This window comes from Malaclemys terrapin, chromosome 4, assembly GCF_027887155.1.
Source record: "Malaclemys terrapin pileata isolate rMalTer1 chromosome 4, rMalTer1.hap1, whole genome shotgun sequence".
Classification (NCBI taxonomy): Eukaryota; Metazoa; Chordata; order Testudines; family Emydidae; genus Malaclemys; species Malaclemys terrapin.
The window spans coordinates 89,348,119-89,624,128 of NC_071508.1; the positions used below are offsets into that span (position 1 = coordinate 89,348,119).

The following is a 276,010-nucleotide window of genomic DNA, read 5'->3' on the forward strand; positions in this document are numbered from 1 at the left end:
AAAACTCCCACTGACTCCAGTGGGGCCAGGATTTCACCCCTGCATTTTTGTATATTGGGGCTATCTCTCCTGATAAGTATCCTACACAAGAGTCCTGTATACTTTTATGAGCTTTAGCTGTTTATTGTGTATGTGAGTAACTTTGGTATTCATGACTGCAAGAGGCTAATAAAATTCTTTTAAGTCAGATATAGTGTAGGTGGGTGCTGAGCAAGTTTCCCCCACCAATGATCTACTAAATTGCCTAAATCCTGAATTACAGCGACCTCGTGCTATTGGAGTTATGGATCTCCCTGCCACAGAATGTTTCAGCATGCTAAATTGAGTAGGACTTCCAACCTAGTGCACTTTTCCTCTGTCTAATTGAGCTGCTTAAGAAACTGTTCTCATAATAAAAATATGCCAGAGGTGTATTCTCATATTGAAATTTGTTATTGACCAGAAGGGCTTTAATGATTCACCATAGTAACACATTGAAATTTATTAAACTTGTTAGCCTTGTCCATCTGAAGTGAGTCTTGATGGCTGAAATAACAATAGAATTGGAGGGTAGGGAAGGAAAGTTCCCTTAGCATAGAATTAACCTTGTGTAATTGACATTTCAAACAAGCAGTATTCCCTAAACTTGTGTAAGTTTATAGTCATTTATATATCATCATTCTGGGAAGCATGAAGTCCTAGGAGAGAACAGACAAGAATGAGTGGGATGGGGGTACTTTAATACATTTGGCATAAAATGCTATGTAGCCCCACAGTCTTTGGCTCTTGGAATTCCCTAAGAGGATATAGCTTGTCACCTGGTGTCTCCCATCTCTATTATAAGCAGAAGTTTGGGTCTGAATAGAAATATACTGGAACTTGGATCCTACCCAACTCAAATTCCATTCCTGGTGTAATATAACCTTGTAAAGTAAATCTGCCCACATCAGGCTGTTTGGATACAAAATAACTGAGCACAGCCCAAAATAACACCTGATGATACTTTGAAAAACCTTTCATAGAGCTCCTTGTACCATATTAATAGGAAGGTGGTTCCCAGCCAGGAAATATATACTCCCTAAATACCTGAGATTGAATCAAGTTTATGACTCACCTGCCTTAGCCTCTGTCTCTTAAATACCTTTCTCTGTTTTACATTATTGGTGGAGGTTATGGTAAAACATTACTCAAGATCAGACATGAAACCATACAAGGCACTATTAGCATAACAATTTAGAATCTCTGTATGAAGCCCATTTGATTAAAGAGACCCATAAGTAGAAATGCAGTCATTCCAGCTACATGCCAAGATGTTAGTCTTCCTGGAAATCTTGTGTCTGGTGTTATATTAGGCTGCTGAGCCTAATTCCACCTATCCATTTTAATTAGGAGATATGCAGAAAAGGTAGCCCTTTTCATTCTCAAGAAGGGTACTTGGTAGGCAGTAATTCCTTTACCCTGGACCACCATATTTTCAGACGAAAAAGGTTTGAGCAAATCTTTTTAGCTCCAAAGTTTGTGTCTTATATATGTAAAAATCATTTGTTGGTCTGAAAAGAAATATCCCATTGTCTACCATCTCTAATGAGATAAACACTGATAGCAGTAGTAAAAGAAAGTGTGTATATACTTCAGCTACAGAGCAGGGTTATTTTACAGATAATCTAGTCACAGAAAAAAATTCCTGTTACCAAGACAGATTTCATGCTTCCAGCCAAAGGTCATACACAGCTCCCAAAGCCTAACAGGATGTCTTTATGACTTTGGGGACCAGCCAGAATTCCCATACCTTCTTCCCCACAAGGAATATGTGAGGTTAAGCTAAGTAACAATCTGGTCTCTTGTCATGGGACAAAGAGTTCGGATGGATTCTTCTCCCTGCAAAGTGATCCTGATGAGTGCCCCCTTTCCATAGGGTTTGACCATTTATTTATACATGATGACACATCACTGTGGTGAGATCCCAGTGTTGATAAGATGGCTTCTTTTGTCCAGGGCCTTGAAGAGATTTTCACAAATGACTGAAATGAAAGAATTGAAGTAAAATTTGAACTTAAGGCAAAGATGAAACCTTGGATAAGGGACTGAGTGGCTGCTTCTTTACACTATCACTGCAGAAATATTTTGGATCAAATGCCCAGATAGATATTTGGTATGAATTGAAGTCTGAGTTGATCTAATTTGAGTCACTCTTTTTTACTGGAAAGTAATAACAATACAATAATACAAGTAATAATACTTTACCCTTCTGCAGCACTTTTTATCCGAGAATCTCAAAACACTTTCCATACATTAGATGTTAAGGTCAGAAGGGACCATTATGATCATCTACAAGAGCAGTTTGGGATCTCGTATCTTCTTTATGAGCTATACCATATATGTTAGAAAAACATCCAGTCTTAATTTAGAGACTTCAAGAATCCACCATACCCTTAGGTAAGTTGCTGCAATGGTTAGTTGCCCTCACTTTTCAAAATTTATGCCTTATTTCTACTCTGAATTTGTCTAGCTTCAGCTTCCAACCATTGGATCTCATTACACCTTTTTTTACTAGATTAAATCTCTTCCCCAGGGGGTTCTTGTAGACTGTGATCAAGTCACCTCTTAACCTTCTCCTGGATAAACTAAGCAGACTAAGCTTCTTAAGCCTCCCATTATACAGTATGTTTTCCAGACTTCCAGTCATTCTTGTAGCTCTTTTCTGAATGCTTCCAATTTTTTAACATCCTTTTTGAAGTGTGGACACCAAAATTGGACACAGCATTCCAGTATTGGTCCCACTAATTCACACGACAGATTGAACTAAACTCAATGGATTTTCTCGTGTGAGTAAGGCAAGTAGGATTTGACCCAGTCAATAGCAGAACTGGAAATAGAACCCAGAAGTCCTGACTCCCACTCCCCTACCCTACCCATTAGATATTCCTACCTCCATTCATTACAATAACACAGTCTAATTTATTGTTTAGTGTCTTTCATACAAATATATCATCTTATACTTCATAGTCAATTACAGTCTTTACATACTACAGTAAATAAACAATCAGATTTACAACTACACCTTCTTGAATTATTAGTTGAAAACAACTGATTCAGTACATTCCCCACCCCCTTTTATTTTCTTTTTGCAAATTATCCTTGAACAAGGCATGAATTTTACAAATTTGTTCACTACTGCATTTTTTACATAAGAACATAAGAAAGGTCCATCTAGCCCAGTATCCTGTCTACTGACAGTGGCCAATACCAGGTGCCCCAGAGGGAGTGAACCTAACAGGCAATGATCAAGTGATCTCTCTCCTGCCATCCATCTCCACCTTCTGACAGACAGAGGCTAGGGACACCATTCCTTACCCGTCCTGGTTAATAGCCATTAATGGACTTAACCACCATGAATTTATCCAGTTCTCTTTTAAACTCTGTTATAGTCCTAGCCTTCACAACCTCCTCAGGTAAGGAGTTCCACAAGTTGACTGTGCGCTGCGTGAAGAAGAACTTCCTTTTATTTGTTTTAAATCTGCTGCCTATTAATTTCATTTGATGACCCCTAGTTCTTGTATTATGGGAATAAGTAAATAACTTTTCCTTATCCACTTTCTCCACATCACTCATGATTTTATATACCTCTATCATATCCCCCTTTAGTCTCCTCTTTTCCAAGCTGAAGAGTCCTAGCCTCTTTAATCTCTCCTCATATGGGACCCGTTCCAAACCCTTAATCATTTTAACAGGTTTCAGAGTAGCAGCCGTATTAGTCTGTATCCGCAAAAAAAACAGGAGTACTTGTGGCACCTGAGGGTATGTCTACACTACGAAATTAGTTTGAATTTATAGAAGCCGGTTTTATTGAAATCGGTTGTATACAGCCGATTGTGTATGTCCACACAATAAAATGCTCTAGGTGCTCTAGTCGGCAGACCGCGTCCACAGTACGAGGCTAGCGTCGACTTCCGGAGCATTGCACTATGGGTAGCTATCCCACAGCTATCCCACAGTTCCCGCAGTCTCCGCCGCCCCTTGGAATTCTGGGTTGAGATCCCAATGCCCGGATGATGCAAAACAGTGTCGCGGGCGGTTCTGGGTACATGTCGTCAGGCCCCTCCCTCCCCGGTCACAGCAACGGCAGACAATAGATTCGCGCCTTTTTACCTGGGTTACCTGGGTTACCTGTGCAGACAACATGGAGCCCGCTCAGCACAGCTGAGCTCACCGTCACCATATGTCCTCTGGGTGCCGGCAGACGTGGGACTGCATTGCTACACAGCAGCAGCTGCTAACTGCCTTTTGGCGGTAGACGGTGTAGCATGAGTGATAGCCGTGGGGCTGGCAGCCGTAGGGCTGCATTGCACCAGCCCCTTCCAGGCGATGGTATATTATGACTGGTACCCGTCGTCATCGCACTGGAGTGGCTGTCAATCATGGCCACCTGGGCAGACATGCTACTGTCTCGATGATGACGGTTACCAGTCATAATATACTATTTTCTGCCAATTGCCCAATATTGTCTGCTAAGCACCCAGAAGAGGCCGAGGGCGATGCTGGGTGCTGGCGGACGTGGGGCTGGCAGACGTGGGGCTGCATTGCTACACAGCAGCAGCCCCTTGCCTTTTGGCAGATGATGGTATATTATGATTGGTACCCATCATCATCGTACTGGTATGGCTGTCACTCATGCTGCAGCGTCGGCTGCCACCTTAAGATGTAAAAAATAGATTTGTTCTGTGTTCATTTGCTTCCCCTTCCTCCGTGAAATCAACGGCCTGCTAAGCCCAGGGTTTCCAGTTTAATCTTTGGGGGGACCATTCTGTGTGACAGTTGTTTGTGTTTCTCCCTGTTCCTGTACCTGTACGCCATGTCGTCACTCGGCCCTCCCTCCCTCCCTCCCTCCCGCCCTCCTTCTCCTGGTCCATCAGATACTACTTTCGCGCCTTTTTTCTGACCAGGCGCCATAGCTAGCACTGGGATCATGGAGCCCGCTCAGATCACCGCGGCAATTATGAGCACTATGAACACCACGCGCATTGTCCTGGAGTATATGCAGAGCCAGAACATGCCAAGGCGAAACCCGGACCAGGCGAGGAGGCGATTGCAGCACGGCGACGAGAGTGATGAGGAAATTGACATGGCCATAGACCTCTCACAAGGCACAGGCCCCAGCAATGTGGAAATCATGGTGTCACTGGGGCAGGTTGATACCGTGGAATGCCGATTCTGGGCCCGGGAAACAAGCACAGACTGGTGGGATCGCATCGTGCTGCAGGTATGGGACGATTCCCAGTGGCTGCGAAACTTTCGCATGCGTAAGGCCACTTTCATGGAACTTTGTGACTTGCTTTCCCCTGCCCTGAAGCGCCAGAATACCAAGATGAGAGCAGCCCTCACAGTTGAGAAGCGAGTGGCGATAGCCCTGTGGAAGCTTGCAACGCCAGACAGCTACCGGTCAGTCGGGAATCAATTTGGAGTGGGCAAATCTACGGTGGGGGCTGCTGTGATCCAATTTGCCAGGGCAATGAAAGACCTGGTGATAGCAAGGGTAGTGACTCTGGGCAACGTGCAGTCAATAGTGGATGGTTTTGCTGAAATGGGATTCCCAAACTGTGGCGGGGCCATAGACGGAACCCATATCCCTATCTTGTCACCGGAGCACCAAGCCACCGACTACGTAAACCGCAAGGGGTACTTTTCAATGCTGCTGCAAGCCCTGGTGGATCACAAGGGACGTTTCACCAACATCAACGTGGGATGGCCGGGAAAGGTACATGATGCTCGCGTCTTCAGGAACTCTGCTCTGTTTCGAAAGCTGGAGGAAGGGACTTTCTTCCCGGACCAGAAAGTGACCGTTGGGGATGTTGAAATGCCTATCGTGATCCTTGGGGACCCAGCCTACCCCTTAATGCCATGGCTCATGAAGCCGTACACAGGCAGCCTGGACAGGAGTCAGGACCTGTTCAACTACAGGCTGAGCAAGTGCCAAATGGTGGTGGAATGTGCATTTGGACGTTTAAAAGCGCGCTGGCGCAGCTTACTGACTCGCTCAGACCTCAGCGAAAAGAATATCCCTATTGTTATTGCTGCTTGCTGTGCGCTCCACAATATCTGTGAGAGTAAGGGGGAGACCTTTATGGCGGGGTGGGAGGTTGAGGCAACTCGCCTGGCCGCTGATTACGCGCAGCCAGACACCAGGGCGGTTAGAGGAGCACAGCAGGGCGCGGTGCGCATCAGAGAAGCTTTGAAAACGAGTTTTGTGACTGGCCAGGCTACTGTGTGAAACTTCTGTTTGTTTCTCCTTGATGAACCCTGCAAGCCCCCCCCCCCCCCGACCCGGTTCACTCTACTTCCCTGTAAACCAACCACCCCACCCCACCCTCCCCTCCCCCTTGCAGAGGCAATAAAGTCATTGTTTTTTCACATTCATGCATTCTTTATTAGTTCCTTACAGAGGTAGGGGGATAATTGCCAAGGTAGCCTGGGATGGGTGGGGGAGGAGGGATGGAAAAGGACACACTGCATTTTAAAACTTTAACTCTTATTGAAGGCCAGCCTTCTGATGCTTTGGCGATCATCTGGGGTGGAGTGACTGGGTGGACGGAGGCCCCCCCACCGTGTTCTTGGGCGTCTGGGTGAGGAGGCTATGGAACTTGGGGAGGAGGGCTGTTGGTTACACAGGGGCTGTAGCGGCGGTCTCTGCTCCTGCTGCCTTTCCTGCAACTCAACCATACGCTCGAGCATATCACTTTGATGCTCCAGCAGACGGAGCATTGCCTCTTGCCGTCTGTCTGCAAGCTGACGCCACCTATCGTCTTCAGCCCGCCACTTGCTCTGTTCTTCCCGCGATTCAGCCCGCCACCTCTCCTCTCGTTCATATTGGGCTTTTCTCATCTCCGACATTGACTGCCTCCACGCATTCTGCTGTGCTCTATCAGCCTGGGCGGACATCTGCAGCTCCGTGAACATCTCGTCCCTCGTCTTACGTTTTCTCTTTCTAATGTTCACGAGCCTCTGCGAAGGAGAAACATTTGCAGCTGGTGGAGGAGAAGGGAGAGGTGGTTAAAAAAGACACATTTTAGGGAACAATGGGTACACTCTTTCATTACAAGGTCGCATATTTCGGCTTGCAGGCAGCCATCGTAGGCCACAGTGTTTTGGCTTTTTTAACCTTCTTAACATGCGGGAAAGGTTGCAAACAGCAGCGCATTTCCCATATCAAGGATGAATTGGGTTGTCCATTTAAAATGGGGTTTCAATGTAAAAGGAGGGGGCTGCGGTTTCCCGGTTAACATGCGGCACAAACACAAGTAAACCACCCCCCCACACACACACACGATTCTCTGGGATGATCACTTCACCCCTCCCCCCCACCGCGTGGTTAACAGCGGGGAACATTTCTGGTCAGAAGAGCAGGAACGGGCGCCTCTGAATGTCCCCCTTAATAAAATCACCCCATTTCAACCAGGAGAGCTTTCTGGAGATGTCCCTGGAGGATTTCCGCTCCATCCCCATACACGTTAACAGACTTGCTTGCTTTTTTTTTGTAATGTTTACAAATATTTACAAAGTTACACTCACCAGAGGTCTCCTGTGTGCCCTGAGGGTCTTGGGTGAGTTCGGGGGTTACTGGTTCCAGGTCCAGGGTCACAAACATATCCTGGCTGTTGGGGAAACCGGTTTCTCCGCTTCCTTGCTGCTGTGAGCTACCTACAGTACCTCCATCGTCATCTTCCTCGTTCCCCGAACCGTCTTCCCTGTGTGTTTCTCCAGTGAGAGAGTCATAGCACACGGTTGGGGTAGTGGTGGCTGCACCCCCTAGGATCGCATGCAGCTCCGCGTAGTAGCGGCAAGTTTGCGGCTCTGCCCCGGACCTTCCGTTTGCTTCTCTGGCTTTGTGGTAGGCTTGCCTTAGCTCCTTAATTTTCACGCGGCACTGCTGTGTGTCCCTGTTATGGCCTCGGTCCTTCATGGCCTTGGAGATCTTTTCTAATACTTTTCCATTTCTTTTACTGCTACGGAGTTCAGCTATCACTGCTTCATCTCCCCATATGGCGAGCAGATCTCGTACCTCCCGTTCGGTCCATGCTGGAGCTCTTTTGCGATCCTGGGAGGACTCCATGACGGTTACCTGTGCTGATGAGCTCTGCGTGGTCACCTGTGCTCTCCACGCTGGGCAAACAGGAAATGAAATTCAAACCTTCGCGGGTCTTTTCCTGTCTACCTGGTCAGTGCATCTGAGTTGAGAGCGCTGTCCAGAGCGGTCACAATGAAGCACTGTGGGATAGCTCCCGGAGGCCAATAACATCGAATTCCATCCACACTACCCCAATTCCGACCCGCAAAGGCCGGTTTTATCGCTAATCCCCTCGTCGGAGGTGGTGTAAAGAAACCGGTTTAAAGGGCCCTTTAATTCGAAAGAAAGGGCCTCGTTGTGTGGACGTGTCCAGGCTTAATTCGGTTTAACGCTGCTAAAGTCGACCTAAACCCGTAGTGTAGACCAGGCCTTAGAGACTAACAAATTTATTAGAGCATAAGCTTTCGTGGACTACAGCCCACTTCTTCGGATGCATATAGAGTGGAATAAATATTGAGGAGATATATATACACACATACAGAGAGCATAAACAGGTCGGAGTTGTCTTACCAACTCTCAGAGGCCAATTAACTTAATTGGTAAGACAACTCCCACCTGTTTATGCTCTCTGTATGTGTGTATATATATCTCCTCAATATTTATTCCACTCTATATGCATCCGAAGAAGTGGGCTGTAGTCCACGAAAGCTTATGCTCTAATAAATCTGTTAGTCTCTAAAATGCCACAAGTACTCCTGTTCTTTAATCATTTCAGTTGCCCTTTTCTGAACCTTTTCTAGTGCCAGTATATCTTTTTTGAGATGAGGAGACCACATCTGTACGCAGTATTTGAGATGAGGGCGTACCATCGATTTATATAATGGCAATAATATATTCTCAGTCTTATTCTCTATCCCCTTTTTAATGATTCCTAACATCCTGTTTGCTTTTTTGACCGCCTCTGCACACTGCGTGGACATTTTCAGAGAACTATCCACGATGACTCCAAGATCTTTTTCCTGACTTGTTGTAGCTAAATTAGCCCCCATCATATTGTATGTATAGTTGGGATTATTTTTTCCAATGTGCATTACTTTACATTTATCCACATTAAATTTCATTTGCCATTTTGTTACCCAATCACTTAGTTTTGTGAGATCTTTTTGAAGTTCTTCACAGTCTGCTTTGGACTTAACTATCTTTAGCAGTTTAGAATCATCTGCAAACTTTGCCAGATGATACTAAACTTTTTGATGATTAGTTGGTGCAAACAAATTTTAATCTATGGTTTGTTCATGAACTGGTCACTATAAGTATTAATTAATTCACACTACATGTTTGATCACCTAAATCACATGGTGTTGTTTCCATTCCTTGTGCAGTGGTAACTCCAGGCTTGGTGGAAATGCCCTATGTGGTAGCGTGGAAGGTTTCTTGGGTACAGAACAAGGAGGTACAACCAATGGATACATTACTATGCAAATTTACTGGTCACTTCTAGCCCCATATGTAGCACTTGCAGTAGCCATGGATTGGTTCTGCTCACCTTCAGCAGCCCAGGGGAAGGATTCTGTTCCCCTAGCCTATGTGCAGGACCCCTGTTTAAATTAGTTCTGCACAGGAAAAGATTTGGCCCTTAGTGATATTGTTTTGGTCTGTTTCCTCTAATCATAGAAGAATAGTGCCTCAAGTTAAAGGCTGCAAGTTTTCTTCACAGTTAGTACAACTAGAAATTTAATTTTCTTCAATGAAAACTTAGATTTTAGGGAAAGCAGTAAAATTCATGGAAAGACTCTAAACACGGAATTTGTGGATTATTGTCCCAGCCCATAAGTGTAAGTGGGATTAATCATGCCTCATAGGCTGATCATTTTCAACTAATCACTTTCCTCTGCAGCATTAGGCACAGGTCACTTGGTAGGATTATCTCATATATTAATTCCCTGCCATTGCAGGGGCCTCAGGCATTGATGCATCTTGGTCCCTCCTGTTCTCTGCCTGTGGCAGACAATAATTTAGTTTCCTGAGGACTTTAATACTTTGGTCTGGTTCTGGTTACTGGCTTGCTGGCTGGCCTGTGATATACAGGCAAGACTAGATGATCTTGTGACATTGCACCCCATAATGCTTTATAGAAATATGCTTATGAGTCAGAGCCGGCTCCAGGTACCAGATAAGCAAGCTCGTGCTTGGGGCGGCAGATTCTACGGGGCGGCATTCCGCCCAATCTTAGGGCGGCACGGACGCTTTTTTTTTTGTTCGCCGATCTGGCTGCCCTGTAGGGGGCAGTGGCGCGGAGGAGGGGAGCGCCCTGCTGGGAGTGGGCTGCGCACTCCGTCTGCCCCAACTGATGGCAGGTCTGTAGCAAGCCCGGCAGGGCAGCCTGCGTCCTTCCCTCCCCACCGACTGGAGCAGCACGGAGCCCTCCCGGCAGGCAGCGATCGGGGCTGCGTGGCGAGCGCCCCGCTGAAGCCCTGGCCACCCCCCTTCTCTCTCTCCCCCCACTCCCTCCCCCTTCCCCTCACTAGCCGGGGCACGTCTGCAGCGCAGGGAGTCCCCCTGCACCCTGGCTCTGGCCGCGCCGCAGGTTCTTGGTTTTTTTTGCTTTGCCGTTCTGGCCGCCCTGATTTTTTTTTGGCTTGGAGCGGCAAAAAAGCTAGAGCTGGCCCTGTTATGAGTGTAAATATGACATAACTGGAATATGTTTTATGCTAGATATGCTATGTAACATATCTTTGCAAAGGTTATGTTCTTCTGCATGTATTCATCCTATCTGTATGCATGTATCATTTTTATATCTGAAGTTATGAGCATTGGCTCTATGCTTGTATTTAAAGAGTTTGCTGTCGAAAGCACCTAAGGCAGATTTGGTCAACATAGTGTGAAGGGGTTATTCAAGTAATTGGGAGTACTTGGCTAACAATGAACCTTGATAGATGCCAATCCACATCTGAGCTTTCCTGGGAACATCCTGTAGAAAACCGAGTCATGCATGGACATGTGACTTGCCCATGTGACTCCAAAACTCCATTTTGTAGCTGGAGTCTACACAGGGAGAGAGAGGGGTTTCCAATAAGACAAGAGAGAGACTATATATGCCCTGGGAAAACCCCTCTATTTTGTCTGCAGCTGGCTCAAGAAATAGCCTCTTCACCTCAGATGCCTGAAAGAAACTGGAACAAAGGACAGTAACTACAGGGGTGTGAGTGTTTGCTGGACCCAGACTAGAAGGAGGCTAGTTTGTCAAAGAAGCTTATTGGAACATCTCTGAGGGTGAGATTTACCTGCATTTAGCTTCCTGCTGTATTAGGCTTAGACTTGTGTGTTTTTGTTTTATTTTGCTTGGTAATTTACTTTGTTCTGTTATTACTTGGAACCACTTAAATCCTACTTTTTGTATTTAATAAAATCACTTTTTAGTTATTAACCCAGAAGTAAGTATTAATATGGGGGAGGGGGGGAAAAGAGCTGTGCATATCTCTCTATCAGTGTTATAGAGGGTGAACAATTTATGTGTTTACCCTGTATAAGCTTTATACAAGGTAAAATGGATTTATTTGGGGTTTGGACCCCATTGGTAGCTGGGTATCTGAGTGCTGGAGACGGGAGCATTTCTTAAGCTGTTTTCAGTTAAGCCTGCAGCTTGTGGGGGATGTGGTTCAGACTTGGATCTGTGTTTGCAGCAGGCAAGCTTGTCTGGCTCAAACAAGGCAAGGTACTGAAGTTCCAAACTGGCAGGGAAAATGGGCTCAGAGGTAATCCCAGCACATCAACTGGCAGTCCCAAAGGGGTTTCTGTGACCCAACCCGTCACAGAGCTAGTGATCCCTTCTTGCCTTAACCTCCATGGCTCTGCATAAAGACATAATTCCGGCCAGGAATATTACGAAAGGACTCACCAAGTGTTTACAATTCACAAGTAATGTTGTGCAAAAATGACAAATTATATTGCAAAATGTCACAAAATAATATTGGCATACTTCTGCACACTATTTCCCTGCTGCAGCATCACACTATTGGGTGCCAGCCAGGTTCCTCCATCTCCCACTCCCTTACAGGGGTTGGGACTGCACCCCTCAGTGCCTACAGTCACAGGCTGACCAAGGACCAGCCACACCACCTGTTTGTGTGACTGCTTGAAGTTCAGATTTCAGAGCCACACACACAGAATCAGCCGGAGACTGCGGAGCTTTTCATATGCGCCATGCAGGTTCCGGGGCGGCTGAGGAGGCGGGGTGTGCAGCACCGCTGTCCCCTGCAGTCCAGGGGCGATCACTGATGAAGCTGAGTAAACACATCCCGCCGCCTCGGCCGCCCCGGAACCTGCATGGCGCACAACAAGCAAAACTTCCGGGGAAGACCCGCCTCACTTCCAGCCGGGACAAACGGCAAAGCCCCACACAAAGCGAGCTGCGAAAAACGAACTCCCAACGCTGCGCAACTTGAAGCAGCGTTTAAACAAACCCTGGGATTCCGCTTGTCCAGGTGGCCTGGCAATCGGACCCCCGGGGGCGGGGCCAGTCTCGGGGGGCGGGGCCAGAGATCTGGCTCCCGGGCGCGGGCTGGAGAGGGGGAGGTGACGTTTCTGGCACGCGCGCGCGCAGGGCGAAGGGAGCGGCAGCAGCATGGAGTCTGGCGCACGTGTCTCCGCGCTCTGGGTCTATCGCTCCGCGGCGGGTCCCGGGCTCTCGGTCTCCCTGCGAAGCAGGCGCATAAAGAAGCGGCCCAAGCAGAGCAAGAGGGGGGTGTCCGGGGATTGTCCTGCTCCAGCGGGGCCCGGGAAGGGGGAGCAGCCCGGAGCCCCCCACCCCGGCCGGGGCGCAGCAGCAGGGCCCGGGAAAGGGGAGCAGTCCGGAGCCCCCCACCCCGGCCGGGGCGCAGCAGCAGGGCCCGGGAAAGGGGAGCAGTCCGGAGCCCCCCACTCCGGCCGGGGCGCAGCAGGAGGGAAGCTGGGAAGGAGCCGGAAGGGGAAGCAGAGAGACGGGTACTTGGACCCCATGCAAAGCCAAACTTCGGGGCTGCAGGAAATCCCCAGGCCGCAGTTGGCAGGGGTGGGAGCAGGAAGGGGGGCCAACTGCCCAGGGCCCCAGGAGCCCATCACTGGCCCCTCTCTGCATGGCCTTCTCCAGGAGCTGGGTCGGATCCAGCACAGCAGGCAGCGGGCAGCCAAGCTGTTTGAGTGGCTGATTGCGCCCATCTCTCCACAGCAGTTCTTTGAGCAGAGCTGGGAAAATAAACCCCTCCTCATTCGGAGACACAACCTAGCATACTACCAGGGACTCTTCTCCACGGCCACCTTCGATGCAATCCTGCGGGACAATGATGTCCAGTTTGGGGTAAACTTGGATGTAACAAGCTATGTGGATGGGACGAGGGAAACCCACAATCCTGTTGGCAGGGCGCTGCCTGCTGTCGTATGGGATTTCTACAGGAATGGCTGTTCCTTGCGGATGCTGAACCCGCAGGCCTTCTCTGCCACTGTTTGGCACTTCCTCTCCATCCTACAGGAGCAGTTTGGGAGCATGGCTGGAGCAAACACATATCTGACACCCGCGGGCACACAGGGCTTTGCTCCACACTACGATGACATTGAAGCTTTTGTGATCCAGCTTGAAGGGAAAAAGCACTGGCGGGTTTATGGTCCTAGGGATGATGCAGAGGTGTTGCCCCAGTTCTCAAGCTGTAACTTTGCTCAGGAGGAGATTGGAGAGCCCATTCTGGAGACAATACTCGAAGCTGGGGACCTGCTTTATTTCCCCCGTGGATTTATCCATCAGGGGGACTGTCTTCCTGATGCACACTCACTCCATATAACTCTTTCTTCATACCAGAGGAACTCCTGGGGAGATCTGCTGGAGAAACTCCTACCAGCGGCCTTGCAGATGGCCATAGAGGAGGATGTGGAGTACAGGCAAGGGCTCCCTATAGATTACTTAGAATATATGGGGGTCCTGAACTCAGATGTGGTTGATTCTCGCCGAGGTGCCTTTATAGAGAGAGTACAGAATTTGATAAAGAAATTGGTGGACTATGCACCAATTGATGCTGCAGTGGATCAGAAAGCTAAGTTGTTCCTTCACGACTGCCTCCCTCCCATGCTAACTGAACATGAAAGGGCACTGAGTATACATGGTCTTCCAGCCAGGTGGGAAGATGGAGATGTTCGTGATGCTGATATACCGATAAACAAAGGGACTCAGGTACGGCTGCTCCGTCACGGCATCATTAGGTTGTGTAATGAAGGAAATGGTGTATTGCTGTATTACACAACAGAAAACTCAAGAGTGTACCACAAGGAGGAGCCCAAGTACTTGGAGATAGATACTGAGTTTACAGATGGTATTGAATTTCTGCTTTCTTCGTATCCAAAGTATGTCTGTGTGGAGACCCTTCCATGTGATACCTTGGATGATAAGATCTCCTTAGCTACCTTCTTGTTTGAAAAGGGCCTGCTGATTACCAAGAAACCTCTGGTGCCTATGTAATTTGTTAAATTATGATCAAAATAAATATATTGATTAGAAAAAATCTGTTTGCTACCTTACACTTACTGGTAAATTTGAATCGGGGGTCCAGATCTGAGAATCCATCCTGGTGGAACAGCTTTGAGCTGGGTAGACAGATTAAACGCTTTCTAAAGGATATGTACATAAGAAGTAGGTACATAGCCTGTCTACAGTAGCATAGAATTAAACTTTGTTTTCCCAGCCATATTAGTGCATCTGCAATACCCTCTAGAAGTTAGTTTTATATGTTCTTTACTTTTTATGTGATAAAATAAGATGTAGCAGCCTATGATTCCTGGCACTTTATAGCAGGGATGGCCAAACCGTGGCTTGTGAGCCACATGCAGCTCTTTCACAAAATACCACTTGTGGAGCCCCCCATCCTATTCTCCGCCTACCAGACAGGAATAGGGGGATTGAGGAGAGTTCAGGGCTTCTGTAGTGGGGCTAAGGGCTTCTGTCAGAGACAACTGGTGCTTGCTGAGTGGGGGGCATAATTTAAAGGTTCGTTCCCCCTAACAGCTTGAGTCACACCCCTCCGTGCAGCTCCCAGGTGTTAGCTCCGCATGGAGAAGCAGTGGCAAACAGCTGGGAGCTGCAGGGAAGGGACGCTGCTTAAGCTGCATGGGGAGAGGCAGCTGCAGCAAAAGCAGCAGTTCTCCCTGCAGCTCCCAGCTGTTTGCCCCTACCTCTCCATTGGATCCTAGCTTGCCAGTTCCAGCAGCTGCCATGCAGGGAGGGGGTCTGGCAGCAGCATGTGACTGAGTGGGTCCAGCAAACCCTGGTAAAAATCTGGGGTCACATTTCCCCTGACGCATTGCCTCTGGCTTCTGCCCAGTGTGTGTGGGTCTCTTGGAGCTGCAAGAAGGTCAGGGTATTGGATTATATACACATTTTTATACATTAATTGCACTGATTTAGTCTCGTTTACATCTACTGATTGACTTTTGCATTCATTATGACATTACAAAGGACCTCTGAATTTCTCCTATGGTGTGTAGCAGACTATACTAAATGTGCACAAGCTTGTAACCTTAGATGTTAGCCAGTAAGAGGATACTATCAACTTTTTGTTTTAGTCTTACTCTGCGTTATCTGTAAAACCTTAGAAATTTGAAAAGTAACACGCTTGTTCCTGATATCTCTCCTTTTTCTATTTTGTAAAGAAACACTCCCCTTCTCCCCTCACCATTGCTAAGAGTGGAGAATTTGTTCACACGGTAGCATCATCACTGATGTTTGTGTAATACTGGAAATAATATAGTCAATAGCTGCTGCAACACCAGTGGGAGGAGCTCAAACTTTTTGCTGGTGCTAATAGAATGATGGATTTTGGAAATGACAGAAATTAATTGTTTGTGATGATTAAATATTTTGTGCCCTTTTTTTTTTTTTAAATGATTAAACATTGTGAATCCAGATAAACCTCCTCATTAATTCAAATGTGGAGCCCAAAGTACTACATAGTTAACCAATTCATCCAACAATAGGAAATTTATAAAGTAATGTTTGGGTCTATCAAATGTGAGTGCAGTCAAATCTATTTCACATAAGAGGTAGAATTGAGACAGCTTAACATTAGCATTAAAGTAATGTAAACACCTAGAACATGCTGTTGATTATGATAATTTTAGTACTGAAATGACAAAGACCAGGCCAAATTCTTCTCTCAGGTACTGTAATGCTGGTATTGTACCAGTGTAATTCAGAGCACAGGGACACCCCCATTTACCTAAATCTCATCTTTGTTTGCCTTCTAGCGCCCACATAAAGATGTTGTAAATTGGGAGTGATGGGTTTCTCTGACTGATAAGTTTCTGGATTCTGTTGATCTTGTGGTCAACACTCTAATGGCAAGCCTAATACGATCATTGCAGGGAAAAAGGTCATCGGGTTAGGGAAAGGCATCCACGTTTTATTGCCTTGTTAGCACCATGAAAATTGTGGGACCTTGAGTTTGTCTCCTTCATTCTAGGACATCATTTGGGTCTTATCAGATGCCCTGATCCCTCTGACCGTTCCCTGTCCACGCTGTCAACCTTGGCCCAGTCTTCAAACCCACCTACTCAGCAATACTCAGATATGAGCGAGGAAACCCGTGACAGATCTGGGTTCTGTTCCAGCTTCTGTAAAGTGGGGGGGGGGGATAGTGAAGAAGCCTCACTATCAGCAACTTTTTTCTATGAGGAAGAGATTTATATGGATGGCTCTTTGTCTCCCTGCCTAATGACACTGGCAGTTTCCCCTCCAGACACCAGAACCTTTTTACTCAGCACACTCTACTCTCTTGACTAAGAAGTGCTTCTGTATGTGTTCTACCCAACACTGCACTAGCGAGTTGTAGTAAGAAGTCAGTATTCTTGCACCAGTGGGTAGGGAAACAGCTGTGGGTCTCTAGCCCACGTCTAGCTCCAAGTCTCCATATGGAAACTCTGAACACCACTTCTGAATGGCAGCCGTTGCAGATCCTTAATCCTTGGCCACAAGGAAGTTAGACTAGCAGGCAACCTACTCCTACCTGCACTATTGGGACAAGCCCCAGGACAGACTTGATGCCAATGTAGAGTATCATTCCCTGTCCATGGCATCCCCCGTCACAGCATGGGTAGGATTGTGGAGAGCAGCTAGCATCGTGTAGCTAGGAGATGAATAAGAGTTTCCCCTATGCAAGGGGAATTCTCTACTGATTTAGTTCCAGCCATTTTAAAGCCCAGCAAGGTAGCCTTAGCAGCCCAGAGAATTTTTTAATGACTGAAATCAAGTTTTATATCCTTTGCATCTACAACTCTCCTATCCTTTGAATGATATGCAGTATCTGCTGGGAGAGCTATTGAATGATATAACCTCCTCCCACTGAATAAGTAACTCAAAAGACTGGTATGATCTCTTCCGAAAGGAAGTGGTCCATGTAATACATCCCTTCTAATCCTTGACACACGTTACCAGAGAAGGTGGATCCAAGGACAGCTATGAGGTTCTCCAGTATATCCTTGTGGGCAGTGCTATGCTCCTTTGCATGATAGATTCGGTTGGCTTCCTGCCACAGATGGCCTATAATCTCTTCGAGTTTCAGCAGTTTCTGGGTCACCAAGTCCTTTTGGCTTAGCCTGGAAATCTGGATAAAAAGTGTGGAACAGGAGACCAGTTAGTCTGATGATAAATCTTCAAATTCGTAATTGCAAAATTCGCCTTGAGTGGCATGTGCAATTTTTGGGGGCAGGCAAATAGCAATTAGTTTTTTCCATTATTAATAATGGTAAAGGGGTGGACAAGTAAAATTTTTTGGCTGGACTGTTAAATTTACAAGGTTATTTTCATTAAATCCTGGAGTCAGCAACTTGTGAGTAAGCACAGTGGATAGTTCTAGTTATGAGTATCTTTTGTGCAGGGCCGGCTCCAGGCACCAGCCCACCAAGCTTGTGCTTGGGGCGGCACCTGGAGGGTGGTGGCGCGGTGCTCCGGCTCCGGCCGCCGGGGAGAGCTGAGCCCCGGCCGGCACTCCGCCCTCCCCCCGGTGCTCTGGCCGCCGGGGAGAGCGGAGCCGCAGCGGGCTCTCCGCCCTCCACCCGGCGCTCTGGCTGCCACTCCGCCCTCCCTCCGGCGCTCTGGCCGCCGGGGAGAGCGGAGCCGCGGCGGGCTCGCCGCCCTCCCTCCAGTGCTCTGGCCGCCGGGGAGAGCGGAGCCGCGGCGGGCTCGCCGCTGGGGAGAGCGGAGCCCCGGCCGGGCTCTCCGCCCTCCTCCCGGGGCTCCGGCCCCCAGCGGAGCTGCAGCAGGCTTGCCGCCCTCCCCCCGGCACTCTGGCCGGTCGGGGAGAACTCCCCTGCCACGCTGGGGGGGGGGGGGGGGCGGCAGGAGGCTTTTTTGCCTGGGGTGGCAAAAAAGGCCAGAGCCGGCCCTGCTTTTGTGAAAGTGTGAGCGCCACATTTTCTTGCCCATAAGAGACTCAGTTGCTCAATCAGAAAAATAAGTGTATTAAATATGAGGTGGGGGACTGCTATAATTATCATGGCCTGCATGGAAAATCCACAAATGATAGCTTCTCCATTCAAACAAGCAAAAACTAATATATGTAAGGCTTCATATATTGCACAGGAAACTAGATGCAAGTTTTGCTGCAGTGCCCTTGGTTTCTGTGGCATACTGGGCAGCAGACTGGAATTTCTGCAGCAGCTCCAGATTAAATTAACAAAAATGTCCATTTAAAACTTAATATGAAAATGAAAACTAAACCAAACTGCTGTCATCTTTCTATTGTTTAGATACTAATTTCATTTTTTTGCTTGGTCCTTAATTTTTCAATATGCAAAAAGTGTTTGTATTGCCAAAGCATAGCTGCTTTGTAGAAGTTGTCAGGAGGAGCTGCATAGGGGACAACTAGGGGCTTTGACACAGGATATTTTAGGAGGTGGTTGGGGATTATAGAATAAGCACACTAGCACTTCTGCAGTAACATCCTGCTAGACTGTGATACATTAAGGCAGGGGTCCCCAACGCAGTGTCTGTGGGCACCATGGCTCCTGCCCGGGTGTCTAAGTGCGCCCACATACTGGCTGGCAGATGAGCATCCGCTGAAATGCTCCCGACAAGCCACAACGTCGATAGGCGTCGCTGCCGAAATGCCGCCAATTCTTTGGCGGCGACGCCTATTGACGTTGCCGCTTGTTGGTGGCATTTCGGCGGATGCTCGTCTGTAGCCACGGTCCTCTGTGGCACCAGATGAAAAAGGTTGGGGACCACTGCACTAAGGCTATGTCTACACTGGCACTTTTGTCAGTAAAACTTTTGTTGGTCAGGGGTGTGAAAAAAAACCACACTCCTGACCGACAAAAGTTTCACCAATAAAAGCGCTGGTGTGGACAGCACTCTGTCGGCGGGAGACACTCTCCTGCTGACATTGCTACCGCCACTCATTGGGGTGGTTTAATTGTGCCGGGGAGAGAGCTCTCTCCCACTGGCATAGAGTGGCTACACGGGAGACTTTACAGTAGCGCAGCTGCAGCAATACAGCTGTGCCACTGTAAGGTCTGCAATGTAGACATAACCTTAGTGAGAGGGAGAATATGACTCTAGCCTGGTGGTCAAGGCAGCCACTTGGGAGACTCAGAATCTAGTTCCCCTGCTCCTATAATTCTATAATGATTTATACAATGAGGGAAGCCCTGTAACAGAACATCTCAGTGGCTAGTGTACCCTCCTGAGAGATGTGGCAGACCCCTGAACAAATCCTCTCTCCTCTGGCCAAGGCGGGAAATGAACCTGGGTCTTCTACATCCATAAGGAGTGTTCTAACTAGTACTGGGCTGAAAGTTATAAGATGGACACCACCATTGCTGCCTACTGCCCAGAGGAGATAGGCATTCCTCTTCCTATCTGGTTAGCTAGGAGATAGGTGTCTGGATGCCTATAGTGAGGTAGCAGTGTGCATGCCAAAGGCAGCTGGGGAACTTTTACAGTGAGTTTAGATGCTTACAGGGTTAGGCAGCAGCTGAACAGGGGTTTGGTGGATCACAGTAGCACCAAAAACTAAGACTTAGGTGCCTAAGCCTGGGGTTTAGGTGCCAAGTCCCTTTGTGGATCTGGGCATTACTCCCCACTTAGTCTTGTTGACTTCTATAGACTTACTCATGCTGTAAGTGTAAGGTACTGTTTAGCATGGGTAAATTTATGACAATCTGGCCCAAACTGATCGGCAGTAGAACAGCCAACAAAATTGTTGTTTAAATACCCTAATGAGATGAATGGGGCAGCTCAGACTTTTCTTAGAGCTATTTGTGCAGGCTGGCTACAGACTCAGGAAGACAACGCTGCATTGGGTACTTTCAGTAGATGTTTGAAAGATTTTCATTGCAAGTTCTGATTCTGGAACACATCTGCAGAATACAGCAGCGGTATAGCTAGCAGTGGAAATTTGGGTGGGCTCCAACTTTTGTGTGGACAGGCAATGACAGACTTTGCTAGCTCAGCTTCTCACCCAACGCCATGCCCTCTTCGTAGCTGTGGTGCTCCCAGACACAGGGCTTCACCTGCCGAGATGGGCATGCGCATGGGGCGGCTCAGAAAACGGCAAGGCAGAGTTGCCGGAGCGTAGCTTTCTAAAGGGTAGGCGCATAGCTCTGTCCTGGATTTCAGGTGCCCGAGTGACACTCCGGGCCGCTGTGGCAGCACTACACCCCTACCAGATTTGAGTGGGCCTGGATGCTGAGTGGGTGGGCCACAGCCCACCCATGGCTGTGCCCCTGGAATGCAGGGGGAAAAGATGGAATGAGGCAGTACAGCCACATATTACACAGGGCCCTGAATATATGCTGAACTACATATATCTAGGAGAAAGCATTATTTGACAATTTTTTAAAAAATCCCTATTTTTAAGGAGGAAAATGAGAAATATTTTATATTCAGTTCTTTCTGAATGTGGTTGTGCCTAACATTAGATAAAATGCTGCATAGTGCACATAATATGCGTGATCACATGCACCTGGGACAGTGACTTGAAATTCCTCTCTGTGCTGACTTCTCCCTGAAGCAATATTTAATATTCCAATTCTGAGAATCTGTCAGTAAATTAATCCAAGGCTACAGTGTGATATAACAACAAAAAAGGCCAGTGCAGTTTTGAGCTACAGATGCAGGGGCATTATGTCACAGTGAGACTTTATCCACATTGGATCTTATTCCCCCATCTAAGTGATGTCATTTACTATCTCTTGACCAAGCTCTAATGCAGGGGTGGCCAACCTGAGCCTGAGAAGGGAGCCATAATTTACCAATGTACATTGCTAAAGAGCCACCGTAATACATCAGCAGCCCCCCATCAGCTCCTCCACCCTGCTCCCAGCACCTCCCACCCATCGATCAGCACCTCCCCTTCCCTCCCCACACCTCCCGATCAATTGTCTTGTGGCATGCAGGAGGCTCTGGGGGAGAGGGGGAGGAGTGAGGGCACAGCAGGCTCAGGGGAGGGGGCGGGAAGGGGTGGAGTCCAGGCAGGGCCTGTGGCAGAGCCAGGGGTTGAGCAGTGAGCATCCCCCGACACATTGGAAAGTCGGTGCCTATACAAGGAGCCACATATTAACTTCTGAAGGGCCGCATGTGGCTTTGGAGCCATAGGTTGGCCGCCCCTGCTCTAATGGAACATCCATCCTCTAGCTGAGATGGTGACACCTCCTTCCCCTCAAATTTATTAGCTCTGTGTGCGGGGGAGAGAGATCAGTTGCCTTCTAACCACCTCCAAATATGAATTGTATTCCCCTATCTTCCAACCAAAAGCCCTGACCACATTTCCTCTATGAGCTGGGCTCTCAGTGTCTCTTCACCTCATTCTTGATCTTCTGAATCATTTCCTGTTCCTCTGTACGTTGAAAATTTAGAACCTTCACAGCTTTATTCATTTCCCTAAACAGAAGTGATAGAGGACTTGTTACTCATGCATAGCAGAAGCTTGAAGGAAAAGCAAGAGCTACAAAGAGGAATGAAGTTAATGTACTACCTGGGAACCAGCCAAGTCCTCCAATCCGTGCTGCTTTCTCTCATTTACCTCACATACACATGTGAAGCAGCGCAAGCAGCAGCTATCACTATGAACTGCTGAAGGAAGGGATAGTGTTTCCACATTGGCAGGGCCCACCAGTTGGTCTGGGCTTCAGAGGACTGGCAGGGGAGTGAGAACAGAATTGCAGAGGTAGCAGATGAGAGAAGGCAGCAAGGAGGCAAGATAACCAGCTTTAATGATTTGTTAAGTACTGCTGGAAGCAGTGTGAGTAACTCAATACATTGGTATTTAAAAATGTGATTTAACAAACATATTTAAGGATTCCCCCCCCCCCCCTTTGTGTTGGTACTGAAGCAATGCCGTAGCATGTTAGGGGACATGATGCTGGGGCACACTTTCAGAAGAGAAGTAAAACTGATGATCTTGACCACTTGTGACCAGATCTCAGTTACATAGGTATAGCTATGGTGTAACTATTGAAGCCAATAGAGTCACACTAATGTAAAACTGGCATCAATGAGAACAGAATAGGACCCTGGTCTTTAATGATCTGATAGCATCTTTTGTCAGGAGTGAGATGTGATGGTCAAATTCCAGTTAGGGCAAGAATTCTCAAATGTTTTCCATAGCACAAAGCATAACTTAATAGAGAGCTTTTCCTAGGATACTTACCTTCCTGTTTGGGCTCTCAAAACAGACCAGTGACTACTGAGACAATCATTTATACAGGGAAAAATCAATATTGGGAAAATCCTTTTTTGCTTCATTTAATGTTGGACAAAGACAATAGCTGACACCATGTGACTTGCCAACTCTCCCCAAACCACTAGCAAGTGGTCCATGAACCACAGTTCAAGAATCGTGGAATTGGGGTATTTATATTCTGTCTCCCTTGAGAAGTTATGTTCAAATAGAAAAGTCTGCCCAATCCTCCCAACTTTAGTAAGACATCCAACATCAAGTGTGGAATGGACTGGACAAGCTGAGTGACAGGAGGGGTTTAATTATGGTACCCATGGAACTATCTCCAGAAGTCTTGGCAGATACTGATTCTAAGAGCTTCATGAAGTGGGTGCAGGGAGTTGGAATAGTGGTGTGACAGAACACTTGTGCCTCCTTCCATCTTTCCCCAACCCCAGCTGGCAAATGTCAGCTACTTTGAAAGGTAGGTTTTGGAGACAGTAAGAGAGGGGTTAATGTGGGGGATGACCAAATTAGTCTTTAGAAACCCCTTAGCAATTGACTCAAGGAGCATCCTGGGAGGAAATTATATGTTCCACCATCCCTGCTATGTTCTGAGCATGCAGCGTTTATTAGGAAAGAAAGCTGCATCCCTCAGAAGGAAGGAGAGCACACTACATGTGCTCAGAGCCCTGGGGCGTATCCACTGACAAAATCATAATGAGAGAAAGGCTTTATTTTGCCCCGAGCATGTTTTCCTTTTGGAGCCTAGCTACTTACTCTCTGACCATCTCATTTGGCTCCAGAATCAACCTCTCCAATAAGATGGCCTGAACACTTTCATCCTGCAGCTGGAGGGTGACGATGCTACGACAGGCCTCTCTTCGTACTCCAGGTTCCTCCTCATGATGAACAGCCCAAAGAAGATGATGTTTCAGCTGGGGGGTCACATGGCCTATTTGGCCCAGTGCTGTCATAAAAGGGGAAAACAAGCGCTTTTGTTTGTTTGAATTTTTTCATGCCGGGGTTTGGTTGCATTAACGGATATGCTTCTTTCTATTTATTGGAATTGCTAAGGGCTTCCTGCTTGTGGAATTTTAGGAACGCAGCATTTACCAAACAGGACAGAAGAAACCTCCAACAAGTAGCTAATATGTCATGCTACAGACAAAGGTTTAAAAAACAAACAAACAAAAAACCCCAATGTGCTTTGTCAATTGTGCAGTGTTGCTTGGGAAATGGGAAGAGGTGGGGATTCTTTGCTTACCTCTGTAGCAATCAGCTTATATCCTGAAGCATGGAATTTGATTACACCTATTTTAGCCTTACACCCATCTACAAATATCACCATCATAATGTTATCCCATTCTTTTTAGAAATCCAGTCACAGTTTGATTTGTGCACATTCTATGGCATCAAAATCTACAAGACTCTAGGGTGCTGAAAGTAACATTTAAAAACATTTGTTCTAAATGTATTGCTTTCTAATTTTACTGAGTGACAGCGTATTGGGAAGGAAGCTCTAAGAAAGTAATACAGGATGTAAATAATAGGCTGCCAAGATACAGAAAAAGGAGGTGTTCGGGGATATGTAAATACACTATTTTGACATTGAGAATAGTAGTCAAAAGACTCAGCATCCTCCATGTCTAAAAATTGCATCTATTCCAACCATAACATCATAACTGTGTTATGTATTCCCCAGAGAGGAAGGATTTTCCAGTGGTTAGGCCACTAGCTGGGATTCAGGAGATCTGGGTTCAATTGCTTGCTCTGCCACAGACTTTGTGTCTAACTTTGGGCAAGTCACTTAGCCTCTCTATGTCTGTGTTGTGAGGATAAATACATTCAAGATTGTGAGGCTCTCAGACATTATGGTAATGGGGGATCACTACTTAGGAGAGAGAGATGTATGCGCCCCAAATCACTGCCAGCCCATAGAAAAACCCAAAGTTATCCTGGAATTGTCTTCTCAGGTTTGAAGGACTGTACATTTTTGTTCCCTCGCAACTCTATGGATCTATGGGGGCCACATAAGGAAGGGACCCTGCTTCAGTGTGAAAATAGGAATTTGCCTACAGGGACTGATGCTGCTCTTCTGGCTCCCTGGCCCTGACAGCTGTCATTGCCCCAGGGTGATGTGCTTTTGATGGCTGGAGTTAGATAATCTGCTGCATTGAAGCTTTTTTAACAAAAAAAAAAAAAGTTTGTGGGCTCATCTTGTATTTAACTTTAGTGACCTGCAGTAAATCCAACCTGCACTGTACATCACACAAATGTATGGATCATCATGGCCAAAGGATTGGGTGCAATCTTCTAACTAGCCTGAGGTAGAAGAATGCATTTTTTGCAGCTGTAGGTCTTTGAGCCTCCGGTATTAATAAGGAGCCCGAGGCTTCAAACTGATTTGACAATCTGGAGGCAGACAGCCTCAATAGAGGGGGATGGGATACTAACTCTTCAAAATGTTTCCTTCTTCCATGCAATATCACCTCCATCTTGCCTGCGTTCAGCTTCAGCCAGCTGCCTTTTAGCCAGGCACTGGGATAGTTGGAATATGGTCTTATTTGCAACCAGGTGAAGGAGATGTAGAGCAAGGTTCTTTCTTTGTATTGTTGGCATTTGAGACCTGAGACATAGATCCTCAGGCTTCCCCTCTTGGCTTCATGATATGATGAAAAAAGAGAGCAGTGGGAAATAGAACTTTGAGGAACCCAACAGGTGAGCATTCTAGAAGTGGAGGCCCAATCACCCATCACCATTTTCTGGGAGGTGTCTGGAACAAAGGGAAGCCACATAAGTTCTCTTTGTCTGTTTCCCTATCTACAATATGGAGCTAGTACTTGCCGTAGGGTTGCAAGACTTAATGAATGTTTGTTGTGTACATTAAGGATTTGGGCCTTAAAGGTATTTAACTTCCTAACTTCTATTGACTTCGATGGAAGTTAGGAGCCTAAATACCTTTGAGGATCTGGGCCAAAGCTCCTCAGAGGAAAGCTGAGGTAGAATTATGAAGGATATTATCATTCATATGATTTTTTAGACTAATGCTTTATGGCCCTGGCACATGCACAGTTTAGAATTCTCAGTCAGCAATAATATTGTTGCGAGTCAATGTATTTTTAAAAACCAAAATAAATCTATCCAAGTCTTCTCATGATGTTCTAAATCACTTAAAAACTTTCGCAGAAGGGAGAGAGGGAGGATGCAAAGCAGATTGAGTTCATTTACTGCACTGGACCCTAATACTTAAATATTGGTTATTAAGGAATTTGGAGAATTGGAAGGATTGGTTCTCTTAGTGGATTGAGAAGTTTGGGGTTACCACGGTGCCCCATTTGCAAATCCATCAGTGAAGGAGCTTTTTCTCCTGGTATGGGATCCATGGAAGTAGTTACATTTAAAATGTTAAAAACTACTATTTGCTGGTCACGTAGCAGAGGTTCAGAATTTGTGTACTTTGTTAGACTAGTATTCTATTTCAAAGATGCTGCTTTAGTATTTCTATTACCATTAGAATTATCTGTTCACATGTGCCATGTCTGACATTAAACTTGCAGATTTTGAAATCTTAAATATAATTTAAAAAACTAAAATATTAAAATCCTCACAATAAACAAAGTATCAAAGGGGTAGCCGTGTTAGTCTGGATCTGTAAAAAGCAACAGAGAGTCCTGTGGCACTTTATAGACTAACAGACGTATTGGAGCATATTCACCCATGAAAGCTTATGCTCCAATACGTCTGTTAGTCTATAAGGTGCCACAGGACTCTGTCGCTTTTTACAACAAACAAAAAATATCCTATTAAAGCAATAGGTCTTCAGCAACTAACTACAATACCTCTGATTGCAAAAGCCTTGATTTTCCAATGAGGGTCAGTCTGCATCATCTTAAAGAGGCACGTTAGCACCTGAGGTGGAAGGATACAGCTATTAGTAGATATTATCATCATGCTTTATTATTTATATAGCATCATATAAATGTGTGATACTTTACAGGATGTGACCCACACCCAATAATGAACAAATCACTGTCCTAAAGAGCTAACAGCCTAAAGGCACAAGTGAAAACAATACTGGACACAACCCGCACACAGACATACAGGATAGAGATGGTGATTTGGGGAGAAGAGCCAGAAGACCCCTCCAAATGGGTTTTATTGCAGGGGCATACCAGGTTTGTGTTCATGAGCAGTGTGACCTCATGAGTGTTAATTTCTAGAGGAAGTCACTTATTCTAGCAAAAGCCCCCATGGCCCTCCAGATAGGGCACTGTTTCCTGCAGAATCCAGTACCTGCCTGGATAGTGCTAGAATTACCAGTCTGGTTGCTTTTCCCTGTTTTAATTTGCAACTGAAGGCCACCACCTGCATTTGATTTTACAGTGGGACATACACATACTGTACCAAGAGCCTTACTTCCAGGGTTCTGCTCTGGGTTCTAACAAGGGACTGCAGAATTGAATGCAAACCTGAAAAAATTATGATTCTAAAAGTTAATCAAACTTTTCCAAGCCTTATAGAAGTTCCCGTTTGATTAGCGTTCTGGGTGAAGGTTTGTGTAAGTGGGGTGAGAGGAGGCAGTTCTTTTTGGCACAGAGAGGTTTATTCAGGGCCGGCTCCAGGGTTTTTGCCGCCCCAAGCGGCGCAGAAAAAAAAAAAAAAAAAAAGCCGCGATCGCGATCTGCGGCGGCAATTCGGCGGGAGATCCTTCGCTCCGAGCGGGAGTGAGGGACTGTCCGCCGAATTGCCGCCGAATAGCTGGATGTGCCGCCCCTCTCCGGAGTGGGTGCCCCAAGCACCTGCTTGGCAAGCTGGTGCCTGGAGCCGGCCCTGGGTTTATTGTCCACTAGATCCATTTTATGTACCTGTGGGCAGATTCCCAGCATGCATGTTTCTGCCCAACATTTTAGAGATGCATGGTTTTCTTATTGTATATGGGAAGAAATACTCACAACCCACAATAATTTAACTCTTTAGTGCCATCAGTCCCTGTCATTTTGTAAGATAGAAACTATCAAAAGTGAGTGATGCACATAAGCACATCCCATCTTGAACAAGGAACACAAAAATTAGAATTAGCATTAATAAAGGGGAAAAAATCTTGTTTTTCCTTTGTGTTCAGGATCTTTATCGGGCTTTTTTATTTATTTATTTTTTAATTACTACTTACCATTTCATCTTTGATCCTGAGTGCTCCAGCCGTAAGGCAAGCTTCTCTTCGGACTGCAACAAAGTCATTGGAGAAGCACTGAAGGAAGCCTGGGAGCAACTTCGCTGTCATAAGCCGTAGCCAGCCAATCAATGAGAGAGCTTCCACCTTCATCCGGCAATCGCCTCTGTTCAGCTTCACCCTGAGAGGAATTTTGAATAAACAACTGCTGGGCCTGGTCTGCATGGTCCAGACAGATGCACACAAAAATGGGAGAATTATCCTGACTGGGCATTATTATTCATTACATCCCTATTAGAAGGTTCCTCTCCTGTTCACCGCCCATTTAAAAAAAAAAAAAAAGACTCAGCCCTTTAGTCCCACTGTAATGAGTCCCAGCACTCTAGGGGTCACTCCGTGTAACAGACCTATATTTAACACGTCACATAGGATCAGGCCTGTTATAGCACTGGTTATGCCCAATGTGAACATTCAGAGACTCCTTACTGCTGGCAAGCGTTTCCTCGGAGTATAGAAGGGCTGCCTGTGAATACTTACCAATATATTCACATATAAGCTAACCCACATATAAACTGGACAGAGCCCATCATTTTGTAAGACAGAATCTAACAAAAGTGAGTGATTCATGTAAGTGGGCTCCACAAAACTTGCCCCAAACTCCTCTCTCTTTTTAGCTGCTGACCCATGACTTGTCTGGCTTTCAATGTTGCCTTGGGTCCCAGAGTTTTCTTTTCAGCCACTGGATTAGTTATTCCCTAACTCTGCCATCACCTCGCTCTCTCATGTTTACCGATTGGGGTGGTAAGTGGATCAATATAATTGATCTACACTACTGGGCCCTATTATAGGCTGAGCCCATGTTAGTGGGCTGAAATTTTAATGTAAATATCTTATGCACAAATATATACAGTAACTGCTTTCCCATGAGAGTTTCTAGGTCAAGTCAAGAACAGACGTACACATGCAAAGGGATGCGCTTGCAATTATTATGGCTGTAATTGTAAATAAAGAAGCTCCTAAATACAGTATGTATTTGAAAGCCTGGTTACAGTCATAGATTACGATTACAGAATATGCCATAATTCCAAATTATATAGTACTGTAGCAGCCCTGTGGGTAGTCCATTGACAATCTAGTGTCTAACTAGGTTCCACCATTTAGCAAAGGAAATACTAGTGCAATTGTTGCTAGGTAGTGCTACACTGATGGCAAAAGTGACCAAGAAATTTGGGTGATAATAGTTCAGATCTCCACTTCCCCATAGCAAATCTGCCAAGATGGTTAACTCTCACCTGAGCTGGTCGTGGACTTCTTTCCCAAGCTTCATCTGCCCCAGTGCCAGGGCAGCTGCCTGGCGCACCTCCACGTTCCAGTCGTTCCACATCAGCTGTGCAAGCTTGTTCTTCAGGTCCTATACATAAGATCATTACAAGGGCTGAGGTTGACTCACTTCAGCATTAATCAACCATTGGCTTTGATTCCAAAGACACTACTTTAGGATGGGATTTTCAAAAGGGCTTGGCACAGACCTAATTCTGCTGCCATTGAAGTGAATGGCGGAACTCATATTGGGCAAAATTAGGCCAACACTGAGTGCTTTACAAATCCCACCCTTAATGCACTGCCTTCCAACAGTATGTGGCGAAGTCTGAGTCCATCCAGGCTCACTGTAGCCAAGAACCTAAGGGCCACACTTGGAACTCAGTCTTGCAGTGTGGTGAATGTCCAGTTCCTACTGACATCAGTGGGCACTCATCACCTTGCAGGATCAGGTCTCAAGTTTGCATTAAAATGATTGTATCAAAAATAAAACCCCAATATGTTGGGAAACATTAGGAAAGTAATAGATAATAAGATAGAAAATATCATATTGCCTTTATATAAATCCACGTTACACCCACATCTTGAATACTATGTGCAGATCTGGTCGCCCCATCTCAAAAAAGATATTGGAATTGGAAAAGGTACAGAAAAGGGCAACAAAGATGATTTGGGGTATGCACAGCTTCTATATGAGAAGAGATTAATAAGACTGAGACTTTTCAGCTTGGTAAAGAGACGACTACGGAGGGATATGATTGAGGTCTATAAAACCATGACTGGTGTGGAGAAAGTAAATAAGGAAGTGTTATTTACTCCTTCTCATAACACAAGAACTAGGGGGTCATCAAATGAAATGAATAGGCATCAGGTTTAAAACAAACACAAAGGAAATATTTCTTTACACAATGCACAGTCACCCTGTGGAACTCTTTGCCAGAGGATGTTGTGAAGGCCAAGACTAACAGGGTTCAAAAAAGAATAAGATAAGTTTATGGAGGATAGAGTCCATCAATGGCAATTAGCCAGAATGGACAGGGATACAAAACCATGCTCTGAAGAGTCCTTAGCCTCTGTTTTCCAGAAGCTGGGAAGGGTGACAGGAGATGGATTACTTGATAATTATCTGTTCTGTTCATCCCCTCTGAATCAGCTGGCATTGGCCACTGTCGGAAGACAGGATACTGGGATACATGGACCATTGTTCTGATGCAGTATGGCCATTCGTATATTTGCTAGCACTTGATTGATGACTAGAAACTTCTGGTTAAGTTCCACCACCCCGCCCCTCAAAAAAAACCAAACAACCCTCTGCAGTTGATTGCCTTGTTCTCAACTATACAGTTAGAATGGGGCTGTGGTCACATTTTATTTGTTTACCAATTTTGAAACCTGTGCCTATCAGATAAGTCCCTAGGCATTGAGTAAAAGACATAACAGCATGTTAACTAAGCTCCTGAAAACAGACTGTGCACACCTTTAACATTCGCTATAGCTAGTCAGAAATTTTCCAGCAGAACATTGTTTAAATCTATAAGTAAATAGACTATTATTGAAAAAGCCATTATAACTTGCTTTAGCAACACAAGTCACTGTGTACCAAACACTGAAGAATTAATCACCAGTCTTGTTATAATGAACATGCTTTTATAAAGTTAAATCTGAGTTTTTCTAGTCAATGGATTGCATATAAAATAAAAAGGGTTAGATGTACACATAGCTGTACCGGCTCAGAATGGAATAATTATTTATTTGTATTACCCTAGTGCCTAGGAGCCTTAGTCATGGACTAGGACCCCATTGTGCTAGGTGCTGTACAGACACAGATCTCTATTCCTTCGTGCTAATGCAATCATTCAATGCAGAACTCCAAAACCTTTCTTATGCTATTAGTCCCCAAGCTGGAGGAAAAAACATCAACATTTTTTGTGAAGTTGTGTTGAGGAAAGTCATAACAAGAAATGATGCCTATTTCATAACAAACAAGGAAAACAATTGCTGGGTTGTTGTTTTTTTTACTTCAGTGCTTCTGTTGAAGGTTTTTTTGTTTTGGTTTGGTTTTAAAATGCCAACAACAGTTTCTGAGTGGAAAACAGCATCCATATCTTGGCACCAAAGTAGGTGTTTTCCCTCCATATTTGATAACAGTAGCATATTGGGTATTGTTGGTTTGGCATCAGACATGCTGGCTTGTTGCCTGAATACACTAGCGAGGTGATCCTTTAACAAGAGATCACATCACCACCATTTTGCTTAGATTAAAACACAATTAGTTGATATTTTCTACTCTGCTATGTAAAACCTTCCATTTAGAGGAACATAAATAGAGAGCTGCTTCCTTTAGCAGCAGCTGTCACGAAGAGCAGTGTCCTGTCTGAACTGTGTAACCTGCAGCTGAGAAGAAAGTACTAGAAGCATGGGCAGTAAGAAGGCCCAGTCCTGCTCCTACTGAAGTCAGTGAGAGTCTTGCCACTGACTTTAAAAGGGAGCAGGATCAAGGCCATACAAATCTGTGAGTAGTCAGTACAGAAGAGTCACAAATGTGTATCTTTAACTTGCCCAGAAGGTGTCACTACAGGGCAACTCCTCATTTGTGGAAGGTCAAAAAAAGGATCAATTTCTTCTATATCTAAAATACACTCTGGTACAGCAAGCCAGTTCCATTAGGACCCAATCATGCAAGACATTGTGCACCTCTTGAGAGCAGCTGAGCACCCTCCACTTGACTGACTTCAGTAGGAGTGGAGGGTGCTCAGCCCCTTCCAGAATCAGCCCCTTCAAACCACCAGGAATTAAACTTTCCTTTTTCTTCCAAATATCTTTGGACAAAGGAATTATTTTAATCTAATCTTATTTGATGTTCATATTTGTATATCACCTATTCTAAATCGTCTATGGAATCAACTGTACCCAACAATGATGAGTTTTTAGTGAAACACAATGAGGAAGATGGGCCCAGGGAAAATATTGATAAGGAAAAAATATTAAGTTGGTTGGGATCAGCTATTTCCATTAACATGCCTTTCTCGGGCTTTCTAGGACAATATGGAGATCCCGTCTTCCAGGTGAGTGAGGACTAACTGGAGCTTCATAGACACTGTCCTTTGTGTGTGTGGTGTTGGCAGGAGTTGCAAAAGAAGGTATCAATGCGTATTTGGATAATCAGGATAATGCGTATTTGGCTTAATCAGGATAGGTCATCCACTGGACCCTCCTGATTAGAGGCAAATCCAGCCCTTCCTCCATGAGTGTGGAGGGCTCCCAGGCTGCATGAGAGGGTCAGAATCTACTGCACAGAATGTCTTTAGAGTTGTTCTGCAGACTGGGGAAGGGGATCCCTCTCCCCAACCCCACATCTCACAGCAGCCACCTGTGTGTGAGAAGCCCCAGAAACAGGAATGGCCCAAATCTGGAGATAGTCCACATACATGAGGAGGCAGATTTAAGCACTAATGTTAACTCCTAGAGTTTGGAATTTTTTGTCTTGCAAGTCCTTGATTTCTTGACCCTAATACTAGTTTTTGCATATAATTTAAGTTATAGATCCTCAGAGACAGAAGCTGATCTGATTGGTTGAAATACATAACAAGTTAGCTCTCTAGGCTTAGTTCTAAAGGCAGAGCTGAGCCCTTACTTTGCTGCTCTGAGGGTATGTCTACACTATGAAATTAGGTCGCTATTATAGAAGTTGATTTTTAGAAATTGATTTTATATAGTCGATTGCGTATGTCCACACTAAGCGCATTAAGTCGACGGAGTGCATCCTCAGTACCGTGGCTAGCATCGACTTACGGAGCGGTGCACTGTGGGTAGCTATCCCATAGTTTCCGCAGTCTCCGCTGCCCATTGGAATTCTGGGTTAAGCTCCCAATGCCTGATGGGGCAAAAACATTGTTGTGGGTGGTTTTGGGTATATGTCGTCAGTCACCCCTCCCTCTGTGAAAGCAACGACAGACAATCGTTTCGCACCTTTTTTCTGTGCAGACATCATACCACGGCAAGCGTGCAGCCCGCTCAGCTCAGTTCACCGACACCGCTGCTGTTATGTCCTGGGTGCTGCTGGCAGCAGACGGTGCAGTAGAACTGCTAACCGTCGTCATAAATCGCTTCCGCTGCAACTCTGCTCTGCTGCTATTATCTCAATAGCAAATTTCTCCATGTTGTCTGTCATGTGCTCCCAGGTACGTGCAGTAGTGTAGCTAGCGGGGTGTAGGGGAAGCAGCCGCTTCCCCTCAGCACATGTTCCATAAGCGGCGCCTTTCCAAAAGCGGCTGGAGGAGCGAGGGGGGGCGCAGACTGGGGGCCCACAGCGCGGCCGGCAGTCATGGGAGGGCGGCGGGTGCGGCCGGAGGAGTGGGGGGGGGGCACAGCATGGCGGTGGGCAGCCACGGCCGGAGGAGCGAGGGGGGAGGCCACGGGGATGGCACGGCAGGGCCGGAGGAGCCATAGGGGAAGGAGGAGCGGTGCAACCGGAGGAGGAGCCAAGGGGGGCATGGCTAGAGGAGGAGCCGGGGGGGGGCACCTTTTTTATGTTTGCTCCCCCCCTCTTAGACGCTGGCTACGCCACTGGGAACATGTGTTCTTGGGAAATGTGCACAGTGCTAACTGTCATTCTCCTCCGCTTCTGCTGCAACTCTGCTCTCCTGCTCTTGCCTCGATAGCAAATTTCTCCATGTTGTCTGTTATGGGCTCCCGGGTACGTGTGTTCTTCCTCGGGAAATGTGCACGGTGCTAACCATCGTCCTCCACCGCTTCCGCTGAAACTCTGCTCTCCTGCAGACGCCATACCATGGCAAGCATGGAGCCCGCTCAGCTCACCGCTGCTGCTGTGAGCATTGTAAACACCTCGCGCATTATCCTGCAGTATGTGCAGAACCTGCAAAAGCAGGCGAGGAGGCGACGACAGCGCGATCACAATAGTGATGAGAACATGGACACAGACTTCTCTCAAAGCATGGGCCCTGGCAATTTGGACATCATGGTGATAATGGGGCAGGTTCATGCCGTGGAACGCTGATTCTGGGCCTGGGAAACAAGCACAGACTGGTGAGACCACATAGTGTTGCAGGTCTGGGATGATTCCCAGTGGCTGCAAAACTTTCGCATGCGTAAGGGCACTTTCATGGAACTTTGTGACTTGCTTTCCCCTGCCCTAAAGAGCAAGAATACTAAGATAAGAGCAGCCCTCACAGTTGAGAAACGAGTGGCGATACACCTCTGGAAGCTTGCAATGCCAGACAGCTACCAGTCAGTCGGGAATCAATTTGGAGTGGGTAAATCTACTGTGGAGGCTGCTGTGATCCAAGTAGCCAACGCAATCACTGAGCTGCTGCTATCAAGGGTAGTGACTCTGGGAAATGTGCAGGTCATAGTGGATGACTTTGCTACAGTGGGGTTCCCTAACTCTGGTGGGGCGATAGATGGAATGCATATCCCTATCTTGGCACTGGATCACCTTGGCAGCCAGTATGTAAACCGCAAGGGGTACTTTTCAATGGTGCTGCAAGCACTGGTGGATCACAAGGGACGTTTCACTAACATCAACGTGGGATGGCCAGGTGCATGATGCTCGCATCTTCAGGAACTCTGGTCTGTTTGAACAGCTGCAGGAAAGAACTTACTTCCCAGACCAGAAAATTACCATTGGGGATGTTGAAATGCTTATAGTTATCCTTGGGGACCCAGCCTACCCCTTAATGCCATGGCTCATGAAGCCATACACAGGCAACCTGGACAGTAGTAAGGAGCAGTTCAACTATAGGCTGAGCAAGTGCAGAATGGTGGTAGAATGTGCATTTGGACGTTTAAAAGCTCGCTGGCGCAGTTTACTGACTCAGTTTGTCCTTAGCGAAACCAATATTCCCATCGTTATTACTGCTTGCTGTGTGCTCCACAATATCTGAGAGAGCAAGGGGGGAGACGTTTATGGCGGGGTGGGAGGTTGAGGCAAACCATCTGGTGGCCGATTACGCGCAGCCAGACACCAGGGCGATTAGAAGAGCACAGCTGGGCGCCCTGCGCATCAGAGAAGCTTTGAAAACCAGTTTCATGACTGGCCAGGCTACGATGTGACAGTTCTCTTTGTTTCTCCTTGATGAAAACCCGCCCCCTTGGTTGACTCTACTTCCCTGTAAGCCAACTGACCTCCCCCCTTCGATCACCGGTTTCAGAGGCAATAAAGTCATTACTGTTTTCAAATCATGCATTCTTTATTAATTCATCACACAAATAGGGGGAAAACTCACAAGGTAGCCTGGGAGGGGTAGGTGAGGAGGGAAGCACCGGGTGGGGTGGTGGATGAGGGGAGGAGGGAAGGACAAGGCCACACTACAGTTCAAAACTTATTGAATGCCAGCCTTCTGTTGCTTGGGCAATCCTCTGGGGTGGAGTGGCTGGGTGCCCGTAGCCTCCCCACCGCATTCTTGGGCGTCTGGGTGAGGAGGATATGGAACTTGGGGAGGAGGGCAGGCGGTTATACAGGGGCTGCAGCAGTGGTCTGTGCTCCTGCTGCCTTTCCTGCAGCTCCACCAGATGCCTGAGCATGTCAGTTTGCTCCCCCATTAGCCTCAGCATTGCATCCTGCCTCCTCTCAGCATGCTCCTGCCTCCTCTTATCACATTCATTTAACGCTTTCCTGGACTCTGCCATTGTTTGCCTCCACACATTCTGCTGAGCTCTTTCAATGCAGGAGGCCTGCATGAGCTCTGAGAACACGTCGTCGAGAGTGCAGTTTTTTTGCCTTCTAATCTGCACTAGTCTCTGGGACGGAGATGATACGGGGAGCGTAGAAACATTTGCAGCTGCAGGAGGAAAAAAAGGGAGAGTAGTATTCAAAAAGATACATTTTAGAGAACAAAGGGAAGACTATTTCACACTGAATCAAGCGATTCACATTATATAGCACATGTGCTTTTGGTATAAGGTCACATTTTGCCTCTTATATTGAGTGCCTGCCAGTTTGGTGTGAGACATCACATACGCTCGGCTGGGCAACAGAATTCGGCTTGCAGGCAGCCATGGTAAGGCAAAGGCTTTTGGCTTCTTCAACCTTCATAACACGTGGGAACGGTTTCAAACAGCAGCACCCTCCTTTCCCATACCAAGCAAAGCCCGTTGGGTTGGCCATTTAAAAGGAGGGGCTGCGGTTTTAGGGTGAATGTGCAGCACAATCCAAGCCCCTCCCCCCCGACCCAATTCTCTGGGATGATCGCTTCACCCTCCCTGCCCACCGCGTGGTTAGTATCAGGGAAGATCCCTGTCAGCCAAAAATGAACAGCTCAACATGAACGGGCCTCCCTCCACCGCGTGGCTAACAGCGGGGATGTTGTTTGAATGCCACCAAAGCCCGGGCCCATTCGCTGTAATGTTTTGTTCTGCAATGATTCCAGACTATTTGCTACTGGCTTGGCGTGGTAAATTACACCTCTATCCCAATATAACGCTGTCCTTGGGAGCCAAAAAAATCTTACTGCGTTATAGGTGAAACTGCGTTATATTGAACTTGCTTTGATCCGCCGGAGTGCGCAGCCCCGCCCCCCTGGAGCGCTGCTTTACCGCGTTATATCCGAATTCGTGTTATATCGGGGTAGATGTGTAATCATTAAACACGCTTGTTTTTAAACCCTGTATTATATTTACAAAGGTACACTCACCAGAGGTGCCTTCTCCGGCTTCATGGTCCGGGAGCCCGGGTTGGGAGGGTATTAGCTCCAGGGTGATGAACAGTTCCTGGCTGCTGAGGAGAAGGGATTCTCCGCTTGCCTGCTGTGCGCTATCCTCAACCTCATCTTCCTCCTCCTCCTCCTCCTCCTCATCTTCCTCATCCACAAAATCCTCATCCCTATTGCGTGAGACTCCAGTGGTGAGATAGTGGTAGGGGCCACCCCTAGAATTGCATGCAGCTCAACATAGTACTGGCATGTATGGGGCTCTGACCTGGAGCGACCGTTTGCATCCTTTGTTTCTTGGTAGGCTTGCCTCAGCTCCTTAACTTTCACGCAGCACTGCTGTGTGTCCCTGTTGTAGCCTCTGTCCATCATGCTCTTGGAGATTTTGGCAAATATATTGGCATTTCATCTTTTGGAATGGAGTTCTGCCTCCAGAGATTCTTCTCCCCATACAGCGATCAGATCCAGTACCTCCCGTTCGGTCCATGCTGGAGCTCTTTTGCAATTCTGGGACTCCATGGTCACCTGTGCTGATGAGCTCTGCATGGTCACCTGTGTTGATCAGCTCGCCAGGCTGGCCAAACAGGAAATGAAATTCAAAAGTTGCCGGGGCTTTTCCTGTCTACCTGGCCCGTGCATCTGAGTTGAGAGTGCTGTCCAGAGCGATCATAATGGAGCACTCTGGGATAGCTCCTGGAGGCCAATACCATCGAATTGCATCCACACTACCCCAAATTCGACCCAGCGAGGTCGATTTTAGAGCTAAACCCCTCGCTGGGGACGAGTACAGAAATCAATTTTAAGAGCCCTTTAAGTCGACAAAACAGGCTTGGTCGTGTGGACTGTTGCAGGGTTAAATCAACCTAACGCTGCTAAATTTGACCTAAACTCGTAGTGTAGACCAGGGCTGAGTTCTTGATCTCCACAGCACAAGATGTGCAACACCAGTGTCTGGGGCCTCTTTGGAGAAAGGCATTTGCTTTCTCAGAAATTGACAGTGTTACACAGATATAGGAGGCAGCCTCTCCAGCTTTTGAAGGGACAATTTGGTAAAGGCTTAGCCAGGTTGCTAGCAGGAGGCACATTTTGTTGGTGGGGAGGAGAGGAACTACTTTGAACAGCTGTAATATGCTAACAGACTTTGAAAGTCACTTATGTCTAGGAAGCTTGAGGCAAGACTTACCTGGCTTACATACCCACGGATACGAGAGAGCGCTCTGCAAGCCAAAATCCGATCTTTCCACTGACAGCTGTTCAGTTTGGCTGCCAGGAGGGAGTAAACCAAGCTCTGGAAGAGGGGTAAGTTGTTTACAAACAGTGCAGGGTACAACAAGCACAGTATGAACTGGCATAGCATCTAGATCACAAAGTAGGAGCTAGTGGAGAAGGCTCAGGCTCACCCAGAAAGATCAAGGGCTGCCCACAGTATTTTATAGAAATGTTGCCTTATGCTACTTTGCCTAAGACTATTGACTGACTCTTGGTTGGCTAAAGAGGGAAGGGTTTTATGATACACTGTATAGAAAAATCACCTTATAACCTCCCCCCTAATAAACCATCATGACAAATGAGAAGAGGATTTTGGCTTCTTTAGAAAGACCAAAGTGAGGGTGATGAAAGACGGTTAGAACTCTGCTAGAATCTCTCTTATCATAAAGGAAGTATCATGGCCATGGCTCACAGACAGTTGGGGTAAGGAAATGATGAACCTTTGTATCTTTTAGGGCCTGGGAAATTAAAGCAGCAGAAACTCTTGCTGTGGGGAGTGACAGATGGATAAATAGCAAAATTGGTTTTTCAATTTAATTTACTTTTATTTTATTTTTTTACTATATTTTCCAATCCAATAATAAATTACATTAAATGCAGAACCAAGAGACAAGTTGCACCTGCTCTCATATGACTGAGGCTATGTTCTACACTGCATACTTCTTGCAGCGGTGTGTAAGGTATGTGTAACTGCATGGACAGTGAAAAGCAGACTGCATCCAAACTGCAGTATGTAGCTATACGTGTCAGTGAAAGGCTCCAGCAGCAGCCAGGTAGCAAGGAAAGGCTCAGCACTGAGGAACTGCCAGAGCCTCTCCCCACTGCCTCCCCTTGGCCAGAGCCTTTCCCTGCTGCCAAAGTCTTTCACTGTGGCAGGGAAAGGCTCTGACAGCTCCCTGGGTGGAGAAAGACTCCAGAAGTGGGGAGGCAGCAGGACACTGCTAAAAATAGCAATGTAGACAGGGTAGGCACTGCTTGGGCAAGTAGAGAGCCCTGTAGGGTACATACCCGGGAACTTACTTACAGGGTTCACGCATGTCTTTACTTGCCTAAACAGTGTCTCACCATTTACACTGCTATTTATACCCACGCGTGGGGAGGGCATGCAATGTATGTATTCTACACACCGCTGAAAGGAGCATAGACATACCCTGAGAAGACCTGAGATAGAGCTTTGAATAAAGTAAGAAATAAACCATAGCAGAACAGACTCTGCCCAAACATTTCTTGTAGAGTGTGAAAGTCACCCCTGTGTAGAGGTTCAGGCTAAGGAGTTAAGTTGTGCTGGACCTCTGCATGGGGTGAATTTCACCAAGGGAGACAGAGCCAGAAGGCAAGGCTGATCCCAGCCACACAGATCCTTCCTCTCTTTCTGTGGTGATTCTCTCCTCCCCAGCAATGGTACCTACCGAGCGTTCGCTGAGCTGAGTTAATAGAAGACATGCTTGCTCCTCTGTGGTGCCATCGTTCTTATCAAACATCTGGGAAAGGATCTTTTTTACTACAGGGAAAGTGGCAATGCCCTCCAATGCTAGGCACTGTGCTGCTGCCCAGCTGTCTTCAGAATTACCTACCAACAAGGGGAAAGAGAGAGGAAGTTACTGTACAGCAGAATATATGATGTCAATGCTCTTCCCATAGCACTTTCTTTAGTACATCTCAAAGCACTGAGAGTTCAAACCCCCTGCTCCCTCCAGCACTAATGTTCCATGCTGCGTTGTACAATACCCCAAGTTTGGGCAAAGCCCCCAGGCTCTCACCGCCCAGGTCCTGCAGAGTTGGCAAGCAAGTCATGAGGGCAGAAATATCTTATGCCACTCAACAGTGACCCCATGAGGCTGACTAAGCAACTCTGATGTGCTCCCAAGGGAGATATGCCCCATGAGGTACAATAAAAGGAGGCCTCTTATTGGGTGGCAGGAAGTGTTACTGGGGTTACAAGAAGTTGTGGTGTGGGGGAATTGTATGGGATTCTTTGTGACCCTGTTTCTGATGTAAAAACTCACAGTAGGAGGGAGGGAAGAAGGGAATTATGCCACACAGTGTAAGTCTAACCTTCTAGCAGTGATGTCATGATTCCTAAGGTTAACCAGGACCAACCTTGAACAAATCCTTGTTGCTAAATTCTGTTGCAAATGATAAATCCAGTAATAGGTCTACATGTTAGGCCCATACAATAAGTTTTCCATCAATGTCAGGGGATAAGCAGCATTAATGGGAAGATGCCTAACTGCTCTGCTCAGCACCAGGAAGGAGTGTTTAATGACTGCACTAGGGAATTGGTAGCCAGGATTTCCCATTTCTATTGCTGACTCTGCCAGTAACTTGTTCTGGGCCCTTGTACTCGATGATTAAGTTATGTGCCTCTGTTTACTCTTAAATAAAATGGGACTGATACTTACCAACCTCAGAGGAGTATTGTAGACTGTAGTTCATTAATGTTTGTAAAGCATTGGGAGATCTTATGATTAAAGATACTAGGTAAATGCAAAGAGCTGCTATGGATTGGGCTAAACCTTGTTATGGGTCAGGCATTGCTGCCACCTTCCATTCAGAATAAATGTAAAGAAGCCATTGTAACCTGGTAACTGAAACAATAGCAGTAGCATCCAAAACACAGGCACATGGAAACACTAATGAGAAGCTGAATCATGTAACCTAAGGGTCTTAAAATGCCAGGACTAGGCTTTGATTGGTGAAATTGTGTGTGTGCGCATGTGCACATGCACACCAGAGAGAGCCTCAAGATGAACTGAAGCAAGACAGACTGGGAGAGACAGAGACCTCATGGACAAGCACAATGTATGACCCTGGGAGGAGCAGGGACGCGGCACGCTTGGGGGAGGGGGCAGAACTGGGTGGGAAAAGGGGCCTGGGGCAGGGTGGGGCCAGGAAGAGGTGGGATGGGGTGGGGGCAGGGTCTGAGGCAAAGTGGGGGGTTGAGCACCCCTGGGGCCCAGAGGAAGCCGGCGCCTGTGGTTCCTCGTGTGTTTGGAGAAGCAGGACTTTGTACATTACTAGTAAATAACAAGATTAAAAAAAAACACCACCAGAATCCATCATCAATTTCTACTCCCAACTGGAACACCCTCAAGGCTCCAAACTGTGACTCATGCTTGGGTCAACAGAATTATTAATAAAACATTAGTCCAGAAAATGGCACCAAGCGAGTGCCACTGCTTCAACTAAGCCTCTTAGAAATGATAGAGCATTAACCACAATGTCACCTTTGAAATGTGACATGCACCCAGACTCCTGAGATAACTAATTTAAAAGGAGTTTCCTCTTTTCCTAGAGCAAAACTAATAAATACCAGACACCTGTTTCTCTTCATAGGAAAGTCACCCAAAATATCTGCAGTTAGTTGCTGGGGCCACAAACTTCTTTCCAAAGTATCTCTGCAAGGTGTCAGCTGGACACAGTATTCTTCACTTTCTGCCTAAAATGTAATGTAGTATTGCTGTGCACAGTGGAACAGCTACGAAGCCCCAGTCCAGGAGGAACTGAATGTCTTTCAAGGATCAACCAGATCACCTCCCTTCTGTCTTGAATCAGAATGACATGAAATGGGTGCATGGAAGCACTGGTGGTTTAGCACATTACACTATCTTACAGAGGTTATCAATTCCAGTACCAGGCTCCTGGGGGCTGGCAGGACATATAATGTTCAGAGGCAGTGCACTCAAACTGGGACAGTCCCCCTTCCCTCGCTTTCCGGTAACCCACTCTGCTAATAAACTGAATGGCTCTGGCTGGTTCTAGAGGGAGCGGCATCCAGCCTTCTCAGGCTGAAGTGTGTAGCTGCAAAGCAGGGATTTTTCAGTTGATGAAGGTGTAGGAGAAAAGTAAACAACAGAGGGAAGCAGCAGTAAAGCCACTTACCATGTACCAGAGCTTCCTTCATGATCATTTGTGCCTCATCGTTCCACATCCCTATGGTGTAGTGGCACACGGCAGCTGCCATTCTCACGTGGGCATTCTCATCCCTCAGAGTCTCTCTAAGCAAAGGCTGTAGTTCCACAGGCACATCCTGAATAACTGGGGCCTTTCCAATGCCATGTAGCCCTACAACTCAGGAAATAATGAGCTCTGAATAAGACAGCAGCTTCTCTCTCTCTCTCCCTCTATTACCCATACAGAAACAGCAACATGTTTTCTATGCATTTGCCATATGGAACTTTTGACTAAATGTTCGATTTACAAATATACAGCAGTACCAATACTCTGCCTTTCTCAAACACCCCTCCCCCCCGAGGATCTCAAAGCATTTCACACCAAAAATGAATTAAGCTTTACAACCCATGGAACGGTAGCAAAGTATGTTCATCCCCATTTTACAGATAGGGCATGTAACTTGCCCAAGGACACATCCAGAAGTCTATGGCAAACCTGGGGATGCAATCTTATCTCCTCACTCCCACCCATGTGCATTAACCATGAGACCATGCGCCTCTCATAGTTCTATATATACAGGATATCACATCTGGAGCCGAGGGGACGTGTTCAGAATTTGCATATATTTGAAAATAAGATTAATCAAACCCTTTGAATTTAGGGTACTTAAAACATGTCATTTATGAAATGACTTTAAAAGACTAGGCCCAAATGGAGCATTCTTATTGGCTGCCAGTGATGTCATATAACACAGCTTCCAATAATATTCAGTAACTTCAGGGGTCAGGCCATTACCTTGTTTTCATTCATAAACTATATTTCATAACAACAATCTGATACATCACATTAACAGTGTAAGTCAACAATGTCAAATTAGGCTTCTCTCACCTGACTCCTGACTGTCACTGTCTAGTCTGGGTCGCTCCAACACTGCAGTGGCACAGGTTATTAGAGCTGTGACCCGAATGACATCATGTATATCTGTAAGGGCCCTCATTAAGCCTTCAATAGTTGCATTCTGCCACCGGGGAGCTGAGCAATAGAAAGGAAGGAGACAGAAGAAAATGTGTTCCGATAACAAAGAACTGGAATCTTTAACAGATCTACCAACTGTGAAAATGTCTCCCAAGGGAATTGGTGGAAGCTTCACCTCTGGATTCATTTTGAACTGGACAAAGCATTGGAGACTATCCAGGAGAGAACAATCCTACACTGATGGGACTGGATTACATGACCTCTTGGAATTAAAGATATTATTTATTGTTAAAGACCTATGAATAGGAAAGAGTTTAAAAAAGGTGATCAGAGACTGCCAGTTCCTCTTGCATGACCCACCAAGCAGACTAATGGCTACCTTCAGCCACTATAGACTAGAAAGACTGTAATTTCAATAAGCACATCTACTCACTCAGCTTCCAGGCGTTCTTCCACTGCTCCAGCATAGTTCTGAGGATATGTACTTGCTGAGGCAGGACTTCTTTAGGTTCCTTGTGCTCATTTCTCCCTCTCCTGGCCTTTGCAGGAGATGACTCCTGGCCCCTTTGTGCAAAGTCATCAGCAAGGGTAGGCAGAGCAATCCAACGGAAGGCTCCCCTCACAGGCTTCCGAGCTGCTCAGACAACATTATTAGAAACAGATTAGCACCAGCCCACTTTATCCCTTGCCCAAAACAATCAGCTAAGAAAGACCACAAACCTCAGTGCTTTTGAAATAAATTGTACGATCCCCTTCTTGTACCTAGCCTTCTCGCACTAGCCTCACTGACTTTAAATATTAAAAAAAAAAAAAAAATCCTTACAGAATACGGGGGAGGGGGAGAAAGAGAGAGATCTTGTGTTTACTTCAGTAAATCGGTAGGGTCATGAGACAAAAATCTAAGTGGATGGAGAGATATAAAGGCAGGACACTGAATACTTTAACGCAGGGAATTTAAGGGTGGATGAAGATTTGGAAGCTGCCCCCTTTGAGTAGAATTAAGAGTTATATCTCAAACAGTGTGTTTTCCAAAAACGTAGATACGGCATTTTTCTAAAAAAAAAAAAAGGGTGAATTTAGGGTTTGTTCAATAGCTTGGAAGACTGAAGCCTCCATACACTCATAGAACAGGTACAGCACAGGTTGAAGCAGTGCAAGGGATACTCATGTGATTAGAGAGGTGTTTCCTCTGTCCCCATGAAAGCTTGTCCATATTTGGCCAAGTTACAAGCCCCTGAAAATTGCCAGTTGTATATGTTTAGTAGAACTTGTTCAAGACTTGTCCTTCATTTTATGAACATTCCAATTGCACTACATGTGCTTTCAGGCTCCAGTGAGCCTCCTGCATCATTCTGGAGGGGTCTCAAAATACTATCTTCCTCCAAATAAGACAGAAAAAAAAAACCTGACCCTCCTTCTTCTCCTCTTACCACTTGTCCCCCTTGAAATATTCTTTGGCATAGCAGAGGATACACTGAACTGTCCAGAAAACCATAAGTTCTAGATCCACCTCTTCTACTGACTGACGTTAATAATTTTTCAAACTTGAGTTTTTATTGAGTATGGCCTCATACCTCTACTGTAAGAGAGAAGTCTGTATCAGTCCCTTTTCATTTTACAGAGGGAATGTGAAAGATTGCAAAAGGTCACAGAGCAGAGAAGGAACGGAACCCAGGTCGCTAATATACAGATCCAAGTCACATCCACTTAGTCGCACTGCCTCTCTGAAAGAATCTGCCAAATCTATGTACTTGGATATGCTGGCTGTAACAGGGAGCTACTCCTGCATATATAACCCATTCTTTCCTGTGCTTAAATATCTTCCTCAAGTAGCTATTTCATGGAGGATAACAGTCTACTACTGCTTCCAGCTAAGGAGTTATTCCTTTAGCTTCAATTGTAGAGATCTGTGCTGTGAATCTAAAGGTCCTAGGGTCCAAAGTCTGCTGATGACTCTTGTGGGGGGTCTTTACAGTTGCACATAATATAATTTATTGTGGGTTCCTCCTCCATGCTTTTTATTATTACATTAAAAGAACATTATTAAGGTTGCAAACTTAAGCACTCAAAAGTTAGAAAGTGTCTATGTAACCTTAATACTGCCCCTTTGTGGGTATGCATACAATTTTCAATTACACGATAATATATTATTACGGGACTTGATACAGGGACAGGGGTCTTGCTGTAAAAGAGTGGATAAGTAAAAAACTCTTGCTGAAAGGAACCTTCCTCTTCAACAGACTCTGGCTACAGAAAGCCAAATTCTCTGCTCAAAAGACTGTCACCTCAGGAATCTATATTTGATCTGTGGAGGTTCCTCAAAAAATCAAATGGAGTTGAGAAGTCTAACCTACAGCAGGAGTACTCATCCTTTTTCATACCTTGATCCCACATTCAGCTCCTCTCAACTAAAACTGCTCAAATGTACCCTAGAATCCTTGGCACTAGCTCGTCTGGCACTTCAAAGACTATACCACAAAATCACCACATTGCTTTACATGGTACTGCTTAGGAGGACTCAGTTGCAAGTAACCATGCAAGTCTACTTCAATGGAAAGCCAGAGACGAGAAACGGGAGTGATTTCCCCTAAACTATCTCCTTTGAGAGTCATGGTCTACTTGTTAAGAAGCAGTTCTCTATTCAGTGTCCCCCAGGCTGGCACAGGTCTCTTACCTGCCCCTTTCTGTGGCTTGAAACTCCAGTGCTCTGGAGGTCTCGGGAAGTGCTGCTGGAGGTGTTTGTGGTACTCATCGTGATTCTCCAGGATGAAGTGATCCTTTCCCCTCTCAGCTACCTGATGGACAATCTTGACTGTCCCTAAATGTACACAGGTACAAATAACTAAATTGGAGAGCTTCACTGTCTATATACACTGTCAGACTTTGTAGATCAGAAACACATATAAAGAGAGGGATAAATCCATTATTTCTCCCAGTACCTCTGGGAATGCTCTGGAATAGCTATTGTTGGTGCTGGGAGGGCCCTCACAATGTAGCCTAGGGAGAATTGTAGGAATCAGTTACAATGTAGCTGTGGCTTTGGAGCTGTTGGGTCCATTTCAGCAATTAATTTCACAACTATGACCAGCATATCAACTTTGCAACAAAGCCAGCCCAGAGGTCAATTGACCGGGGGTCACTCCTGAAGCTAGATCTCTCTCCAGCAACACACAACTAGTAGACTAGCTACCCACTATTTTGTCTCCTTTAAATATGGATGAAGGTCTTTTCACACTGAATTCTCTCATCCTGTGGATGATGGGGCAGATCACAACTTCACAGGGTCTACACAGATAAGTGCACAGGGCTCATATGTTAGCAATACCAGCATGAACATGGCAAAATTATTTAATGGAAGACTCACCATCAACACCAAAAAACAAGTTAAAAATAGTTTCAGGGACTGCCCCAGTGCCCCGCCCTCGCCAATTTCTTTGGCTTTACAATCACATTTTTCTTGTTTCTTTAAAATGCTTTTCTCCCCACTGTTGCGGTATGAAAGACCCACAGAAGCTGCAGGGGAAACTGACTAAACATCCATAGGAAACAGTGGATTGGACTATTCACAAAATGCTGCCAAATACACATCATGAACAAACTGAAGAGAGAAAACATTTTCTTTAATCTCTTTTTGTTATAGTGATCTTCGATTTTGGACAGAAGTCTGGTTAAATTGATGGTGCCCCTTTAACAACTTCTTATCTCAAGCTCTAGACACTTGTTCGATTATTTAAAATACACACAAGGAACAACAAACATCCAAACAAACAACTTGTCCATTCAAATCTGTCTCAATTGCCAAATGATAGAATATCAAGGAATATAAGATTATCCCGATTCTTAATACTTTCTGTCCTCCACCTTCTCCCATCCCCAAAAGCCCAGGAAAATAGACAAACCTTTCAGTGTATCTAAAAAAGTCATCTGTAGGACCAATGAAGCGAGTGAATTCCAGAGTCAAGGATCCCTCATGGTGCAGAGAGCTCTCTGCGTGCAGCAGCAAACAAGCAGGCAGCCGCATTCTACACTAACAAGTTTTTCAGATGGGCTCAAGCTGTGGCCCACATAGAGTGCACTTCATTATGAGGCACTAGTCCGTTGGGATTAAAAGTGTTAATATAGTTAAATCGAGAAACTCCTACAGCTTTTACAACAGTTGCCCATATTTTTTAGTTCATAACACTTGATTCAAAGTCACTAATCCTGTGGTTCCAGGTTGCTTCCTGTGTACTCGGGCCAGATCATCTATCCACCACATAAAATCATGCATAGGAATTGGTAGGGCTCACATTACCAAAGTAGAGCTCCTGCTCAAAGGCGTTCTTAGTGGAGTAGGAGTATTTCCCAACACGGGAGTTCAGCCGTTCCCGGTTCTTCAAAGATGATGCTGGTCTAAGACACTTCTTTCCTATTATATGAGCTGTACTGTTAGTACCAACTGGGTCATCTGTCCAAAGCACCCTCGGGCAGTAAGCAGGTACCCTGACAGAAAAGAAACATGCTATTAGCCTAGCATTGGCTTATAGCAGGAGCAATTAGGGGGCAAAGGGGACAGTATGGGCTTTTGCTGTATTTATCAAAAATTGCATTTAATATCCATTGTATGCTGTTTTAAAAATATTCAAATAGCTCTGAACTTGGCATTCCAGGAATGCTTACATTACCTTGGTCATTATCTATCTCATTTTGATATGCTGCGTCATTACACAAACACTTTTTTTTTTTTGCTACAGCTCACTTCCCTCTGCTTCATTCAGCACAGTTTGGCTGGTGTGCAACGATCTGATATTTTTTGCTCACTGTTTAATGCGCATTCCACAACCTCATTCCCTGCACTCACTTCCTTGCCCTCTCACAAAGAAAAAAAAGTCCCTGATGTCTTGGGAGGAGAGATGGGGATACATTTATCTTCTGTGTGCACTTCACAATTTTGGGAGATGCTCAGATAGGTGATAAGTATCCTATCAAATACACAAATGTAAGGCCATGCTAGCCACTCTGGGGGGAACGAAGAGGTCTCTTTAAGACGGATTTTAAATTAAATCCTTACTAGGACTATGCATGTCGGGGCGGAAAATGACCACCATAAACTGCTGGTCAGGATGGCTTGTGAGTGTGCACTGTCACTACACCAGATGAAAGGCCATCCTGTCTCAAAGACTAAGAGTATCGCTTTAAACATTTCTGTTCCCTGGAGCAACTTCAAGATCATCTGTATCATTCCATTGGCCATCTGCCATCACAGCACTTTACCATCATCTGGGTGGGTAGAATCAGTGAACCCATTTCCCTCTGCAGAGTACCTCTGCATGGAACTGCCAGCCAGGCTGAAAGCACCTCTTGGAGGAGGCTAGCTCAGCATCTGTAAGAGACCTGGGTCCTCAGTAAGCCACCCAAACCTGCTAGAACTATATGTCTCAGAGCAATAACCAGGTGATATGATTCACCTGGGACCCCATTCCTTGACTGAGGATCTATCCAGTAGTACTTATAATGGCATCAGAAGAAGCCATGTTTTAACCCTCCATCTCCCAACACAAGGAAAAATACTATGCTGGCAGCCACTATTAAATGAGAAGTCTTGCATCTCAGTTATTGCAACATGCTCTTCTCTGGCCTGGACAAATGAAAACTTCCCCTGCTCATATCCATTCAGAATGTTGCTGCAAAGATCATTTTCCTAGCCTGTCACTTTGACCACGTCATCCCTCTCTTTGCATCCCTACACTGGCTCCCCCTTCTCTATTGAATCAAACATAAAAGCTACTTGTCTTCACTTTCAAAGCCCTTCACAGTCAATCCCACCCTTTCTATCATCTCTTATTCGCTATTAAGCTGTTGAGGCTTGCTTCTGATTGGCCTGTGAAGCCAGCCTCCACTGCCCACTGATTAAATTTTCAAACACCTTCATGCTTTTTCCCATGCTGCCCCTCACATCTGGGAGAAGCTCCCATAAACATTTGCAAAACTCTCATTGCCATCTGTCAAGACCCTCCTCAAAACTTTCCTTTGCCACGATACATACAAAAAAAACTTACCCACAGTTAGGCTATTGGTGTGCTGAGACCACTGCCTATCATGCTGGCCAATATTGTCTTATTGTTTCCTCACAGTCTCCCCCCCCAGACACACATACACACCTTTGTCTATATCTGTTGTCTCTTGTCTCATATTTAGATTATAAGCTCTTTGGGATAGGACTCATCTTTATGTTCTGTGTTTGTGCAGTGCCTAACACAACGGGGTCCTGGTGCATGACTGGGGCTCCTAGGAGCTATGGCAATATAAATAATAAGATAAGGAGATGGGAGAAAGGGAAGGGTAATGTTAGCCTGACAATGAAAGATGTGGGTATTGGCTCACCTTGAAAAGACTAAATAGAGCTAGCTGGGAATTTTCCAATGGAACATTTTTCTGTCAAAAAATGCGAATTTATTGAAATCAAAACATTTTGTGGAAATGTGTCAATTTTTATGAAACTTTCACAGAAACCTGTTTGTTTCCTCCCAGGTAGCCTGCCTCCCTGGTTCCTGGGCAGGCTAACTGGATGACAGCGGGGCAGCCTGGGCTTCTAGGGTTCCTGGCTCTGCGGCAGCCTGCCTGGTGGCTGCCAGACAGACAGAAATCCCAGGGCTTTCAGGACTTCCTGGCTCCTGGACAGCCCACCAGGCAGGCAACTGAGGAGCTGGGAAGCCCTGGGAGCCTTGGCTACCAAGCTACCAGGTGCCTCAGCAGCTTACTTGGTAGGTTGCCACAAAGCCACAGCTCCCAGGGAGCCTGGAGAACATATTGTGTTTCAGAAACACGAATACATTCCTGTTTCAGTGTTTCTGAAACAAAACAAAATGCACTCCCAGTTCCTTAAAGAATTTCTTGGTTTGGGATTTTCAAAGCATTTTCCAAAACTTGGACATTTTTCTATAGAACTGGGAATGTGTTTGCCACTCAGTTCTAAGCCAAAAGAGGGAATTGCATGTACTGCACTATTACACCTATTGAATGAGTCCTTCCCACCTGTAATAAACTGGAAGCAGTGTCTCTGGTTTCTTCTCCACATGGCTCTGGGGACTGACTTCCACAGCATCTTCTGCTTGAATTGAATCCAATAATCTCAACTCGCTTTCAGAAGAGAGTTCATCCCTGATTCTGTTCCAGTCAAACTTTTGTTTCTTGAAGCCATGGACATTCTGAATCCAACCACCCCAGGCAGTCTGCTGATTCACAATCCACTGAGCTGTGGACCTATTCAGCTTCTCCAATAGCATTTGCTCCCATCCCCGGGCCTCGCTCTTTGATTCTTGGATGTTATCCATGGGTACTCTCTTTGCCTGTCTTCTGGTCATGGAGGATGATAACATTTCATAGGATTCTGTCAGGAATGTCTGTGAGGCAGGAGATTCACAAGGAAAAGAAGGAGTAATAGGCGGCAAAGATGACTCTCTGAATGAGCTGTCCAGTTTGGCGCTCTGCAGTCTCTTTTCCATGGGGACTTTAATCCTGGTGTCCTTAGGTGGGGAAAAATCCAATTTCATATGGCAAGGTGGTTGCTTCAGAGGGCAAAGCTTGAATGGTTGTTGCCCTACTTTCTTAGCCGTGGGTTCTTTCCTTTTTGGCTTTTGGATGATGTCAGAAGTACTGTAGAGATCCTTGAAATCACACTCTTTATAGGGCAGGCTTTGCAGTCCTCTGCCCTTCACAACTTCCTTGGAGAACCTCAGGTCTGTGGCTATCTTCAAGTAGTACTTTTTCTGGTAGAGCCTATAGTGCTGCTTGGAAAGGCAAAAGCCTTGCAAGGGCGTGGAGGCCTTTGTATTCTGAGAGCTCGCAGCAGAGCTGCTGCGCAACACCAAGCGCCCAGCTGGGTCATCACTGTTCTCAGAGACTGTGACCCTCAGTTCAGCATCAAGAGGGAATGGATTATTGCTCTTGTAAAAGGCTGATATTTTCATCCTGCCAGCACCGGTGAAACGCCTCAGTGCTGCTGCTGACAAAACACTTTAAAACATAAAGATCAGTTTGAGGAACTATGTTAATACATCAGCATCTCATAGTTCTCCAAGACATTGCTGGAGTCCATCAAAATAATGAATGTTACAAAGAAGAAGGCCACCCCAGTTTATCCCATTCCATCATGCAGGAAAGGGGAGCTCCACCGTAGTAACTTCCCCTATTGCCAGTTGAAGCGTCTTTTAACACTGAAGATGCATTCAGTTTGCATTTCTAGAAGACACTTCCCTAGCACCAGCTGGTATGAAGCTGATTTGGCATGGGAATAGGGTAGCAGGTCAGCAACAGCGCTGACAGATCTGGTACAATTAACTCCTTTGCCAGGTTCAGCAAAGCAATTAAATACATGCTTAAACTCCACTGAAAATGGACTTAAGCATGTGCTTACGTGCTTTGTTGAACTGGAGCCTACATTTCTGTGAATGATAAAGGAAGGACAAAGGAGAAAAGGAATGGAGAATGGAACAAAATATGAGAGAGAGAAAAAGAAAATAAGCAAAGATCCACTCTTTCCCATTAACTTGTTCTCTTTACTCATTGATACAGCCATTCCACATCACAGGCAGAGCACAGGCAGATGAAATTCATACTACTCCCACATCATCCTGCCCTGACAGAGAGAAGCGACCATCTAGGAATAAAAAAGACTAGTTCCATTTACATTATTCATTCAGTCCTACCATATTTTATTGCCCTTCCTCCCGCCCCACCCCTCAATCAACACTGCTCTTCCATGCTGTAAGAGTCACACAGACATATCTTTTGTCTTTTTTAGACCTTTTATAGGGAGTTGTTCCTGCTTGCAAAGATGCTGGATTGATAGCATTGGAAAATGAAGGGCTCCCTCTGTCCACAGAACAGGTGGGAGTCATGGAAGCTTTCCCACCCCATCAGGATGCCTCACCCAAACCTGAAGGGACCGCTAAGTATCCCCACTCTGTCAGCCTTTCTGCCTAAGCTTCCATTTAGAAAGGTGGTTTTGTAACAGACAGTTGTCCAATAGGATCTCTGTCCTTCAAATTCATTTCATACAGTCCACTTCATCCACCCAGTGGTAACAACTTTTGTTCACTACTACTCTCAGTGGGATTCGAACCAGAAACATTGAGATGAAACACTCACTGCATAACCAATTCCATGAACCATCATACCCCACTTGATTTATTTTCCCTATCAGTCAGCACTTGCTGTTTGACTCATATGCTGTCCGATTCCACTGATATTATATATGAACTCTACTGAAGCTAGCAAAAAACAAAAATCACCACCTAGAAAGGCAGGAAAGACTTTGTATTTACCTTACAGAATGGCTCCTACAGTCTTGGTCTTGTACAAACAGGCACAATCAGCTATTCCTTGCATGCTAAATCTCAGTTTCTTTGGATCTCAAAGGCCCACCCCCAAGCTGTTTACAGTAGTTGCCTGGCAACTGGTGATGTACTTCAATTCCATCAAGTGCCATTTGTCCCTATAGACAATCAGTTATTCATTTTTAAATAAAGCTCCCTATTTTTAAATAACAGAAACACTTATTATTGAGAGCTACCTCATTTTGTTAGGGATTTTTTTTTTATCTTCAATTTTACATTATCTTTTATTAATTGCTGTTAGAGCCTTTTATGCAACACTATATAAGCTCCAATCAGCATTCCTACATAAATCTGATTTTTTTATGGGACAATTATTTGTGCTTAGCATAAACACAGTGTATAAGTTCTCATTCAGAGAACATTATCTTTGGCTCTCCATTCCCCACAGCATTGTGTTAAATTTTGATCCTACAACAGATTGTAAGTTCTTCAGGGGACAGATTTTTTATATTATGTATCTTGTGTAGTGCCAAACATGTTGTCAGCCCTTAACAAGTGAAAAAATAAGATAGGAATAACTGTTTGAATTTTTTTAGACTAATTTCAAGATGGGCCCACTTTATTTTAAAAGAAAACTTGCCTCACTTTTGTTATTACTTTTTATTTGTGAAGTTTCAACAGTTTACAAACATTTACAAATAGAGAGACAGTCCCTTCCTTAAGTAGGTTACAGTCCAAAAGATGGGCAGAAAGAAGACAAAAGTACATTGGGAAACCCAGGGGACAGCAATAACTTATCTAAGAGAGATAATACTGGAAGAGATTTGTGCAGAATGAATACAACTATATAATCCCCTTTCATTGCAAAGGCGCTGAACTCTCACTTACAAGCTTACTGCAATTGCAATGGCCTGACAGTCTGTGTGTTGTCTGTAAATAGCCTGAGAACAACATGCTCCAGTCACGTCCCCAGCATGCCCCACTCCACACCCCCAACACACACTTGGCTTGTGGAAGTACCAGCACAGAGATATTCTAGCAGGTCTACTCAAGCCAGGCAACCCTCTTATGCCAGTTTCTGCTCCCTTAATGCCACCCGAGAAGTGTAAAGGGGGACAGGGCAGAACAGAGAATCAGGCCTTCAATCTTCAAATCTTTCCTTTAAAAAACACTTTTCTTTCAATTATCTGACCTCCACTTCAGTGCTATCCATTTCTCCTCCTTTGCCTTGCTTTGCCTTGTTCTCCAGTGTAAAAATGTGTTCACTCATTCAAAACATTTCATACCTTGTTTGTTGGTACTTCCCCCCCCCCCCTCCGCCCATTGCTTCATTTGTTCTTCTTTGTCTGTTATCATTTCCTCTGTTCATTGTAAGATCTTTGGGACATGAATAGTGACTTTATTTCTGGAAAGCACCATGCAAGCTTTTGTAGTGCTATATAGATATTTCATCCTCCTCATGCAGGCTCACCAGCTCCATTTCTAATAGAGCAATGAACACATAGCACCATGAAATCTCTTCCCCACCTTAACCTGGGTCTCAGTCTGCAACAGATTGATTTTCAGCCATGATCAAGTTGAAGAAGTTTGCTTGAGCAGAATACAGTAAGGATAGAGTCAGGATTGAAAGGAGAACAAGGCAATTGGTCAGCAGGGCCGGCTCCAGGCACCAGTTTGCCAAGCAGGTGCATGGGGCGGCCACTCTGGAGAGGGGCGGCACGTCCAGCTATTCGGTGGCAATTTGGCGGATGGTCCCTCACTCCCACTTGGAGCGAAGGATCTTCCACCGAATTGCCGCCGCAGATCGCAATCGCGGCTTCTTTTTTTTTTTCTCTTGGGGCGGCAAAACCCCTGGAGCCGGCCCTGATGGTCAGTTACCTCAGTTTGCCATGCACTATAATCTACACTGTGTTGCAGACTAGAGCACTAAGTTGCCATGTGAACCCTGCTACCTCACAGTAAAAGTTTTATAGTGTGCTTTGACCAACTGGTGCTTTACACAGTAGTACATCAAAATGCACTGAGGAACTTTTAGTGCGCACCCTGGCTTGCTGCATACTAAGTTCCTGTGTGGACAAGTCCTGAGTTTTTCTAACTCAGCAATTCTTCCTGTGTGTTTTTCCCAATCTGATGTGGTGAAGGGTTCCTTTCCAGTGTTATACAATCACTAATCTGCCTATCAACAAGAAGATGTTTATTTCCGATTTTAGTTTGTTTATTAAGGCTATTGGCAAGTGCTTTGGAAATACCAGTTTCAAAACCAACAGGACACTGCAGTCTACAATTAACTTAATTGCTTTATAAACTTTGGTCCAATACTTGCCAATACAAAAACCCACCCAGAAATGGGCCAGGCAAGCCATAACCTATCCAGCATATGCAAGAGGGAGCACGGTTTACAGTATCTAAATTTTGATAGTGTTCCACAATTCCAGTCAGCATTTTGTTTTGTTTCTGACCAGGAAAGAAAAACATCAATCTTTTTAGCAGCCGATGCACTTGTCCAAACCCAGTTTGAGAATCAACCCCCTGGTTAACACCACATAAGAGATACAGAGCCTTGAGGTGGGTACTTGGAGACTAGAGCTTCTCCCACTCAGTGAGTACATTGAGGGTATGTCTACACTGCAATTAAAAACCCATGGTTGGCCCATGTCAGCTGACTAAGGCTCACGGGTCTTGGACTAAGGGGCTGTTTAATTACAGTGTAGAGTCACTCGGCTAGGAAACAAAGGTATGAGAGTGACTGGGTGGGTGGAGAATGTGATTTCTATCAGTAGCTTATCAGAAGGCATATTGCTCATAGAACCATTATTAGGTAACATACACTTCTCTTAGCATGCCAGAAGCATATCCACACAGCTCATTGGGTCCCTGTAATAGGTCCTAGCCGGGGCTCGACCCTTCCGGGCAGGAGGGGAGCCACACCGACTCACTACTGTGGGAACAAGCAGTCAGTTAGTCCCGAAACTCCGGCTCTTTGGTGCAGGGCCGGAGCAACCACAGTTAAAGCTCAGGCCCTTGACTGCAGGGGGCTGAGCGAGCGAGCAGTTCAGGAGCCCAGGCCCTGGATCAGGGCGGGACAAACACAGTTAGCTCAGGCCCTTGTTGGCAGGGGCTGAGCGAGCAGACAGTTCAGAGCCCAGGCCCTGGATCAGGGCGGGACAAACACAGTTAGCTCAGGCCCTTGTTTGCAGGGGCTGAGCGAGCAGACAGTTCAGAAGCCCAGGCCCTGGATCAGGGCGGGGCAAACACAGCTAAGCTCAGGCCCTTGTTGGCAGGGGCTGAGCGGATAAACAGTTCAGGTAAGGCACGCCTAGGCTTCTGTAGCCGAGCATTGGGTGAGGGGGAAGCCTGCCACCCGTGCGGAGGGTGGCAGGGGGGAACGCAGGCCCACCCACTCCACTGCGTTCCAGCCCGGGGCCCTAACAGCGGTTGCTGCCGCTGCTGGTCAGTGGGGTATCCAGACCGCAACACACTGACATAGGCTCACATTCGGTTACGGCCGGACCGGGGTCGGCTACCCCCGGGCTGCTTCCATGATCCCCCTCAAAGCCTACCTCGTTCGTCGCGCCGGGATCGGGCCAGTCCATCTGCATGGGCTCCTCTCTGCCCGGGCTCGGCGGCAAGTCCGGTAGCTCTGCCGGGAAGTCCAGCTAACGGTCCTCAGGCGGCTCCTCTGGGTAGCAGCAGGGGCGAAGGGGTTCAGGTCCAGTCTCACCCTCAGGGTTGGTGGGGTTGCGGTTCCCAGGGATTCTCCCAGTAGCGGGCGTGAACGGGCTCCGGCGGCTCCTCCTCGTAGCGGGCCCGGGGTAGCTCAGGCCAGCTAGGGTCCAGGCCTCGGTCTTCGACGGTCTCCTGGCCGGGAGCTCCCGGCCGCACGTCTGCTCCCTGTGGTGGCTGGCCGCCGACTGAGCTCTGGCGGCCGGCCTTTATACTTCCTGTCCCGCCCCTTGACTTCCGGGGGGCGGGGACAGGTGGTGGTGGTCCCACCCACTCTGGGGTCTGCACGTGGGCTCCCTCTTCTGGGCAGGAGGGGAGCCACACCGACTCACTACAGTCCCCCACCCCAAACACGGCCCACCCGCTGCATCTGTGCCATTCCTAGTATACTAACTCACACCATTTGCTCTAGGAGTCTGATTTGTCTTGCGTACCCTAAGTTTCACCTCACCTAAAAACAACTTGCTTACAAAATCAGACATAAAAATACAAGTGTCACAGCACACTATGACTGAAAAATTGCTTACTGTCTCCTTTTTACCATATAATTATAAAATAAATTGATTGGAATACAAATAGTGTGTTTATATTTCAGTGTATAGAGCAGTATAAACAAGTCATTGTCTGTATGCTTTTTATGCAGCCTATTGTAAAACGAGGCAAATATCTAGATGAGTTGATGTACCCCCTGAAAGACCTCTGCGCACCCTCCAGGGTATGTGTACCTGATTAAGAACCACTGCTCTAGTCAGCGGCCAAGATCTGTTTCCTTCTGGACCTTACTGCCTTTTTCCTGAGCCTTTCCTTACCTTCTGGCTCTCCCTGCTTCTCTGGGTTTGTCAACCCCAGAACTCCCTTCTCCCAGGGTGTAACTGTAGGCTACCTGCCTCTATAGCCCCTCTTCTGCTGGGTTGGCAATTTTGGTTGGACATATTCCTTGAGGTTTCATCACAGGACATAATTTTTAATTAAAGATTAATCTCTAATTCCTGGAGACTCCAGGGCAATCCTGGAGGGTTGGCAACCCTATCTGCTGTTCTGCTCCCTGGCTTTATAGAAACCCCGCTGTTCCCATACAGGTAAGCTTCCCCTAATTAGGTCTTTCCTCTCAGCCCTAATTCTCCCATCTTGTAGCCTAATAGTTTTATTAGCCCATCTTGTCTCCATTAACCCATCTGGGGAAAGTGTGGGGTTAACACCTCTTCACATCCTAAGTGCTGGTTCACATCCTAAGTGCTGGTGGGGGAGCACAGAAAAGCCGTTTTTTCTGTGCTCCCCCACCCCTACATGATGGCTGCTTGCTCTGCATGTCCTATGTCCCTCCCACCACACATGACCCCATCACTATACAAATGCACACCACTCCTGGAGTCCACCAAAGGGGTGGCAATTTAAATACAGTTGTTACTAGGAGCACAACTTCCCTGAACAATGGGGACAGTGATGTGTGTTTTGTTTCATTGAGTGTCATGCTAGCTAGTCAAATTGTAATTTGCCTCTCTACCTTCTCTGATAGCTTGAACTATAGTGGGGATTATAACGGTTCCCTCACTTAGGCACCTAGGGTCCATACAATACATGGGGAGAGTTAGGCGCCTAACAATGGGCCCCTCAAAGGTGCCTAAGTCCAGGCTGGAAGGAGGTGCCTATCTCTGGAGGATGGCGTGGACTGCACCCTCAGCAAGTTTGCAGATGACACTAAACTGGGAGGAGTGGTAGATACACTGGAGGGTAGGGATAGGATACAGAGGGACCTAGACAAATTAGAGGATTGGGCCAAAAGAAATCTGATGAGGTCCAACAAGGACGAGTGAAGAGTCCTGCACTTAGGACGGAAGAATCCCATGCACTGTTATAGACTAGGGACTGAATGGCTAGGCAGCAGTTCTACAGAAAAGGACCTAGGGGTTACCGTGGACAAGAAGCTGGATATGAGTCAACAGTGTGCCCTTGTTGCCAAGAAGGCTAATGGCATTTTGGGCTGTATAAGTAGGGGCATTGCCAGCAGATCGAAGGACGTGATCATTCCCATCTATTCGGCATTGGTGAGGTCTCATTTGGAGTACTGTGTCCAGTTTTGGGCCCCACACTACAAGAAGGATGTGGAAAAATTGGAAAGAGTCCAGCGGAGGGCAACAAAAATTATTAGGGGTCTGGAGCACATGACTTATGAGGAGAGGCTGAGGGAACTGGGATTGTTTAGTCTCCAGAAGAGAAGAATGAGGGGGAATTTGATAGCTGCTTTCAACTACCTGAAAGGGGGTTCCAAAGAGGATGGATCTAGACTGTTCTCAGTGGTACCAGATGACAGAACAAGGAGTAATGGTCTCAAGTTGTAGTGGGGGAGGTTTAGGTTGGATATTAAGAAAAACGTTTTCACTAGAAGGGTGGCGAAGCATTGGAATGGGTTACCTAGGGAGGTGGTGGAATCTCCTTCCTTAGAGGTTTTTAAGGTCAGGCTTGACAAAGGCTCGGCTGGGATGATTTAGTTGAGGACTGGTCCTGCTTTGAGCAGGGGGGTGGACTAGATGACTTCCTGAGGTCCCTTCCAACCCTGATATTTTATGATTCTACAAGAGCAACCACATATGGTTCTGGACTAAATGGAGATGTGCCACTAACTTTCTCACCACCACCCCCTCCTGTACCCGGAGTGCTCAAAAGACCCCAGGGAAACAATCTTCTCCCAAAGAGCTGTCTGCTGCAAGCACCGTGAATTCTGCTGGTTCCCCTACTTTGAGTTCCAGCTATTCAGGCTGCAGAGCTTCTCCCCTAAAACCGCTTATGGCAGCTTGTTTTCTTTTTCTCATATTCAAGTGTCCTGTGGAAGAAGGCTGCTATTTTTAACCTGTTATTTGATTCACTCAGGCCAAGCACCCCTGAGAAAGTCAATATTAATAAAGAGACATTTTAATAGGGGAGCTCCTGTGTGGCCAGGTGTGGCTCTACAGCAGCCTGGCTCAATTTCCCTTCTTCCTCAGCTCCTCAATAAACTTTACAAAGGCTTCTCACTGCGCAGACACCCCTCCTTAGGGTCTGGGTTTATCAATGTCAAATTTCCAACACCACTCATAGTTCTAAAATAAAGTCCAACTCAATTCCCTGCTTTTAGCAGGCCACTTTCAATCCTACCTGGCTGGAGTCTCGTTCTGCTAGCAAAAGCCGTCTAGCTCTCTACAGCTGCCTCAAACACAGTTTTCTAGTCCCTCTCTGGCTCTTTATATAGACCAGCTGCCCCTCTCAGGCCCCATCCTGAGGCTGGGCCCAGTCCACCCTGTGACAGACATGCATAGGGTACAAACATTATATTTATTTTATTATTTTGATTTGAATTCCAGTTTTGAAGAGGCTATTCATGGCTACAAACAACAAGGAGGGAGATAAATGATTTTCCCAATGATTAAAAAACTCAGCACTGCATGGGAAAGTTTTATCTCTGATGCCATAATGAAATGAGCTTGGATAATGTTCAGCTACAGGAAAGTTCTCAAATAGTGTCCTTTTGTATGAATTTGGTGGCTGTGACAGGAACAGACAGACTAGAGGCTCCTATGTATGTATTTCTGAGAACTGGCCAAAGCCTGAAATAGCTTTGTAAGGCATAGGTTCATATTCTGAGAATCAATGTCATAGAAAGATATTCCAGGTTTTGGCATGTTCTCAGAATATGTAATCTATTATTAATTATAATTTATTGTTAATTAGTATTATTTATTATTAATTCTTATTATTATTTGTATTGGTAACTTACCCAGTCTTATGGTGGATTTGCCATCACTGGCAATTCTAAAATCAAGATTGAATGTTTTTCTAAATTATGTGCTCTAATTCAAACAGGAATTTATTCAGGCCAGTTCTATGGCCTGTGTTATACAGAAGATCTGACTAGAATAGATGATAACGATGGTCCCTTCTCTGGCTTTATAATCTATGAATCTAAAGTAATAATATTCTGTGGTTACCCATGAAAGACCTGTAACAGTCTCAGCAATTGCATTACATCAGCTTCTTTGTTTGGGGGCGGGATTAGTCCTCTGACATCTCAGAGGCAACATGGCAGAAGTGAGTTTTCAGGAGGGAATTGGATTGAGGGTAGGAGGGGGCCTTGAAGAACAGGTTGAAGGAGAGGGTTCTGTGCATGAGGGCAGCTGGAGAGAAAAAGGCCCAGAACTGGGAGTGAGAGAAGGTGATCAAGGGCCACGGGCCCCTCCCCAGCTGGCTGCTGGCCAAAGGTGTCCACGAGCAGGGCTTCCTGCAGGACAGGGTGAGGAGGATCCCAGTGAGAGAGGGGAGGATCCGGGCCACACTCTTCCTGCCTCCTGGTGAGTAACCAGCTACTGCCGCAGGCAGAAACCCATCCTCTTCCCCCTGTGCTTCCACCTGCAGCCCAGGCAGAACAGGGAAGAGGCCCCATCAGCCTCTCACCAGGACTCCTAGGTTCCAACTGGGGTTCCAGGGTGGTTTCCAACATTGAAGCCATAACTGCGGAGTCCTGAGTTGGGTTCTAGGATCGATCCCATGGTTCCAAACACAACGGCTATGTTCCAGAGGAGAGTCAAGCAATTATGGACCCAGAAGGGGAGGGTGTCCCACAGGTGTTGGACCCTCACATAGAACACCCTGCCAGCAGCCCCATCTCATTTATACCAAGGGGTCTTCAGCTCGTATCCCCTATTGAGACCACCTCTGGCAATATGGCTCAGGAAGAAAGGGAGCCTCTCAGGGAGATAGTGCCAGAAACTGAGAAGAGGATGGTCAGGCCTAGTGGTTGAAGTAGCAGCAGTCAGGCCTAGTTGTTAGGCCAGGGGCTCAGAGGAGGTATCAGGAACCAAGAGCAGGGTTAGAAGAAGGCTGGAGCAGGGGCATCAACAGGAACAGGCTGGGGTTGGAACAGGAGGAGGAATGGGCACACACTGGGGCTGGAACAGAAGAAGGAGCTGTGACAGTGTACCCCATAAGGCTTTATGGGGAGGGGGTGCTTATAAATGTATGTATGACATAACTGGAATATGTTTTGTGCTGCCTGTGCCATGTAATATATCTCCATAAAGGTTATGGTCTACTATATCTGTTCATCCTATTTGTACATATATATCATTTTCTACTTGAGGTTAAGAATATGGGCTGTATGCTTGCTTGGTTTCTAAGTAAGCTTTGGGAGGCATTTGGTCAGCTTCTTTAGGAAGGAATTCGCCAGGTTAAGTACCTGATCAGGAAACACTTGGAGAACAATTCATCTTGGAATGCTCCAATCCACATGAGAAGTCTTCCCGGAGACATGCAAGATGCCATGTGGATGATGGCTTCGGCCTGTAAAGACTGAGTCATGCAGGGACATGTGACTTGCCCAGGTGACTCCAGAACTCCATCTTGGAGCTGGACTTTGCATAGGAGGGGGGTCTCCACCCATAAGAGAGAGTCTATTTAAACCCGTGGGAGACCCCTCCATTTTGTCTTGAGCTGACTAAGGAAGGAGCCTCTCCACCCCCCAGGATACTTGAAGGGAACTGGAACAAAGGACAGTAACTACAGGGGGTGTGAGTGATTGCTGGACCCAGGCTAAAAGGAGATTAGCCTGTAAAAGGGAGCATTCTGGAACTGGTGAGGAACTTATCTGTATTTAGTTTGATTAGACATAGATTTGCGCATTTTATTTTATTTTGCTTGGTGACTTACTTTGTTCTGTCTGTTACTACTTGGAACCACTTAAATCCTACTGTCTGTATTTAATAAAATCACTTTTTATTTAGTAATTTACTCAGAGTATGTATTAATACCTGGGGGAGCAAACAGCTGTGCATATCTCTCTATCAGTGTTATAGAGGGTGAACAATTTATGAGTTTACTCTGTATAAGCTTTATACAGGGTAAAACGGATTTATTTGGGTTTAGACCCCATTGGGAGTTGGGCATCTGAGTGCTAAAGACAAGCACACTTCTGGGAGCAGTTTTCAGGTAAACTTGCAGCTTTGGGGCAAGTTATTCAGACCCTGGGTTTGTGCTGGAGCCAGACGGGAGTGTCTGGCTCAGCAAGACAAGGTGCTGGAGTCCTGAGCTGGCAGGGAAAACAGGAGCAGAGGTAGTCTTTGCACATCAGGTGGCAGCTCCCAAGGGGGTTTCTGTGATCCAACCCGTCACAGGAGCCACCTGTCAGAACCACCAAGGTTGCAATATTGAGCAGACTGCAGGGTCTGCGCTCATTGGGAGCCTATATTCCTGGTCTTGAGGTCACCTCACTTGACTTCACCTGTGGTTTGACTGAGTCGTGGTTGATTGATGTAGAGCCCTCAGGTAACTAGGCTCAGGGATAACTCATCAAGCCCAGCAGCACTTATCAGGTGCATGCTCAGAGAGTACTCATCAGGCTCAGCGCTAACTTATTACATTAACCACCACCACCACCCCTTTCAAAAGATACCTACTGGGAGTCTTTGGACCAGGTTTATCAGGGTGTGATCAATGGAATTCTCTAAGCAGGTCAGGTGCATGTATGTTTTTGGCTCGCTCCCATCAACGATTAGCTGGATCATAACCCTCCCAATCAACAAAATGCATGAGCTTTCCTTGGAGAATTTTGGAGTCCAGGATCTGTTTCACCAGGTATTCCTCAGGCCCCCAGAGATGATGGGCGGAGGTGGTGATCGTACTTGTCCGGGGAAGGAGTTGTAGGTGTGCTCTTTCACCAAGCAGACATGGAATACCGGGTGTATTTTCATCACCTTAGGCAGTTGGAGTTTGAAGGCCACAGGGTTGATCTGCTGGATGACCTGGAATAGGCCAAGATATTGGTACTCCAACTTCCTTGAAGACCAGGTAGAATCAACTGTGATCTCAGAGGTTGCCCACTGAAGAAGATCAGTATAACAAGCATAGTTGGCATAAAAAAGATTCTGGCAGGTTGATCAATGGTCAGAATTATTGTACACAAATTTGACAAAGGGAAGGAGGGAAACCTAGTTATTCTGATTATAATTAATAGAGCAACAAAGGTATACCTCCAGAATTTGGAATGTCTCCATCAGTCTGGGGGTGATAAGCTCAAACAACTCCTACCAGAAGTGCGAAACAAATTGTGATCCTCAGTCAGATGTCATATTAGATGATAGACCATGGAGTTTGAAGACAGAGTTGAAAAACAGTTGGGCTGATACCTCCGTGACAGGAATTTTAGGCATGGTACAAAATGTAAGATTTTCACAAGTAGGTCGACAACAACTATCACTGCCGAGCAGTCCTGAGAATCAGAGAGGTCAACGATAAAGTACATGGAGATGGATGACAAGGGCTGAGACAAAGTTAGTAGTGGAATGAAAGTACCCAGGGGTTTGGTTTGGGGATCTTTATTTGAGCATACACATCATAGGAGTCAATGTAGGACTTCATAGGAGTCAATGTAGGACTCAATAGACAATTTTGGCCACAGAAATATTGAGACCAGTTTCATAATTTTCCTATGGCCGAAATGGATTCCAGGGATGAGTCATGGCATAGCCAGAGTATTTCTAGATGTGGTTCACTGCTGGGGACACAGATCTGGTCCTTAAACATGAGAATCCTATTCTTGACAGAGAATTTTGAGTCAGAAGCTAAGTCTGTACCAATTGACATAAGGTTTACTGCAAATGGACTGTGGGATAGGAGGGACTTCATGAGAGAAAGCAAATAATTTTTCACCATCATATTGATGCAATGCAAAGTTTCAGGACTGTGGCAGGTTCAGGAGCTGTATTTTGCTTGTCCAGGTACTCACCATTGTAGGACAGCCCATCAGGTTTACATTCTGGGTACCTGGGTGATAAGTCAGGGTGAAATCGAACTTGGAGTTAAAAAGGGACCACCAGATCTGACGCTGGTTGAGAGCCCTTGGAATTCGCAGGTACTCAAGGTTCTTGTGGTCCGTAAATACCTGGACAAAGAAATGTGCATCTTCCAGATGGTGATGCCATTCCTCAAAAGTGCTCTTGATGGCTAATAGTTCTTTGTCACGGATTTCATAGTTTTGTTCCAAGGGGATCAGTTTCTGGGAATAAAATGCACAAGGGTGGTGCATATTCTGGGGCTCATGCTGCTGTGACGACACTGCTCTGATCACATAATTGGAGGTGTCTGCTTCAACACTGAAGGGTTTTGCCAGGCCCAGATGTGCCAAGATGGGCGCCAATGTAAATGCTTCCTTTAATAGATCAAAGGCAGATTGGGCTTCCTGGATCCCAGTAAATGTGGCATTCTTCTGGAGAAGCTGGATATTTGAGGTCACCACCTTCAAATAATCCTTGATGAATCTTCTACAAAAACTGGCAAATACCAGAAAACACTGGACATCATAGATGTTTCTTGGGGCTGCCCAATCTACAGTCACAGACACTTTCTGGGGGTCCATACCTATTCTATCAGAGGAAATGATATAGACTAAGAAGTCGACAGAAGGGTGGTCAACTCACACTTCTGGGGTTTTCCACACAGGGCATTCACTCAGAGGCTTGTGAAGGGCTTGACTTTCTGAGAAGATGAGGATGTCATCTAGGTAGATCTCCACAAACTGGTCTAAAACATCCCTGAAAATGTCATTGACAAAGTGCCAGAATGTGGCTGGGGTATTGGCGGGATTGAAAGGCGTAACAAGATATTCCAAATGGCCATAACTGGTGTGAAATGCTGTTTTCCATTTGTCATCTCCCTACCCCCAAATACAGGTTGTGAGCATCATGAAGATCGAGTTTGTTAAATATCTTGGTGGAACCGATACTTTTGAACAGCTCATTGATCAAAGGCAAAGCATATTTGTTCTTGATAGTGATTTTTTTCAAAGCATGATACTCCATGTAAAGGCAAAAGAATTTCTTTTCCATAAGCAAAACTCTGGGGCTCCAACAGGAGATGTGGATGGACAGCTGAAGTTCTTTGCAAGATTCTCATCAAGGTATTCTTGTCAGGTCCTGAGTTCTGGTTCTGATAAGGAGTAACTATCTAAAAAGCATTTCAGCCTCTGTCTGGAGATGGATTGGACAAATGTAGGATCTATGCAGGTGTAAAATATCAGCATGTCAGCAAACTCTTGATGTTTTACAGGGATTAATGAGCACAGAAGGAACTGGGCTTCTCAGCACTGATTCTTGTTTCCTTAGCCCCTGACTTGGCTAGACACAATTGTTGGCAATAGCTCAACTCAAATTGTGCCTCAAGCATCTTCCATGAGATGTGTGGCTCATGCATTGAGGCCAGGGAATACCGAGCATGACTGGAAAATACAGTAGAACCTCAGAGTTATGAACACCAAAGGAATGGAGGTTGTTCATAACTCTGAAATGTTCGTAATTCTGAACAAAATGGTTGTTCTTTCAAAAGTTTACAACTGAACATTGATTTAATACAGCTTTGAAACTTTACTATGCAAAAGAAAAATGCTGTTTTCCCTTAATTTTTTAAGTAGTTTACATTTAACATAGTACTGTACTGTATTTGCTTTTTTTTCTTTGGCTCTGCTGCTGCCTGATTGTGTATTTCTGATTCCCAATGAGGTGTGGGATTGACTAGTCAGTTCATAACTCTAGTGTTCATAACTCTGAGGTTTTACTGTATGGTGACTTGATGAAATTAAAGTGCAGAGTCCCTAGGTGATCTCAGATTACAACTTGGAGGGGCACGTTTTCTTGGGTAACTGGACCAGAGGACAAAACATGCTACTGTCAATTGTTTCCACTAGATGTGGGCTGGGCTTTCTTTGTACCAGCAGTTGATTAGTCTTAGAGGAATCCAGGATACATGAAATTGCTAAAGGCACCAGGATCCACTAGCACAAGCTGGGTGCAATTCACCTTAGTTGTAGCTGGGACCCAGAGATTGAGAAAGAACTGTGGGTGCAGAGGATGACAGTTCATGGCTGCCAAGATGCATATGGGAAGAAGAGCAGACATGGTTGAAGACTCGACTCTGAGGTTACGTCCAGCTATAAACCATCTAATGGGACTGGAAACAACCATATTTGTGTATGCTGGAGGTCTGGATTTAAGGGGGCACTCAGTGGCAAAGTGGCCTTGCCCCCCACAGTACTGGGAAAGACTATTCTGCCACTGATGCTCCTTCTCCTGATCTGTGAGGAGTCTTTGCGTCACATAAATCTGCATAGGGTCTGGCTCTGGGACAGCTTGAGGCAATGGCTGGAATGAAACAGGAGTCATGGGTACGACCTCTTCTTTTCTTGGTGACATTTGAACAAACAACTGTCAGGTCGGATGCACAGTTCTATATACAAGTGCAAACTAGCAGGCGGTTTGAATTCTGCCAGTACATCTTTCACATTGTCATTCAGACCCTAGCAGAAATGGTATATCTGTGCCACCTCTTTCCACTCTGTATTGACAATCAGACACTGAAAATGGGCAGCACAGGCCAAGATGGACCAATAGTCCTAATGGAGAAATGGTAGGGCAGCTTCGGTGGTATAGGAGTGTGTAAGGGTACGGACTCACCCCTGCAGCACCCCCTACTGGTTGCTTCGGGGAATCAGCTCGTCCAGCATCTGGAGCGCCCTCTGCAGGCCAGTGATCCGCCTGTCCTCTTCTGGCCCCCGTGTCCCTCCCAGGACCCGGTGCCCCTATTATTGGGATGCTGCTCCTTGGCAGTACCCCACAGATCTGGGTCTCCCCTCCCAGGGGAACCCCCACCCACTAACCCCACCTCACCTCAGAATAAGGCTACTGCCAGTCACCATCTAGCCCCACTCCCTGGGGCAGACTGCAGTATCAGCCACTCATCACAGGCAAGGAGGGTTTGGACCTGCTACCTTGGCCTAGCCCTGGGCTGCCCTCTGCAACCCCCAGTACCCCTTGGCCTTCTCCTAGGCCGCAGCCTGGGGCTTTCCAGGCTGGAGCTCCCCAGCTCCTCAGCCTTTCCTCAGCCCTGCTTCACCCAGCTACTCTGTGTCTAGCTCCCTGCAGCCAGGCCCTTCTCTCTCTGAAGGCAGAGAGAGACTCTTGAGCTCCTGGCTCCCAGCCTTTATAGGGCCAGCTGAGTCTGTTTGGGGCATGGCCCCAGCTGCAGCCACTTCCCCCAAATCAGCTCAGCCTTCCCTGCCCCAGCCTTCTTCCAGGGCTGTTCCAAACCCCTCAGGGCAGGAGCGGGTAACCACCCCACTACAGAGTGATTCTGATCATCAAATAGTATGGAGAAGGCATGGATAAACTTGTCAAAGTTACTGAGGATTGAGGTGGCCATTCCAGAAGCAGGAAGGCCCAATCCAGTGATTCATTGATCAATAAACTGATAATAAGTCCCACCTTGGCCCAACCATCAAGATACATCACAGGACTCATCAGGAACAAAAGGCAGCAGTGGTTATGAACACAACAGACTTTCTGGTGGTTCCCATCAAATCTTTCTTGCTATGGAACCTTCAGGCCGTGTTTTAAAGTTAGCATGGCTAGCAGGACTGGGGTTACCATGGCTGCTGAGATCTGTGAACAGAGGGAAGCATTCTTCAGATACAACTGGGCAACTTGACCCCAAAAGCTCTGGGACCAACTCTGTCATCTCAGTGATGGACATTCCAGGGGTCTCCATCCCAGCTGCTGGAGCTGGGCAGACTGCTCAAACTATCAGAAACTCAGAAGTGAATGGTCAGGCGGAGTGGTTGAAGCAGTGGCAGTCAGATCTAGTGGTCAAAGCAGTAGTGATCAGGCAGCCAGGGGTGAGAGCACAAGCAAGGCAGGAGCAGGAGTAGGTACAGGCTAGTGGTGGAACAGGAGCAGGAGCAGACACAGGCTGGAACAGGAGCAGGAACAAGAGCAGTCTGTCAGAACCACCAAGTGGTGGGGGATACTCCCAGCAACGTAGCAACATTGACCAGACAGGAGTAGCTGCTCTCATTGGTTGCTTATATTCCCGGTGATGGGGTCATCTGGTTAGACCTTTGGCTGTGGATTGGCTGAGCCCTCGGTGATTGACATGGAACCCTCAGGTAATCAGGATCAGGAACATGTATGAGGCTCCGGCTCATCAGGCTCAGAAATGATTCATTACAAGTAGCTCCTTAAGCCATTTAGTGCTTTCAAGCTCAAAGACATACTTCTACTGTTCGCCACGCTGGCCAAATAGGAAATGAAATTCAAAAGTTCCCGGGGCTTTTCCTGTGTACCTGGCTAGTGCATCTGAGTTCAAAGTGCTGTCCAGAGCGGTCACAATGGAGCACTCTGGGATAGCTCCTGGAGGCCAATAGCGCCTCATTGCGTCCACACTACCCCAAATTCGACCCGGCGATGTCGATTTCAGCGCTAATCCCCTCGTCGGGGAGGAGTACAGAAATCAATTTTAAGAGCCCTTTAAGTTGACAAAAATGGCTTCATCATGCGGACAGGTGCCATGTTAAAACGATCTAACGCAGGGCTTAGAGAACTTAACTGCACTTTGTTGGCAATGATGACACACTTTTCTCATATACTATCTGACAATTTGGATATTGATCTCCCACACTAAATTAGTCTGGAGTCCAGGGTTTAGGATGTTGTAACTGTGAGATGCTAAGTGAAAAGTTGCTAAACTATGTGGTAACACTCTGGGTATCACCAGAGGGAAGTGAATCTACTTCAAAGCTTCCTGATAGCATCCAGTCATTTGCAAAAACTTACAGTTTTGCAACACTGGAAGGACGAATACTAGCTGGAGAGTAGCAGAGTGTTTGTTAATTGCATATTAACATATCTTCCAGGACACTTAAGCCACCAAATGACCACATGGGCCAATAAAAAGGGAAATTTCCAATTCTGTAGTGAAGGTTCAGGTAGAGAGAAACTTGTGAGACTCACCATGGGTCTGACCATGGAACTGTGGTTGTCAAAATAAAGAGAATTTCTAGTTTTAGAATTAGGATCCCTTTTGCTTTTGTTAGTCTCTAAGGTGCCTGTTCTTTTTGCTTTTGGAGAAATCTGAATACTTTTGACCAATGTAGAATCCAAGAACCTTCTGAGACATTGTTTACACCTCAATTATGTTTAGTTGCCAGACAAAGTCGCAGATTGACAGCAATGATAAAGACGTAGCGAAGAAGAATCATACACCCCAAATGAAAAAAGAATTTCAACTTCTTCAATGTCATTCAGCTTCCTTCTTTACACATAGAAAAAACATTCTCAGAATTCCTATCTTCTTAAGAATACATCCAGGGATATTCAGTGTCACTCTATCAAATCAATAATTTATCTTGGCATAATGTTCATTTCTACAGTGCTAACACATCCCCACAGAAAAAGATTTGAAAATGTTTACATATTTTGAAAGAGTCTCACGCTACATCTAACGTCAGTAGAGTTTGTGGGGTAGAAAGAGGTGGTTTAAATTGTTGAGCCAAGTAATTTTATTCCTAAAATAATTATAATCTAAAGAAACAGAAAATGGTTGGCCAAATCTTAATAATTACCTCTCAATGTCCATTTAGGGAGGTGATGTACTCTGTTTTAGTCACATACTATGTCTTAGGAGACACCACAATTATGAACAAGCAAAAGGATCTCAATAATTAACTATTTTCTTGTTAAAGAACAAAAAGAAAATAAAAACAACAAACAATGGTTACAACCACTTTCGTAAATCTCTCTGTGGAGAGCTTTTAACAGAGATTACACCTTTTGACAGTGAGCCCACCTTTGTTAGAGGTGCCCCTCCCTAGACAAATTAAGACCAAAGTATATTATTTCCAAAATGAATAATGAGTCCTGCTTTATCACAAATAACTAAAATAGTTCATAGATGCAGAAAGGCATTTCATTTAATGGTAGGTGAGTCTTGTTTGTTATATCACAGATAACCTAAATAGTTCATTAAGGAGCAAAGGTGAGTGATCTTAACTGAGTCTTTTGAAACAAAGATGATATTTAAATTCAGTTACTTAAAGGAAGCCATTCAAGGATCCATCTTGGGACAGACAAGTTAAAGAATATCAAGAATCTTCATATTACAATTAGATCCACTATTTCTTTGGCTATGTCTACACTAGAGACCTTACAGCTGTACCACTGCAGCTGCACCGCTGTAAGGACTTCCGTATAGCTGCTGTATGCCGATGGGAGAGAGCTCTCCCGTCAGCATAATTAAACCACCCCCAATGAGCAGCGGCAGCATGTCGGTGACAGAGCATCTCCCGCCTACATAGCGCTGTCGGTGAAACTCACTTCACACCCTGACTGACAAAAGTTTTACTGACAAAATGCTAGTGTAGACCTAGCCTTTGTTTACAAAGATTAGCAAATGTCTCTTTTTCAGCAATACAGTAACTCCTCACTTAAAGTCATCCCGGTTAACATTGTTTCGTTGTTACATTGCTGATCAATTAGGGAACATGCTCGTTTAAAGTTGTGCAATGCTCCTTTCTAACGTCATTTGGCAGCCACCTGCTTTGTCCACTGCTTGCAGGAAGAGCAGCCCGTTGCAGCTAGCTGGTGGGTGCTTGGAACCAGGGTGGACCGGCAGCCTCCCTATTAGCTCCCCGCTCCCCTAAGTTCCCTGTGCTGCAGCCGCCCAGCAGGCTATCGATTGGCAGTTCAGCTCTCCCTCCCCCCACTGCCATGTGCTGTTCCTGCCCTCTGCCTTGGAGCTGCTCCCAGAGACTCCTGCTTGCTGTGCAGGAGGGGAAGGAGAGGGGCTGTCAGGGTGTCCCCTTCCCCCTTGCTCCTGCACCCCACTTACCCCTTCTCTATATAGAGCAGGGAGGGGACACTGATGGAGAGAGACAGAGAGAGCTTGGGGCAGCAGCTGCTGTCTCAACTTCCTGATCCACTTAAAAAGACAATGCACTTAAGAGTGGTTCAGCTTACTTAAAGAGGTAGTGTGCATATCTCTCTCTCTCCCACACACAAGGTGTGTGTCTGTCTCTGTCTGCTGTGCTGTCTCCCCTCTCTCCTGTTCGTGCTGCCTTGATGAGAGGCTACATTAACAACAACGTGTTAACCCTTGAGGGCTCAGCCGAGTGCTAGTTCATCATTTAGCAGCAAAGCATTCCCTGGGAAATATCCCTCCCTCTTCCACCCTCTAATTTCACCACCACAACCAAGCTTCACAATCATCATAGCTGTGAACAGTATTCAATTGTTTGTTTAAAACATATACTGTGTATATATCTATATAATATATAGTTTTTTGTCTGGAGAAAAAAAATCCCTGGAACCTAACCCCCCTCTATTTACATTAATTCTTATGGGGAAATTGGATTCGCTTAACATCATTCTGCTTAAAGTTGCATTTTTCAGGAACATAACTACAACGTTAAGCAAGGAATTACTGTATATAGACTAAACCATTCTGGTGTTTTAAATCACAATAGCATTTCAATATCCTACTTAAATCATTACAAGAAAATTTATAAACTGCATTCCAATCTATAATTGAACCTGGAAAAGATGATTTATGGGTAAGGATGAGGTGTTCTCCTGGAAGCTTCTGTACCTGTCACTTATTGGGAGAAAGAGGAAATTTTCTGTTTCTCTAATTAGCCTGAATATTTCATTTAATAAAACAGGTAACTAAGACAAATATGTAAGCTATTATTCTTCAAGCACCATGTATATACAAATACTTAAGTATTTATATTTTAATAAAGGCACAGGCAAGTTTATAAAAACCTAACATAAGAATTCATTACAACAATTTTATTAATAACCATTTTTGCATCAATATTAGGAATCAACCCCTACAAATTAGTACAATTTTCATCAGTATAAATAAGATCAGACTCTAGCCCAATGTTGCAGATTTTCCTCTGAGGCTATATTGACACAGCAATTAAACACCCACAACTGGCCTCGGTCAGCTGACTCAGGCTCACAGTTAGGCTGCAGAGCTGTAAAACTACTGTCCAGACATTCGGGCTCAGGCTGGAGCCCAAGCTGTGGGAGAATCCCAAAGTCCAGGCTCTAGCCTGAGCTCAAAAGTGGGACTGCTTAGCTGAGATAGTTATACGTAGGTATAGATAGTGCTAAAACTGAAGATTTCTGGGTATATGTTTAATAATTTGTTATGTTATGTGAAATCCAATACTCCAGACCGTTTACCTTGACTGCCCCTTACATTTGGTTTATGCTCTATTCCAGCCGTTCTCAAACTGTGGGTCGGGATCCAAAAGTGGGTTGTGACCCCGTTTTAATTGGGTCGCCAGGGCTGGGGCCCAGGACCAAAGCCCAAACCTGAGGGCTTCAGTCCTGGGCAGCAGGGCTCAGGTTACAGGCCACATGATTGGGGCTGAAGCCCTTGGGCTTTGGTTTTGGCCCCCTGGCCTAGGGTGATGGGGCTTTGGCTTTGCCCCCCACCTCCACCCGGGGTGGCAGAGCTTGGGCAGGATCAGGCTTCGGTCCCTACTCCTGGGGTTCTGAAGTAATTTTTGTTGTGAGAAGGGGGTCGTGGTGCAATGAAGTTTGAGAACCCCTGCTATATTCTATTTAGTCCACATGAGAAGGATGTGCTAAGGCTAATGACTCTGTGGTCTTGGCCAATTTCTGGCCAAACCATACTGTAAATCATTTTGATGGAATGGTAGGTTGGTACTTCTTCAATCATAGCCTACCACAATAATGTAATGCCTTATTGCTATTTTTCCATTTGAGCCAAAAAAATAAAATGAAATGAATCTGTGCCCATACTGTGGATCATGGGTTTTAATTATTGTATTTAGATTTGTTGGTAGTGTTTCTGTTAAAAGGTCTCATTTCTCATTGTCTCAGAAATACTGTATTACTCCAACTGCTGTATTACCATGAGCTTCATATAGGCCTTGTTAAACTCAAGAGTTTGCAGATTAGGAGAGATTATCAAAACTGGCCTTGTTGATGCCAAACCTGGCCCCTCTCTCACATGCAACCAGTTCTGACACTTTTTAAAACTCTTTTAGTGACCCTTCTCTTAAGATTGGTTCCTAGACACCCGGGAGCCCCTGATAAAATCCTCATCAGGACTGACTGCTTGCTGGAGAGTATCATCCTGGAATGACATACGTAGGCAGGTGTTAACTCTTGAGATGTATGCTAGAGAGCACACCTGCACACCGGACAATAAAACATCTGAATTTTCAGATACAGACAGAGCAACTACTGGGCAAACTACAGAGATTGTTTCCAATACCGCAAATAACTAAGAAATATGTATATAATTTTAAAAAATTCAAAACAATTTTCAGAACGTCCTGACACTTTTTCAGTATCTCCATAACCACAAATGCAGACGGACTCTCTCAGGAGAAATTACCTCTATTGATCTTTCCCTAGGAAGCGCTCACAATTTGGAATGCCTCAGAGGGGTAAGAAGCAATGAGGTGTAGTTACTTACTATACATTATATAAAGACCTTTTCAAAGGACACATTTAATTCAGTGTTTAAACTACTTATGTTACTTCATTTTTAATAATACAACACACATTAAAGCAAAACTTTTTACACATTTAGTAAAAGGAAAGAAAGAAAATAATGCAATGTAATTCAGAACAGATCAGAATGACATGGTGCCACAGCAACCGGAAGAGAAATAAACAACAGTCCACCAAGGAGCCAAGGGTAGCAGGGGGCCCAGTTGTAAAAGAAAGATCCTGTTGTGACCAACAAAAATCCTCCTTCATAGTGGCTGGTTCGAAGCGGAGAGCGGAAGGAAGCATACAGTAGAGCCAGTCCCCGCCCCCCAGCACTCACCCAAGCGCACCCCTGGGCGGAAGGTGGTCGGTGCATCAGCCCTCCCGCAGTGCGGGCGGGGCGGCCTGAACCCGCACGATGGCATTAGCCGCCCGCGGCGCGCTCCGCGGAGTTGGTACGTTCTGCGCGCAGACGCTGCTGCTCCGATCCTGCCACCGCTTGCTCCGGCGCGGCCAAGCCCGGGCACTGGGAGCCGCCGCCGCCTCCTCCATGGCGCCCAGTGTTCAGTTCTCGCCCGCCCAACGCAGCCTGTTCGATGAGCCGCTGGCCATCGCGGTGCAGGGGCTGTGCCCGCAACAGGAGGTCACTCTCCGGCTGTCTCTGCAGGACGAGGGGGGCGAGCTCTTCCAGTCCTGCGCCCGCTACCAGGCAGGGAGCAGCGGGGAGCTGGACCTCACCCGCTCCCCGGCGCTGCCGGGACTGGGAGGCAGCTTCTCCGGCCTGGAGCCCATGGGGCTGTTCTGGTCCCTTCAGCCCCAGAAACCCTTCAGGCGGCTGGTGAAGCGGGATGTGGAGAGCCCCTTCTGCCTGGAGCTGGAGGTGTTCGAGGGCCACGGGCCCCTCCCCAGCCGGCTGCTGGCCAGGGGTGCCCACGAGCGGGGCTTCCTGCGGGACGGGGTGAGGAGGATCCCGGTGCGAGAGGGGAGGATCCGGGCCACACTTTTCCTGCCTCCTGGTGAGTAACCGGCCACTGCCCCTACGCCTCTCTCCTCGGGGCTTCCACCGGCAGCCGGGCAGGGCGCGGCCCCTCAGCCTGCTGAGTCGCGCGTTCCACAGGGCGTCGGGATTTCCTGCCTCATTTCCAGACGGAGTCCCGGGGAGCCCCTCTCCCTGCTGCTCAGTGTTACACACAACCCTGCCCCGCGCCAAAAGCGAGTGGCCCAGAACCATTCCAAAACGGGCTTCGCATTAAAGTGCAGCCCCCTCCTGCAAAGCCGCACATAATGTCACTCCACTAGACCTCAGTCTTCCATTCGACATCCGTATAAACACCACACACACAGGAGTTTTCAGCTTCCAAAATAAACCTTCGTACACGGGAAGCTCTCAGAAGAGTAGCACAGTAACTGCCCTATGGCCCACGGAGCCCCTAACCTAGGGCACATACCCATCGCTATAGTATCTAAGCACCAATGAGGCTAAGCCAAGGATGCAGTTCTCCAAACACCTTCATAACTTCACTCACTCCGTACTGGGAGCATGGCTAACGCCACACCAAACAACGGGGAAGGGAGGTGGCAGCAGCAGTGGTCACCTTTATCCTGTGGGTTCTCACCTAAGATGTGGGAGACCCTGGTTCAGTTCACCCTTCAGCCTGATAAGGGATTTGAATGGAGATCTATCATCTCTCTGATGAGTGTCCTAACCACTGACTATGGCAAAGGTCCTCAAAGTGTGTGGCATTTACCTTTACTTGTGACTGTAACGTCTGAAGGGCGGGCACCAAGGAGGGCTGCCCCAGCCAGACAGGATGTCCCAGCTGGGGACAGGTGGGTGGAGGTGGTGAGAGAAAGAGGGACCTGCGGGCCCTCACACCCCAAAACCTGCCCGAGGTCCCTAAGGGTGTGTGGAGAACAGTCTGGTGGGGTCTGGGCTAGCCACCAGAGGGGGGGGGAAGGAGCGCTACCCAGCCCTTCCCCTTGACACCCCCAGCTCTGCTCCAGTCCCGCCCCCCAGCTGTGTCCCTGGCTCCCATCCCCAGCTGCAGCCTCAGCCCCCTTAACCCTGTCCGGGTCCATCCTCCCCCATCCGCCACGGCCCCGCTCCTGGCCCCGGCTTCTGCGGGAGTACGGACGGGGGTAAGGTGGGGCATGACCCTCAAAAGTTTGGGGACTGCTGAACTATGGGATATTCTGATGCAGGTTGGTCTTAGTGTCTCTTGTCAAAGCCTTTAAATATTAATTGATCCAGAGAGAGAATCATTCTATAGTCCAATAGTTAGGGCACTCTCCTGAGATGAGAGAAAACCCCTCCAGTCCCTTCACCTCGACAAGCAGAGAGAGGAATTGAACCAGGTTGTCCCATATCCTGAGTGAGTATAATAACCACTGGGCTAACAGTTATGAGGGAGTCCACCTCCTCCTCCTCCCCTCTGCCATTTTGAGCAGAGGTAGGTAAGCATCCAAACTGCTTGCAAGAAACAGGTTAGGCACCAACATGGCCTAACTCCAAGAAAGGGGTTCTTTGGAGGGCTAGTGGACATAGGCACCTAACGCCCTGAGAGGGGTTGTGCTTAGGACACACACCTCTTGTCACATCTCCCATTGGCTAACACGTGGCTCCCCTCCTTGTGTGCTGGCTTTTGAAGATTGCTTTCTAAGGTGCAAAAAGAAGAACAGGAGTACTTGTGGCACCTTAGAGACTAACAAATTTATTAGAGCATAAACTTTCGTGGACTACAGCCCACTTCTTCGGATGCATATAGAATGGAACATATATTGAGGAGATATATATACACACATACAGAGAGCATAAACAGGTGGGAGTTGTCTTACCAACTCTGAGAGGCCAATTAATTAAGAGAAAAAAAACTATTGAAGTGATAATCAAGCTAGCCCAGTACAGACAGTTAAGAAGTGTGAGAATACTTACAAGGGGAGATAGATTCAATGTTTGTAATGGCTCAGCCATTCCCAGTCCTTATTCAAACCGGAGTTGATTGTGTCTAGTTTGCATATCAATTCTAGCTCAGCAGTTTCTCGTTGGAGTCTGTTTTTGAAGTTTTTCTGTTGTAATATAGCCACCCGCAGGTCTGTCAATGAATGACCAGACAGGTTAAAGTGTTCTCCCACTGGTTTTTGAGTATTTTGATTCCTGATGTCAGATTTGTGTCCATTAATTCTTTTGCGTAGAGACTGTCCGGTTTGGCCAATGTACATGGCAGAGGGGCATTGCTGGCACATGATGGCATATATCACATTGGTAGATGTGCAGGTGAACGAGCCCCTGATGGTATGGCTGATGTGATTAGGTCCTATGATGATGTCACTTGAATAGATATGTGGACAGAGTTGGCATCGTGGTTTGTTAAAAGGATAGGTTCCTGGGTTAGTGGTTTTGTTCAGTGATGTGTGGTTGCTGGTGAGTATTTGCTTTAGGTTGGGGGGTTGTCTGTAAGCGAGGACAGGTCTGTCTCCCAAGATCTGTGAGAGTAAAGGATCATCTTTCAGGATAGGTTGTAGATCTCTGATGATGCGCTGGAGAGGTTTTAGTTGGGGGCTGAAGGTGACAGCTAGTGGTGTTCTGTTATTTTCTTTGTTGGGCCTGTCTTGTAGGAGGTGACTTCTGGGTACTCGTCTGGCTCTGTCAATCTGTTTTTTCACTTCAGCAGGTGGGTATTGTAGTTTTAAGAATGCTTGATAGAGATCTTGTAGGTGCTTGTCTCTATCCGAGGGATTGGAGCAAATGCGGTTATATCTTAGAGCTTGGCTGTAGACAATGGATCGTGTGGTGTGTCCTGGATGGAAGCTGGAGGCATGTTAGTCTCTAAGGTGCCACAAGTACTCCTGTTCTTCTTTTTGCGGATACAGACTAACACGGCTGCTACTCTGAAACCTTTCTAAGGTGCCTGTCTCTCCCTTTTCATTGAGACTAGGCACCTAACTCAGGCTTTGTGGATTCCAGTGACTTTTCAAAGTACTAAAAGATAAGGATTGCAACACCTAAGGCCCTCTGTGGATCCAGGCCTAACTGACTTTTCTGACCTGGATATAGTATGAAACAGCCATTGTGGGGTTGGCTGGGCTCCCAAAGGTGTCCATGCTGAATTTCTTAACTCTGTCAATTAACCTGAATGCTATTGATCACAAACTGTCAATACATTTGCAGACTTTTGCAATGATTCCCAGGCTGCATTCCTTACTTTCTGCACGCCAAGTTCCGAAAGGGAGAATTGCTCATATGCCTGAGGGCTATCACATGCAGGGAGGGCGACTCTAGTTCATTAACCTTCTTGCTCAACAATGGAGCTGTTCAGGAGGTTAGTGAGGAAGTATGGGGGATTAAGAGGGTTGAGCTATGTCTTCAATAACTAGTTTTCTATATATTTCCATCTTTTTTGACTTGTTAGTTTGGTGAAGTATCTTAGGCCATGATTAACATAGACTCTGGCAAAGATGAGGGATGGACTGAAACTCAATCAAGCCGAGACAGTGCCAGAAATTATATTAGCAGCCTTGACTGGTGGGGCATGCTCACTCTTTATTTCTCAGATTCTTAACCTTGGAGTCTTTCTGAAGTCTACAGTTGCTCTTCATGTGCCCTGGGATCAATGTTAGTCAAGACCACTTTTTAATCATTTATACTTGACGAGAAGACTGCATCCTTTTCTTTTGCATGCAGACCTCACCAATGATAACCAGAAATGTATCTAACATCAAAATTATCTGAATACAGGTCTTTCTGTGTAGGGCTGACTTAATGGTTTGGATACAGAGTATATAAGACACCAACTCTTCCCATGTTGTACCATGGCCGCTGCAGGAATGTGTTGTGTGTTTGAATTTAATAATTTGAGATTGTCAAATAGGCTCAAATGGAATCATTTAATCAAAGATTAACAATCAGAGATTAGTACAGCACTACACAGAATACAGGAAGACATACTTTACCACCCCAAAGATGATGAAGAGAAGGTAATTTGGTCCCTTCCTGTGTACCCAGTGGAATGCTGACAGTGTTCGTTCCCAATCCAAGTCCGCAAACCTCTGTCCTTTTATAGAGTGTGAGACAAAGAAGCTCCTTTTTGGAGGGAAAATACTTTCCCATAATTAATTGCACTATGTGTTCTGTTTTGAAATTTTCATGGTACCTAATTACTTATGGGATTTCTTTTATGGTATCTTTAGGTTACAGGATTGATAAGCCAAAGGGAATTCTAATTTGGTCATTATTACTGAGACATGGGACAATCAGCAGTTCTTACTGAGTTTATAAATATCTTTCAATGGATCCTTATTTAATCCATTACAGAAAACATGTGCAATAACAAATCCCTTATCAATCATCCAGTTTTGTTTATAACATACTTCTGTAGACACTTTTAGTAGTTTGAGGGCTATTTTCCCTGGACATTCATTCATTCATTGATTGCCCTACATAAATATATGTAGGACAATAAATAGATACACAGAATAAAAATGCATATAATAGAATTAAGAGTGTTTAACATACAAAAATGATAAAAAGTTAATGTTTAATAACACAGGAGGGACTCCAGCTAACACTCACCACCTGATTATAAAAAGGAGGTAACAACGTGATCTCAGTGAAGTCCAAGACTCTGAAACTTGTCTTCTGCCCAGGGCTGGCTCCAGCGTTTTTGCCGCCCCAAGCGGCAAAAAAAAAAAAAAAAAAAAAGAAGCCACGATCGGTGGCAGCTCTACCACCGCTGCTTCGTTCTTGGGTGGCAATTCGGTGGCAGGTCCTTTCCTCCGAGAGGGACTGAGGGACCCGCCTCTGAATTGCCACCGAAAAGCCGGATATGCCGCTCCTTTCCATTGGCCGCCCCAAGCACCTGCTTGCGGTGCTGATGCCTGGAGCCGGCCCTGCTTCTGCCTTGGTGCACTAGATCTTGGATTTGATTACCTGCAGGACCCATTGCAAGAACCACCTGTTTCTGAGGCCTTCTCTAAGTATGGGGCAAGGTGGAGACAAACTGAGAGACTGATGAAGGTTTAAAGGAATTGGAGACTTGTGTCTGCAATGCAGCTGAATTTTTTTTCTTTTTGGTAAATTTTATTGAATAATACAGATTTCTGGCACCTAAATCATAAGATAGACATGTCGATGAAATCACAATCAATAATGGCTTGTCAAATAATCCTTGGTTTCTTCAGTAATTGCAAGAATATGTATTATTATCCAGACCTGCACATGACATAGCAGGTTTTCTATTCTAATCTCCGAAGTATTTAGTAGTTTATGGAGAGCCTAGTGAACCTTCATCTTGTAGCTTTTCTTAAAAAAAAAAAAAAAAAAAAAAAATTTAGAGCAAGGTAAGTCCAAATGGTTTGAAATTTGGAATGTAAAGGAAGAATTTTGAGCTAATTGCATCCCTTTATTTGGTTTCCTACAGAAGATGGCCCCTTTCCTGGAATCATTGACATATATGGTACTGGAGGGGGGCTTCCTGAATATAGGGCAAGCCTGCTGGCCAATCATGGCTTTGCCACACTGGCTCTGGCTTACTATGGCTATGAAGATCTCCCCAAAGATATGAAGGAATTCCATCTAGAGTATTTTGAGGAAGCTGTGAACTATATGTTGCAACACTCACAGGTCAGTTTATTCATGGGTGTTCCCATGATACAGGGAGCTCTCATCATAAGGCTGTTGTAAAGCAATATTTGATACACAGCTGCTGTGCTTAAAATCTCAGCTCTATCAAAGTCCATTGTAAACAACTTGTATTGGTAATCCTCTATGACTGGTCCATTTGAACTTTGCATTTTAGCTGATACCATTTCTTGGGAGGTGTCTTACTGACACCCTCTCTCATCCCCCAACCCACCCACCTACACATCATTATAAAATTCTACTGAAGTTGTGTTTGTCTCTAAGGTGCCACAAGTACTCCGTTTCTTTTGAGGGCTGTTGCCGGAGATTCTCAAGCTTCCAAAAGGGGTTTTGTTTTATTTTTTCTGTAGATTGGCCATGACAGAGTATTTTTATGCATGGCAAGCTTCTGTGATCCACAGTTTAAGGAAGTCCACAAACACTAAGTTATCGCCTTTGAGTTTAAGAAGCTGTTATGGTCACTACTAAATGTTAAAATTTTGTATTCTGGAACTGCATTTGTTTCCAGTACCTGGTGATGGATATTTTGAGGCCTTGTCTTTGTACAATTTATAATAGCCACAACCACTAGAGCCACTCTAATCTACCCAAAAGTCTATTGGTAAAATCCCCTTTCTCTCCCACCATACTAAGTACAGGATGCCCCACCCTCTTTGAATGCTGTCAGTGCCTCCGTCCCCCATTATATTTTCTATCATGTTAAAGTTCCATGCCCTTCATCTTTTGAAGGCCCTGTATAATTTTACCCCTACCTCCGGTTCTTTGAAGCCAGTGGAGTTGCAGCCACTTATGCTAGTGGTGAAACAGGTGGTGAAGGAGAGTAATCTTAGTAAACTATGGCACAGTCTTTAGTTAAGTGTTCATATTTGAGTGTCTTACACTTGATGAGCACTCTGGAATCATTATGGAGTTAGCGAACCTGGTTAGATTAAATCCTTTACAAATATTTTATCTCCAAAATCATGCTGTTTTTTATTGTAATGAATTTGCATTTATAAATGGGAAACTATATAGGAAAGTACTCTGGAAGCACCAGTGACAGTTCCATAATTACGGTTGAGTATTTTGAACTAAAAGCAGGGATTCAATTACTGGTATTTTAAAGAAGATTACAGTGTATCCTTTCCAAAATTACAGCACTTATTCTTTGAGTAAATTCTTATAAATGTCTTTCTTTACAAGTACACTGAGTAGTTTGAGATAAAAAATAATTAAAATGGGCCTTTTTAAGAATTCTTTTTCTATGCCAAATTATCTTAATAATAGAATAATACGGACTCTTCAAACTTCCTGAACAGTTTTCTGCATCAGCTACAGTTGAAGAAACATTCTCGGGATTAATATTCATTTTTAGCATTATTATTAACTGAACATTTCTCCTTCAGCAGCGGTAGAATAATAATGATGTTCTACAGAGAATTCAGTGAAGAACTGGCCCCTTTCAAAATGGCTGCCATCTCTCATTTTCCCAGTGAGAGGGATGCCGAGCTGCCTTCACATTGCTGGCCAGGGCGGAAAACATTTTTGGTGCCTTCTCCCAAGCAGCTGAGAAGGGAGGGCGGTGGGGGAAAGGCCAACCAATTGGAGTGGAGGGAAAAAAAGCCAATCTGTGCCAGCACCTCCTGGAAGAAGGTACCTAGATCAACTACCCCTCTTACCCGCCCCTAGAACCGGTCATGGGTGGCTTCCACTAGTGACCACTATGAGGGAGGACAAATTGAATGTACAGTATCTTTAAAAATTGGTTTTACTCTCATCTGGGGCTGCAAACCCTATTGTGCACTAATTATAATTATATGGTTATTGTATTGCATCAATATAGACTAGAGTTAAAGTTGTTTGGGTGCCTTAACTGTGTTTTACTATATCTTAATATGTTTGGATTTCTTTAAGTAGAACCCTAACTCTGAATTTCCTGGGCTTGTAATACTTGGTGTGAGGATAATTAGTATGACAACTGCCATCTTATTTGACACCAGGATTCAACTGGGGACCTCCAGAGTTCTAAGCACAAATCTATCTACTGATTGAGCAAAAGAGCCAGGTTCCATAGCTGGGAGTTGTAAACAACTTGCATCCTCTTCCCTTAGGCACAGTGGAGGAAGTATAACACACATGTCCAGTGGGTACAACAGCATCTCTGTTATGCCAATACGTACTCAGTCTTAACACCAGTTTATCATAGTTTTTATCTGGGAATTAATATTCAGTATAGATGTCCTCCTCTTTCCCTAACACACTAGATCTGAAAACAACCTAGGATATAGTTGTTTTAAAATGTGTATATCTGTTTGCAAGGTGTTTTTTTGAGAGTAAGCTGAAACCCAGCTAAAATGCAAGGGGACCCCCTCAGTGAGTTATACTTAGAAGTGAGGTTGAAGCCATTCCTCAAGTTGTGATCTCATAAATTATGCAGAATTGGGCTGAGCTAATACATGGATGGAAGAATTATAAGGAAAACCTAGGCTACTACAGGAAAATTTATTGCTGATTCAGTAAGTGGCTTTTCTCCTAGGAGTTAATATTAATTAGTTATCTGTAATACCATCACTTTGCAATGTAAAAACAGTCACTCTACCCCACTCCAGATGTGGCAACATTCACTAGAGGGTGAATAGATTTCTATGAAGTTCATACAGTTATCAGAGTTTGAGCCCTTAGCACCTTTTATCCATTTGAAGCTTTATAGAAATGTAAGATTATTAATTTCCATTCAGTGCTAATGAGTTCTCTTTCTCTCCTACTCAGGTTAAAGGTCCTGGAATTGGGTTACTTGGAATCTCTAAAGGTGGTGACCTATGTATCTCCATGGCTTCCTTCTTAAAAGGCATTACTGCCACTGTCACCATCAATGGCTCTGTGGCCAATGTGGGTGCAGTGCTTCGTTACAAGGATATCACCATTCCACCTCTTGGCATCAATCGGAAGCGCATCAAGATTGATAAGTCTGGGATTGCAGATATTGTGGATGTCTTGAATAACCCACTAGAGGGACCTGACCGTCAAAGCTTTATCCCACTGGAGAAGGCTGAGGGGCACTTCCTGTTCATTGTTGGCAAAGATGATCATAACTGGAAGAGTGAATTATTTGCCACTGCAGCCTCCAATCGTTTGCAGGCTCATGGGAAGGAAAAGCCTGTGATAGTCTGTTACCCTGGAGCAGGGCATTATATTGAACCACCCTTTTCCCCAATGTGCTCAGCCTCAATGCACCTGTTGGTTGGCAACCCTGTGATCTGGGGAGGTGAGCCCAAAGCTCATTCTGTGGCACAAGTGGATGCTTGGCAGAAAATCCAAGCCTTCTTCCACAAACACCTCAGTGGTAAACAATGTGTAACAGGCAAGCTGTGACATACCTGGTTATAAGGTGCATTTTACAGATGAAATTACTAGTTGTTAAAGTTTACTTGGGTAAAAGAATCTTTCAGTGAGTATGAAAGGGAATTTGAGTGAATAAAACTTTAAGCTGAATTTTTTTGTTCCTCCCCTCCACTGCCCAGGTTGCTGCTGGACCTTAGAGGACCAGAGGGTTTTCTGTTTTCTCAGCCCATGGGACATGACCCACTTGCAAGTCACACCCCACAAGTTGAGGATTAGTGCACAGTAGAGTTAACTTTCAGCCTACTGTGTGGGGATTTAGCCTTTACATATGATTCTCATTCTAATCTCATGGCTTGGATTATAAGCAACTGAATTGAAATATTGTCTTGCTTCTGAATTAAATTTACTTAAACTGTTTGTTGGTTTGATAAATTTCAAAATCCAGTGCCTTGCAAATCCAAGCTAAAATTGATTGACTGTAAAACCAACTCAGTGTTTTATGGAGGTTTTTTTTCATTATCATTAAAATTAAATAAATACATATTTGAGGATTTTCGTGCAGTTGTATTATAGAAAGTGCTGGCAGCGACACAGGTTAAGGTTGCCTAACACATTCCATTATAAGGCCGTATATTCAACTGATTGTAACCTTGCCAGACTTAAACTGTTTGGACTGAGATTTTCTGTGCCAGTCATCTGCCTTAGTCTGATTTTGTTTCAGCTAAAATGGGTATGCCATTTCCAAGAAAGAGTAGGGAACTCTTTTGGTTTTCCTGTGTTAAAATGTTACAGCTACTTTATTCAGAAGTTGTAGTGCCTCAATGGTTTGGAGCAGGGACTCAAAATTTGGCAGGTGGATCACCTTAGTATCAGGGATATGCTTCTTGTTGATTTGTAAAAATCTGCCCAATTTAGCTAAATTATAAGCCTCTAGAAATTGAAGTTTGCACATGCTCATTAGAGGTTTGTTAGAGGCTGACAGTATTAATCTTTAAAGATTCTCTCTGCAATGAGCACATCCCTTCCCCATACAGCTCCTTGTGCTGACCAGACTGAGCATGATCCATTCCAAGGTTGCATGGGCTGAGCAGGATTTTTCCTGAAATTGCTCCTCCTGCCTGCTGTAGCACTAAACACAAGTACAGAGAGCAGGGAGTGTCTCTCCTTTGATCTCAGTGACCCCACTGCTGGAGCATTGGCTGTGTAGAGGGAAAGGAAGGTGCAACCTGAGTTGCTCAAATTCAGAGGGATGAGAAGAGAACTCAGTCTGTGGGAGGAGATGGAAGCAGGGGAGATAAAAACAGAAGGGGCCAGGTGGGGGGAGATGGAGCAGAAGGGTCTATAACCACTAGAGAGACACTCATTTCTGAACATGGAATACAGTCCAGATTTCCTGAGTCCCAACAAAACTCTGCTGTCAGCAAATAGCTGTCAAACCCATTAACGAAGAGTGTGTTCCATGCCTCTTTAGTGACTGGTGCACCTACAGGATAATAGCCTACTACTATAACCAATTACTCCATTGGTGCAAGTGATAGAGATCTATGCTGTGGTGGATCTAAAAGTTATAATCCTGTTGATGACCTATGTTGGGGTTAATATGGCTTCACATGATGGAATTTTTGATTTAGTACTTTGCTTTTAAAAAAAAACAACAACCGAGGAAATTATATAGAAAACCACCCCATTTAAAGAACGTTAAGGCTGCAAGATCAAGCACTCGGAAGTTATGAAATGTCAGAAGTAGTGTTGCCCATGCATATATTATGATCATACTATTTTTTCTTCGGGACTTCTGCCTCATTTCCTAACTCCTGAGTGCTTGACTTTGCAGGCTTATTACTGTATTGTCATCTTCTTATATGTAAGTTTGTATTCAGTGTAGTAAGCTGTTACATTAAATGACATGAGGGGCCTATCAGTCCTTTAACAAACAAGCAACACAAGCAAGATCCACTCCCTCAAAAAGCCTGTACATAGAAATAAATAAAAAGAATTTAATAGATTCTAGGACTGGAAGGGACCTCAAGAGGTCATCGAGTCCAGTCCCCTGCCCTCATGGCAGGACCAAATACTGTCTAGACCATCCTGGATAGACATTTATCTAACCTACTCTTAAATATCTCCAGAGATGGAGATTCCACAACATCCCTAGGCAGTTTATCCCAGTGTTTAACCACTCTGACAGTTAAGAACTTTTTCCTAATGTCCAACCTAAACCTCCCTTGCTGCAGTTTAAGCCCATTGCTTCTTGTTCTATCCTTAGAGGCTAAGGTGAACAAGTTTTCTCCCTCCTCCTTATGACACCCTTTTAAATACCTGAAAACTGCTATCATGTCCCCTCTGTCTTCTCTTTTCCAAACTAAACAAACCCAATTCTTTCAGCCTTCCTTCATAGGAATGTTCTCAAGACCTTTAATCATTCTTGTTGCTCTTCTCTGGACCCTCTCCAATTTCTCCACATCTTTCTTGAATTGCGGTGCCCAGAACTGGACACAATACTCCAGTTGAGGCCTAACCAGCGCAGAGTAGAGCGGAAGAATGACTTCTCATGTCTTGCTCACAACACACCTGTTAATGCATCCCAGAATCATGTTTGCTTTTTTTGCAACAGCATCATACTGTTGACTCATATTTAGCTTGTGGTCCACTATAACCCCTAGATCCCTTTCTGCCGTACTCCTTCCTAGACAGTCTCTTCCCATTCTGTATGTGTGAAACTGATTGTTCCTTCCTAAGTGGAGCACTTTGCATTTGTCTTTGTTAAACTTCATCCTGTTTACCTCAGACCATTTCTCCAATTTGTTGAGATCATTTTGAATTATGACCCTATCCTCCAAAGCAGTTGCAATCCCTCCAAGTTTGATATCATCTGTAAACTTAATAAGCTTACTTTCTATGCCAATATCTAGGTCGTTGATGAAGATATTGAACAGAGCTGGTCCCAAAACAGACCCCTGCGGAACCCCACTTGTTATACCTTTCCAGCAGGATTGGGAATCATTAATAACTACTCTCTGAGTACGGTTATCCAGCCAGTTATGCACCCACATTATAGTAGCCCCATCTAAGTTGAACTGGAGAAGAGATTTTCTCACATGTGTCAGTCCAAGTCAGCATGAATCCTGAGCACATTTATTTCTTAGGGTACAGCTACATAGCAAAAAAATCCCCAACAACATGGCAGAGAGTCTCTGAGCTCTGGTCAACTGACTTGGGTTCATGCTATGGGGCTAAAAATAATAGTGTAGGCATTTGGGCTTGGGTTGGAGCCTGGGCTCTGAAACCCGGCATGAGGGGAAGGTCTTAAAGCCTGGGCTCAAACTCAAGCAGGAATGCCTACATTGGTTTTTAGTTCCATAGCGTGAAACCAAGTCAGCTGAGCCAGGATCCAAGCCTCACTGCCACTGGGGTTTTTTGCTGTATGTGCCCCCAGTGTTGCCAATTTAGTGACTGTTTGGAAATTTGAATTGAAATTAAAACATTAATACACACTTTAAGAGCATATAAAGTCTATCATAAAATACGTGTATCTGAAAAAGTATAATAGATTTGAAAAAATATGAACATAGACTAGCTTCCTTATACAGTTATTGTTTTTTATGACCATGTCAATCAATTTCGGTGATGTTGGCCAACCTAATAATTTCAAATTATGATTTATAAGCAAAGTCTAAATGAGCTCTTCCTGACAGCTAGTGATGGGCTGGGGGGGAAGGCTTCAGGACCAGATTGTATTTACATTCACATCTAATCTACCTAGGTATCCAGCAAATAGAGCTGCGTTGCCCAAGTGATAGATTTTGGCTGGGGTTGGGTTACAAATCACTTGAATGCGGGGGATAAAGAAATGTTGTTATTCGTGTATGAGTAAAGGACAGTAGAACTGTACTTAGCCTTTGCTGATTTAGGACATCAAGGGAGAGGGTGGGGACAGGTGTTTTGCTTGATGGTCTGCCTGAATCACAAGTACTATTTGACCTGTCTCTCTCCATTGTTTAAAGACAGAGCTGTTTAGGCTTCATAGATAGTCTTTTGTTTTGTTAAGTGACCACTACAGCTGAAATCACTGATAATCAGGTCTAAGTGCTTAGACCTGCTGTGGGAGAGTGTTTCTGTGGAAGAGAAGTCCCAGTCTGCACTAGCAGCGAGGTTCCCCCAATGAGAGCTCAGCTGAAATCACTGAGAGCTGGTGGAACCTCAAGAGATCAACTCGCAGAGGTCACAGTGGCAGGTGGCAGCAGAAAGTGATGGTGCAGGGCCATTGGCAACAGAGCGATGGAGTGAATGGTGGCACAATGAACAACAGTGGCCAGACCGAACAATGAGCAGATGGAGGAATGAACAAGGTACCTTCTTGCTCCCCATCTGGGAGATGAACTCATGTGAAAGCACCTCTGAACTCTGAGTCTCCACGGACCAAGGACAACACTGGTGAGTGTTAATGAGGCTGTTAAGAATGCTGGAGACACAACACAGTTCATGCGAACAAACGTGGCCATGGCATCATACTTTCTATTTAAGCAAGAGATACCACACACTACAAACTGGAGGTCAATGTTAAGTGCATTGTCACTTGTTCATCCTGAAGTTGAACACTGGTTCCGAACAAGACCAGTAAATGCTCACTATCTTTCTGCAAGAAACTCAACTGACTGGCTAGATGCGTATGGTGCAACAGTGAAAGACTCAACAGTTGAAAAAGTGAAGAACTCTCTCGCCACATTCAAAAAATTTGCATACATGGCTGATGAATGCACCAATGCAAATGGGCATCAAGTATTAAGTCATTGTGTACGTTATCTTGATGGCAGTGGTAGGCCAGTAGATGCATTTCTAGATGTTCAAGTTATAGAAGAAAGATTGGCTGCATCTGTGACAACCCACATCTTAGAAGAGTTAAATGCATGTTAATTGGACCCCAAACTGATGGCTGCTTGTGCATTTGATGGAGCTGCAAACTTCTCTGGAAGACATGGTGGAGCACAAGCTTTGCTCAGAGGAAAGTGTAACCCTAATCTCGCTTATACACACTGCAGAGGTCACGTACTCCAACTAGCGCTGGTACAAGCTGCAGACTCTTCAAAAGACATTAAAAAAGCTATAAATTGAATGTCTTCATTATATTCTTTTTTCAGCAAGAGTCCAAAAAGACTGAATATCTTGGAAAATATAGAAGATACACTGGGACTGAAGTTCAAATAATCTAACCTGGGAAAATCCTCTGGCTTTCTCATGAGCGATCTTTGGCTGTTATCTTAAAATTACTCCAGCCGTTATTACTGGCTTTGGAAAGTATCTACCAAGATGGGATGGATCTAAGTAGTGAGACTGGTGGATTACTTTTGCTACTACTGTGACAATGCGGTTCTGGTGGAACCCAACTGAGAGTGCCAACTCAGGACAAATTGCTCAAACAGGGCAGTTACAGCCCAAGGCTGGGGTTTTTTCCACCTCTAAGGCAAACCAAACCAGCCAGACTAGGAGGACTTCGGTCTCACTCCCTGGCTAACCGCAAGTCTCACAAGCAATCTCCTTAGACACCCCAGTTTCCCAGTATTACCACCAGTGCCACTCGTTATGGGAACAAATGGTTATGAAAACCAATACCCCAGTAAAAGAAAAAGGTTCTCCTGATCCCAAAGGACCAAGCCCCAGACCCAGGTCAATATACAAATCAGATCTTACCCACAAATCACGCTGTTGCCAATCCTTTAGAATCTAAAATCTAAAGGTTTATTCATAAAAGGAAAAAGATAGAGATGAGAGTTAGAATTGGTTAAATGGAATCAATTACATACAGTAATGGCAAAGTTCTTGGTTCAGGCTTGCAGCAGCGATGGAATAAACTGCAGGTTTAAATCAAGTCTCTGGAATACATCCCCCGCTGGGATGGGTCCTCAGTCCTTAGTTCAAAGCTTCAGCTTGTAGCAAAGTTCCTCCAGAGGTATGAAGCAGGATTGAAGACAAGATGGAGATGAGGCATCAGCCTTATATAGTCTTTTCCAGGTGTAAGAACACCTCTTTGTTCTTACTGTGGAAAATTACAGCAAAATGGAGTCTGGAGTCACATGGGCCAGTCCCTGCATACTTTGCTGAGTTACAAGGCGTATCTGCCTTCTCTCAATGGGTCCATTGTATAGCTGATGGTCCTTAATGGGCCATCAAGAAGGCTAGGCAGAGCTAACACCATGTTGTCTGGGATGTCACCCAGCAGCACAGTCTAAGTTTGAAATGCAGATAGTATAGAGCCAATATTCCTAACTTCAACTACAAAATTGATACATACATATAGACAGCATAATTATAACCAGCAAACCATAACCTTGTCTTAGACACCCCATTTGACCCCCTTTACACAAGATCTGGGTGCCACTACAGGACCTTGGTTGCAACAATGATCTATATGGTCCCAGAGTATATCAATAACGTCACAACTACGTTCAGAGAAGACTATTGCCATTCTCTCTCTTGTAAGTCTACCGTTGAAACCACTTGGGTCATTAAACAATGCCATCCAGGCATCTGCTACAACAGTAGTAGATCTTTGTCCAACAATAGAAGCTAAATTTGGATCAATCAGAGAGCTATCAATTGAAAAAGTACTGGAAGAAGCAAAGACTTCAGTCCAGAAGTTGACTAATGAAGGCATTTATATTGAATCCTTAAGTGAAGAGGACAAGAAGCGTTTAAGACAACTGAAGAAGTACACAGACTTGATTCTTAAAAATCTACAACAGCGACGTCTAGATTCTACTCAACCTCTACGTAGCTTTTACAGATCCCTGTCTTATAAAACACCGACGGTTGAGTGGAGTGAGGCACTATCAGCAATGGGGCTGCCATGTGCTCAGGACAGAATAGAGAATTTGAACACAGAGTGGAGTATCATACGACGAATGAATGAAGATTTGACGTCAACTTCTTTTTTATCATCATTAGTGGCTCAACCCGATCTTTATGCTATGTTTCCTGGGCTGAAAGAAGGAGGAATTCATCTCTTGCTACTCCCAGTCCCAACAGCTACAGTTGACCGTTCTTTTTCATCATTGAATAGAATTTTGTGTTTTGAAAGAAGTCGCCTTCTGCCTGATCATGTGAATGAACTAATGAGCATATCAGTTGAAGGAATGGAAGTACCAGACACACGGGAAGCCACCAAAGATGAATGCATTGCATTCAAGAAATTCATTAACAGAGTTGTGCAAAATTATAACAAGAAACCAAGAAGGTAGTGCTTCATAGAAGGCTTGAGTAGCCAACTGTAATTTGTTTGATGATTTTAAAATCTAATAAAATGGTCATGAAACATTTTTCAGTTTTTACTATGGTGCCATACAGCCCACCTTCACCCTCACGGTCTCACCCCTCACCGACCCCGCCCTCCCCGTAAATTTGAACACCCCACCTAATTTCAATTCCTGGGGAAAACACTGCCTGTGAGTGATCTTCCAGTGGTTGCAGAAGTCTTGGAGTGAGCAGCAGAAAACTTGGAGAAGGGCTTAACTTGTAGTGGTGTTTAGAGGGCTGCTCTTCCAAATCTGGCAGGCCCAAGTAAAGGTGCTGGATGAGTATAAGAAGGAAGGGCCAAGCAGCCACCTTACAGAATAAAGAGGAAGGTCTGAATTAAAGCAATCAGTGGCCCTAGCCACACTTCACATGTTGTCCCCGTGCGATGGTCCTGCCCGTGGATTCCATCCTTCCTTGGAGTGGCAGCAAGTTTCAGAGTTAAGATGAACGAGGCATTACATTCACACTCTCTGGAGCTATTGTTTCAGGCTGTCTGCGTGCTCAGAGAGGCCAGTTATACTTTGTTCACATTTTCAAGTTTCTCTTGCACATGTGAAAACTAGAAACAGTTTTTTTTAAATGAGAGCTGAGATTGTGCTCTCATAAGAACTGCCATACTGCATCAGACCGATGGTCCATCTAGCCCAGTATCTTGTCTTCCGACAGTGGCCAATGCCAGGTGCCCCAGAGAGAATGAACAGAACAGGTAATCATCAAGTGATCCATCCCCTGTCGTCCATTCCCAGCTTCCAGCAAGCAGAGGCTAGGGACACCAGAGCATGGTTTTGTATCCCTGCTCAACTTGGCTAATACCTATTGATAGACTTATTCAGTTCTTTTTTGAACCTGGTTATAGTCTTGGCCTTCACACCATTCTCTGGCAGAGTTCCACAGGTTGACTGTGACTCCAGAAGCTGATGTCCTAGGCATGGACTTAGAGTAGCTATGCTTTGATATGACTCTGTGACAAGGCAAATGCCTCAGGCTTCAAATCCCATGTATTGATGTAATACAGGTAGAGAGAGATTAGGTGAAATTTGAATGTGGCCTATCAGCAATGTTCAAAAGCTGGTGAAATGCAGCCTTTTACGCAGCCTGTAATGCTGGCCTGCAGCTTTGCCCATGTTACCACATTCCAGGAAAGTGCATAGCTGCTGAGATTTCCTAAATAGATGTGGGTGGCAGAAGTAAATGACCACTTGTCTAGAATCTAAAGTCTTCTCTCATGTGGGAAAGAGGGTACTAGAGATTTGGTTGGTAAAACAATGGGTTCATAAATAGTTCAATGCTCCAGTGGTGAAAGAATGCATATGTCCAAATGACTCTAGAGTCAAAGTTCATGGAGAAGTTAAACATTTAAAAACAATTACACATTTAAATAAAAGAACCAGCATTTTTTTTCTGTTTTTTCTAAATCTTAGAAATATCAGGACTATTGAGTCTGGGATTCTTCTTAGAGTGCTGTCCCTGGACCCTGCATGTAGGCTCCATCTTTCATAATAGCCTCCAGCTATTTTTAAAAGATCATACACCTGTCTTCCCTCTTAATGAGACACCAGAGCCAAAGGTTATAGGCTGAAAGTGAGAGGAAAGATGGCTCAAGGCCTCTTCCTACACTAGATTTCCTCCTTTTGTCCTATTTCTACTTCCTACAATATGAAAGTTGAATTTTCTTCACATCCTTATATATTTGGTTATTTACAGGTATAAATTGAGTTCTTAAAATATTAGTAAGGTAAGACCTTTCTCCATCCTAAATTGTCTGCTACATTGAACACTGGGTTTTTGGATTTCAGTGCTGGATGTTTCTAGGTGTCAGTTCCTTCTTGGAGGAATATTCTTTTTCTAAGAAACCTAAGCAGCTCAACTTCTTCCCTCTCAACCTCTGGTTTGTGGTTTGAAATGGGAAAAATTTAGTATCACTACTTTTGATTTATTCATGTTGCAATTCTCAAGAGCTCAAAGAGTAGAAGGCAGAACTCTCCCAAACAAACAAAATCTTAAATGGAAGTCTCAGGGCTGGGAGGGATCTATTCTGCTTTTCAAGTTAGGGATAAGCCTGAATCTCACTCCCCATTTGTGCTTTGGCCAGGGCCGGCTCCAGGCACCAGCGAAGGAAGCAGGTGCCTGGGGCAGCCAATAGAAAGGGGCGGCAGTCCATCCGTTGTTGGGGTGGCACGTCCGGGTCTTCGGCAGCAACTTGGCAGCAGGTTCTTCACTCCCTCTCTTTCTCTTCGGCGGCAGCTCAATCGGATTTTTATTTTTCCCTTTGCCGCTTGGGGCGGCAAAAAAACTCGAGCTGGCCCTGGCTTTGACACAGTTATGCCTGATTGAGGCCTGGTCTACACTACACAATTAGGTTGCCTTGTGTCAATCTAGCTATGGAAGTGTCTTCACTTAAATTTCGCTCCTGCTGACGTAAGTGCCCTTCTACACCGACTTAGTAACACCACCTCCGCAGCCGGTGTAGAGTCAGTCGATGTAATTAGCTCAATGCAGTGCCAGTGTAGACACTGTACTGCTGACTTTACTGTTAATGGCTTTCAGGAGCTGTCCCACAGTGCCCCACCCTGACAATACGATCAATTCAAGCGCTCCAGGTGAGGATGGGCATTGCCCAACACAAGGAGCCAATACTGCACACACACAAGCAATGTAATAACTGTGGCAGCTGTATACTGACCTACCTTAGGTCAACATAATCTTGTAGTGTAGCCATGACCTGAGAGGGTTTTGCTTTAGCAGTGCTTAATTTGTAATGAAACGTGTGCTGAGTCTCAAGCAATCTTTTTTTTTTTTTTTTTTTTTTTTACTTTGACGTGGCAAGCCTGGAGGTACCAGGGCTATGAAATGTCAAGCCTAGAGGTGGCTGGGCTTAGCTCGGGCACAAATTAACACTGTTCCTTAAGGCTTAACTCCTAGCAGTTGTGGAGGAGGTTGGCTACTCTGGACGCCTGGCTGGGGGCGTTTTCTCCCCTTCCCTCTTCTTCAAATTCCCCCCCGAAGATCTTCCCCGCCCCGTCCGGCGGGATATCTAGGCTGCGGCTTCCCCCCATCTTCTCCTTTTCACTCCAGGGGCCGGGCGCGGGCGCGCTCCCCCTCCGCCCCCCAGCTGCAGCAAGCGGCTTTCCCGGCCGCCAGAAGGGAGCGGCGTCCCCGGAAGAGCCTCTGCGGCGGGACCGAGGCGGCGCTGTGTCTCTGCGATCGATTGAGGCCGCCTTGGAGGTCTCCCGGCCCGGCCGCCGCGGGCAGAGGCTGGGGTGTAGTGCCCGGCTCCGGGCCGCCCCGTGGCTAGCGGCGCGGAGAGGGGCGGCGAGCGGGGCTGCCCTTACCCGCCATGTGGCGAATGGCCACAGCCAGGGCCTGGGCCGCCTGCTTGCGGCCTCGCGGACAGTGCCGGGCCCCGGGGCCGCGCTCCGGCAGCAGGGGGGCAGCGACCGTGGCCGTGGAGCCCGCGGCGGGGCTGGCGGACGAGCCGGTGGCGACCAAGGTGCTGGGGCTCGCCCCGGGGCAGCGGGTGACGCTGAGGGGACTCGTGGTGAACGAGCAGGGCTGCCTCTTCGACTCCTGCGCCCACTACCTGGCGGACAGCCGCGGGGAGGTGGACCTGTCCAGGGACACCTCCCAGGGAGGGGACTACACTGGGGTGGAGCCCATGGGGCTGTTCTGGAGCCTCTCCCCTGCCGGCATGGAGAGACCCTACCAGAGACTCGTGCCGAAGCAGGTTAAGACCCCCATGAAGGTGGAGGTGTCAGTCCACCAAGGGCACAGTCATCCTGGCACCATCCCGGGGCAGGTCCTAGCCAAGGCCAATGTGGAGAGATGGTTCACTGCTCCCGGTGTGCGAAGGATTAGGCTGAAAGAGGGCAGCGTGAGAGGCAGCCTGTTCCTTCCCTCAGGTGAGTGAGGGAAGCTCTGCCTTTTGTGGGCTGAGGCATTGAATCTCCGGCGGCTTCCCTTTTCTTACGTGTAAAGTGGGATGATAACAATCACTCGCCTCTGTAAAGGGCTTTGACATCCACTGATGGAAGGTGCTTCTAAGTGCAAAGTGTTATGCAAAGTACTATCTCATCTGATTAGTGAGGATGTGGGAGAGTGAAAGCATATTTCTCCTGACTCAAGATTCAATAGAGGTTTATAAGATTGGGCCATTTCATTGTGTAAAAATAGTCTAAAAATTGCTCTGAAGCCTTTTATTCCAAAAAGCTGATTTAAATAAGTGGAAGACATGATATAAATGCAAAATATAATTTATCTGAGGATAATCACACAGGATTTCTATTTGCACAAAACAAGACTGTAAAATAGTCCATGTCCTCACACACATACTGCAGCAGTTTACTTTTTTTTTTTTTTTAAGTTCACAAGAATAAGATGAATGCTGAAAATGAAAAGGACTAACCCGTGGTATATACTACTATAATCCTGCTATGTATCTTAGATGTTTATTATAACAGAGTGGTAAAAGCAAAAGATGACAATTTATTAATGCATAACAGAGCAAAAGAAAGGCGGTTGTTATAGATCAGCTCATCACTCCATCTGCAGCTGGGATTCCCCATAACTCTGAAGTAAGGTAAAGTGTGGTGGAGTTCCCAAAATATGTAGAAGGGTGATTGAATTAGTGAGAAGTCATGTTTTCTTCTTAACTGGAAATAGTTCTGAGCCCAGTTAATCGGGGGCAAATCCCCCATGGATTCCAGCGGGAGTAGGATTGTGCCCTATCCGACACTTCTCTTCATTAAATGCATATAAATATGCAGGCCATCTGAAGAGAGTATAGCAAATACATGCATACCAACTCTCTCTCTTTTATGTCAGAACCAAAACTACTCATGAGTTTTATACTATAAAGGAAGCATTTTGCTAGATTGAGGCCTAGATCATGATCTCTGGTTAATTTAGAGGGTGATCCAAGGTCCATTGAAGTCAGCAGAAAGACTCAGATTGATCTGAATGGACTTTGGAGGCCCTTAGTCAGCACTGTCGATTCACCAATATTGAAACCAGGGTATTTTGCTAAGAACCACATCCACTTTACAGGCATGCACAGGGTTTCCACTGAACTTAGTGATAGCCACAAGTCTGCAACCTAGAACTAAATGTGTCTCTTTAAACATTCCTGTTTTGTGATGCTACCATATGTAGCCTAGTTAGTACCTTTGTTTGAATTATATAGTGCCCTCAGTCACAAGCAGTGGCAGTGGAGTATCTTATTCATATACTCAGACCTTCAAGAGTTTCCAAAATGTATAATACAAAAACTTTTAATGCATCTAAAATGTTTTACTATATCCTTCATCTTCCCTCCCCATGGGAACATTCTGTTATATTTCACAAGACACACTTCATCTTTAACTTCTGTTTTTCTTAAATTTGTCATTAGTACCATTGTGGAATAGGAAAAATCTTGCATTTAACACTTGTTCACAGAAGCAGAGGCAAAATGTTTGCCACCCTCCTGAAAACTACATCCAAATGTACAGGTTTACTATTCTATTTTGATTCCTTATTTTCTGCACCCAGATGGAGCAAGGAAGTCAAATATACATTTTATAAAAAGGTCTGCCTCTCTTGCAATTTGTCCTGCTGTCGTCAATGGTAGGGTGTAATTCATTAAAGCCCCAATTTTGCCCATTGAAATCATTTTTTTTTTTTTTTGCCATTGAATTCAATTTGAGCAAGATCAAGACCTAAGATACTTGTTTTTTTCCCTGTATTTTCTGCAGTCTGTATATGGTAAATTGGCGATTCTTTCTCTAACTGAAGAAGAGCTTTATGTTTCTTTGCTGCTATCAATAAAATTGGAGATAAATATATTTTGTTTTGAGTTGTGTTCCATTCAGTTTGGTACACAACCCAGTCTATTGGCACTTATCAGGGCCAAAGCATATTCCATCTGCAACCTGTGCTTTCTTTAAAGAAATCCATGGCCAAGATTTTCATAAATTGATGCCTGAATTTAGGCTCCTAATTCCATACTTAAATACCTATATAGGGGCTTGTCTACACAGGCAAATTGATTGACAGCTCCATGGGCACCATTATGGAATAATAGTCACTTTAGTCCAGAATAATTAGTGTGTATCCAAATCAGTGTAGTAATTTTGGGATCAAAACACTTTTATTCTGGAATAGAGGGGCCACACATGGAGCTATGCTGGAATAGCTATTCTGGTCAATTTCCCTAAGTGGCCTGACTTTCAAAAGAACTGAGCACTCAGAAGCTCCCATTAAAGTTACAGTAAAATTGATGTTTGAGTCAGAGAGCTGCTTCATGCTCAGCGTTTCAGAAAGTCAGGACTTTTATATAGGCCTCAGGAGCCTCAGTTATGGCTCCCATTTATGAAAATCTTGGCCTGTAATTTTGGGCCAGAAGCTGTGTAAATTTGCCGTTATCCCGCTGCATTCCTCTCATGCAGCCTAAAAAAAAATGTTCCTTTTAGTTAGACAGAAGCCACCTACAACATACCAATTTTTTTTTTTTTTTTTAAGTTTAATTAAGGCTTCTGTGATTACCCATGGCTTGCACTGTGAGAATCCCAGAGGAGTTGGACAGAATACATGACCTTAAAATGAATTAGACTTCTGTTAGAAGGCTAACTTTACTAGCAAGAGACTACTATAAAACATAGGGGGGAGGTTCAGGTGGAAACATCAGTAGAGCTTTAGCTGTTTATGTTTGATTCCTCATTTTTGATTCCTCATTCCTCAAGCAGTATCAGGGTGAAATTGACATACTTGTCTGTTTCACAGCTGCTCAGAGGGCTGATAGTAGCAGCAATGAAACTGCTCAGTGATTTCCATTTCAATCTGCTGCTTTCATGAATAACTTTATTGCTGAGGAAAAGTGAGAACTGTTAGAATGAAACGTTGGAAATGAAAAAGAGAACTAGCTCATCTAGTCCAGCCCTTGCACTGCCTGATTTTTCCTTACAATATATTTTCAGTGCTTTGTCTAATTTTAAATGTTCTAAGCAATGGAGCTTCACTGTTCAATAGTCTAGTGAGTCTTACTCAGAGCTTCCATTTCCAAAATCCCTTAAGAGGCAAGAGGTCTATTCTTCCATCAGTGCATCATGTTAAGGTGCATTCACATGAGAATAGATCTGTACCCTCTCCCAACTGTAGATCATTGCAGCAACCTGGATTTGAATGGATCAACCATGCCATCTGACGGCCAGTCAGAAAAATACCAAGATGGCTTGTGCTTCTCACAGATCCAGTGGACATTATTCTTAAACCCTAGGCCAAAGTCTAGACCAGGGGTCGGCAACCTTTCAGAAGTGGTGTGCTGAGTCTTCATTTATTCACTCTAATTTAAGGTTTAGCGTGCCAGAAATACATTTGAACATTTTTAGGTCTCTATAAGTCTATAATATATAACTAAACTATTGTATGTAAAGTAAATAAGGTTTTTAAAATGTTTAAGAAGCTTCATTTAAAATTAAATTAAAATGCAGAGCTCCCCCGGACCGATGGCCAGGACCCCGGGCACTGTGAGTGCCACTGAAAATCAGCTCATGTGCCTCCTTTGGCACGTGTCATAGGTTGCCTACCCCTGGTCTAAACTCATCAGGTATCCATTCTCTACCATGCTAGCAACATGACTAGAAAATAAATGCATGCTACTGTGCAGTAATTGTGACCCAGATCCACAAAGGCATTCAGGGCTCCTAACTTCCATTGATTGCCTAGTATCAGAGGGGTAGCCGTGTTAGTCTGAATCTGTAAAAAGCAACAGAGGGTCCTGTGAGACCTTTTGTTAGTCTCAAAGGTGCCACAGGACCCTCTGTTGCTTTTTATTGATTGCCTAAATACTTTTGAGGATCTGGGCCAATGAGACTGACTGCAACAACACATTGGTTTAGCATATGAGCTGCTTCTTCAGGATGAGAAGGCAAAGCCTTTGGAAAGCACATTGGGTGCAGTTAAAAAGTACGTTTACTTGTTTGAGCAGGTGTACCATATAGCTGAAATGAGAAGTATCACTAGTACTGATAATATCTTGCCAGTGGAAAGGTAATAAAAAAATTTCTATTAATTGTGCCTACTGTATTTTGCAGTTCATTCTTTAATATATTCCCTCTAATATCTTGGCCTGATAACAATATTGTTGTTCTTTTTCTCATTTTTGTAGGGGACGGCCCCTTTCCAGGAGTGATCGACATGTTTGGTGATGAAGGTGGATTGATTGAGTTCAGATCCAGTCTCCTAGCCACCCGTGGCTTTGCTGCTCTTTCTCTGCCCTATTTTGACTTTGAGGATCTGCCCACTGCCATGAAGGATTTGCACCTCGAATACTTTGAGGAGGCAGCTAGATTTCTACAGCGTCACCCAAAGGTGAGTGTAATGAGATAAATTCCTGTAGACGCATTAGTTTGGATATGGGGATAGGAGAGAAGACTCATCAACAGTTCTGTGTTGGTAGCAATATGTGTGGGCGGGGAAGAACAATAGTACATTAATTTCCGTGGTACTCTAGGAAATAGCAATTTCTGCTGGCCAGGTCTGAATGGTTATACCCTAGAGTGCAAGAGTTCACAATATTTTACCTGAGTTCGCACCTTTTGTGTTCTCTGAAAAATCGGACACAAACGGGGGAAACAGGATTATAATCCTGGTCTGCATTAACAGTTCCCATTTGTAATTTTCCAACAGGAACTTAATTTTGTACAATGTTCCTGGAATAATCCACCACAGTCTCATTAATGCATGTGCTTCTCTTTGCTTCCACTCCCTTTCTCCCTCTCTTTATTTATCTGCAGGTGAAAGGGCCAGGGATTGGAGTAATCGGGACAGGGAAAGGGGCAGAACTGGCATTTTCTATGATTACTTTCCTGCCGCAGGTAGTGGCTGCTGTCTGTATCTCTGGCTGCAGCGCCAATACAGTCGCTGCTCTTCACTATGGTGAGCTGACTCTGCCTGGGTTGCGCTTTGACATGAGCAAGATCAGCATTTCTGAGACTGGTGTGTTTGATATTTTTGACGCTCTGGATGACCCAATGGATCCAGCTAATTCCCACTGCCTCATCCCCATAGAAGAAGCAGAAGGTCATTTTCTCTTGGTGGTAGGAGAAGATGATCGCAATTGGAAGAGCTCTTTATTTGCCAAGATGGCAATTGAGCGCCTGCGCCAACATGGGAAGGACAACTTTAAACTCTTGAGTTATCCAGGAGCAGGCCACCGAATTGATCCCCCCTTTTTGCCATTTTGCTCAGTAGCCCTGGACTGTGTCCTAGGGTTGCCCATTCTGGGTGGTGGGGAGAGAAGAGCACATGCGCATGCACAGGAACACTCCTGGGGGAAGATCCAGGAGTTTTTGCACTTACATTTGGGATGAACATCTCATTACCTGAAAGCTGCCAATAAATTGCAGGGAGCTGAGAGATGAGCCACCCAAGGGAGTAGAGGACTGGGGGAAAAGTTAAATATGCATTTCTTGATCAAATGACATCTCAATGGCAGGTGTAAACATGGAGATGGGTGAGGATTTGTTTAAGGTGGTGGAAGGGGCTATAGCTAGGAGTATTGGGGAGAAATGGAACAATGGAAAACTTCAGGGTTCACGTTAGTAAAAGTTTCCTGATGCCAAGATCACTTTAGACTGGGAAATAATCACCCAAGGAAGGTGGTAGAAGTCCCCTCGCTTACAGCATGTAAAGGAGCCCAGCAATCTTGCCAAGCCTGCAGAGAATGGCAGTCAAGGAGACTGACCTGCACCTAGTGGAATGATGGCAGCCCAAGATAAGATTTTGAAACAGCCATGCCCTGTGAGCTGGACATGTTTGGCTCACCCTTTGGGACTTGAATCCAGCTAGTTCAGCCCAGATGTCTTCCACTAGCATGTGTCCCCACAGAGCACTCTATTTTAAAACTGTAACTGTTTGCTCTGTCTGCTTTGGAAATCTTTTCTATTTGAATTTTATCTGGGGTGCATACCTGGATACATGTGTCTGACATCTTGATGTTGGTTATCAGCTTTCAGCAAGCACAGCCAATGGCTCCTTACATAGCCAATTGGTTGCAAAGAAAGATGAAGTGTTTTCAATGCCTGCTAATGAGAGGGGTAGTGCCAGCAGTGATTTACTAGTTAGGTATTCAAGAGGGACTCATCTTTATCTGTGGTGTCTTAGGCTGGAATCTAATACTTGGCTAGTGGATATTACAGTTCCACTGGATAGCTTGGTTAAATGCAGTTTTGTTATATGCATTGATATATTTCCTTCTTTCTTCCTGCAGTCCGGTCTTCTAACTGCCTGTTTTTAAAGTAGTAATGACTGTTGTTAAATGAGGGATGTGAGGAAGCCAGTTTTTGGAATTGCCTAGTAATGGATAGTGGCCATCAGTAGCCATTGGATATTGAATGGCTGATAACCACTATTAAGGGGAGCAGAGGAGCAGATGGATGATTTGAAAAGATGTAGGGAGCCTGGCCAACAGAAGGCAGTAGAGTCATACATTAAATGGCTGTCGTAAACAGCAACCAGCTTAAGTATCAGACAATCAAAAATGAAAAAATCCTGGGATAATTCTCCTGTAACTGCCCAGGAATGGGGGAGCAATTGTGGCCACAGCTGCCAGGGGAATTGTTTCCATTCTGATTAACTTTAGGCTAATGGCTCCCCTCTTGCCTGCTTAGGAGGCCTGCCCCCTCCCATCATCTTGAGGGAAAGGAATCATTTCTTCTTTAATATTTCAGACCTCAGCTAGTCCTCTGAAATAGTGGTAGTGCTAGAAGCCTGGTTCCCAAGTGCCACTGCCAGCACAATTCCCTTTCCAGCGTCCCTGTTGTCAGAGCAGCTTAAAAGAGCTGCCCAGGAGGAAATGGAGCTTTGGCTTGCGACCTTGACTTTTATTTAGTGTTATGGAAACTTCTTTCCCTTTTCTGGTCTGCTGTCAGCATGCTGGTGCTTGGTTATGGTTGAATGTGTCTTGCATGGGGCTCTGATGCCTAAACCTTCCCTGAAAATAGATAACAGTAGCACAGGCCTGCAGCCAGCTCTAATAAGCACAGTAGTGCTTCCTGCACTTACGTGACTACTTCTTCACCAAATCTACTCCAGGTTGTGACCAGAGAAGGAGAGGTTGTCCATTGGTTTCCCATGTCTGCACTTTCTAACCCTCCTTCTCACATGTACCTCCACCAATTGGAGCCAGATGCCTGATTGCCTTAGGTTGGGCAGTGCTTCCTGCCAGCCTGTTTTGTTGCCCTCTCAGAGTTGCCTACTGAATCTCCATTGTGTCTTCTTACCTATGCAGATCCAGGTTTCTAAAATCCAGTGTAATTCTAGTCAAACTGGGCCAGTTAGAGGTATAAGTCCAATCAAACTTCTGGGTTCATGTATAAATAGATTCTGAATGTAGATATTGTTAGGTTTCTCTGATTTTAAATGAATATCACATTTTTCATTAATTATCAAAAAGCCAATGTTAACAGTTGTCAAAAAACCAAAAAGAGAAAAAAAACAGGTGGCTTAAAATGCTCTCACTTTATTCATAAAGCAAAATCCTTTAAACTTTCATTTTAAATTTGTAAAAGCACAGTAAAGGGGCAGGAAAGCCATTTATTAAAACATTTAATATTGTGTAGAAATTAGGCTGCTTTTTTTTTTTTTAATTGTTCAGATTTTTCAAAGGGGAGAAGGAAAAAACCTAAAAGCACTTAATACTGCAATTTGATTGTGTAAATACATCTCACACTCAGAAGATACTAATGACCAAAGAACACACAGAATGATCTGTAGCAAATTGTTTCTAAAACTCAAATTCTAAAATGCATTTTATTTACACTGCAAATGGAATACCATTATAAACATGCAGTATGCCTTAAAACAGAGTGCCTGGTTATAGCCATATTTAAGACCTTATTTTTAGGCCCTGGGTCTACATTCTTTACTCAGGAAAAACTCCCAAAGAATTTCAGTAGAAGTAGTGTCTGAGTAACAAATGCATGATCAGGGATTTTGGGATCCCTAGATCAAGGTAAAATTAATATTGGAGTTGCAGAATTGTTTCAGAATCTCCTTCTGTGCAAGACTGGCTATGGTTCAACCCTTGCACTAGGTTGATAATGCCATAAGTATCCTGCTTCAGCTCCGCTGAAGTTAGTGGCCAAATTCCTATTGACTTCAGAAGGGAGCAAAATCAATCCCAAGGTGTCATATCAACTCAGCTGATGGTTATGCAGTCTGACAAATAAATTACATTGATCCCAATAAGGAGGTTTGTTCAACAAATTACTAGCGATTTGTTCATTTGCAAGTGGGATGATGGAGCTAGTTTGTGTGAACTGACTTTATTTGCAATATTTTCTTTTTGCCTGTTTTCATGAATAGCTTTCAATAAATTTCTAAAATGTGTTGTTAAAGTTTTTTTTTTTTTTTTTTTTTTTTTAAACAAAGGTTTCTGGGGAGGAGGAAGTGAAGGCACTCTGCCTATGATCCTATACCAAATATGTTTCTGCTAAAATGGTCAGCAGTGAAATAGTTAAATGATATTAGTTTTGTCCCCATGAGGCTTCAGAGATGAATGAGGCAGTTCATACTACTTAGAGCTTCTGCATCTCTCTTGTCAGTCTCCAGCCCAAGATAACACTGCCTCAGTTACAGTTCTGTTCCCTTTCGCAGAGATTTTCTACTTTCCAGATCCTTCCAGACTTACACAAATCCATCTTGCTTTCTGCCTCAGAAGATTCTGGGGGATCCAAGCAAAGGTCCCTAGTTTCTGTACTTCATCTGTGTTACAAATGGTTGATTTTTATGGAGATGAGCTTTACTCTTGTCAGTTTAAGATATCCCTTTACTGTTAGATGTCTCTAACGTGCTTTGAACATGAACTGCACTGAAAGTATTACCATATTAACCACTCCAGAGATGCTGAACTTGCATGACAATAGGGTACTCTAACCTATATACTTTTGAAGTGATGACATGCAGAGGGAATGTCACCAAACCATCAAATTCTGCTACAGCAAAAGAGCTGAAGTAGGAGACTTGCATGTCTCCCCCATAAAGAAACCAAAAGTCATTTTCTGAGGTACCAGCATTGATAAGGATCCCGTGTAGGCATCATTTGTTTAGGGCAAGTGCATGGGGCTGTAATATGCTTTGTGCCTGAATGAGTCAGTCTGTCACAGGCAGCACATGTATTGCCAGACAGAGAGCCCTGTTCTCTCCTTTCCACGCACTTTAAGACGCAGCACCTGAAACCGCTGCCAACCCAACAGCCATACCTGCCAGCATCCCATCTTGACCCCTAGACACGGTAGCGATGTCAGCTAAGTTGGGTGGGGGGATCACTAGCCTGTCCCCCAGAGCAGCCGCAAGTGGCAAAGTGAAGAGGGCCTAGCAAAGCGCATAGGGCCTGTCAGGATGGGCAGACAGGAGCCATCTGACACCCATTGCACACTCACCACAGAGCACAGCGGAGGAGAACTGGAAAGACAATACCTGGTATTCCACAATGCGCTGTGCATGTCCGGTGAGTGTTGCCAAGTCTCACAAGGAGACAAAAAAAGCAGCACTACATTTTAGAGGAGGTGTTTTTATACAAATTCTTTTTTTTTTTTTTTGTAATCATATAAGTCCACACAAGTGTATGTAACACTTCTCCAGGTGGAGTCGGTAGCAACCAGGACCGGCTTCAATATCTAGGGGGTTTTCTTTAACACCACCACAACACAAAACTGGCTCAAGCCCCCACCCAGTACTTGGGACAATTACATGCTGTAGGCTGCTGCTCCTGATGCTGTGTTACCTTGGTCTGGAGACATACAACAGAAATGCAAAAGCTTAAACAAAGTAAACTCACTGGAAAAGTAGCAAAAAGAAAACGCTCTAAACCCTCCCTTACATTAATATGAACTGTAATCAGTTAAAATAGTAGGCAAACAATTTTCAGAAAGAGATTTTTTTAAGTCCCTTTAAATTTGTTTGTTAAAAAATAAAACAAAACTCTTCTCTTTGCAATACTAATAAGTATGAATGTGAATCTTCTGTGTTATCTTAATGAACAGGGAGATTAGTGAAAGGGTGTGTGTGGATGTGTATGACTAAGCAGTTGTCTGTGTTTAACCAGGTATACTATGGCAAGGAAGAGAGTATCTCTAACCTTGAGATTGTGAGAAATAGCTGTTTGTCTGCACAGAAAAGCAGTTTATACGTAGAAGGAATTTCTGAATGTCCATCTAATATCTCAGAAATGAATGTGGAATTAGATGAAGCTCAGGAAGAACTCATTGCTCAGGAAAGTGTTTTAGAGCAGATTAAAGTTAATAGTCACGTTAAAGCCCTAAGTGAGGAAGGGAAGGGCAGATTTTTTTGTGGGTGATGGAATGCTGACAAGTAAAGCTTGTGCAAGCGATCCAGAATAAAATAGAAGTGATTTGCTTAAAGTAGCTCAGTATGATGAACCACTGTTTGTGGTAAACAGCTGTTTATCTGTTGAGGGAGACACTGTCTCCAATTGTTTGTCTGTTGGGAGTGGCAACTTGCCTGTTAAGGAAGCCTTCCCACTCTCCCATGTCTGTAGTCAGCTAGGGATGCTGTGATAAGGGAGAGAAAGGCAAAGAACATTTAGGTGAGTCTAGGCAGCTTTGTGAGCTGATGGCTTTGTCTAATCAGCCGTTTGGGAAGGCAAGGTTAGTGAAACATGAGTATCTCTATGCCTTACCTGTTACCAGTGTGAAGAGTTGTGAGAATGAAGGAAATGTTCCTGTGTCTGTTAGGGGTAATGACTCGCCTATGGAGGGAGCTACCCCAATCTCCAAGCATTTATCTGAACAACCATGTGTGCTGGGACAAGGGAAAGGAAATCCCAAGTTGTTTGTCTGTTGAGACTAGCAGCATGACTGCTGACGGAAAGTTTGTCTCCAGTTTTTTGTCTGTGGAGTAGACAGAAAGTGCCTCTCAGCTTATGCTGGTTGTGGAGTGGTCAGTTGTCCCAGAGTTGGTTATGGACTTAAATGTCTACTTCCCTCCTGGGTTTCAATTGTCTATGGTCCCAGCATAGGCGTGCGCAGCACATTTCATTAGGGTGTGCACCCAGGAATTTTTTTTTTTTTTTTTTTAAAGGCGAACATCTATTGAATATTCAGTCATAAAAGGACATTTTTATTCACCAAGCAAACTAAAGAAACTAAAAAACTAAACTTTTTTTTAAATTAACAACTAAAAACTTTACTTAAAAAATACAAACTTAAAAAATGAGACAAAATACCAAGTTTTTGCTGTCGTGATAATTAGGTGTATACAAAAGATAGTCAATTTTCATGATCTTTATCTTTAACCAGATAATGAGGTAACCCAAATTGTCCAAAACTAAGGTTTCTTCATCTTCCTGTCCTAGAGAATGAGACGTTGCTCACCAGGTGTTATGGACTTAAATTCCTCAATCACATCATTGTAATTAACTGACGAAGCCAATTCTTGTTCAATGTACAAAATCATGAGCGAGTCGAGGTGCTGTTGGGTCATTGTACTACTTAGTTTGTTTTTTACATGTGCTAGTTTCGAAAAGGCTCCTTCACATGAACAGCTTGTAACAGGTAAGATGCAAAGAATTGAATAGATTTGTAAAAGGCCTGGAACATGCAAGACCGATCCGATTCCTTTAGCCAATCAAGCCACTCTCTGGTGGTGGTCGTAGTGCTACCTTTAGGAACAGATCCGTCATAACCCCGAAGCAATCCGACTTCAGCTTCCAACTCATCCAGGGACACTTTAAATTTGTTGGCAATGATTCTCATATCATCCCTGCCAATGTCTAAGCTCAGCCGTTTTCCCATTGCAGTCACAATTTTACAAGTCTCCTGTTCAAATCGCTGGTCAATGCCGGTAATCACTGAATCTAGGAGTGGGTAAAAAGAAGATATTCTCTCCTGCTCCTCTTTTGTATCAAAGTGATGCTGGGACTCAAACGCATCATCAATATGAGTGGACATTTTTCTCTTCTTAACTGGGGGAATCGATATATCATTCTCTACACACATTTTCACACTGTCATTGAAAACATTGAAAATATTCTGGCCACTTCTCATCGCAGCCAAAGAGTTACACAAGCTTTTCACCCGTCATTGCAGTAAGTAAATTGAGATCTGGAGCTTGAAGAGCCTTACTCACTTTTACCACCATCTGGAGAATAGGGTGCATCATGTGAAGGGCAAAGATGAACTTGAATGAATTCAGTTCATGGATAAGGCCCCTGGCTTTTATTTTAGCGTCAGCAAGGCAAGTTGTTTCAATAATCTCTTGTAAAGCTTGTAAAATGATGGAGTAGTTTTGTTTTACAGCAGCCACTGCTTCTGCTCTGCATGCCCATCTTGTGTTTGATAGTGACTTCAAAGTCTTCAACGGGGATCCTACTTCTTGTGAAATCTTCTCCTTTACTGCATGTCGCACAGGACTCCCCTCCACGAAGGCATAAAGAGTCTGAATAACACCCAAAAAAATCAAAAGACAGCTCTGTTTTGTTTACTTGAAGTGCATGCATCTACTAGGCCTAGGTTCAAACAATGCGCATAGCAGTGTACATAGAGTATTTCACTGTTTCTTTACATTTCATTTGAACTCCCGCAGTACATCCAGACATAGTAGATGCGCCATCAAAACAGACAGACATCACTGATGACCAGTCAATTTTAAGAATGACAAGGATGTCATTTAACTGGTCAAAAATAGACTGAGCATCAACTGTTAATAGTCTCTGAACAGACACAAAATGTTCAACTGGACTATGTTTTTCATTGTCAAAAATACCGCATCACAACAGACATCTGTTCATGGTGTCCACAGTCAGTAGTGTCGTTTGCAATTATTGAGACCATTTTTCCATTTAGTGAAGATGCAATCTTTTGTTGCACAACGTTGTGCAAGGCCACAATTAAATCATTTTGGATGCGATTAGTCAGATAGGTAGCGTTTCGAGGAGATTATTGCACATCTTTTGCCATTACAGGATCATATTTTTGGAGCGTATTGACAAGATTTAGAAATAAACCTCTCTCAAAACTGTCAGCTTTTTCATTGTGACCCCTGAATGGTCTCCCATCTTTCACCAAACACAGAACAATGTCAATCAGTTGCTCCATTACACTTCGGTTATGGCACTGTTCTTCTTGTTTAGACAGAGAAGCCTGCTTGCCCTATGGGCAAAACGTATGGAAAGAAGAGGATCAATTTATACAGAGGGCTGAAGAGGGACTCCCAAAGTGCATTAATTAACACTTAATAAATACATCAAAATTAAATACATTACAGAGATAAGAACCTGTAATGACAACTTTACTTCATGAGATGCTCTAGAGAAAGAAGACCCAGAGGGAGTAATGGTAGGGGGAATCCCAGGGAGACCAAAGCGGCTGGTAGAGGGAGCAGACAGAGAACAAGGGTAGAGGCAGAGTGGCTGCAGGGTTGGCCTAGTCTTCTGCTTCTCCCCTGTGGGTGGAGACACTGATCTCTATCACTGTAAGAGGGAATAGAATGGAATGCCCAGAATGAATGACTTGAGGACAATTTCCTGAGGGACCCATACCCTTGCAGAGCTTTTCTAGCTCTGACATTTACATTTCTACATGGTTTGGCCCACAGAAATAAAAATCTGCACATCTTCCATGTGTTTTTGGACCAATGGAAAAAAACAGTTATAATTCAAGTCACTTAAAATTCCCTATGAAACTGAGTTAACAAAATAAATGAGCTTATGAACAACCATAAAATATACTTCTCAAGTGAAAAACTATAACTGGACTTCTTTGCAAAGAAATTGTAAGTTTTCTTACAGGAAAAGCCACAAACTGTCTGAAAAGGAAGAGTAGATTAAATTATATGCCTCAGTGAAATTAAATATCCAGAGAATTGCTGTGCCTGTGATGATGATGACCAGGGTTTGCTCATCTGTGGCTCCCCCTCCCCTTGCTGCTGGAGGCACGGCCAGGCAGGTCTGCATCTGCAAGCAGGCCTCCTAACCTCAAGTGCAGCTCCCATTGGCCTTGGTGGGCAACAGTCTGGAAGCCTCCTGGCCAATGAGCTGGGGGCAGGAGGGGGAGGGCAAAGGGGAAGATTGTAGGGAGCAGGGGAGGTAGGGGGGAGGGGAGCTGTCTCTGGAGGCACAAAGGGGGGCTCTCTGGAGGGGGTGATGGAGGCATAGGGGCTGGAGGGGATCTTCCGGGGGGCAGAGGGTTGTGTGGGTCTCTGTGGGGTGGGGGGGAGTGATGACAGAGCCAGCTGTAGCCCAAGTCTGGTCTGTGAGGGAAGGGAGTGTTGCTATACCTACCCCCCCCCCCCAGGAAGCCCCCTCTGTACTGTGTATTTTATGCCAGCCCCAGGGTGCATCGCTGCTCCTTTCTCCTGCCCCCAGCTCCATCTGTTTGTCTGCCCCCACAATGCCCCCCCCCCAATCTGTGTATGACAGTGACAAGACTCCTGCTGCTCTCTCTGCCTGCAGCTCCCTCCCCCTCCCTGCTGGGGAGGCGCGGTCAGGCAGCTCTGGCAATCCCCGCCCCCCCCCCCCCCCCTCCCAGCTCCCAATGGGCTGGGAACCAGGTCAGCTCTGGGAGAGGGGACGGAGGCAGCGTTCAGAGCTTCCCTGCCTCTGCCGAGACTCTTCGCTGCCTGCAGGGACGCCGGGGATGGGGGAGCTGCCCCCGAGGTGAGAGCGCCCCACCCCACATTGCTGAACTGTGGAGAATGGGCACCACGGCCCATCTCACCGCCTATGTATCCAACCCACCCTGCTCCCTGTCCTCTGACTGCCCCCGCCCCTTATCCAACCCCCTAGCCTCCCTAACCATGAGGCTCCTAGCAGCATTTGGCTCAGCGCGGAGCCAGACACACTGCCCCCCCCCCCCCCCCCGAGCTCTGCCCTGCATTAGGGTGTGCCTGAGCACACCTGGCACACGCCTATGGGTTCCAGAGTTAGTTTGGCTAGTTTTGCAGAGCAGAACAGTCTTATTTTTGAACTCTCAAGGATGCAGGGGGGAGAAGACAGAATCTCATCCCTAGATCCTTTGAATGTGTTCTATGGTACCCTAGTGGGCTCAGGCACATCTGTTCCTCTGTGGAACCAAGAGTTCAAAGTGGGGAATAAGCAGAATTCTGATTCTGACTTGTTGGTAGGAATTGAATTGATTATGTTTCTGTAAAACAGAGTCCAGTCTCTACGCTGGTGGTGGATCCAAAAGCAAGCATGCAGGAGTGGGGAGAAAGGGGGGAAATGACATCTGTCTCGCACCGCACCAGTCCTCTCTGGAAGAAGAAGAAGAAAAAAAAAAAAAAGAGAGAATCACAATCCTGGGGGTGGGAAAGCGACCGGGAGAGGGTGCTACTCAATGTCATCATGGGGGAAGGAGAGATGTAGGCTGCTCCCAATCTGCCCACTCCTTGATGCTATTCTTGTATTAGGCATGGGGCAACTGATACACACACACACACACACACAGTAGGACTATGGTGGAACAGCACTAGGGTAGGCAGAGAACAGCCCCTCCCCAACAGTGCAGCAAGGAGCCGTGTGTGTGTGTGTGTAGACACTCCCTGCCAGAGCTCCAGATGGGGGGAGCAGAAGGGATCCTCCCCACCAGTGCCAGGGGACAGCAGACCCATGGGGGAGAGGCACCAGAGACTTAAGACAAAGGAATTGATGCGAATGATAAACCCCGTGAAAATGTGTAACATACTTGATTTTTGGAAAAAACTTTTGTATATGCTAGGGATGGTGACAAGACAATCCCACAAGCATGTTGCTTTTCAGCTTATACCTGTAAACAGGTTGGAAGCTTGGCACAGCAGCAAAAGCATAACAGGCCTACGCTGCTGTGTGGAAGGGGAAACTGAGGCACACCATCTCATGGCATTTGTGGCTAAATGCCAAGACACCAACACTTTAACAGATATTGCTATCTGCATTCTGTTAGCAATACTACACCCCAACACATTTTCGAGCACCTGGGGACCAGGAACCCAGAACTTTGCAAGAACCCTTATGAATAGCATTATAGTGTTTAGTAACGCTGGATGGGGATATGACCAGAGCTGAACCAGAATTTTAAATGTACAGTACTGCCTCCACCATGGTCAGCGTCCAAGTCTCTGACAGTAAGTTCAGTAGGAGGGTTTGATGTTGCACTCTATATGCTTTATGGAAATATTCTTATGAATAGGACATAACTGGAATATGTTTTACACTAAATACCCCTTGTATGGTGTCATTAGGATGAACACACTTAGTAGATTACAAGCTTTCTATTTGTTTCTATATCTGGAGTTAGGAGAATAAGATATACACCTCTACCTCGATATAACACGAATTTGGATATAACAGGGTAAAGCAGTGCTCGGGGGGCAGGGCTGTGCACTCCGGTGGATCAAAGAAAGTTCAATATAATGCAGTTTCACCTATAACGCGGTAAGATTTTTTGGCTCCAGAGGACAGCGTTATATTGAGGTAGAGGTGTAACTTGTATCACTGATGTAAACAGATTAAGTGGAGGCCATTAAGGGTGCTCCAGAAACAATCAGTTGTAAATGGCCTTAGTTACTTGAAAGCCTTCCTGTGTATGTGTGGGCCAGCCCATGGGGAATGGAGACTAGAGGTCTTACAGTGACATGTGACCATGTCACCTGATAATGAAATCCATCTTAAATCTGGTACTTTTCCACTTAGAAGGAGGGGTGGGGACAAGTACAGACAAAAGATTCCCACCTTATGCCAAAGCTATAAAAGGGGATGGAGCAGGACAAAGGTGGCTGCCAGTCATGAGAAGACCCCTGTTTACCACCTAAGATGTCTGCTGGAACTAACAAGAACGGTACCGGGGAAAGGATTAGGCCCAGACTAGGAAATTGTCTAGTCTGTGAAAGGAGCTTAGTGGAACATCTCTGAGGGTGAGATATTACCTGTAATCAGTTTCTTAACGTATTAGGCTTAGACTTGTGTGTTTTGTTTCATTTTGCTTTGTTCTGTCTATTACTTGAAACCACTTAAATCCTACCTTTTATACTTAATAAAATCACTTTTGTTTATTAATAAACCCAGAGTAAGTGATCAATACCTGGGGGAGCAAACCGCTGTGCATCTCTCCCTCTCTCTCAGTGATACAGAGGGCAAAAAATTTATGAATTTACTCCGTAGAAGCTTTATACAGAGTAAAATGGATTTATTTGGGGTTTGGATCCCATTGGGAACTGGGTGTCTGGGTGCTGGAGGCAAGTAACTTGCTGAGCTGTTTCCAATTAAATCTGCAGCTTTGGGGGGATGGACCAGACCCTGGGTCTGTGTTGCAGCAGGCTAGCGTGTCTGGCTCAACAAGGGAGGGTTCTGGATTCCCAACTTGGCAGGGAAAACGGGCTCAGAGGTAATTTCAGCACATCAGGAGACTGTCCCAAGGGGATCTCTGTGACTGAACCCATCACAGGGATCCCCACCAGTGTCAGGGGACAGCAGACCCATGAGGGAGAGGCACCAGAGACTCGCCGGGGGCCATTGTGGCCCACAATGCCCTCCCTCCCGGAGCAGAGGGTCAGCGTAGCAGGGCGTGATCCACACAAAGCCCCTCCCCCCACACACATACAGCAGTAGCACCAGCAGGCAGCCCCAAACCAGCACGAAGCTGTGCCACCCCCCTCCCTCCTCACAAATCCTAAACCAGGCAGTGATCGACCAACAAACACAACCATGCTGCCCCGCACCCACAAACACCCCCCCCAGCCGTGTCTCTGCTCCCCACACAGCCCCAGGACGGGTGGCACCACTGCCACCCCAGGCTGGGCTGGCTATTATACGGCCCTCCACAACCCCTCCTCACCCCCAGGCTTGCTATGCCACCCCACACAACCCCCCACAGTCCCTCCTGCAGCCCCCACCCAAATGTGCCACCCCACAGCCCCACACAACTCCCCCACAGTCCCTCCTGCAGTCCCCCACCCAGCTGTGCCGCCCCACAGCCCCTCCCCCACAGTCCCTCCTGCAGCCCACCAACCCAGCTGTGCCACCCCACAGCCCCCCACAGTCCCCTCTGCAGCCCGCCACCCAGCTGTACCGCCCCACACACACACCCCAGCCATGCTGTTCCCCCGCGCGGCGCCCAGTCATGCTGCTGCCCCTCATAGCCCCCATCCGTGCCAGCGCCCCCTCCGCCACAGCACACACAGCCCCCTCCACCTCCCAGCTGCGCCACCTCTCCACGCCCCCCAGCCCCGACGGAATAGACCCCCACCTCAGCGTAGCACCACGCACGCAGCCGCGGTTACCTACCGTACCGTGCGTGCTGTGCCCCATTCGCGAGCGACAGAGACCCCGACCAGTGTCCTCCAATGCACCACTGCGCTCAGCGACACAGCGGCGCTCTGCGCAGCAGAAGAGAAGACGAGTGAGCGCAGAGCGGGCGGGAAAGGTCATGTGATTTCCGGGCTAAGGACTATCTAGTTGCCATGGTGTCTCTATGATCCCCGGCTCCTCGCCTTTACTGCAGATGAGCATGCGCAGGAGACTAGCATGCCATAGCAACCGGATCAGCGACAGTAGCAACCGTAATGGTGAGTCTGTTCAAAGGCGAAGCGGGGAGCTGGGGGAGGGGGCGGTGAGGGGCTGGATGGGGCAAGGGGAGAGGCGGGACCTGGCCGGCTGGGGTGGCTGAGGGAGAGAGGAGGTGACTTGGCTGGCGGGGGCAGCGAGGCGGGATTGAGGAGACCTGGTTGGGGTGGGGGGAAAGGAGGAGCTGGGGGACCTAGTGGGCCCCGGCTAGGGAAGGGGAGGGGAAGGGGGTTGGGGAGCCTGGCTTGGCCATTGGAGCATATTTCACTGAACGTGGCAATGATGGGCCTGACTCCCTGTTTCTGGACACAGAGAGGAGGAGCTTTGCCTCGCCTGTGTTCTGGGCCCTGCCAGGGGCCCGTCTGGCCCCCAGCGTAAGTTAGAGCAGTCTCAGCGTTGTTCTAACTTGCTCTCAGCTGCAACAGCATCCTAGAGAGTGTTTTGCAGTCCAGAATAGCCAGAAAGCAACTTGCTGTCGCTGTTCCCCCTTTCTCCTTGACAGACCCCTACAATGGGAGCTGCAAGAGGTGTTGGTGTGGAGTGAACTGCTTGGTAGCAGAGCCAGTCCCTGGAGAGGTATAAATGGGCTATAGGGCAACACATAAACTAGCCCACTGTCTAGGACCTTGAGGTTATTTCCTGCAATTTTGAACGGTTGTTATAACGAAACAAATAAACCAAAAAAAAGGTTGTGTCTTGGAAAGAGTTATTCCAGGGCTAGATTAGAATAGCAGGAGCAGATGATCTCATTCGTCATTCTGGAGCTGCTTGAGTGCCAGGAATCACCATCATTAAAATGCTGAATTAATAGATGGTTTAAAGACTATAGTAAATACACAATCTACTTTGACTAGTCTGATTACAGCTCCCTTTCCTATGAAATTCCATGTGGTTTTATTTGACGGAAATGACCAAGAAGAATTAAATGCATAAAAATGAGGATGAAGCCCAGTTATCTATTTTTCCCCTGGGAATATTGCTGTATGTTTTGAAGTTTTGTAAATGTTCTGTAATGATCCCTTGTAAGAAATGATTCCATTGAGGGGGCAGAGCATGGATTATTTAATGTTTTTCTGTTATATTTTACCAGTCCTCTGTGTGTGTGCAGTTTTTTATTTTTTCCTTAGATTATTTGTTGTTGTTCTTGTTCCTGTAACAACAATGTGAGCTGTCAAGGATGACATTTTCAGCCCTTGATTATTTGGCACAATCAGTGGTACAGCATTTTGATTACTTGTCTTTCCTTTCGGCAATCTAACCTCCTTTAACCTGAGTCATTCTGGGAAAGCAGCCAGTTCCCAGGTGAAGGATGCCTGGTATTGGGCTGGTTCATGTGAGATTTACAGCAAGGCTAGTTGGTGCACCATGCCTGGGATCAGTGAAGCCTTCCAATATAAGAAGGCAGGCTATATTGGTATTCTTGTTGGAGTGAATTTGAACCCACTCCAAGAAACCCTGATCTCTGATCTGTGCTACCCAGATGACCTATTTCCCTGCTTCTGGTTTTCATCCTCACCATCAGCATCAAGCCAGGTGTCAACAGTAGGAGAGGCAGGACAGTTAGGGGTGCAAATCTGAAGAAGTCAGGAAAGAAACTGGTCACTATATTTAAATTATATCACATGGATTATTTAAATTTAAATTCAGTCAGTTTTTAGGCTAGAGTATGGGAAAGAAACTGTACTAGTCATCTTTTTGTTTAATGGTGAGTGATACAGATCAAGCGTTCATGCTGATTTTATTATATCTGTCACCTCCTTTTGAACCAGTTATTTAATATTTATTATTGCCGTAGCATTTGCATGCTGCAATCAAGTTGGGCCCCATGGTGTTAGGACAGATCATGTCCCAAAGAGCTGAAAATCCAAAAGACATGTACTTTTGTTGGCTCATCTGTAGTCCTTCACAGGGATTGATAGAGTTGTGAGATTTAGTGAGGGAAGAAGGGATGCAGTGTTCTTAATTCAAGAATGATTCTCAGCCCTATAATGCTTTTGGTGTTTGATTCAGCTAGTGTGGTGGAACAAATTACCAAATGTCTTTTAGGTGACTGGACATAGATAAAGGCTAGATGGAAGTACCTTAATCTAGATAAGATTGTGTTGATGGTGGAAGGTTGGGGAAGCAACTGGAAGAATTGGTGAGGTTTATATCTACATCCCCAAATGAAGAAACGTGCCTGCCAGTTGAGACACAAGTTCAGAATTTTGTTAGATTCTGGATCACATTGACCACTCAGCCGTTTTAGCCATGTGTATGTTCTGTAGTCTGGCAAAAAGCACATGTACTTTCCTTTTGTATCTAGAGCTGCTGCTGTTGTTATCATTATCATTATTAGTTATTTGTATTACCATAATGCCTAGGAGTCCTAATCATGACCAGGACCCTGTTGTGCTAGGCTCTGTACAAACACAGAACAAAAAGATGGTCCCTGCCCCAAGGGTCTTACAATCTAACCTTTCTACTATTATACATGCTTTGCCACTTTGAGATTGCACTAGCATAATATGCTCTACATGGGGGTTACGTGATGAGACCATTCAGAAACTAAAGTTAGTGAGAATGGGATGACTCTTGCTGAGTGGAGCATTGGACATAAAGTACATAACACTAGTGTTCTCTGATCTGTTCCGCTACCAGGAAATCTCTCCCTGTGCTGTACTGTACAGTTAAGGTCAGCAGAGGTGTTCAAGCTGGAGTCCTCTTGATTTTAAAGTGAAGAAGCAGTTGACAGGTTGTTTTCTCCTCGAGATCCTTGACTCTGAAACATTTCTCACTCCTTTGTCCTTTAGAGCCTTGATTTTTTTTTTTTTTTTTAACTTTTTGGGCATGCTACAAAATTTCTTTCTTCACTGGCATTAGGGTAGAAGTAGGTAGAGGATTTAGTGGGGTTTTGCAATGGGCCTCAATATGGTGGCTGAGGTATTGCAGTAAGGTATACCAAGTTTCTACTGTTATTGTGGATCAGTCCATTAAGTGAATATTGTATGGTAGTTTTCACACTTCTTTTTTGAATTGAACACAGTGTGACTTTCAATGATTTGAGGTGCCTAGAAGCATAGGATAGTTGATGGAGAAATCAAAATAAAATAAGAAAATCCCACAGGCTATACCTGACCTTGTGCAGGAAGGACAAAGTTTTCCTCTGTATGTTTCAAAAAGGCTTAGCAAATTTCCACATGGGGAAATCTCTGTGATAAGCATGATCTGCTAAGGGCATTAAGCCAAATTAATCACTAGTATAACTCCTTTGGCTTCAATAGAGATTCACCAGAGATGCAGAGAACTTGGTCCACTAATCCAAGCCCTGTGCTACCCCTGCCTACAGAGAGCAGGCAATATCAAGAAGATGATGTGCTTAGTCTCCCGGGGAAATTGTGCATGTATGTATGTTCAAACTTACTGCACCACCTCTAAAATTGCTGTTGGACGATTCACTGAATGAAATTAAAAGCAGCTTTTGGAAGGGGGTTCAATTTTTGCTTCTTAGGATCAGTTGTAGGAAGAGAGTCCATGGAACTTAAGGGGAAAAAACTAGCTCTGCAATGAACAATTCAGCCAAAAAAAATTATAATGATTCTTCTTTTGATTTGTGTTTAGGCAAAAGCAACAACTATTAAAGAAGCTCTAGCCAGATGGGTAAGTTCAAGAGAAGTATCTGCAGTTGTCTCAGTGGTACTCTGTGGCCTGGATCTCATTTGTAAATAGGATGGCTTCATCCAGTTTGATGAATTCATTACAGTAATGTAGAAAAAATAATTTCCTTGAAACATCTGCCACTAAAAGAAGCTTCATGAAACAATATTATTTTATTAGTATCTCACTGAAATCAATTTCATTTGAACCCCTGTGTGCTATTCTTATTAAATTGTCCTGACCACGAAAGCTCTATTTTAGTGTCTGGCCTAATGCTGTCAGATTGTACATTGACAGAAGATCTGATACTACAAAGAAGTTTTCTCTGCAGGATGTCTTTTGATTTTCTCTGTCTAATTATACCCTGTTCAGTCTTGATCACCTAATTAGAGTTTATCCCTAGCACAAATAATCAAGGATGAAATCCTGGCCTCATTGAAGTCAATTGGAGTTTTGCCATTGACATAGTTGAGCCAAGATTTTATCTGAACAGTACATGAAGAAAAAACGCCCAGAAGTAACTTTAAAAAAAAGTCTGAATTCAAAACTAAGTCTCTGTTTAAAATGTTTTAACAGTGTAAAGGCTAACGATGACTTACATCAGTATCATCCATAAATTTCCCCCCATGTTTGCAGATCCATTATCCACTCTGCAAAGTTTAAATGATGAACAAGTTTATTATATATTATTCTTTTTCAATTAGACTTAGTATAGATCTCCATTTTTTGGGATGTGCCTATGGACTAAGTGCCTTCACACTAAGCTAAGAACCCTCTAGAAAGCTCTGTTGTTGGAGATCACACAGTAGTGATATCAGACAATGGTATGGAAAATAGTCCAGAGACCTGATCCAAAATCCATGGGAATTTTTCCACTGACCTCAGTGTGCTTTGAATCATGGCATAGGTGTGACACACATGCTCAATTCCTTCCAGATTCTAGAGAAGTTATTTATACTGTTTTACTTTCTAGAACAGTGATTTTCAAACTTTTTTTCTGGCAACCCAGTTGAAGAAAATTGTTGATGCCCACGACCCAACGGAGCTGGGGATGAGGGGTGTGGGAGCAGCTCAGGGCTGGGGCAGAGGGTTGGGGTGCGGGGGTGAGGGCTGCAGGGTGGGGCTGGGAATGAGGGGTTCAGGGTTTGGGTGGGCTCTGGGCTGGGACAGGGGGTTGGGGTACAGGAGGGGGTCAGGGCTCTGCGCTGGGGGTGCAAGCTCTGGGGTGGGGCTGGGGATGAGGGGTTTGGGGTGCAGGAAGGGGCTTTGGGTTTTGGGGGGGGCTCAGGGCTGGGGTAGGGGATTGAGGCCCAGGGTTGGGGCGCAGGCTTACCCAGGAAGCGGCTAGCAGCAGGTCCAGCTCCTAGGCGGAGGCGCGCAAGCAGCTCCACGCGTCTCTCACCTGCAGGCACCGCCCCCTTTAGCAGCCAATGGGAGTGCGGAGCCGGTGCTCGGGGCAGGGACAGCGCACGGAGTCCCGTGCCTCTCTCCCCTACCCCATGCCTAGGAGCCAGTCCTACTGCTGGCCGCTTCCAGGGCGCTGTGTGGTGTCAGAACAGGTAGGAACTAGCCTGCCTTAACTGGGAAGCAGTGCCAACAGGACTTTTAACGGCCTGGTCGGCGGTGCTCACCAGAGCCGCCTTGACCCAGTGCTTTACATTCCGCGACCCAGTACTGGGTCGCAACCCACAGTTTGAAAATCACTGTTCTAGTAGGTTCAGGGCTTGGTATGGAGTGTATAGGCACAACCCAAGAGTAGGATAATAGAGCTTTGTTACCATGTTTGGATTTTCAGTTCAGCATACTCCTTTTTCTTAACTATTCTTCTCTGTACTCTCAACCTGTATCCTTGGGAGATGTGATAGAATCTGACTGAGTCCCTCCTGGTTTCAACCTGTTTCTCCTTTTACATGCAAGTTTATTTTGTTTACAATATAAACTCTTCAGAACAGGGACACTGTCAAAATAGCTATGTACATGAACATTCTGAGACTGGGCTAACATCACCATAGCAGCAACAGCAGAAACCTTTTACAGCAAATACCCAGCTATAGCAGTAGAAGGGGGGAAAGAGAGACAGCCTGTGTTTTCTCACACCCCAGGACCTGGCATGTGGACCAAGTGGCCAATATACCTTTCTGGAGGCACTCACGGGAGAGGAAACATGCCAGGCTCCCCCCTCCATAAATGCCTACCCAATAGCCCTAGCACATGGCCCAGCATCCCTTCCCAACCTCTCAGGGCACTACATGGGCCTGGAGTTCCCCACAACTCCTGGAGGAGAGTGTGGGGAGAGAGCTGGGCTAGCCTATCCTCCATCTGCTCCCCAGAACCTACCCCCAAGACCTAGTACTTGGACCCAATGCTCCTCCTTCCTCGAATAAATGCCTGCTCCTGCTTATAGTATGTAGTTAGTCCAGTAACTCAAGTGGTGAAGGTCTGTGGTTCAAATTGTGGTGCTGATGGCATTTATAACTGCTTGTTGCATGTAATTAAACTTGTTTTTACCTTTTTCCTACCCCCTCCCCACCAAACCCTAGGAAATTACATACCAAAAATTACATTAGAGGGATATTACTTAGGTTGCAAAGTCAAGCACTTGAAAGTTAGGAAATACTAGTTTTTTATGGTTGCCTACACAGCCTAAATCCAGCCCCCTTCTTCATATGCTTTAAGATAGTCTTTATGAAGTGATCACATACTTTTTTCTCATAAGACTCCTGCCTTATTCAGTGCACAGGATCAGACCTCCCAATAGTCTTGGGTTTCATGGGACCTAGGTTCACTCTAAACTGCGCGGCTGCACAGCAGGCTATAAAGGACCGCGCAGGCACGCAGTCACAGGGGTGTGGGGAGAGGAGAGAGGTAGGCGGGGAGGAGAGCAAGTTGGGGCGTGCAGGGCTGCCGCAGGGAGAGGTGCCGCTCCCCTGGCCCCAGAGCTCCTGCTGGTGGGGAGAAGCACCTCTCTCCAAGAGCTGCTGCCAGTGGGGAGAGGGCTGGGGGGAGTCCTCTGGCCCCAGCCCTGGGGCAGCCTGCACCCCAAACTCCTCATCCCCGGCTCCACCCCACAGCAGGCACCCCTAGCTGGAGCCCTCACCCCTGCACCCAAACCCTCTGCCCCAGCCCTGAGCCCCCTCTTGCACCCCAGAGCCCTCACCCCCAGCCAGAGCCCTCACTCACCCCCCCACACTAACCCTCTGCCCTGGTCCTGAGCCCGTCCATGCACACTCTGAACCCACCGGCCCCATCCCCACCACACATCACCTCCATATTGGTGCACATAACAAAATTCATTCCACACATGGATATAAAAAATTAGAGGAAACATTGCATGGGACTGTCTTGCTTTGACCCCCCCAAACTCCCAGTCCTGGTTGAAATCGCTCCTGTCCCATAGGGCTGGCTGGGCTTGGCACCCCTCTCTGGTTTGGGCCATCTGATCCTCCATCTCCGTCTACAGTGGGGCAGACAGGCCAAACCTGAGTGGTGCTGCAACCTCAAGCACCAGGGACCATAGGCACCAACTTCTCCCGGCCCCGCCCTAACTCCACCCCAGCCCCGCCCCCATTCCAACCCCTTCCCCAAAGTTCCTGCCCCAACTCCGCCCCCTCCCTGCCACATTGGACTTCTTCCCCAAATCCCTGCCTCTTCCCCTCCTCCTCCTCTGAGCACGCCACATTCCCGCTCCTCCCTCCTCCCTCCCACAGCTTGTTACGCCGTGAAACAGCTGTTTTGCTGCAGCAAGCGCTATGAGAAGAAGTGGGACGCGGCACACTCAGGGGAGGAGGCGGAGGTGAGGTGAGCTGGGGTGGGGAATTTGGCTGCTGCTGGTGCAGAGCACCCACCAATTTTTCCCTGTGGGTACTCCAGCCCTGGAGCACCCATGGAGTCTGCGCCTATGCCAGGGACCAGGTCACAACACCAAGAGCAGGGAGCCTAGCACAGGCAGCCCCTTGGGGCAGGAACCACTGCTGCAGCATGAATGCAGGTCAGGCTCACTCTGCAACACACACTCCGATCCCTCCTCTCCTTCCCCCCGGGGCAGCACCAGTTCTATGTTCGCCATTTCAACTGTTGGGAGATACGCGAGGTGGAAGCAGAATTAAGTCTACATAAGCATTCATAAATCTGGCATTTCCTAACTTTTGAGTGCTTAACTGCAATGTAAATAATATTCCTTTAATGTTGGGGATCTTTAGTTTAATTCTTTTAGTACCAAAAGTAAATGTTCCTCAGTTTACTGTATTACCAATTTCGTCTATGCTTTGAGACTTACCGATTTCAGATTATGATTTGAGGCTTTTGTGCCTTACACTTAAACCTTTTGGTAGCTGATTTATCAGTGATCTGGAAACATGCATTCAGGGTTGGGATTACGGTGCCAGAACTATGAGGAGCCCAGATCAATACAATTTAAGTCTGTCTTCCCCTGAAACTGACCTTTAGGGATGTAGTGGAAAGTAGTGCTACTTTTAGGTATATACTTTTGCTGTGTCTGGCTCCTAATTCAGACTGAAATGAATAGGTGTAAAGGGCAGAGAGGAAAAAGAGATGCTAAGGGAAACAACTGAGTTTGCTGGAGACTTGAATCCTGAATCTGATCCAGGGCTCCTCCCTGTATTTTTTTTTTTAAATACATGCATTGATAAGCATTTTAATATCCTGGAAATAAGCAAGTCTTCTCTTTCTTCTTTTCCTTTAAATTAAGTGTGTGTGTAATTCAGATGAACAACAACAAACAAGATTTCAAACCCTTTTTCTTCTGTTTTCTTGAAGATTAGGGATAATTTTTATAACAAGTGCAGATTCCAATCAGTGTCTCGTTTTTTTGCCCTTTCTTTTCCTTCTTTGTTTTCCTCAGGAGGAAAAAAATGGCCAGAAGGCATCGGAGGCCAAGGAGGTGAAACTATATGCCCAAGTTCCTCCTGTAGAAAAGATGGATGCATCTCTGTCCACACTTGTTAACTGCGAGTAAGTTCTATTAAACAAACAAACAAACCTGGAAATAGTCCATTTTTAATCATTGCTTCTGGTTTTTTGAAGTCTAGGTTTTCTCTGCCCCTACATCTACCTCTAGATGTGAGCAAAATATCTCTTCAGTCCAACACCACTCCTTTCTCCTAAGCTCTGTTCTTTCTCCCATAGAAACATACAGATGCTCTTCTGCTTAATAATATCATTGCCACTTACTTGAGAAGACAGAACCTAGTCCTCTCAGACATTAATGCAAACTCAGTGTTAATACCAGTCCATTGAATGGCTGGTAGATGGCATTGAAGTGAATAATTTCTGTCCCATGTCTGGAGTCCACCAGGCTGTGGACGAGCATGTGGTCCCTTTAGAGACTCCTGCACTGTTGTGGCTGCGTAACCTCTTTGTGTGAAATTATGAGCCAAAGTCTACACCACCACATCCAGATGCTCAGGCTTTCTCTAGGAACTGCTTTTCAGAAATAAAAGTCTTGAGGTTCAATCTCATATGGTAATAGTACCGAAATTCATTTGCTGCAGTATTACTTTCTTAACAGCATAATGACTGACTGGTCCTGAGGTCCTGGGTCTCCACAGGACTAGAAATCCTAGTATTAGGGCCTAGAGCATCCATGACAGCTCATAGTGCTGCTGTTCCTGGCATTGCTCTTGACCAAAATATCTCCAAGAGAAACACTGTAATGTTATCTCCATCTGAATGAGGAAAGAGGAGGACAAAATAGAGCTAATTGGTAGTGTCAGAAAGAAAAGTTTGGGAAATATTGTAACCTGTCTTTGGTTTGAGCCAGGCACACAAAGGAGGATGCCACACATAAGTTATAAAATTGGTGGTGGAATCCCAAAAAAGTGAAATTTAAATCTTACAGAGATGCGTGATTTGAGGAGAACAGGACTGTGCATCTATCCAGAGGTTTACTACATAATAAGAGAAGAGTAAAATGTGATTTCATTCTAACAAAATGTTATTTGTAAGAGGGCCTTCGTCTGATTCAGTGATTCCTGTTGCGCTGTTAATATAAGCTGTTAATTATTCTTGCTTTTAAAGGAAGTTGTCTCTATCTACAAACTGCATTGAAAAAATCGCCAACCTGAACGGCCTAAGTAAGTGATATGTCAATGACTGATTGTGTTTATATTCCAGCTGCTTGGATTAGATATGTTCCATAGCTTGTGACACATGGCCAACTATTGACATCCTGTTCTGATATCACCTTCCATTCCCCCGCTTCCAAATAAATAAATAAATAAAGGGGACTCACCAGGAAGGTGGAAGACTTTGATTCCAGTCCCCATTTCACAACAAGCAAAATGGGGATTTGAACCTACATCTTCGTTGAGTGCTTTAACCAATGGGCCATTGGCTATTAGGAGGTACTGTTGCCTCTATTTTCCTTAAGAAAGTGCTGACCTGACTGAGGCACCTAACTCTATGAGAGAGTTCAGGACTGTAAATTCTGAGTGGTGGGGAGATGCCTCCCTCCAGCCTGGACTTATGTGCCTAGCTCCCTTTGAGGGATGAGGCTTAGGCCAGGTTGAATCATTTAATTGTGTTTTATTTAATGTCATTGGGGAAAATCTTGCTTCCTGCAAAGTTTGGGATTTCTGAGTACAAGAGTATTTAAGGAGTAATATTTTCCCCAATTGGACATCATTTCAGGTAACATCAGTTCACCAATTTTATATTTTAAAGTTTATAGTAACTGAACAGATACTCAAAAGGCCAATGTTACGTGCTTTTGGAAAAGTATCCATAGTTTCTAATCATGGTTTCAAAGAACATGAGGATAATTTGGCTAGATCAGAGGTAGGCAACCTATGGCACGTGTGCCGAAGGCGGCATGTGAGCTGATTTTCAGTGGCACTCACACTGCCCAGGTCCTGGCCACCGATCTGGGGAGCTCTGCATTTTAATTTAATTTTAAATGAAGCTTCTTAAACATTTTTAAAACCTTATTTACTTTACATACAACAATAGTTATATATTATAGACTTATAGAAAGAGACCTTCTAAAAACGTTAAAATGTATTACTGGCACGCGAAACTTTAAATTAGAGTGAATAAATGAAGACTCGGCACACCACTTCTGAAAGGTTGCCGACCCCTGGGCTAGATCAAGAGTCTTTTTCCAGGGGATGGGGAATTTGGGAAATTCACGGTAACATGGTACCAATAGGCTTCAGGTTTACTGTATTTTGAGTGGCATTTACTTTTTCCCTTCCAAAGACGTCACCTAACTATCTTTTGACATTACACCCTATCGTATTCTTCACACAAGAAAGTAATGTGTCCAGGACTTGCACAGATCCTGGGATTTCATTAAGAATTCCAGTTACACTTTAATTTCTTCATGAAAGTCCATCTATTTCCCCTTCTCTTCCACCTCCTGTATATAGGACTTCTGTGATCACAACCTTCCTTTACTTACAGGTGTGGCTGGCCAGGACAGGTCACTGTTGACCAACCCAAAGCCCATCCCAGCCACTCTAAACAGCTGATGTGCTTTCTCTGCAGCACCCATTGGTTCTTGAATGGAATATTCATTTGCCTCATCATTAAATAGTACATACTGTATTTTTCATCATTGTGCAAACAGGAGAAAAACAAGATCATTAGGTAATTAATGCCTAGTTCAAATGCACACGGTGAGAAAGGGCTTGAAATAGCCATAGAAACTACTGATTAGAGGTTCATCTAACTAGGCATTATAGAATGATTTTGTGCATGCATATATCTGGAAGAACAGCTGGAAATGAAGTTTCACAAAAAAGAGTCTTTGTGATAGCTTCAGATGTTCTGGCACATCACAAGAACAATTTGTGGCTGAACAGGTATAGGCAATTTGAAAATAAATCTCATCAGAGTGTCTGTATTGCTACTAGAATCTCACGGGCCAAAATAGTTGACCTCTTTCTAATCAGACACTGGTTGCTATAAAGTAACAGCAGGTATTGCCTCCTATTCAGGAATTGAGTCTGCCTCTTTAGTAAGATCAGGACCAAAAATTTAATCTTGCTTCACGCACATGAGCACTAGAACGGCAGCCTGTTTTTCCGGTTCACATCCCTACCTGGACTGGATGTGAACAGGCAGCCTACACATGAAAAACTTTCTAATACCCATATTTGAGCCATCAACTCCACCCATTCATTACAATCTATATATAGAACAGTATGTAGTTTGCTTCTGATATGTCATTCTTCCTTAATATAGCCTGTTCAGAATATAAACCTCTCTTGTCTGTGGTATGCAGTATGTTGTCAGATTTCCAACAGCTCTTTACATTTTAAGCACCAGTCATTTGTTAATAAGAAGCTCTTCTCCCTCCATTGCAGAAAACTTGCGGATTCTTTCATTGGGGAGAAACAACATAAAGAACCTGAATGGGCTGGTACGTCCCTTTTTGGAGTTTACATTTATTAAAATTAGCAATGAAGTGCTACATAATTCTTGCATCAAGGCATAGGGGAAGAGTGTTTTACCTACCCTTGCATCTCTAGTCACATAATTCAACCTTAGTGCCTAACAATTTATTTTGTTTTCTTCTGCTGCCATCTTTGCACCTTCCTACATGTTGCTCATGATGCTTGGAGCAGTCTCCCATTTCCCTTGTGCCAGTCAACCACCCTCTCTTCACTGAAATCTCTCCTTCAAATGCCCTCCCTCTTTACAGACTTTAAATGCTAATCCACCAAATAAAACATTTAAATCCCCCAATAAGCTTAAGAGGAACATTTTTCTTTTTAAATATGCATTATCTGCTACCCTTATTGTCTCACTCAGCCAACTTTCCCAGAATCCTTTGCTATTGCTTTTGTTGTTTTTCTAACCTGGGATATGATCTTGTAAGGCCTTCCACACACAATTCCCATAACATGAGATTCTGCACTCAAGAGTGGGCTCTTAGATTGTAAGATCCATTGGTAAAAAATGCAGATTCTCTATCTATGTAAAGCACCATAAACTCCAGTGGCATTATATGAATTATAACTTCTACTCCCTTTGCTTATATGAATCTCATCTCTCGCCAGAAGGTGCTTTTGGTATTGTGGTCAATCACTGCACACATTGGCCTGCCTATAAACCACATTGTGACTTTCTACCCATCAGAGGGGTGATTGGCACACTGAACAATGGGATAAAAGGCATGTGGCAGAGGCAAGGGTAGAAATATATATAACAAGGCAAAGATCTAGAGGAGAGGAAGCAGATCAGGGTCAATTTTATTACCTTTGTGTTAAGATGTCTGTATAATTAAAACCAAAGAAATAAAGGAAAGAGTTTGTTCTTCAAGAGCTTCTGTGCATTCCTGCTTGCAGGATATGGCTTTTCCAGGCAGTTCCTCCACTCAACACTAGGGCTGCTGTATCCCACAGGTGTGAATGCACAGCGGCGACTCTGAAGGAACAACAGTTATGGTTGTTTCTTTCTTCTCTTGCTGGAGGATTGCTGAGGATAGAAAGTGAAATTTGAAACCTGCAGATATAAGCATGCACTTGTCTGAAACTATGCAATCTCTTATACTAAACCCTCTAAAACAATTGATGAACTGCAGTCGTCTAGCACTGTAGAACTCACGGCATGCAGCTAAAATAGCTCCTTTCTCTCCATATGCCTTGAGTAGAACTCTGCTCAGATGTTCAATATATCTTGCTCGTGTCTTAATTTATTTTTCTAAACAAGCTGAGAGATGTATTTCAAAACTTGGGATTTTCTTTCCTTGAAGTTTTGTCATCCAGAATTAGGAACCTGCTTAAAAGAAAACAAGGAATATTGAAAGATATGGTTCTGTTTGTTGTGTGACATAGCATCTGGAGGGGAGAAAGGGAGCAGAGATAATTTGGGAAATATAGGAAGACTTACTCTCACTTTTCTGAGAGGTGTTATCATTTTCCAGGAGGCAGTTGGAGATACATTAGAGGAACTGTGGATCTCATACAACTTAATTGAGAAGCTGAAGGGCATCCATGTCATGAAGAAGCTGAAGATTCTCTATATGTCCAATAATTTGGTGAAAGATTGGGGTAAGCCTAGGCTCCTAGTTTCTCTTCTGAAGTTTCTTACTGAGTATGGTGAGTGTGCATCAGCTGAGACAGCTTGGGTCAAAGTGAGGAAACTGGCTCCTAAGGTTCTGAGTGGGCAAGTTTAGCATGGAGACTGCAGAGATGAACAAGCTGTTCAGATTGCCTGCTCATACAAGAGAATGTAAAAAATATTGAGAAAGTCTGTTTATTCAACTTCTGTGTCATGTGGGGTTTGTTCTTTGAACTATGTATCTGACTCATTGCTTTTATCATCTATCACCTGCATTCTTCATCCAGGTACCCAATTCGTACCCAATAAATCCATATCCTTCCTCAACTAAAAACATCCTGCTGTGTCTGTGCAGGTATTGAAAGGCAGCCTTGGTGCAGATGTGCTTTTTGTGTTCCACGGTCTATTTCTAACATCTTCTTTTGTGATTGCAGCAGAGTTTGTGAGACTGGCGGACTTGCCATTACTGGAGGATCTGGTGTTTGTGGGCAATCCACTGGAAGAGAAATACTCTGCCGATCAGCAGAGCAGCTGGGTCGAGGAAGCAACCAAACGAGTGCCTAGGCTGAAAAAACTAGATGGTGAGCTTTAAGCAGCAGCTGGGTGGCATTTATTATACAAGATCTTTTGCTTAGTGTAATGAGAACAGTAGGGTAGTGGCTCAGCACCTCAAAAGTACAACTGTGAGATCTGGAGGGGGGTGGGACCCAACTCAATGAGCAGCATTCTTCCTTTCAACACTTACTCTACTATGTGTTCACCTCTGCACAAGCAAAATTGTTCAGCCATAGCCTCAACTTCTTCTGAGAGTGGATTTTCGAGTGTTTGAAAGAGGGTGAGTGCTGTGGAGCTCCTCTGAATTGGCTTCAGCCTTCAAAGTGACTTCATTTACAACAAAGCCTATTTCAAATTGGACCTGTCACTTTGCATCATTAGTGCTTCAGAGAGGGTCTTGCTCTGATGTGTTGAACTAGTATCCAGTCAAAGTACTCATAACAGCAAAACTTAGAGGTGAACTGAAATGTGTTTTGATTTTTTGATAGACAATATTCGTTAAGATTTTAAATCTCTTGTGGAATTCACATGTTGACTTAATGATGAGACCCCAGTAATATAAGTGGATTTATCTCCTAACACCCATGTTCAGGATTCTGGGTTTTCCCACAAGAGATGGTGAGAGGGAAAACACCTAGATCGTAGCAACGCGGGATGTTCTTTACTTTGATTCTAGGGCTAGGGATGTCATCAGCTCTTTCAGGGGAGACCCAGAATTCCAAGCTCTTGTCCTGGCAGGTAATAAAAGGGGAAATGATTTTCAAATATTGTGTTTTGTTTTTAAGCTTATTTAAAATTTTATGTTAATGGCTGATGATCATAAATCTTTCTGGTATTTATTTAAAAAGCAGCTCGCTTCTCCTTTAAGGCAAATCTAAAGAGCTTCTCTGTTTGAATGGCTTCTAAAGGATGGAGAGTAGTTTGGATAATAGTGGACAGCAAGTGGGAGAAGTGGGCAGGGTGGGTAGCAGCTGGGAAGTGAGTGGTGAAAGCAGCAGTAGGAGAGGCAGGCAGGCAAATGAGTGAAGAATACAGTATCAGTGTTGGGAGCAGAGGATGAGAAGTCAGAGCCTGAATTATTGAAGAGGTGGGAGGAAAGAGGACACTGAGACATGGCCAGAGAGAAATGTTGATATGAAGGATGATCTGGAGCAACAGGTGCTGTGTGAGAAGATTAGACAGCTGAATAGAGAAGCTGGTATGAGGCATGTATTTGTATGATCAAAGGGGTAACCCTTGTTTACATAACGACACCAGTGCACTGTTAGAGTGGCAGACACCAAGATTTAAGAGTTAATCTGTGTTCCTCGTACCCTGTCAGCACGAGATCATGTACCTCCAAGAAGAAGGTGTGCAGCTCTCCTCTTGGGGTGGCTGCATTGTGGTGTCTCACCACAAACACTGTGCTTTCTCCAATGACCCAGTTGGGCAGAACGCTGACCCACTCATTATTGGTAGGCCATGCTTTAATATACTGTAGTCCCTGCTACCCAAGAAATGGGAGCAACAGCATAGAAGAGAGCTCTTAAGCTGATGCCTGGGGTAGTGAAGGGAGAACCAACAGTTTGAATCAGGAAGGGAGGGGGATATTCAGACACATGGGAAGCTTGATTCGTTGTCTTCAGTTAAAAAGCAGTGGCAAAAGGCTGTTTTGCTGGTGGCGGCTTAAACTTGTTCTTGCTTCTCCTCTGCACTCCTAGTTGACTAGCATTAGTAGTGGGTACTGCATCAGTGAGTCTTAGCAGACATTTTCTCTCTCTGTTTTAGGTGTCCCAGTTATTAAACAAGAAGAAGGTGAAGAAGGAGAAAACTAACACAACTCTTTCTTGTGTGGTATTATATTATTTAAGTTTCTTCAGAGCAATTCAGCACACAAAGCTTTTGTATAAATGTTTGTTTCAAAGAAAATCTATGGACAATTTTTTTTTTTTAACTAACTCATCTCCATACTCTCCTTTCCTCACCCAAAGAGTTAATTACCAAAACATGGGGACACTAACTTTGTACATTTCATGTGCTCTTCTGTGAGGACTATTGAAAGTGAGTTTGTCTGTCTGATTAATGTAATGAGAGACCTTAACTAAAACTACATACTGATTTTTATCCCAATTAGTGATGATTGTAGATCTGTCTTTCTGGTTATGATAGAACCGGTTTTCTTGTTAACTGTGCAGCTGAACTTTTTTTTTTTTTTAATAATTTGAAACAGGGAAACCAGAACAACAGTGTTTTGTTTTACACACTCTTTGCAGGCTAGGCTTTTTGTTATTTTTTAATACTGTCACAGGTAGAAACAGTTACTAACTGTAACTGGTTCTTCGAGATGCGATGCAGATGTGTGTGCGCACTCAGCGCGGAGCCTTTTGCCTAGCAGTACCTGTAGAGGGACAGCATTTGCGTCTTGTGGCTGTGGGCCCTCCCCATGCTATCTGAGGCGGAGCCATCCCGACCCCCCTTAGTTCCTTCGCACCAAAAGCCTATGAGAGGAGACTCCGATGCAGAGGGAATAGAGGGTGGGTCGTAGAATACACGCCTGCATTACATCTCGAAGAACCACAGTTACAGTAAGTAATCATTTCTTCTTCTTCAAATGGATGCAGACATGTATTCTGCTTTGGTGACTTGTAAGCAAGCACCCCAATCTGGAACCGGAGCTTGGAGTCTACTGCAGTAGGGATTGTTTTTAAATCTTCCGCCCTTCTGAGGCCTTTGTTCCCTTTGGAAGATGCAGTAGTAGCATAATGGTCCATAAATGTATGTGTGGACAACCACGTGGCCACCCTGCAAATGTCCACTATGGAAATGTCACTGAGGAACGCTATGGACAGCACTTGCACCTTCATGGAGTGAGCCCGTATCCACGGAGGAGGTGTAGCCGAAGCGATCTCATACTCAGTCTTGATACAGCATGTTATCCATCTAGAGATGGTCTGTGTAGAGACCACTTGCCCCTTCATGAAGGCTGCGTGTGACATGAACAGGCGAGGTGAAGTATGAACCGGTGGTCTTGTCGAGATAAAAGGCTAGACATCGCCTGACATCCAGAGAATGGAGATGCAGTTCTTCTGGGGAAGAGTGCGACTTAGGAAATAACACAGACAGTGAGAAGGAACTGAGGGGGGTTGGGCGGTGCCACCTCATATAGTCAGGGGAGGGGCCACAGTCACAAGGTGCATACGCTGTCCCTCTACAAGTACTGCTCGGCAGAAGTCTGTGGTCCAGCATGCTAGGCACACACACACCGAAGTGGAATATACGTCTGCATTTACTCAAAGAAGAATCACTACTCCTCAACACTTCAAGAACGTGTGAGGCTGTCTTTTCTGCCCTTCTGAGCTCTGCCAGTTATCTGTAGTTCAGTAGGCCCAGTAATTGTCATGGGCTCATGTTAGAAAAGGCAGTGAATGGTCTAATGATCTCCTGTCATCATTAGCAGTGGACGTATAACTGATCATCTTGAACTGCACTGGAACTCAAAACTTCATTACTCAGAAGGCCACGACTACCTTTTGATATATTTGTTTTTAAATGAAGCAATGGAAACTCTTTGCATAGTTTTTGGTGGACTTTAAGTACTTATTGGTTTTTTCTTTACATTGTTATAAGAAATTAGGCACTTTAGATTTGAATACATAGACTTTTACTAGCCAATAGCTGGCTTGTGGTACTAGCCAGAGCATGACTTTTTTTTTAGCTGACTGATTAATGTAGTCCTTCACAGCTCTGGAATATTCTACTAAACTAAGGAGGTTGATAGCTGTTCAGAAACAAACAAATGTACAAAAGACCTGGACTTGAAGGTATTTTTATAAGCTTTGATGGGGTGGTATGCATTTGTTTCTAAAGCACAGATGTAGGCAGCTGAATGAAAGGTTTAGGTAGCTGCTGGGGAAAGGACAGAAGAGATTAGAAGTAGGAATTGGAAAATAAATATTGATAAAGAGCTAAATTGCTTTGCCACATGGTGACATCTTAGTGAAGTCCCCAGATGTGACAAGTAAATCCTTTTTAAATGAAATGATGATTAGAGAAAGCACCACTGACCCCTAGAAAATGCATAAAATGACCTAAACAGGCCTTTTATCAGCTCAGATTGCTAAAGTTCTGGGTTTACTTTCGTATTCCTGGTACCAATTCAGTTTAATCAAATTAAAATGGCAGCAATGAGCATATTGCTGTATGAGGAGCAGAATGAGTGTGGGAGAGAAGTAGAACTTCACTCGTAGTTTGTCTTGTGTTTCTAAAGCTGAAGCTGTAGTTGGATTTTTGGAATCCATGCTCAAAGGTAGGAAAGTGGTGATGCAGTTGGCCCCAGGCAACAGCAGTATTCAGCTCCTGTTATGGTAGGCAGTACCATTACTTTCCCCCAGTCTAACTCTGGTAGAGTTCCAGCTCTGACAATCAATTTCTAAGTGACCAGTGTGAAGTAGAAGACTACAGGCAAAGTAATTCAATGCTATTAACTTATTTAAAGCTACTCTGCACATTCCCACAGGAATATGTATGCCATATATGCCCAGTAATTGCTCGGTCATTGCAGGTAAGACTCAAATCTAATTTTAGGGTCTTTTCTTCCTTTTTAATGAACAGATGCAGAGAGTCCTCTGCCTTTGACAGTCTTCACCTAAGATAAAACTTTTCCAGACAGCCTGCTGTGCTGCCTTGAATGCAGTCTGACTCTATTCTCAGTGGTCCTGTTGGTCATCTTATAGCCAACTTGCCATTCAAAAGTAATTTTCTAGGATTGCAGTCTCTCCTGGTGATCAGGACAAGACAGTACTGGCCATAGACAATACTGTTGGGAGATGGGTAAAGTTGGGAACTTTGTAGACAGCTAACTGTTGTTACCAGGCTTGTCATTTTGATCCCTTTCAGCACTAAATTCATTGAGAGTTAGTAATTAACAATTCTTTCAACAGGAGGTGGCTTTACACATTATTTTTAAACCCTACATTGATGATATACTCAGCCTCTGCTGCCGTCAACTCTTGTGTACAAGAACAGTAGGCTAGATTTGTGCCCTTGAATACTATAGTTAAAATATTAGCATTTCTTGGTGCAAGCCAAAGCCTGGGTGCATATGAAACGTGACTAAATACTGCTAGCAAATGAAATTGCCAAGTAGGAACAGTCCTCTTCACATATTTTACAAACTCCTATGGAGGGTTGAGGAGGATTTTCAAAGTAATCTCTTAAGGAAAGCATCAGTCAGGTGGGACCTACTTTAGAATTGATTCACTCCTAGTTGCTGAAATGAATTCCCTTCAAAAGTCTTGGTGTCCAGGTTTCCTAAAGTAACACATTCTCAAGCTGTTTGCACATGTGTAGCTTCAGTGCTAGTTGTAGGAGGTGGTTAACTGTAGTTTCTGTAATTCCTTTAGAGCGCTGCGTAGCACTTCCAGTTTGGGTTGTTTGCAGCAGAGCCATGACCAGAGCACAGCTAGCAAAAGTGACTCTGTTAGAGAAGTATGCCCTCAGGCACACTGAGCTTTGAGGCTGCCTCTGGCATATTCATGTAATGCTATTGCCCTCTGCTTTTCTTCTCCTTCTACCAATAGTGCATTCTCTGGCACTAGGTGGGAAGAAAGGGGTTAAGGAGGGGGGGAAAGCAACTCCGAACAGTTGACAATAGCTCTAATACACATTTGAGAAGAATATGCTATCATGTAGCCTGTGAGTATGGCTAGCCTCAGAACAGTGGGCACAGAAGTAGCCATTTAGCTTTGTCATTTTAGTTAAGCATTCACCAATGGTATTAAACTAGCTATAACCTCTTAGTCCTTTTTTGTGGATGAAGGGCGGGTATGAAAAACACTTTCCGATGCTACCCACAGTCCTGCTGGTTGATTTATCTCCATGTAGAGTCGTTGTAGTGTGCAAGTACACAGGCAGCATTTCCCAAGTCAGCGTCAACATTTGAGAACAGACTAGAAAGGTGCAGGAGAGGGGATTAGCACAAAACAGCGATATATTGAAAAGATTTGCAGGATAATCCAGGGTGATGGTTACAGAACAAAGTGCAATTCCTGCCGCCTCTGTCTTAAATATTAACAGTATCTGTACAGCGAAGTCCAAGAGCAGCTCTTACAACCATTAAGGAATTGGTAGAATTGTGCTGGCCTTTTTGTGCTGCTGCTTGTGAATACAATTAAAATTCACCATTAATGGGGTTAGGCAGCCAATCTCATTGACATTAAAGTACATTTTATAACACAATGTATCCTGTAATAAATGTGAAATGGTAATTTAGGTGCAGTGGGGACAGGAGGGGGAGTAACATCCTTTCTGATAAGACAAGAACTGAAATATCAGACTTATTTGAGAGTATTTGCTAAGGAATGCACCAAATGGGTTTCCTTTACTGTCAGCTGAAAAAGCTTTTTATCAAAATCAGATTTTTTTCCCCTAACAGTTGGCAGGAAAGCCCAGCTAAAGTCTTGCCTTGCCTAATGTATTATGCTTACTCTTATGAACAAATCAAACTTTACATTTGCAAAATAAAGTGAAGGGGGTTGACTTTTTTTAAAAGAAGATTTGCACTTTAAAAATTATGCACTGGATGTTGGTGGAAAGTATGGCAGATATGTAGCCGTAAGGAGTGGGGCCTACCAGTTAGGAGCCTAAGTACCTTTCAGGATCTGGGCCTAGCAGAGCAGGTTGTTGAAAGAATTTCCTTACTCTCTGATCTTCCATGTCTCACCACATCTGTTATGATACCTAGCACCTAGTGATTTGATCATGGGTGAAAGGAGCACCCATGTAAAATTCTCAAGCCACGTGGAATCCTGCTTTCCCCCACAAACATAGTGTGGTCTCTCCCCACACTTCCCCCTTTTTTTTCCTTCTTGTAGAAATTTGCTACATTAAAGCAGAGTGTCAGTAAATGGATGGGTGTTTCCATGCTTGCCAACATATTGTCAGTCTCCAAGCAGCCAATGCATTCAGTAATTACACTGAAAACTGTTGCTAGAATGTGAGAAGGGAACTTAAAGCCAGCAGTGCTCAGTCTGTGTGTGGCTCACTCAGGTTACATGAGGGGTACTCGTGACTAGCCCAAGCTGCTGCACATGCCAGCACAGCCACACTGCTATTTTTAGCATGCTAGCGTGAGCTAAGGTAGCACTGCTGCCTAGGTTGCACTGGGAAGCATACACCCAGCTGCAAGGCAGACATGAGAAGTCTCCACTTCTAGAACAAACTCCAAGTGGGAGAGCAGTTTTAACACCTAGTTTGTTGGTAATCTTTTATATACAAGTAATTTTGTAGCATGACCAAAATGTTAAACTTGCTGTGTATTAAGTTATTTAGGCCTAAATTCTAAATGATACTTTGTGAAGTGTGTTCATAAATAGTAATAAATGTTATTTTATAAAGAAAAAGTGCCTCCCTGTTGTGTGTGATGATGAGCAATAGTTTGGCTTAAGGACAATTTATAGAACCTTATATCTTATCCTCCATTTTTGTTCACATCCCTGTCCTAGCTTTACAACATAAGGCTTTAGTGAAATGGTCTTACTCTTAATCCTCTTTATCCCTTTACCTTTTGTAATAGAAAATGTGACTTCAGCCCAGTCCCACTTACTCATCACCACTTCCCCTGTCACAGAAAAATCCTCTTTTTAATATTCTGAAACGATTATAAAATGGTCTGGAAAGCTTACAGAGCCTTGGTGTATTTCTTTAAGTTTATACTGCCTGAGTGGCTCTTCCCAAGCCAAACTTTTTACTCATCCATTACCTCAAATTTCCTTCCAAGGCCTTGTCTACATTAGAAAAGGTTTGCTAGGATAGCTATGGCAATAAATTGCCCTACTGAGGACACAACTTATACCAGTGCCCGGAATGAACTAAGCCCTACTAGCAAACGCATGTTTTTGCCAGTATAACTCATCCTAAACCATGGGCATTGATGGTATAAAAATGTCATTAACCAATATTACTAGATTGACAACATTTTTAAGCACAGTCCTGGCCTTAGTAACCAACCCTAAGTATGGAAAAATACACAAATGAAGTGGGGAAAAGAGTGGGAATGGTTGATTTAACCAGTTGCTTCCTTTTCTTAAAGGAAGTGGGTCCCAGTTTGAAACTTCAAAATTTGATCTCTGTGACCCTTTGTAATGGTCCAAAGTTAGCGAAATGAAAAATCTGCATGGTTTAACCATTTCAGGGCTACACAGTCTACTTTTCAAGACAACACTGGACCCATTCTAATGTAGGTTAAATTTTGACAAATGTCCCTCAGACTTTGATTATATTGTTAAAAAGCCACAGTATTTAAGTAAGCACTTTGTTTTGCGATCAATAGCAATTCTTCTCCCTCTAAAACAAGTTAAACAAAATACCACGTGCTTCTTTAACCACTGCCCTTGATTAGAAGCGTCCCTCATTTAGGCCCCATCTACATTGGAGCTGGAGAGCCGTGTTTAAGCTATGTATTAGATAAACCTTCTTCTAACACAGCTTGACCATCTGCCATGGAATAAAGGTTTAAGTGGCTACACATTTACTATATAAGCCACAGGGGAAAGTAATTTAACTATGTGAGGCACCCTTGTTTACTCATCATTTATTTATTTATTAGCATGCCATCAAGACACTGACTGTATAAAATTTTAGTGATGCACCTGTTTTGGTTATGAATCCGGGCACTTAGATGCAATGACAATGAGCACTATATAAACACCTAACTACAGTAACTAAAGACTATTTTTTAAGCCACAGGAATTATTATATTTATTAGGCATCACAGCTAAGACACCACCAGCTACAGGCAAAGCTGTGCTGGTTCATCAAGTAAACAAGATCAAACTCCTTCAAAAGAGACATAATGATGTAATTTCTGGATAAAAACACGTGTTTATTTCCATGTGCTTATTTGCCAAAATGGAAGAGTTAAAAAAAACAAACCCAAACCTGACACGAATGTAAACAAGCAAATTATGGAGCAGTATGTAGTTTACAGCTGGAATAACTGGGTACTTCTGCATCCTGTGCACTCAAACATCAAACATGGGAGATGTATTACTGCTAGCTCTAGGACTGCTGGAGGAAGTTATTCTAGCATGTTTTTTCCAATTTACTGATCTTTCCTGGATTTCACACTTCAGGCACCTGTCACTGAAATGGAGGAGTCAAGCCACCACCATTTCATCTCCTCTAGCACTTGGCACGTAGCTGTGGTTTTAGGAGCTTGTAATGCCAGAAGTAGAATCCTATCACTTATTTACATCTTGGGAGTTGACCTGGAACCACTTTTCATGGGCTTCTGTAACTGTGCAGTAGGCTTTCTAGTTTGCATACATAAACACCAGAATTGGCATCTCTAAAAAGGGTGGGCAAGAACAGCAAACTCCTAGGACCAGTGCGGTGTTAACCAGACAGAGAATCTGAAACCGATTTGGTCCTTCTCTCCCATGCTGGGAGGGTGTTCAGTCTGTCCTGAAGAACTGCATTTTGAATTGTTTTACTGCAACCCTTCTGGCTGCTTCAGGAGCAGTACTGTAGACAAAATTCTCACTGTTAATTGCTTTCCTGGATATGACGAAGCTGCTGCAGGTCAATATGTTGTCTTGGGAAGAGGGTATATAGAGAAAAATGGAGACAGACTCTTGAGGATTCCTTGGGGTGACTGGGACTCGCAGGAGCTATTGTGCCTTTTTGGATCACTGATCATACAAGGCAAAGGAGACTGGTAACATGAACCAGAACTGTTGTCTGTGTGTTACATGGACCACATTTAAGGATGCTTCAGACACCATAACAGCTGAGATACAGCCCTTTCCACCTTCTATCTTAAAATGCTCAACCAAAACAACAGAAACTTCAGCTATAAAACTTATTTTTAAACCTTATTTAATAAAAGGTTTAAAAAGATACAGAGGGACATTAAGTAAATAAGTTACATGGGTACATTACATCACATCAGCAAGATTTCCTTTAGTGTATTAATATTTTATAAAAAGAGCACAAAAAATAAATTCAGTCTGGTCTATCACAACTGTACAGCAAAAAAAGGTAAATATTTTATATAGATATGTACACTATTTTAATATGTAACAGTCTTTTAAAAGGTGCCCTAAGCAGCAAACACACAAAAAGGCAGTGTCTGCTCATTTGTTAAAATAAAAGTAATATACTTTTTATAATAAAGCATTTATACAGTAATTACAAAGGCTGAGACTGTTCCTGTACAGTACAGAACAAAATAGGGTAAAACGCACACAAAAAAGCTATTTGTATCAAATCTAAGCTACAAAGGGAAAAGAATACACTTTGAGAAGCTGGCGAACATGGAAAGAGGTTTTTAAAAATATGCAATTACATTTTATAAAAATATATGCGTTCTCCCAAACTTAAGGAGCTGGGATTTTCCAGGCTCAGCTGTTGATGGAATCCCCTGTTCGAGTAAGAATTTTTTTTTTTTTTTGGACAGCTGGGGATTAGAATTTTGTATTTCTCCCAACAACTGACACAGGAAAGAATGCGGGTGAATGAAGCAGCTGAACCCAAATGGAAAATTTACAAAAAACACACTTCTCATACAAAACAAAGCTGGCAGTACAGACACTGCTTCCTAATCTCTGACAAATTTAATAAACTTCAAAAGTGTACATTGGAGGAGAATACGGTTTGTGTTGGCATGTTAGGGGAAAGAGTGCATGGGAAAATGTTCTAGCTTTTAACTGACAGCAGTAATCAGTAAATTACAGAGCTTTGCTTAGAAGACACTATCCTGGGGCTAGAACATTGTCATAATATCAAGTTCTCCTGTTGTAGACAAATACTGAAAGGAAACAAAGATATTTATGGACATAATCCCCACAATATTTATTAATATTAAAAGCAGGAGACTTTTATATCATTATGATTTTCTAGACCAGTGACTGGTAGAATGGGCACACCAGCTAACAGGCAGAGACATTTGTAAAAAGGTGCATTCTGTGCGGCTTAGAAAACACTTGTTTTTGTGTGTCAGACACTTTATTCTTAATCTTAGTGTACTATAACTAAAAGGTTCATCCAATTAAATTCTTAAAGTCAATAAATAAAAATCAGCCACCCAGAAATCTGGTCAGCTAACTTTAATTTCACATTTCAACATCATCATAGGGATTAACAGATATTTTTAACAGACACTTTAGGTTCAGATTTCAAAGTTACCCTTTACCTGCTGTCATATAGCTGTGTTTCTACTAGTCGCTAGCTATCAAATACCATATTTACCCCTGCATAGTCATTCAAAACATTATGTGCCACAGTAGGCTTTTTAATTTGTTGGTTATTATTTTGTAGCATCTTGGTAGACTTGAGATACATTTTCCTCAGAGCCAAGTACTCTCAGATCAGTTTTACCTGTTCAGTCCAGCCTGAAATATAACTGTGCTGAATAAATAAAAATGTGGAATTGCAGCTAAATTGCAACATACCAGAGCTACAGTAGATTTGCATCTCTCCTTATATAACTACAGCTATAGAAACAAACACATTGCTACAAAACTGAAATGCTGTCCCTATGCAGATCACACTAGACAGCAAGTGTAATACTGAGTGCTTATAAAGCCAGGAACAGTGTAGGAAGGCAAAAGAGAAGATTTCCCACACGCACCCTGTCAGTATATCTCAATGGCATCCAGTGTCTGGTAGATTCAAATGGGTAATGTTTAAAATATGGCCAAATAGCAAGTAGGTTTACATTCTCACTTGGCCTCCAACAGTGAAAAGGCTAGTACACTATGTTTACACATGCAGAATCGCAATCTACAAGGGGATTTTGTTTAAACATTGAATTTGTTCCCATAGAAAAGGCACTCTCTGTTAAGCAACCCCCACCAAACGTACTAACTCTACCTATTCCACCTCCACACACACTGAATTAGAACAGACTGACAAGCTGCAAAAGGTTAGGAGAGAAGATATCTGCATGGATGAAAAAACAACCAATGCTTGATTCATTAATATCTAATAAATCCACTAATTTTGTGCATTTAACAAAAAAAAAAACAAAAACAAAAACAAAAAAAAAAAAAAACTTTCTACAGAGCAAAATCAATCAGCGCCCATGTCTAGATGGATGTCCCCTGGTATAAGAGAAAGAGGTAAAGAAGATCTAAGTAAGGAGCTAGTCTACTGGCTCCTAGAAATAGAACTTACTATTAATCCCATAAGGAAGACTAAATCAATGCATAGTGTAATTGCATGATCTGGTTGTTTCACCCTATACTTCCTCACCCCTTCCCCTCCTGACTGACCACTACCATCATTTGCCATGTCATAGCTACAACCAGACTGCGAGTTCTTCATGGCAGTGACTAGACTTTGTTCTTTAAAGCACCAAACATACTTTGGGAGCATTTTAAAAATACTAAATCATTTTACTCAGGGCACAATCAGGGAAGGAGAGTAAGAGATAAAGAACTGTATTTAATTTCTGTTCAGAAAGGAAGAACAGGCATTTTGGGGGCACATTAGATGGTGTGTCCCAGAATCCCTGTCCTATATGGAAGATTTTTCACAGCAGAGCAGATTAATGATTCATCTAGTTTGGAATCTTTACCTAGCTTCAGGGGAAGGTAAAGAACAACTCACCTAGCTAACTCTGCACTGTTCTCACTGGGAAAGCAAAAGAACATTTTCTGACCCATACAATTTAATTAGCCGTATCTTAGTTTTCCTAGCTAAGAATTCTAGAGGTTGTGATATTATATGCCCTTTCTGAAATCCTGCCAGGGTATCTGACGTCATGATTTCCAGAGTGGCTACATGCTGTTGTATTTCTTTGTATTTGTTCTAACTGCACTGTTCTTGAATTTTAGAGACTGTTCCCATGTTCCATTATTATGGAATAAAGGAGAGAGACTGATAAGTTTCCCTTTATAACTTTCATAATTTTCAATACCTCAAATCAAGCCTCCTCTCCAACACAATGATCCCAGTGACTGCTCACTCTCTCAGCCCATATAAGTCCAGCTGTATCTCCACTTATCTTTGTTGCTTATTTCTGGGCCTTTTTGATCTCCACTTTGTAACAGGACAGAGTACTCCAGGTGTTCAATCTGATGGTATAATATGTTCTGCATTATTTTCAATCCCTTTTAAAATGCACCTAATCGTCCTATTTGCTTTTTAAACTGCTGCATTACTCTCTAATTCCCAGGGTCTGTCATTTATTAGTGACTTTCCAATCTTCTGGAAAGAACTGCCATTTTAAGGCTTAACGGCATTGTAACCTTTTACTGGAATTTACGTCCAACCCTGAAAATGGATCATTAGCAGATGTGAAGAATTCAGAAGTGACTTATTTTGAGTAGAACATAATACACAGCTACTTGACTTTTTTCTCTCCTTGACACAGCACTCCAAATATTCAGTTATTTACAGCGCTGCTGGGATAGCGCAGAGCATGCAGAGTGTGCCCAATTTTCAAATGAAAATATTCTTTATTAATAATTAATATTTAAATTCTTAAGATTTGCTGCTTGAGCTTTTCTTGTGAAAAGTATTTGCTTTTGGTTCTCTGCAGTTTGCTAATGAATAATTAATAGCAGGTGACAGGCAATCTGCTTCCACATTCCAGTCCAGACCAGTTCACACAGTGACAAATGGGTTTTATACGATTGCACACGGAGATCTGGATTCTGGACTGGAAGCCGGCTTTTTGATCCCCAAACTGGCATAAGCCCAGGCTAGTTACAGAAGCTAAATAAGCGGGTGGAAAGAGGGGCATTTCTTGTCAATTACAATGATTAACATTTAAAAAATAGTAGCCAATTAACTATATTTATTTTTATTATAAAGGAAGAAGCCTTCCTAACTAAGGAAAAGGAGCTGTGCAAAGATGAACAGCTTAAAGAGTAGGGTATCAAATATATGGCTAGAGGACTTAATTAGGCAGTGAAACAACTGTAGCTGCCAAAAAAGGAGATACTCCCAAGGTCTGTGGAGGAGGCGCTGGTGCCAGGGGGCAAAAGAGCCAGGACAGGCAGGTGACAGGCTGGAATCTGACCTATATTAAATTGTAGTTGAACAAGCACAAGGCATGAACAAGCACAAAGGCATTCTTACCTGAAACTTATCCAGCAGCTTGGAGAGCCTATTGCAAGTCAGTCAGATCAGGGAAAACCTGCTGTCATCCACTGGAACTAGCCAAGCAGTACTGCTCAGGAATGCACAGGCAATTAACTTATCTTTCCACCAGATGGCACTACTGAACTGCACGTGATCTGATGTGCATTGCACTAGCATCAGAAAACTGGCAATTCACTGCTACATTTAAACATTTTATTACTAACCACTGCTCTTTGCTCATGCAGTTAAGTGTCACATAAATATCAGCACATGATGTTCCTCCGGAGGTGGGAGTGAGAACTGGCTGCCTGCAGATACAAATGCTTCACAGTACTACGGATGCTTCACTGCAGGGTGTTGTTGCCACTAAATCCAATTTGCCTCTTCAGTTATTCTCACTGGCTCCTGCCGATCTCCCCATTTCTTCTCCCTATACTTATAATGAAGGGCAGAGGCCATGAAAAGAGCCAGTTACTCCCTTCTGCAATGGATGCAGCACAAGGAAACAACTGGATTCTTTATAGAGAGACAAGGTGGGTGAGGTACTATCTTGTATTGGGCCAACTTCTGTTGGAGAGAGAGACAAGCTTTTGACCCACACAGAGCTCTTCAGAAAAAGAAGAGCTCTGTGTGGCTCAAAAGCAGTGGTGCAAGTAGAAATCATTTCTTGCTGGTACTGCACTCATGGGAGGGACACAAGGGGGGGGGCACGTGACCTCCCCAAGTGACTCCTCCCCACCCCGAGCTTGGGGCCCCCACGCTCTCCCCGTCCCCTCTGATACCCCCCCTTTGTATATACAAACATCAACATGGTTAACTACTCACTTTCCCCCCAAATATGTAGTATTCAGTCTGTTTATAAGGAATATGGGAGTTAGGTGAGGAGCCATTTCAACCCATGTATGACTTATTAAAAGACAAAATTTAACTGCTTTATGGTACCCAAACATTGCATTTCAATGAGGGATTCAACTTCCTTTATAGGAACAGACTCCTGAAACTTTTACCAGCCCACAAAAGTGGTCCATAGTCATGCAAATAGTCCCATTATCTTTAATGGGATTGATCAAATGATTAAAGGGTTTACAGGATTAGGTTCCAAGTTTGTAAATTGTTCTGGGTGAAACTGACAATGTCTAAGCTGTCAGATCAGAAGGAGCTTCATTTAAATAAAGGTGGGCAAATGTATGATAAGTCTTAGGGTACGTCTATACTTACCTCCGGATCCGGCGGTAAGCAATCCATCTTCTGGGATCGATTTATTGCGTCTTGTCTAGTTGCAATAAATCGATCACAGATCGATCCCGGAAGTGCTCGCCGTCGATGCCGGTACTCCGGCTCGGCGAGAGGAGTACGCGGAGTCGACGGGGGAGCCTGCCTGCCGCGTGTGGACCCGCGGTAAGTTCGAACTAAGATAGTTCAACTTCAGCTACGTGAATAATGTAGCTGAAGTTGCGTATCTTAGTTCGAAGTGGGGGGTTAGTGTGGACCAGCCCTTAGCTCCACTGCTAAGATGAGGAACATATTTTCAGCAGAGTTCTTGTCAGATTCCCGAGGCAGCTGGTTTAAGGCTGTCAGTGTCCGGCATTATAATCTTCACTTATAGTTCTCTCACCCACAAAGCTGGAAAATAAGGCATTTGTTTTCTTTCTTTTGCTGCTCCAGTTCCAGTTAGCAAAATGCATGTTAGACTAGTTTGGCTGCAAAAAGGAATTCTATGTACACTGGGGACAACACCTGATTCCCATCAGGCTGCAGAACTGGGCTGACATCAGAATCCAAACTTCCACTGGTCAGTGCAAGCAAAGGCATTCCTCTAATGATTTGGACTTGATGTGATGCAGTGTGAATGTCATGGATAATTCAGACCAATGGGGAGAAACAGAATCAAAAACACTGTTTAAACACCTTTTGTCCCCCCACCCCTCCCCTCTTGAAAACTCCTGACCAACGTAACAGCACAATATATATGCTAACAAACTTTATATTGTGCTGTTAAAGCCATATAAAGAGTGAATGTCCTCCCTATCTGCATTCTGCTCCTTTAAGGAGGGGAGTGCAGCTTCATCCACTGGGGGCGGGGGGAAGGGTTGCCCCAAGTCTTTCCAGTGCCTCATACCCAATAAAAATCTCTTGCTGGTACTGCATACTGCACCCCTGCTTGAAAGCTTGTCTCTCACACCAACAGAAGTTGGTCCAATACAAGATAGTACCTCACCCACCTTGTCTAATATCCTGGGACCAACACAGCTGCAACTACACTGGATTTTTTAGTTTTATGAAATAAAGAAGGTATGTGAACATTATGTATATACGTACAGACAAATTCTGTGCAATTTTAGCATTCATCTGACCTATTTTTGCTTGCTCTTAACACTTTGCTTTCATACAGGCCTAGCTGCCTAGACTTTTGCCTATTTCAATGCCAACTCTGCATGAAGAGTCTACATACATTTCACTGGGAAGGTGGCCATGATGGAATAGCCCAGCATTCTGTGCAGTCCAATCACATCGGCAAAGGAACGACTGGAAGGACACACAGCTTCTTCAGTGTAACTCTTGTAGATGGCCATTTAAAGGGATGGGTAAATGGAAAATGGGCATCTTCCTGCATAATGGCCCTTTGTGGAAGGGAGTAAAGAAGCCTAAGGAAGAGACCAAAGTCCACCCGTCCCATCTCTGTGAGGCAGGCAAAATGCAAAAAACGTGTCTTGGGTCAAGTCTCCTAACAGCCTTGCTCCCTTTTGTAATGAGTTAAAGCCAGGTGTGATCGATAGAGGCCTTTCAAATTGCACTTGTGAGGGGGCAAATTCTTCTAAAAGTGACCCAATAACTACTTCGCTTCCTGTACACAATGTGGCCAGATCTTTAAGGTTTGTGGCTACTCTTATCTCCCAGGATGCTATATGTCCTCTACTGAACTCTTAATGGCACAGGAAATATCAGGCATCCCCTTGCTACAGGAAAATAGAAATCTCCTCTCAGAGGAAAGGGGTGGGGTGAATTGTTCTTCACCCCTCCCCCTCACACTTCAGTCATACAGTGACCCAGGGTATGTCTCATATTTCCACAGAACTTGCTAAGAGCCTGGATAGCACTCGGAGAGGAAAGCAGGAAGGGCAGTGACAGGCAATTTGCTATGGACGGAAATCACTACAAAACACCGGTGTCACAGTAACTAGATGCAGACAGTCTCAGGGCAGAGCATCTTTTTCTTGCTCAGGTCTGGAAGCCTTTATACTCAAGAGTCTCGTTGCCATGATTCTTGGCAAGCACAAGGAGAAAGCCCTGACTGATCCGCAGGAGAACTGAATTCCGCTCCTGATGACATTGTTCTATTACGCACCTCAGGTACCTTTATAAATAAAATAGAAATCTGATTTGTAAAAAAGAATATCCAAGTTCACACAAATCTCTTTATCCACTGATTTGGCTCAGTCTATACTGACAGGGTGAGGTGCAGAATGTGGGATGAGGAAATGGCAGCAATGGACAGAAGCCTAGTATAACTCAGTCCAGATAAGGAAAGTGCAGGAATGGAGGCAAACACACTGAGAGAGAGGTGGGGTCCAGCCTTGCTACTCCCTCGACTTCCCCAGGGCTATGGCTAAATCTCCCCATCCTCATCCGAGCTGCCACTGCCACTGCTGTCACTGCTGCTGCTCCCCTCGTCACTGCTCTCCTCCCGCTGCGCTGCTGCTGCCGCCGCCGCCGCTTCCTCCTCTTTCTCTCGCTGTTTCAATGCTGCTGCCTTCTTCTCCTGTTCCGCATGGCTCTTCATGTGAGCACTGCGGCTTTTCACCTTGTAGAAGACCCTGAGGAAGAACACACACATGTACCTGTTTGCTCAGTCTCTCCGTACCTCCTCTTCCCTCCCTTGCCAAAGGGGCTGTCGCATCTCTGGTTTGAAGTCTATAGACTACAGAGAAGGACCCTGTATCACCACCAACACGGAACTACCACAACTATGACTGCTCTCACTCCCATTCCGTACGCAGCGGTGTGGTGCAGTAGATGGGGCACTAACTTAGGACTCAGGAGACCTAGGTTCTGTTTTTGGCAGACAATGTGTTGTATGACCTTGGACCAGTCATTTCACCTCTCTAGGCCTTGATTTTCCCTCCCACCCTTTATCGGTCATGTCCATTTAGATGCTAAGCTCTTGGAGGCAGGCTCTGCCTCTCACTATGGATCTGTACACTGCTGAGCAATAATGGCCCCCAGTTTATTAGGCACAACTGTAATACAAATAAATAAGCCAGCAAGCAGACAAACAATGACCAGTGCTCTCTTTTTTGCACTTCTCCCCCCAGGGTCAATGTTTTTTGCCTTTTGCCCTTTGTGGTTTCCATTCTCTCTCTATCCTCTTCTCCCCTGCAATAATTTCTCAATTTTAGTGGCACCAAATAGACTTGAACACCATTAAGAGTCTCCTCCTGTGAGCGTCCAGGCTAGAGAGACAACAGTGACACTTCTCAAAGCTGTGCTACTTCAGGGCCTAGTGGAGAGGTATCCTGCCAGTGCCAGCTAAGTGACCCCCACACCGTGGAAACCTGTCACCACCACTGATGACTGAATTAGATAAAGATGTCATTCCTTCTGGTTCTCCTCATCTCCTCCCAATCCTGCTTCTGTATTTAAAATGGTGAGGAACTCCTGGTATTATGAGACTCGTTATTCTTTGGGATTAAGCAATTTAGGCAGCAAACTGAACTTTCTTGGCTGGAGTCACGGAGGGAAAGTAATATACATACAATACGCACAAGAGACCTGTGTAAATTTAATCAAACCATTTGTTCACCCCTTACCTGGCACTTGCTGCTATCGTAATGATAATGTGCTACATGCCTATAGTATTAGTCATCTGACAAGTTCTTGAAGTGCTTTTTCTGCTATACAGGAATCTCTCCACACACCAGTGAAATGTAAACACTGCTGAGATGGGACGTGCAGCCGTTTAACAGCACACAGCAACATTAAAGCATACATTTGGGGGGGGGGGGGGGGGGAAGAGGAAGCGCAGAATGTGATCATCCAAGTTGTAATCTGTTCAGGGCACTTGGGTTAATATGCCCATGATTATGAAAATACTATGGGACCTTTGACAACCTTGAGTCATTAAGGACCAACTGTTTTTAAGATCTAATCTGAAAGACAGAGCACCAGTGGTGGTAAGCTGTTCATATTATTGCCTCCATTTCCAACAATTTATTGTACATCTCCACAAAAACTGCTTCTCAAGCTAATGTTCCTTTAGTACAACGTTCCTGTGATTGTCATTGTCAATGCATTTACTCTTACCTGCCACATTTTTTACATGGAAACGTGTTCTCTTGGTTCTGAGCTTTACTGGGTGTGTCTGGTTTTGGCTTTGGTTTCCGTCTCCTCCTCTGTACTGGGGGAGGAGTCTTTTGAGGCTTCACTGCTGCCTCCTTAGGCTTCCTTACAGTCCTACTGCTGGCTTCCCCTGGGGCATTAGACTCCTCGGTTCTTGAAATAAGGATCTCATTGACCTACATGGAAAAGAGACAGTTGTTAAAGCAAACTGAAAAAGAGGCATCTCTGGAATAAAGGCTGCTGGCTGAACTCTGACCCCACAGTATTCCAATCCAAGCGATCCCTAATGAGAAACTCTCTCTGATATTTCTAGCGCCACTCATCCTCCTCTCTGAGCACCAGTCCCAGGGCATTGCATAGGATTTCATCACATTCTTAGTCACCACCTCTCCCTGCCCATCAAGTCATATAGAACACCATCTGGATGCTGGTAATACTCAGAGTTATTCCAGTTCAAGCTCCTTCCACCAGGAAAAGTTAAAGCTGAAGATACTTTGTCTGGAACTGTCTATCTTTATTCAACATTTTCCAAACTGTTAACCGGGGGTGTAGAAAGGACTGGTGGGGGGAAGCACATGCAGTTCAGTGCAACACTGACCACTTCATTGGCTTGTAGTGTCTGCGTGGCCTTGGGAGGCACTGTGCTCTTCCTATCATCCAACTCTTCCTCCTTCTCAGACACTTCCTCCACGTGCGTATGTTCCTCATTGTAATTCTCCTTTCTGGGAGGAAGAACACGTGCAAACCTATGCGAACTCTTGACAAGAAGAAACGATAAAGAGACACAGTTAGTATTTTCTTCTTCGAGCTTCAGCTCTATGGCAGGTCGAGGTAATTATGTGAAAAAGGATAGGAGGCTGAGCCTAATGAACTGTAAGAGCGCTCATGTAGCTGCATTATGCTGACTGGAGAGAGCGCTCCTGTCGACACAATAAAACCAGCTCAACGAGCAGCGATAGCCATGTCGGCAGGAGAGCATCTCTCACTGACAGAGCGCTGTGCACACCAGCACTTACGCTGGTAAAACTTATGTTGTTCAAGGGGGTGTTTTTTTCTATACCCCTGAGTGACAAAAGTTTTGCCGATATAAGTGGCAGTGTAGACATGGCCTTTGAATCACAAGCGTTTCTAATCAGACAATTACTTAAGGAATCTATGCAACAGTTAGGACAATATTTATTATTTCTTGTATATATGTAGCATCAGTAAAATTATAAAGAGTGAACTGTGATTCAGTCTATGAAGTTTGCATTTGGCACCGAAGCCAAAAGCAGGCAAGGGGGTTGGGTGGTTACCTTGATATCAACCTCAGCTTCATCTTTCATAGACTTCTCATTAGTGGCATCAATGTCCCCGAAGATTAAGGTCCCATTCCGACCAATTTTCACTTGTTTTTTGTATGTGTAGTAAAACTCTACACACTGGGCCACCGTCTTGGTTTTTATCTGGTGTTTAAAAAAAAATTAAAAAAAGGGGGGGAAAAAGGAAAACTCCCTTTAAAAGGTGTATTAATACTCATTAAAGGTGTAATTACAAGTCACTTTACATTGTAATTTTCTTTTCCAACAAAATCTTTCTATTATATGAAAATTGTTTTAAGTTCTTTACACTGTGTTACATTTCCAACGAATCTTTTCTTTGGCCTCCACTGGAATTACTTAGGGCTAGATTCTGGCACCTTTACTCACACTGAGCAGCACTTTAGACTGAATAATCCACAAATTTCAATGGGGCTACTTGCACAATACGGTACTAGTCAACACAAGGATGACAGAACTGGCACTGAGACCTGGTCTACACTAGGAAATTAGGTTGATATAATTATGTCTCTCTGGGGGTTGAAAAACCTACACCCGAGTGACCAGGGCCAGATTAAGGCAGGGGCTTTAGAGACTGCCGCCCAGAACCCTGGCTCAAGGGGGGCTCCGCAAAAATAAATCACAGGCTGCGATCTCCAAATCCAGGCTGCTAAAAGTCCCACAGCACAGCGGGGTGGCTCAGGCAGGATGCCTGCATGCTCTGGCCACAGGCTGCTCCCACAAGCGGCTGGCTGCTAGCACGTCTCTGTGACCCCTGGTGTGTGTGTGTGGGGGGGGAAGGCAGCTCCGCATGCTGCCCCCGCCCTCAGCACCATCCCTGCAGCTCCCAATGGGAGCGGCCAATGGGAGCTACGGTTACTTGTGGGAGCAGGCAGTGCACAGAGACATGCTGTCCCCCTCCCCGCAGCTGCTTCCGGGAGCAGCGTGGGGCCATAGCATGTAGGCAGCCTGCCTGAGCCCCGCTGCACTGCAGCCTGGGAGCTGCCTGTAGTAAATGCCTCCTGGCTGGAGCCTGCACTTTGGACCCCCTCCTCCACCTTCAACCCCCTGCCCCAGATCAGAATCCCCTTCTGCACCCAAACTGCTTCCCAGACCCCACACCCCCTCTTGTACCCCAGTCCCCTGCCCCAGCCCCCTTATGCACCAAACTCCCTCCCAGGAAAAATACCCACAAAGTCCAATAGGCCCGGGGCACAGAAGAGTTAATCTGGCCCTGCGAGTGACACACCCAATCGGCTGTATACAACCGATTTCTATAAAACCGGCTTCTATAAATTCGACCTAATTTCATAGTGTAGACATACCCATAGTTAAACCAACCTAACCCCTGGTTTAGACGGCATTAAGTTGACGGGAGAATTCTCCTGTCGACCTACCTATCGCCTCTCAGGGAAGTGGAGTCCCTATGCAGATAGGAGAACCCCTCTGATCAACACAGGTAGTGTCTTCATTGAAGCGCTACAGCAGTGTAGCTGGAGCAGTGCCACTGTAGGGGTTTATGTGTAGACAAGCCCGAGGATATGCCTACACTGCAGGTAAGAGTCTCTCTCAGCATGAGTGGACACACACTGTGTGGATGTTGTGGCTGGAGCTTGGGCTCTCACGCTCATGCGTTCCCCTAGACTTAAAAGTCCGAGCTGCAGACTGAACTGAAATGTCCAGACTGCTATTTTGAGCTAATTAAGCTCAAGCCCTGGAAGTGAGCGTCTGTCTACCCAGGTTGGGAGGCTCGCAACCAGCTGCAATGTAGACATACAAAGATAAATGGGTGCTCCCTAAGGGTATCTACAACATCGCAATTGAATTGTCAGGCCTCAGAGCAGACTTGCAGCTTCCTGGGAGGTATTTCGTTTCCAACAGCATATTAGCTAAGGAACAACCGGAAAGCAAGTCTAACAGATAGGGAGGAAGGCTTGCAGAGCTTTTTATTTCTGTACCCATCTGGAAACACATGATTATCAGCAGACCCAGGAACGATTAGACATTTTCTATCTGTGACGTATTTGAGAGTTTGGAGGCAGAGTATCAGCTTTTGTTAATGCCTAGGCTTTCACAAGTTAATACAAAGTTTTGCATATTTGTTATTTATTCATGAGAAATTTGAAAACTACTCCTGACTTTCTTTTTTTCTGTAGCTTTCCCTCCAATGAAAACATCTTCATGATGGGTTAAAATGGAGAGGAGGCATGTACTAAAAGGACATTTTTACTATCTCTAATTTTTATAGATCACTGGAAGTAAAACTACTAGATATTTCACCAATCACAAATCCATTTATTATTATTCCTGTGGGGATTCTGCACCAAAAAATTCTGCATATTTTATTTATCAAAATAATGCAATATAATCACATCAGTTTCACTTGTTTTGGTAATTTATTTGAACTACAATGCAGAAAAAAAAAGTCACAATAACTATTCAGCATTTCCTAAACACATGAAAGTTGAGTTACAAACACTTCGTAACTAATACCCTGCATTCTAGTTATAATCCCGGATTTTCATTACATTACAGAACGCCAAACAGCAAAAAAGTAGAATGTCATTTTAAATTGCTCAGAGACTTCCACAGATAAAAGTCAGACAATACTAATCATTGTCCTGGACCTGGCTGGGTACTTTGGGAAGTGCTTGCTTCTGATTGTCCTGACTTTTTATTGACTGCTTGGTAAACTTTTTATTTGCCCTCAAACCTTTTTTTTTTTTTTTTTTTTTAAATGGGAAAGTAAAATAAATCCTGAGCTGTAATCTAACCCCATTGTGCCACTTTGGCACAGGAAAAAAAGTGAGAAAGCACATAGATCTTCCTAGCTGATTCCCTTACTGTCATTTATCATAAGGATCCTTTACATCATACTGGCAATGTAGGAACCTAAACCTTTCACAGGTTTTAGGCTCCTAGGGGAATTGACTGAGAACGGGAACAGTTAAGGAACAACAGGAATATTAACAATGTTACTACACAGGCAGGCTGCTACATTTCTGCCTGCAGGAAAGAGCCTTCTTCCTGCATAATAAAAAGACCTATCCCTCCACACCCCTGGCGAGCCACAGTAGCAAGCAAGAGGGACAGAGTCTCTCTCGCTTGTTGGCAAGCAGGCACGCCCGCCCAGCCCCTCCCCGTGATGGTGATCGTCTCCCCCGCAGGCACGCCCGCCCAGCCCCTCCCCGTGATGGTGATCGTCTCCCCCGCAGGCACGCCCGCCCGACCCCTCCCCGTGATGGTGATCGTCTCCCCCGCAGGCACGCCCGCCCGACCCCTCCCCGTGATGGTGATCGTCTCCCCCGCAGGCACGCCCGCCCGACCTCTCTCCCCCTGCAGTGATTTGCGTCTCTGAGGCTGCTCCAGGGCCAGGCACATTGGAACTGACTCACTGCCTGGACTACCAGGGAAAGAGGCGCATGTCCCCCTGCAGATTTCTTTGGCATTTTTCTGTACAGGAGGCCATATTAATTCTGCACCCCTGCAGGGGCACAGAATTTTGTCAGGAGTAATCTATGGGCCATTTTACCACAATAGGAATTTTTCCCATTCAGTTTTGTAACTGGGCTACTTGAGTGTTACTGGAGCACTACCATCATTTTATAAATATATTCTGTGTAATTGATCTGTGCCCTGGGCTAAATGAGGGAGATTGGATTGATAAATTGGGGGTGGGATCAATAAGTAGCACTATATTTTCAATTTTTTTTTTTTAAGTTTAATCACTCCAAGGAATTTGGGGGGGGGGGGGGGGGGAGAAAAGAGGAGGAGGGAAGAAAAAACAAAAACCCACAGCACCCAAGAGGGAATGCAGTATATTTTGTGTTGATGGTGTCACTGTCAGCACCAACTGCATCAGCTCAGGTCAACCCTTCCACAGTGCATTAAGTAATTGGCAGAGTAACTTACAAGTTTCTGGACCAGGAAAAAGTCTTTCTTGTAGATTGCAATGCCTTTGTTGAAAAGTTTCTTCTCATCAACTTTCCACCTGTCTGATCCTATAAGTAAAGAAGTTTAAACTGAAACCTATTTCATTTCAAGCTTTTAGTCTTCTAGTTGTTTTTTCTTTAGGTTTTCTTTAAATAAAACCAGCCCAAACGATATGCAGTTCATGACACATCTGAAGTAGTCTTAGTACAATAAACACTTTTTCACCTCCAACAAGAAAACACACAATCCAGAATGTCCCTTAGCTCTCCCACATTCTTTCTTTATCCACACAGCCACAGTGGAAAGTACTCGGGTAGTGTCAAAGAGCTGTTGTACTTGTAATGTGAACAGACGTGTAATTTTTGTGCGCTAGAGATGGAGCTATTGAGCTTCTCTCTACCCTCACCAGACCAAGGTCTCCCAGGGTTACCTAGGGCCATCCTTGGTCACGAAAGATACTATCTTGCAATTGGTTATATATTGAGTGAGGGGACAGACAGACACAGCTGCATCAGACACTGCAGTTTTGCTTCCATAGAGGAAACAATTAGATGCAATAACCTGCTAGTCTCTGTACTCTCGAACATCCTACTGTAAGCAGCATAGGTTACTAGCGACTGGAAATTCTCCCACTAATACTCTCTCTCAATTCCCTGCTAGGAATTCATGCCACAGAGGTTGCAGTTCTGAGATTTGGACAGTCCTTCCATCACCCATAAGCCTCCCTTCTGTGATCGCTCTCTGTGAAGACATCTAGTCCCTTGACAAGCCTGGGTATACAAAAAAGTGGCCCAGTGACTAACGGCCTTGTGGTGTGTGCAGCACACTAGCAAATCCTAAGTGTCATGACAGCTGCAGGCAAGAATCCCTGCAATTCACCACTGCACTCATCCAGGCAAGGGACGATGTCTGATTCCTATAAAGCTTCCTGAAAAAAAAAAAAAAAAAGTATGACACTGTATCAATATTAAAAGAGCAGCAACAACCACCATCACCTGCTGTGCAAAAGGGTGAAAAAATCCCTATCTGCAGCTAGGGCTGCCAGCTACAAAGGAAGCAGAGGCAGCCGCGATGAGTTCCCCTCAGCATACCTGTGTAGTGATAGTCTGCCAGTGGGTGGTGTGGCGATCTCATTGGCCTCTTCAGCAGCAATTTGGTCAAAGTAGCCTAAGAGACAGTACAACAACAGAATTAGCTTCATATAGGACACTAACTTATACAGGTATTACAACAAAGAACATCAGGCAATCCCCTTAGTATCATACTCTACCAGCAGGTCAATTGTATTAAAAGCTCTCTTTCCCACCCTATGCTCTAGCATTTGGAACAGCGACATGTGAGTCAAGACACCAGCATTCCAATCTTGACTCTCTGGTACCTTGGACAAGTGACCTCACCTCTCCATGCCTCCACTTTTCCATCTCTACATTGGGTAAAATACTACTCACCTACTCTAGCTCATAAAAGGTGTTGAGAGACATGATTATTATTCCCACAGATGAAAGGCCTTATAGAAGTATTTTCTTATGTAGTGATGATCCCATGTAGCATGTGGTCTCTTACAAAGCCAGTTCCCACTGGCCACACTCCTTTGCAGATTCAGGACACCAGTGAAATGGGTTTAGAAATCTCAGTTCACTTGAGTAAACAATATTCCAAAATAAAATGGAAGGATCACTTCAGCAGAAGAAATTTATCTCAGAGACTATAAAGCCACTCAATTGTAGTCACTTTTTATTTGCACTTAAAACTATAGCTACAATTTGTTCTGAAGTTAGAGAGGATTATGAAAGGCTGGTGCACTAAACAGCTACACTTTGCAATTTTACAGCATTTACCAAAGAAATCAGTGTTTTATAAACATAAATGGTTACAAACTGCTGCAAGGTTGATAAGCATATCCATTTCACAGATAGACAAAGAGAGGTTACGTGACTTGCCTAAGGTCACAAAGAGAGTCAGTGACAAATGCAAGAATTGAACCTGGGAGTCCTAACTCCCAGTCCCATGCTGTAAAACCAGTAGACAATGTTCCCTCGAATGAGACTTGGCTTCCAATTTAGATGGCAAGTGAATTTAGTTTAGCAATTTCAGCCACTTGATCCCTGCAAGCTAAAAACAGAAACCACATACAGTCTGATGCAGTTTGACATTTTTAGCAGTCTCTGCTTAGGAGAGGCCAAAGACTGAAATAGCGAGGATGGTGCAGGTCAAAATAGAGGTGCATCAGCAGAGCTGTGCGGGGCCACGTTCGGAATAGCGACAGGAAGAGGTGATGAGCATTAGGATTCAGATGTATTGGCAGAACTGTGTAGTGCTTTGCAAGCTTCCTTCTTTCAAATAAGCTTCTTGCTTGTGCAATCAGTCCTTGATTATAGTGATCATTAAGGTCTCTTCCCACAATCTCAAAAGATAGACAGAAGATTGAAGAGGACTCACCAGAATGTTTCCCTTTGCTTCATGCAAGACGTGCAGCGCCAGCTCCTGATTGGTACCAGCCCCAGGAAAAATACTTGAACAGGCAGCAGTTAGCAGATTTTCCACTATTACCAGGAAAGTGCCATCAAACCAAAAAAAGAAATGGGGTGGAAGAAGCAATTAAGATTAAGAGGAAAAAAAAAAACTTTAACCTGTCTGGTCATTCAGTGACAGACCTGCGGGTGGCTATATTACAACAGAAAAACTTCAAAAACAGACTCCAAAGAGAGACTGCTGAGCTAGAATTGATATGCAAACTAGACACAATCAACTCCGGTTTGAATAAGGACTGGGAATGGCTGAGCCATTACAAACATTGACTCTATCTCCCCTTGTAAGTATTCTCACACTTATTATCAAACTGTCTGTACTGGGCTAGCTTGATTATCACTTCAAAAGTTTTTTTTCTCTTAATTAATTGGCCTCTCAGAGTTGGTAAGACAACTCCCACCTGTTTATGCTCTCTGTATGTGTGTATATATAGCTCCTCAATATATGTTCCATTCTATATGCATCCGAAGAAGTGGGCTGTAGTCCACGAAAGCTTATGCTCTAATAAATTTGTTAGTCTCTAAGGTGCCACAAGTACTCCTGTTCTTTTTACACCCTTGTGTGATACAATTAAACAGGCCTAAACCCCCGCTGTAGAGAGAATTCTCCCCACGACCTAGCTACTGCCTCTCTGGGAGATGGATTATTTGCACCGAGGGGAGAGAACCCCTCCTGTCAGTGTAGGCAGTGCAACTGCATCGCTGCAGCATTTTAAGAGTAGATGAGCCCTGAGATATTCTGCTTCCTTCCCCAGACCTGAAGAGCTCGCCGTTGCTCAAAAGCTCATACCTTCCACCAACAGAAGTTGGTCCAATAAAAGATATTACCTCATCCACCTTTTCTCTCTCATATCCTGGGACCAACACAGCTACAGCAACACTGCAAACACAGAGTTGAATGTAATGCCTTGCTTCACTCAGCCAATGATCTAATTTGTCCCTTCTGCCCTTTCAGGTCTATGAATCCTTGGTCTCCATAATTTTCCACAAGAAGTTTTCAACAACACTCAGTGAAACTTGACACTTGATCAGTAGTGTGAAGTTATTTAAAATGGAGCCTAAAGGTAGAGGACAAGCTACCCTACCAAAGCTGCTACTTTTTGTTTGGGGTCCATTTACCAATCTCTCCAGATCCTTACCATTCTCTTGAGTAGTTTGGTTGATTTCCAGGTCCCCCCATGGCTGCCACACCACGTCCGCCTTATGCTTGTCAGCTGATGCCAAAGATCTGTCTTGGAGCACAGGGATTTCTGCTTGAAACCGGGATCCCACGTTGATTCGCCTGGGAAATGGAGAACAAATAATGACAATGACCACCTCACAATATCTAGAAGGCACCTATCTTCTAAAAACACAATCGATCCCAAAGAGATTAAAACATAGGCCACGTGATAGCCATAAGGCAAGAACAACATTCAGTAACTAGTACTACTTGAGTCAGACCTAAGACTGTGATCTAGAGGCGAAAGGCTCTGTGCCCTATCACCAATTTCTAGTGTTGTTTTATTAATTATGTTGTTCTATTTAACGAGAGGGTCCCTTAGAACTGCTGAACTTCAACTCAGTCTCTAATCTGAGGTCTGATTACTTACAAAGCACCCAGCTCTAATACAAATCAAGACCATTCAAGCAGTGTATTAGGTTCTAGTAGTTTTCCATTGGTTCTCCTAGCTGACCAATGTACAGGACAGAAGCGGTGCTACCCAGACTTGAAATCAACAGAGAGATTTGATTACAGGAGGAAAGGAGAAGAAAATCCACAACCAGCCCCACTGAGCACAACTACACACTGTACTATTTCATGAGTCCAAATATGAGCACAACCTTTGACTACCCTCTTTTCTACTTCATATCTCTGCCATCATTTGACTTACTGAGCAGCATTAACAGATGCTGAGATAGAGTGAGCAACTGAACCACAAACAGGCAACTCAAAACAAAGTATAGGATAAGTATGAACTATGGTCACGTGCTGGCAGACCCAAATATAAAAATTAGTAGATCACACTAAAAATATCTTTTCTACAGAATAAAAATGACTCCTGTCATCTTTTCCTCCATTTTTTTAAAATTAGTTCCAAGAAAGGATTTAGAATTAGAATCACATTATCAGGCATACACAGATCTGCCATCTGCAGGGAGGTGAGGTGAGGCTGAATGTCACAGCACAGGCGGTTACAGTGCTCAAGAAGTCTGTTTCCAAGAAAAGCTATTATGCTGCAAAAGAATTTATTTCAGAGATGGGATGAATAACGCTCTGTTAGTCTAAAGACCAATTACATTACTACTTGCAACAGTTATTGATAATGCCCAGTGCCCTGAGCCTGTAAACACTTATGCACATACTAGCTTAACTTCAGTGGAACTTCTCATGATTGTAAACACGACTGGGCCAAATAGAAAAGTTAAGCATGTGTGTTTTTGCAGAATTGGGGCCCCAAGAGAGATTGCAAGGTAGATCCTTGCATCCCACTCCTTGAAATGGAATTGTCCCCATTACCTGCTCTATCAAGCCATGCAGGTCATGAGGAGGGGTAAAGCAGGTAAGTGGAATTAGCACCGGAAAGGGAACTCATGAAGACATTGATACAGAAGATAAATGTTAAGTGTGACAAGTTACCTTATACGAAACCATGAAAATGTTAAACTGCAATTTTGATATACTTAGATAATCTGATCAGTTTTAAAAGGGGACTACATCAGGCCAAGAACAGATTAGAAAAAAGAAAAAAAAAGTTTGGGGGCCCAGGAGAACGAAAAAGCATCAAGAACACCCTCAATGGGTAATATTGCTGGAAAAAAACAAGTCACTACATACCCACAATGAAAAAGTCAAATCTACCTTTCAGAGGCATGATTTGCAGATATGGACCTAACTGAACCAGAGGGCCCACACCACAATACCCTATGATGCCAAACATTTTACAAGTAGGCACAGAAAATAACCATTACTTTTAGTCTTCAACCTGACCTCTCCAATGCTTGTTCCGCTTAAAACAAAAGTGCAAGAAATTTTTGGCCATAAAAGCTTAAGCAAAATGATGGATCTGACTGCAACCTGAAACCTCCAAAGATAAAGTTTCACAAATTCCAATGAAGGATCACATACTTTGCTGGCACAATTCTACTGATTACACTACGGAGCCTATGCCCTAGTGTTGATACAGCATACACCAACAGGAACATCACTGTCTGAATAGCTATGTCGACTTCTGTCACCACAGCTATGCCTATGCTGGTGGTTTAATCAGCATAGCTATGACGGTCAGGAGTGTGTTTTTTCACACTCCTGACTAGCATAGTTATGCTGATATAAGTTTTAAGTGTAGACCAAGCCCCATATTGGATGGAATTTGCAAAGGTGCTGAAAATGGTTCCATCTCATGTACAATAGTAGTTAAACCATTTTCAGCACCAGTTGCTATAAGTTCTAGAATCACCAGATAGTAGCAAGATAAAGTAGGGAGAAAATGATTAATGCAATTTATATTTTTAGGTTTAAAGGCTCCCCTTTGTTTTGCTAACTCAGTTACTATTACTGAAAAGAAAAGAAAAGAAAAGAAAAGAAAAGAAAAGAAAAGAAAAGAAAAGAAAAGAAAAGAAAAGAAAAGAAAAGCCCTATGAATTTGTTCCTGAAGCTGGTTACATTCTGAAAATTAACTATGTTTGTCCATTCTGTGCTTTGCCTTCCCTTTAAGAAGCAATATTTCCTAACTCTTAAAAAAGTATACAACATGCAGAATAATGTTTATGCATGGCGGAATGACATAGTGACCCTATCACCTTTAGTTAACTACAGTAGTTCAAATTCAGCCCAGCAACTGAACAGTAGTGATGGAAAATAGTTACCACTGTGGCAACTGTTCAGTGGACCATAAGAAATTATATTTAGTGCGTGGATCATCAATAGATTTACTCTGCCTCAATTTTAAAAAAAGAAAACCCTACACTTTTAATAAAAAGACACTCATAGGAGTGAGTTTGTACGTTTCTAAAAGATAAACCAACAAAAGGGGACCCTGCGGCACTTTCTTATCCTCCTAAATCTGTAAGCCGTGTAAGGAATACATGCTTGCCATCAAGCAAGGAGGTGGATTTTGTATGACTGTATTGATACTTACGGTTCAATGCTGACTGGGGTGGCCTCCCCCATTACTGAAAGGATGGGAGGCGTGACTTCTGAACTATCTGTAAGACAAGCAACAGACTTGCTCAAAACTCATCAATTTTATGTTTGGGCCAGATGTGGAAGTGTGTGAACACTACATCGGACCACAGACTTTCCATCACCCAAAACAGGCACTCAACTGCTAAAGAACAGTAAGCTGAAGAGGGATTTTTGAATTTTCACCCACCATTTCATTCTGGTCCACCATTTTCATTACAGTAACCCATCCCTTAAAGCAAACTCTTTCTCATACTTCAGCTAAACTAATCCCATGCTTGAGAGAACAACTAACTCTTTCAAGACTAAATCTTTTCTTTAGGAAGTTAGTAGCGGGTGCAGGAGATCAATGGTGTAACATCTCCAAATATGGCAGCATCACTTCTGCTACATCCCACTTCCCAGAGTCTCCCAACAGGAAGCTCCACATCCAGCTATCCATAACTGTCTAAGAGAGCCATAATTTCCTTCATGTTGGCACTCAGCCTCCCACTCCCAACAAGACAAAGAAAGGAACTTACTAGATCTCAGCAGAGTTCTGTGAGTACTTTTAGGGGTCATTGGAGGTGGAATTGAGAGACCACTAGCAGAGAGAATAGCATTGAAATACAGCCCAGATCCTTCTCTCACTGGGCTGAGAATCGGTGGAGGTGTGTAAGGAGGAGGCTCAAAGTTCCTATCTGAAGGGTGATCTGCAAGGCGCACAGGTGAGCGTAAGTGGCTCTGATATGGAGTGATGTTGGAATAGACTGGAGGGACAATGAAGGTGCCTGCTTTCGGTGGTATGAAGAGTGGCTCAGGTCTTGGGCGCTGCTTTGGTTTCCGGGAAAAGCCCTCTGATTCTTCCTTTGGAACAGCATCTTCATGCTACAAAAAGAAAAATCTTTTTAATATAACCTTCTAAACCAGGGGTTCTCAAAGTGTGGGTCACAATCTCATTTTAATGGGGTCATTAGGGCAGAAAGCCCCAGCCCAGAGGTCCACAGGCAAAGGGAAGCTGAAGACCCAGCCAGCCCGCCCACCTCTCCGCAGGTGACTGTGGGCTGAAGCACTGAAAAAACAAACAAACAAATACAGGTCAGGTCTCGTTGTTGAAGAGGACCTCCGTCTTTACCTCAGCCACACAGAGCCCCACTTCAAGGATTTGTGTTCATCAATGCAAGTTCACCCCTCCCATTAGGTGCATACTTATTTTTTAACTACTGGATATAAAGATTGTCTTGTGATTGTATTGTGCATTAAAATATTTAGTGGCTACTTTTTGTTGATACGGCCTTGTAATGCATTTTTTTATTTAAAATACTAACTATTCTGAGTAACACAGGGTACAGGGATCGTGCAGTAATTTTTCTTGTCAGAAGAAAAGGGTCGCGGAGCAATGAAGTTTGAGAAATGGTGATCTAAACATAAATTGTATTTTAATGATGCCTTCAGATTGTTTAAAATATTTCAGTGAGATGACATGCTCAGTGCACTGCAGGATAGGAGCTGCTTAAGAGGCACTGCATGCAGCCCTAATTGGGGGGGGGGGGGGAGCAACTATTATTCAGCGACAACACTTCTGGTAGATTATAAAGTTGCGTTTACAGGCTCCAGACAGAGATCCAGTCTGATGCTGGCTTAGAAAGATGGTCATGAAGGGGGAAGATGGGATTTTAACAGAACTCTGACACACACAGATGACCCCACAGGGTCAGAGGAGGAATGAGTCACTTTGAATGATAGAACAGAGGAAAATCCAAGGGTCTTTTCTCAAAAGTCTGCAGCTGCTTAGAAACTATATCCTATTCGTCATCTCTCCAGCCAGCAAAATTATCCACTATAATCCTTTATCTCAATCTCTCTCTTCTGGCTAGATGCAATATTAAAATAAATAAATAAATAAAAAGTAGATATTGAGGGAACCCCATCAAGGGATTCTTATAACATCATGGTAGCCAGGTGAACAAAGGTCCAGTTTGGGACTTAGAACCCAAAAATAGGCACATAGTTTTACAACTCAAAGTTACCTGTGCATAAATGGTAAAAATGCCATTTAGCAGAGCTATGCTCTAAGTAAGGGAAGATCACTTGAATAGAGCAAGCTTCCAACAGCAAACACATTATTGACTCAGAGACACATTGTTTACCTTCATTTCCTCTAACCTGAAGACTTTTTGTGGGCACAGATTAGCCATCAGATGGCAGGGGTGCACATAAAAAAAATCCAACCCTCTACATATAGGACTCAGATATGGTCTCTGGATCAAATTCAGCCAAAAGATCAGGTGCCCCTTTCAAGTTTAGGAGATTCAAACTACTCATTCACAATTAAAAGTTGTTTCAACAGAAAGGATGAAGCTGGGCACATAGATCCAGCAGACTTCAGTCTCCCTAGGTCTATTAACGTGACCATACCTGGACTGAGGTTTCCATGTTGGAGCTGCGATTGGACCTTCTTCGGGTGACTATCACAGAGGGTTTGCGTTCAGAAAGACCTCGATCATTTGCCAGCACCCTCTGGAGTTTCCCTTCCTCACCCTTTTCCTTCCCAATAGCTTGCAAGTCGAATTTCTTCACTGGCACAGACACAGGCATGATTAGAGGAACAAGACTGCTATCTTCCCGGGGTCTCTTGGAGGCTTGTGGAGAACTGGCAAATTCCAAAACACTTTTGGCTGCTGAAGGTGCTGCAGCCACCACATTCTTCTTCTCTTCTGAAGTATCCAATTCCTGAAGACAAGAAGAAAAAAATCCCATATGCACCTTAAAAGTTTTAAATCACCCACCTTTTAATCAGACAATATGTCACTTTCAATCTAAATCTCTTATTTCAGGGTTCCCTGGTATTCTCAACATATCATTCTCTTAGCTGGAAAGTACTCAGAACTACAATACCTGGGAAAAAGGATCCTTTATCTGAACTATCTTCCAAAGTTGGCAAAACTACTTTAGAGTTGTCCCATTTATTTCAACTGGCGTTCGAAACAATATTGACTACTCTCTTGATCCTTCATTCCCACATCCATAGTTTTACATTTTGTTTTCCAGATTGACTTATGCCCTGCACATAACTTCCCTGATACTTCCCCATAAGTACATGGGGAAGTATTTTCATTATTTTGGGAACATCTGTATATTGCAGTTCCAAGTGTCTGACTTTTGATCCAAATTGCTGAACTGTAATATACCTGCTTTCCCTGGTTCTCCCTCTTCTTTGAATACTCACATAATTTAATTTCTTGACCAAAGAACTAAACTGACTTTTGTACTATACTTTATCCAGTGGAAATGTACCTGAATAAATAAATGAATAAATAAACCTCTTTCATCAGCTCTGTGGTCTTCTACCCTTCTTATATATGTTCTTTGCATAAGCTACAACAATCAGGTAGGTGCTTTTTGGATTTGTGCTCAGTAGATTTTCTGATCAGTGGAAATGAATCAACAATGGAAGCAGCATTTTATATTGTGGGACAGAAAACCACTGGACTAAGGAGAGCGGGGGAGCAGACCACACTCCCACAAACAAACATATGCCTTCTCTCTCTCACATGCATCCACCCACTGATCCACTGTAGTTAACCCCTTAAAAATGTAAGGTTCATTAGCCCCAGACTGACAGCTTTGAAAAATCTCATCTTGAATGTATAAAATTATCTAGAAGAGTGGGGTGTACAGAATCCCTTCCATTTGGGCCACTGTGGAATCAAACCCTTTTCACTGCTCATTGGGAAGAACAGACAGAATCGGTCATAAATATTGCTCTCTTTTAATCCTCAAGTTGCTAACCATGGCAATATGCAGAGGTGAAATTTCTTGTTTCAACGGTCAAATTCTATTTGATCTCCCCAAGCCTTTTCTTAAGTACACAACCAGATCTCTCTAACTGCACTCACCATGCTGGTGATCAGATTGCGTGTAATGCAGCTCTATTTGGATAAGTATAAGCATATTGTGGGTGGGAGGGCAATGGATAAGCAAGAGTACATATTTCACATTGCTAACTACTCCCCAGTTTTCTACCAAGCGTGCTAACAAGTAACTTCCTCAATAGGAATGGTGCAGCAAGGAAAAGGTGATCATGTTAACAAGGTCGATTAACTAACTGATGAAGGTTTTAGTTGGTCTTCTGTGGAACAGATTTAGCAGCGTGTGTGCACTTCCTCTGACTGCTCACAAAAACTGAATAAACTACACATCCCTGTATAGAGTGGATAGGCTAAGCAACCACTGAGCAAGCAGGAGATTAAGGGGAGGGGGGAAAATGGCAAAAAGGAAATGTTTTTATTTTCCTTGTCACTGTTCTCCAATACACCACTGCAAAGACAGTTCTATATCCTGAAATCCATGCTTTGTTCCCCACCACCTCCACCCCATTCAGCAATGAAGTCTTCAGAGAAAAGGATTCATAGATTCTAGGACTGGAAGGGACCTCGAGAGATCAATCAAGTCCAGTCCCCTGCCCTCATGGCAGGACCAAATACTGTCTAGACCATCCTGGATAGACATTTATCTAACCTACTCTTAAATATCTCCAGAGATGGAGATTCCACAACCTCCCTAGGCAATTTATTCCAGTGTTTAACCACCCTGACAGTTAGGAACTTTTTCCTAATGTCCAACCTAAACCTCCCTTGCTGCAGTTTAAGCCCATTGCTTCTTGTTCTATCCTTAGAGACTAAGGTGAACAAGCTTTGTCCCTCCTCCTTATGACACCCTTTTAGATACCTGAAAACTGATATGTCCCCTCTCAGTCTTCTCTTTTTCAAACTAAACAAACCCAATTCTTTCAGCCTTCCTTCATAGGTCATGTTCTCAAGACCTTTAATCATTCTTGTTGCTCTTCTCTGGACCCTCTCCAATTTCTCCACATCTTTCTTGAAATGCGGTGCCCAAAACTGGACACAATACTCCAGTTGAGGCCTAACCAGCGCAGAGTAGAGCGGAAGAATGACTTCTCGTGTCTTGCTCACAACACACCTGTTAATACATCCCAGAAGCACATTTGCTTTTTTTGCAACAGCATCACACTGTTGACTCATATTTAGCTTGTGGTCCACTATAACCCCTAGATCCCTTTCTGCCGTACTCCTTCCTAGACAGTCTCTTCCCATTCTGTATGTGTGAAACTGATTTTTCCTTCCTAAGTGGAGCACTTTGCATTTGTCTTTATTAAACTTCATCCTGTTTACCTCAGGATTTCTCCAAATTTCTCCAATTTGTCCAGATCATTTTGAATTATGATCTTTTACCTTCCCATGTGAGGGATTCACTATAAGACCAGTCTAAGCAAGCTTGGAAGAGAACATAGCTCCCAGTTATGCCCCTTAGTTCTTGGCCTCCTATTTCCTCATCTCACCATGTGACAGGATACTATGCCGCTTATGGCTATGGAACACTAGAGGGAGCAATGGAGTGATTCCTCTTATCTCTTATTCACCAAGAGATAGCGTGTCTTCCCCAACAAGTCCTATAAAGACTCCTACAGGCCTTTGCCCTATAGGTTAGCCAGATTTCTTCAGGGCTGTCTCAATTTGGAATTTTAAAAATTTATTTCATTTTTTTTTTAAATATTTTTAAATGATTTGTTAAAGATGTCATCCTTCATGTTTGACTGTGAGGATTAGTCAAGGGAGGCAGATTTTAAGAAAGAGGTCAGGTGAAACAAGCCATAAGAAACCAAGCCAAGTAGATTTACACCTGTTATTCTAAATTCTTGATCAGCTTGAATAGCTAGCTATATTTTATTTTGAGGGCCTAGGTTAGGAGTTTTATTCAATACCAGTGGAGTAAATTACACTGCTCAGGTAACCGCACTGCACTCTGAGGAGATCACTCTCATACATGTAAGAGTTTCTGTAACCGGGTCCCGTCCCCCACCCCGCTACCATTCCGGAGCGGACTCTGCAGTAGTCTGTATCCACAAAAACAACAAAGGAGTCCGGTGACACCTTAAAGACTAACGGATTTATTTGAGCATAAGCTTTTGTGGGTAAAAAAAAAACATCCGAAGAAGTGGGTTTTTTACCCACGAAAGCTTATGCTCAAATAAATCTGTTAGTCTTTAAGGTGCCACCGGACTCCTTGTGGTTTTCGATTAGGTTGACTTCCCTCACGTTTTTTCTCTGAGAGATGTATTTTTAGGATGTGATATGGTACGGGGGCTATTTTAGAAATGCTGTTTTGGTCAGGATGTATCCCTTACCTTGTCATTTTGAAGAGAAGCCAGCTCAACAGCCTTTTGTGCCAGAGTTAGCAGGTTGGCCTCTTGAGAAACACACCGTTTTCTTCGGGTGCTCTGGATCACACCACCTCTCACCCCCACAAAGTCATTAGTTCTCTGAGTGCTTTCTTCGGTCATTGCCACTTGCTTCTCCCCATCTCTGCTATTATAGGATGTGGCCGGCCTCTCTGTGTCAGGCTGGTTCAACTCGTTACTACTCAGGGTCTCCTTTTGTCCTAGGTGTGTTCTCGTGGGCTGTGGATAGCTACCCTTGTTGTGGCCCAGAGCTTCAGTCTCATGCTGAAACTGGAGTCCTTGCTGCTGTGGTTGCCAGTGATGCAGGAACAGATTGCTAGCTTGTTCCTCTACTGGTTTAGAAGCCAATATTTCTCCTGAAGAAGCGGATGGCAAAATGCCTTCCTTGGAGAGTCTCCTTGATCTCCTAGGAAAGGGTATCTGGGTCTGAGGTAGCACAGTCTGTTGGTTTTGCTCTGTTAGGGCTTTCAGGAGTTCCTGGTTCCTCTCCGGTTGCTGGTACTGGTGGGCCACCATATGATGCTGGGGTGCTGTTGCTGCCACATGGGGCTGTGCTATAGAAGCAGCTTGCTGGAGGTTGAAGGCTTGCGTGGTGGCCTGTTGCTGCTGTTGTGGGTAGAAGTTTTCAAACAGTTGCAGCTGAGGAAGAGACTGTTGTTTCTGCTGGGTCGTAAAGACTGGGTTGGAGGAAGCTGGGGCTTGTTGAAAGACATGTAACAATTCAGGAAGGCCTTGCTTCTGGCCTTGGTGACCGAACGCAAGCTGGAAAGGCTGTAAAGGTAGAGTCTGATTCTGCTGTTGCTGCTTCTGCATCTGGTGATACGAATTCATTTGAGCTTGCTGCCTGATTAGTGCTTGTTGTTCCAGCTGACGCTTCTGGGCCATCATCTGCTGAACAGCAGCATCTCCATATATTTCTAGCTGCTGCACCTCCATTTCTTTTTCCTGGCTTCTTTTCAGAGCTTCAGGATGGCCATAGAAACTTGGGGCACTGGCATTGTGGTGGACCCCTTTCTGACTGCCCCCATAGACCACACCATGGTTCCATGCCGCAGGTGAAGGCTGCCAACTGGAATCAATCCTCTCAGGCAACCTGTTCCCCATCAGTGAGTTCTGCCATTTGACAGCAGCCAGCTGCTGAGACATCATCATGGAATCCCCCCTATCTTGAGTATAAACAACAGAGTTCATCAAGGCAACATTGTTGGGAGCACCAGTTAAACCCCCTGCTTTAGAAAGCTCCATAGTTTGTGAAGCAGGTATTTCCCCTCCATGTCCATAGTACTGTCCTTCCTTCAGCTGCTGTTGCAGTTCTTTCGATGGCACAGCTACATCCTGCTCATTAAAATATGCAATCCGTTTTCCAGCCCTCTTGTTTGAAGACTTTTGTTGAGCCTGAAGATTCATGGTTCAGTCTATTCCCAGTTACACACACAGATTTACAACCCACCCATCTCAGAGACTGGGGGAAGAAAAGACACCAAACAGTTCACTTTCCCATCCAGTTCCAGTTTCGTACAAGTCCAGATGGAAGTGCCTCCACCTCCTTTTCCTCTGTGCGCCTTTCCCTTTCTTCTTTCTGCTCTTCTTCTCTGCAGTTCAGAGGATGCTGGAGTCCACTTGATCACAATGCCTGAAACAGAGATGAGCATCAATGAGTCACCAGTAAGGAGCACAAAACAGCAATAGGACATCAGATGGCATATACACCCTCAGAATCAGCAAACAGTAAGGTGTGTGCCTGTCTCTCCTTCCAAAAAAATCATGACCAGGAAAATCTTGCCCGTGGGGAATGGAGTGGAGGAAGATAATTTATTTATCCCACTCAAAAAGAAATAAAAAATATCAGAGTACTTTTGCACAACAAGAACAGCAGTTGCAAACAGCACTTCTGATTTCAATAATGAACACTTTAGCTCAGGAGTGCCCCAACTTAGGGCACGCAGGCCGCACAGGACCCACCACAACATTTCATAAGGCCCGCGTCCTGCTTCAACACAATATACTATCGGCCAATTCATCAGTGTTTTGTCGTCACGTTTACATCATTTTAGTTTATCCAAGTGTATAAATAGACAATACTGTACTTAGAAACAAATTATCTAAATACACATGAAACAAAATGAACTTAAAATATAAATCAAAACAGGTGACTTTTAAAATATGTAGGATCTGTTGGGCCCACACAAGATTGCGTTTAGGTTTATGTGGCCCTCCTGTGTAAGATGATCGGGCACCACTGCTTTAGCCCACTCTGAAGCCTTTTCTGTTTAACATTCCCACCTTCCTCTCATCAAGCCATTGATTTTTATTTAATTTCTTTCTTGTGAGCTGATCGATCTGCTTTTAATTCAAACCCTGAAAAAACAACAATGACTTGCTAAAACTAAAAAAGGCAAACAATTTAAATTATCTCAGGATTCCCAAATTTCCTCTCTGAGATGGTTTAAAAAAAAAAAAAAAAACACCAAAATCTTCAGCTGAACATAAAGGAAAGGTGCTCCATTCAACAATGGGAGAGGAAGGGAACTAGCCAGTAGGTGTACTGTGGAGAAATCATCTTGCTTCTGTAGCAGCCTATCAGCCAACAAATCCCTTAACAGCTCACTACAAGCAGGACCTGCCCAACCTGCTGTACTCTCAATGTCTTTTGCAGCAGTTGGAAGTTGCTATTTCTGCTAAGGGATTTCACACTGAATAGTGGTTCATGAAGAGTCTGGAGGCACCTTTAACGATCTTCAGACTAAATATCTGTCAGTGTACAACAGGAAAAGAAGGTCCCTCAAGCACATGAATACACATAATCAAGGATGAAAAGCCACAATAAAGGAAGCCATCTTCTATGGCACATACTCCAGAACGCTCATGGACTGGCACATTCTCTTAAAATGTGTGCTATTAATGACAGTAGTGCACCTTAAGCCTTGGATAAGAATCTTATTATTATCTTAAATTTAAATACATAGAAATACCAGCTCCCAAGTAATGAGGCTATCCCAAACCTAGATATCATGCCATGCCATCAGTATTCTCATAGACTCATCCAGTAAGTCACATTTTACAGAAGAATTATGTCTGAAATGTTTTCGATTTAAAATAATAAATAATAATAATACTATTTGTATCTAGCCACCTACAAAGCCAGTCTCTCTCAGCGAACAATCTAACTGTTCAGACCTCAGAGGGAGAGAAAATGCTAATAAAATGTTATAATCTCTAAAATGATCTAGAGCAAGTTAATAAAGCCATGATTCCAAGATAAAAAAAAACCTTGGGGCCTACCAGGACAAGAAGTACCATAAATCCCATTGGAAAAGTAGGAATCTTCACATTCCAATAAGAAATAGCAACCATTTCTAGCTCTCACGAGTCCAAGACTTTTTGATGGGGTGGGGAATGGACAGGAAGGCAGGGAAGAGATGAGGAAATTCTGCATTTGGAAGGGAAAAGAAGAACAGTTATGGCTAATGGTGTAAACATTAAAAAAAAAAATTTAAAGTATTTAAAATGGCAGCTGTTTGAAACTTAGTTTTGGAATTGCACTAGTAGTCCTGGGAAGATGGGATTAGTGGGCAAAATGCGAGAGGCAGTGAAAGATGCTCGAAAAAAAACCTATCGTGTGGCTATTACTACTACATATGGGATATGATGGTGCTTTTACTGTATTTCTTTTTTTTAAATTATTATACACACTATTTTTATAAATGATTCTTATCTACCCTGTATTTTTAAATGATTTAAATCAGATTTTAAATTTAAATATTTCCTTTTTAAAAATAAACCTGTTAAAATTAAATTAGAATTCATGACTACCTATATGAGGTCTAAATTTACTATCATTTATTAAAATAATTTTAATAAATTAAAAATAAGCAGAATCAATGAGCCCACCTCAAATTTAGTAATGAATTAGTAAGAAAGGACTTAAAATCTGCATTTTTATACATAAAATCAGAGGAAAGCATTTAACTTTTGAGGACAAGCTTTATAAATATGGTATATAATACATTAGATAGGTACATTATCTTCAGTCTTTACAACTGGAGTCAGTGTTGGTATTTACTTTTTCCCAAAGGTCAGTATTTTCAGTTGCTTAATGGAAAATATAATAGCTTAAATAAATACTCGGTCATTATTTATTTTAAATAGAAGGAAGAGGCCCCAGGAAGAGGGTAAATTTGGACCATATCCTTTATGTATGCTCAGTCTATTTGCAGGATGATGGGGACTCCACGTGCTTATACAGTCTACATCACACAAACACCAGTGAACAACATATGGCCAACTCACTGTTTGCACAGGACACGTAAGCATACAGAATCCAAGTCCTAGATTCCAGTTCAGCCCCTCATTCCTGACCTGTGCTGCAGAGGTTGATCTGCGTTTAACAGTTTTGAGGACAAATACATGGAGTCTCTTGGGGGTAGAAACATTTATTTGCAGTTGCTCTTTACATTTCCTCACCTCCTTCCCATTGTGAAAAGTCTGAATGACAGCCCACAAACGGACTCTATTATCTGGCTTGCACAGTGACCACAACCTTCCTTTTACTATCAAAGAGAAATGAATGATGATTGCAGCAAGTTGAGAACTGTGCTCAGTGTGGTGGATTTTTTGTTTGTTTGGTTTGGGGCATTGCTAAAATAAGATTCACCAAAGTTCAAAGCTCCCACCTGTGGAGCTGAATTGGTTGTAGAAACAGTGAGGAAGAGCAGGAAGCATAGATGCAGACTAGGAGGCCACAATTCCCATAAAATAATGAGAATGGAAAAAAAAGTACAGAGGGCTTGGGAGAAGGGAGAAAACACCATTAAAGAGTTTGTTTCTTCACTAATGCTTCCACGCTCAATAATATTTAACATTTAAATGGTTTATTTCATCCCAGAGAATCACAAAGCGCTTTACAAACCAACACACAATTTATACTCCATCCAGGATCACTTCAACCACTACAGAAAAGCAGCCTTCTTTGAGATGGCAAGGAAGCAAATGACACACACACATCGTGCCGTGTAAGGAAAACAAGGCCATTTCTTATGGAGTCTGCCATGGGATTTTAAAACCCACACAGAGCAGACAAGACATTTTTATTATTATTAATTAAAGACCCCAACAACAAGGTGCAATAAAATATTTTATATATTAAAAACGGACGTTAAACTGGATGTTCCCCTTTGCCCAAGGTCCTGTAACCTGAATCTCCTCAAACTTCACATGACTGCAGAGTAGATTTTAAAACTGGGAAGGGGGGAGGCAGGCACGGGATTTATGCAACTTCTACCTTCAATCTAGACCAAGCTTGGCTTCCCTGCAAGTGGAATCACGGCTTGCTGTTTCAGTAAGAACTGACTCACTTCCTCTGCCTGTTTTACTGCTGTTCTCTTCCCTCCTCCTACTCCTTCACCCTGGCCATAAGCAATGGAACTCTGCCACCTAGTATGACAGAGGCCAGGGCGTTCCTTCCTTCACCTAGCACAAACTCTCTCAGCTCATTTTCCAATCCCCTTTGGACAGCACGAAAATAACTCTAAAAGAAATGAGAGACACAGGAGATGGAAAAATTCTCTTTTTAAAATCCTATCAACACACAATGTAACTAGCCAAACGTGTTCAGTGAAACCCTGAAAATCCACATCCCACAAGATAAGAGATGCTTTAAAATGGAACCCAGGCTGCAAACATGAACACTCTTGGACAAAAGTAATAAATGTACATTGCTTAAGAGTATTAGTGTTATTTTTCCCCTTTGTTTTCTGCAGAATTGCTACAAATTAGCAGCACTGTTTAACTACAGTGTGTAAGGTTATACAAATAATAGTGCCTTATGATACTACTATACTTTCCAGAGCAATTGCAAAATATTTGTTTGGGGGGAAAAAAAATCAATTCCTTTGCAGTTTTCCTTCCTTTGTCCTTTTTGAATTCCTATAGTACTGACTATTCAAATCTAGCATATTGTTATCTGTATGAATTCATCTAAAACTTTAGCAGTTTCCTGTCCTCTTGCTAATGTTCAACAGACTGTTCTCAAACCAGATACCTGCCTCCCCTACTTCTTCACTGGTTTAGAATCTCTTGTAGAATTTCTCTTTCTGAATTGCACTTACTTTAGTTAGAACATCTAGAAAACCCTTCCTATTTCTTTTTCACCTGCTTCAGAAACCATCTATCAAGTGTATTAGTTATTTTTAAGCAATAAATGAAGAAAATCCTTCAGATCTCAGGTTCTCTCTTACAACATGATCAAGGCATGAGATTTTAAAAGATTTGTTGCTGACTGCAACACATTTCAAAGCGAGGATCTCAATCTTGGAAGGCGAAGGGGGTGTTGCAGTGAAAGAGAGAGGGGGGAAAAAAACCAAACACCATTGCTCTGCTTTGCATCATCTTCCCAATGATTCCTCCAGTCATGCAATACAGTGAAGTGAGAAACCAGAGGAAATATAGCTGGCTAAAACCCAATCCAGAGGGAATATTGATGTACAAGGGAAGTCTTTTTTTGGAGACAGATAAAAATTTGTTCTCACCCAACACTGAAGGTATCGGACTTAAATATAGTCAGGTTGTACTCTGGGTTCCATTCAGCTCCTCATCACTCCTAAAGGCCCTGAAAGCTGCAATGATCAGAAATGCCCTATACCTTCTTAAACTAGCCAAACATCTACTAATTAACTTCTACCACAAACCCAAGGGGCCACCTGGAACATCACATCCTCCTCAGCAGGGTCAACCAGAGGAAACACATCCACTCCACTGGTCCACACTCTGCATAACTGCCAGTCAAATTTTGCTTTCAGTTCAAGATCCTTGGCCTTTTCCAAGGCCTGTATGCATAACACACCCCAGATTATCTCACGGACTGTCTCTCCCTCCACCTTGCTCTCTTGACCCAGGCTTGTGTTAGTATGCCCAGTTTGGGACAGTTGCCCTGCAGTCATTGTTCAACTAAGAAAGACTCCTCAAGTCCCACTTTGCTGGAGGCTCCCAAGGGTGGGAATATATACTGATAGTACTCAAAATAGAAAGACTTATTTGGCATTGGAGCTCTTTGAATAGATCACTTCAGATACACAATCCCAACCCTCCATCCCCCTTTCTTTGGAGTCTATATTAGAGACTATATTTTGAGAAAGTGGTAGGAATTGAGGGCTTGCAGGGCCCTTATAAAGGGTTGCATTGCTCAGGTTACAGTTTCCTCTTTTCCTGCTGGGAATTAGCATGCCTTGTCTAAGGTGCTCTAAAAACTTGGCAGTAAGAGATTGGAGTTCTCAGTGAAGCACAAAACAGTACCACCAAGGCAGCTTTCCATTTGCGAGTCTGAACCTTAAACATTCTGAGTTTACACATCTCCTGTGCCTTGGAGGCAGCCATAAGGAACACTACCCATGAGCGGACAGACAAGGAAAGACTGTTTAAAGTTACATCTTCCCAAAAGAAAGTTGACCCTGCACTTACAAAGTGTGGCTCCAATCTGCATCTACCATACAAACGCATTTAGTATAGTGGCCCATATGCAGACACAGGGTAAGGCCTGGTAATGAGACCTTCAAAAATAGTGGTCTCAGATAAACAAAAAAGACCTCTATTAACGTACATGGTAACTCTCCAACTCTCTACTTGCCCAGGCCTTGGCTTTTGTTTTTCCATTATTAGACGAGGCCCTAGTGTATGCAGAAAGTAATAGTATGTGGTCTGGAGATGTACTTAGCTGGAAAAGAGAAGCAACAAACATCAAAATGGTAATATAACAATTATGAAAGAAGGTCAAAGGTGACCGGTAAAAGGGAAAAAAGGGACTTGTGTCTTTGTATTGTTCAAAGAGGGCTTGCAAGGTTGTCAGAAGAGTACACACACACACACACACACACACACACACACACACAGGTATATATAAGAAATTTAGGTCTTGTCTACTTTGGAAGACCATGGTGACTGGAAAACTAGTGAAGTTACAACATCACAAAAATCAAAAGACTGAAACTGAGTTATTAAGAAAGGAAGGGAATTGTTAAATTATTAAAAAACCAAAAAGTTTTAAATAAAGACAGACATACTTGGGAGAAAGAAATCTATTTGCTAAAGATTAAACACCCTGCACCTTCAATTAAGGTATGAGAGCTCACAAATCACATTCAAGATTCCTCCAGGAAAAAAACAACAACAAAGAATTAGATTTTATATTCCTAACATTTCTGAAGTTAAAAACAAACAATACGTAAATAAACCTTACAGGCCTTTTTCTACACACAATAAAGCAGCACAAAAGATCCTTTGCAGACCATCTTTAAAATAATAATAATAATAATCTATAGCTTAAGATGAAGCAGGTCTATTCAGACTGTAGCATCATTGCTCCCAACTGGCAGCTTCCACTGCTGAGCTCTGTTGCCCCAATGACTAAGCAGGCTCCCCTCCCTGATGTCTGGGGATGACCTCATATCATCATCATGTCAGTTAAAAAAAAAAAAAAAAATTTAAACATTTCTACACAAGAGTCATCCTGCAGCTGCATTAGGACAGGTTTCTGCAACATATTGTTAAGTGTACTACTCCTCTGAGCAGCAGCATAGAACGCCTCTGGCTGGTAACTGCTGTGACATACAGCAGTGGTTCTCAAACTAGGGCCACCACTTGTTCAGGGAAAGCCCCTGGCGGGACAGGACGGTTTGTTTACCTGCTGCATTTGCAGGTTTGGCCGATCGCAGCTCCCAGTGGCCGCATGGCGGCTGCGGGAAGCGGCAGCCAGTACGTTCCTCGGCCCGCGCCACTTCCTGCAGCTCCCATTGGCCTGGAGCGACAAACCACGGCCACTGGGAGTTGCGATCGGCCGAACCTGTGAACGCAGCAGGTAAACAAACCTACTCGGCCCGCCAGGGGCTTTCCCTGAACAAGCGGCGGCCGTAGTTTGAGAACCACTGGCATACAGCATATGCAGGAACCAGCCCCCATGCCATGCTCCCTTACCCCTCAGTGTCTGAGAGTGCTATGTGGTACTGTTTATACAAAGGATGGAGAAAAGGCAGGATTTAAAGTTAGTGAAATTAAGTCAAAGACTGTCAGCTCCTGACACATCTGGGTCAACTATTCCACATACTAGCGGCCCCTCCAGGTGAAAAATACCCTTCACAAAGCTTTTCTTCAGAGGACTTCTTTTCTATAACACGTTAGTCTTGTACTTCTCATTATACTTTTATTAGTATTTTAAACTTCTAATGCATTTTTCTTGCTACAGGATCCCCCCACCAAGGAGCTGTGCACTATATAATCACATAGCACCAGTGAAACACTGCAACTTTTGGAGTGGAGGGCAGTAAACAACCACGATACAGCACAGTATTGGGGATAGGGAAGAATTTTAGTCAAAGACTGTCCATCAACTCATTGTGAGCTGCATTCCTCCCTCCCTCCGATACCCAAAATACAAGGACAAAGAATATCCTAGGCACACTTTGAAGAAGAGCTCAAAACCCCCTGTACCTGATATGGGCAGAAAGGACAGAGAGGAAGGTTATGTGATCAAACAACAAAATACATAACCAGTTAGCTAAGAGGGGATAATTTAGCTTCTGTCACTTGGTAAATAATTGTGTTGTTCTACCAGTAGCGGGACAATAGACAAGCATAAGAGGGAAAAACTAAGATTGACATAGAATTACAAAATATTTCTAGATCTTAACATTTAGATTTTTTTTAAACTACAACCTTATTATTTAATGTCCATATTTTTATCCTAATTAAAAGGCTTTTTCACAATTTTCTTCTTTAAATGCACACCATTCTAATAATAGTATTTCACATGAATAGACCTTTATTTCCAACATGAATTCTATTTTGGAAGATTTTGCCTGGAAATTTACTATTGCACTCGGTTCTTTTCTTTAAAATACTGTTTTCCATTTAACAGTATCTCTCTCTACCATTTAATATGCCAAGTTCCTGACCTCACATTTTGTAATGACATGAAACTCTATTCTCCAGATCTTCTGTTGAAAGCCTCCCTGCAGTTTTATGGTTTTCTCACTTTCACCTGCTGTTCCACCCGTATTTGGCATCATAAGGAAATTTAAATTCTATGCATTATTGATCCACTTTAAGATGTTTTGCATACAACTATTAGATCAGTGGTTTTCAAACTTCTTAGGCTACATACCCCTTTCTAAATAATGTAGTCTACTGCAGTGGTTCTCAAACTAGGGCCTCAACTTGTTTAGGGAAAGCCTGTGGCGGGCCGGGCCGGTTTGTTTACCTGCCGCGTCTGCAGGTTCGGCCAATCGCAGCTCCCAGTGGCTGCAATTTGCTGCTCCAAGCCAATGGGAGCTGCGGGAAGCGGTGCAGGCCGAGGGACACTGTCCAACTCTCCCTCCACCCCCTCATTGGCCTGGAGCGGCGAACCGCGGCCATTGGGAGCTGCGATCAGCCAAACCTGCGGATGTGGTAGGTAAACAAACCAGCCCTGCCCACCAGGGGCTTTCCCTGAACAAGCGGCGGCCCTAGTTTGTGAACCACTGGTCTACTGCATACACCCATCTGAGATAGGGTCATAATATACCTATGAAAAAAAGGTCTAACACGATCCATTGTCTGCCATTACAGGATTTTTCTCACGTACCCCCGACAACAGCTAGTGTACCTCTAAAGGTATGTGTACCCAGTTTGAAAACCACTGTATTAGATAGAAGGCCCCAATACTGAGCTATGAGATGCTGTGTGGCTTCTCCTCAGAAAAGTGGATGAAGTATAGGGTGCAGAAAATTACAATAAATAGTAGTAGGTCGTCCTCTATTTCACCAAGCTCCTCCATTTTACAAATTATTTCATGCAATACTTCATCAAAAGCCTTGCTAGGATCTAGCTAAAATGCCTCCATTGCCTTATCCACATCAATTTTCTTTGTCAGACCCTTAAAGAAACTCTATCAGATTAGTCTGATGAGATTGGTTTCTCATTAAATCCCCTTGCTGCAGCTGCTGAGCTTACTGCTCTCCTCTTTAAGAAGTTCAATTTCTTTGTCTATAGTGAATGAATCTAAAAATTGTTCCTGGAATCAAAATCAGGCTACACAGTTCTCTGCTTCCCTTCTAAGACAGAACAGTTGCCTCAGATTCAACCTTTCTCAAGCCTTAATAATTAGCACTTCAAAGTGCTTTGTATTAGGGGATCTCAAGGCATTTATGACATGTGGGTAAAGTATCATGACCCACATTCTACTGGATGAGAAACTAAAGACAGAGGAGTTAAGAGAGATCAGGGGCAGAATCATGAACAGTACAAAGTCCTGACTATTAATCCCCTGCTCTATATACTATAAAACACTCCCTAAATTTACATACATAGGTAAGTATTGAAATAACTCTAAAAGACAATAAAAAACTATGTGATTTTTATTTAAGTCACTTTTATAGAATCACAGAAATATAGGGCTGGAAGGGACCTTGAGAAGTTATCTAGTCCAGCTCCCTGCACTGAGGCAGTACCATATAAATCCAGACCGTCCCTGACAGCATTCATCAAACCTGTTCTTAAAAACCTCCAATGACAGGGATTCCATGACCTCCCTTGGAAGCCTATTCCAGAGCTTTTAGTTGAAAAGTTTCTCCCAATATCTAACTTAAATCTCCCTTTCTGCAGATTAAGTCCATTACTTCTTGTCCTACCTTTTGTGGACATGGAGAAAAACTGATCACCGTCCTCTTTATAACAGCTCTTAATATAGGTGAAGAGAGTTATTAGATCCTCCCCCAAGTCTTCTTTTCTCAAGACTAAATAACATGCCCAGCTTTTTTTATTTTTTTTTTTGTTTTTTTTTTTAAACCTTTCCTCATAGGTAGGGTTTTCCCAAACCTTTTAGCATTTTTGTTGCTCTTCTCTGGACTCTCTCCAATTTGTCCCCATCTTTCCTAAAGTGAGGCACCCAGAACTGGACACTACTCCAATTGAGGCCTCACCAGCGCCCAGTAAAGTGGAACAATTATCTCCTGGGTCATATGTATGACACTCCAGTTAATACACCCCAGCTGTAGAATATCGTATAGCTGAGCAATGAGCCTTGAGTGATGGGGGTGGGGCTGTTTACACAAAGCAGATAAAAGTAGCCTATGTTGGTGTTGAAGGGGAATAATAGACTTTAATGCCTCTGACATACAGAGAAAATGGATTGATCCAGGAGCCAACAACAAAAAAGCCACAATACAGTTCATATCCATTGCCTACCGATTGCGCTCCATGCCACTATGTGGAAGACAAAAGGTCAGTTATTTGGTTCAGCTCTCTCCTTTCATGGTCCAGAACCACAAGCATCTGTGGGAACGCAGTAAGAGAGAAAGAGAAGAGGGAATTTTTGTATTTGCTGTTCCCCCTAGCCAGCAAAGGAAATGTAGTTATTTCTGAAAGGAGATCCTTCCAGTCCTCAGGTGCAAAGTTTGTGGCTATGATGTAGGATACCAAGGACTAGGAAGCAAAGCAAGGGAAGACATGACATTCTAAGAGCTCTTACGTGAGAATAAATTAACTCTGAGGGGGTGGGACACACAGACAATACCTGTCAAACTACCAGCTGCAAAGGTGAAGGGAACAAGGTCAACTCCATAAACACACAAGCAGAGTGAAAGAAAAATAATTAAATTTTCCCATTTTGAAGTGGGAATGATTCCCTCATCCATCAACACAATAGTGAGTGTAGATGCAAAATGTGGCACACTGGTGTTAATTCAATAGCTTTTCATCATTGGAGACTTAGGACAGGTCATAAGCAGAAAAAATGTTCTCATCTCAGCCAGCTGGAGGTTTATCATCATTAAATCACCATCTATTGCGACATACTTGGATAAGAAGTGATGAAGGCAGGCATGGGAACAATGAACTCTGCAGAGCTTATGGCATAGCCTCTGCATACGTTACACCGAGCCATGAAATCATGGTCTCACAATCACTAAAATTCTACTCCAAAAACCTCACACATTTTCAAGTGTTTTCTTGCAAGTAGTCGGTCAACACCAACAGAATTCCTGCAGACTGAACACACCCAGCCTTTCCTCCTACTCACTACCCTCAGACTCCTGAAAGCAGGAAGGACAGCAACACAGCATTCTTTCATATCAGGAAGAGGAGAGGGAAAAATAAACAATCATTGTAAGCTGTGTAAAGTGATCTGGAAGAGAACTGGGTCTATCTTATCCACCCAGCGGGTGGAGCAACAAGACTTGCCGGGGTGATCAGGCACTGAAAATCATACCCTTGTTCAGAAAGCAAAAGAAATTAAATCCTGCACTAAATTATGCCAGCCTCCCAAATGCCTCCTCTCACCTTACCGGAGGCAGCAAAACCTTTCCAACAAATATTTAAAAGGCTTCGGTCTAAAGAGATATGTTGTTCAGGTGCCCAGTGCAACAAAGTAGAGACAACCTAAACTCAACGTGAAAAAGAGACACTGACTGGCAGAACTGCTTCTAGCTTTTTAAGGACCCAGTGTAGATAAAATACACAGGAGTAGTGCAGGCCTATGGCTGCCATTCCTGACTGAACAGAATAATTTAGGCAACTGCATTAGGTGAGAGTCCTGGAAATCAATAAGGCATTTTGAAAGACAGAGATCAAAGAGAGCCCCGTTGAGAAAATACTGCAGAGCACAGAAGGAACTCTCCAGTGCTTGCATATGTTTGGAGGATGACGGTGTAAGGGGAAACAGTTTATGAGAGACAGGCAATATCAAAGGGGAGGAATTAGCATCCAGGAAATGTAACCGCTGTACATAAAGGCTACATGGCACTATACCCAAGGTTGCTTTTCATGTACCTGACACATCCTTACTGAAGAAAGTAACGATGCAGTAACTTCTCAAGCAGCCAGAACAGCCACCTGGTGCACCTATTTAAAGATACTATTACCACCCTTCTCATTTCTCCAATCTCACTCACAGTCCGGTAATAAATCAATAAAACCCCATTAAGCAGATGTACCAATCAGGGTCTTTAGAGTGATGTTCAGCAGCTCTGTGATGGCAGACAGAGTGAGCAGAAAGCTATCATACAGCAATCTACCTACCCATTTGATATAGGATCTTCAGGAAATCAGAGATTTAAACATCAAGAATATTGCTATAAATGACCAAAACAAAAAATGAAAGTGAATTTCAATGGAGAATTACCGTTTTGAAACAGGAAGTAAAAAAGTAATAAAAAAAAAATCAGTGCAAAAGAAAAATAAGGACCAAGGATAAACTTCACTTTGACGAACATGACTCATAATATGGAGAAATTAATATCCTTCTTATTTCTTTTGTTTACATCACATCACGACTCCTCACTTTTGCCCCCTACCAGCAAATGGTGGTGGTGAAGAGAAAGGAAGGAATTATAAAACACCTGTTTTAATTAGGCTGGTTTCTTTTGTTTACATGCAGCTTTTTTTTTTTTTTTTTTTTAAATCACAATTCCACCCAAACATGCACTCCAACTGTCATTTTGGCCTATCATTTCACTTTATGAATATGCTTTTATTTACCCATTAACTTCACTGACATCTTCCTCATTCCTTCCAAATACTTGGATACATTCTAGCAAAGGGCATGTTATAAAGAGAGAATGCCTGATGGGGTTGGAGGGTCAGAAAAGCAGCAGCTGCACCTCAGAGCAGGCTTTCAGACAACAGCCCTATCCAGAGGACATTCTGTACTTTAAAAGGACGTGTCAATGTGCCCTATTCTCATAGTTTTTCTTATACCTGTTTGTAAACTCTGAAATTATTCAAGGTTTGCTTTCCAAAATGCTTCTGGCTTTTATTTTGGTTTTTGGGGGAAGGAAAGCAACAGGAGATGGATTTTAAGAAAGCAGTGCTCCGATGTGCCGGTTCTGAGCTCAACCCACAACAGCAAAGCAGCATAGGAAGCCCTGCACTTGTGACTCACCCCACAAGAACAAAATCAGCATGCATGCAAAGGAAAACAAATTATGTTAGGGAAACATTTGTGTTTCAAGCTTATTACAAAAAATGATGGGGGGGGGGAAATGATTTTAGAGGTGACAATGTCCTTTCTAGCAGCTGCAGACAATTTAGAACAATTAGCACAAACCAGATCCTCAGTTTAACTTTCTAAGTGATGTTTCCAAAATAACTAAATTGAAATTTTTCCAAATCTTGCAAGACAACAACAACAACAAAAAAGGAGACTGCTGCAAAGCATCAGTTTCTTATCTCATAAATAGGGCCCTATCAATTTCATGACCATAAAAAACACGTCATGGATCATGAAATCTGGTCTCCCGCTGTGAAATCTGGTCTTTTGTGTGCTTTTACCCTAGACTATACAGATTTCATGAGGGGAGACCAGGGTTTCTTAAATTAGGAGTCCTGATCCAAAAGGGAGTTACAGGAGGGTCACAAATTTATTTTAAGGGGGATCACAGTAGTGCCACCCCTTACTTCTCTGCTGCCTTCAGAGCTGGGCAGCTGGAGAGTGGTGGGTGCTGACTGAGGACCCAGCTCTGCACACAGCAGCACAGAAGTAAGGGTGGCAATACCATACCATCCTTACTTCTGCATGCATCAGCGTGCAACATTTGGCATAGAATTGAAAGCAGATGACATAAACAGGGTTACTGTAGGCAGGAAAGGGGTAGGAGGGAAGGCACGGTCATTTATATGTATGGGAGAACACCACAGTGCAGTATTACACTTCAGTAAAAGTAGGTTTCTGCCATTTGTTTCCTCTAATTAACTAATGTTTGTAAACTGTATTGAAGTTGAGAAGTGCTGTCAGTGCCAAATAGGATGACAGATAATACTAAGAAATAACATGATGTGAAGAAGATTGTGCAGCCTGTGGTGGGGCATGCAGACGGAGAAGCAAAGAACTTAAGAACATTGTATGTTCTGAGACTACATGAAGCTAGAAAAGTAGCTATTCTGTGCTATTCTTTTCCTGTGGAAATGGGTTAACACTTCTGCTAATTGTAAGGGCTTAGAGCTATTTTAGGCTCTTCTCTTTGGAACTGTCAGGGAAGGCAGTTGCTAGCAACAGAGAGAAATGTTTACTCCAGCGTGCAGGATTTGCAGACAGCAATATAGTCAGAATGGCAGAGAGCTGGCCGAAATGCTCTCCTTACACTTGCACTCACATAGCTGACATAATCATACTTCTTTCACTCAGATTTTCTTCCCAACCGCAAATAAGCCAGCTGTGGAATTGGACATGCCCAGCAGATATGACGAAGTCACTGTGCCTTTTTGCACCGAGAAAAATACATGCCTGACTTTGCAGGACTGCAGTAAGAATATACACTGCAGGGTAAATCTTTGTCCCTTCTTGACCTTTCTTGTTATATCGGTCAAGAGTAAGAAGCAAGACAGACCTGAGTGTCCACACTGCACGGAGGATCATAGTTTGAATGCTGACCAGATTCCTTCCCCACACAGGGCTTTGTGGAGGTGACAGTCTCCTCTGAGGGGCGAGGAGGGAAAGCTGGGGTAACTGTACTTTCCATTACTAGGAGAGTCTCCTACTCGCCGATAGGGATCCAAAATTCCATAGCTGTTAGTCCACAGCAGAGACACTGTTCCAATCATCAGGTAGGCATTAGTTGTTGTTGTGTGGGCCTGAGGTTAGGGCAATGGCTGCGCGGCTAAAAGAACAGAGCAAGGTGTCAAGAGATCTGGGTTCTATTCCCAGCCCTGCCACAGACTGTAATCTCTTCAACTCCGTTCCTCCATCGGTAAAACAGAGATAATACCTGTCTCACATGGATGTTGTGAAGCTAAATACATTAATGATTATAAAGTGCTTTGAAATCCCCAGTTGAAAGGTGCTATTATTTTTTATAGCACCCACAAGTATGCTAGGCACTTTATAGTACAAATAGACAGGGATTATTCCCCAGAGTTTAGTCTAATTTTAGACGTGATGCAACAAGTTGGGGGTAATCAAACAATAGGGAGTAGACAGGTGGAAGGACAAAGGTTACACTAGTAAGATCATACAGTTGCTCATTAGTCATATGTGTATCTTACACCAGGTCTACATTAGAAAATCGTATGGTTTCAGTAATTGTCTTAGCTGAACCAACACTGGACACAGTTTGTCCATGCCTACACTTACAGACAGACAGCGGCCACCACTAATTCAGCTATCATTTAGCAAACAATTGCTAAAATTGGTGCTGTTTCCAAGAGTAGACAAGATTGTAGCGGTTCAGTTGAATTTTCTAAAACACTTAAATAAATAGTGTAACTTTTTAAAAGTAGTGTGGGGAAAAAAGTCTGAAGGGATTTAGCTGACGTGAAGGTAGTTGCTGGTAGACTAGAATGTTTGTGGGAAATGTAGACAAAGGATTATCAAGGCGGTCACTTTTAGTAGAGCAAAGGAGTGAGCGAGTGATGCAGTAAGGGGCAAGGTCAGGTAGTTATGTAGGTTATTGAATTGGGCAGTGCCTATGACGTCAACAGGTAAGAAAGATCGTTTCAGTAACTGTATTTTAAAAGCTGTGTTTTAGATGTGCAACCAGCACTGTGGAGGGCAGATTATTAAGAAGTGAATGCTACAAGTTTTAAGCCTTGGAGGTATCTTCCTGGCTCTAGATTCAGAATTCCCCACTTCCTCAACCCCTTTCACCCAACCCACATATCTTAAGGGGGGAGCGGGAGTACACGATTAGAGGAAGAAAAGGGCAGGTTGGTTGGTACCAAAACTATCAAAAGCAAAGCAAATTTTTGACCAATTCTGTAGCAGCTAATTTGTGTCCTTATTAAACCACATTCTGAATCAACACACCAATAACTGTGCAAAGGCAATATCGGCCTCAAGCTTATTCAGAAAGTCAGAAGTTTCCTGCAAAACGGACTTACACAAGTGCCAGCAGAGAAAGAAACCACTTGCCCTCCACTTACCAATAATTCAGAAAAGAGTAACATTCTTTACAATTGCATTTGGAACAAATTTTCTCCTGCCTGCAAACCTTTGCAAAAAGTTTTAAATCAAGCATCAGGATGGATAAAAATCAATGAATTACCAAAAAAAAATCAGATTTTTTTTTTATTTAAATTAGATTTTTTTGATAAAATGCTTTTTGAGGAAAAAACCTATCCAAAGATATTTTTAATTAAGATACACTATAGCTCAAAGATATCTCAACATGGAGTAGGGATTATAAATTCTAATTCTATAGTATGAGACAACATTATTCATGTAATGTTTAAGAAAAGTTTTGTAAACGAATTCCAATAGTTCATGGATTAGGGACCCAATTTTATGGGGTTCCAGGGGCTTCTGTATAGATTATTTAGATTAATCTTTCTATCTACCCAATGGGACTCAGTGCTCAGTCTAAGATACCATCAGAGATGCTTAGTTTTGCAATTCTCAAACTGTGGATTTGTGTCTCCAGAGAAAACATGCTTGTTAACAGCAAAAATGTTTTTAAATAAATAAATATAGAGATGAGAAATAACAGACCTCAACCCTACTGTCCCTCTGCAAATTTGTGTACACAAGAGTCAATCCCTTACCTCTCTCTAAAAGTACAAAGTTTCAAAAAGTGTAATAAATAGAAGATTGTTGGGGGGGGGGGGGGGGGAAATAGATCTGGACAAGGAGAAGAAGTCTGGAGATAAATATGAGAAGGGAGGGACAGGCACTAGAAACAAAAGTGAAATTGTTTGAGCAGCATATTCCAGAAGTCTTGAGGTTTTTCTGAATGTAACCTTCACTGATTTGAGATCTACTATACAATAGAAGGGAAAACCTATAATGGCAGCAGGCCCTAAAAGAGACCCAGTTTGGGAATATTTTAATGAAGTTCCTCTACCTGTGGGTAAGATAGGCATGCATTCAAAATGCAAACAGTGCAACAAAGAAATGCAAAGCCTGGTTGCCCGAATGAAACAACATCATGAGAGGTGTTTCATCATCTTCAACGCAGCTTCCTCCTGAGAAGAAAGGAACATATCTGAACATGCAGGATTTCCAGGTTGGTAACCTTTTTTATTTCATACTTCTTTCTTAAAGACTGCCTGTCTTCCTTCTGGACTATTCTTGAATTCTCACGTTGGAGCAAAAAACATAGTTGGTACTCTATGGTACTATCATTTTAGATGCAGTTGTGATAAAAAAAAAATAGCTGAAATAGACAGATCTTCCTTTTACAATTTCACCTTTAAAGTTGTACTGAGTGTCAGTGAATGCAAAGAGTAATACTAAATGAGCAGTATGGTAATAATAATTAAATAACTGCATTGACTTATTTAGTTTAGGAGAACACATCCTCAACATACAGGATTCTGAAGACTATCCACCTTCAAGATCACCATCATTTTCTACAGTTTCAGAGTTATCTGCCAATGATAGTGTTTCAGTCATATCATATATGTCACATAGCCACAGTATATCACCTGTAGCAAAATGAAAAAAAAAAAAAAAAAAACTCCATCATCCAGAAACAAGTTTGTGATAAGAACCAGCAGATTACAAAAAGAGGTAATTGATGAAAAAATTGCCCAGTTTGTTTAAGCAACAAACTCTCCTTTCCGTATGATTGAGAACCCACGCTTCATTAACATGGTTCAGTCATTAAGACCAGGATACAGTCCATCCAACAGAGCAGATGTCGCAGGCAAATTGCTGGATAAAGTGTATGAAAGAGAAATTGAGCAGTGTGCAAAGGGTCTAGAGGGTGAAATTGTTAACCTGAGTCTTGATGGGTGGAGCAATGTCCACCAAGATCCTTTTGTATGTGCTTGTGTGATAACAGAAGAAGGGAATGTCTTCCTTACAGAAGCAATTGATACTTCAGGAATTGCACACACAGCAGAATACTTACAAGAAGTAGCAGTAAAAGCTATAACAAACGGTGAAAAAAAAATTCAAATGTCTAGTACGCAGCTTGGTCAAAGACAATGCTGCAAATGTATCCAAGATGAGAAGAAATTTAGAAGAGAGTGAAGAGAGTCCCAAGCTAACAACATACAGGTGCGGTACTCATTTGATGCACCTCCTAGTCAAAGACTTCAGTGTTCCAGAAATCAAGGCAAATGCTGTTGAAACTGCAAAATACTTCCATAACAACCACTTTGCAGCAGCTGCTCTGAAAAAAGTGGGAGGAACCAAGCTAACTCTCCCACAAGACATGCGATGGAACTCAGTAATGGACTGTTTTGAGCACTATATCAAGAACTGGCCTAATCCGATGACAGTTTGTAAACAAAATTGTGAAAAAAATAGATGGCACTGTCACAGGCAAAGTTCTCAACATTGGGCTTAAGAGAAATGTTGAACACATGGTGAGTACCCTGAAGCCTATTTTTGTAGCCCTACAAAATGCAAGGAAATAGCTATTTTATTGCTCGTGCTGTTGAAATTTGGAATGAACTGAGTGAGATCTTAAAAAGAAAAATATGCACTCACACAGTTTAATTACAAGCATTAAAAGAACGAATGGGACAAGCACTATCTCCAGCTCATTTTCTTGCAAATATTCTCAATACTCGGTAACAGGGTCAAACCTTAACTGCTGAAGAAGAGGAGTTGGCTATGACATGGACATCCAGCAATCATCCCTCCATAATGCCAACTATAATAAACTTCATACGTTTGCTGATGATGTTTTAAACAAAGTCACACCGGTGAACTGGTGGAAGTCACTTAAGCACTTGGATTCAGAGACTGTTGAAGTGACAATCTCACTTTTAACAGCATAGCTTCTTCTGCCAGTGTAGAAAGAATATTTTCTTCCTTTGGACTAATTCATTCCAAACTGAGAAATCGTTTGGGACCTGAAAAAGCAGAAAAGCTTGTTTTTCTTTTCCAGATTATGAACAGGAACATGGAGGTGAAAACGACTGAGTTAGCTGCAGAAGCCAATATTTTAAGTTTCTCGTGTTGACCTGGCTGACATAGTTAAATGAAATATTAAAAAAAAAAAAAAAAAAAAAAGACTATTTTAGTTAAACACAATTTTAACAAAAACAAATCTGATTTAAAAAAACTTGAATGTTTAACTAAATTCAAAAATTGATATGCTTGTTTTGTTAAAATATTATGTTTTCTGTTGAAGAAAAAAATCCAGAATACATAACTTTGTTGTTTTAGTTAAATAAAACAATTTAAATGTCTGTCTGGTGATGTTCTCCTCCTAACACAGCATGGCAAGAAAATCTTCCGAATATTAATGATTAACCTGTTGAACTGGAGATAGTTCACCTCCCAATGACTTCATAAATATCTGCTTTAATTACCTTTGGTAAATGAAATTATCAATCATTCATTTTCTGATATAGCTGTAAAACTAATCTGAAAAATTTTCGAAATAAATCACTTTAAAAATGTATAGTGTGTATCTTCTAAAAATGAAATCTACATCTATCTCTGAGTTCTGAAGAATATGTATTAAAGGTTATAACAACCAACAAGAATGCACTTTTATGTAGAAATCCATGATTAAGTCGAGTCTTCCTATCTATATGATTTAAATCAAATACACCTTGTCAAGCATGAGACTCAATTCTGAACATTACACAAAATTATAACAATATTTTATCACACTCAAACTGGTACTACAGAAAAAAATAAAACATCCAAATTTACCTATGTACGAGGGGAAATGTTGCAAGGGGTTAATCAGTTCATGTTTGTAAAGCGCTTTGACATTTTATTCTGCACTTCCATAGCTCTATCTGTGGCTCTTGAAACAATGTACAGACAATTTGTGAATTAATCCCTGTAACATCTTTGTATCGCTACCTCCATATTAGAGATGAAGAAAACTGAAGTACAAAGAGGTTAAGAGCTTGATTTTCCATGGTGCTAACTAAGCACACAATTCCAATTAAAATCACAAGGAGCCATAGATCCTCTTCACTTGTGAATACCTCTATCACTTGGGCAAGATCACAGAGCAGCTTACTGGACAAGCTGGCAATAGACTCCAGCATCTAGCTCTAATCCAGGGGTCGGCAACCTATGGCACGTGTGCCAAAGGCGACAAGCGAGCTGATTTACTGTGGCACGCTGCTGCCAGCCTGGGGTCCCGGCCGCCGGCCCCGTTCAGCCCACTGCTGGCCTGGATGGACGGAACCCCAGGCCGGCAGTGGGCTGAGCGGGGCCAGGACCCTGGCTGGCAGGGAGCGGCTCAGCCTGCTGCAGGCCTGTGGTCCCAGCCACCGGTCCGCTCAGCCTGCTGCCAGTCTGGGGTTCCATCCGCCGGCCCCTGTAAATGTAAAATGTATTACTGGCACGCGAAACCTTAAATTACTGCGAATAAATGAAGACTTGGCACACTACTTCTGAAAGATTGCGGACCCCTGCTCTAATCATTAGACCTCTTCCATATAAAGCAGCTAAGTGTTATTATAATAAAAGTTCTTACATGAAAGTTATATCATTTTGCAAACAGTAGACCAAAAAGGGATCAGTCATCCCATAAGGAGTACAAATTCCATGAGGACCTGATCCTGCTTTCACTGAAGTCAAAAGGAATTCTGCCAAGACTTCTACAGGAGCAGCAGGAGGCCCTTTTGCTGTCAATATGACCAACAATTCAGCTGAGTTAAAGGGATTTTTCACTAAACTAGATAAATACCCTTCATCTCACACAATATGTTAGTTTCTAGGTTGAATAGAACAGTCTTTTGAGGAAAGTGAGTGAAGGGGATGTCCCACAAACTCTGTATGAACACTAATTGATTAAGCCTCACACAACACAGTTGAGCAGGTAAATATTATTAATCCAATTTTTATAATGGGTAAACTGAGGCAGAGTGACTTGCCCATTGCTTCATAGTGAGTCAGTGGTAAAGCAGGGATTATAACTCAGGAGTTCCTGGCTTCCAACATCCACTGCTCATTCCTTCAGACCATGTTTGGAAGGCATCAGGAAGAGGAAAAACATCTATACTCTGATCATATGGACTAAAATCTAGAAAATAATATTGAGGAGTACAGCTTTCAAAAATAATAATAATCTAGCAAGTTCATCCCACCCTTGAGAACAAAAGAATGGCCATATTGGCCTGGACCAATGGTCCATCTATTCCAGTATCCTGTCTTCTGACAATGGCCAGTGACAGATGCTTCAGACGGAATGAACAGAAAAGAACAATTATTGAGTAATCCACCCCATCGTCCAGTTCCAGCTTCTGTCAGTCAGAGGTTTAGTGGCATACAGAGCATGGCATTGTGCCCCAACCATCTTTATTAATAGCCACTGATGGACCTATCCTCCATGAACTTATCCAATTCTTTTTTGAACCCAGTTGTACTTTTGGCTTTCACAACATCCACAGCAACAGGCTCCACAGGTTCACAGTGTGTTGCATGAAGTAGTACTTCCTTATGTTTGTTTTAAACCTGCTGCCTATTCATTTCATTGGGTGACCCCTGATTTGTGTGTTATGTGAAGGAGTAAATAACACTTCCTTATTCACCTTCTCCACAGCAGTCAAAATTTTATAGACCTCTATCATATCTCCCCTTAATCATTTCTTTTTCACCCTGAACAATTCCAGTCTTTTTAATCACTCCTCATAAGAAACTGTTCCATACCTTAATCATTTTTCTTACCCTTCTCCAATTCTTTATATCTTTTTGAAGATGGGACAACCAGAACTTCACACAGTATTCAAGTTGCGGGCATACCATGGATTTATATAGTGGCATTATATTTTCTGTCTTATTATATATCCCTTTTCTATGGTTCCTAACATTGTTAGCTTTTTTGATGGCCACTGCACACTGAGCAGATGTTTTCAGAGAACTATCCACAATGACTCCAACATCTCTTTTCTTGAGGGGTAAGAGCTAATTTAGACCCCGTTATTGTACGTACAGTTCGGATTATGTTTTCCAATGTGTATTACTTTGCATTTATCAACACTGAATTTCATCTGCCATTTTGTTGCCCAGTCACCCAGTTTTGCTAGATCCCTTTATAACTCTTCGCAGTCAGCTTTGGACTTAACTATCTTGAGCAATTTCGTATCACCTGCCAACTCCCACTACAGATCTTTGGGAGACCCTATTTACCTCTTGTGTAAATAATAGACTTATGATAGCATCATACTGCTTCAGTATAATTGCAACATTTTTCTAAAAAAATAACCCCCCCCCCCCCACACACACACACACACACACACCACACGCCTGGCTATTGCTATCTATAGAAAAGCTCTATCATCAATAGGACAGCTCTCTGACCAGTACTTTAGACTCAAAGACTTTAAGGCCAAAAGGAACCATCATGATCATCTTGTCTGACATCCTGCACATTGCAAGCCACAGAACCTCGTCCGCCCACTCCTGTAATAGACCCATAACCTCTGCCTGAGTTACTGATGTCCCCAAATCATGATTTAAATACTTTGTGCATCTGTTCTTCTATACTCCCTTTGTATTTTTTCCCAAAAGCTCTCTCTGAAACTGCAGGCTAAAGAAAATGGCACCTAAAACGTTTGAGTGAATTTAGTGTTTATAAAACTAACATTTATCAGGATTCAGACACAGAGCAGGCTGACTTTTTTGCAACCTTACCTGTTGCTGCACTGTCCCTGCACCTCATTCCTGAACTGTAGCATCCACTTCTTTAGGTACTTACTTGGCCCTCGTCACCACTGTATCTGAGCACGCGAATCTTTAATGCATTTATCTTCACAATACCAATACAGGGTAAGGAAGTGCTATTATTCCCATTTTACAGATGGGAACATAGGTACAGAATTGCTAACTTACTTGCCTAAGATCATACAGGAAGTTTGTGGTAGAGCAGGGAACCGAACGTAGGTCTCTCAAGATTTAGGCTAGCACGCTAATCAGTAGACCCTCCTTCCTCTGTTACCCAGTCCTAGACCTCACCCTAGTACTCTGCTTACGTACCACAATGCTGGCTTGCAACACCTTTTCTATTCCAGCCTAGGGCCAGTGTTCAGCGGGAACTGCCACTCATACTAAACCAAGGATATGGTAAACTAAGGATATGGTAACACTGTATTACAGCTGAGACAGGTTTAGAATGGGTACTACCAATTTCCTTTTACCACCAATGGACCACAAAAGACATACTAAGCTCTTAACAGGAGTAATGTACAGGGCACGCAGACAGGAAGTCCTATCACAATCCAGGAACATCAATTAAGTCCACTTCATAGGGCCACAGCTTGTGCACACAGCATTCATTATTCCAGTCTCTCCTCAGCAGGAACTATGCCTTAATTTTGTCTGGGCAGCCATATGTTCTATAGACCAATGTTAGACAATCTGACCGAATCCTTGCCATGAATGCATTTACAGTGTAAAGGGGCATTTTCACTTACCTAAAGTTAAAACTAACTTGTTTTAAATTTATTACATTTAACAGATAGAAACACAGATCAAAACCTTTTAAAGTGTAAGAAATGCACTTTGATATTATTTTAAAAAGGATAAAAAAAATTAGTTATAGCAAGATAGTGCTTTTGAGTGAGAGATCTAGCTTGACTGTACATTACGCTCAACTTCACCACCTACTTCCCTAAACCACTCCAAAAGAAGACAGAATAGTTTCTCTCTTTCCCGCCCCCACAGTGCAATTGCAATCTTTGAACCATCAAAATACACAAACTAGCTTCCAGGCCCCCAAGGAACGGAGATATGTTAGAGCTGAATGTTTTTAGAGTCCAGCGGTTCAGAGTCAAATATGTCCACCTTCATAATGAGCCACTCTCAAATACAGGCCCTAATCATGTTCCCAAGCAAATGGCAAAATCCCCACTGATTTCAACAGGAACAGCCATCAGAGGAACTAATTTAATATTCTGGGTGTAGGAAATCATTGCAGTTACCTAATAAACACTGGTTAACTTTAACCCTCCCTAGCTTACATCATATTTCTAACCATAAGTAAACTGACTAGCAAAAATTTTTAGGTGGTAACAAACTGCAGATTATCCTATTGGCTGCTGCTCTGTCCTTATGGGATGCTGAAACCAGGTGCCTTATATGCTAGTGTTGAGATCTGAAAGCGATATTAAGTACTGAAATCAGTTTCCATGCACAAGATATCGAAGATTTGGATACAGGCTTGCAGTTACTGCAATCAAATTCCTGGGTGCATGGAGATTTCAGAACCTGAGCCAGAAGCACTGACCTACAGAAAGCACAGAAACCTGTTCCAGGGGATTTGGATACCTATCAGAAAACAAGCATGGCATGACCTAACCCCTATTTATACATGCCAAAACCCACCCAGCTTGTCCACTTAAGAACCTGTACTCAAAAGGTCCAGAATTAGGATAGCAGCGTATACGGCTCAGAATTAAGATAAACGTGGTAGAGATTTGGGAGGCTGGGAATGGAGGAAATCTTGTACAGCTCTTACCTGTACTAAACACAAGTCCCTCATGTTCGTTAACACTAAGTTTACTCTAAAATTTTAAGACAAAAAGAGGGGTATTAATTTTAAATTGCACGTAGCAAGACTGCAGCAGCTGTCAAATAATGAATAACAGCAATGCAATTTGAATCACCTCTCTGCTCTCATACCATAAGCAACTCCCCACCCAAAGGGCAATTTACCACATTTCACTAAAATGAATATGAGCCAGAATTCTCTGTACCAAGTTTCCACACTAAAAAGGCAGTCTTCCTGTTGAGGCAGTCCATTAGCAGCGCTGAGCTGCGTAGCTGCACATACGCAGCTTGCATGCATTATACAGATAAAAAATAAATAAAAATAAAAAGCAAAGTTACCAAGCACTCAATCTCTCCATTTCCCACACACTCTCTCCCTCTCTCTCCTCTCCTTGCTGCAAACCTTCAGGCTTGCAAAAACCACAGCCATGATTCAAATAGCCTCCACGGTGTTGATTCTAGCCTCAATCAGGAGCAAGGTGCAGGAGTGCGCAGGCCCTTTAGACCTTATAAGAACCCTAGATTTCAATTTACCTCGTTCTAATATGAGGCAGACACTGTCAAAATTATGTAACGGAGCGAGTCCTTTCTCTCTCTTTTTGTTTCACTTCCCAAGAAACGACAAAAAAAAAAAAAAGTGTTTTCCAGACCCGATCCTCAAGGCTCCCAGGAAAGAAGCAGGAAGTTCTCTTGCAATCAAGAATATCCCACGAAGTGGTCACTACTCAGCTCCCCTTCTGTGCACAAGCAAAGCGAAGTCCTGCACTGTACTTGGCTGAAATCTACAGCTCCTGTTTTTGATTCTCTCTCACCTCCAGTCCCACGATGCAGTGTCAGGATTGCATGGCTCTGACTCATCGGCTGAGCTCACAGCTTTAAAAAAACCAACAAGGCGGTGGCGGCAGCAGCGAGGGAGGGCGCTTTCTCCGACCTAAAGGATTGCACAACTCCCAGGCAAGGAAACAAGAAGCACCCGCCTCCTAAACACACATGCACTATAGAGAACTGAAACCAGCTCTTCCACTTCATCAGCACAACTGCCTAAGTCAGGAGCCATCTCTCCCCCGCTCCCTCCCTGCTCAAGCAGGCCTGGGCCACTCCCACTTCCCGTTGCCATATAAGGCAGTGAAAGGGTTTTAAAACCACCTAGCAACTCCACAGAGCTGGGGATTTCCAGTATATTTTCGCTCTACAGAATAGCTTTCCCTCTCACACACATCTACTGTTTGATTTGCAAAAAAGCATCTAGTTAGCATCTCTTCAAACCACACCAGGAGAATGACTTTTGGAGAACATTGTGTTACCCACGAAGACTTCATATGCAGTTTATCTTTCCACTGAGGAAACCTCTCTTTGCAATTTGCTATGTTCAAAATAGTTACATATGCATTAAACGGAAAATAAGCTATTACAACTGATAATTGGGGTGCATATCAGAGACAAAAATATCCAACTCGCCTTCTTCTGGGATGTTATGCTCACAAAACAGTTCTGTTTACAAACTCTCCAGGTGCAGGTAGGCTAGGCAAGTAAAAAGATGTACATACATGTGGGACAGATAGAGCATGACTCGGTAGCATAGGAAATGGGACAATGTCAGATCAGAGGTCTCAGCAGCTCTGCTGCTGACTCACTGTTTAAGTGCCTTATCTAAGATTAAACACTTTGGCTCTCAGCACTGCCAACCCCAAACATTCAAAAACAAAAGCCAAATAATCGTGACATTGGCTTAAAAATCATGACAATTTAAAAATAATACAGGATATACATTTTGGGTTGCTTATTTTAATTTGCCCTCTTGGTTTTGAGCTTTTAGTATACACTTGGGGCACATTTTCAAGCTTTTCTCAGCAGCCATGAGGGCCAAAAATTCACTTAAACAATACAAAAGCCAAAATTCTCACAATCATTTGTCTCCAGGGGCTGAGGCTTTAAGAAAAAACATTAAATGTAAAATTGTGAGCATTGGCAAAACTGGTTTCCTGCTTTGTAAGACAGGTATATCGATAGACACCTATTTAAAGTGCTTTGAGATTTACACACGAGGAAAGGTAAGTAGTAGTATTACTTAAGAACATGCTTTGAACCTGAAACTACTTTTAACTATTTTTTTCTGATTGATTAGATTGTACAGTGGTTATCACTTTAAATAACTAATTGTTCTCTTTGTTTTTGAGTCCCCCTGCCAATTTTTGTGGTTTTCAAAAAAAAAAAAAACAAAAAAAAAAAAAAAACACATTTTCTTTTCCCTGTTGCTGTGTGAAAAATCCCAAACTACAGGAGAAACTGACTATATAAGGAAAACAGTGCTGTCAAAGACAGCAAATAAAACAATTAAATAAATATTTGTTTTCTTTAATCTTAGGTATGTTACTTGCAAGAATATTAGGGAAAAAATTCTGACGAGTAATTTTTAAGTGACGACAGCCCTTAAAAATCAGATTAGACTTATGCTGCATGGACCATTCCTAAACTACTGCCTTGCTAAAACCTGCCTGCTTTCTTTTGCACTCTAAGCACAGTCCTGGGCCCCAGCCCTGGAAGATGTTCCATGCAGGTGAACTCTTATGCTTGCATGATGTCCCACAATGGGGTTTTGTGCAGGCACGCAGACTTCCCTAAAGCAGCTTGCAGACTCAGGGCCTATGGCTGAAGAATCTGACGTTTCCATTACCCCCATGTTTGTTTTGGGTATTTAAAATTTGAGGTCAAGCACAGACAACAGCTCATTTCCACTACTGTTGCAATGTGCAAGAAGGCTGCAACTGAGAGCAGAGTGAAATGTCACAGGATAAATTAGAAGGAAGAATTAACTAACTGCCTTGTGAACCTTGAAGTATGCTGGTTTCTGCAAGCACAGTTCATCTTGCACCTGCATTCTCCATTCCCTTTGCACATTCAGTACAACATAACAGTCCAGCATTTATTACCAAATGCCTTTGGTGCCCCAAAGAGATCATGGGAACAGAAATTGTTTCACAAGGGATGGCACAGCGTACCCAGTAACATTTTTCTGAAGCGCATACACTACCACCTACAATTACAAAAGCATCTCCTCATTAAAATCAATATTTGCTTCCTTTCTTTGTGGGACATTATAGAACACCATAAGGGAAAAAAGCGTCTCATGGAGTGCACTGTTAGGTACATATTATGATGTGAAGTGCTGTACAAACAGAACAGAAAAATGGTCCCTGCCCTAACCAGCTTACAATCTAAGTATAAGACAAGAGACAGCAGATGGATATAGACAGATGGGGAGTACAAAGAAACAATGAGACATTACTCGTGATAGGCAGTGGCCTCTGCACACCAACAACCTAACTGCTATCAATTTCTTTGTAGGCATCACAGCAAAGAAGAGTTTTGAAGAGGGATTTGAAGGTGGATAGAATCATAAACAATTAGGGTTGGAAGAGACCTCAGGAGGTCATCTAGTCCAATCTCCTACTCAAAGCAGGACCAACACCAACTAAATCATCCCAGCCAGGGCTTTGTCAAGCTGGGCCTTAAAAACCTCTAAGGATGGAGATTCCACCACCTTCCTAGGTAACCCATTCTAGTGCTTCGCCACCCTCCTAGTGAAATAGTGTTTCCTAATATCCAACCTAGACCTCCCGCACTGCAACTTGAGACCATTGCTTCTTGTTCTGTCATCTACCACCAATGAGAACAGCCGAGCTCCATCCTCTTTGGAACCCCCCTTCAGGTAGTTGAAGACTGTTATCAAATCCCCCCTCACTCTTCTCTTCTACAGACTAAATAACCTCAGTTCCCTCAGCCTCTCCTCATAAGTCATGTGCCCCAGCCCCCTAATAATTTCTGTTGCCCTCTGCTGGACTCTCTCCAATTTGTCCACATCCCTTCCATAGTGGGGGGACCAAAACTGGACACAATACTCCAGCTGTGGCCTCACCAGTGCCAAATAGAGAGGAATAATCACTTGCCTCGATTTGCTGGCAATGCTCCTACTAATACAGCCCAATATGCTGTTGGCTTTCTTGGCAACAAGGGCACACTGCTGACTCATATCCAGCTTCTCGTCCACTGTAATCCCCAGGTCCTTTTCTGCAGAACTGCTGCTTAGCCAGTCAGTCTCCAGCCTGTAGCGGTGCATGGGATTCTTCCTTCCTAAGTACGGTAGTGAGGTAGCTTTTGTACTGTAACTAAGCGCAATTCATTTTTTTCTGCAACATACAAGATCAATAAGTAACAACTATGACATGCTGAATGCAGCCATTGGCAGAAAAATGCTATTCAACCTCTCAGCAAAGCTGGATAGATTATTTATTTAATGGTAATATTTTGGCTTCCACCTTGCTGCGAACATTATAGTACGGCCTCATGCACAAAGCTGTGTTTAAAGTGTTAGTAAGTAGAGAAGAGGTGGGGACTTTCTCTAATCCATTAATGATTATCTGAAACTTACTCCCCACTTTCAAGAAATTGAGGGTTTGCCCCATCCCTTTTATCTTATTTATAATGTTTATTAAAAATAAGAAGGGATGTTTCTTATTAGGTTTTTTAATACTTAGAAACATCAAGAATATCAGTAACTAAAACACAAAATTCTCCCTCAATTGCTCAACTTTCATTTCTCAACTCTTGCAATGGCACAATGTTACTAGCTCTCTACTCAGAGTCTTTGAAAGGAGGAAGACCTGAAATTCTGATACTAAGGAAAAAAAGGACACCCTGCCACTCACACAAATATTTCAGGCTTTCAATATATTATAATGAAGCAAAAAAAGACAAACTGAACTCCCACTCATCCCTCATCCAAGCAACCTTTAACATTCTTTCACAATTGTTGTACCTTCTGTACAAACTACAATCTTGGCCTGTCTCTCTGACATCTTCTTGTGGATGTCTAGCCATCAGTTCAAGCTCAACATGATTAAAGCAGGGAACCTAATCTCCCTACCACCATTCAAAGCCCTCCCCACGACCTCCTTTCTCAATCACTCTGGACAACACCACCATCTTGCCTGGAATTTAGGCCTGCAACCTGGACATCATCTTCAACTCAGACTTCACTCTTGGGCCTCACATCCAGACTACATCTAAATCTTGCTGATTCTTCATGGATTAACAGCTCAAATATATGGCTTTTCTCATCAATTCACACATCTAAAAAACATCATCTCTCCAGACTCTCATCATCTAGCATCTAGATCAGAGGTCCTCAAACTGCAGTCTGTGGACGACCAGTGGTCCACGAGCTCCATTCAGGTGGTCCGTGGATAGTTCCCTCTAAGGTGCACACCTAGGAGGCTGCGCACAAGAGAATGAAGGACCACTCACCTAATTAGTGGAGCCACACAGGCGTGGCTCCACTAATTAGGTGCCTGGACCCTGGAGAAGACGGACATGTAAGGTGGTGGCCTTGGGGGAATAAGGGGTAGGTGGGAGGGGAAAGTGGGGTGAGAAGAGGGGTGGGGGGAAATTTGGGACGTGCAGGGCTGAGGTGGCCAGAGAAAGAGGCGACTTTCCCCAGCTCCAGGGCTATCACTGCCAGGGAGAGACAGCCCTCCTTCCCAGCCTCAGCTTGGGGGCTGCCATGGCTGGGGAGAGAGGGCACATCCGTCAAATTAGAAAGATAAGACCACTAATATTAAAATATGACTTGTGTGCTTTTATTTGTAGAACAAAAAAACATGAATTATTATTAAGGTTTTTTTTTTAATATAGCGCTTTTATCCAAAGCGCTTTACACTAGTTAGCTAACGGTACAAACAACATTGGGAAAGATCATTAAGTGGCCTGCCGGACCCTCAGCAATTTTTAAGTGGCCCGCAAAAAAAAAAAAGTTTGAGAACCACGGATAGATTACTACAACAGCCTTCTCTCTGGCCTGGACCAATACACTGCCCCACTCATATCTATTCAGAATGCTGCTGCAAAGATCATTTTCCTAACCCATCACTTAGACCACATTACCCCTCTCTTTAAATCTCTCTATTGGCTCCATCTTCTCTATCACAGACATAAGCTGCTTGTCTTCACTTTCAAGATTCTTCACTGTCAATCCCTATCCTATCATCTGTCATTCACTATCAAGATGTTGATGCTCAATTCCCATTGGCCCATGACGCCAGCCTCCACTACCCACCTGTTAGATTTTCAAAAAAAGCACCTTCATGCTTTCTCCCATGCTGCCTTTCATGCGTGGGAGGTGCTCCTTGTAAACATCCACAAAGCTATCTCATGGTCCTCCTTCAAACTCTCCTTTGCCATGATGCCTTCAAAACTTGACAACAGTTGGGCTGTTGGTGTGCTGAGATCACTGTTGATCATGCTGACCAATATGGTCTCATTGTTTCCTTGTACTTCCCCATCTGTTGTATCTTGTCATGACACTTAAATGGTAGTGTAGACATGGCCGATGTCAGCAAAACGTAAGTCACTCAAGGGTGTGAAAAAAAAAAATCACACCCCTGAGCGACATAGTTTCGCTGGCATAAGTGGTAGTGTGCACAGCGCTATGTTGGTGGGAGAGTTTCTGCCGCTTGTGGAGGTGGTTTTATGTCGTCGACGGGAGAGCTCTCTCCTGTCGGCACAGAGCAGCTACACAAGCGATCTTACTGCAGCACAGCTGCACCGGTACAGCTGTAAGCTCACTAGTGTAGACATGGCCTTAGATTATAAATTCCTTGGGTCGGGGGCCATCTTTTTGTTCTGTGGTTGTATAGCACCTGGCACACGGGGTCCTCATTCATGCCCAGGGCTCCTAGGCACAACAGCAATACAAAAAAAACCAACAATAATTATTTAACATTTATTTGGCTTGCTCAGACGAAACAGAAAACTGTTGTTCAGAATCTGGGGTTCAGTGCCTGCTCACTGTGAGCACTACCTCTTCTATACAAGAGCCATTTTATTTTTCAAAAAATCATGCATCTCTCTCACACTAAGAACTGTAATACTAGCTCTATGGTCCCTACTCCTTGCTTCTCTCTGTAATACCATTGGTGACTACTTTAGGGTGGAGTGAGGGGTAATCTCCAAAAGCAGTTCACTACCCCTCTCCATGAACTGCCTCCACACGGGACTGGGGGATTTAATTTTTTTTTTTTTTTTTTTGGTTGGTTGGTTGGTTATTTCGTTGTTGTTTGGGGTTTTTTTAAAACACAAACTGGCTCTGCAAAAAGGATTGGGGAAGATAAATAGCCAATCCTGAGACAAGAACTCCTATACTGGGGCTCTAATTCCCTGAAATGCCTCTCTGATAGGGGTGGGACATAAAACACCAATCAATGACAGAGCACCTGCTTCAGACCTCAGGGTGGGCTGGTCTTATGGTGCTGGCTCCTCCTCCTTGATCCCAGATGCTTTTAAAGGCCTCCAAGCAATTCATTGCCAACAAGAGCCTGGAGAGATTTATAAACAGCTGGAAATGAGATGAAGCTAGCCTGTCTGCCTAGCTGCCTCTACTAGGACTTCTGCTTCATGAGGAGGAACAAACAAGAACTAACCTCAGGGTACAAAGCCACTAGCTACCAGTGAAAGGGAACCATCTAGGAAAGCAGAAAGAGGCAGCCAGGTGGTATGTCCAGATGGGAGAAGAGGGTCAAGTAACTGGTCAACATGTTTAAGGGAACAGGGAAGCAAGTAGCTGGAAAACAGGTGCAGGTGATGAGGAGGACAAAGGACAACAGAACAGATGCCAAGGGGAGACTAAGCGAAGAGCAGAAGTAAACAATGGAAAGGAAATAACACGTCTCACTAGATGCAGTTTATAATAAAAATAATACTTCCCTAACATTACTTTTTCCATTTAAACCGCTGTTGCCTCAAACTGGGTGCAGGAGGCACAAGACAGAAGTAACGAACATTGCAGCTGGGAAAGTTGCGGAACCCCAGATCCATGCTTCTCCAAACATGCTTCTGTTTTCAGTGAAGTGGGGCATATAAAGATCTGTGAAACCCACTTGCCTTCTCTTCCTGCTCCTAAATAGAGCAGGATCAGTTCACATGAATAGGCTACTAGTGCAAGCTGCTCTGCTCCTGCAGCACTAAGTTCAGCTTTGGGTGGCACCAGGGGAAGCCTCCCTCCCAGCAGCATGTAGCCTTCTGGTAAGTGGAGGAACAGGGAAGGGGACAGAGATGGAATCAAAGGAGAGGAGCAGAAAAACCTATTAAATATTATTACATATTCAACTTACTAAAATAGATATAGAAAAAATACACAAAAACAAAGTTAAGAAAATAGACAGAAAGGGGCTGAAGAGAGAGACAGGATAGAAGAAATTAAGGCTAGCAGCATCTGGAGGGATGCAGCACGCAGCCACTAATCCATCCCAAGGAGTGGGAGGCTCCAATAAAAACCAGATTGCAAACCAAGGACATAAGCAATTTCTGTAGCTGCCACAGGAATGTTATGTGATTGTGGATGGGAGAGAAGATAGTCCCCAGGATCATGAAGGGGGGGGGGGGGGAGAGAAGAGAAGGGAAGTGTCTATGAGAATCTCTCTGTGAAGACTCCTCAAATAGATAAACTAAAAGCTGGAATCTAAGTATGGCAAAGATGAAAGATTTTGGACCAAGAAAGGGATTTTATGGTTAACATATTCTTAATCTTGCTCCACAATCTTCCTTGTGAATATAGGAGATGGAATCTGTACCTTAATTCCATTTTAAAATATCTTCTATACCCCCTAGACTGCAATCAGATCTATGTAGGTGGACACATGCACATGTGCAGCACCTCACTGAAATCAGTGGAGCTTTGTACATACACAGCAGTCTCCCCACGTAGATCAGATTGCAGGATCAGTACCTATATGTGGTAGCCTAAAGTAACATGAGTTAAGGTAAATTCCCTTACAAACCATTTGAAAAACCTTTGACTAGCTATCATAGTGAAGTGTGTTTTTAAAAAGATATGGCTTTTTTAAATAAAGAAGAGGTTACTCACTTTGTGTAGTAACTGCAGTTCTTCAAAATGTATTTTCCTATGGGTGATCCACTTCAGGTGTGCATGTGCCTCTTGAGCCCATGATCGGAGATTTGTCCATTAGCAGTGCTCATAAGACCCTGCATGCATGCTATGCCTTCTCATGCTAGACACTGAGGCTATATAGAGATGCATGGGCCAACTGCACTCAGTTCCTGCTCCACCTGAATGTCTCCACAGAAAACAGCCTGAAGCAGAGGGGAGGAAAGGACGGGTAGCGGAGAACCCACAGGGTCACACATCTCAAAGAACTGCAGTTACTGCACAAGGTGAGTAACCTCTTCTTTGAGGTAGCGTCCCTGTGGGTGCTCCACTTAAGGTGACTTCCGAACAGTTTCCCCAGAGGGAGGAGGGAGTTTCAGAACTGAGTCCAGAACTGAAGACAGTATTGCAGTACTCAGAGCCACATCGAATCTGACACATAGATTAAAGCATGTACTTCTAAAATTTATGTATTGAAGCCCATGTAGCGGACCTACATATATCAGACATTGGTATGTTCTTAGGCAATGCTGTGGACATCAAGAGCTGAAAATCAATCCCCCCTTCTCCACTGAAGGAATTATAGCTTTACGAACTTGTTTACAAGTCTTAGATCTAAGACTGGTCTCCATCCTCTGTCCTTCTTTGGTACAAGGAAATACTTTGAATAAAACCCCTTGCCTCTGTGAGGGGGAGGGACTGGGTCTATTTCTCCTAACTGGAGGAGAGAGTTTACCTTGTGTCTTAATACAAGCTTGTGAGAGGGTTCCTTGAAGAGGGATGGGGAAGGGAAATTGCAGGGAGGGAGTGACATCAAAGGGATGGTATAGCCCAATATTATTATCTCTATGACCCACTTGTCTGAGTGATCCATCTTCAGCATGCTGGAAATGGGAAAGGTGGTCTCAAAAGAGAGAATGGTGGGGAAATGGGCCACACCTGTAAAACCAGAGATGCAGGGGAATTCAAACCCCAGACCAGCCCAATGGTTGGGTGGTCTTGGGGGGCTAGCCCTCTTTCTCTGAACTTATGTCTTTTCCTGGGGGGTTTGGTGGCTCTATGGAATCCAGGATGCAATCTCTGGGCAGTGCGTGACCTACTATACCATCTTTTATTTGTAGGTGTATATATGCCCAGGGAACATAAAGGGGTCTAGAGTTCTTCAGTGTATGGAAGAACTCATCTATAGTCTCCAGAAAAAGCCTATGACTGTCAAAGGGGAGGTCCTCAACAGTATTCTGTACTTCTCTCGGAAATCGCAAGAGCTAGAGCCATGATACCCTGTGCATAACTACCACCATATAGATGGACCTGAGGCAGTGTCTACTACAACCAAGGATGCTTAAAGAGTGGTCCTGGCCAATATTTGGCCTTCTGAAATGATGACCTGGAATTGCTCCCTATGTTCCTAGGGCAGATGTTCAATAAAAGTAATGCATCTATTGTAGTTTGTGAAACTGTATTTGGCGACGACCACCTGGTAGTTTGCAATCTGGAACTGCAGGGTTGCTGACAAATAGGACTTCCGTCCAAATAGATCCAGTCTCTTTCAGTCCTGGTCATGTGGAGTAGACCTGGAGAAGTGTTGCCTGCCCTGCTCATTTACCTCATCCACAACTAGGGGTTAGGTGGAGGGTGGGAGAACAAGAAAACAGAGTCTTTACAGGGAACATAATACTTTTTATCCGGCCTTTTTCATGTTGGTAGAATAGTAGCAGGTGTTTGCCACATAGTCTCAGCTGGATCCAGGGACACCTTGTTAATGGGTAACACCACCCTGGAGGGTGTTGCTGACTGTAGGATAACCAACTGCTTGTGATGTGAATCCCTGACATCTTCAAGTGGAATCTGAAGAGTGTCAACTGCCCTCTTTATAAGGTCTTAAAATTGTCAGCCAGGAAAGGTGGTGGAGGTATAACCATTTCATGTGGGGACAAGAATGAGATGGGTGCTTGAGGGGTGGCCTCTTTATCCATCCTGGCCTCCGATTCCTCAAACGTCTCCTGTGAGGGAGCTGGTTGGGGAGGAGAAGACTGAACAAGCCTAGTGTCCCTTGGAGACAGTACCAGTGGTCTGAATAAATGCTGTTGGTAAGCAGCCCAGGGATCCCAGTATGGCCATTGGGGTGGGGCATACCGGAGTGGGGTGGCATGCAGGGTTGGTTCCACCACCCTTGATGACAGTTGCAATCTTCCCTGTCACTGTCAAAGAATGAGTTCCTGACAAGTTATGTTGGGGAATCCTGGACTGAAATTGAAGACACTGACTAGAAGTCCCCTTCATCCTCCTCAACATTATCCAATGGAAGAGTCTGCATAGAAAAGGGTGGAGAGTCCTGTGGTACCAGGGAACAATAGCAGTCTGGAGACCAAGGTGTTAGTGCCAAGACATGCTTGGTACCCATGAGGTGTGGGGATTCTGGCTCATCCACTACGGATAGGTTCCTCTAAACTCTCGCAGTACCGAGCAGGGAAACAGTACCAATGCAGTAGCCGAGGATGTGGTAGTTGAAGATCATGGTACCGTCGATGGCAGGCATACCAATGTAGGTGCCAATGGAGTCTGGTGCCATCACTTGCTCTGTACGGAGGGTACTGAATAGGTAGCTGCCAATGGCAGGCCTGAGCCTGATGGTACCAGATCAGGTGATTATGCTTGCCCTCCTTGTTCCTGGTAGACAGTACTGAAGCTCTGTCAGAGTCATGTCTTTCCCTCGAGCTCCAGGGATTTCTGGCACTGCTGATACTGCCAGAGGAGTCCTTCAATTCAACGGTACTGAGCTCAGTGGTCAAGGTTTTGGAAAATGCAGATCTCATAGGGGACCTGGGCTTCTTTGGAGCCCTCTCAGAAGCCTCCAAGGACTTCCTGTTCTTAGGGGAAGCCTGCGCCAAGATGGAAGGGGCACTGGATCTGTCTAAAAAGTGAAAAGTTTACTTTTGCTTCCCCCTTCCCATTGTCCCCGTTTTTAATTGACAAAATGGAAATAGGAAAAGGTGGATGGGAGGGGTGGGGAAAAAAATCAAAAAGTTTTCCATAGAAGTTCTTGCAAAACCGCTGTAACAAATTATTTCAATTCCCGCCTCCCCCCCCCCCAAATTTTTTGATCAGCTCATATGCAAGAATACAGAGGTACCCACCTTGCCTATCTTAGCTATTAATTCTTCAGTGACTCACTGCAAACCTGTTTTGTTTTAATTTGTTTGTTCCCTCCCCCAGAGTTATTTATTTCCGGAAACTAGAAAGATAATGATAATGGAACAAAATAAGTAAGTTCTATTACATTCTTTTATTATTTATATTAATTTCATTACCTATATTATGTTATTTATATAGCACCTTTCCTCTCAAAGCACCCCCAAAGTGCTTCCTGATCTATATATGTACCACACCAACGGTATGCAACTGCTTCTGGAGGCTATGCAGGAAGCCAGCTCGCCACATGCTAGACAAAAGTGAAGAGGAAAGAAACGTGGCACGTGACAAGCAGGAAAACCCTACTCTTCTGAAAAGTGCTTGGTCATTAAAGATCTCAGGTTAGAGGGGATAAACCCTCTGTTTTTTGTTTCTCTTTAAATAAGTTATCCTCCAAAAGATCCTTCAGGGTAAACTACATTAACCTCAAATCTGATGCTTTGAACACCTAACTACCTCTCAGTCTATATGGTTATCTATTAATGTATGCAATATGTATTAATATTTACTATTTTTAAATAAAGTATTCCTCTAGTCATCTTAGATCTTCTGTACTCATTTCCAGCAATGAAGGAGAATCCACACATTGCAACCACTCAGTAAGTAAAATGAACTAACCCAGTGACACATGTTACCAACCAACCAGAAAACTCCAGGAACACATTCCAAGATTTCGCAGCCCCAGCAGAGGCGGCTCCAGGCACCAGCGCAGTAAGTGCGTGCCTGGGGCAGCAAGCCACAGGGGGCGGCCTGCCGGTTGCCGCAAGGGCGGCAGTCAGGCTGCCTTCGGCGGCATGCCTGCGGGAGGTCCGCTGGTCCCGCGGTTTCGGCGGCAATTCAGCGGCTGGTACACCGAAGGCGTGGGACCGACGGACCTCCCGCAGGCATGCTGCCAAATCGCGTTACCAGCGGACCTACCGCAGGCATGCCGCCGAAAGCCGCCTGACTGCCATGCTTGGGGCGGCAAAATACATAGAGCCGTCCCTGAGCCCCAGAGCCACACAGGCCAAATTCATACATAGTGCTCTGCCCTGGCGATAAAGAAAAGCAATGATCCCACAACTTTACATTGCTTTTGGCCACAGCAATTTTGCACAAGACGGGAAGGATGCTGGTGGCAAAGGATATTTTAAGCAAGGGTCTGTTAGCAACACCTGAAATCGTTGACTGACCTTGTCTTATCTCTAGAAATGTCATTCAGCATACAAGTTATAACTCAAGAAATGCTGGACAGTGGGGGCAGTTTTACCAAATATTTTTTCTTAAAATTATGCAAAAAACACACTCAAAATAACACAACATGCAAACTAACCAAGCCCCTTTGAGAGGTGAAGATCTATGTACAATACCTTTGCAGCCATAAGAAACCCTACAAACTAGGGTAAGACAGGGCAAAAATAGCTGCACCAAGCATATCTGTGACATTATATCATTAATAGGTGTGTATGCATGTGTGGAGAGTAAGTAAGGAAACCTTTTATTTACACTTTTGAGAAGCTATTGGAAACGGTGCCAAAGAAAAAAAGTTACTGAATTTTGAAAATAACTTTCACGTGCAACAGGTGGGTCAGCACTCTAATCACTGTAGCCTCAATTAGTTTCCTCCAGTGATAGTTGATTGAACAGTTAGCTAATCAGAAGGAGAGTGTGAGGAAGTAAGGAACCTATTAACCCTCAGCTGACTAACCTGACAGGAAGTATTCCAAGGGGCGGGAAAGATGAGGAGAACGATGAGGAGGCTAGCGGAGCCTAGAATGAAAGAGCTCCCTAGAGAGGGAGATCTTTTTTCTTCCTAGGGTCCTAGTAAAGAAAGGCTGAAAGATGTAGAGATTTAAAATTGGAATGCGGCACTGTACCAGAGTGGGTGGAAGAGTTTAGAGTAAAATACAGCCTGAACACTACAAGAAAGTGGGTCTGAGCAGTTTCTGGGACATCAGAGGACAGGGACAGAGCATTGCCCCACGGAGGGAGGGGATTTTGCCTGTGTAAGATATGGGAATGTTGAGGCACAAATAGATTCAACTTTCTTTCAAAGTAGCTTCCCAGATACTTCTGTAAACCATTAACCACAAACTTACTCCATGCAAACTCATGTCAGCTCTCCAAACTAGGAATTTAGTGCTGGAAAGGATAAGCTTTCTTCCTCCAACCATTCCTTACCAACTCCACTGGATGAGTGGTGATAGTTTTGTGTAACAGTCAGCCAGGTGCAGAGAGTTTATAAAGGGGAGGGGAGAGTTACTGCACAAGTCTGCAGTTGCTACTGTCAGTTTTTGACCCTGTTTGCTATAATATTCCCAGCCACAGAGTGCAAAGCATATAGTCGCCAGCCTGAACATCATCAGTGCCATGCAGAATACAATTGTGCTTTTGTTCAGCCAGTGCTTTCCAGCGATCTTTCTCCTTGCCTATTTACACTCAGAATTAACGATATGCAAGGAAATATTAGGGTATCTATGCTGGTTGGAGTAGGCCACACAACCGTGCAGCACCTCTTGCCCTGAGTTGACTCTGAATACAACCTCTAGCTGTTCCCCAAAAAGCATACGACCCTCATAAGTGGTTATGAATCTGTAAAGTTGCCACTCAGCTCATTTTTCCAGACTAATCCCGAATTGAACACGGAGATCTCCTGTCTCACAAACCTATTAAGTTAAAAGATTCTGAAGTAACGTTTGTTGTCTGCACAGCATCCACGCTATGACTTTGCATAAAGATGTTTTTTAAAAATTTATTGAGACTAAGACAAGAACATTTCTGTACACATGACAAATGGTTAAAACTCCATGGTCTTTCTATTGTTGTCAGGAGGAAAAGAGGACAGAAAACCTTATGCATAAAGATGTATAGCCTTCCAGGCCATTTACTAAGCATTTCATAAAGCATTTGCTAAGATACCTGCATTGACATGATTACACTCCTTCACTTTGCATAGGGTCACTATGTCCTGCCAATTTATCAACTCCCCAAAAATAAACTTGTTGAGTAACTAAAGAGGTCAATAGATTTTCACATTCTCCCCATGCACCCCACATTGTACAGCGGGGATGATTACTCAAATACAACTAAACATTTCATACTTATTCATAGTGGAATATTTTTCAGGCAAATTCTGTCATTTTAAAATGTCTCCATTGTAGCTGTCACTAAACAAAAAGTAATTTTATTTAAATTGTGAAGGGAGGTTTCCTCTTACTTCTTACAAATTTAAGTCACAGTAAACTCTTTTCTTGAAGTGATTTTAGTGCTTATGAAAACTGACAGACTGACAGTTGTGGACGCTAAAGTCCTATTCATCCTCAGGATGGGTATGGCATGGACAGCTACCAGGGGCGGTGGGTGGAGCTCCCGTTTGGGAAGGCTAGCCCCCCAGCTCTGCCCCTTTCGCCCTAGCCTCCCCATGCCCCTCCAGCAGCTGGAGCCCCGAGGCCGCCCGCCCTGCGGCGAGGAGCCCCAGGCTGGCTGGAGCTGCCCCAGCCACGCCGCGCCTCCCCTCCTGAGACCCCAAGCCACCCCACGGGAAAAGCTCCTGTCTCTTCCCGAAGAACCTGAGCTTTTGATATGCACCAGGGAGGTTCTGGGGCAGCTAAGGAGACGGTATGTGCTATTCAGCTTCCTGGGTTCATCAGTAATCTCCCTGGAGTCCATAGAGATTACAGATGAACCCAGGAAGCTGAATAGCACATACCGCTTCCTCAGATGCCTCGGAACCTGCATGGGGCATAATAATAAGCAAAAACTTCCCCCGTGTAAACTGTCAAAACTCACAACTGGGCATCCAGTGGCGGTGGCAGTGCCAGGGAGGCTTAGCCTCCCTGGCCTATTATACCCGCCACCTATGGCGGCTACTGTGCAAATACCCCAGCCACTGTGCCTCAGTGTGGAGCTGGAGGGATCATCCTCTAAGGCAGCGGTAGGCAACCTATGGCACGCGTGCCAAAGGCGGCACGCGAGCTGATTTTCAGTGGCACTCACACTGCCTGGGTCCTGGCCACTGGTCCGGGGGGCTCTGCATTTTAATTTAATTTTAAATGAAGCTTCTTAAACATTCTAAAAACCTTATTTACTTTACATACAACAATAGTTTAGTTATATATTATAGACATAGAAAGAGACCTTCTAAAAACGTTAACATTTATTACTGGCACACAAAACCTTAAATTAGAGTGAATAAATGAAGACTCGGCACACCACTTCTGAAAGGTTGCCGAACCCTGCTCGAAGAGATCAATCTCCTTGTTTTTCTCAGTCCTTGACCTTTCTGATGAGGTTGCTAATCTCAGCTCTAGCTGATATCAATTAGATTGGTGCCATGTAGAAACAGATACTTGTCACTAGGAACTGGACTGAGACCACTAACTCTTACAGAATTACAATAATTAGATAGCGATTCCTTCTGTTCACTACCAACCTGGTTTGAATTAGAATCAGTGATTGGCAGTGAAAGCTCTATAGCCAATTACTTGTCTCCAAAATTATATTGTTTTTTCTTCTTCATTATGGCAAATTAATTTATAAAAATATTTTTCACTTAACGTACACAGCATCTTCCATCCAAGAATCTCCAAGTATTTTACGAGATGCAAGTAAGCCTCACTACAGCTCTGTTAAGTAGGTAATTATCTCCATTTTACAAAGGAGGTAATTGAGGCAAGGAGAGAGTAAAATTACATGTCAACAGTATAAACAAGCGACAAAACTGGGAATAAAAACACAGAATTCAGTTCCCAATTATGTCCTATAACTACTAGACCATACTACCTCCTGATATACAGTTGCCGTCTGTACCAATTATATTTCTCTTTTCTCTTAAGTGTAATCCTGTATTTAATCCAATAGATAACACATTTTAAAATTACAGGCCTATACTGACCTGCCTGGCCAGGGCAAAACAGGGAAAAACACCTCTATGCCCTACATACACATTATGCACTTACATAGGAAATTTTCATTTCAGTATAAGCAGCTCACTGGGTCTCTGTACAGACAAAACATCAATGAAAACAGTGGAGGATAAAATGTTCTTCCAGAACGGTTTCAAGAACATAGCACTGATGTTTGAAAACAAAACCACAGCAACACCAGGTGAAGACAGTTGGAGGAAAAGAAAGCACCAGCCAGCTGTTCCTGCACAAATCAGTACTGCTAAGCATGAGATAAATTCAAAGACAAGGCTGATAAAACATTGTACCAGTCTTCTGTTGAGCTGAAAAGGAGGACATGGAAAATATTTTAGTCCAACGGTTCTCAAACTGTGGGTCACAACTCCGTTTTAATGCAGTCATCAGGGCTGGTATTAGACTTGCTGGGGCCCAGGGTTGAAGGTGAAGCTCAAGCTCTACCACCCCGGGCCAAAGCCCGATGGCTTGAGCCCTGCCACCCAGGGCTGAGGTTACAGGCCTGGGGCTGAAGCCCTTGGGCATTAGCTTTGCCCCCCACCTAGGGTGGTGGGGCTTGGGCTTTGGCCCCCCACCCCGGGATGGCAGGGCTCACTTGGGCTCAGGCTTCAGTCCCCCCTCCTGGGGTCGTGGAGTAATTTTCGTTGTCAGAAGGGGGTCGCGATGCAATCAAGTTTGAGAACCCTTGTTTTACTTCAAGACAAAGATACATGTTTAAGGTTTTATATAACACATTTTTAGAAGGTCTAGGTAAAAATCACTGACTTACTGTGGTCCTGTCTGACTTGGACTTCCTACTGTAATGAATACATTAGGGGAAAAAGTGTGCCTCTCTCTTTAAAACAGAGATAGAATTTAAGCAGTAGGTCCATATAGGAGCTGAGGTCTGCCAGTGCAGACCCAGTTGATGGATTGTTACCTTAGCTAACTAAGGTTGCCAACTGTCTAATCACACAAACCCAAACACCCTTGCCCTGCCCCCTGCCACACCTCTTGTTTGGTTGTTTTGTTTTGTCACCCTGCAACTCTCCCAGTCTGCTGTATGTGGAAGTAGGCAGGGCATTATTTAGTGTAGTACTTGAATTTTGGGTTCCAACTACATGGCTAGAATGAATACCAATACCCTGAATCAAGGGGACATTAAAAGAGTGGGTCTAAATATTAATCTACATTTATGGCATCTTTCACTATTTTAGTTTTGCAGTTTAATGATTGACACTAACAAACTATCACTATGTTGTATAAGTCCTAAAGAGGCCAATCAATAGTAATTTTGTACTTGCAAACAATACAGTTACTAGGACAGGATTAGTTTATTGGTTTAGTCCTGCCATTGAAAGAGAATTTCTGTTTAAAAACACCCAAAAAGCTAATCCAATGTAACCCAAAGCCAGTTACATATAGCACAATAATACACATGTATTCTAAACAAAGAGTGTCTGGTGACTATGATTTTGTTCTATTATCCATATAAACTATCAGAGTACACTGGTCCTTTAAATAAGCTATCTTCATGCACATGGTCAGCAGTTGTTTATGTTGACAGGTATTTGGGACAGTGCGTTTGGTCTCACACCTGCCTAGCCATGCCTGTGGCAAAGGCACTTTGTGGAGAAAACTATGAACTCATAAAAAGCAGCAGCACATCCAGATGCCAAATAAAAAAAAAAAAATCTAACTTTGCTCTCCAAAATACCAAGACATAAATTCCTCTTAATAGTTGTGCCTGCTTCTTTACAGAGCGGCTTGGCTGATTTCAGGTCTGTTTTATGCTCCTGGGATACATATGCACAGCACATAAGCAAAATAACTCATCCAACTCATCCTACAGTGGCACTACACACTACTTGGGAGGATTTGGTTTCTTTGCTCAGGTAGCTTTATTAATAGTAATTATTTATAAAATAATCTCAATGCTACAGAAGAACTGTACAAATTGGGAGTCAGACCTGGGTTCTTTTCCTGGCTCTATTTTGGCCTAACAAGATGACCTTAACTCCTCTGTGCTTTAGTTTATGCTATCTGTAAAACTGAGATCACAACGCCTCATTATTTTTGTAAAGTCTTTTGAGATCAGATGTGAATATTATTAGTTCATCAGAAACATATAAATGAAAGAAAATCCAAAGAAAATGGCATCATCAAGGACCTGATTTTACAGGCACTTCACACTCAGAACTACCAGTGAAATCAATGAAAGTTCTGTGCACAGAGAAACTGCAGCAACAGGACCAACAAATGGATCCTACACTGCACCACTACTACCTTGGCCAGTTTCCAAAAGAAGATCCTGGAGTTCTTCCAGCAGGGAAAAGCACTAGGTCTCTTTAGATGGCCTGAGCCTCCTTCTGAGAGAGAGAGTGGGCAGGGCCTGGTCTGCATAAGCAGCCAGGTCCACACATTCCACCTCCAGGCCCCGTAGAGATTCCTTTATGGTAGTCATAGTCCGGCACGGAGTGTGCTGGTGCACATCTTCCTCCACTGGCTTAGAAATAACCAACAGCTATTTTATCTACACCCACTGTGTCTGCCCTGAAACCTCTCCAAGCTGCCAGTCTTTCACCAGGACCACCTCTGGACTTGGAAACTAATTTCAGCAGCCATGTTCACAGTGGCCACTGAGGGAAAAGAACCCCTACTATGCAACCCCACCTTTGTGTGCTGGTGGTGGAGTCCCCCTTGATGCACCAGAAGATGGTCCTGGCTGGTGTCACGAGAATCAAAGACCTTCTGGACTACCGTTGGAGGTATTGGGTGCAGCCCATGGTGCACAGCTAGTGCACGGGATTGACCACCCTGCGCATCCCCTGTCATGTGCTCCAAGAGGTGAGGACAGCCTTGCCTCCTGCTTCTCTCACTTTTCTCAAGCAGGCCCTGTGGGAGGGCGCTCCCTGACCACCAGAGGTCGTCATTGGATCCTTGCCTCACGAGTAGTTCTACACCCCAATACACAACCTGAGTAGGCTGAATGCCATCCAGCCAGTCCATCTCCGAACTGCACACAGAGAATATCTGTACATGCTCCATACCACCCACTTCCGTGCCCTTATGTCCCACCCAAATACCAAGCGGCAGGACCTGCTGCCGCTTGCAGAGGGCAGGGAGCCCAATGGACCAGCTTATTCACCACCCTGGTCCCACATCCCGGTGAGGATATTAGTTGGTGGCTCCTACCTGGAGCCGTGAGTATAGGTGTGTGGTTGGCAGAGTTTCTGGATTCCTCTAACACTTTCCCCTTCTACAATGAGAGGGAGACCCTGGCACACACCTATTAGAGTGTGTCAGGCTGCAGCCCCTCTTCTGGCTCCTCCAGAACCTCTTGCTGAGGTTCTGGCTGCATTTCTGCACACACCTTCTTATATTTACACACCCTATCTGCGGACCCACAAAGTTGCAAGATCTCATTAACCTCCTTCTGCCACTGGCAAGGATGGCCATCCATCACACCAGGAGGAGGAAGCTAAATGCAGGGAGTTCTCTGACTCTGGGGCGTGTTTCCAGACCTCTGTATCACGTCTTCAGGCAGAGTTCCTCTTGGCACTGGCTACTAAATATTTGGATTCCTTTGTGGAACAGTGGGTGATGTCTGGAGTTCTGTGCTCGGTGTGCCCATCTGGAACCCTTGTTTTGGTCCTATGACCCTCACTCCCATTCTTGTTTTTTAATTTGTTGTCCCTCATAATCACTTGCAACTGGGCTCAGTGGTTCCTCCCCCTGGACTGAGGGAGCGGGCCTCTAGTTGTGGGAAGGCCTAGGCCTCCTCATCCTAGTACCTGCAATAGGTACACCACACCATAGGTTACCTCCTGGCTAGTATTTGACCAGCCTGGCTTGTTTATGGATTTGCCAGTTGCCAGAAAAATAATTTGATCTGCCCATTTTTTTTAATGTGGATCTAAAGATTTGCATTATCATCACAATACACTAGTATATCTAATGTTAAAAGCTTGTGTCCAGCTAAAGATGTTGCAGAGTTCCCACTTCTGCAGTGTGAGAACATTATTTTCTTAACATATATAGATAAGATTAAGTATCTCCCTAGATACCATAAGTGGCTGTTGAAGGGGGTGGAAGGAGGTTGCAGAGTTGTTTTGTGGTTGGGGTTGTGGCAGGTTTGCCTTGTGAGGAGAGTGGGTGCTGGGTTTTTTGCATCTCAAAGGTGGTAACCCTACCACACCACTAGTAGCAAATATGATGTTTTTAAATTTTAGGGTAGGCTAGCATAAGCACTATGTCTTCATAGATTCCAAGGCCAGAAGGGATCATTGTGATCATCTAGTCTGACCTCCTGTATAACTCAGGCCAAAAAAATTCCCCAAAACAATTCCTACAGCATATCTTTCAGATCAAACATTCAATCTTCATTAAAAAGTGGTCAGTGATGGAATATCCACCATGACTCTTGGTATAATGACGAAAATAAACAAAACCAGAGAATACTTCTAAAAATTGCTTTCAAGCTTTTATTTTAAGTGAGAAGGTGTTTACAGGTTAGAGGAAAAGCACATGTCTAGCAGTTTCAAACCCCAGATGAATTAAATGTGGAACAAAAACAAGAACTTTAAGAAATGTAATATTTTACAATGCAATAAAACACAAATTAATTGGTTAATCAAATAATTCCCCAATTTGTCTAAACTATCAGAATTATAGATATAAATTTGAGACTTTCAAGTGAGATTTTTGAAAATTGGAGCAACAGCCTCTCTTTTATACCTCATAAAGTTGTCCAATATCATCCACAATGTCCAATTTAACTTTTTAGGACTATAAGGAAGCTAAACCTTTTCTAGATTCTAAATCTCCACCTGTTCAGAAAGATGATAAATTAATAATTGATGTTGAAGAGAATGATATTTAAATATATTTATTTGCCATTGTTTTGAGTTTATGAGGGCGTTTAAATGGTTAGGGGTTTTTTTAATTATAGTAGTAAGATTCTGTGACAACCTGAGATAGAATATTTGCAGCTGCTTGAGACATGCATCCTCTGCTATTTGATGCATTAGGTGTGGGGGTTTTACCCACTAAAGGGCAAATTGTGATACCTTTACTCATACTGACCAGTACTTTACAAATAGTGCCACTGACTTCAAGGAGATTACTTGAGGAGTACAGAATTGTTTAACATGAGTAAAGGTATCACTCTAAACTTCCTGAGTTTTTACATTTGAATATTTCTTTGAGTGGTTATTCTTTCTATTTTAAATTCAAACTTAATAAATCAAAAATTGTTTTTAGAATATAAACAAAAAATCATAATTCTCACATTTCCCCTCTTGTATGCAGTCACAGCGCCCTAGTCACTGCAGAAAAAAATTCAATAATCACAAGTAATCTACAGTGCTCCAGTAGCAAGATAGTTCTACAGAATGTTGTTTCTGGGATATTCTGCCTCTGCTGGGTGGGGGGGGGGAAATGGATGACCATACCAGCACCAAAAGCAGAAGTCAAGACTCAAAACAGCCCTCAGACTTCAGGATATATATTTTGGTGCAATGGGAAAGAAAATAAATCAGCTCCTAAGTGCCTCATTCTCACACACAGTTTGGGACCCGGGGAAGTAACGTTTTTGAATGAAGGCCATTTCAATTCTGAGACTAAACTAAAATGTTGCTTTTTGCACAAATGACACAAAGGCACCATAACAATATTATTATTTATTTGTGATAGCACCCACTATGTGCAATGTATAGGCCCTATCAAATTCACGGCCACGAAAAACACATCCTGGACCATGAAATCTGGTCTCCTACCATGAAATCTGGTCTTTCGTGTGCTTTTACTCTATATTCTACAGATTTCACAAGGGAGACTAGAGTTCCTCAAATTCGGGGTCCTGACCCAAAAGGGAATTGCGGGAAGGGGGAGTGTCACAAGGTTATTTTAGGGGCGTCATGGTATTGCCACCCTTACTTCTGCACTGCCTTCAGAGCTGCTGCCGGAGAGCGGCAAATGTTAGCCGGGCACCCAGCTCTGAAGGCAATGCCCCACCACCAGCAGCGCAGACGTAAGGGTGGCAATACCATACCATACCATACCATACCACGCCACCCTTACGTCTGCGCTGCTGCCTTCAGAGCTAGGCAGACAGAGGGTGGTGGCTGCTGACTGAGAGCCCAGCTCTGCAAGCAGCAGCATAGAAGTAAGGGTGACAATACCATACCATGCCATCCTTACTTCTGTGCTGCTGCTGGTGACAGCCCCTCGCCAGCTGCCAGCTGCCGAGCTCTGAAGGAAGCTCCACTGCCAGCAGCAGCGCAGAAGTACGGGTAGCAATACTGCAATCCCCCTAAAATTGTAGGGATCAGGACCCCTACAATTACAACACTAAGAAATTTCACATTTAAATAGTTGAAATCATGAAATTTGCAATTTAAAAAATACTATGACTGTGAAATTGACCAAAATGGACCATGAATTTGGTAGAGCCCTAGCAATGTACTTGCCAAACACTCAAAAAGGATCACTTCTACTTCAAGGATTTCACAGTCTAAGAACAATAAAAGTGCTAGTCCTAAGAACAGTACATTTAATTTCTTAGCATCTTTCATCCAAGCATCTCAAAGCCCTTTAAAAGAATTAATTAGTTACATTTCACAACAACCCTGTGAAGAACCTGAGGCACAGAAAGATTGTGTGACTTACACAAGATCACAGTGTTATGACTGATTACATATAGGAGGTAATGTCTAGAGCTGGTTTGGAAAAAATTCTGACTTTTTTTTTGTCAGAATTTGCCAGTTGGTTTAAATTGCAGCCACTGAGACAGTTTGATCTTGACAAAGTTCCAACAGAACCCAGGCAGGGTTCAAAATCTACTTGTTCTCCTCCCAGCTTCCCTGCTCAACAGACCAGACTTTCAGGTTGTGTGGCTTTGCCACAGCCCACCAGGCAGACTGCCCCAGAGCTGCAGCTCCATCCCCTTTTGCGGAGAATTTAGAAATGTTTCACTTTTATTTTGCATTAGAGCAAAACCAAATGTAAAACCCTAGAATCACTCCAAAAGCATTTTCAACCCACAAAATGTCATATACAAAAGATATCTTTCCAATAATTGTGATGAAAAAAATGGAGAAACAATAGATCAGTATATTGCCCGACTGTGCAAAATGGCCAACTCCTGTGATTATCAAATTTAAAAGATGAACTAATTCATGGTAACTTAGCAATAGGGATAAAAGATGCAGAGGCTCAAATGAGAATGCTAAGAGATCCCCCACTAACACTACCAAGAGCTATAAACATATGCAAAGCTAGTGAACAAGCTCACATCAAAACAGAGAGTAAATGAAGCCAGCAAGAGATAATTCACCAAATAGCAAATGGAAAGCATTAAAATAAAAGAAAAATACACAACATCCTCAACTGACCTTGGTGTAAAGTATGACCTTTTCACCACCAACTACCTCATTACTGTAGACTACTATTCAGACCTCTAGAACCAGATGAACTGTCAGACACTACAATAAGGGCCATCACAGACAAAGCAATGAAGCATTTCAGCAGCATGGTATCCCAAACTGTGTAGTTTCAGACCCCAGCTGACCAACAGCAAATTCCTCCAATTTAACTGGGAATGGGAATTCAGTCATATCACCTCATCACCATACAATAGCCAGTCAAATGAGAAACCTGAATTGGCTGTTAAAAATTGCTAAGATTCTACTAAAGAAAGCTGCAAAAAGCAAAACAAATATATGGCAAACTATTATTGAATTAAGAAACACTCCCACAGAAGGCCTTAATAGTAGCCCATTACAACAACATTTGATGTCAAGACATGCGTACCTTGCTGCCCATAGCCCCAGCATTACTATACTTGGCAGTGGTGGAAGGAGTAACAGACAAAAAGGAACAGGAGTACTTGTGGCACCTTAGAGACTAACAAATTTATTAGAGCATAAGCTTTCGTGGACTACAGCCCACTTCTTTGGATGCATCCGAAAGCTTATGCTCTAATAAATTTGTTAGTCTCTAAGGTGCCACAAGTACTCCTGTTCTTTTTGCGGATACAGACTAACACGGCTGCTACTCTGAGACAAAAAGGAAGAGAGACTTGCAAAGGCCAAAACCTGCTATGACTGACAAGCTAAAGACCTTCCAAAACCACAACAGGAGATCCTGCCAACATCCAATTCTTTCCTCGGGCCACATCCTGCAATTAGAAGCAGGCAAGATGTACTGAATAGATAAATCCTCATTCATATGACAACAGGGGATGGACATATATTTAACTGAAACTAAAATACATTCACTCACTATGAACACAAGACATAGATGTGGAGAATAGAGAAATATACACTGCTCTGTGACGATCATCAGGAACACAGGCTCACAAGCGATTAATAGATATTGGAAAAGATTCTCAACACACCACATCACCAGAAGAAACAAGTTATACTTGCTCCATCATCAACCTGCCTGCAAGTTATACAAAAGACTATGTACAAATATTAAAGCATAATAAATACATAAATAAATAAAATAACCCTGCCAGATCCAGAGATTAGTTCCCAAGCAAGTGAAGAGTTAGTCCAAAAATATGTTGATATTAAGTTTATATGAGAGAGAGACTTTAAGGGAGTATGGTACGTTAAATATGTAAATGAGTTATAGTATACATTTTCAATTTTTCTTTCTGAAATAAATGTGACAAAAAAGATGTTGTGCCAGATAGTTTCCCCATAGGAGCAGCTGTAGTATGATTATGTATAGGGTAATGCCAAGGACCTAGAGAATTCCACTTTCATGAAGTACTTTATGAGAGGCCAGCATATGTAGAGGAAGGAATGAAACCTGAATGTTGCACTGTCTTGGCTTTCTCTCTTTGTATTCAAACACTGAATGCACAGGAACTCAGTGACAAAGCTAGGAACAGAACCCAGGAGTCCTCCCATGCTTTTTTAGGTGTCTTTCAAAATAGCTTATTTTGACAAGTTCTAAACTTATCTGGGTTCTCCCAGTCTTTATTTTAACTTCATACTAAAAAAAAATTACAAGTCTACTTTCATGCTAAACACTAGCTGTCAAAGCAACAACAGGTACCAGTGTAATTTATTAGTACATATGACTGCTTGTCAGATTAAATGGTGATAAAAAGATATGGAAATTCCACAGTATGTCAGTACAGCTTATGTAGTATAGAATAAATAAAATAAACCATTGTCTATCTGAGTTTGAGGTGTGGAAGAGAGGCAGGTGGTCGCAATTTAATCTAGACAAGACTGAGAATGTTGGCATGTTGGGGGAAAGCATCCGTGCTGGGGAAGAGGCATCTCTCCCAACCACAGCACTGAGCTCCTGCACGGGGCTTAATAGGCAGCTGCGCGGCCACACAGCTTAGAGGGAACTTAGGTCCTGACCTAAAAAGGAGTTGTCAGGGGGTCGCAAGGTTATTGCAGAGGGGGTTGCGATACTGCTACACTTTCTTCTGCACTGCTGCTGGTGGGGCTGCCTTCAGAGCTGGGCAGCTGGAGTTCAGCAGCTGCTTTCCAGGATCCCAGCTCTGAAGGCAGAGCCACCATCAGCAGCAGCACAGAAGTAAGGATGGCATGGTATGGTATTGCTCCCCTTACTTCTGCGCTGCTGCCTGCAGAGGTGGGCCCTCAGTCAGGAGCCGCCACACTCTGGCCACCCAGCTCTGAAGGCAGCAGCGCAGAAGTAAGGGCGGCAGGCTATGATATTGCCACTTTTACTTCTGCACTGCTGCTGGCAGGTGCTGCCTTCGCAGCTGGTCACCCAGCCAACAGCCACCACTCTCCGGCTGCCCAGCTCTGAAGGCAGTGCAGAAGTAAGGGTGGCAATACCCCGATACCACTAAAATAATCTTGCAACCACCCCTTGCAACCACCTTTTGGGTCAGGACCCCCAATTTAAGAAACGCTGGTATGCCCCGTGAAATCTGTATAGTATAGGGTAAAAGCACACAAAAGACCAGATTTCACAGCAGGAGACCAGATTTCATGGTCCGTGACGCGTTTTTCATGGCCGTGAATTTGGTAGGGCTCTATTCATAATAAAGTCCAATAAAGTTTAATGAAAAAAAGCATAATCTTTCTAGAGGTTTCTTGAACCATCCTAGAAAAGCTGAATAGACAATTATATCCTTGATATTGATTTGAATAGAATGATTCAAAACCCCTACTGTTTTCATATGTATTAAAATCTAGTCCCTGATTCTGCAAAAAAATTTATGCACATGCTTAACTTTATGCATGTGAGGAGTCCCACTGGCTCCAACGGACAACTCAGGTGTGCAAAGTAAAGCATATAATTAAGTCTCTGAAGGATCAGGGCCTAACCCCTCAATATTACACACTCTTCTGCATGTAACTATATGCCTGTGGGTCATCTAATTGAATATCATCAGATTATTCATGGGAATAAAGCTATTTATCTGTGTAAGGATTTGCAGGAACATGGCCTAAGACTTCTTTCATAGGAGTTGTAAGAAAACAAAAGATTTCAGTGAGAGCTGATCTTTCTGCATTACAGCACAAGCCACTCAAGGAAATAAGCATTTCTGAGATTTTTTTTTTTTTTTTTTTGTCTTTCTTTCTGGAAATAATTTTGATGTCAGAACACGTGATTATGGGTCTCACTAAATGAGTCAGATAGGAGGAGCTAGGGTGACCAGATGTCCCAATTTTATAGGGACAGTCCCGATTTTTGGGTCTTTTTCTTATATAGGCTCCTATTACCCCCCACCCCCGTCCTGATTTTTCACACTTGCTGTCTGGGGTCACCCTAGGAGGAGCAGGATGAAGAGAAATGCACAAGTACATAACGGTTCAATCGTGCACTGTTTACAAATATCTTATTTACTTTATTTTAATGTATTGGTGGTTCACTGAAGGAACACTGGCAAGGTTAGTGGGCCTACCATTTGACCTACATATTGTGGTTTATAAGTTATTTGCAAAGATCAAGTAAATTTCTGCTTAAAATAAACAAATTCAATGCTCTTTGTTCAAGAGAACTATGTATAATTGTATATGCACTATTTGCCCGGTGATAGGGAAAACCTACAGTAATAAACTGATGTGTATATACACATCAAAGGAATTGCATTTCGGATAGAGCTGAAATCTACTCTAAGCTTCCAAGACATTATTATGAAATAACACTTCTCACTTCTATAGTTCCTTTTACCAGGGGGATCTCAAAGCACTTTATAAGCAAAAGTAAGCCTGACAGCATCCACAGAGTAGGACAGTATTGATCCCCATTTCATAGCTGAGGAAATTGAAGTAGAGTTTAAGGCCAAATTTCTCCAGAAGTGGCCTCTGATCTTGTGTGCGCCAATTTCTGAGTGCTTGAGCCACTTTGGACCTGATTTTCATAAGTGGCAAGCACCCACAACTTCAAATTAAATCACTGCCCAGCACTTCTGAAAAGCTCTACGGTGTCTCAAGTTGAGCACTTATGAACTTAAACACCCAAAATTACACAACACTTTTCAAAATCTTAGTCAAAGAGACTTACCTAAAGTCATACAGCAAGTCAGTGGCACTCAGGAATAGAACCCAGAAATCCTAGTTCCCAATTCCTTGCTCTAAGTATGAGCCAACACTACCTACAGAAAAAAAGAGGTTCAAAATTTGTTATTGAAAAAAATCAATGTTCCCCTTCAGTTCTGATTTTCCAAAGAATTGCTAGGTTTGCCATATGGATCAAACTAGCCATTGCTCTGCCAGTATTGCCTAATCCAAATATTTAAAAAAAAAATCATGGACTTGGGCCCCTCCAAAAACCATAAAATATCTTTAAAATCATGAGATTTTAAAAAAATAATAAATTTGGGGGGTGGGTTATTTGCCTCTTGGTTTTTGTGGCTTTTAGGGTATACTTAGGTCATGTTTTCAAGCTTGGCTGCCTCCAGGAGGGCTAGAATTATTTTTATATATATGATAAATAAAATAATAATAATAATGGAAACAGATTCTCTGTTGTCAAAAGATTCCTGGATCTGGGATTTTAAGAACAACACTGAATATTGCCAGATTCACAATAAAATCACCAGAGTTGGGAACATCATGTCTCTATTACCACTCCTCTTCTGAGCCTTTTACTTTTTGTGACAGAACATGCAAACTACCTCCTTTGACTCTTGCTCTACCAAAAAACAGGATAGCTGAATTGCAACCCAGTATACAAGAGACAAGGCCCTGACTAGAGTCACAATTGTACAGCAGAAGTCTACACAAAATCCACCAAACTACTACTAGCAAAACTGACTGCTTAGTATCCACTAAATTGTCAGAATGCAAGTCCACAAATTCAATAAGCTTTCAAAATCTTTGACAAGTTCAGATATTATTATAGGTATTTTCTGTGGAGTACATAAAATCTAGGACTCCTGTAGTGGCACCAATTTCCTGTGCAAAACTTCCCTTCTCTCATTTCTTTTTAGGTGGGGCAATGCAAACAACTTCATTTTCCTCTCCTCTCTTTAACTTTCAGGGAGGGATCATGATGACTTGAGGTCAAAAGGCAAAAAATAACTTAGCACCTTTGTATGGGCTACATTTTCTTTTTACTATTTGCAATGCAAATCTACTTTTTGTTCCATACTGAAGTCTTGCACAATAGCCTGTGTATGCACATTAGTTCCAACAATGCCTTCCTATGCAATCACATTGTAATTATACACTCATAAAGCCATGGCTGCTATGCACTGCAACAACTAATCTCAGTCTCTGCATTAGGATATTTCTTCTCTGTTTTTCCTCCCTTTGCTGTTTGCTCACTGCTTTGATGCAGAAAACTTCTGCACTGCTTACAAACCAGTAAATCTGGATTTAATCAAATTATTATCCTGTCTATTATAACATTTTCAACCATTTGTTTTAGAACAAATGTGAAATAAGTCTACAAAATGCAGTGTGGAAAAAAATCCTGTAGGTTTGCAACCTTGCAAGGCTTTATAAAGCAAAAATAAATCTTTGTTTAAAGTGTTAGAATAAAGGGCTTGTATTATATAGGACATTCACATATGTGCGTGGGTGTATTGTCAGCTTTTACTAGTAAACTGCAAAATATCAGTCCTTTGCAGTTACAGTCAGATGAAGAATTGTACAACATAGAATGCAAGATTGTCAAAAACAAGTTAAAAAAAACATCCAAAACTGTTTAAATCTCAATGATATTTATGATCTTTGCAAAGCAAGAGCTCCCTTCTGTTTAAGTTAGTACTTTACAAAAATAATTTAGCTTCCCTCCTACATGCACAGGAGGCTTAAAGACAGCACTTTCCCCACACTTTACACATTGCAAAGGCTAATAAACATGGAACATTCAAAAATCTTGCACTGAGATCCCGATACGGATCGGCTGGAAATTTTAACTTGAGAAAAAAATACGCAAGAGACAGCTTCTTAAGTGGGGGGGGGACGGAGTTGCAAACCCATATGTAGAGCCTTGATGTGGCTTTGGCAAAAAAACAACAACCCCCCCCCCCCCCCAATGGCTTTGCAGGGCCTTCTTTTTTAATTTATTTTAAAGGAATTTAATCTTTACTGTTTTCAAACAGAAGAAACGAAAGCTGTGTTTCTCATAAAGAAAGGAACTTGTGTCACTGCACTTCTGCTACACTCCAGTCGCTTGCGCTTGGGCCCCCGAAGGGCGAAGTCAGCTGCTCCTGTCATTTGGCAATACTGAGATAGAGTGTGTGTGTGTGTGTATGTGTGTGTCAAGGCCATATAAACGGAAACTTAATAGTAGATCTCCCTCTGTAGTTCTTTTCGTCTCATCTTGCACCAAATAACCATAGACCAAGCCACTGATTACAAAATAAATACCACTGACACGAAAATAAATTAATACCAAAAATTAAGCTGCAGGAAAGAGGGTGGGGAGTGGAATTTGTTTGCTCACCTTGGAAGGTAAAGACACTAGCTCTGTTCCCAGCTCTGCTACTCCGAGAAGGGGGGACGAAGAGGAAACAATTAACAAACAAAACTTTGCTCCTTTTTCTCTGGGGCTCACTAAAAGCGTCACTTCCTCATACTGTAAGTGGAGGAGGCTCCCAATGAGTCCCTTTAATTCAACTCCTCCCTCTGCTCCTCTCACAGAAGCTGTAGTTTAGAGTTCTAGTCGGGAAGCAGCTCCTTCCTCTCTTCCACCCTGGATTATTGAGGAGTTCTGACTGGCCGTATCATGATTCTTGCTGCCCTTGCCTTCTCACAGATTTTCATTTGACCTTCTGTGCTTGGTATTTGTTACTTATTTGTAGAAAAGAGGGGAGGGGAAGTGAAGCAAAACCTCGCTGTGAAATGCCGCTCTGTGTATGTCATACTTTGCAAAACTCCTAGGTTATATAATGTGTCTAGCCCCCAGCCTTCCCGTTAAGGTTGGTCTATTTACTTCTTTTTAAAAGGAAATATTATAATGTGATTTGTTTTAGGGAGCTACTTGCCCCAGAGAATATATTTCCTGGTTCTCTCCCCCTCTTCCCCCGAAGCAAATACAGTAGGATTAAAAGTGGGGAACCATAGAGTTCTGGGTTTTTGACAAATCTTCAGGGTATTTCAACAAATGCTGAACGTTTCAAACAGCTGAAACTTTCTAAAATAATTTTTTTTGCTACAGGATATTGTTCTCTCACCCAGTGGAATATGTACTTCTGGGATTTCTCAATGATTCACGTGCAATTCTGGAATATAACCCTTTCTGTCACCCTGGCCTGAGGGAAAAAAAAAAGATTAAGTGCTGGCAAACATGCTCACCCTGCTCCACTATAGATCAGGAAGTAAAGTTCTTGTTCCATCATCACTCCCCATTTGATTAACCACAAGCAAAACTTTGAATATATAAAGCAATGCTTTGGACAGTCTTAAAATGATCAGAAAAATCATCCCGGGGATCATATAGAAAAAAATATACTAACAAGACAAATCAAAGTTAAGATAGCAACATTTTGTGAAAAGACTCCTGTATTTTCCCTTTCTCTCACTTTTGAGCACTTGATATTCTCACCCCCATTTACTTTTGCCCCAGGCTTGGGTCTACCCAGCACACAAAGGTTAATACAGAATTACTGTACTGTACTCAAACCTGGGGATTTTTCTCATCTCTAGTTTACATAGGTTTATAATGTACAAATGATACAGGCAAACAACTCTAGTGGGTTTTTTATTTTTTTCAACAGCAATATAATCATAGAATACATTCCACCAATAGATCTCAAAGTGCTTTACAAAGTAGGTCAGTATAATTATCTTCACACTATAGATATGAGAAACTGAGGCACGGGGCAATGAAGTGACTTGCTCAAAATCACACAGCAAGTTAGTTGTAGATCTGGGAACAGAAACCAGTTTTCAGGTGTCCCAGACCAGTGCTCTGTCTATTAGACCACACTACCTCCCTCTTAGTGCCTGTACAAAAATGAGAAACCATGTAATGCAAAGGATGTAATTCTATCCAGGCATGCTGATGACATATAGTTTCTTACTAAAGATATGGGGTAAAATCCTTGCTCCACTACAGTCAATGGTAAAACTCACATTAATTTCAGTGGAGCCAGAATTTCACCCATGATTTCCTGGTTTAGTGTTACCTATTTTTTTTCCAAATAGCAAATGATTTTTTTCTCATTTAAATTTTTGTAGTATTTATCTCTTGTTCCAACCTCCCCCCCACTAATGCAACATTGTACCAACAGTAAAATCAAATAGAAGTTAGTTTTCTCTACCACCATTAATATTTGCTATCCAGAAGTGCTGTATAGATGGAAATGATAGTCCAGTGACTGTAATCCAATGCAGAAGTAATTATGGGTGGGATCATGAAGGGATTTATGTGTTGGAATGCTGAGCCTGACAGGTCCTAACTTTTAGGAACCTAAAAACAATCACAGGAAGTGATTCACAAAGACAAGTTAGATGCCTGGTCTCCCTGGTATACAATCCATGAGAGATAGGTGCCTTAGAATGCAATCCACAAAAGCTAGCATGCAAGCCACAGTGCTACATAAGATAGTAAAAGGGAGATGCCTACCAGGGGTGTGTGTGCTAAGCCCAGCTGCCACTGTCAGAGATAAGCACTTAAGTCCAGGCAGCAGAGAGATACCTATCTCTGCTGAGCTATTCACAAAGGGGAACCAGCTGCCTGGAGTCAGGCAACTTAAGCACTTTTGAGGGAAAGGTTAGGCAACTGCCTGGCTCTGCACAAAAATGGCAGCGAATAAGCTGCTGCTGCTGCTGCCGCCGCCACCACCACTTTATAACTTTTAGCCTAGTGGTTTGAGCACTCACCCAGGCTGTGGAAAACCCAGATTCAATCCCCTCTCTCTGCTAGAGGGGAAGAAAGGATCTGAAGAGGTGTCTCCAATTTCTCAGGAAAGTGTGCTAACTACTGAGCTATGGGATAGCCTGGTATGGGGGTTCCCTGAGCCTCTCTTGATGAGTGATTGGAGCAAAGCAACTGGACCAGATGCTGGGTCTCCTAAACAGCTGCCGTAGCCACTGGACCACAGTCACTCTCTCTCATGAGCATGCGCCCAATAACTGTTCTACCGTGGATAAATACTTAAATTAGTCATTGGGTCAGAGAGGGAGAAAGAAAGAGCAGAAAGATGACTCTGTAGTCCAGCCATTAGGGCATCTACCTAGGAACCAAGTATCAGGGGGTAGCCGTGTTAGTCTGTATCTACAAAAACAACAAGGAGTCTGGTGGCACCTTAAAGACTAACAGATTTATTTGGGCATAAGCTTTCGTGAGTAAAAACCTCACTTCTTCGGATGCATAGAGTGCACTCTATGCATCCGAAGAAGTGAGGTTTTTACTCACGAAAGCTTATGCCCAAATAAATCTGTTAGTCCTCTATGCATCCGAAGAAGTGAGGTTTTTACTCACGAAAGCTTATGCCCAAATAAATCTGTTAGTCTTTAAGGTGCCACCAGACTCCTTGTTGTTTTTACCTAGGAACCTGTGTCAAGTCCCCCTGTTCCAGTTACACTTTCATTATTTAGCCACATTGGAAGAGCTTCAACAAGAGAGAATGAGGGAGAACCCCTATCAGAATATCAGATTGCTCAGTGATTGGAGCATGCTCCTTACAGGTGGGACACCCTCCTGTTCAAATCCTTTCTCTCTCTCTGCTGGGGGGAGGGAAATTGAACTTGGGTCTGTCATATCCCCAGTAAGTTCTCTAAGCACTAGAGCTAAATGTTACACAATGTGGTTGGTGCCACAACTTCCTTATCTGGCCAGATTTTAAATGAGACCCAATCCAGCAGGCATACTCAGAGCCCACTCACTGGATTGTGCCCTGCACGTAACTTAGGCAGCCAAATGCCTATCTTCACCCAGTTTGTGAATTGCTCTGGAGCATAGGTGAGAGATGGGTGACCAAACACCTATATAGGCTGGCAGCACTGTGCAGGCTCAGATGCTGAAACATAGGTGCCAACTACCAAGGGAACTTTTGGCCTGAAAACTTAAGCACCAACTGAATTTAGGTGCCTTCGGGGTTTGTTAGGAGTTTTGTGGATCACAGCGGAGCCAAAACTAAAACTTAGGCACCTAAATCTGGGGTCTGTAGGAGCCTAACTACCTTTCTGGATCCGGGCCTGTGTGCTTAGCAATTGCTCACAGGCCATACATAAAGAAACAAATTAAAACCTATTGTAAATGTGGTGAATCCAACGGAAGGCAATTGGAGGTGCATGCATTGGCTCCAGGGTTGAATTTGCCCTAATACAAACTAGTATGATGTACTGTTGTACATTGGAGTTATTACCTGCTCTTTTGCAAAAGTGTCATAGGATCTCTATCCTTCATGGAGAATGGGAATGGAGATGGAGAGAACTGATTTAAGTTTAATTCAGCTCATTTGAAAAACAGTACCTACTAAGCCCTCAAACCAAGCTGGAACATGCCTCCTAGCAAGGATGAGTGAATAGCACTTCACCTGACTGAGTTTAATGAAGTAAAATATTTGTGTTGTGAACTGCAATGGAAAATGCCATAACATAGTAATGCAAAAGCGACACTGTGCAGAAATGACATGATCCTGCCTTATAGGTGTTAACATTGCAATGCCCAGAATGTATGTGCTCTATCACCTTCTTGGAGGCCTTTTAACATGGCCATCCCCTTAGTATTATACTATCTAAGTTTGAACCTATCAGCTGCTGACCCAGAGCCAAGGCAACATAGTAACCACAAGGACTAAGTCCAAAGTCACCATGACATGGATTTGTTTATTCACTAGTTACCTTGGTGAACTATATGTAAGGCTTTATAAAGTGTTTTGTAAAGGTTTTGCCACCGTGCACTATTACGTAGCTCCCACATTCCTCAGTCTTCGCTTCTTACAATTTTGTTTTCTCCAAAACCATAGCCACCATCGTTTTTCATTGCAGCAACTGCTGTTACTATGCTGTCCTCTTTGTTGCTGTGATTTGCAAGGTTTGTGTATGTGTTAAACTATGACTCTACCAATTTAACAGCAACAAAGCTCAATATATATGTACTCCCTATTAAATCATTTATTTTATTACTAAATTAAAACATCTTAGCAAATGAGAACATTTCCTAGAAAACATATAAAACCCCTAAGTTCTTAAGCTGTATAGGCATATCTTGTGCTGCAATGATGTCAGCTCTTATAACCGTAATTAATTATGCTGAGTCAGAATTTGGCTGAAAGATTTGCAGCATATACCTGTGTTCTGCAAAAAGTGGAGCTGATATTCAGTAGGTGGCACTCTTTCCTCTGAGTCAGAGCTGAGCCAATGCCTCTGCATTGTGGGAGAGGATATTGTGCTACCAGAGATGCTATCCTTTGAATTACAGGTAAAATCAAGGTCCTGTCCACTTATGATCCCTAAAAACAGCATTACATTCTGCAAGAGAAGTAGTATTAAACCCTATTATCCTCACCAAGTTCCAACTCATGTAGTCGCATGTAGTTGCATTCTGCCTACCTAAATTCCCCCTGCATTTTCTATTGGATATGGTATTCTTCAGTTCCTACCATAAACTGTTGTTTTGTGTCATTACCATGCATTGTTAAATAGTTGCCATGTTCCATCTCACAGGTGTATGGGAGAAATGTTCCTTCTATTTTCTTCACTTACTTTATAGAGGTGGAGGCTTAATTAAATGATTGTAAACGTACACAAGAACAGAAACGGCCATGCAGTCAGCCTCCAAAGAGGTGGGATGATTTTCTAACAAGCATGGCAAAGGATGGCCAGAGCGAGAGACGATTGGAAGACGTGCTGTGATTGGCTCAGTCTCAACTGATGAAGAACCAACAGTCTACGCAGTCTACGCAAACTGCGCTGAGATCCTCAGAGGAAAGGTAATATAGAAATACAAATTATTATTGCATTTAATAACTTAGATTTCTGCAAAGTTGTTTGGTTTTTAATTTCTGTTTTGAATGTTTAATTTTGAGGTTGATGATTTAGGAGTAAATAAGTATAAATACTAAAACACAAAAATTCAGTTAAAATTAAAATTTTGTAGCTTTCTTTTAATCTGTGCTATTCCAATGGAAAATGCTTGTAAGAATATAGTATTACAGAGGAAGCTAGATTTCTATTACAAGTCCTACATCAACACCTTTCCCCATCTGTATCAGAATTAAACCAATCCACCTACAATTTTACGTGTGTGATTTTATGCTAGGATAGAAATTTTCTGGGAATTTGGAAGCAAATCAGCAAAGGTATTTGGAAATGAGCAGATTAAAAAAAGGAGTTGTTTTCACCTTTTGCAAAGTTTCTTAATATTAATTTTGCTCCTCATATCTCAAAATCAGCTTGAGACAGAAACTCTAAATTTGTTTTGTTGGCTTCAGCAAGGGTCAGTTTATTTGTCTAGTTTGAGGAACTTTACTATTTAATTATAAGAAGCAGTTTATGCAAATCAGAAACAAACTGGCTCCCTAAGAATCATGATGAGACCTTGTTAGATATGAGAGAGGGAATAAACCACATCTGACATACGTTAGTCACATCACTTAATGCACTACTGAAAGGTCCCTAGGGATGTCTCTATTTGAACAACTTGCTCCTCCGCACCTGACGACTTTCCCCCAGTCCTTAGTTTAAAAAATCCTCTACAACCTTTTTAATTTTATGTGCCAGCAGTCTGGTTCCATTTTGGTTAAGATGGAGCCCATTCCTCCTGTATAGGCTATTCCTTCCCCAAAAAGTAATCCAGTTCCTAATAAACCTAAATCCCTCCTCCCTACACCATCATCTCATCCATGCATTTAGACCTTGCAGTTCTGCCTGTCTTACTGGCCCTGCATGTAGAACTGGAAGCATTTCAGAGAATGCTACCATGGAAGTCCTGGGCTTTAATCTCTTGCCCAGCAACCTAAATTTGATCTTCAGGATCTCTCTCCTACCTTTCCCTACGTCATCAGTATGCACATGTACCACAACCACTAGCTCCTCCCCAGCACTACCTATAAAGCTATCTGGATGTCTCTTGAGATCTGCTACCATCGCAGTTGGCAGGCAATTCATCATGTGGTTCTACCAGTCATCACAAACCCAACTATCTATGTTTCTAATAATCAAATCCCTCACTATTATTGCCTGTCTCTTCCTAACAACTGGACACAGTAATACCAGCGTACAAAATATATAGGAATGACAGAGCAGGTCATGTAGAAGCAAATAAGGTGAATATCTTATATGAATCAAACTGTACCACAGAATCTGTATGGATAGAAAGTCCATGATTAAATAGTATGAGTAAAACAGTAGAAATATACTACCGACCACCTGATGGTGATGGTGATTGTGAAATGCTAAGGGAAGTCAGAGAGGCTACAAAACCAGAAAACGCAAAAATAATGGGTGATTTCAACTATCCTTATATTGACTGGGTAAATGTCACCTCAGGGCTGGATGCAGAGATAAAATTTCTAGACACCATAAATGACCGCTTCTTGGATCAGCTAGTCCTGGAATCCACAAGGAGAGAGAGGGAATTCTTGATTTAGTCCTAAGTGGAGCACAGGATCCTTTCCAAGAGGTAAATAGCTGAACTGTTCAGTAATAAGAACAGGAGTACTTGTGGCACCTTAGAGACTAACAAATTTATTAGAGCATAAGCTTTCGTGGGCTACAGCCCACTTCTTCAGATGCATATAGAATGGAACATATATTGAGGAGATGTATATACACACATACAGAGAGCATGATCAGGTGGGAGTTGTCTTACCAACTCTGAGAGGCCAATTAAGTAAGAGAAAAAACACTTTTGAAGTGATAATCAAAATAGCCCAGTACAGACAGTTTGATAAGAAGTGTGAGAATACTTACAAAGGGAGATAGATTCAATATTTGTAATGGCTCAGCCATTCCCAGTCCTTATTCAGTCCTAAGTTGATTGTATTTAGTTTGCATATCAATTCCAGCTCAGCAGTCTCTCGTTGGAGTCTGGTTTTGAAGCTTTTCTGTTGTAAAATAGCCATCCGCAGGTCTGTCATTGAATGACCAGACAGGTTAAAGTGTTCTCCCACTGGTTTTTGAGTATTATGATTCCTGGTGTCAGATTTGTGTCCATTAATTCTTTTGCATAGAGACTGTCCGGTTTGGCCAATGTACATGGCAGAGGGGCATTGCTGGCACATGATGGCATATATCACATTAGTAAATCTGCAGGTGAATGAGCCCCTGTTGGTATGGCTGATGTGATTAGATCCTATGATGATGTAACTTGAATAGATATGTGGACAGAGTTGGCATCTGGCTTTGTTGCAAGGATAGGTTCCAGGGTCAGTGTTCAGTAATGGTGATCATAATGTAATTAAATTTAGCATACCTAGAGGTGGTAAAATAAAAAAACAAACAAACAAACACAACCAGAGTAACATTTAATTTTCAAAAGGGGAACTACACAAGAATGAGGATGCTAGTTAGATGGAAATTAAAAAGACCAGGTCACCAGGATAAAATGCCGGAAAGCAGCATGGAGACTTCAAAACACCATAAAAGAGGCTCAATCTAAATGCATATCCCAAATACAAAAAGACAGTAGGAGGACCAAAAGAACACCAACATGGTTAAACAGCAGAGTAATGGAGGCCAGTAGAGGCAAAAACGCATCTTTTAACATTTGGAAGTCAAAATGAGGAAAATAAGCACAAACTGGCAAGTAAAATGTAAAAGTATAATAAAGTAGGCCAAGAAAGAATTTGAGAAGCAACTTGTTAAAGACACAGAAACTTGCAGACATCAGATATCAATATATTTCAGAAGCAGCTTGAGTGTGGAGCTTGGACTCTGGTGCAATGAGCCTTAATAGTCAATGGGAGAAGTACATCAGCAGCTGGCAGCACAGTAAGATACAATGTGCTATCCCCATTTTGAAAGTCTTTGTGATGAAATGGCCTAACTTTTTGGAACAACCAGCTATAGCCACAAATAAATATGGGTACAATCTGAAAGATTTGGTTCTGTTGTCTAGGTCTGTTGTCTGAGTCTAGGTCACACTGGACTGCCCATATTGAGAACCTTTACCAATTGGAAAAGTACATTTTCCTCATAGATAGCTTCCATCTCTGTGCCAGTATCTCCTGAACAAGTAAGGAGCAGTCCTTTTCCATAGTATTCACCAAGCCAACGTCCAGGCTGTCGGTTGTAACAACTTTGCGTCTGGATGGAATACTTGACCCTGATCTTGTGATAACCAGTCTCAGCAGTCTGGAAGCCTGATATATGGTTGCAAGCACATCTGTAATAGAGCCGTCGGCCACAACTTCCTCAGCCAGTAGGAAGCTATGAAAATTAGTTTGACTTGGTCTTGTCTGGCCTTGGAAATCACTCTAGGGATTAGTAGTGGGAGTCCCTGATTCCACTGGAGAAGGAAGACATCTGGCAAAGGTCCCAGGCTCATGCCTCCTCTAGAACAGAAGTGGCAAACTTGTCTATTACCAAATCCCCCCCCAGGGCCGGTGCTACCATTTAGGCAAACTAGGTAGTTGCCTAGGGCGCCAAGATTTGGGGGTGCCAAAAAGCGGTGCCCCCAATTTTTTTTTTACAGCATTCCTATGCCCCCTCCCCGACCGCGCGGTCGCCGCTCCACTTCTCCCGCCTTCCAGGCTTGCAGCAGCACCGGAAGCCTGGGAGGGGAGGAGAATTAGAGCAGGGGCGGCGTTCTCGGCGAGGAGGTGGAGCAGAGATGAGCTGGGGTGGGGAGCTGCCGCACAGCTCCCCGGGCGGGGGGTGGGTAGCTGCCGGGGGGTGTCTCAGGACAGGGTGGGGAGCTGCTGCAGGGCTCCCCACCCCAGCTCACCTCTGCTATCCCCCTCCCTGAGCACGCTGTCGCTGCTCCACTTCTCCCACCTCCCAGACTTGCGGCGCCAATCAGGTATTTGGTCCGCAAGCCTGGGAGGGGAGGAGAATTAGAGCGGGGGCGGCGTGCTCGGGGAGGGGGCGGAGCATAGGGTTACCATACGTCCGTTTTTTCCCGGACATGTCCGGCTTTTTTGGTAATCAACCCCCCGTCCGGGGGGAATTGCCAAAAAGCCGAACATGTCCAGGAAAAATATCGCCGGCCGGGCACTTCCCCTCCCGGGCTCCGTCTGCTGCACTCCTCCTGACTCTTCGGCTCTGTTTAAGAGCCGAGCTGCTCGAGCCCCCATCCTCTGGACCCTGAACCGCTGGCCAGGCACTTCCCCTCCCGGGCTCTGGGGGCGCAGGGTCCAGAGGCATGGGGGCTGCCCGAAGCTGGTAGCGGTCAGGCAGCTCGGCTCTTAAACAGAGCCGAAGAGTCGGGAGGAGCACAGCAGACGGAGCCCGGGAGGGGAAGTGCCCCGCCGGGGGTGCAGGGTCTGGAGGTATGGGGGCTGCCCGAAGCCCGAGCGCTACCGGCTTCACGGTTTGCCGGGCAGCATCCAGACCCAGCGCCGCCGGCTGGGCGCTTCCCCTCCTGGGCTCCAGCTGCACTGGGGAAGTGCCGGCCAGGGGCGCAGGGTTTGGGGGCTGCCCGGCAAATCGTGAAGCTGGTAGTGCTCCGGCAGCCCTTTTCGCGTGGCTGGGAGGGAGGAGGGGGAGTTAGGGCGGGGACTTTGGGGAAGGGGCGGGGAATAGGCGGAGTTGGGGCGGGGCCAGGGCCCGTGGAGTGTCCTCTTTTTTAATTTTTTAAATATGGTAACCCTAGTGGAGCAGAGGTGAGCTGGGGTGGGGAGCTGCTGCATGGCTCCCTGGGGGGGTGGAGCTGCCGTGGGGGGGGCACCTCAGGGCGGAGGGGGGCAGGGAGCTGCCGCAGGGCTGGGTGGGGGGGCGCAAGGTGGAAGTTTCGCCTAGGGCGCGAAACTTCCTTGCACCGGCCCTGATCCCCCCATTGATGGTTGGTGACAGACTGTTTTCTTAGGAAATCTGCCAAGTCCTTGCTGGCTCCCAGAAGGCACAGGGCTATTGGAATTATGCCATGTAGTTAGCACCAGTTCCATGGCTTGATTGTTTCCCTGCAGAGGGGAAAAAAGAGGACCCACCTTTGCTTGTTTATGTAGTACTTTGCTGACATATTGTCTGTCATTATCTTCATTACAGAGCATTATAAGACTGAGAAGAATGCCCCCTCAAGGTTCTAAGTTGTTTATGTGTAGTTTTGTGTCCTCTGTGGACCATACCCCTTGTATTTATGTGGTCCAGGTGGGCTCCCCAGCCCATCTCTGTTGTATCTGTGACTAATGCCCTGCACAGCAAGTCACAAACAGTACCCCTTCTTGGACATTGTTGGGGGGCAGCCACCAGGTCAGCACCATGTCTTGCTCAGCAATCCTTTGTAAGAGAGTAGATTAACCTGAGCCAGAGCTGTAGGGGCCTCAGGCAAAGTTTGGCAATGGCATCATATATGTACATGTGGACATATGGCCTAATAATGTGAGGCAAGTCCATACTACTGTAGCCAGGTATCACCACGTTCAGTAAAGACTGAAGTCAGAAGAATCTGTCCTAAGTATGCCCTCATTGTCGTGGAATCTATCCTGACACCTATGAACTCTGTCATCTGCAATGGGATGAGAAGTTTGATTTCTCATAATTCACCAGGAGGCCCAGCAGGGGAAACAGAGAAGGGGCACAGTTGAGGCTTTTCAGAGTTTCCTGCTATGATCTGCCTCTGATCAGCCAGTCAGCTAGATACGGATAGATGTGATGCCCTTTTCCCTCAGGTGTTCTGCCACCACAGCAACACTCCTGATGCCTTGGAGAGCCCAAAAGGTAATACATTGTACTCATAGTAATTAGGCCCCACAGTAAATCTCAGGTACATCCTACAGGCCAGGTGGATGGAAATGTGGAAGTACGTGTCTTGTAAGTCAAAAGCCACAAACCAGCCCTGACCCTGAAATGATGGAAAAATGGAGGAAAGTTTTAATATCCTGAATCTGAGGTGGCAGTGTATTCCTTTGCAATCTTTTTTATGGCTCCTAGACAAAGAAAAAAAAATCACTTCATTTTGTAATTGGCTTTTGTAAGAAAGGTCCCTAAGGGGGAAAGGGAAAGGGAGACAGGGAGGGGGCAGACAAAGGAATTGTATGGGGTAGACATGGGTGACAACGTCCACACCGATTTGTAGCCTGCAATGTCTGCCCATGCTCAGTAGAAGCGGGCAAGGAGATTTCTTAAGGTCAGCTCTGGGGTAGTTGTGGTGTAGCTCTCAACCATCTTGGCAACCTGATGCCTCTAGGAGGGAGGCTGTTGGGCAATGGAGGAGGATGACCAGGGCTTTCTAGGATAACATGGGAATAAGACAGTGTTCTCTGTCTTTGAGGTGACTGTAACCAGAAAGGCTTGTAGTACAGCACTGGAGTACAAATACTCAGGGATCTGAACATGACCATTGAATCCTTCAGGCCAGGTACTCAATCATGCCATCAAAATTAAATTCTCAATTTCCATCTGGACTTCTCTAGGTATCTCAGGCTCCTGTAGCAAAGAAGCCTTGTGCATTATGACCCCTCTGACCATGGACCAAGTAGCTGTATCAGACTTGTCCATTGCCACTTGTAGCACTGTTTTGGGTATCATCTACCTTTCCTTCATCGTGTCTTTCAGTTTTTCCTTACATTCCTTTTGAGGCCTTCCTGGTGGATTAGGTTCTGACTTGGACCTCAGATAATGAGTAACAACAGTGCTGGATGCACACAGAAATGTTTTAAGCCCTTAGATGGGACTTGGTAGTGCTTTTCTACTTGCTTCAAAGTTGCAAAAAGCGAGGCCAGAGTGTGCCACAAACCCTCCAGGAGGACTTACTGATTGGAATGGCAATTCTTGTGGACACCAAGGAGCTGAGGATGTCTGTGACATACCGGGGTAGAATCCAGACCAGTGGAGGCCTGTGTCACCCGTGCCCTGTAACCTGGGGTGCCTTACAATGCCTTGCTGTTGTAGTTTCCAATCTGGATTTCTCACAACTGGCCACCAGCATGCAGGCCACTCCCAAATGTGTTTGTGTAACTGTAGCCTGCCAGGCAGACCCTGGTTTTCATCAGCTCTTGGTTATATTGCAGGATGACCCCAGTACACACCCAGTCCTGGACTTTCCCCCCAGAAATGTATGTCCTGCCCTGTCCAGCCTTCTCCCAGACAGTCCAAAAATATGAGGTTTGTTATACCTTTATGTGAATAATATACACCAAATTATCATGATAAATGAAGTTACCCACACTCTTTAACTTAAACGCACTGGGTTAGATAAAACAATAAACAAGTTTATTAACCACAAAGAGAGAGATTTTAAGTGAGTACAAATAATACAGCATAAAAGTTAGCAATGGTTACAAAAAATAAAGATAAAACACTTACTAGTGCCTAACAAACAATATTAGATTCAAGCAAAATTTCTCACTACATGCTTCCAGCAAGATTACTGACCAAACTGTTCAGATCAGGAATCCAATGGCTATTTCCTTTTGTCTTCCTGGGTGCAAAGAACATGACAGGCAGGGAGAGAGAGATGGGGCTCCTTGGGGTGTTTGCCCTTCCTTTTTATAGTTTCAGTACTCCTTTTGAAAATCATTTTCAGCTGAGAACCAGGAGACAAAGAGTCAATGTAAAAGGATATTCCCTGCTGGCTTTTTTCACTTGTTTGAGCTTTCTTTGTTTTCCATTCCCGCTTGATGACTCTATTTACAGCTTAAATGCAAATTAAGGGAAGCACATATTTCTTTGTTTAGAAAAGACCTATTTGCTGACTTCTGTATAGGCAGGGCTGTGGGGTTTGGAATATATTAATAACGTCATACAAGGAAATCTTATAACTTCATCCACATAGCTACACATTTTATCAGGACAATACTGACCAGCAAATTATGAGTTTTCAAATGATACCCTACAAGGCATACCTTGTACAACGATTATTACAATAGTGTGTAGGGTGTGAATATAGGGGTGTATTCTGTCACAATGTCAAACAGCTTGTATGTATTCTCTTGGATCACCGTTGTCTCAATGTCAAGGTATCTGTTATCCTCAAGAGCAGCTCCTATAAGACCATAAAATCGGACAGCTGGTGTCAGGGCTTTAGTGACAGCCTCATCCAGGAACATGGAGGATTCTTTAGGTGGGGAGGGAAATTGGCGTGTCCCTTGAGCCAACTCTGCTTTCTCACTGGGAGGCTCCTCCAGCTCCAGTGATGGTGCTCTGCCTATCAGTGATGACAGCAATTGAGCTCTCCTCTTCTGTTTTTGTTTATTTGTTTTGAAACACAGACCACAGTTCTGGGAACCAGGACTATATGGTTCTATGCCCAGCTATTGCTGGCTGGCTGTATGGTCTTTGGCAAGTCACAAACACCAGAATAATAAAAACACATAAATCATAACATCTGATTACAAAGAAGAATAAATCACAAAGGGCCTGATTCGGTTCCCATTGAAATTAAAGGCAAAATGCCACTCATGTCAGTGCAAGCAGGATCAAGACCCAAAATATATTTTAATTGTCTTAAACATAATTAAAAGTAAATCAGGAAGCCACTATCTTGACAATTTAATTATCCAAATCTATCTAGACAGATGGATAGAAAATAAAGATTTTAAATTAATTTAACAGTAGGTTTTAAAAAAAGTTAAATTAATTCAATTATTTTTCAAATTGCAGAACTCACACCAGCTTTGAAACTTTGATTTCCAATGTTTTCTAATGGGAAAACCAGTTCTTTCAGTTACATATTACTCTACATCAAAAGGGTGGATGAACCACTGAACTGTGAAGAATCATTAAAATGACAGCCCTTACTACATAAAAACAGACATACTGGGTCAGACTAATGGTCCATCTAGCCCAGTATCCGCTCTTCCAACTGTGGCCAATGCCAGACCCTTCAGAGGGAATGAACAGAACAGGTAATCATCAAGTGATCCATCCCGTTGCCCATTCCCAGCTTCTGGCAAACACTTCAGAGCATGGTTTTGCACCTCCTGCCCATCCTGTCCAATAGCCATTGTTGGACCTATCCTCCATAAATGTATCTAGTTCTTTTCTGAACCCTGTTATAGTCTTGGCCTTCACAACATCCTCTGGCAATGAGTTCCAGAGATTGACTGTGTATTGTGTGAAGAAATACTTCCTTTTGTTTATTTTAAACCTGCTGCCTATTAATTGAACCACACCAGTCATGATTTTATAGATCTCTATCATATCTCCCCTTAGTCATCTCTTTTCCAAGCTGAAAAGTCCCAGTCTTATTAATTTCTCCTATATTCCTAATAATTTTTGTTGCCTATTTCTGTACCTTTTCCAATTCCAATATATCTTTATCGAGATGGGGCGACCAGATCTGCATACAGTATTCAAGATGTGGGCAAATCACAGATTTATATACAGGCAATATGATATTTTCTGTCTTATTATCTATCCCTTTTCAATGATTCTCAACATTGTTAGCTTTTTTGACCACCGCTGCACATTACTGAAAGAAACTACTGTATGACACATATATAATGGAAAAACACAGTAATGGAGAAACTCAGGCAGTGACAGGTGCTAAAATTCTACAAACTTTTATATAGATATATAAGCCTTGATCTTATAAACACTTTTGCACATGCTTCAATTTAAGCATGATTAGTCCTACTGAAGTTAATATGACTACTCGTGCTTAAAGTAAAGTAAGCGCATAATATTTGTAGGATTGGAGCCATAAATCAGTGTCTCAATTGTAAGTATGTGTGTGTGTGAACATAACAAATAGATGGAGATGATATGCATTTAAGGAATTGCAGAGCCAAGTGATAAATATGTAATCAATAGTATATGCAACAGAGGGTCCTGTGGCACCTTTAAGACTAACAGAAGTATTGGGAGCATAAGCTTTCGTGGGTAAGAACCTCACTTCTTCAGATGTAAGTCTATGTGTAACTGTATGGAGGACATATATTCGCCAAAAAATCTGAGTTATTTTGAACAAGTAAACATCTAAAAAAGATAATTTTTCACTTTTTTTTCAGCAATATGATCCATGCATCATGCGTTATCTACAGTAATATTTTGTACTTACACAGCACTTAAGCTTCACAACACCCTTGTGCGGTAGATAAATTTGATTATTTCCATGTTACAGATGGGGAAAATGCAGGCACAAAAAGATGGAATGATTGACTCATGGACAAACAGCAAGTTAGTGGTTAAGCCATGGGTCACACCTAGGACTTTTGACTCTCATTCCTACACTACCACCACCCACATTTGCTCCACTGAAACTGATTAGAATAAAGCCTATGATGGTGACAAGGGTTTAAGCCAGGGGGTAGGCAACCTATGGCACACATGCCAAAGGTGGCAAGTGAACTGATTTTCAGTAGCACTCACACTGGTACTGTATACCTTTGCCTAGTTTAATTTCCATCACCACTAGTCATTGAGATATAGCACCTCCAAATTAATAGGGTGTTTTCCATTAATAGGGATCTCATAATCTTTTCCTGTTTACTTCTATGCGTTGTAACATTGTTTTCTGATATAACAATTGTAATTATGCCTGAAAAAGAAGCTATACTCTTTTATTGCACAATGAGGCAATTAATTATTTACTTTACATAGCACTCCTGCTTACTTAATATACCAGTTTAATACTATAGCAGCATCTCCAGCCCTAAAAAATTCCTTGCACTGTATTAACAAACTAATTAGCCTGCTTGGTTCACATACAATATTCTACATTAGGGTGGCATAAATATAAACTGTTCACTTAGGCCTAAACTCTAATGTCATAGGCAAAACTGGAATAAAGAGCTTTGGCTGCAGCTATGTGAAGGTTGGGGGTGAGAAATCATCAATCCCAAGCTCTATGAAGTCAGGCTGTAACTGCTCTTACAGCCAATGGCATAGTCAATGCACATTCTGAAGTGGTTGTATAAAATCATAGAATATCAGGGTTGGAAGGGACCTCAGGAGGTCATCTAGTCTAACTCCCCCTGCTCAAAGCAGGACCAATCCTCAGATAGATTTTTACCCCAGTACCCTAACTGGCCCCCTCAAGGACTAAACTCACAACCCTGGGTTTAGCAGGCCAAAGTTCAAACCACTGAGCTATCCCTCCCTCTCCAATGGGTCTATGCTTTGAATGAACTCACTGGCCACACCACATTTCCCCTGGATAGTGAGCCACTGAAACAATGTTATAATGCTTGTATGGCATCAATGCTGCTTGAGCCCCCTTGGCAGGTTTTCAGTCAATTAATCAATCAATCAATAACATACAATGGGATAACCATTTTTATCTGGATTTGTACAGTGCATAGCATGGCAATGTACCTGACTAGGACCTCTGCGCACCATGGTAATAGACCATTATAATATAAATGTTAATAATAAAAGTTTGTGTTTATAATGGATACTCACACACCAAAAGTGACTTCAACCACAGAAAAGTGATGCCATGTAGTGTAACTATACTTCTCAAAATGGTACTTTTATAAATCTTCTGCATTTGTGAGCTGTAGAATGTAATTGTATCCTAGATTATTAGGAGTTGTAGGCCATGTTATATGCAATTTTCACTATTTTATGCAATTTTCCTTTTATGTCAATCAAGTTTGACATTTGGTGCATGATCTTGACGTCACAACACTATGGCCATTTTTAATATACCTATTCCTCAAATGGATGCATCCACTCCTTTTGTAGTAATTGGCTGATAAATCTCACCTAATGCAGTTACACCCAGTGCTTGCACAGAGCTGGAACTGATTTTATAAAAGTAATAACACACTTCAAGCCGTGAGCCAACACACAAGAATGGCCAGGCTCTTCTGGTGTCAGATGTCAGGTCAATCCGCGTATCATTCTCCTGCCCCACACACAACCCTGGACGTGGTGCACAGCTGGTAAGTGTAATCACATGGTCATCCCTCGTGTTTCACTGCCTGCTCGGTGCACACAGTCACATCTGCGCACAATAATTATTCACCACCCTCTGCCTTTCGCAACAACAAACGAACCGGGCGCCTTTCAATGAGCGCCTTGCGAACACAAATCCTCCCTGCTGGGTGCCCGTTCGCCCCCCCCGTACAACGAGCGCTCCCAGGAACACGCTCTCCCGCTGCTCCTGCCCAGCCTGCAGCACAGGTCGCTGCCTGGTTTCCGAGGGGGGCGGGGCTGGGTGTCCATGCGCGCCAATGACGAACTGAAGCGAACGCAGAGGCAGGGGCCCCACAGGCTCCCTGACGAGAGCGGTGGGCTCGACTCGCTCCCTGGGATTTGGGCTCCTTCCCGCCCTCCAAGAGGCTCCCCGCTGCCACCAGCCTCTCGCCCCTGCCCCGGGGCCCCTTGTCGACCCGCGCCAGACCTGCACCCACGTGGGATCGCTCGCCCCCCAGTACTTCAAACTCAGCCCGTCCGCACAGAGCCTACTGTGCCGCGCCCGCCTCGCCCTTTTAAGCAGCCGTGCCCCACACGGCTCTTTTAAGAGGTAAGCGCATGCGTGCGGGGAGTGAGTGGAGCGGGCAAAGTCCTTGGTTTAATAAGCTGGCTGCTGATCTCGTGCCTAGACGGGTGCGCACGAGACTCGGACCCGGTGAGTGTTGGCACCCCCGGGCTGCCGGCGCGCGGGAGGAGGCTTTTCAGTACCTAACTGACCCCAGCCGCGAGTTCCAGTAACCGTCCGTCAGCGCGCGCAGTCGCGCACGTGCGCTGGGCGGGGAGGAGAGAGGAGAGGAGGCGGGGTCGGTGCCTGCCCGTCTCCGCACCGTTCTTCGTTCCATAAACTGCGCTCGTGTCCGAGCCCCCGCCGCAGAGCCCGGGCCAGGTGAAGCGGGCTCGGAGCCGGGCGTGGGGGAGGGGGCGGTGTTTCACTCGGAAATTGCCGTTGAGAGGAACGGCCTGACAGTGCAGGGACGGTCCCCGCGGGCCTGGCTGCGCTGCACGTGACAAGGTGGCAGCGCCCTCGTTGGGGTGTAAAGTGACGACGTCCCGTCCCGTGGGAGGGGTCAGAGTCCAATCGCGGTACAGGGTGAAGCCCTGGTGTGGCTCGGTGCCCTCTGGGTTGTGTGTTTGTCATGGGCTGTGGGTGTAGCGCAGTTACCAGGGAAGAGGGGCCCTACTCACTGTTTCTCTTTACATTGAATAAATGCTGCTGCGAACTTGCGTAACAGTGCCACAGTGCACAGCCCTGTGCCCAGGCCTCTATAGGACTGAGGCCAACAGCTACTGTCTTGTAAAGAATGAACTGAGATAGTTTTACCCTGATTGCAAACATAGCCACCATCATAGCTGTTCAAGTCAGAAGGCACTGTCCTGATAATCTTCTCTCACACATGCTGGTCTCTATTACACAGGTATAAATCCAAACTGAGGGTGGGATCCACAAAGGGACTTAGATGTTGCAACAGTGAGCATCAGGCCACCTAGCAAACCACAAGAATAACACTGCAACCCACAGAGCTGAGTTGTGTACACCATACAATTACTCCTGGGGAATTTGGTGCCAAAAAAACAAAAATTCTGCACACATTTTAAAATTCTGCAAATGTTATTTGTCAAAATAACACTCATGGAAGGGGTGGAGTGGGGGTGGGGCCAGGGACAGAGTGGGGGTTGAGCACCCACATGAAAGAGGGGAAGTAGGCACCTATGCCTCAGAACCCAGGGATCGTAGCCACCAACTTCCCTGCTTTTTCCTGGGTTCTTGACTCCTGCCCCCCACTCCACCCCTTCCATGAGGCCCCACCCCAGGCCCTGCTCCCATTCCAACCCCTTCCCCAAATCCCCACCCCAATTCTGCCCCCTCCCTGCCCCTATTCCAATGCCTGCCCCAAATCCCTGCCTCCTCTCCTGAGTGCACCACGTTCCCGCTCCTTCTTCCTCCCTCCCCAAGCTTGTTAATGCTGCCAAACTGCTGTTTGGTGGCCGCTGGGAGGTAGGCGGAGGAGCGGGGACACGGCGTGCTTTGGGGGGAGGGAGAGGTGTCCAGACAGCAGGTGTGAAAAATCGGGACAGGGGATGGGGGGTAATAGGAGCCTATATAAGAAAAACACCCCAAAATTGGGACTGTCCCTATAAAATCGGGACATCTGGTCACCCTAGGTGAGGGGAGCTTTGCTTCCAGTGGGTGCACCCACTAATTTTTCCCTGTGGATGCTCCAGCCCCAGAGCACCCACAGAATCGGGACCTATGCCAGGGATCCAGAGTGGGAAACAGCCTGATGCTCTGTCCTAGGCTTGTGAGGAGTTTCCTGCAGGCCACCATCTCTTTCCCTCAGGGCATGTGGGGAATTGCAGCTGCCTGGAATCCTCTAGCTCCCTCCCCCTCCCCTCGGCAGTGTCTTCTATGTGTGAGCTGGGCTCTGCCAGGTCCAGTGGCTCCTAGTGGCGGCCAGCAGCACGGCAGCCCATTTCGGGGGCAGGGGGAGAAATTTTGTGCAAACAACATTATTTTCTGAAAAGTTATGTATTTCGCAGTGGCGCAGAATTCCTCCAGGAGTAATACAATAAATGGGGAGACATAGCCTAAGAATGTGATCCACAAAACCAGCATGCTAGGCTGAGAGCTGCCTGAGCCAGCCATGGGGAGGTAGGCCCCACTCTTCTCTTGTAGATAGGCACCTAACTCTGCTAATGATTTATAAACAGGAGCCCACCACCTAGAGTCAGCTGGCTTTAAGAGCCTGTCTTGCTCTACACAAAATGGGAGGGGGAGGAGGTACTCATCTTATAACTTTTAGCACAGTGGTTAGAGCAATCATCTGGGATATAGAAACCTTAGGTTCAATTCCTCCTCCTCTACCAGAGGAGGAGAAGGGATTTGAACAGGGGTCTCCCTACAGAGTCATTCTTAAACTCTTGCTGGGCCAGAGATAGTATGTGTGAGAATGATTCTATAGTCCAGTGGTAAGGGCACCCAACTAGGAGGTGGGAGACCCTGGGTCCAGTCATCTTACTCCAGTCATTCTATTATTACTCATCCTAGTGCAAACAGCTTCAACAGGAGAGACTGAGGGAACCCCACATCAAAATATGCCATTGCTCAGTAAATACTTTCTCCCCCCTCTCTGCCAGAAAGGATGGAATTGAACCTGGATTTCCCATGTCCCAGGCAAGTGCTCTAACTACTGTGGTAAAAGTTATAAAGTAGGTAGTAACACCTCCTCTTCTGGCCATTCAATGACAGACCTGCGGGCTATCTTACAACCGAAAAACTTTAAAAAACAGACTCCAATGAGAGACTGCTGAGCTGGGATTGATATGCAAACTAGATACAATCAACTCAGGACTGGGAATGGCTGAGCCATTACAAACATTGAATCTATCTCCCCTTGTAAGTATTCTCACACTTCTTATCAAACTGTCTGTACTGGGCTAGCTTGATTATCACTTCAAAAGTTTTTTTCTCTTACTTAATTGGCCTCTCAGAATTGGTAAGACAACTCCCACCTGTTCATGCTCTCTGTATGTGTGTATATATATCTCCTCAATATATGTTCCACTCTATATGCATCCAAAGAAGTGGGCTGTAGTCCACGAAAGCTTATGCTCTAATAAATTTGTTAGTCTCTAAGGTGCCACAAGTATTCCTGTTCTTTTTGTGGATACAGACTAACACGGCTGCTACTCTGAAACCTATCTTCCTCCAGTTTGTGAATCAGTCTGGGGCTTAGGTGGAGATAGGCAACTGAACTGCTAGAGAGAGGCAGCAGTGCCCATGCTGAGGTGCCTAGGTAACTTTTACTTAGAAAACTTAGGTGCTAAGTGAGTTTAGGTGCCTACCTGGTTTGGTGGAAGTTTTGTGAATTGAAGTTTGAGCCAAAATTGCGAGTTAGGCACCTAAACCCCAAATGGAGGTATGTCTACACAGGCAGCAGCAGTCTGTGGCAGCGAATATCTGTACCTGGGTCAACAGACTTGGGCTCATGGTGCCCATGCTGTGGTGCTAAAAATAGCTGTGTAGATAGCGCTTTTAATTTGTCTCAGGCTTGAGCTCTTGCTGTGAAGCCTACCCCTTCCCTAGGCTTTCAATCCCAAGCTCCAACCCAAGCCACAACATTTACACAGCTCTGTTTAGCACAGTAACTCAAGATTGAGTTTGTTGTCTTGGGCTTGGAGGCTTGCTGCTACAGGCTGTATAGATGTACTTTAGGCATCTAAATCTGGGGCTTAGCTGCATACATACTTTTATGGATCTGGGCCTTAGTCCAGCCCACAGTGTCCTTCCCCCAACCAAGTGCTCAAAGAGGGGACCCTCTGCACGTGGATCTCTAAGCTCCTCTGCAGAAAGTACTCCATCACCTCTGCAGCTCTGCCCCAGTTGAATGTTCCCTCTAATTTTTTCCATGTATGTGCAGAAAATTTTTTGTTATGTGCAACAAGGTATGTGCGGATGTGTGCCACCAGTAAAAACAAAAAACCAAAAAAAAACAAAACAAAACAAAAAACAAAAGATATTTTTAAAAAGTTACCATAGGGATAATTACTCCAGCCAGGACAGGTTAGGCATTTTAGAATTCACTACTCAAAGAATTAAATTTAAGTGTAAGAGAAATAAAAATTATGAAATGCATAGACCAGTCAAAACACTAAAATAACACACTTTGAAAGAATTAAATTACAGAGGATATATGTGCATTACAGGAAGTACCAAGAAATAACCACAACAATAATACAAGTATGTGTTGGGAGGTGAGTGTGAAAGAGACAGAGACTGTGTGTGCGCTGGCTGCTGGGGAAGTTTCTGAGAGACTCTGTGCGCTGTCTCTTTAAGGCACTCATTGAAAGCTCTCCTGCTCTGTCCTGAGCCCTGTCTCCCTTCCCCCGCCCTGCGGAGATGGGGTACATGGGCAGGGGGGAGAGAGAGAGAGAGAGAGACTGTGTGAGCTGGCTGCTGGGTATGTCTCAGAGACTGTGTGCTATCTCTTTAAGAAAGGCACTCACCGCCCAGAGGCGCGAGTCATTCAGACCACAGAAGTGCTGAGTCCTGAGCCAGGCTGCTCCCTCTCCTCTGCTCTGGGGAGATGGGGTACAGAGGTGGGGGGAGGGAGACAGCCTGACATCAGCGCTCCTCTGCCTCCCCCCACTCTGCACAGCCAGCAGGAGGGTCCCAGGAGCTGCTGCAGAAGCAACGTGGCTGCAAAGCGGTAGGAGGGAGAGTCACCTGAACACTGGTGTATGTGTGCGCTCTGCTAATCAACTGGGCAGCACTTGAATCTCACCTGGGTGGCCGCCCAACTGCACAGTTTAGAGGGAACAAAGTATCCCGCCCTCCTGCCTGTAGGGCCTATGCAAGGAGATTTCCTTCCTCTGTGTCCCTTCTGTGAATTTTTCCATAGGAGGTGTTGCGCCAGGCCTATGCTGTTTAAGCCTGTTTTTTTTAATAGGTTTAAAAATTTTATTAAGATGATGTTAAAAAAAATAGTGAACAGAGTTTGAGCATAGAAGTTTCTGGTTATCAGGGAATAACATACAGATTATCAAGGGTGCAAAGTTTGGTTTAAGATAAGGTGGAATGAGGAATACATAATCTGCAATATCCCCGATTGTGGGTAAAAGGTTGATGGGTCAAAGTACAGACATTGAGATATGAGGGTATGAAGTTCATAAAGTGGCTATGTTCAGGTGTGGATAATAATGAGTGGATATGATGATGAGGATGAACTAATATGTGGCCCAGTCCTACAAACTCTTATTCACATCAGTTGTCCCATTGATTTCAGTAGGGCTACTCAGGTGAGTTAGAATTTGTAGGATTAGACTGTGGCTTAAAATGTAAGACCCTAATTTCAGTCAGAAAACACCAAACAATTTTCTGCTTATCATTTGTAAAATACATACATACATAATTTTTGGAGATTATTTAGTGAGTGTTTCTCAATATATATTTTACTACACACACAAACTATGTTAAAAGAATATCACTAAGGTTGCAAAGTCAAGCACTCAGAAATGAGGAAATGCCAGAATGAAGATTGCCTGTGCAACTTCAGTTCAGCCTCCTTGTGTCAAATTACAGTATTTAACTGCATGATTACATACTGTTTTCCCCCTGCTTCATTTAGTGCCAAGGACAGATTGTACTCTGGGGATGAATAAGGGTTGTGGAATGAAGAATACTGTTGTCTGTAGGACCCCTGCCTCAACTGTTGCAGAAGTTGGAAGGTGTGCACATATTGCAGATACTGGGATGGGTAGGCATAGGCCCATCCAAAATTTAAGGCCCACTGCCTCAAATGAGGGGGAGGAACTCCTCCTGGTCTGATTGATGGGCATCTTGCCAGTGCCAGGAGAAATGCAGTTAGAACCTCAGCAGGTTCTGGAGGAGCTGGAAGAGGGGCTGCAGCCTGACGCTCTCTACACAGATGTATGCCAGGGTCTCTCTTGGTGCAAAAGGGGCAAGTGTCAGGAGATTCTGTGAACCACGCCAACCACATGCCCGTGCTCACAGCTCCACAGAGGAGCTGCCAGCTGAATTCCCCGGAAGGCTGAGGAACTAATGTAGAATACAGGCTGGGCCACTGGGGCGCCCAGCCTTCTGCAGGTGGCAATAGCTGCTGCCACTTGGTGTTGGCGCAGGACACAAGAGCAAGGACATGGAGCGTGAAGCATGGACAAGTATAGATGTTTTGGGGCACAGTTCAGCGATGGACTAGCTGAATGGCATTCAGCCTACTTGGGTGATGCATTGGAGGTCTCTAGCAGACTAGTGGGGTTGGAAGATGTGTTGCAAATGAGGCAAGGGGTGCCAGAATGAGAAGAGATGGTCTTATGGTTAAGGCACTTGAATATTGGCCTTGAGAATTAGATTCTATCCCTGTCTCTGCCAAAGTGTTCCTGTGTGTTGCTGGGCAAGTCACTTAAACCAGACTTTTCACTGGTGGTCACTAATTGTGTGTCCTCAATTTTTTTATTGTGTGATATTTGAGACCCTGGGGTCTGATCTGAAGAAGTGCTGAGCACTGAGCTGCAACTGAAGATTTGGGAGCTGTGCTTTGAACATATAAAGTGGTTTATAATGTTAAATATTCTGAAGAAAAAAAACAGGTCTCAGTTGTCTCAAGTTTGGCACTCAAAATTAGTGGATTAATTTTGTCTTTAATCTCTGTGTCTCAGGCAACCTTAATTCTGGCATTTCCTAACATTTGAGTTCTTGCCTTTGCAATCTTAATAACATTCTTTTAAATATGGTTTTTGTTGCAATTTATTAGGTTTTTAAAAAAGCAAACTGAACAAATAGAAATTCCATCATGTAGCATCATATTGACACCTACATGGTTTATCAGCAGGGTTGGAACTGTAGATCCACACACGGACATTTGTCACTTGAGCTAACTGAATAACTGATAGCAGTAGTAGGTTGTCATGCTCTATGTACACCAGTACTAGATGAAGATGAGACACACACTTTGCTAGTGGGTTGCCACAGATATTTGCTGATAGCAAAGGAATGAGGCTCAGGAATCCTGGATTCCATTCCAGGCTCTGGAGGGATGTGTGCTGTAGTGTGCACACAGACTCTTCTGCCCATTTCACCAAAACTTGACCCCTTCTGCTCTGTCCTCCTGAACCTGTCTATGTCCCATTCCTTTTTCTTCCCCACCCTGGCTCCTCATCCCAGTTCTATTCTAATCTAGCCAGTCCTAGTCTCCCCCTCAAAACACACCATCCGAATTGCAGTTCCTTGTGCATCTCCCTGAGGCTCCTTGTCACAGTCTATTCCTCCCAACTTGGTCTGGCTCTTGTCCCATCTACATTCAGATCAGGCACCCTCCTTCTCCTTGCTGCCTAAGCCCAGCTGGGAGAAGCTTTAAGAGCACAGAAGAGACAGGTTCCGACTCTCAGTTCTTGTGCCCAGTTCTGGCCCTGGCACTGCCTGCAGCAGCCCAGAGTAGCAATTGCAGGGAATGCTCTGCTCAGCTCCAGTAGGAAGCATGCTTAGAGCAGGCAGAATCTTTGGAGACTTTAGCTGTAAAAGTCTAGCATGTCTCCAATAAGCATGTGCATACTGCAATTTTTTTCAAAAACTTATAACTTGGCCAAATTGGGGTAGATTTCCCCAAGAACAGCAAAAGGCATATATCTAATATAAAGGCCCATCCTCTGCCAAATTTCAAGTCCCTGCTCCAAAGCAGGAGGCACTAGCAGAGTCACAAAGAAAGAGTTGCCAGAACTTTTTAACATGGGAAACATGCTTCCCCAGTCTTTTTCTTGGAAACAGCTGAACCTTCTTGGCTGAAACTTTCCAGAAAAATTCAGCTTGAGACAGACACCTAGCATATAACATTTCAACCCTAGTGGTTAAAGTTTGGCAAAATTATAAGCAATTGAAAGCACCATCTTATAATGGGAAGTGTTGGGAAACCTTAATAATAAATGGTGCTACCAATACAGAAATGAAAACAAAAAAGCATTGACTTTTTTTCCAAAATAAAGCCCACAACAATGTTGTCTTCACTAATATATTTTAGTCCTTTAAAATCCAGGTAACATTTTTGAAAGGGTTGTTGTATGCCTGTTTGTAAAAGTGGGAAGAGACATGGGGAAAAGTAAAAGTAGGACAGAGAACATAGTTGAGACTCCTCTGGGAATATTGCTGTGACACTCTCTAATGCTTCTGCTGCTGCAGCATGACTCAAATGATCCTGGCATTCAGTCATGGCTGTTTAACCTTGCCGTAATTTATACTCTGAATGTGATAAAAGAACATTCTCAATTAATACACTCAGTCCATTATTATTTGAAAAGTCTAATGTGTTAAAGAGTGTAGCATCTTATCCTAAAGAACTGAACCAATTCAATTTTCCTTAGAAATGGCATTCATATTGACATAACACATGTATTCAAGGCAGTAATGTAAATACTGCTCTCTCTTCTTTTTTTTTCACCTTTTAAAGAAAAATATTTTTCCTTTCAGTCCCTCCAAAAGACTCCCATAATCCAATGATGCTAAAACGTGTGATCCTATTTTTTTCTTATGAAGTTTCTATTGCTTTTTAATGTTGGAAGATATTGGTGCTTCATGTTACATTGTGATATTAATGTGTCCAGCATTTTTAACTTGTGTAATGGTTTATTGGCTTGCAGCCTGGAATAAGTGCAGTTGTACTGAGAAATAAATGTCCATCTCCATAATTATCTTTTACTGTGACAGCTGCCATAGAGTGACACTTCAGTCACCAGGTTCCCCCTTACTCTCTCACCACCCACTCACTGTATCAGGGAAGGTCTCCAAATGGCATTGCTGTACAAGTTTATCAACCACAGATCAGTAAGCTGAACTCAGATATTAACAGTATTCCTGTCCCCCAAGAACTTCAGACCTTCAAATAAGGAATCTAAGATTTTGCTCCTTAGATGCCTCCATCTCTTTCTCTCATCTTCCTGTGCACTACTGTGAATGTGCTGTTTTCCTGTGTTTTAATATTTTTGTTTGTTAATCAGTGATTTTAAAAAATGCATTGATGCTAAGGTGGTAAGAATATGTTTAAATAACTTCAACACTTACTAACACACTGGAATTTCCAGATGGGGCTGAATATTTTGAGGTCTGTACTTACTGCGTGCCACAATACAGAACAGGTGTTGGGGAGGGTAGAAATACATATATATTTAAGAATTACTAATTGGCCCTTGTTAATACTCTTTCCATTCTCATAATACAATTGCGTAGTGACTTCAGAATTACAAAGATTGTCAAAAGTGTGCACACAAAAACTTAATTTCTCTCTCACTTAGGTCCATATTAAAATAACTACATGATGCCCGTGGATGAAATCCATTACACCTACATAAAACCTGTGTATTTAGGCTTTAAGTGGGTGGAGGTGAAATCCATTCCTTATACTCAAAACCCAGAGCTGTTGAGTGGGGCTGCTGCAGGGACTCCCATGGCTGCTATTTCAGCCTATGGGCTATGAAAGTGACAGCCCTTCATACTAGTTACATGGGATGTTTGGGCCACTGGATCAGTATAAATGTTGACCCCTTGACTCCTCCTTAGTTCATCCCCATTGAAGTCCTTCATAAAGGTTTATATGCAGTAGTAACATGGTGAACTATTCTGTGGTGCATGGGAACTGTGCATTTACTCTGCCTGCAGACACCCGTTTTCCAATTCTATCTAGAGATTAAATGGTGCAGAGAGCCACATCAAGGCAAGTCTGTGGCAGAGTAGGGAGTTGAACTGAGCTCTCCCAAGTTCCAGGCTAGTACCCTTGCCACTGGGCTACTGTTCTTCTTCATAGTTTACATCTATATGTTTAGTTAAGAAACTCTGTGGATATTTGAATATTTATGCACCTTCTCATAAATGCTAATCTCTGTACTTTTAAATTTTAAGATTTTAACTGTAACATTATTTGGTAAACTAGCAACCATAACAAAAGTTACAAAGATTTTATGTGTTATTAACTATACTGTGCTAACTTGGTTTTGTTGTGGAGAGCTGTGTGGGTTACCATATACAGTGTAATTATTCATAGATATGACTTGGGTATAATACCAGCGGCTGATAAATCAATATACAAACATTTTAAATAATCTGTAACATTTATGGTGGCAGATCAGCCACCTCCTTCTCCACCCTCAGAGCAGCGAACTGGTTTTAGGGGATGGATCAGTGGTGACCCACAGAGAAAACAAAGGATCAAAAAAGAGGCTTGAAGAGGAGAGACTCTACGGAGGGCCCATAACAACAAGCTCACTAAGCTGGTGTTTATGAATTCCACATTTCATAGTTTTGCACCACTTGGGAATTGAAGTCTCAGAAGAAAACCAGATCTCATGTACTTTTCTTCTCATAAACAGTGTTTGAAAATATAATGGCAAATAAACATAAATATTACACCTCATGCATATGTCAAATGTAGATAGGCGGCTATGCATTTGGGTTTTTTCTTTTTGAGAAGAAGGGAGAGAGACCTGCATATGTTCATTCCTACCCCACTTAGGAGAGGAGATGTGCATATTCTTGTTATGCTCATTCCCACCCCATTTATTTATATATAATACACATACGCACACTTAGTTTACTTTTTGTATTTTGTAACATTCAAGAATAAAGACGAACCAGCACTCTAAACTAAACAGATGTGTCCAGAAAGAAAAAATCATCACTAATTCTGATTAGTTGTTCTTATCAACAAAATAAACATTGTGACAGAGATATCAGCTATCATGTTTTATTTTTTAATGTCCTTGATGCTTATGGAGGTTAACGTTTATGGAGCTCAGCTGAGCAAGAAGTATGTATGAAATCCAGGTGTTAGCAATAGGAACGTTATTATTTTATTCTTAATCCTAGAAGTCCATGAGATTGTAATTTTCTCTTTACTAATTAGGTTTATATCACATTGATCATTATGGCATTTTCAGTAGCAAAGACTCAATCAGTGTTGGACACAAATTTCCAGTCCTCGATTTTATTCACCTGTTGAAATACAGGGGGAAACCACTCAGGAAAACAGTTCTAGTGGTGTAAAATTCTTCCTCACCCCTGACCCTTCTCAGAAGAAAATGTGCTGCTAAAGTAAAAGACCTGATATTTCTTTTCTCCTCTTCATGGAGAGCAATACTTGAGATGCCGTATATTGCTGTTGCTTATCTCATATTGGAAAACATATCTTAAATGGCAGTCTTTAGTGCAATGTAATTATTTTTTATTTATTGCTGTAACTGACATGTCTACCTTTTACTTGACTGTGTCAGACCTACATACATCCCTTCACCTTAGGTTGTTCAATGTAATCAGCTGTCTAATCTTATTTTTCTATATTTAGCTAAATGTTTGTGTGTTGGGGTGTATGTTTACCGTCCCTTAACATGGATATAATCCATACTGAAATTAGAATAGGTACCTCGATGTTTTTCATTTTTTTAATAGGGACACTAATTAATATGAGATTATTAAAACAGGGTTTGTGGTTGTTGGATTTTTTTAAATAAATCTGATTTGTTTTTCACTTTTACTGCTGTTTAATTGTCCAAACTGAATGAATGAAGGGTAAAAAGTAGAGCAGACTAAGCTGTTTTACTTCCTGATTTCACATACTGTTACAGTGGTGTTTGGATTTGTGTTGCAATTACTGCAGAGGAATATTTAAATATAAACAAAACCTGTTTCTGTTTTTACAGATAATATATATTTTATAAAACTTATTTCCAACCCCTATTTTTTGGGTCCAAACTACCTGACATTGAGTTGAGTGGGATGATGCACATATGTAATGTGTGTTGGCAGGATTGAGACCTTTACTTGTCTCCTAAAGCCTTTCCAGAAGGTGCCATTGGGCTACGGGGTGAAATCTTGGCTCTATCAAAGTAGATGACAAAATTCCACTAACTTAAATGGGGTCAGACCTTCACAGCTAATTTTTTGTTTGTTTGTTTGTTTTTTTACTCGCTTTGCTGCTGAAATTTGAATTCATTTTAACAATAGTTTTCTATGGAATGTCAGTTCATGTCAAGAAAAAACAGCTGTGCTGAAAGAGAGTTTTTTCTAACATATCTGGTATACCTGTCAGCAGAGACAGCTGAAACAGCAGAGACAGAGAAGCATGGGTTTCATTTATAAGTTTAAAGGAACTGGGAGTGAAATCATTACCCTATTGAAGTCAATAATTTTAAAAATACGTTAATCATTCATTTTGGGTAAATTGTTCTCATTTAGCTCTTTTCCTGCTTCTTTCACACTCTGTATTCCTTAATCGGTTTCCCATCATCATCCTTGCTAACAAAATAGTTGCAGAGCAAATGTGAAGGATGGCAGGCTTCTCCTACCTCAGGAAGCAGAAGATACGCAGCTGTCTGTAGTCAGTTGGGACTTCAACCGCAGCCACTGTCTATGAAACCACTTAAATGTTATAATCTCCATTGGACCCACATGTGGAATTTAAATTGTTTTTCTCTGGGTTTCAAATTACTGAATACTTCACCCCCAAAATGTTTCTCAGTAAGAAAGTTCTATAAATTTGACATGCATCTCAAACAGCTCTTGCTTTGCAGGGTCACTGACGTACAGTGTGGAATTCCTGCTAAAGTGGTAATGATTATACAAAGAGTGGTGTTGAACTCACGTCCTGGTATGTATTTATTTCCAAGAAAAGATTAGTGTATTTTGTATAATTGCATAATACTCCTAAATGGGGAGGGAAATGGAGGAAAGTAACATGAGATATTTACAGAAAGTAATGTGCAATAGAAAAAGTGGTTTATGATGTGTAGTTATTGAGCCTGTATATGCAGTCTTCAAACTTTTAGGCAAGATCATAGAGTTAGGTGTAATATTAGTGACTCAGTGGCAATAGCCAAAGGCACACTATCATTTACAGCTTTTTAGCTTTAAAATTTGTTCTCATTTTACTCTGCTGTTTGTAATTGACTCTGAGATGATTGAAAATAATATGCTTCTCTGCTGACTTTTGTCCTTTTCTTTTGACAAACTTTGAATCTCGGCTTCCTCCCATGTTTCTAAGGAGCTTGAAATTTACATGGCTTTTGTTGTTGTTCGTTGTTTACTTCTTTGCTTATGCACTTGCATCACTCTAGATGTCAGAACAACTCTTGGAATAGTGTTTATTAGTTTGCTGCTGCAGAACCAGTAAAATGTTGACTTTTTGGATATTTCTCAGTTTGGAAATAGTTTTTGCAGTTAAAAACGACAGTGGTATCTCCTGTAGATTGGTGTTTCTCTAAAGTGAGTGAAGGATCAATCAGTGACCTAAATTTGTGCAGTTAATGCTAAAAATAGCCCCAATTCTTAGATCTGGCTGAGGTGCACTTAGCACAGACCCTGGAGAGAAGCTCTCCAATCCTGGGAATTACCACAGCATCTGGACTTCTCTAATTTAAGCACAGTTGCTTATGGCCCCAAAGGGCTGTTGTGGCAATGAGGAATATCTAAAACATACTGGCACTCTGGCCACACCATCTTTTCCCCTGGCAAGACTACTGCATCAAGGCAGGTCACAAAGGGAAGTGGTATAGAGTCCATCTGGCCAGATCCACCAGATTTCTGGAAGTGGCACAGAGAGGCTGTATCAGACCAGAGAAACTGGCCCAATGCCACTGCTGTGTTTTTGAGTGAGGGGCTAATCAGAACCTTGTCACTACGCAAGTATGTCATCGTCTTTGGAAAATAAGAACAACTCAATTTATATGAGCCAAGTTTGGATTCGATCTCTGCTTCATTTTTCTAACCTGCCCTTATAAAACTTTATAGCTCTCTCTGGGGCTGTTCAGAACTTAGGAGTGGTGTTGGTTTGCTAACCTGGTTGTCCAGACTGATACAGTGAAGTGAACTTATACATTATGTGTTTTAAAAAATATATATATAAAAGCATGATTCTGTCCGAAATTATATGTATACTTCTCAATTATAATTTCATATGTCTTTTAATAAACTATGTTAAATGAATAAAATTAGTGAGTGTGTTCGGGTATTGGTTTTTGTTTGTTTTTTAATTTTTCTCACTTACTCTTGACACTTCCTAATTTCAGAATGAAAAATATAAAAAACAGCATAATTCTCTCGTTACACAGGTGCAATTCAGTAGTATTGCATGTGTGTAACTTAGAGCAAAATTAGGCACCATGGATCTGATTCCTTTCTCACTTACACCAGTGCAAGTCAGGAAAAATTCCATTGCCATAAGTGGAGTTATACTGGTGTAAAGCTAGTGTGAGAGCAGAATTGGGATCAACATTTTTGAAGCATCTCAAATCTAGCTGTCCTTACTTAAGAGCACTGAAATTGTCCTCTGCAGACATTGACATTCACATTCCACTTGAGTGAATGGGGTTGGGGAAAGGGGTGAATTTACCTTTTCTGTGGTTTGTGTGTGGCTGAAGACCATTCTGCAAGGCAAACTGAAGGTTATCAAGACTATCTTTGCAACAAAAAAAACCTTAGACATGTTCTTTTTGTTTTGCTTCCTATAGAAACTTAGACTAATTTGGAAAATTGATCTAAGGATAAAATGTCTAAGAATAATTCATTTATTAAGGAGGTTAATTTTTTAGCCTCCAATTGGTTAAATGTACCTTCTGTGCAAAGTCATATGCTACATTTTAAAAAATATTCTTGTTAGCCTTTTTGAATGCTAATATGAGACAATGCAAAGCTACATGTGAGCATCATAGTTCAGTCCAAAAAAACTATGGCCGTGATCCTGCAAACACTAATGCATGGGTACTCGAACATAAGAAGTGCTGTATTGCATCAGAGCAATGGTCCATCTATCCCAGTATCCTGTCTTCCAAGTGTGAAGTTAAGCGCATGCATGGATAGGGGGTTAGGGTTCTCACCACCCTGTAAGATGAAGCTGTAAGTCAGTTTCTCCCATGCTGAAAAGACCCTTGGAAACATTTACAGGGATACAGAAAACCTCTTTTATTTCTTTTGTTTCAGATAAATAAATAATCAAGACCTACTATGCAAGAATGCTATGTCAAACTGGAATTTTGTGAATTTTAGTCCACTTAATTGTTTGTTATTTACTAAAAAAGGAAGCAGAACATTTAAATAAAAGGCCTCAATTTATTTTTTTAAAAAGTTAGATCAAAGGTTTTATCACTGATTTATTTGGAGGTTTTTTTTTTTGCTTCACTTTAAAATAATTCTAGGTAAAAATGGTGTGCCAGTGGCAGAAAACTTCCGAATGGAAGCGGCCTCCCTACCAGATAAAATCGCAGATGGACAGGTACAAGCTCGAACCCTCTACCTCTCTGTGGACCCTTACATGGTAAGTGAAAGAATTGAGGCAATGTCAGATGATTTTCTAAAAATGATTTTACCTCAGTGCCAACCATGATGTTTAGTGTGAACTACACAAACTATGAGCCAAACTTATCCCTGATATAACTCCATTCACTTCTGTGTAATTATATTAGGGGGGAATTTGGCATTAATGTGCCTGTGGCTTGTATAGGTTTTATATATAAGAATGGGGTCATATATGTAAATATAAATAAGATATCCAGTCATGGGGTGGGGCAGAAGCAAAAATCAAAATTCCCTGATACTCATAAAAAGCAGTCAGCTAGGCCCAGACCCTCAGAGGTATTTAGGTGCTGAACTCCATGGGAATACAGTGCCTAAATACCTTTGAAGATCTGGGCCTTATTTCCAAGCACAAAAATAGTTCACTTAAATTCTATTTAGTTATCCAGTCTTTACTTACATATATGGGGCCAGGTGCTTGTCTGCTCTGGATGGTGTAGGAGGGAGTAAAGAAGAAACAAACAGTCTGTGGAGGGGCCAGTGAGGCTGTCTCATGCTCCCTCACCGTTCTACCAATACCTGCAAAAGCCCTTCATATGAACAATATATAGTTGGGAGTGCTGTGGATTTGGGGGTGGAACTAGGCAGAGCCACCCTTGCAATTTTTGCATGGGCCTGTAAAATAAAATTTTCAAGCTTCATGAAGAAAAGGACTAGATATACATTTTTTTTTTTAGAATATAAAGGAAGGATGAGACAACCCTGACGTTTCTAGATTCCCCTAATCATAGAGGGCTCACGGTCATGGGCTTCAGAAGCACCACAGTTTTGCTCTGAAACTGAGCAGCAGCTCTAGACAGAATAGTCCCTTGTTAATTTGGCAGAAATTCTAATAGAAAATCCAGCAGAGTTAGTACTGACAGACCACCACAGAATCTAGCACAATTATCTGGGCCTTGGGATTCACTCCAGCCTGCACTCTAGGCCTAGGGTGTGGGACAGCAAGAGGCCATGACAGCAACTTGAAGGTCAATCCCACATCTGTGCCATTAAAGGAGGTAGCAGCAGCACCATCACCCACCCAACTAGCTCCCAGAAGAGGCAGATGAGGAATGATGTGGAGGAAGGAGAGATGGGAGGGAGGTGTGAAAGGTGGGGGCATTCCTTTCCCCCAAGATCCCAGCTGCCTTTTCAGCAGCAATTTATGATTCAACATCCAGTTTCAATGCTCAATTTCTATTGAAAAAAATAAATGTAGGGTCGATAGGGCAGCTGAACTCAAGTGGCCCAGATGTTTTCACTGAAGGAAGAAGTAGGAAATCATATTCAAAACGTTACCATGACACTTCATATTAAACCCATAGTATCTTAAACCAACCATTCTGGTGTCTGGGTTGGCGGCCTACTAATAACGATTTGCATGGTTACATGAGAGTAGGGTTGCCAACCCTCCAGGATTCTCTTGGAGTCTCCAAGAATTAAAGATTGTCATGTGATGAAACCTCTAGGAATACGTCCAACCAAAATTGGCAATCCTACATAGGACCCAGCTTTGATTATTGATCCTTGGCTCTTATTCCCTGGGATAACAGGAGCTATGATTACGCAAGAGAAGTATTCTTGGCCTCTTGTAGTGGAGGAGTATCCCATGTTTCTCTCTAAAGTTCTCTTCATCCAATTAAGTAGTGTTGATTGGGTTTGAAGACAATCTCATCAAGTCCCCATTGGCTAGAAGTTTGTGTGTGGTGTGGTACGGTGCGTTTAGGGTGTGTGTTTGTGGTGACACTATTGAGAAAAATAAAATTTCCTCCCTTTGTATCTAAGTGAATGAATGAAAGGAGAAATAAATAATTAAGAAGGTGAAAGTGGAGTACTTACTGAAAGATTTTGGAGTAGCCCTTTGTGCTTTGTTATTAAATGCATCCCACCCATGTTACGGAACATGTAAAGGAAGCTCATGTACATCATCATGCAAGAATCTCCTCATTAGAGCCTTGTCTTTTAGCGCTGCCGCATGAATGAAGACACAGGTTCTGATTACCTCCTGCCCTGGCAGTTGTCTGAGGTGGCTGATGGTGGGGGCATTGGGGTTGTGGAGGAGAGCAAACATGCTAACTTTGCTAAAGGAGATATTGTAACTTCTTTCAACTGGCCCTGGCAGACAAAGGTCATTCTAGATGGAAGACTCCTCCAAAAGGTAACATACTGAACTATAGAAAATTAAGTTAGTGTACAAACTATTTTTCTCCATTTTTAAAAAATCTTTTGTTTGCATGTGACAATTTATTGTTATTTTAGAGATATGTCAAGGACAAAGCAGTGCTAATAAAGCAACCAGTTATTACAAAGCAGATCAAATTAAGTTTGGCAAAATCTACATGAATTTCTCTTTTCCTTGTAAGAAGCAATTAGGAATTCCTTTTCCTGCCACTAAACAATCCAGTGTTGATGAAATTGTTAAATTCATCAGCATTTTCTCTGAGGCTGCTGTTAAGGTTTCTCCATTAATCATGCAAACTCCAAATAGAACTTTTGACACCTGATCACCAACATGTCTTACTACTATGCTCTTAACACATTTTGTATTAAATGCAAAAAGCATACATTAGTGAAACCTTGTAAAATCTCCAGCACACCCACAAAGGTAAGGCTATTAAAAAATCACAGTTCTGTAATGGCTGTAACTTGGCCCCTCTGCACACAGAGTATTTAATATATATTGCATTTTCACTATAGACCAGGGGTAGGCAACCTATGGCATGTGTGCCAAAGGCGGCACGCGAGCTGATTTTCAGTGGCACTCACACTGCCCAGGTCCTGGCCTCTGGTCTGGGGGGCTCTGCATTTTAATTTAAATGAAGCTTTTTAAACATTTTAAAAACCTTATTTACTTTACATACAACAATAGTTTGGCTATATATTACAGACTTATAGAAAGAGACCATCTAAAAACGTTAAAATGTATTAGTGGCACACGAAACCTTAAATTAGAGTGAACAAATGAAGACTCGGCACACCACTTCTGAAAGGTTGCTGACCCCTGCTATAGACAGAAAACTTCTGCAATTTGAGGTAGAACTTTGCTTTCTGGAAACTTTTATTTTAGGACTATTGGTGTCATTGACTCAACTCCTAGATATGGCAACCCTGCTGTAGCATCCGTCAGGCCATTGTGGGTTTAGTTCAACATTGTTAACTATTTTCTGTCTCCGAACCGGTATTTGACCATGGCGTAATTTTACATCTTACCATCTAATTGCTAAAACTCCTTAAGTCTCTTGTGAGTGACTTTTTGTTAAAAGCATTTTGGAAAAAAAAAAAAAACAACCCTATTTGTTTCACTTTTTTGTAAACTTGTTATTGAAGTATTATAGTAGATCTGACAGCTGGTATAGAGCAGGCTTCTGAATACTGGTTTATATTTTTGTCTGAACTAAACAGCCTGGGTTATTTTGTACTTGTGTTTATTTAAAATGTGGTCATCCTAAAATCTGCAGTCAACAATAATATTAATCCAAAATCTCACTTTAAATTTTTTTTTCTCGTGTAGCTAGATCCACAACTTGTTGATGGACACCTCTCCTACTTTCTTGGTGCAGCTGGCATTACTGGGCTGACCTCCTTTCTAGGAATAAAAGAGAAGGGACATGTGACTCAGGGTGCCAATCAGACAATGGTTGTCAGTGGGGCTGCCGGTGCCTGTGGTTCTCTGGCTGGTCAGGTAAACAGGTTTAAGATTTGCAAGAGAATGAGCTATTACTTCTAAGTTCTGTCTTGTGAGATGTGCCTTCTTGTAACTCCACTGATTTCACTGGAGTTACACCCACCTGCTTATTTCATCTGTGAATTTGGCTCACCAGTGGGGATCATGATGAGTGTATTTAAGTGTTGAACTTCAGATTCTTGAAACTGGGAGGGGAGAAGTTGAGTATGATGATTACTTTGTCACTGGCTTGAAAGTAAACAAACTGATTTATATGCATAGTAGTCTGCCCCCAATTTCTAATTGCCTACCTGTTTACTTAATACACTAATTTTCATATAGAAAAATATTTTACTAGATTTTTATAGTGTTTAGTTGTCAATCTTATGGACTTTGGAACGTTATGATAAGGTACACTCTCACCAAAAGTTGAGGTAGGTACTGGCTGCCACTTCCAGCAGCTCCTATTGGCCTGGAGCAGCGAACCGCGGCCACTGGGAACCGCGATCGGCCGAACCTGTGGATGCGGCAGGTAAACAAACCGGCCCGGCCCGCCAGGGGCTTTCCCTGCACAATTGGCGGAACAAGTTTGGGAACCACTGTACTAGAGTATTGATGTGTTCATCCGTGCATTAGGATGATATGGCCAGTGAAAAGCATAGTAAATACTTTCATATGTTGCTTTGGATAACATTACATAAGACTGGCCAATCTGGGTCAGACCAATGGTCCATCTACTCCGGTATCCTGCCTTTTGGCAGTGGCTGAAGCCTAATGCTTCAGAGAGAATGAACAGAACAGGACAATTATTGAATGATCCATCCCCTGTTGTCCAGTCCCAGTATCTGGCAATCAGAGGCTTAGGGACACCGAGAGCATGGAGTTGTCCCTGACCGTCCTGGTTAACAGCCATTGAGGACCTATCCTTTCCTATCCATTCTTTATATTTTATTGGTATGCAGTTCTCTAAAAAGGTAGTAATATTGTTTATCTCCCAAGCTTTCCAGAGTAAGGTGTATATACACAGCATTCAACAAGTAGACTTAAAACAAGTCAAATTCAAACACGAACTGTCACACCACAACATTTGAACAAATACATCAAATTAGAGTATATTTACATTTTGATTTTCCAGTCTTTTTACTGGAGACCCAATCACTGGAGGGGAAATAGTGCTTGACATTTGGCAGTCTTAAATTGTATTCAGCCTCTAAAGTACTGGTGTCTGTAATTCTGCTGGTTAAAATTCAAGTGATTACAGGGTACTGAAATGTGGGCAGATTGATGGCCTCACTGTTTTGTTTATGGTGTTTCTGCAGATTGGCCGCCTAGAGGGCTGCTCTAGAGTGGTAGGAATCTGTGGTACAGATGAGAAGTGCTCCATTTTGGTCTCAGAAATGGGATTTGATGCGGCTATCAATTACAAGAAGGGGAATGTGGCAGAGCAGCTGCATGAACTCTGCCCAGCTGGCGTGGATGTTTACTTTGATAATGTTGGTGGAGACATCAGTGATGCAGTTATAAATCAGGTACCTATACCAGCTATCCTGTTTATACCTCCTCCCTCTCCCAAATTCTTCATGCATCTTTTGGAATTAGTGTAATATAAACCAGCCTGCTGAAAGATAGGAAAATCTTCCCTTCCCACATATACCTGACATACTGAATGTGATTGAGTCAAACTGTCCAAACATCAGAGACATAAGCCTATCATGCTGAACTAGTCTGATGGCCTAGCAGTAGCAATTTTGCATTGTGATGCAGGAGTCCTGAGTTTGATTTCTACTTCTGGTGTCTTAATCCCCTAACCAGCAGGGACAAGGGAGTACCTTAGCAACAATGCCTGTCTGAGAGGGCGATTACAGTTGTTTTTCAACTTTGATCATCTCTGGCTTGTTAAGGAGTAACATTGCTGGGCTCTAGTGAGGGACCTAACCAATCCTCTTTGGTAGTAGCACCAGAGTTGGAGGTGGGAAGGGGAGAAAATAGGGACACTTGTCAAGACCTGAGTGAGACAGTCAATGAAACTCTTCTCTCAGGAAAACTCTTATCATGATAATCCAGATCATCAGCTGAATGAGGTTTACTCAGTTTGAGAAATCGGTTATTGTTTGCCCACCTCCTGAAAACATCATTTGGAGTTCCTGGGAAGGGGGAAAATGGATTATTCATTCTTACTCAAGCTTTACTAGAAGAACCTTTCAGAGTATTTGGGCAATCTGAATGCTGCTGGGGTCAATCAAGGAAATAGTTGGGGAGAGTTAATTACAGTTGTTAAATCACTCCTTATACTCACTGTTCCCTCACTGCATATTGTGCATTTCCAGGAATCTGTGACTCCTGTCAGCCCTTGAGAGCAGGAACCCTCTGGGATTTGGTGGGCCAGCAGCAGGAGTCAAAGATCCCATTTTTGTTGAGGCTATTCTGCTGCTGGGCTAGAGAGCAGGAAAGCTTTTATTTTATTTTATTTTATTTTATTTTTTTTAATTAGTTTAAAACTTGGAATGTGGCAAGGGAGTGTAATATTCTGCACTTCACATGCATAAGTGGTTGAGGGACTCATATTTTCATGAGTGAGAGACTACATTGACACCATCTGCCTTATTCCTGTTTCACAAATTAAAAGAATAGAGTAGAAAACTCACACTTATTAATGGTATAAGACTGCAGAACAGATACATGGAATGGTTTTTATTTTTCATTACACAGCTGGGTATGGGGGGAGGGATAGCTTAGTGGTTTGAGCATTGGTTTGCTAAACCCAGGGTTGAGTTCAATCCTTGAGGGGGCCATTTAGGGATCTGGGGCAAAAATCTGTCTGGAGATTGGCCCTGCTTTGAGCAGGGGGGTTGGACTAGATGACCTCCTGAGGTCCCTTCCAACCCTGATATTCTATGATTTGCAGTGTTCCTCCTTCCACAGTAAATATCCTCACTCAGTAAAGTAACAATCCCTCATATTTGTTACCCAGTTAACACCTGGTTGAATTGTACATGTATAGAGGGGTCTTATCCTCCCACTACTGCACTGTTTTTAAACCACCTGCTACACCATTACAAGCTGAATGACCACATGTATACAATTCTTCTCCCAATGTCTTCTTCTAAGGAAAATGACTTTGAGAAATATACTTGTTGCATGATTACCACATATAGTCTAATGAACTTCTAATAAGCTTGTGTCTTTTTGAGGGCAAAGACAGTAGTATTTCTCATTTTGTGTTGTCTCAAACAGATGAATCAGAACAGCCATATCATCCTATGTGGACAGATTTCCCAGTATAATAAAGATGTGCCTTATCCTCCCCCACTGCCTCCTGCAGTAGAAGAAATACAGAAAGCAAGGAATATCACAAGGTATATTTCTCCTTCCCCACCAGCTTCATGGTGCATTGAACACAGAAATTTACATGTGTTGAATTTACATTATCAGTATATTTGATCTCAGGAGAGGGACTCTGGATCCATTGTAGGCATTTTTATGGTAACACTGTGGATTACTGAAAAAAGAGGGAAGGACCTGGTGATTTTGTGTTTTACAGCTGTTTGTATTATAAACATTTGGTGAGGAGGCCACTAAATGGGCAGAAGGGACACTGAGAATTGTGACTTCAAGTGGTATTAACACTGCAGAATTAAAAGCATTTTAATTGGCTGATATATGCCTCACCTGTGGTCACTTGCTTTATTCTTTGGCTGTCTGACAGTCTTTTTAATATGAGGAAGGTTCTGTTACCAAATGTTCTGTAGCAAGTGTCTTGTCTCTGATTGTAGTTGTGCATGAGGAGAGAAAATTAAGTAGAATCCTTCTTGGAAGGTATTGTGGTCACTGCATCTTCCACTTTTTAAGCTACTCTTTTTAGTACTAATTTTCTTTATTAGGGAAGAGGATTTCAAATATGACACAATATATATAGGAAAAAGATTCATGAATGTAAATTAACATGGGCTCTCGGTTAGGCTTACACTAAAATAAGGCAGCAAAGACCAAACTCTACTAGTGCTCAAGGTCCCTCTATACCCACCCGATAATCACAGGAAATTAAAAAATTAATCACACAAGATATGCCTATCTGATCCTGATACGAACAGATGACTAATGCATCAGGTCTAACTTTTTCAGTCTTTTGTTGACCACTTCCAATCCTTTAATGGATCACCTCCCATCTTATCCCACTAAATCTCCACATTCCTTGGAGCATTCTACACCTGAATGAGCTTCAGAAATAAATAGTGTATATATTGGTTTGAGATCCACTACTCTCACCTTAAGCATTAATCACAGTTGTATACTGCACTGAAGTCAGCGCTTTAATGTGGCTGTGTAATCGCGGCACCAGCGCTGGGAGAGAGCTTTTTTGTTTGCTGGTTTTCACTTGGGATGACCAAAAAAAAAAAAAAGGGTAGAAAATTACCTGCATTTTACAGTCACATATTAAGCTGATCTCTCTAGTACAGGGGTAGGCAAATGTCTGAGTATGGAAATTGTATGGCGAGCAATGAATGCTCACGAAATTGGGCGTTGGGGTGCGGGAGGAGGTGAGGTCTCTGGCTGGGGATGTGGGTTCTGGGGTGGGGCTGGATATGAGGGGTTGGGGGTGCAGGAGGGTGCTCCGGGCTGGGACCGAGGGGGTCAGGGGTGCAGGCTCCGGGCGGTGCTTACCTGAAGCAGCTCCTGGAAGCAGTGGCATGTCCCCCCTATGCCTCCTACGCAGAGGCACTGCCAGGTGGGTCTGCGTGCTTCCCCGTCCGCAGGCGCTGTCCCTGCAGCTCCCATTGGCCTCAATTCCCAGCTAATGGGAGCTGTGGGGGTGGTGCTTAGGACAGGGGCAGCATGCAGAATCCCCTGGCTGCCCCTGTGTGTAGGAGCTAGAGGGGGGACATGCCGTTGCTTCCAGGAGCCGCTTCAGGTGAGTGGGAGCTTGGGGCCGGATTAAAACATCTGAAGGGCCTGATGAGGCCCCCAGGCCATAATTGGCCCACCTCTGCTCTAGTAGCACTCCTTGGCTGCTAGTCCTCCTTTCAATACTATTTGAAATACAGGCAGGATTACTTGTCTGAGAACACATTGTTTCATCTAAAGCTTCCATTGTACAGAATTGTATGAGCAAGCTTGCCCAGCAGCTGCCTGCACTACATCTAACTATAGCTAATGCTACTAATCTTCTGTTACATTTGCTCACAAAACTGAAAAGATTTCAAAGGCTTTTGAAATATATTGACCAGCCACTTTAGTTATTAAATCATCATCCATTCTTTTCTTTCACAGGGAGAGGTTTCTGGTATTAAACTATATGGACAAACACGAAGCTAGTATTCTACAGCTCTGTCAGTGGATCAAAGAGGGGAAACTGAAGGTAGGAACTGAACTTGTGTATTTTATTTATAGGCATGAGCCTTCTTTCAGGAAAACTAATTTCTTTGCCCATATCAAAATCACTTTGACTGCGGTGCCTCACTTTGGAGAGTGAAATGATAAACATTTGAAGACTTTTTTTATAGCAGCACTGTTTTAGAAAGGGCAGTATAGCTACTTAGAATTTAGTTTTACAGCAATAGAACTGGGTCCTTTAGAAGCACACATAACTGATACCTAGATTCTACCATTCTCAGAGAAAGCCAAATCCTGGTTTTTTGACATGAGGTTCCTAATCCAGACTTGAAAAGTCACTCTTCAGTACTTTATGGGTGGGTAAGTGCCCTGTGTCCAGCTCTTTTCTCCTGAAGCCTACTGATGTTATGTGGTCCCCCAACTGATCTGCTCATCCTCCCTGAACTTCACATCCATGTACACCCAGAGCTGCAGTAATATTTTATCTTTCATTTAAAGGGTTCATTAGCCTACAGGTTTAAAACAATCTACTTGAACAATGTAGCTACTTTCATCTTGACCAAAGGGCAAGGTCCAAAAGGGAGCACCTTCCTCTGTGGAGTAAAAGGATGCCTTTAAAATCTTTGGTCAGTGCTATGGCAATTTTATGGCCCCTTTCAGATAGACACTGATTTTAGAGGGAAAACTAACCAGACCTATTCTTATTGACAGGTCAAAGAGACTGTGGTAAAAGGCCTGGAAAACATTGGCGGTAAGATGTTGCATCATTTTCTAGCATAATCTTTGCTGAAATATAGTTACAACACAACTTTCTCTCTCCTTTCCTCTTCCCCCAGTTCAGATGTTTGTCCCTCTCCTAGAATATGGTTTTAAAATTATTTGCCTAAACAAGGTCAAAATGTCACTTCAAGAGAGGTAAAATAGCCTGCAGCCAGTGGCTAAAAACCACAAGAAACAGTAAAAACAAAACAAAAAAGGGGCTTTGTACACCCAAGCTATAAAGCTAAAGAGCCAGCTCATTCAAAACTTGTGGTTTGAAAACAAGCCTTCTTACAGCAGGTAAGTAATGCTTAAGTAATGCTTTAGTCCTGCAGGGTCAGAGGAAAACCCTTGGGAACAAAACATTAGCTACATCATACAGGTTGGGTTTAATTTCGAACCATTAGCTTACTGCATTTCATAGATTTGTTTTAAAGGGACTTGGCTAACTGGACAGCCATATTTCATATTCGGTTTACTCAGGCTTTGCTTTTTATGTAAAGTTTTCATGTTTATTTCTGAAGCAATAAATATTTGATAAGCTGCCTCTTCACCCCATGGCCAAAGTTTTAAATAAAAGCCTTTGCTGTAGGCTCGCCAGGTATATGCCCTCCTCTTGTGTCTGCAGTGCATGTTGTCTGCATGGCATATCCTAACAACAGTGCATACAGTAATTAATAAATTAGTTTTAACATTTAAAATGACTGATCAGATCTTTGTTTACAACAATAGCGGTTAATTTTTAAAGTCTTATTATGGTGTTTCAACTTCCTGTGTTGTTGGGGAATTTGTTTTAAGTCCAAAATTTGATTTCTCTTTACATTGTTATAATCCAGTAAAGGAGGCTTTCAGGATCTTTTAAAAAAAAATTTACTACATGCATAAATGTTTAATTGGTATTATCCTAATAACGTGTATTATTCTTATTCTTATTCTCTTATAGGGGCTTTCCAGTCCATGATGACCGGAGGCAACACTGGAAAACAGATAGTGTTAATTTCTGAATAAAAATCTTTGCCTCTTCATGTGAGTGTGGCCCACCAGGAAAAATAAACTTGACTCTTTATCTTGACTGCTGAACAAGCATTATTTTATTTAAATTAATCTTCCCTTTTGTTACAGCAGGCACCAACAACTAAAATCCCCCTAAACTTGGATAGCAGAGATTTTTGGACACAAAAGTACATTTGAAAAACTCTTCCATTGAGGCTACATCTTCACTACCCGCCTGAATCGGTGGGTAGAAATTGATCTCTCGGGGATCAAATTATCGCGTCTCGTCGGGACGCAACAATCAATCCCCGAATCGATGCTTGTTACTCCACCAGCGCAGGTAGGAGTAAGCGCCGTCGACGGGGGAGCCGCAGAGGTCGATTTGCCGCCGTCCTCAGAGCGGGGTAAGTCGGCTCGGATACGTCTAATTCAGCTACGCTATTCGCCTAGCTGAATTTGCGTATCTTAAATCGACCCTCCCCCTCCTTTCCCCCCCCGTAGTGAAGACGTAGCCTGAGAAACTTAAATTTGTATCTGAAGCCAGGCTGTATAGTAGCTGAAATACTTCCATTTCATAGCCTGAAACACTCTTCTGCTGGTCCATTTAGTTCATTTCCTTACATAGTGGTGTTTTACATCATGCCTACAAGTCAAGACAAGAGAGCATTATTATATGAATCCTAATTTATCCACACAAAATGCTGGCCTTTAGTTTGCACACAATTGTGAGTTTCATCAGGGATAAATGCAGCTTTAGATTTAATCTTATGGTTCATCTTCTTTAACTTCTATTTGTTTTTCAGGATTAAAAGAGGGAAAAAATAAAAGGCTTCTTATCAGAGTTCTATATCTCGTCTTTCAATATGCAGATCTGCAAACTCTACCATTCAGCAATGCTGCCGGCTGTCATAGGGCTGCTTAGACCTAGGAGAAATGTTAATCAAGGGAGAGGTTGCCTGGCAACGAATTCACCAGTTAGGGGTCTCTGTTCACCTGAGGAGGCTGATCAGGAGGTCATCTGATAGAGGTGCTGGAAGATTATAAAAAGCAGAAGCTGTTCAGTTTGTTCTCTCTCTTAAGCCTTCTTCCATCAGTGTAAGTTGAGGGAAACTTCTGCAGGAGCCAGAAAAGGCGAGGAGAGAGGACTCTACCTGCTTGAACACAGATGGTCTCCCAGTGACAGGGTGAGCTAGAGTAAGGGGAAATGCATGTAGGATTTATTTATTTTTCATATAGATCTGTGTAATTCTCATGCGATTAAAGAGCAATAATCGATTAGAACTCTAAGTAAGGTGCCTGTATGTTATATGCTGCACCTACCAAATGCCTCTTGAGAGAACTGTCACCCACAAGGCTTACACCTTTGGTGGGATTCTGGGGCCAGGTGTGTTTAAGCTACTGGGGTATTTTGGAGGGATCATGACTGGATCTGGGTGCCTAGGCAACTGTATTGAGGGGCTCTATTTCCATAAGGGGGTAACAAAGCGAATTGGTGCCCAGAAAATGTGACAGAGAGGCCAGGGGAGGAAACTGTGCTACAATCTGCTGAGTCCTAGGGAAGCTTAAAACACTCAGGGATCAATAGGCTTTGATTTCCTCTCACAGCAGTCTGATGCATGGCTGGCAGGGGGAGCCCAACCGGATCTATAACACTGCTATTAATCCTTAAATGTATAATCTTTTTTTGCTGTACCAGTCACACTAAAGATAGCTTGTGGGTTAGATAGCAGTAGCTGACAATGAGGGATCGGGTTTTCTATGGTGTTCATCTCTATAGTATCTAACCACCTTCCAAACACTAACAAATGTTTCCCTTATAAAAATCCTGTGCTAAACAACTGATATACAGATGAACAGTAGACGCTCAGAGATTCTGATTTATCCAAGATCATGTAGGAAGTTGGTGGTGGAGCTAGGAATGGAATGTAGAATCATAGAATATCAGGGTTGGAAGGGACCTCAGGAGGTCATCTAGTCCAACCCCCTGCTCAAAGCAGGACCAATTCCCAACTAAATCATCCCAGCCAGGGCTTTGTCAAGCCTGACCTTAAAAAACTCCTAAGGAAGGAGATTCCACCACCACCCTAGGTAACCCATTCCAGTGCTTCACCACCCTCCTAGTGAAAAAGTTTTTCCTAGTAGATCTCCTGCATCCTAGTACCTGTACCACAAGGCTGTCCTTCCTTGGAATAGATGTGAGGAGCAAGTCATTATGGCACCAGCATCACCCTAGATCAGGTGTCGGCAACCTTTCAGAAGTGATGTGCCGAGTCTTCATTTATTCACTCTAATTTAAGGTTTTGCGTGCCATTAATACATTTTAATGTTTTTAGAAGGTCTCTTTCTATAAGTCTATAATATATAACTAAACTATTGTATGTAAAGTAAATAAGGTTTTTAAAATGTTAAAGACGCTTCATTTAAAATTAAATTAAAATGCAGAGCTCCCCGGACCAGTGACCAGGACCCAGGCAGTGTGAGTGCCACTGAAAATCAGCTCACATGCCTTGCCTACCCCTGCCCTAGATTCACACATGGAGGGGAACTTCTGTATGTGCTCCTACTCATTTACCCTCCCCTTTCCCCTACATGGAAGGAGTTCAGCTGCTCCCACAGTGCCATTCCCCAGGATCCCACTGCAGTTTGGGGATCCATTCAGGGGAAAGGAGCAGAGGTAGGAGGAAAAAACACATAAATACTATCCCTGCCAAGGTTCTTCAGGCTAGGTGGTATAATTGTAAGCAACACCCAAAAGTTGCTGCAGATCCTCCTCCTCAGAGCTACGAGCCCCTACTTCCTGGCAAATGAGATCCCAACTTGCATCATAGGTTTGCAGTAAGGATATGGGACCTTCTAACGGGAAAGAAAAGTCTTATGGGCCAGGAATGTCCCATGTTTTATCTGTGGTTGTAACATCGTGGCCTCACTGGGAAGATGTACAGATCCTAAACTACACTTTAGAAGTAACTGCTAGGAATTTCATATTGTCAGTATTGCCCAGTCAAATCCATCTATCCTTCATTCTGCATCACAAAAATGAAGGATGGACTTGACCCCGCAACACTGACAATTTGAAATTTCTAACAGCGCATCCTAAAGACCACTGTTCAAGAGACAGGCCTGTACAAGGTTTCCAAAACCTAGTACATTTATTCTAAATAGGCTTTAGAAGTCTCAGTTAAAAAAAATCGTTAGAATTCACTATAATATCCATCCATATCCAATAAACCAACAACTTACGATACCATTTTTAATTTGAAAGCCAAAGAGGAAGTGCAACACAATAACAAATTTGTAAATAGAGAATCACAAATAGAAATTGAAAATGAAAACATTTGGGTTGAATGGTTAGGCACAGACCTAGAAGCCTTCTCCTACCTGGTCAGATTTAACAGTGCCACAGATCTTAAAAAAAAGCAGGGCAGCAAAGCAGGTAACTTATGCAGTTCTTGTGTCTTGCAGATAGCCAGCTCCATTTCCCAGTGATGCTGTAGCAACCTGCATGGATGGAAGAGCCCAGAGTGCAGGAAAGAGTTTGGAGGAGGGCAGGAGGCACCAGGAAGTGAGCCTGTGTGCACATAGTTGGAATACTGGAATGCAGTTACAGCCCCTCAGCAAATAGTTTTTAATAAAGGGATAATTTAGTTTAGAAACATGGAGAAACAAGTTATTCTTCTTCGAGTGCTTGCTCATATCCATTCCATTAGGTGTGTGCGCGCCGCGTGCACGATCGTCGGAAGATTTTCTACCCTAGCAACACCGGCGGGTCGGCTGTGGAGCCCCCTAGAGTGGCGCCTTCATGGCGCTGAATATATACCCCAGCCGACCTGGCGCCCCCTCAGTTCCTTCTTACCGCCCCTGACGGTCGTTGGAACTGTGGAGCGCTGCTTAGCTGTTCTCCACTCTCCCTAGCTTAGTTTGTTGTATCACAGTTATAGTTATAGTTATAGTTCTAGTGTTTATAGTTAAATAGTTAAATAGTTTAAAAGATGCCGTGGCCATCGAGATCAGTGTCCCACTCCTCGGAGGACCTCTCGAGATCGGCATACCCCCCTCAGGGGCAAGCCGAGGAACAGGACTTGGGCCATTGGCAGGAGATGGCAGAGGACCATTCTCATGGCCCATCTCACTGGTCGTTTTGGACCCCGTGGGCGTACCATCAGGCGCAAGGGGCTCCAATTGCTTCGACCTCTCGCTCCGGTCACTCCATCAGAGGGGCCCCGGAGTCCACCATTTCTCGGCCTCCGCCAGGGGGCATGGAGGCTTCTGGGTCCGGACCACCTGACGCCCTGGACCCAGGCACAGGTGATGCTCCAGCCCAGGAACAGGGAGACCAGGACCAGCCCTTGGATCCTGTTCCACCGGAGGCATCTTCCTCTTCTTCTCCGGATGAGGCAGTGGCGGGCACATCGTGCACAGGCCCACCTCCAATAGATCTTCGGGCTCACCAGGATCTTCTGCGCAGGATGGCCCGTAACATGGACCTGCAGGCGGAGGAGATAGTGGAGGTGCACGACCCGATCGTGAATATCCTTGGAGCGGATGCCCCATCGAGGGTGGCGTTACCCCTGATCCGCACGATTCAAACGAATGCGGATACGATATGGCAAACTCCTGCCTCTATCCCACCCACAGCGAGAGGGGTGGAAAGGAAATACTTTGTCCCGTCTAAGGACTACGGGTACTTGTATACCCACCCCCAACCGTGTTCACTGGTGGTGGAATCAGTGAACGCACGAGAGCGCCACGGCCAGCAGGCTGCAGCGCCTAAATCAAAAGAGGCTAAGCGGCTCGATTTGTTTGGCCGTAAGGTTTACTCAGCCGGAGGGCTGCAACTTAGAGCGGCGAACCAACAGGCGCTACCGAGCCGCTACAATTTTAACTCCTGGAACTCTATGGGGAAGTTTAAGGAGTTGATTCCCCAGGAGTCCAGGGAAGAGTTTGGAGCCATGGTAGAGGAGGGCAAGAAGGTGGCTCGGACCTCCTTGCAGGCCTCCTTGGACATAGCAGACTCAGCTGCGAGGACCCTGGCTTCGGGTATCGGTATGCGCAGGATCTCCTGGCTTCAGGTTTCGGGTTTGCCTCCGGAGCTGCAGCAAACCCTACAGGATCTGCCCTTTGAGGGACATGGATTGTTCTCAGACAAGACGGACTCTCGCCTGCAGAGCCTCAAGGACTCGAGAACAATCATGCGCTCCCTGGGGATGCATGTTGTGGGCCCTCAGCGCAGACCATTTAGGCCGCAGCCTCAGCGCTTCTACCCCCCCCCGCCTCGTCAGAGACAAGACTCGGCCCGGAGGCGAGGGCGAGGTGGTAGGAGAAGATGGGCTGGCCCTCAACCCGGTCAGAACCAGGGGCCACCAAGACCACCTTCAGGTCCTAGACAGAACTTTTGAAGGTGCGGTCGAGGACGGCGCCCCAGTCATCCCCCAGGATCCAGCCCCCTCCTTTCAGGATCGTCTCTCCCACTTCCACCGCGCTTGGTCCCTTATAACTTCGGACTGTTGGGTCCTCCGCACGGTGGAGAGGGGATACGCTATCCAGTTTTCTTCTATCCCCCCCTCCCACCCCCCTTCCCCGTCCCTCTTCAGGGACCCTTCTCACGAGCAACTTCTTATACAGGAGGTTTCTACGCTCCTGGCCATGGGGGCCATAGAGGAGGTTCCGATAGAGTTAAGGGGCAGGGGATTTTATTCCCGTTACTTCCTGATCCCCAAGTCCAAAGGAGGTCTGCGGCCCATCTTGGACTTGCGCGGACTCAACAAATTCGTAGTAAAGTTGAAGTTCCGCATGGTCTCTTTGGGGGCCATTATCCCTTCCCTCGATCCTGGAGACTGGTTCGCCGCCCTCGACATGAAAGACGCATACTTTCACATCTCAATTTACCCACCTCACAGACGCTTCCTGCGATTCGTGGTAAACGCGGTGCACTACCAATTTGCAGTCCTTCCCTTCGGCCTATCCTCGGCCCCAAGAGTGTTCACGAAATGTATGGCTGTCGTGGCAGCGTACCTTCGTCGGCAAGGGATACAGGTGTTCCCGTACCTAGACGACTGGCTGGTACGCGGTCGCACCAAGGAGCAAGTTCAAGCTCACGTCCACATAATAGTGCACACATTCAACGAGTTGGGCATCCTACTCAACAAGGACAAATCCACTCTAGAACCTACCCAGAGAATAGAATTCATAGGCGCAGTTCTAGACTCCAGACGTGCACAAGCCATCCTGCCAGACAACCGATTTGGCACCATCACGAGCCTCATTCAAGGGCTCCAGGCGTTCCCAACTACCACGGTGAGGTCGTGCCTTACCCTGCTGGGTCACATGGCTTCCTGCACGTACGTAACCAGGCATGCCAGACTTCGGCTTCGCCCACTCCAGACCTGGGTGTCGTCAATATATCGACCACATCGGGACAGCCTGAACATGGTGGTCACGGTCCCGATCTCGGTCCTGACCTCCCTCACCTGGTGGCTAGATCACAATGTGGTCTGCGAGGGGATGCCATTTCACGCCCCACAACCCTCTCTGCACCTGGTCACAGACGCTTCATCTCTGGGTTGGGGCGCCCATCTCAACGAACACCATACCCAGGGCCTGTGGACTGCACCCCAGCTAGCCCTGCACATCAATGTTCGGGAACTGATGGCGGTGCGCCTGGCGTGCCAGGCATTTCTCAACCTCCTACGTGGCCGATGTGTGTTAGTTCTCATCGACAACACCACGGCCATGTTTTACATCAACAAGCAAGGAGGAGCACGTTCGTCAATTCTATGCCAAGAGGCCATTCGCCTGTGGGACTTCTGCATCGCCCACTCAATCCATCTCACGGCATCGTTCCTCCCTGGAGTCCAGAACACTCTAGCGGACCGACTCAGCAGGTCCTTCCAGACGCACGAGTGGTCTATCCGTCCGGACATCATACATTCCATCTTCCAAAAGTGGGGGTTTCCCCAGATAGACCTGTTTGCATCTCGAGACAACAGGAAGTGCCACGTGTTCTGCTCCCTACAAGGTCGAGCTCCGGGCTCCCTCTCGGATGCGTTTCTCCTTCCCTGGAAAGACCACCTGTTTTATGCCTTCCCTCCGTTTCCTCTGGTCCACAAGGTACTGCTCAAATTGCGCAGAGACCAGGCACAGGTAATTCTGGTCGCTCCAGCGTGGCCGAGACAACATTGGTACACCACACTGTTGGAACTCTCGGTTCAGACACCGATCCCGCTTCCGTTGTGTCCGGATCTCATCTCTCAGGACCACGGCCGGCTGCGTCACCCCGACCTGCAATCACTCCACCTCACGGAGTGGCTGCTCCATGGTTCACCCAGGCAGAGCAGCAATGCTCGCACTCTGTCCAACAGATTCTGCTGAGCAGTAGGAAGCCCTCAACACGCACCACGTACCTGGCCAAGTGGAAGCGGTTCTCCTGTTGGTGCGAACAACGAGCCATGTCCCCGTTGCAGGCACCCATTCCTCTCATTTTGGAATATCTCCTCTCCCTAAAACAGCAGGGGTTGGCGATATCTTCAATTAGAGTTCACCTGGCCGCTATATCGGCCTTTCACCCAGGGGAACTCGCGTCCTCGGTATTCTCTAACCCGATGGTCGTTAGATTCCTCAAGGGCTTAGACCGGATGTACCCACAACAACGTCAGCCCGTTCAGACGTGGGACCTCAACCTGGTTCTCTCCAAGCTCACAGGTCCTCCATTCGAGCCACTGGCCACCTGTTCACTTTTGTACCTATCCTGGAAGACAGCCTTCCTTGTAGCCATCACCTCAGCAAGGCGCGTTTCTGAACTCAGGGCGCTTACATCCGAGCCCCCTTATACAGTTTTCCATAAGGATAAAGTGCAGCTTCGTCCACATCCTGCCTTTCTCCCTAAGGTGGTTTCTCCTTTTCATATCAACCAGGACATCTTTCTCCCGGTCTTTCATCCCAAACCACATGCCACTCGCCAGGATCAACGTTTGCATTCCCTGGACGTACGAAGGGCCCTGGCCTTCTATATTGACCGCACAAAGCACTTTAGAAAGACGACGCAACTCTTCGTTGCAGTGGCCGACCGAATGAAAGGCTCACCGGTCTCCTCACAACGCCTATCCTCCTGGATTACGTCTTGCATCCGGACTTGCTATGACCTGGCAGGTGTCTCAGCACCGCACCTCACCGCTCACTCCACGAGGGCCCAGGCTTCCTCGACGGCTTTCCTGGCACAAGTTCCGATCCAGGACATTTGTAGAGCAGCGGTTTGGTCATCAGTCCACACATTTACAGCTCACTATGCACTAGTGCAGCAGTCCAGAGACGATGCTGCTTTCGGATCAGCGGTTTTGCACACAGCAATGTCTCACTCCGACCCCACCACCTAAGTTGGGCTTGGGAGTCACCTAATGGAATGGATATGAGCAAGCACTCGAAGAAGAAAAGACGGTTACTCACCGTTGTAACTGTTCTTCGAGATGTGTTGCTCATATCCATTCCAAACCGGCCCCCCGGCCCCACTGTCGGAGTAGCCGGCAAGAAGGAACTGAGGGGGCGCCGGGTCGGCTGGGGTATATATTCAGCGCCATGAAGGCGCCACTCTAGGGGGCTCCACAGCCGACCCGCCGGTGTTGCTAGGGTAGAAAATCTTCCGACGATCGTGCACGCGGCGCGCACACACCTAATGGAATGGATATGAGCAACACATCTCGAAGAACAACAGTTACAACGGTGAGTAACCGTCTTTTGCCCCGCATGTGGTTCATGAAACAGACATGTGTGAACTTCCAAAGGGGCACAAATTGGCTTTAATGTACAATATCTTGGTGAATAGGAGTCTTGATTCTTATGGCCAGGACTCAAATCCTAATCCTATATAAATGTGACAGAATGACACCTCAGTCATCAAGTGCTGAGCACCAGTAAGAGAAATACCAGAATGTCCCTGCAGGGAAACTGATAGCAGCTGAGGCTAAATAGTTAATGGTCCTGAAAATTGCACCAATACTGCATTTTTGTGCAAGAGATTTTAATAAATGCTACTAGTCTAATTTACTTTGCTAGTGAGTTAAAATACCCAGTATCAGTTTTTAAATGGAAGTGGAAGGCTGTCTTGGTCATTTCTATCTAAGAATTTAGTTTGATATGTTACTGAGTGACTTCTACTTTTTTTTTTTTTTTTTAGCCGTGAGATTTTCCCATTTCTCCCTCTTCTTAAGGATTTGCCTGGTTCTCCACGTATCTTCTAAGGTCCCATATATCAAGTAGCTTGCCCTACAACTGAGAATTTTACATGTCTCTCTTCAGACCCCATTAGCATCGCTCCTAATTTAGCGAAAGGCTTTGCTGCAAAGTTCTTCTTTCTCCTTAAGGTTGAAGATGGGCTGCCTTCACGGGATTGAGGACACACACACACCCTATCGCCAGTCATTAGATACCCTAATTTATTCAGAATTCATATTTTATTCAAAAAGACTTCTCCTAAGGAAACTGTCCTTTACATTTCTGTGGTGTAATTGTAGGAGAGAGACTACAATCATAATAAAACCCCAATTGAAATGCCATGAATGTCTTCTCATTCCTTTTTTCTGCTTCAGAAGTGGAAGGCAAAAATTAACTGTAGCAAAATTACCTTTTTCCGGTTCCCAGAGCTGGATTTGTTTGTCCAAAGTACAAGGCTTGTATTTATGAACTGTGTTTGCCTTAAGACTGTTTCCACAGAGTGAGCTGTTTATCTGGCACTGTGTGAGCTGACACATCTTGCAGCAATAACATTCCTCTGGGAGTCA

At 43.8% G+C, this 276,010-nt stretch overlaps 6 protein-coding genes across 20 annotated transcripts; 4 read left to right on the plus strand and 2 right to left on the minus strand.

The window, feature by feature from the left end:
• Positions 1-484: 484 nt before the first annotated feature.
• HEATR4 (HEAT repeat containing 4) lies at positions 485-73,770 on the minus strand. Of its 2 annotated transcripts, none has more exons than XM_054024994.1 (17): positions 73,716-73,770; positions 50,029-51,009; positions 47,309-47,496; positions 45,689-45,832; positions 43,448-43,648; positions 42,928-43,071; positions 42,028-42,210; positions 39,555-39,715; positions 38,060-38,164; positions 29,182-29,300; positions 27,890-28,070; positions 26,559-26,628; positions 23,497-23,686; positions 21,860-21,938; positions 17,490-17,661; positions 14,592-14,650; positions 485-2,000 (listed from the first exon to the last, which is right to left on the minus strand). In XM_054024994.1, exons 2-17 carry the CDS (start codon positions 50,961-50,963, stop codon positions 1,824-1,826), a joined length of 3,108 nt encoding a protein of 1,035 aa, XP_053880969.1. In that variant the 5' UTR covers positions 50,964-51,009; positions 73,716-73,770; the 3' UTR covers positions 485-1,823. The 2 variants fall into 2 exon arrangements, with proteins under 2 accessions (XP_053880969.1, XP_053880970.1); XM_054024995.1 differs by lacking the exon at positions 485-2,000 and adding an exon at positions 6,830-7,001.
• On the plus strand, positions 12,665-14,562 carry RIOX1 (ribosomal oxygenase 1). The gene has a single exon (XM_054024996.1). The coding sequence runs from the start codon at positions 12,666-12,668 to the stop codon at positions 14,523-14,525; it is 1,860 nt and encodes a 619-aa protein (XP_053880971.1). The 5' UTR covers position 12,665; the 3' UTR covers positions 14,526-14,562.
• On the plus strand, positions 71,467-83,884 carry LOC128835485 (acyl-coenzyme A thioesterase 1-like). Its single transcript, XM_054024997.1, has 3 exons — positions 71,467-74,391; positions 79,792-79,994; positions 82,761-83,884. The coding sequence occupies exons 1-3, from the start codon at positions 73,794-73,796 to the stop codon at positions 83,361-83,363; spliced, it is 1,404 nt and encodes a 467-aa protein (XP_053880972.1). The 5' UTR covers positions 71,467-73,793; the 3' UTR covers positions 83,364-83,884.
• A 9,583-nt stretch (positions 83,885-93,467) lies between these two features.
• Positions 93,468-134,741, plus strand: LOC128835486 (dynein axonemal light chain 1). Of its 5 annotated transcripts, none has more exons than XM_054024998.1 (9): positions 93,468-94,522; positions 98,764-98,966; positions 116,755-116,793; positions 121,652-121,761; positions 122,827-122,882; positions 125,115-125,170; positions 126,677-126,803; positions 127,248-127,394; positions 129,136-134,741. In XM_054024998.1, exons 1-9 carry the CDS (start codon positions 93,961-93,963, stop codon positions 129,180-129,182), a joined length of 1,347 nt encoding a protein of 448 aa, XP_053880973.1. In that variant the 5' UTR covers positions 93,468-93,960; the 3' UTR covers positions 129,183-134,741. The 5 variants fall into 5 exon arrangements, with proteins under 5 accessions (XP_053880973.1, XP_053880974.1, XP_053880976.1 ...); XM_054025001.1 differs by having other exon boundaries at positions 94,039-94,113; XM_054025002.1 differs by lacking the exons at positions 93,468-94,522; positions 98,764-98,966 and adding an exon at positions 113,087-113,156.
• Positions 134,742-144,831: 10,090 nt separating this feature from the next.
• MIDEAS (mitotic deacetylase associated SANT domain protein) lies at positions 144,832-222,294 on the minus strand. Of its 4 annotated transcripts, XM_054024989.1 has the most exons (14): positions 222,206-222,294; positions 219,815-219,905; positions 164,884-166,570; positions 161,094-161,408; positions 159,218-159,563; positions 158,653-158,719; positions 155,671-155,813; positions 154,443-154,546; positions 153,095-153,170; positions 151,983-152,071; positions 148,068-148,217; positions 147,371-147,529; positions 146,737-146,948; positions 144,832-145,250 (listed from the first exon to the last, which is right to left on the minus strand). In XM_054024989.1, exons 3-14 carry the CDS (start codon positions 166,342-166,344, stop codon positions 145,043-145,045), a joined length of 3,330 nt encoding a protein of 1,109 aa, XP_053880964.1. In that variant the 5' UTR covers positions 166,345-166,570; positions 219,815-219,905; positions 222,206-222,294; the 3' UTR covers positions 144,832-145,042. The 4 variants fall into 4 exon arrangements, with proteins under 4 accessions (XP_053880964.1, XP_053880967.1, XP_053880965.1 ...); XM_054024992.1 differs by lacking the exon at positions 219,815-219,905 and having other exon boundaries at positions 222,206-222,270; XM_054024990.1 differs by lacking the exons at positions 219,815-219,905; positions 222,206-222,294 and adding an exon at positions 191,834-192,224.
• A 17,675-nt stretch (positions 222,295-239,969) lies between these two features.
• On the plus strand, positions 239,970-267,081 carry PTGR2 (prostaglandin reductase 2). 7 transcript variants are annotated; one of them, XR_008444877.1, is made up of 12 exons: positions 240,237-240,328; positions 252,739-252,815; positions 255,358-255,476; positions 257,460-257,651; positions 259,005-259,175; positions 260,477-260,686; positions 262,392-262,513; positions 264,426-264,513; positions 265,200-265,239; positions 266,191-266,273; positions 266,373-266,644; positions 267,044-267,081. XR_008444877.1 is itself a non-coding variant. In XM_054027823.1 (11 exons), exons 2-10 carry the CDS (start codon positions 252,779-252,781, stop codon positions 266,253-266,255), a joined length of 1,044 nt encoding a protein of 347 aa, XP_053883798.1. In that variant the 5' UTR covers positions 240,237-240,328; positions 252,739-252,778; the 3' UTR covers positions 266,256-266,273; positions 266,370-267,081. The 7 variants fall into 7 exon arrangements, 6 of the variants coding, with proteins under 6 accessions (XP_053883800.1, XP_053883798.1, XP_053883797.1 ...); XM_054027823.1 differs by having other exon boundaries at positions 266,370-267,081; XM_054027822.1 differs by having other exon boundaries at positions 266,373-267,081.
• The last annotated feature ends 8,929 nt before the right edge of the window (positions 267,082-276,010 follow it).

Bases quoted from the DNA above. Each gene is read 5' to 3' on its own strand.
- RIOX1 (XM_054024996.1), top strand. From the start codon at position 12,666: ATGGAGTCTGGCGCACGTGTCTCCGCGCTCTGGGTCTATCGCTCCGCG.
- HEATR4 (XM_054024994.1), bottom strand. From the start codon at position 50,963: ATGAAAATATCAGCCTTTTACAAGAGCAATAATCCATTCCCTCTTGAT. The intron at 45,833-47,308 runs GTAATGTGAGCC...GTGTACATTTAG, and splicing joins TGAGCAGGAGCTCTACTTTG to GGACAGTCAAGATTGTCCAT. The intron at 21,939-23,496 runs GTAAGTAGCTAG...ACTTCTGTTTAG, and splicing joins CCAAATGAGATGGTCAGAGA to GGAAATGAATAAAGCTGTGA.
- LOC128835485 (XM_054024997.1), top strand. From the start codon at position 73,794: ATGGCATTAGCCGCCCGCGGCGCGCTCCGCGGAGTTGGTACGTTCTGC. The intron at 74,392-79,791 runs GTGAGTAACCGG...GGTTTCCTACAG, and splicing joins CACACTTTTCCTGCCTCCTG to AAGATGGCCCCTTTCCTGGA. The intron at 79,995-82,760 runs GTCAGTTTATTC...TCTCCTACTCAG, and splicing joins ATATGTTGCAACACTCACAG to GTTAAAGGTCCTGGAATTGG.
- LOC128835486 (XM_054024998.1), top strand. From the start codon at position 93,961: ATGTGGCGAATGGCCACAGCCAGGGCCTGGGCCGCCTGCTTGCGGCCT. The intron at 98,967-116,754 runs GTGAGTGTAATG...ATTTGTGTTTAG, and splicing joins TTCTACAGCGTCACCCAAAG to GCAAAAGCAACAACTATTAA. The intron at 122,883-125,114 runs GTAAGTGATATG...CCTCCATTGCAG, and splicing joins CGCCAACCTGAACGGCCTAA to AAAACTTGCGGATTCTTTCA.
- MIDEAS (XM_054024989.1), bottom strand. From the start codon at position 166,344: ATGAATCTTCAGGCTCAACAAAAGTCTTCAAACAAGAGGGCTGGAAAA. The intron at 147,530-148,067 runs GTAACCACCCAA...CTTCTTGTCAAG, and splicing joins AAGCTGAGGTTGATATCAAG to AGTTCGCATAGGTTTGCACG. The intron at 146,949-147,370 runs GTCAGTGTTGCA...TTTTCCATGTAG, and splicing joins CACTACAAGCCAATGAAGTG to GTCAATGAGATCCTTATTTC.
- PTGR2 (XM_054027825.1), top strand. From the start codon at position 252,779: ATGATTATACAAAGAGTGGTGTTGAACTCACGTCCTG. The intron at 255,477-257,459 runs GTAAGTGAAAGA...CTTGTCTTTTAG, and splicing joins TCTCTGTGGACCCTTACATG to CGCTGCCGCATGAATGAAGA. The intron at 260,687-262,391 runs GTACCTATACCA...TGTCTCAAACAG, and splicing joins GTGATGCAGTTATAAATCAG to ATGAATCAGAACAGCCATAT.